This window comes from Acipenser ruthenus, chromosome 28 (assembly GCF_902713425.1).
Source record: "Acipenser ruthenus chromosome 28, fAciRut3.2 maternal haplotype, whole genome shotgun sequence".
Classification (NCBI taxonomy): domain Eukaryota; kingdom Metazoa; phylum Chordata; class Actinopteri; order Acipenseriformes; family Acipenseridae; genus Acipenser; species Acipenser ruthenus.
The window spans coordinates 12,637,660-12,926,017 of NC_081216.1; the positions used below are offsets into that span (position 1 = coordinate 12,637,660).

The 288,358-nt window shown below is 40.4% G+C and overlaps 1 protein-coding gene across 5 annotated transcripts; it reads right to left on the minus strand.

Moving 5' to 3' along the window:
- Positions 1-51,647: 51,647 nt before the first annotated feature.
- On the minus strand, positions 51,648-173,345 carry LOC117434795 (leucine-rich repeat-containing protein 4C). 5 transcript variants are annotated; one of them, XM_034057455.3, is made up of 2 exons: positions 171,955-173,345; positions 51,648-57,329 (listed from the first exon to the last, which is right to left on the minus strand). In XM_034057455.3, the coding sequence occupies exon 2, from the start codon at positions 57,273-57,275 to the stop codon at positions 55,365-55,367; it is 1,911 nt and encodes a 636-aa protein (XP_033913346.2). In that variant the 5' UTR covers positions 57,276-57,329; positions 171,955-173,345; the 3' UTR covers positions 51,648-55,364. The 5 variants fall into 5 exon arrangements, with proteins under 5 accessions (XP_033913346.2, XP_034762729.1, XP_058858955.1 ...); XM_034906838.2 differs by having other exon boundaries at positions 171,950-173,345; XM_059002972.1 differs by lacking the exon at positions 171,955-173,345 and adding an exon at positions 60,239-61,808.
- Positions 173,346-288,358: the final 115,013 nt, after the last annotated feature.

Genomic DNA, 288,358 nt, shown 5'->3' on the forward strand with positions numbered 1-288,358 from the left:
TACTGTAGCAGAGTTAATTAAAAACAACTTGTACTTCTCTGCTTCCTATCTACTTAAGTTTACCATGCAGACCCTTTGCTCCCTCTCTACTCTATAAGATCTATAAACAAGATTGGGTAGTCAGGCAGTCCTGGCTATTTCAAGGAGTAACATAAAAGTGATTGCATTCCTGGGTGTGCTGGAGGTTAATTATTGTTAGAGCTGTTGCAGTTTTATGAGCTGGGCTGAGCTTTTTAATCAGGCAATGTGCATTTAGTTTATTTGTTTTGAACTTAGTAAAAATAAACCCTAACTGTGTGTTTTTTTAATTGTTTTGTATTTTGTATAGTTAGAGCCCAAAACAATAAATCACAAGACTTCATTGAAACATCATGAAACTTCTTCATTGTGCAATTCACCACTTAAACACAATAATGTTGGAGATATCCAGGTTCAATAGGAAAGCAAATGGGTTGGATGAAAAATATCTTTAGATTTGAAAGGATGGCCTACAGTGAGAGTTGGATTTGGTCACAGAGTTGTTAAAACATGGAATTGCATCAGGAACTCTGGTTGGAGGAAAAAAAATAAACAGATTCTTAATGATGTTGCAATAAAATATCCAAAACAATACTTTGTAATGCACTATTGTGTCCACTCCTCAAAACATAAACACTGTATACAAAGAACCTTAAATAAAGTTAGGCTTTTCTGTTTTCATATAATATATATATATATATATATATATATATATATATATATATATATATATATATATATATATATATATTTTTTTTTTTTTTTCTTTACTGTCATACAATATCTGACACAATAGAACCTGGGTCTCTTTGCGCTCACAGACAGCCTTTGGACACCTTGAAGACAGTTTTTTGACGTGTTGCTGAACGTAGTCAAAATAGCTCGTGCCCGTTCATAGAACAGATGGCAAGAGTAAGTTCACCACTTTAGACCCAGACTAAACAATGAATGTCTTCAGATTTACATTCATCTGAAAGACTTACCCAAACACAGATGCACTTGCAGTGACAGGCTATGAATGATGCAGTACAAAGGTACCATAAATAGTTCCCATACAGAAAGAACACATATTTTCACTATATTATAAATATACGCAATGCACCTGTTTATATGTTACCTATATGCCTAGCATATCCATATATTGATGTACATATTTTCTTAAGATGTTTTTAAATAAGTAAAAAAGGAACACGCATGACCAAAATTCATGATATCATGCAACTTCATACATATAGATGAATGATGCTATAAAAGGTACAAGAAGCCTTAAGCACCAGGTGACAAATCTTGGACCTTAGCATTCCAGATGATTCTGATTATAATAATAAGCAAAGAAGGTTGTGGTTCAGAGTGTGGATTGTGAAGCTGTGTCCTTCACTCCTAACTTGCATAGCAATGCTGAAGTGCCAAAAACAATAATAATGTAGAAAATGAGAAAGTTGTTGTTGATTTTTTAATAATTTGTGTGACTGCGTCTTTTTTGTTTTTTTCCTACATGATTTATGAGTTATCAGGGTTAGCATTTACCGCTCATGTTCATCTGATTGAGAGGATGAAGAGAAATTAATTAATGGTGTGATGCATATCACAAGTGCATGTTCTCTGTGTATTTGATCATGCTTCGTGTGCTTAATAGAGAAACCAGCTAATCACTTCATAGCAGGGAGACAGGCTTCCAAGGGTATATTAATGAGTTTATAATAATGATTAATTTTCTTTACTTAGTTTGCCCACTGATTAAAATGCAGAGAAAATCTTGTAATCTGGAGAATTCGGGATCTAACCACTGTGCCATTTATTTGTTAATCTAAAACTCTGTTCATTAGTTTTTCAAAGTTTTAACAGGAAATACAACTGCTACTGTCAAATAATACAACATTATTACAGTAAATAATACATCAATATAAATAAATATGTAAATATAGACAAAGAGAGAGAGAGACATTAAGGGGAGTCTGTAAAGGGAAGTAAGAATGACTTCAGAAGTTCTTCCAACTGAAGGTACGCAGAATTTTTCACTTGCTCCACAGTGTTGATTTGATTTCCTTCAATGTAAGAAGTTGCATAAGGTCCCTCAGCCAATGCATAAACTGTATAAATGCAAAGCAGGCTGCTTCCAGCTAAACCTAGTTAAATGCCTGTACAACAGAGTTGGGAAAGTTCTGGGTGTCAAAGTATCAAACAGAATGATATATCGTTTGGTAGGTTGGATCAATCAGTGCGTTTACATAAGCAAGTTTTCCGAAAACTAAATTCCGATATCAAAAGTCATGTAAACATAGTTTTCGGAAAATGTATCAGAATATTCCTTAGGTCAATTTTCGGAAAACAGCACCTAGAAATCTCCGATTCAATTCCGAAAACGAACCAAATGTATATCATGTAAACGCACTTTTCTGAAAACTTATTCTGATAGCATACTGCACATGTGCAAACTTTGACCTTTATTCCTGCACGTGGTTTTAGAAAACAGAGAAAATAATAATAATATGTAGTCAGTCTGTATGGATCCATTTGCTCCGTTGAATCCTATTTTGTACTTGCTAGAACCGAAGTCATTGTATTTTATCTTGCTCTTAATTGTATTAATACTTGTACTGTGATTCTTGAAATGTATTTTTGTTTACGACTGTAAGTCGCCCTGGATAAGGGTGCTGCTAATAAATAAATAAATAAATAAATAAATAAATAAATAAATAAATAATAATAATAATAATAATAATAATAAGTTAGGGATAAAGTAATATTTGTCCGTATGCATTTTTTTAATAGCCCATACTGAAGCAGCACATGTTTTCCAGCTTTAAAATTACATGATAATTTAAAATAATGTCTGCAAGAGAAACTGGTACTATAGAACAGGATGAGCTGTTGGAAAGGCTGATTGCACATTGTGGGGAATCTGAAAAGAGGTATAGGATAGTAATTTTTGAATTTAAGACCTGACACTTCGATAAAGCACTTGTTATTGGATTGGTCTCCGTTCTATCGCAGAGAAAATGTCTGGTCTGTTCAAATCGTACTTAGGGTACTACTTTGCATGCGAAAATATCCTGTATTTTCTGAAAACTTAAATCCATGTATACAGTTGAATTCTAATTATAATTTCTATCGTTAATCATGTAAACACAGAAAAGTGACGTTTTAAGAAAATCAGTTTTCTGATTCAGTTTTCCCAAAACATTAGTTTCCGGAAAACACTTTGTCATGTAAACGTAGTGATTGTCCAACTTTAGAATCTGTGATAAGGTCTCAAAAACAAAAGACCAGAAAAGAACCAAACGATACCGAGACCAGGTGAAAATGACACCAGTGTATGCAGGGTAGATTCTGGCCAAAGTTTATTGTTTTTTGGATCTTCATATGGCCATTTATCAGTGTGTAATCTCTGAACGTTAAGAAAGCACTGAGATACAAAAGGACTGAAAAACAGAAATTGTATAAAACTTTCTATTATATACATGTATTATGTACAAGTATTTTATAGTGTGGGATACATTTCTGTTATCCCCCTTCAGTGGGAAAACATGATTGGGATAACATGCTTACCAGGACTAGTTTCGAATGTGTCTTTGCTTACATTCCAATCCAGTGGTGTGTTGCTGAAATTCAGGACGGATCTGCATTTCGGTAGTTCAAACTTATACGGGTTTTATAACAACTTTAAAATGACTGAAATAATTTCAAATTTCTATTGTTTTAATTTGGACTCAGGTTTTCTTGAGAACGAGTTTATCGAGAAATGCCAGTTACCTATCTGCCGGTAAAGGTAGGAAAATACAGAGGCTGCAAATTGACAGACTGAGCTCACGGTTCTATCTAAAAAGATTGTTGCAAAAAGGCCATAAACAGGGTTCGAAATTAATTGACTGTTGATGAAAGTAAAGATCCACTAGATACCAATTGTTTTGCTATTTATTTTAAATATATACTTGTGGTATAAACAAAATACTAAATGATCGTTCGTGGTGCACATTTTTTATTCGCCTTAGCGAATTCAGTATCCTCTACAAACAACATCACTGTCAAAACTTGAATGTAAAAGCATAAAGTAGCTTACTGTGCTGGGTCTTTTTGGAACCACCCACACAAAAGTTTATATTGTTTATCAGTTTTATTTTTCCTGACAGTGGCAAGCCAGCCAGGAGAAAATCATAACACTAGTGATATTAATGTAATAAAATTCTTAAGCATAAATTACTTATAGAAGTGTTAATTGAACTGTTGTATAATTTGCATATTAGTAAATTCCTGTTAAAAGATTAGTAGTAATTATCAAACTGGATTCTAGCGAACAAACAGCTGTACGTAATGATGTCATGGTTATTACATACATTTTCTTGATCTGAACAAAAAAAAATGTTTGATGCATTTCCATTCATTTTTTTCTATTTGCTTGCTAGACAAGCATATAAACTCTAGCGAATAACCAACCTTGCTGAGCATTCTGGTTATAGAACATGTAGCTGGACTGAAAATGAACCTCATTATCTAACTGCATTAAATCACAATCTAATCAATTGGTTTATAAAGCACATAATGTATAAACAATTTATACATATCCAAAAACAAACTGTTAATTATATTAACATTAGAAACAATATAATTAATTGATTATAATCCCATAGCTAATGTGCGACGTTTGAACGTCATTTGATCCTCTGACATCTAAACGTACGTGCTGTGTTCTAGGATCCAATGTAAGGCTGTTTATTACAATGTCAAAATAAAACAGCATTTTAATCAAAATATTATATTTACTATTTCCTAGAAAATAGTACCAGACAAATGTTGAATAGTAGTCAAAAAATCAGGTATAAATTAGTACAAACAGATGTTCAGTTAAAAAAAAAAAAAAATCATGTAATTTTTCTGTAAATATTACATCAGCACAGCGATTGTCCAAATGTTCACAAAGTACCAGATAACTTAGGAAAATGTGGCTTCGACTTGCACAGATTCTGCTTCATCATACATGCCAGGGACATTAAACTTAATCAGAAACATATTCCACATGTAAAGTGTGTAGACTGAGAATTTTCTTTCCCGATTTTTACCAATATTTATTTTTTTTTTTTTTACCGATTTTATCCCTATTTTAATATTACTCTGAAAAATTCCCAGGATTTTTTTTAACGATAAAAACCGAAAATGCGGTACACTAAGTATATATTGGAAGAAACTAGGTACTGAATGCCCCATCAAATTGCATATTCAGTTGACTGAACCACAAATTTGTCTATGCTGCAGAGCTGTATAAAGTTTAGAAAAGGTAACGCTAATCAAAACAGTATTTTCAACAGTGAAAGTACATCCTAAGGTAGCCATTCTGTAAGGGTGCTTAGCTCTGAAAGAATAAATGCAATAAGATCAGTGGATACCAGTGAGCCTGGCTTAATCTCTTTGTAATGGGATGTGTAAGCCATGCTTTGGGACATTTTGAATTGACAATGAACTAAAGTGGGTCGTTTGGGTTTCACGGTTCTTTTTTCTCTATAGATACTTTAAAAAGCTTTTTTTCAGATTGGACTTTGTTAGGAGGAGACTAATAATGAAGAAAGTACAGTTTAATGATTGACCCAATTCAACACATACATATGGAGGAACCTAAAGGCCAAACAAAGATGTGCTGGGAAGTTCTGGTGCGACTTAACAAGACTGTGACAGATTTGTAGTACTGATCAGTGTTAACTGAAGCCTGATTGTAATGCAGTCAATGTAGGTGTTTATTTTTTTTTTATTGATGCCTAAATTGGGTCTCAGAAACTCTTTTGTAAAGGGTATATATATCTGTGAGTGCAGTGCCTCCGTGAACTGGCAGCAATTTCTTAGTGTCATGGGCTTCAAAGAGCTTGTCACACTAGCCTGCAATATATTTTAGTTACTTAATAATTGGAATATTGTGTGTTTCACTGGACATGGGCAAAGGCTGTGTGGAGAAAGAACCTTGAGAATTGAGAATAGGAGAGGAGTGCTTTGTGACTTAGGAAGGAGTACAGGGTTTCTTGTGGAAAGCCACCCTTGCGGAGGTGAGACCAAACCAAACGGCCTCCAAGGCTGGGAAGCAACTGTTATTTCCCCCCAAGGGGAACCTAGAGGGGATAGAATAGGAATGAGGGTTAAGATAGATTTCTCCGGGGTTTCCCTCTGGCTCATGGAGAACCTTCCTGGCGGAGGACGAGGCCAGCTAAGGTTGGGATGTGAGCTTCCCTTCGTCCCAGACGGAGACCGTTTCAGAGGTGGAGCAGCATAGTGGAGAAGGAAATGAAAAACACAAGACACAGAATAAAGGTATGACATGTTAAATAGGGAGATTGTCCGAGATTATTGGCGGGACAGAACGTGGGAAGAGCCCTAGCTCCTGCCTGCTGAACCACACCCAAGGTTACAATAAAAAATAAAAAAATCAGGTTAAATATACAGTAGCCAGTTCTATTCACAACCAGAAATTTTGTATGCTTAAAAGTAGCACTCATACCCAGATTTCCATCTAATTTCTTCTGGAATGACCTAGTGTTTAAGCTGTGTGAGGAAAGGGTAGTGTCGCCTTTAAGAAATGGCGGCGCTAGGGGAGAAACTACACAACCCAGAAATCCGAGTGCCAATTGATTGGGAGGGGTTTCTGGGTTTATAAGGAAGCAGGGCAGAACCATAGAGGCGTTGTATGATCGTGGGGAACAGCGCCCTATTGTTCTGCAGAGAAGAAGCCTGCAATTTCGAGTGCGTTGTTAGAACAACGTAAGTTAAAGTGATCGTTTGTATTTAGAATATAGTATTTAGTTTAAACGGTGTACGATTTTTCTCTTGGTGAGGTAGCCTTTTGGTTTGGTGTAAGTTTATTTATTTTTCTTTTTTCGTGGTGCTAGTCGAAGTTTATTTTTACTTCTCAGCAATTTAAAAGAGGTCCGCGGTAATCCGCGTTGTGCGGTTGTGCGTGGTCACAACCGCAGGGTGTAGTTTTATACGTACGACCAGAAGGTGTATTGGATTATTCACGCGCTGCAGAAACAGTGAATAATTCCCAGAAAGAACGGATTTATTAGTCGGGATGTGCAACACATTGTTTATTGCAATACAGATACAAGACACATTGCATACGTGTTACACAGGAAATGTGGACACTTGCTTTTAGTTGGGACACAATTTGTTTCTGAGGACGACCAGGAGTTGGCTGCAGGGGTTCCTCCCCACAGCTTGTTTTGTCTGGGCTCCTTCTCTGGATGTCTGGGGTCATCTGAATTGTGTTCCTGGGATTCTTCTCTAAAGGGGATCCAACCTGCGCTTACCTGTGTTCCAGGACAACTCCAGCAGAGGGAGCCTGTCTTGCACTTACCAGTGTTCCAGGACTACTCCAGCAGAGGGAGCCTGTCTTGCACTTACCTGTTTTCCAGGACAACTCCAGCAGGGGGAGCCTGTCTTGCACTTACCTGTGTTCCAGGACTACTCCAGCAGAGGGAGCCTGTCTTGTATTTACCTGTGTTACAGGACTACTCCAGCAGAGGGAGTCTGTTTTATACTTACCTGTGTTACAGAACTACTCCAGCAGAAGGAGCCTACCCTGTACTTACCTGTGATCCAGGACAGCTCTAAGGAAGAGAGCTGGTCCTGTTCTTACCTGTGGACTAACTCACTTCGGCGGAAGGAATCTCTGTACTATTCTCCTGTCTCCACGGCTACAGTGGCCAGGGTGGTTCGCTCCAGTGGACTTGGTCCTACCTAAGTGGATCGTGCACAGGCCAAAGCCTGTAGACATGTAGTAGTCTTGAAGTAGCTTAGAGAGGGTCGAAGAAGTGAGTTAGTCAGTGGCCCGTACAGGGCATTAGCCTTTAGCAGAAACTGCTTTATTGTGTAAATATTGTAAATAAAACATACTTGCCTGCAAACGTATCGAGTCTGTGCCAGTTGGTGGGAACGGGAAACCAGAGGTCAGCAGCACCACGCTACTGGATCGTTTACAGCTGCTAGAGCTTTAAAATAGTCCATGCAATTGTTATTTTCATATTCAACTTCCATGTTCCCAGGTCCAACTCTATATGTGCTAAGTTATATATTATAAAGAATCTACCATTGGATTTGGTTCTTCTCATGGCACTCCATCTTGTAAAACATGCTTTCAGTGTGCACAATGTTTGTGTAATTAGTTTAAAGTTATGAATGAAGTGATACAAAGGATATACATTCTAATCATATAAACTGGAATAGAAAAGAATATCATTTAATGTGTTAAATATTATTGGAATACAATACATGTATGTGGTTGTTTGTAAAATATGTTTGATAGTATTGCAAATATGTAATTAACTGTATAAAAAACAATAAAAATATATTATAAAAAAAGAAAGCCCACAAGAAGCATTATTTACCAAGGTGTTCACAGTGCTAGATAATGGTGTGTCCTTCCCTTAGAAGGTGCAGCAGATTGTCCTGTGTCTACCCTTTCTTATTTGAGCATCACTTACCCCATTAATGCCATTATCCTCATTTGAGGACAGGCTAATCTACCTGTTATTTTAATTTTCTTTTTACCTATATTGTTATGATAACTTACTCTAATTTGTGTTAACCATGAAGGTTAAGTCTAAATGTAATATATCATATTAAACCTTGAGTTCAGATGTTTTCAAAGAAAGATGTATTTAGTACTTGATGGGTTAAGACCGAACTGGGGTGTAAGGGACTGTGTCTAAAGGTCTGTTTAAGATAAAGATCAGTGCCTAACGCTTGTTTTGAATGGAATCTGAAACTGGAATAGAGAACATTTGACAAAAAAAGATCAACTGAACTCAGCAACATCTTCAGTCTAATAGAAGCAATCCTGAAAGATGAGTACACCCAGGCTGTATTAACATTAAAAAGGCTTCTGTCAACGTTTTATATGAAGCAGGGCTGCAAGTTTAGATCAATGCCAACTGTTAGTTCAACTTGCTTGACAGGTCCACATATTAACCTTTGAATCATTTAACAGTGAGGTTTCTTAACTTCAGTTTCCAGATACCTTCATTCTCAAGTAGTTGAGAGAATCACCACAGAGGAATCAGCTGCAAGATCTGTGGCTTAAGCATCTCATCTGCTCTGCAAGAATTAGACTGATTTCCATGTGCCAAACTAAAGGGATGTTGCAATCACTATAGATAGTTCCTACTCACAGATGTGTAATTGTTAGTAAAAGAACCTTCAATAATTATCGTAATAATCGTAATTTCAGATTTATTATATTATTTGAATTCATGGATGTATTTTTACACTGGTTTATTGGCATTCCATCTAGGTACACTGCTGTGTAAAAAAATCATTTATTTTGCTGTATGAGTTGTGTAGGTATTGTGCATAAAATCATTCACTTCAGAACTGTATCAAGTTCACACACCCTAGTAGGATGGACTGAGCTATGTGGTGTACATATAACCAGAGTTGGGGAAGTTACTTTTAACAAGTAACTTGTTACAGCTACAAGTTACTTGAACAAAATTGTAACTTCTTACTTTGAAAAAAATGTAATTCGTTCCAGTTAGAAATAGATGCTTTTCAGGCAGAGTTATTGTGCATTTTCAGAGATTCTTTGTTTGGTTCGGTCCGGATGCGGCTTGAAATATTGGTAACACTTTATATGAATGTACTGCTTATTAATGGTTTATACATGGTTTATAAATGTATGATATATACCTAATAACTATGTTATAAGATGTTAATAAAGTATTAAAGATTGTTTATAACCATGCAATAGCCATAGATGGAATTACAGTTTTACAAAGGGGACCGTTTTCAGCCACCTATTCTACTTTGGGATGTTTAACCATGCAATAGCCATAGACAGAATTACAGTTTTATAAAGGGGACAGTGTTTAGCCATCTATTGTACTTTGTTTAAACGTAATTCTGTCTATGGCTATTGCATGTTTATAAACCATCTGCAATGCTTTATCAACACTATATAACATAGTTATTAAGCATATATTATATATTTATAAAACTTTAAGCAGCACCTTCATATAAAGTGTAACTGAAATATTCTTTAAAGATCCAGTTATTGAACCCGCTAGTTCTGTCCTTTGACGCCATTTTCTAGTAAGATGCTATGAAAAGCATGTTCATGTGAGATCCATGGTTTGACTTGCACATTAGCCATAGTAATTTTTTTTATATAAATACAACTCAAAGTAACTATTTAATCACAAATGTGTTACCACTTTGTTACCTACATGTAATGCATTACTCCCCAACACTGGATATACCTAAACTAGAGATTGTGAGCTCTGAGTAATACAATCAACCAATAATAATCCCTCACCCTCGGTTCTCAATTTTGACAATAATTTGAGGGTGACTCCTAACCAAGTTCTGCCTCATATAAATATGGATTACACACACTGAGGAATGGGTAGAAAATAGCTGCCACTCTGACCTAACCCAAACAGTTACTATATGCCTCTCTCTCTTTCCTGCGCAAGGCTGCAGTCCGGAAGTAAAGGTTTTGGGTGAACATAGAGTCTGCTTGAAATAGATCATTGCAGAGAGGTGGGATATTTATAGCTGAACACGGAGTCTGATTGAAATATATCATTGCAGAGAGGCTGGATATCTATAGCTGAGCATCTGTTTGTTCATTTTTGTTTTGACTAAAATCTGTACAAGCACTTTCTTATTTGTTACTATACCCAGTGTCCAACCATGCATGTTTAGTGAACATTTAGGTACTAAAATACATTTTTAGGATGTGCTATTTATTATCCAGTATTAGCCTTTTGTTTGGAAGTTATCACCCACAATGCTCAATCAGAAATCCAGTGTACAACTATAAGAAACCATGTTACTTTTTGACTGAATCCACTAATGAAGACACTCACCAAAACGTTTATCTGGAGTATTGGACAGTCATGAGGCATAATGGAGGCAGAGGGATACTTTTGTGGTACAGAGGGATAATATACCTGCCTCATGCTTTTAACTTTGGTTGGTGGTCTTAACATTAGTCCTGTGCACATCAAAAAACCACCAAACAATTCAGCACAATTTGAGAGCTGTGATGGGAGAATCTCATGAAGCCTATCGGCACCATATCTGAACCCAGTGCCATCGTCCCTCCTAAATTCACAAGCACCAGCAACACAAATTCAATTGGTAGTGTCTGTGATGTTGCTGGAGCAAACTTGTGTTTGACTGGTTAAAACATATCAGCAGTGCACTAAAACTATAGATAGGGCTTTATGAATCATGTTAATATTTAATATTTTGAATTAATATATATTGGTATGTGTGTAACCACGATGGAAACAACAGACAGGTAGCACATTAAATGCTATAGCAGTGTGGAGTAGTGTTTAGGGCTCTGGACTTGACCGGAGGGTCGTGGGTTCAATCCCAGGTGGCAGACACTGCTGCTGTACACTTGAGCAAGGTACTTTACCTAGATTGCTCCAGTAAAAACCCAACTGTATAAATGGGTAATTGTATGTAAAAATAATGTGATATCTTGTAACAATTGTAAGTCGCTGTGGATGAGGGCGTCTGCTAAGAAATAAATAATAATAATAATAATAATAAAAATAACGTATGTACTATTAGTTACATAACATGGAAATTAGAAAGCGCTTCAACAGTGCAAGTCAAAACCATATATGTCCAGAGAAGTACGCAACCATGAAGAAGCTGGCTCTGGTTGTGCTCTCCATGTTTGGATCTACTAACACATGCGAAGCGGCTTATTCCACAATACATGCAACAAAACAGATGATCGAAACAGGCTGACACAAGAATCTTTGGAGGACTGCCTACATATTGCCGTCACGTCTATCACACCTGATGAAAGTGCAATTTTTCTCTTTTAATTTGTCAGAACACAATGAAGCACTAAAATAAAAATGTATGCTACTTTTGAATTTTGTTTTATATTATTCTAAGTTCCTGTCTATGTAGGAAAGTACCATTTGACGTTGGTGTTTTGTAACAGAACTGTATCCTGTTAAGACCTCCCACGCAGCATTTTACAGGCTGCACAAAATGCCAGTTTATCAGCTGAAATGATTATTGGTTGTTAGTTGCGTTGGAAATTAATGATATACTGTGGTTGCTTAGTAAAGAATGGCCACGCAGCATTTGACAGGCTGCACAAAACGTCACAATAAGCAGGTTTGTGGGATGATATTAAGACAGGTAATTAAAAAAAAAAAACCTATGGTGCATGGTGAGTGGTTTTTGAAAAATCGTGGTAATAAATGGGGAGTGATATTAAGCAAGGTGATATAAAACAGGTTCATCTGTACTTTGGAATCGATATTGCAAAACACTTAATTTTCTGCTTACTACTAGAAATGAAGGTCATACATGGAATCATGACAGCCCCTTGCGGTAATATTAAAATGAAGTTCCGCTCTCGCTCAGGCTTTGATACTGCCCTGCCAAAGAGGCCACCATTTGCCAACCACTGCTGTGTTACCTGACCATTGTCAACAGTTTAGTTTTGCTTTGTGTTTTCCTGACTTTTTGAAACTTTGTACTGACTTAAATAGAACATTGTGTTTGTTTGTTTTTTTGTCCTTTCAGCCAGGACCTCCAAATCACTCATGAGGCCACCAGCTCTGTACACAACAAGCAGTTATTGCTTTGCATTGGAGCTTGAACTGCAATTGCAAATGAAATGGCAGTCCATGCAGCTGAGCAGAACAGCTGTGACAAGGCTTTACACAGTGCTCAGAAAGCTTGAGCCCTCTGGCTGGGGAAACCCTGAAGAGAATCAGATGAAGCATATCAAGAGTGCGCAAAATAATCTGGAACTTGGGGAATGAACTGAAGGGTAGAGAGTTCTCACAACTAAGTATGTAAGCCTTGTTATAGATACTTCAGAAACCAAATACAGTACACATATCCGCCTGTCACATATCTGCTCTAGCTGTTTATCCGCCATGATCAACCTCTTCAGCAATGGTAGTTTATTAGTTCAGATATTGTAGATCCTACCATAGTTTTCCTACACTGTGTTTTATGTGATCCGTGCGCTGCCATTGTTGGTAGTGTCACGAGAGCTGCTCAGTTCGTTGACATGTAAATAAATCCTGTTCACCTGTGGGGCATATCAACTCCAATCTCGATCTTCTGCTTGTCACTCAGCAATGAATGCACACATCCACACGGCAGATGGCTACTCTGTCACAAGCATTAATACCCTGTATCTTTCTAAACAAGGGATTTTAGGGGAGCTCCCTAATAAAAGCTGAACATCAAAACAATAATTGTGCGAATATAGTAATGGTTACAGCTGTGTATAATGGTATTTAAAACAGGATTCATTCAACTGCCTTTTTGCATATCCGCCCTTACTCTGGTCCTTATATTGTCTTAGACTCTAGACTTGTAATCAAACCATGCTACTGGCTAAAAGTATGTCAGTCAATAGAGGAAGCAGCTGATTGGATAATGACAGGGAAAAATCCATTGAGGAGGTAAGGACAATTTCAACCTCTGGGTGACCAAGGAAGTGCAACACTAACAGAAAGCATGGTCATACAGTACCTATGGAAAGTCTACAACCCCTTGAACTTTTTTCACATTTTGTTGTGTCAATGCCTCAGAGTTTCATGCATTTAAATTTTTTCCACTTATCTACACACCATACTCCACACTGTTAAGGGGAAAAAAGTTTTTATTGAGAAAAAATTATATATTAAAAATATAAAACTGAAAGATCATAATTGGATCAGTCTCCACCCCCCCTGAGTTAATACTTGGTGGAAGCACCTCTGGCAGCAATTACAGCTGTGAGTTTGTTGGGATAGGTCTCTACCAACTGTGCACACCTAGATTTGGCAATATTTGACCATTCTTCTTTACAAAACTGTTCAAGCTCCATCAAGTTCCTTGGGGAGTGTTGATGGACAGCAATCTTCAAGTAATGCAACAAATTTTCGATTGGATTTAGGTTGGGGCTTGGACTGGGCCACTCAAGGACATTTACCTTTTTGTTCCTTAGCCACTCCAGTGTAGCTTTGGTTGAGTTCTTTGGGTCGTTGTCATGCTGAAAGGTGAACTTCCATCCCAGTTTCAGTGATGGTGTTCTTTGGGTGATGCACTGTGTTGGGTTTGCGCCAAACATAACGCTTTGTATTTAGGCCAAAAAGTTCCATTTTAGTTACGTCAGACCACAAAACATTTTGCCACATGGCTACAGAATGGCTTCCTTCTTGCCACCCTACCATACAGGCCAGATTTGTGGAGTGCTTGGGATATTGTTGTCACATGCACACTTTGACCAGTCTTGGCCATAAAGCCTGTAGCTCTTGGTTGCTTCTCTGATCAGTCTCCTTCTTGCTCGGTCATCCAGTTTGGAGGGACGGCCTGATCTAGGCAGGGTCTTGGTGGTGCCATACACCTTCCACTTCTTAATAATCGTCTTGACCGTGCTCCAAGGGATATTCAAGGCCTTTGATATTTTTTTAAACCCATCCCCTGATCTGTGCCTTTCAACAACTTTGTCCCCTAGTTCTTTTGAAAGTGCCTTGGTGTTCATGGTTGAGTCTTTACTTTGAAATGCACTACCCAGCAGAGGGAACCTACAGGAACTGCTGAATTTATCCTAAAATCATGTGAATCACTACAATTTAACACAGGTGGAGGCCACTTAACTTGGGGTGTGATTTTGAAGGCGATTGGTTACACCTGAGCTCATTTGCTATTACAAGGGGGGTGGACACTTATCCAAGCAAGCTATTTCAGTTTTTATTTTTAATTAATTTTCTACAAATTTCTAGAATATTTTTTTCACTTGGAAGTTGTGGGGTAGGATGTGTAGATAAATGAAAAAAAAAAGATTTGAATGCATTTTAATTCCAGGCTATAAGGCAACAAAAGGTGAACATTTTGAAAGGGGGTGTAGACTTTCCATAGGCACTGTATATATATATATATATATATATATATATATATATATATATATATATATATATATATATATATATTCTGCATAAACATTAACTTGTTCCATTTATCTGCCTAATTTTTTCTTCTATGATGATATCCTTTTGTTTGAGTTGCCTTTGCCTGGATGTTGTGATAATCTGACATGCTGTAGCTAATGAGTACTTTAATTAATGTCTGTGAGGGGAGTGGACTTTTGATAGCTACCATAAAGATAAGATTACATAGGTTGCATTGTTTGGAACTGATATGATAATGTACTCATGAATTCAGACTGAATAGATTGTTCTTAACAATAAGCATCAATTCTATTTAAAATACACAGTCCTGCTCCCTTTAATTTCCACTGATTCTATAATGATCATGGTCTCTGTAGTTAGGGGCCTGGACCGTGTGCTTGGCACTCCCCCAATTGTTTCCTACAGTGTGTTCAAAGCAAAAGCTGATGATTTAAGCACTTGATATTATATCACAGATCCTCAGTATTTTTTAGAGTGAGTGTCCACATTGTTTTACATGTGCCTGTTTTACAGTATTGGCACTAGATGAAGATAAACAGATAGCAACAGTGTAGAAAGTAGCCGATTTCAAAAAGATTAGTTTGAGTTCTAGGCTGCAGTGTGGAAGGCAGTGGGTTCAAGTAGCTCAGTGTGCTGGGCTGCAGTGTGGAAGGCAGTGGGTTCAAGTAGCTGTGGTTAAAGTACTGGGCTGCAATGTGGAAGGCAGTGGGTTTGAGTAGCTCAGTGGTTAGAATGCTGGGCTGCAGTGTGGAAGGCAGTGGGTTCAAGTAGCTCAGTGGTTAGAGTGCTGGGCTGCAGTGTGGAAGGTAGTGGGCTTGAATTGTTCAGTGGTCAGTGTTCTGGGCTGCAGTGTGGAAGGCAGTGGGTTTGAGTAGCTCAGTGGTTAGAGAATGTGTTGGGCTGCAATGTGGAATGCAGTGGGTTTGAGGAGCTCAGTGGTTAGAGTGCAGGGCTGCAGTGTGGAAAGAAGTACATTTGATTAGCTTCATGCTTAGAGTGATGAGCTGCAGTGTACTTCAAATAACTGCCTTTGATTCAGAAATTAGAGGAAGATATATTATTTGGTAGACTGTGATTTAAAATCTAAAAATTGTAAACAAGGAACAGGGAAGAGGCTCTGTCAGGCTGTGAGTGGTGTGAGAACAAAGTGAATGTCCAAACAGTACTTTCAATACAAAAACATCCGTGGTTTATAAAACACAAAATAATAATCGCTCCACCCGCTGCGGGTATTTCAGTCCCAAATACAAAATAAACATTTCAATAACCATTGTCCTCCATGCACGAAACTGTGCTCTTCGGTGGGGAAAGTGGTGAGTGTCCGTGCTGTGCAGTGAGGGGATTGCGTAAAGGCTTGTGATGGTTCCGTGGCACAGCTCATGGCTTCAGTACACCTCTGCAAAGACGAACAACACGTAAACAAAACACAGCACTCCAGCGTAAGGGGCCGTACTCATGTAGCTGTGTCCCCTTTGTACTGCCAAATTCCTCCCTGCAATCAGCCTGGTGCCACGCTGTGGCAAAGTGGTTAGTAAGGGGAACAGGTGTAGCGGTGATGCGGTGCAGGAGTGACAGGCAGACAACGGTAATCCAGTGGAAAAATGCTTTATTTTATTTTAATTCCTGGTCTAGTGACCATAAATAATAAGCCCCGGCAATACACAACGATGTGTACGATGTGCGCGGGGATGAAAACACAGGTTTACAGTCCTGGATAAAGAAAACAAAAACACGTTCACCCGTCTCGGGTGCGTGCAGTCGTGCTGGGGATGAGTGAATACACTTTTTATTCCGTGACAGTTCGTGAAGTGGTGATCCGGCTTGTGCTGGCCCAAGGCGACAGCTCCGGGTGTGCTTTAGCTGTCTGGTGGTTTCAAAAACACAGACAGTTATTGTACAGTGATAAACAAACAAAAACACACACACACGCAACTCTCTATAGAGTAATACAGTATTTTTACTAACGTCCTTTTCGGTCCTTGGCTTAACCCAAACGAAGGAAAAGAACAGCGTTACCCTGGCCCCTATATGTAATTCAGCATGATATCTAGGTAAACGGTTGCAGCTGCCTTATTACTTGCAGCTGCCCCTCGTTTACCTGTCAAATCAATACGGTCTTACAATAGAGTCTCGCTTCCTTCCAGGCTGACCCACTTCCCGGTCCCGGAAACGAACTGTCAGGCCAGCCCTTCCAGATACTTCTCCTCCTGTTCTTTAGCGCCCTCACAGGTCGGGAGGAAGATTTATCACCAGAACTCATTGTATTTCTGTCACATATCCCACCGCTCAGAGTGGAGCCGAAGGAACACTCGGCTAAATCTACCTTTCCCATTGCTCCCCCCTCCCGGGAAAAATAATCCGCATTTTGGTGGTCTTTCCCCGCAATGCCAGATACCACCGAGTTATCCGGGCATTGCTGTCCTTCATTGTGCTTAACCACTTGAGTGGGGCATGGTCTGTGACCAGATCAAATGAGTGTCCCAGCAGGTAGTATCGTAAAGAGTGAGTAGCCCATTTAATGGCCAAACACTCTTTTTCGACTACGGAGTAGTTACGTTCCCGAGGTAACATTTTTTTGCTCAGGTACAATATCGGGTGTTCTACTCCAGCTACTTTTTGGGACAAGACTGCACCCAAACCTACATCCGAGGTGTCGGTGTGGAGGATGAATCTCTTGGTGAAATCTGGGGTAATAAGAGTGGGGGCCTGGCAAAGTTTACGCTTAATCGTATCAAACGCCCCCTGACACTCAGCTGACCATTTAATTAAATTTGGCCCACTCTTTTTGGTGAGGTCGACTAACGGGTTAACCACTGTGGCGTACTCGGGGATGAAGCAGCGGTAATAACCGGCTAAGCCCAGTAGTGACCTCACCTGAGTCTTGGTTTTGGGGATCGCTGCATCAACCAAAGCCTGGATTTTGGTGACCACAGGTCTCACCCTTCCATTTCCCATTAAAAATCCCAAATATTGAGTCTCTGTTTTGGCAAACGCACATTTCCTCAAGTTAGCTGTCAGCCGGGCTGCTCTTAGAGACTGAAGAACGGCTGCAAGCCTAGCCAAATGCTCTCGCCAGGTGGAGCTGTAAATCACCACATCATCAATATACGCGGCTGCATATTCATGATGTGGGCGTAAAACCTGGTCCATCAGTCTCTGAAAGGCAGCGGGCGCACCATGTAGCCCAAATGGCATGGTTTTAAAGTGGAACAGCCCTTCTGGTGTTGAAAATGCGGTTTTCTCTCTGGAGCTGCGGGTTAAAGGGTTTTGTCAGTATCCCTTCGTCAGGTCCAGAGTGGAATTAAACCTTGCTTTTCCCAGTCTGTCTAAAAGCTTGTCGACCCGAGGCATGGGATATGCATCGAACTTAGCAATAGCATTTACCTTTCTGAAATCCACGCAGAAGCGGTTGGTGCCGTCCTTCTTAGCCACTATGACAATGGGGCTGAACCACTCGCTCCTGGAAGGTTCAATCACCCCAAGCTCGAGCATATCCCATACCTCTTTGCGCACGCCACTTCGTCGACTTTCCGGGATCCGGTACGGTCTCTCTCGCACTGTGACACCTGGTGGAGAGATAATGTCATATTCAACTAAGTTTGTTCTGCCGGGCACGTCAGAAAAAACATCGCTGAACTCCTCAATAAGCTTATGCAGCTCTCTTTGCTGATCCGGAACCAACTGTTCCCCCATTGAAATCGCTCTTGTGCTCGGGGTCTCTGGACAGGGGCCTAAATCATCCTCCATATTGCCTGGGGCTATAAATAAGACCTCCCTTGCCTGCCAGGGCTTTAACAAATTAACATGGTAAATTTCACGTTCATTCTGGCGATCGGGCTGTCTAATTTCATAATTTACTTTCCCTATAGCCCGAATCACCTCATATGGCCCCTGCCATTTAGCACACAGTTTTGATTCTGATGAGGGAAGTAGCAGCATTACCTTGTCCCCTGGTCGAAAGGTTCGAATCTGTGCATTTTTGTTGTAATGCTGCTGCTGTCGGTGCAGAGCCGATCTGAGGTTGTCTCGGGCCAAACGACCGACCAAATCCAGGCGATCTCTTAGTAGGAGCACATACTTCACTACATTTTTAGACAAGCCTTTGTGCTCCTCCCACCCCTCTCTCAGCAGGTCGAGAATGCCGCGAGGCTGCCGGCCGTACAGGAGCTCAAAGGGGGAGAACCCCGTTGAACTCTGCGGCACTTCTCTCACCGCAAAAAGGAGGTAGGGAAGAAGCGATGCCCAATGTTTCTGCTCTTGTGTTACAAATCGCCTCAGCATCGACTTTAAGGTCTGATTAAAACGTTCAACCAGACCGTCCGATTGTGGATGATAAACGGACGTCCTGATGGGACGTATTTTCAATATTTTGTACACCTGCTGTAACGTATTGGACAGAAAATTGGTCCCGTGATCGGTCAAAATCTCCTTGGGGATCCCTACTCTAGCCATAATCTACGCTAACTCGGTGGCTATTGCAGCGGCACTAGTGGACCTCAATGGAACTGCCTCCGGGTATCTCGTAGCATAATCCACCACCACTAATATATGCGTATACCCGGAGTCAGAAGGTAGCAAAGGGCCCACTATGTCTATTGCAATGCGTTCAAAAGGAGTGGAAATAATCGGCAGCGGGACCAAAGGGGCGGGGCGCACTCGACCCAGCGCTACTCGCTGGCAGTCTGGGCATGTGGCTACATATCTCGACACATCAGTATGAAGACCTACCCAATAGAATCGAGCCAATATCCGTTCCCTCGTCTTCTTGGCTCTGAGGTGCCCCGCAAAAGGGATATCATGCGCCAGCCTCATGACCTCGGTCCGACAAGACGGGGGAACCAACAATTGTGTTACAGGCTGTCCTGTGCCCGCGGCTAGGTTTACCCTATATAGTAATTGCCCCTTGATACTGAAATGTGGATATACTAGCGCCCCAGCGCCATCAACATCCTTACCTTCAATGGACCGGACCTGCCCCCAAGCGTGCACCAATGACGGGTCATTATGTTGGCCCCACACTAGGTCCGCGCTTGAGTACCACGGATCCGGTACATTGAGAGGGGCTGGAATAACCTCTGCTCTAGTCGGTCCAGTAACCTCGCTCTCTCGGTCACACTGCGTTCCCACTCCCTTCGACTGGCGTTTGTTACCATTGCAGCACTCTCCCACCAGACCCCAGCCTTGTCTCACAAATGCTCCCTCCCATTTCGCAGTCTGTCTCTCCTTATTTGTTTTTCTAGGACGGAAAAGAGGGGAAAACATTTCAGTGTGAAAAGGAAACACATCACCAATTCGTTCCTTTTTTCTGCCACGTTTACGTGTGTGGCTGAGACTGCCATTATTTGCATCAATTCTTTGAATTTTGGCCAGTCTCGACCCAGAATAACTGGTTGTGGCAACCTTTCCGCCACCCCGACTACAAGGTGACGTTTTATCGGTCCTACCGATAAATATACTTTTAATGTGGGGTATGCCGCCGTGTCTCCATGGATACAGGAGATGGCCACCTGACCTCGTGGCCGCCATGACACACCGCCCAGGAGAGCTGTCCTAATCAAGGTCTGCTCACACCCTGTGTCCACTAATGCATGGGTTTTCACATTCCCTAACACAACATTAATCAAACAAGGCCCCTCCCGACCATTTTCCCCACGCTTACCAGTTTCAGGTGCCCAATTGCACACGGCCACGTCACACTCCATGGCAGCGGGGCATGACCTGGCCAGATGTCCCGGCTGGTGGCACCTAAAATAGATAGGAGGGACAGAGGGAGCATAGGTCAGAAATCTGTCCCGCTGCTGGTATGGCAACGGGGCAGGGGCAGCACCTCTACCCCAGCTGGGGGCCAACCTTGGTCTCCATGGGGGGGAGGCAAGGGGGCCCAATGGGGTCGGTGCTGTAGGAGGTCTGGGTCCCTGGAACCCGGGGGGTGGTGGTGGTGGTGTTGGAGGAGAGGGAGGGAGAGGTTGGCTGCTCCGAAGGGCAGGGGCCGACAGGATCCCGATCCGGGCAGAACTCAGGGAGTCCTCGAAATCTTCAGCCAATTTGACCGTCTCCTCCAGGGTGTCGGGGTTGTGGCGCCGTATCCACGCCTGGGTCTCGGCGCCGACCACATGGCAGAATTGCTCCACCACAATGGCTTCCCCCATCTGCTGGGCGGTCTTCTTCCCGGGGGTCAGCCAATGCACCATGTGGTCGCACACCGCTCTGCAACCACCCTCGGGCGTGTCTCCGGGGCTCTCCGGTACTCCCTAAACCGCGCCCCGGTGGGTCTCCGTAGTGATGTTCAGACGGCGGAGGATAGCCTGCTTGACCAGGTCATAATCGGTGGCTTGATGGTCGCTCATGGCTTGGTAGGCTGCCTGAGCCTCCCCAATCAGGCAGGGTCCCAACTGAACATGATGGGAGACTACATTTGGGGGCTGATTCGTGAAAGTGATTTACAGTATAATCGTAAATCTCAAAAACTACTCACTTCTAAATCTTTTGTAGTCATTTTTATATTACTTTAGTATAAATACATGTTAATTTGGATTCATATGTTGTTTTTTTCTGACTTTATGTGAATGAAAAGACACAAATTCACCCGTTTTCTCATTGGAAATAGGTAAATTTCAAAATATCACTGTCCTGGTCACAAAAGCAAAGTTTGTGGGGAATAATAGCCATTTTCTATACTTTTGAGGCATAAGCAATTAGGAAATAACACTTACTACCCAGGAACAAAAAAAAAAATAATAATTGTTACACGGTGTAATATACTTTTTCACAATAAAAACTTTTTTCCCCTTAACAGTGTGGAGTATGGTGTGTAGATAAGTGGAAAAAATCCTCATTTAAATGCATGAAACTCTGAGGCACTGACACAACAAAATGTGAAAAAAGTTCAAGGGGGTGTAGACTTTATATAGTCACTGTAAAGATTTTATCTGTTAGTATATGTAACATACAGTGCTCTCCATATATGTTTTTTATAATCTAAATACGTGTTGTTTCATAATAGTTATTATAAGTATTTATTTCTTAGCAGACACACTTTTCCAGGGTGACTTACAGTTGTTATAAAGTATTACATTACAAAGGATCACATTACAAAATATCACAATACAAATATCGATATATATATATATATATATATATATATATATATATATATACAGACGTGCTCAAATTTGTTGGTACCCCTCCACAAAAAATGAAGAATGCACAATTTTCTCTGAAATAACTTGAAACTGACAAAAGTAATTGGCATCCACCATTGTTTATTCCATATTTAATAGAAATCAGACTTTGCTTTTGATTTTTTATTCAACATAATATTGTAAATAATAAAACAAATGAAAATGGCATGGACAAAAATGATGGGACCGCTAACCTAATATTTTGTTGCACAACCTTTAGAGGCAATCACTGCAATCAAACATTTTCTGTAGCTCTCAATGAGACTTCTGCACCTGTTAACAGGTAGTTTGGCCCACTCTTCCTGAGCAAACTGCTCCAGCTGTCTCAGGTTTGATGGGTGCCTTCTCCAGACTGCAAGTTTCAGCTCTTTCCATAGATGTTCGATAGGATTCAGATCAGGACTCATAGAAGGCCACTTCAGAATAGTCCAATGTTTTGTTCTTATCCATTCTTGGGTGCTTTTAGCTGTGTGTTTTGGGTCATTATCCTGTTGGAGGACCCATGACCTGCGACTGAGACAGAGCTTTCTGACACTGGGCAGTACATTTCGCTCCAGAATGCCTTGATAGTCTTGAGATTTCATTGTGCCCTGTACAGATTCAATGCACCCTGTGCCAGGCACAGCAAAGCAGCCCCAAAACATAACCGAGCCTCCATGTTTCACTGTAGGTATGGTGTTCTTTTCTTTGAAAGCTTCATTTTTTCGTCTGTGAACATAGAGCTGATGTGACTTGCCAAAAAGCTCCAGTTTTGACTCATCTGTCCAAAGGACATTCTCCCAGAAGGATTGTGGCTTGTTAATATGCATTTTAGCAAATTCCAGTCTGGCTTTTTTATGTTTTACTTTCAAAAGTGAGTCCTCCTGGGTCTTCTTCCATGGAGCCCACTTTCGCTCAAAAAGCGACGGATGGTGCGATCAGAAACTGACGTACCTTCACCTTGGAGTTCAGCTTGTATCTCTTTGGCAGTTATCCTTGGTTCTTTTTCTATCATTCGCACTATCCTTCTGTTCAATCTGGGGTCGATTTTCCTCTTGCAGCCGTGCCCAGGGAGGTTGGCTACAGTTCCATGGACCTTAAACTTCTTAATAATATTTGCAACTGTTGTCACAGGAACATCAAGCTGCTTGGAGATGGTCTTGTAGCCTTTACCTTTACCATGCTTGTCTATTATTTTCTTTCTGATCTCCTCAGACAACTCTCTCCTTTGCTTTCTCTGGTCCATGTTCAGTGTGGTGCACACAATGATACCAAACAGCACAGTGACTACTTTTCTCCATTTAAATAGGCTGAATGACTGATTACAAGATTGGAGACATGTGTGATACTAATTAAAGAAACTAATTAGTTTGAAATATCACTTTAATCCAATTATTTATTATCTTTTCTAAGGGGTACCAACAAATGTGTCCAGGCCATTTTAGAATATCTTTGTAGAATAAGCAATAATTCATCTCTTTTCGCAGCTTCTTTGCTTTATTCTATGACATACCAAAGGCATGCAAGTATACATGATAAAATGGCTTTTAATTTCATCACTTTTCAGGAGGAATGAAGCTATTTCAATGAGCTGTAAGGGTACCAACAAATTTGAGCACGTCTGTATATATATATATTGTAACCGGTTGGTATTAGTTACGTAATGTGTAGGATAGCCAGAAGGTGTAGAACAGGGTGAACAGATGGACGCCACACAGGAAATGCAAAACTACAGTAACTTTTATTGTGCTGCTGCTCTTTCTGCGTTATCCACAACACAACATAGAGTGTCCCTGTAGTCTTGAGGGAGTAAATCATACACGTAATAAAGTTCAGGATTGTCTCAGGTCCGTCGCTCACCATCCACTTAAACCTCCTGGCGTGGAACTGCAAGGTGAGTAGGTTCAGCTTTCTAGTGGGCACTCCCAACCCTTATAAACCACAGTTACTTTATTCCTGCGTTGCATACAGTTCCTCCAGTCCCCTCTAGAGGCAGTGCACAGACAGGCCACCCCTCCTCCAGCGAGTACGTTGGTTCAGCTCTGCTGCTCCTGGGTTACAGAGGTCCTGTACTGCAGGGTGGACACGACTGCCCCTCCTGGTACTTGGTGGAAGTCCTTTATATGCTGCAGGTCTTAAAGTTAAAAAGTATACCGTCCAGAGACCAATCCTAACAACTAATAAAACAGTACTTCAAATAAAGCACACGGTGTTTTTTCTTCCACTGTACACCGTGTGCGCCAATCTCTGCTCCTCTCAGCCTTTGTTCCCCGTAGCTCAGAGGTATAACCGTCACTGACTTATATGCATTGTAAATCCACTCCGTTGAGTAAAAAGAATTAAACACGCTGTTACTCCACGTCCCACAAGAACAGACGCGCACTTTCTGCGTGCACAAGCAGTGTGGTACTTCCCAGCAGCGTCCTCGGTGTTGTTAGTGCACCGCAAGAATCTTAACAATCAGTCAGTCCCACAAAGAACGCCAGTTCCCTGTACACATTAACACAGGCCGTCTGTCTGGTAACAGCGAATGAATAACAATGCAAAAACCTGGGTTTACATACCCTTCCTTTAAGCCTCTGTACTTCGTCCAACTTAAAAAGACGTTTCAATTGCTGGTTGTTTTTATAAATCCGAAGTGCCTCTTCAGGTTAATAAAAGAAGGCTTACAGCTTTCCTTCTTCATAAACTGAACTGTGCTTCGTTGTTCAATTTAAATCTTCCACCGTACGCCGTCTCCAACTACTTCAACCATTTTAATATTGTAGACTTTCGCCGTCTCTACAATCAACACGGAACTCTCCACCGTTCCTACGACTCCCTCTCATTAGCTTCACCAGTCAATTTAAACCTGCGCTAATTACCCAGTACGCATTGACTGGTCACGCTAATGATTATGGGTTCTGTAGTTCACTCTATCCCTTACTTCTCACAACGGGATTTAAAAACAACCAGCAACACATTCTTCTTAATACATCCCATTTATACAGCGTTTTCGTTTTGGTACAACCGTTCTTTTTACTTCATTTACTTTATTGTACCCTCTGTATACCTCATTCCTTCTACAATATATATATATATATATATATATATATATATATATATATATATATATATATATATATATATATATATATATATTGATGCAAGCTTCTTGGACATATTCTCACATAATCCTAAGAAACGTTGGAACAAGACTTTCTGTAAACTATGCAGGACTGAATTTAACAGGTTATGTGGGAGCAAGAATGATGATGTTTGTGGTAAGCACGAGAGATCACAAAATCACTCAGAAAACCAGCACTTCAATAACGTCTTTCGCTGCAAAAGGAAAAACGGAGATCAAGAAAGATACATTGCAGAGACCTTTACATGTTGTGACTAGTTCAGCAAATCTGTAGTAGACATGTTCCTGTTCTGTTTTTCCCATCAAGTATGTTAACTCAAGTAAGTCTATTTCCTATGTCCTGTCATAGGAGAAAAGTCTCATCTCACTCTCTATAGCGGCAGTATAAAAAAGAATACATTACTTAACTAATGGGAGGGGTGAGCTTGCTTGGATGAACACAAATGCTTAAATTTGGGACATGATAAGAAGTTTACAAAAACAATAATTGCAGGGGGAAGTAGATTTTATTTTATAAAACAAAATTCTTTATCTCTACTAAGAATAGTGGGCAACATATCACACTGTGTGACTGATATCTGCGTTAAGAAACATTAAAATCACTATGCTTTTTTTTTAGCTTTAGGTCATAGTGAAATATAAAATAACCAAAGTTTAAAGCATTCCATGAAAGGAAGTGTGATTTCTAAAAAATGGTTTGCTATGCTGTGGAATTACAAACATTTTCAAAGTAATTTGAAGTATTACAGTCATTTGTAATGTTTCTGATTTATACCGTGATAATAAGGTTGCCATGGCATATTTGTTGATGGTTAACATACAATGGAAATGTTATACCCACCCACCCTTATTACAGTCATCTCACAAAAAAGCAATGGGAAGAATTAAGTATTAGTAGAATCCTAGTTAATGTTATATGCCTTTAATTGCATTTGTAAATAACATACAGAGGGCATACATGTTTGAAATCGTTCATCTGTTTTAATGTATGTAATCATCAGTGTCATTACTTCCGTTTGTTCATATTGAGAAATATTGACCATCATAGTAAATGTTTGACATCCTGGGTCAATAAATCCAGTTTTTTTGTCAATATGTCAATATGTGCCTAAATTACACACAGTATACAAGTGATTTCCTTTCATTTGATTCACACAAATAATGGCTTTCTAGCTGTATTGATCCTTTCTTTAGGCATGCTAAGCCATCGTGTGAGATTAATCAAGCTGGTATTTTTCTAGCATAATAACTTTTGGGCAGAACCATTGCATTGTCATTTTATGATGCTCTTAGAAGTGAGAAGAGCAGTCTCAAAGAACCTCTTAATTTTCATTGGAGATATTTTCTAAAGTAACCACACCACCTCGATGTTATGTATAGTATTCATCACAGTCCACAACCCAGTGATACAATACATTTTGCAATTCATAATGATACAGAGGTCTCAATCTTATATCTTATAAGGCACCAGTAAAGATAGTAGTGCCACATGGTTTGAAGGAATGATCTAATAGGAAAACCTTCACTTCTCGAACAATGCACATAATAGGTCTGAATTAAGCAGTTTTCTAATTGATATATTACAAAGCCCAGCTACATAATGGGACTTACATTTCTTCCTTTCCTAAGTACCAAAGCATACAATTTAGTGGGCGTTCCCAGAGTTAAGAGTCCCAACTGCCATATTCAAACCAAAATGTATTATTTTTTTGTTCCTTTTATTTCTTTCTGGAGGTGGATGGGTGGGGGACATGTTTAACTCCTGGGGAGTTCATTTAAAGGAACAGACCTCATATTGGTACAGTGTTAAAACGCTGTGCTGAACGTTATAATATCCATTTTAAATTACTGACAAAAAAGAGAGACACATCTTTTAATCGGTTAGCCTATTTAAGGCTAATTCACGGAGTATCGGTGAAACTTGTATAGAGAGTGACTTTTTTTATAGAGAGTGATTTATAGCAGGTTCGATGAGTGCTATTTACTTGAAGGGGAAAAAGTGGATAGGAAAGCCTTGGTGACTGAAGGCTGGGCTGGCTGGATGACCCCTGAGACCTGGCAAACATAAAGTGTTAGTCCCCTACTCACAGGAGAGCCGTGGTGGTGGCGTGGATGCGGATGCAAACCCACAGGGGGGAGGGGAATAGCCCTGACTCAACGGGGCCGAACGTACTTGTGATCAAGTCCTTGAAGGAAGAAAATAAGATAAAGAGAGGCCCAAATGATTACGCAGCAACAACACTTAGAGGAGGCTCTAAGAAAACAGATGTTAGTATAATTACAAAGTTTGAGAGAGTAGAGGAACTAAAGGTCCAGTATAGATGGAAATGTAGCAGAATAGCGCACATAATGCGAAAGGTAAGATGATTGTGGCCGGGGGTCCCGCTGGCTAGAGAGCTTGAGTGACGGATGCCTGAGAAGCTAGGGGAGGTGATCGATATCCCCCCCAGCGGAGACTCGGTGCGGGGCGCTGTATAGGAAATAAGAAAATAGGAAAGTTTAGGGGGTGGAGGGGAGGATGGTGGGAACAAACAAAGCTCAAAAGAGAGAGATTGATAGAAATGGGAGTGTTTTATAGAGGCAGGATAGATTGGTTAACCAATCAGGAGACAACACATCACGAAAAAACATGATGCTATGGACATGTCGATACAGTACACTAAAATACACAGTCACCAAAACATGATGCTGTGGACCTGTCGATACAGTAGACTAAAATACCTAATACGTTCTTATACTGAGCATCAAAAGAAACGGATTACTTATATTTGGATAAAATTCACTAGATGTGATCGAGAAATGACAAACTCTGTTTAAGAGCAGGTGCAGTGACTTTTTATTGTGCTGATTAACAATTGACGTCATGAAGATGCTGCAAAATGATTTGTCGATCTTGGGCAGGTGTTGTGACTCTTGGTCTCCCAGTTCGTGGCCTGTCATTGACAGAGTGTGCCTGGTTATACCGTCTTGCAAGGTTTGAATTTGCTGGCTGTGAGCACCCAAGATTTTTATTTTTTATTTTTTTATTAATAATTAGCTATTTGCATACTTAAATTAAGGGAGTTTCTACAGTATTTGCCCTCCATTTTATGATTAATTAAAATACTTGAATGCCAGAGGGGTTGTGTGTGTTTTTGGATTTTTATGAACGTGGAAAGCAAAATTTGGTATGACACAAAAGACAATTGTGCTTACAAAAAATAAAAATAAATAAAAATGCTGAAATGTCTAACACTACACCAGTCAGTCCAGTTGGTTTGTGTTATTATAATTCCAGACAAGCAACATCATAAAACAAAATCTCTAAAATAAATTGAGAGCTTTTAAAAAAAATGAGAAGCAATTAGTAATTAACCAATTTTTAAAAAAAAAAAAATGGGAAGAAATTGTAAATCCAATTTGATCCAAAGGCTGTGGGCAGCTTGGAAACCAACATGTTGTGTTGCTAATCCAAGCATTTTCTCATTTGATGTACCCCTATAGTCATTTGTTAAAGCTGTCTTTTCTCTTGTGCTATTTTACTAGAAATGTGTGAGAATGGTTCGACAATCATATTAATGAACTCTTTCATGCATTTGGTCTGTTTGTTAGGTTATTCATGGCAGCTGTAAACCCTTATGTGGGCTGGTGGGTTATTGGGCTCTGTTTATTCATGGAATAACTACAGTACTCCATGGTAGTTAATGGTGTATCCTCAATTTATACCACAAAATCTGAAATGTATCAAATATCCAAATTATCCAACACCTCTCAGAAGCTTTGTAAATTAGTCTAAGCCCCAAATCGGTTCACTGAACACATTTGCTCTTTTATTTTAGGTAATATGAAGAGTATCCAGCCGCTCTTAGTTAATCTGTACATCAGCTAGATCATTTCAGAAACAATTGATCATTTACCATTGCACCCTGCAGAGGACCACCCTGGGTCTTACCATTGCACCCTGCAGAGGAGCCCCCTGGGTCTTACTTTGAGGTGCATATTACATGTTTTCTGTGTCGCACAGTGTGCATCACTTTATCTAAAAAGAAAAAAAACACCCTGTTTCAAGTTATATATTATTCAACATAAGTGTCTGTGGAAGGGTGGTGGGTAATTCACTGACTCAGAGACAGACAGGTGTATTTGGAGCCACCACACAGGTGCCCAGTTTTATTTTCGTTTTGCTGGTGTAGTGGTTTTCTTTAGCCCGCAGATGGCGCTGTGTGTCCGTGGTCTGCTTACCAGCAATGGTAAACAGAACCACGGCGAATACCAGAAGTCTGGTAAACCAGTTATCAGGCAATAGCACTCGCAGGTGTTTCAAACAAAAACAATGAAAACAGAAGGCGAAAGAAAAAGAGAAAATAAAACACAGTAATAAACCTACAAAGAAAAGGTGCTGCCCTTGGCAACGATATCCCGGTCGCCGCTACCCGCACGACCCGGATCTCCGTCCTACTCTCCCGGTTCACTATGCTTGCCTATTCAATACTTGGGGTTCTGCCCAAAGGTTCCCCGCTCTCCCTGTTTCTCTCTATCATGAGGCTTCTTTCTCTCCGCTGATCCTCGCTCCCGACCAGCACTTTCTGCACATCCAGCGCGTCTAAAAAGGCAGCCCTGAGGAAACAGCAGAGCATTATCTTATAGGGCAAACAATCTCCCCAAGACCCACCTCCCAGCCATTCAGAGAGAGGGAAAGTCCACACACCCACTCTCCCACCTCCCCGTGTCACGGCCATGACTGACAGGCGGTTGTTGGATGACTGCCGCCCCCCTCCTGCAGCACTGTGAACACGCCAGCAGAGTCAGCACAGATCTCTCCCCTATCACAGTCACTTTAAACTAAATCAAAATCTTTTAAAAAAGTCCATTTACATATGGTAGCTGCAGTCTGAACAATGCAGCTACTGACACAGGGGTTGTACCGACAGACTGGAAAACTGCAATCCACATAAAGGGAGACAAAACCGAACCAGGTAACTACAGACCAATAAGCCTGACTTCTATTATATGTAAACTTATGAAAACTATAATAAGAACCAAAATGGAAAATTACCTATATGGTAACAATATCCTGGGAGACAGTCAGCATGGTTTTAGGAAAGGGAGATCGTGTCTAACTAACCTGCTTGATTATTTTGAGGATGCAACATCGACAATGGATAATTGCAAAGCATACGACGTGGTTTATTTAGATTTCCAGAAAGCTTTTGAGTCCTGCATAAAAGATTAATTCTCAAACTGAACGCAGTAGGGATTCAAGGAAATGCATGCACATGGATTAGGGAGTGGTTAACATGTAGAAAACAGAAAGTACTGATTAGAGGAGAAACCTCAAAATGGAGTGAGGTAACCGGTGGAGTACCACAGGGATCAGTATTAGGTCCTCTGCTATTCCTAATCTACATTAATGATTTAGATTCTGGTACAGTAAGTAAGCTTGTTAAATTTGCAGAAGACACAAAAATAGGAGGAGTGGCAAACACTGTTGCAGCAGCAAAGGTCATTCAAAATGATCTAGACAGCATTCAGAACTGGGCAGACACATGGCAAATGACATTTAATAGAGAAAAGTGTAAAGTATTGCACGCAGGCAATAAAGACATGCATTATAAATATCATATGGGAGATGCTGAAATTGAAGAAGGGATCTATGAAAAAGACCTAGGAGTTTATGTTGACTCGGAAATGTCTTCATCTTGACAATGTGGGGAAGCTATAAAAAGGCCAACAAGATGCTCAGATATATTTTGAGAAGTGTTGAATTTAAATCAAGGGAAGTAATGTTAAAACTTTACAATGCATTAGTAAGACCTCACCTAGAATATTGTGTTCAGTTCTGGTCACCTCGTTACAAAAAGGATATTGCTGCTGTAGAAAGTGCAAAGAAGAGCAACCAGAATTATCCTGGGTTTAAAAGGCATGTCGTATGCAGACAGGCTAAAAGAATTGAATCTATTCAGTCTTGAACAAAGAAGACTATGCGATGATCTGATTCAAGCATTCAAAATCCTAAAAGGTATAGACAATGTCGACCCAGGAGACTTTTTTGACCTGAAAAAAGAAACAAGGATCAGGGGTCATAAATGGAGATTAGATAAAGGGGCATTCAGAACAGAAAATAGGAGGCACTTTTTTACACAGAGAATTGTGAGGGTATGGAACCAACTCCCCAGTAATGTTGTTGAAGCTGACTCGCTGGGATCCTTCAAGAAGCTGCTTGATGAGATTCTGGGATCAATAAGCTACTAACAACCAAACGAGCAAGATGGTCTGAATGGCCTCCTCTCGTTTGTAAACTTTCTTATGTTCTTATGTTCTTAAGAAAACATGGCCTAGTATTTATTTTCTTAATATCTATTTAGACCCTGAGAGTAAAAATTACAAATCACAGTAATCAAGTTTTATTGTTAACATACAGGTACAATTATACAGACAAATTCACGACTACTAGAGTTTATGAATTAGCCCTGATACAGAGCTATTAGCTCTGGACATGTGGCGCGATGTCAGCCAGCAGTGTGAAGTAATGGTTAAGGCTCCGGACTCTTGACTGGATGGTCGTGGGTTCAATCCCAGGTCAGGGACACTGCTGCTGTACCCTTGGGCAATGTACTTTACCTAGATTGCTCCAGTAAAAACCCAACTGTATAAATGGGTAATTGTATCTAAAAATAATGTGATATCTTGTAACAATTGTAAGTCGCCCTGGATAAGGACGTCTGCTAAGAAATAAATGTCTGTGTCCTGCATTTTCCTACTGTGCCGAGTTTAACATTGTAAGGAACTCATGTAACCCAAAACCCCGCCCACAATAGATACATTCTCCAACCCCCACCCTCTGCTTGCACATTCCTCAGGTAAGGAGACAGAGACAGAGAGAGTGAGATAGACAGAGGGAGAGAGGGGGAGGGGAAGAGAGAGAGACAGAGAGAGAGAGAGAGGCACACACACGGATGGAAATAAGACTCTTTCATCCATTCCCCATAGCAACCATTACATGTATTGAACTAGTTCAGTTATCAGCAAAAAACAGTTGGCCAATTAAATGATTATTATTAATGTATATTAAAATACAAAAATTGTTCAAAGTACCAGATGTTAAAACAATAAGCACACTATACAATATAGTATTCCCATTTTACTGTATGGGTTTATGTATATTAACATTGTACAATGTTTGTATCCAAAACAACTATGTTAATAAGTGGATAGGTACAATATATAAGATAACAAATACAGCAGTCAGGGCTCTAGAAGAAGAAAGCAGTGTAGAAATGTTAACCGTGACTGTGCCTAAACAGACATTCAAAATCCTAAAAGGTATAGACAATGTCGACCCAGGGGACTTTTTTGACCTGAAAAAAGAAACAAGGACCAGGGGTCACAAATGGAGATTAGATAAAGGGGCATTCAGAACAGAAAATAGGAGGCACTTTTTTACACAGAGAATTGTGAGGGTCTGGAACCAACTCCCCAGTAATGTTGTTGAAGCTGACACCCTGGGATCCTTCAAGAAGCTGCTTGATGAGATTCTGGAAGCTGCTTGATGAGATTCTGGGATCAATAAGCTACTAACAACCAAATGAGCAAGATGGGCTGAATGGCCTCCTCTCGCTTGTAAACTTTCTTATGTTCTTATGTTCTTAAGCTAGGCTACACTGTAATGAATGGCTAGGAATATCCCCTGCGTGGACACTTTATTAGGAACTTGAACCTAGCTAGCTTGGGCCCCCCTTTGCCCTGATCATAGCTTTGACATGATGTAGCATGAGACACAAGGTGCTGGAAGGTGTCTCGAGGGAAGGTAATTCATTCAGTCACTACAGTATTTCTCACAATTCTTACAGGGGTAGTCTGAGAATTGTGATGAAGAATCGGCACAATACAATTACATAGCCTTGCCAGATTTTTACACGCCCAACATTAGAGTGAATTGTATATACCAAACACGGCAAGAAAAAAAAAATGTTCTGTTGTTCTTGAAATAGAAAATTGGCATGCAATGTAGGCCAATTTACAGTAATATACAGTACTGTCATACAAGTGAAACTTTAACATTTACAGACAGTAGTTAAAATGTAACCAATGTGTAAGCGCTACACTGCAGGAGTATTTTGTGTTTGTACACTCTGATACAACAATGAAGATTCAAGCGTTCATGCTGCCAGTTCAGTGTGCAAGAGAGAGAGGAAGTGAAGGAAGTTGTTGATGTACAATCTTCATAACCTTCTGTTACTGAAATGTTATTCTGTGGAAGCTGATTGTACTTCACTATGTAGTACATGTATTCAGAAACCAGACTGCTTGATTCCTTGTATTTTTTTGTGTATAGCAGATAGTGATGCCAATTAGAAAAGTAATAAACATACAGAACGGTGTGTGGATTGTAAACAAAACAAGAGACAGCACAAAAACAGAGAAAACTGAGTTATTCACACAGCATACCCATTGTGAACCTTGAACAGCCAGTGTCTTTGGTAAAGACTGATTTAGCCATTAAAAAAAAAAAATATCACACATAGAGTAGAACTCCAAGACTCAGGGATTCATCCACCATTTCAAGTTGTATATTCTGCGAATTCAACTCATTTTCATTCAGTGTCCTCTATTTAATTTAACTGCCGCTGCACATTGTTCTCAGAGTGAGGTAAGCAAACCATGCTGTTCAAGGGAAGTGGCAACTCAGGAAAAGAAATACAAACATGACTGACAACAGCTCAGAGTTGCCCCGGGCAGGGGATTCAAATTCACCCCACATGCTCAGTTGGATTGAGCGAGGATTGTGATGGATGCTGTTCAAGGGAAGTGGCAACTCAGGAAAAGAAATACATGAGTGGTAAATGGTAAAAGCATGGGCGCATGGTGTGGAGGACGTCGTAGAGCCAGGAGAGCGCAGGTTTACATCCTTGCTGCGTGAAGTCAATGGTCACCACTAGGGATTCCAGAGGGAGTGCTTGCTCCGGCTCTACCATGGATTAGGATGGCAAAACTGGAAGGGACTGTTTCACATCATCATGCAACAGCAGACCCTACTGACCAGGCGCCTGGTGAGTTCAAGTGGACACCTGCAGGGCTGGCCTTTGTCCTCCAGAGGTTGATAGCTCACTAAGAGGCTATGGTTATGAATTTGGAAGATGCCCTTGTTGTCTGGAATTGATGCAGTGAGGAAACGTAATTGGACATTCTAAATTGGGAAGAAAATATAATATAATTGGGCACTGTAAATGATTAATTTTTAAATGCATAGTGAGCTCCAAATCTTAGTGGATGTTTAATCTTAGTAACAGTAAGAATTATGCTAAAAATATCAGCACTACCTTACATTGTGCAGTTTAAAAGTGGATTTGCTGAAGCATAGCCTTTTAGCTATGTCAAACTGACATATTCTTGGAAGTCAGGTTTTTAACATCATTTTTTTTAATTTTGCAAAGTATGTTAATACAACTCTGATTTTGTGAAAGGCATTAGCAATATTATAACTAAATGTTTGATCAAGCCTTTTTAAAACCTTAAAGAAATAATCAATTGTTGGTACATTGAACAGTAATATCATTCCAAAATCTCATTACATCTGATAATTTTGACAGTAACTTATGGCAGTTTTAAACTGAGATGTTCTTGTGGTGATGTCCTGATATTTTGTAGTACAGTACAACGTCGCATATCCAACCCCTTGTGGACTGGGGTATAGGTGGATATGTGAAAAAGTCGGATTTGCGAACATCAATAGAAAAAGCATTTACACATCCATAAATAGGTTAGTAAACAAAAACAACACGCAAACTGCTTTAAACATGGGGACATTTTCTGTTTTAAAAGTAAGCAAATGTAAACAAGATTAATTAGGCTACAGATGCACAGTGTTGCTATGCAGTTTGCTATAAGCCATCTCCACGCAAAGCTTTTTTTTTAAATAAAATATAAAACAAATAGTAAATGTACAGTAACCTGCAAGGGTTAGCTACCCTTGTCGGCAGTATCCAGCTCTGTGTTTACAGGATGCAGGAGACACCCGCCCAAGGCTTCTAAGAAATTAAAGAGAACAATACCCCTAAAGTCTGCGAGAGCGGGGGCGGAAGATGACTCAACGTTGGACAACACGGTTAACGACTTAGGAACGGAAACGGATATGAGTATGGAGAGTACTTCACAAAAGACTAGTTCAAGATCTGCAATTAGCAAAGACATGGAACTCCAGGTTTGTGTCTGTGGCTGGAGCAAGGCGACAACGGTCAGGGGTTTGAAGATTCATCGAGGGAGAATGAAATGCTTGAGGGAGAAGGGACAAGGGTCTCGCATTGATCAGTACTTCTTACGAAGTCAGTCAAGTCAGTTGAATGAAATCCAGCGACAGGAAGCAAACCACAGTTCGCAGGATATCAGCACCCCTGTCATAGACGTGAGGAGGACTTGCATGGACACAGTTAGTGATGAGCCTAATGATCCTTGTGAACCCAGTCAGACAAACCAGCACAAGAGAGAAAAGAACCTCAACGGACACAAGCCTGGAGTTAAATGGCCAAGAGCTTGTGAGAAAACTGCATGGGACACAGTAAACACAGATCTCTGCTTTGCATTGGAAAGGTTAAGTGGAACAGTTGAAAATAAGATGGATAAATTTGGTGACATCATCTACGCATAAGGAAAAAGAAGGAGCATGTGAGAACTAACTCTTATAAAGACACATTCAAATTTGTAAAGCATCTAAGTTTGAGCTGGAGAGATATTTTGAGGAAACACATACAGATTCAAAAAGGCAGGAGGCTATGTCAATTCCTTCAGACATCCCACCTATCAATCCACCAGAATACCAAATGGAGGACTGTGCACCTAAGTGGAAAGAAGTAGAGCAAGCTGTGAAAAAAGCAAAGGCTTCATCTCCAGGGCCTAATGGAGTTCCGTACAGAGTGTACAAGAGTGCTTCAGGAATTCTACGAATCCTGTGGAAATTGATGAAAGTGGCATGGGAAAAACAGGTTGTACCAAGAGCATGGCACTGAGCAGGTGCAGTCTTTATACCTAAAGAAAAAGATTCTACAAGCATCAGTCAGTTTTGCCCTATTTCCCTATTAAACGTAGAAGGCAAGATTTTCTTCAGCATTATTGCTCAGAGATTGTCAACTTACCTATTAAAGAACTGCTTCATTGACACTTCAGTACAAAAAGCAGTCATTCCAGGTTTTCCAGGATGCTTAGAACACATCAATGTGATCTGGCAACAAATTCAATCAGCTAAAAAGGAGAGGAAGGAGCTCCATATGACATTCCTGGATTTGGCTAATGCATATGGTTCAGTGCCACATGAACTTCTTTGGGCAGCGTTTGATTTTTTCAGTGTACCGATGACAATAACAAATTTAGTGAAAGCCTACTTTGGAGATTTGCAATTTAGTTTTTCAACTTAACAATTCAGCACTACATGGCAATGCTTAGAAGTTGGAATGATGGCAGGATGCACCATTTCTCCACTGGCTTTTACCATGGCAATGAAAGTAATCATTAGGGCATCAAAATGGGTAGTGAGAGGAGAGTGCTTGGCTTCTGGAATGCGACTACCACCAATTTGAACATACATGGATAACATGACAACCATGACTACAACAGTAGCCTGCACTAATCGGTTATTGGGCAAATTAACCAATAACATTGAATGGGCACGAATGCAATTCAAGCTACTAAATCAAGGAGCATCTCTATAATTAAAGGCAAAGTAGTAGATAAATCGTTCTTCATTAATGGTGAGGCAATACCAACAGTGTCTGAGAAGCCAGTGAAGAGTCTTGGGAGATGGTTCGACAGGGATCTAAAGGACACAGTTCGTGTGGGAGAAGTTAGACAACAAGCAGTGGAAGGGTTGAAGAGCATAGACAGCTGCGCTCTACCAGGTAAACTAAAACTCTGGTGCTTTCAGTTTGGTCTACTGCCGAGGTTGCTGTGGCCACTGACTGTGTACGAGGTTTCTGTGACAACAGTAGAGAAGCTGGAAGCTTTAATCAGTTCATACATCAGGAAATGGTTGGGAGTTCCACGCTGCCTCAGCAGAGTGGGACTTTATGGTAAAGGAATACTGCAGCTACCAGTCTCCGCTCTAACCGAGGAGTATAAGTGTGCCAAAGTCAGACTGGAAATGACATTAGTAGAGTCACGCGACAAATGCGTAAGGGAGGCAGCACCTGTGTTGAAAACTGGAAGAAAATGGGCGGCAAAGAAAGCTGTGGAAGATGCAAAGGCTGCCCTTCGAATTGGTGATATCATGGGGCAAGTTCAGCATGGAAGAGAGGGTCTTGGTCTCAGTTCAGCTCCTCCTACATGGCACAAGGCAGCCCCAGCTCAAAGGAGGAAGCTGGTAGTCAACGAGGTGCAAAAGCAGGAGGAGAGGATGAGGTGTATAAAGGCCATTTCCCAGGCCAAGCAGGGAGAATGGATGAGATGGGAGAGTGTGGAACAACACAAGATTGGCTGGCAAGACCTATGGTCAATGGAACAGAGCAGGATCAGTTTCCTCATCAGGTCAACATATGATGTTCTCCCATCACCACAGGACCTAAACCTCTGGGTAGGAGAGGATCCCTCATGTCCTTTGTGTTCATCACCTGCAACATTTTGACAGGATGTAAAGTGGCTCTTAGCCAAGGACGGTTTACTTGGCGCCATGACCAGGTGCTGCGATGTTTGGTCTTAGCATTGGAAGACAAGCGTAACACGACCAATAAGTTGCCTATCTTGTTCTATCAAAACATTACACACAAAATACAACATTCCTCCGCCCAGGAGAGCAACCACCAAGAAAAGGTGTTAAAACCAATCTTCGCCCAGGACAACTGGAAGCTGCTAGAGACTGTAAAATGCTGGCAGATGTTGGTCAACGGCTTATTTTTCCACCTGAGATTGCCACCACTAACCTTCGACCAGATATTGTCTTGTGGTCTGGATCAGCACATCTTGCTCACCTGGTAGAGTTAACAGTGGGGCAGTGTACAAGCAAAAACTGAAAAGCGTGACAACAGATCTCTCGCACTTTTTTGGTCATGACAGTTCTGCTTCCACGTTTACATGAGAGTTTATTTTAGAGAGAGAATTTAGTCCTCCAAATGCAAATGACCTCATTAATAATAAAATAATGGGAGGGTTTATTGAAATATCACCAAACGCGCTGAAAAGAGATGCAGCGCGATAAAGGATATTGTTCAAATAATGCATAGGGGTTTACATGAGGCTTTATGCGCTAGGCAGAGATGAAGAGAAGGTTACCCCCATCTGTCTAGAATGCAAAAGGCTTACAGTTAAAACAGTTCATGCTGCCAAGAAGAAGAAAATAATAATAGGTATTACTATTACTGTTGAGAATTAGTTTTTCTAGAAATGGTAGAAGTATCATGTTAACAAAAACCGACAGCACTCACCAATTCCCATTACTGCTTTTCTTATGCTTCTTAGGCTACTGATGTCCTTTCACACACCCATATATATTAGTCTTAGCCAACTGCGTAACTGTTAATGTGCTAAACAAAAGGATTATGCATTCAATAATCACAAATATGCGTTAATGTGGAACAAATATATTAAAAACAACTCATGATGTGTTGGTTTCAAACACAGGTACTTTGTTGAAATATTAAAATTAATTATGCAGAAAATGTGGAAACACACAAACGCTGTTAATATAATAAATACATAATTTGTGTGTATTTGTTAATTAGTTATAAGGGTATATAAAATCATAGGCCTACTTACAACGTAGTTGCAACAAAAATGGATGGATGGAGAAGACACAGACAAACACTGGCTAGATTAAGTCTTGTATGGGAAGAACTCCTTCAGTCCCATGCAATGGGTTTTCAGGAAAGGAATCGTATTGTGCGCAGAAATTCTGCGTGCAAAGCAACCACCTCTTGGTGCTGTTGATCAGACGATGCTCCTGGATCAGCAGCTACAGCAGCTACAGCGTTCAAACCAACTTTAATTTAAAGAACAACAGTTGTGAATTGCTTCACAGCTTTTGTTTAACATGTAAATCCTAAGAATAACATGTGAAAAACAAAACATATCGCATATGCGCTCATACTTAGCCCGACATGCGTAAAATGGCTTGATATCCCCAACTATTTGTTTTTTCACAAATTATTCTTAGGCTTCACATGTAAAACAGAAGCTGTGAAACAATTCACATTTGGCATCCTTTAAATTAAAGTTGGTTTGAGCTCTGTTGCTGCTGTGGTTGAGGAGATAAAGCCATTTTACGCGTGTCAGGTAGGCTGTGTGTGTATATGCGGTATGTTATTGTTTTTCACAATTTATTTGTTTGATTCACATGTAAAGGAGAGCTTGTGAAACAATTCACAATTGGTCTTCTTCACATTAAAGTTGGTTTGGACGCTCTAGCTACTGTGGTTGAGGAGATAAAGCCCTTTTACGTGTGGCTGAGGCTAAGTGCATATGTGCGGTATGTTATTATTTTCCATAAATTATTCTTAGGATTCACATGTAAAACAGAGACCGTGAAACAATTCACAATTGGTCTCCTTTAAATTAAAGTTGGTTTGAGCACTCTAGCTTCTGTGGTTGGCGAGATACAGCCATTTTCATTCATGTCAGTTTAGCTTGAGTCGAATATCAAACGAATATCAAACGTCAAGCTAACTTTACCGAGGTAGCATATTTTAGTTTAGAAAAGTAAATGATGGCTGGCGCCGTTACCATATTGTATTGATGGGGCTGGTATTTCACAGGACGTCTGGAATGATGAGGATTCCAGCAAATGGTCCTATGCCACTGCCACTGGCCGGTCACCCATTAACCTGTGCATTTCCGAAATTGGGACCTCGAGCTTTGACCGCAGGACTGCAGGCGTTTTCTCTCCTACAGGTACAGATATTTCAGTTTCTTGAATTTATCTCATACCTGCAGGAGTGTTCTATTTATACCAAGTTCAACCAGAGCACCGGTAATACTGGTGAAAATGGTGGCATTTATTTGGCGAGGTCGATCCAGTTCATCCATAACCCCCAGGTCCGCAATAATTTGGAGGGGGGAACGAGTTTCCTCATCCGTCCAGCGGAGCTGGTGTTGCGTGCTGTCAGAAGGGGTGGAAGCTTGAAACATCCTGCGGGAAAAAAGCTACATTATTCGTAGCATTATTATTATTATTATTATTATTATGATAATAATGTTGATCATAAAGATCTAGTAGTTCTCATGCATCGTTCATAATACACTGAAATTAATAAATAAAATCAACATCTCTATATGCAATTTATATATAATTTAGCTGCAACCCTCATCAGGAGAAGCGGATTGATAATAATGGATGGATGGATATTTAACTGATTTGTATTAGTAAGACTGGGATAAGGAAAATCTTACTTACGCTACAGAGGAGGACAGAAAGACCGTATCCCAGAGAAGAGCGTTCTTTTACATAGGGGAAGTGGAGGAGGTATCGTGTTATTTCATGAAAGTCTATCGTTAAGTATTTTGCACGACTGTGGAGTTTGTTGCCATGGGACTAATTAGGCCAATTAGTGTGCACTTTACCGTGCTTTACCAAAACTCCTATTGCCATTACTACTGCTATTGGTTAATACTACCATCTGCAAGTGCATTACAATGCTGCTTGTAGTGACAGCTGTTCGAAGTGATGATTTCTCTTGATCCAATATTGAAATGTCATAATTTTTCTCTAAGTTGCTTGGAGAATCCTTGCTGTTTGCTCGTTGCCTTTGCCTCTTGTTTCTTTGAAATGTGAGTCTGTGACCTGACGACTATACCACTGAGCACATGGCCCAACATACCGTACAGTGGGTCATGTTGGCAAGGACTACATTCTGAACACATGGGTAGTTGAGAAAAGAATCAGACAAATCAGATAACCCAAGTTAAATTCCTAGCAATCAGAAGCCTTCATAGAGCTGTAGGGAAACTGTAAATGGGCTGTGAGGTTAATGCTAGTCATTAGCACTTTTAATCTGAGGGTGTATGGAAGCTGTCTGTCCGACTGTATGTCACACTTCCATTGTTCTATCTATCGAGAGAACCGTTTACCCAGACAGGATTAAAGCTGCTAAGTATTTTATCTTCAGCCATTTTGGGGGATGTACTGTATGTGACCGACATCCTTTTTATATGAGGTGGGAACAGATTCTCTTTAAATTAATACACCCGTTTTATGAAGAAGCTGAAGACAATTTACACTAATATATGAAGAGTTGCATACCAAAACGTGATAAACGCCAATCCACACATTTCCAACTATAGCTGTCAAATTGCTCCTGAAGGGTAGCCTTTTCACTTAGCGTACACATTTTCAGTCAAAATGCGATATCTGCTGTGTAATCTGTCACGGGTGACAAAAGTGTATGTGATTTATTGAATTATATTGTTGTGATTTTTAGAATGTTTTATTTATTTTTCCTTTTTTTCACATTGTGTTGTTGGAATGATTTAATTTAAGCACGTTATTGATGTATTGATTTATTTTGTTTTTTACGTTTTCGTACACACGCTGTGTTACCTGTTCCTATGGCAACGTCACCGGTGTCTACCGCTTGAAATCACTGTTTGGATCGCAGGTGTGGACAATAATTTAATCAGCTGTTCACTATAAAGAGGGAGTAAAAAAGAGGATATAGAGAGACGCAGTTCAGAAAATGAGTTCAGAAAACAAAGTGAATAAACGAAGTTAGAACAAGGTGGAACGAAAAGAAAAGAAAGAGGAAGAAACAAGATAGGGAGAAAGCAGAATGCGGGGATAGAGAAAAGAACAACACGAATATAAGACTAAAGAAAGCAAGGAGATCGGAGTGTTGCAGGTAGCGGCACGGGACCAGGATGTGAGGAATTTGGGGTGTTGTTGGCAGTAGTACGGGACACTTGGTGTACTGGGAACGAGACTGAAGAGAAATCGGGACGTGAGGAGTTGAAGACGACCAGCTGAGCGGCATTGGTTGGAGAGAAGTGAAAAGCACGAGCACTTTGAGAGAGAGAGCTGCCCGAGACGCTGGATTGGGAGTTGTGGGTCGTCATCCATCAGCTAAGTGTTTTGTTGTGGTGCATTATGCTTGAACTGCAGTAGTCACACACCTTCTCATTGAGCTATTGTTACTTTTTATTATAACTTATCAGCGGAGTCTTTTCCCTGTTCCCTGCTTTACATTACAGCCAGAATTAAACTGATGCAGGGCTGTATTTTACTGCTACAAATGCTGGTAGATTATACTTGGCTGCTACACTAGACAATGCTGCTAAATTGTATCTGCTGCTAAAATTATATAACGCTGCTAGACTGTATCTGTTGCTAAACTACATAAAGCTGCTAGGTTGTATATGCTGCTAGGTTATATCTGTTACTAGATTATACTGTATTTATACATAGATCTAGATATGTGTATTGATATATGGTTATAGATATGTGTTTGTGATTAATTTTAATTAGATATTTGCTTAATAGTAATCTCTCTGGTTTTATTATACTATTTTAATTTGTTGTATAAATTAGCAGATGAATTGAAATGTCCTGAAGTGCACTGATCTTTTGTTTTATTTTTATTAGGAAACCTGTGTCGTGTGCAATATCTTATTTTAGATCGAGACTGGAGGCCCTGCTCTGTTGCAGATTGAAACGTTCTTTCTCCACTCAATTGACTCTGGGGAAGGCTTGGTGTTATTAGTCTGTTGGCTTGGACTCGGTGGTGGAGTGGCGCCCCCTGTTGGGAAAGGGATAATTGAGCAGTTTTGAAATTTGGGGTGGTAGGAGATTGGAACCACGTCCCCTACCGACAATCCAGCCAGGGCAAGTGCAATATTGAATAAGGACTGGTCATGCACATTTTACTGTATTATTTTGACTTTTCTTGTTAGTGACGAGGTGTGCTATATTAATGCCAAGTTTTGACTATTTCCTGTTTTTAATAAAGAATTGCATATTGCTACTTCTCTGTGTTCTTTGATGTGGGCTAGTTGCGGTCCCCCTTTGTTGATAATTCGAACCTGTGTCAATGAAAGTAGAAGGTAATTATAATAGAACAGAATTCCTTATTTTCTTTAAACATAAAGTGGCGTAGTCTGGCTATATTTATTTCGGGGGCGCGACACAATTTTGGCGTAGTCGGCAGGATTCGACAGAGGCTGATAGCAACTAGACACCATGCCAGGGACAGATCCCCAAGCTGCTAACCCGCCTGTAATGATGATGCCTTTCTTTATGGGGGCACCTTGGGTTCCCAAATATAAGGGTACTGGATCAGAGATTAGATTAACAGAATGGAAGGGCCAAGTACAGATGATGATGCGTATGCAAACTTTATCTGAAGCGCAGCAAGTAGATTTTGTTATTGGGGCACTAGAAGGTGAGGCTAAACAGGAGATATTACTATTAGGTGATCGAGATAGACAGGCTCCAGAACAGATTTTTAAGCATCTTGATCAATTGTATGGTGATAGGGTTCCAATTGCAGTACTGCGCTCACATTTTTTTAATTGCACCCAAGGAGCTAATGAGAGTTTGCAAGCCTTTACCCTCCGTCTACAAGAATTATTCTGCAGGTTACAGCGTCGAGACCCACGTGGCCTGGATAGTGGAGATACCCTTCAGCGTGACCAGTTCATCTTGGGTTTGAGGAGAGAGAGCCTGCGTCAGGAGTTACAGAGGCAAGTGAGGAGGAATGAACGTCTGTCATTTGAGGAGACTCGGCAGGAGGCCGTACTGTATGATGAAGAACAACACAGTGAGGAGGGGAGCTCGCTTGCTTGTCAGACTGTAAGTAAGAGTGTTTTAGACTCTGTAGGAAGTAACGAAGAGTGGGGAAAAGCCTTTAGAGAACAAATGCTCCAAAAAGTGAAAGGTCAGTTTCAAGTCATGACGCAGGACCTGGTTAAAGAGCTACGAGCGGAATATAGTGGACGTCGCGGGAATTGCGCTGTAGTTGCGGCTCCTTGCGATGCACCACCAGAATGGAGACGGAGAGGCTTTCAGGCGAACCACTTTGTTGAACCCCAGCGACATCAATGGGATCCCCGAGGTAGGCCAATCTGTAGCCAGTGTGGGAATAGTGGGCATATGGAACGACAATGTAGAAATAGAAGACAGGAATCGGTTTTAAACTAAAAGAACCTGCTGCTGTGGACCAAGCGGTGGGTGATTCTAGTGTAGATCCCTCTATGCCATTTGAACATGTAATTGTAGGAATGTGCCCCCGGGTGGAGATACTGGTGGAAGGTGTGCCAGTGCGATGCTTGCTGGACACAGGTTCACAGGTCACGATGTTAACTGAGAGCTTTTTTAATTCTCAATTTAAGGATAAAGTGATCCAGAAAGGCAATGAGAAGTGGTTGACCTTGAGGGCAGCCAATGGCCTGGTTGTCCCATATGTGGGCTATGCAATTTTGGATTTTGAAGTCCGAGGGGTGAAGATTCCGGCGCGAGGGGCTGTCATAGTCCGAGACGACTGCTTACCGTCCTGTCCAGCACTGTTGGGAATGAATGTGATTACTGCTTGTTGGACTGAGCTGTTTCAAACTGAACAAAGTAACTCTAACTTTATTTCTCAGTGTGATCCTGCGAGTCAACGAGCGTGGGATCAGGCATTTGTAGATTGCCAGCGAGTGATCGTGGGTAAAGCACCAAATGGATTTATGGGGACCCTTCGGCCTGCGTATAATAGGCCAGTTCGAGTCCCTCCTCAGAGTGAGGTAGTTATATGGGGTAAGACTGGAGCTGTGAAGACCGGCCATTCATATGATGCCATTGTGGAGCCTACTGGTGAGGTAGCATCCGTGATGGTAGCCAGGACTCTTGGCACCGTGAAGAATGGGCGGATTTCTGTTAGGGTGAGAAATGTGCATTCCTATCCTGTGTTTCTGGGCAAGTACCAGAAGCTAGCGAATGTGTATGTGATAGATCCTCTGGAAGTAAAGGGGAAGACCGATCTTCAGCTGACTGAACTGGAGCCAGGTGTCATGGAAATTAAGGTAGTTGAAACTGAAACGCATATGGTAGATCAGAATGATTCACAATCTCCTCAGTTTTCATTACAGGGTGATGGCCTGACACCCCAACAACAGGAACAGTTGGATGCATTATTGCTCAAGTGGAAGAAGGTCTTTGCGGAGCACGAGGAAGATTATGGCCGGACTGGGGCTGTGCAACATCACATCCCCATTGGAAGTGCTGCTCCAATTCGAGAGAGGTACCGACCCATCTCGCCGATGGTGTATAAGGACATTAAGTCACTGCTTGGAGGCATGTTAGAATCTGGAATTATAAAGGAAAGCTGTAGTCCGTGGGCTGCGCCCATAGTATTAGTGAGGAAGAAAGATGGCGCTTGGCGCTTTTGCGTTGATTACCGTAAGCTTAATGCCGTGACTCACAAAGACGCTTATCCCTTACCTCGTATAGAAGAGGCACTAACTAGCCTGAAGAAAGCAGAATGGTACTCAACACTTGATCTCGCTAGTGGCTATTGGCAGGTGGAGATGGCTCCTCAAGATCGAGAGAAAACAGCTTTTGTAACACCACTAGGGTTATATGAGTTTGAGAGGATGCCCTTTGGCTTGTGTAACGCCCCTGCTACTTTCCAAAGGCTGATGCAGCGATGCCTAGGAGGGGAGATCTCAGAGTCTGCACTTGTTTATTTGGATGATGTAATTGTATACTCTGTTAACTTTGCAGCTCATTTGAAGCAACTTGACTCCATCTTTGAGAAGCTGTGGAGGAATGGACTTAAACTCCGATTGGAGAAGTGTAACTTGTTCCAACAACAAGTGAAGTTTTTGGGCCATGTAGTGAACCAAGGGGGTGTTTCCCCAGACCCAACTAAAATAGAAGTAGTACGAGATTGGCCAAGGCCAAAGACTGTCAAGCAAGTACGGAGCTTTCTAGGGTTTGCAGGCTACTACAGACGGTTTATTGCCAGGTTTGCCCATATTGCCAGCCCGCTTCATGGATTGTTAGTAGGTTCTGCGCAAGGAGGGAAGCAGAATAATAGGAAAGAGGTCCAATGGACTCCAGAATGTGAGGCTGCTTTTGATTGTCTTAAAGGGGAGTTGACTCAGGCCCCGGTGCTTGCTTTTGCAGATTTTACATTGCCTTTTATTGTTTATACAGATGCAAGCCAACGTGGACTTGGAGCTGTGTTGTCCCAATTCCAAGATGGACAGGAGCGTGTCATAGCTTATGCCAGCCGGAGCTTGCACCCAGCAGAGCGGAATGATGCCAACTACAGCTCTTTCAAGTTGGAGCTTTTGGGATTGAAGTGGGCAGTAGCAGAAAAATTTAAAGAGTATCTAATTGGAGCAAAAGTAGTAGTATACACCGACAATAACCCTTTAGCTCATCTCCATACAGCAAGACTTGGAGCGGTGGAACAACGCTGGGTGGCACAACTTTCAAGTTTTCAACTTGAGGTGAAGTATCGACCGGGAAAGATTAACATTAATGCTGATGTTCTTTCTAGACTTCCAGAAGCAGGTTATGTGGAGCCAGGCGAGGGAGCTGAGGTTCTGCAATTGCATTCCCAGGTCGATGACCAGGTGGATGACGAGCCAAGTTGGGGTTGGGACCCCAGTAGGTGGCAGAGAGAACAGGGACAGGACTCCGCATTGCAATGCTTGAGAGAGTATTTGAGTCGCGGGACCGTACCGACTGGACAGGAGCGGAGACGGGAGTCCCCCTTAGCTGTGATCTGGCTGCAACAGTGGAAGCGACTTGAAATGCGAGATGGAGTGATGTGCAGGAGGACGTTGGACCCCAACACCCATGAGGTACAGTTACAAATTCTTGCCCCTGAGCAGAACAGAAAGCAGATCTGGGAAACTTATCACACTCATGCTGGTCACCTAGGAGTCGACAAAACCTTGTCCGTGCTGAGAAGACGTTTCTTTTGGCCTAAGATGGAGAAGGATGTACAGCACTGGCATGCAACTTGTAATCGCTGTAATCTGCGGAAAGCTCGACCAGAGGGTAAGGCTAAGCTAATGCCCATTAGAACTTCTGCTCCTTTTGAAGTATTGGCTGTGGATTTTTTATCGCTTGGTAGGCCAAATGATACCTATCAGTATATTTTAGTGGCGACAGATATGTTTACAAGGTTTACTTGGGCTATCCCTACCCGGGATCAGACCGCCATCACGACAGCTCGTGTATTATGGCAGCATATCATTCAACCGTTTGGGTGCCCCAGTAGGCTCCATTCAGATCAGGGTCCAAATTTTGAATCAGAGCTAATCAAGAGCTTGTGTCAGTACTATGGGGCCCGAAAGAGTAGGACGACCCCGTATCATCCTCAGGGCAATGGACTTTGTGAGCGGTTTAACCAAACCTTGTTAAATTTGCTTGGCACCCTAGAGGTGGAGCAACAGAATAGGTGGCCACAATATTTGCCTGAATTAGTTCATGCGTATAATAATACAGTGCATGAGACTACTAGATATACGCCCTTCTTCCTAATGTTTGGAAGACATGCTCGTCTCCCTACAGATGTGTTGTTTGGGACTCCAGAAGTGGAGAGGGAGGGAACTTTAAATGAGTGGGTTGCACAGCACCACGCAAAATTGTACAGTGCTTATCAGAAAGCAAGGAAGCGGTCAGGGCAAGCTGCTGAGAGGTCTAAGAGCCGCTATGATCGTACTGCTAGAGATGCCCCATTATTGCCTGGAGAAAGGGTGTTGGTATCTAGTAAACGAAGGAGGGGTAGAGGTAAACTAGCTGATAGGTGGGAAAGTGAACCCTATGTAGTTGTAGAGCGGGCTGACTCGCAAGCCCCTGTTTACAGAGTTAGGCCAGAAGGCCAAGACGGTCCTACTCGAGTAATACATAGAAACTTGTTGAGGCCCTGTATTTTATATCCCCAGGAGATGTTGGATAGACCTCCTGAGATAGTAACTCAGAGAGAAGACGCATTGCAGCCAATGTGGGGCTATTTGTTCCCACAAGGTGCTGGTGAAGGAGCCCCTCCCCCGATGAGATCCGAAAGAGAGAATAGGGGAAGACTTCCAGCAAGGTATTTGCAGTAGGCTGAGGACAGCGTCCAATGCAGCAGGGAGTCAACAGGTGTGTCACGGGTGACAAAAGTGTATGTGATTTATTGAATTATATTGTTGTGATTTTTAGAATGTTTTATTTATTTTTCCTTTTTTTCACATTGTGTTGTTGGAATGATTTAATTTAAGCACGTTATTGATGTATTGATTTATTTTGTTTTTTACGTTTTCGTACACACGCTGTGTTACCTGTTCCTATGGCAACGTCACCGGTGTCTACCGCTTGAAATCACTGTTTGGATCGCAGGTGTGGACAATAATTTAATCAGCTGTTCACTATAAAGAGGGAGTAAAAAAGAGGATATAGAGAGACGCAGTTCAGAAAATGAGTTCAGAAAACAAAGTGAATAAACGAAGTTAGAACAAGGTGGAACGAAAAGAAAAGAAAGAGGAAGAAACAAGATAGGGAGAAAGCAGAATGCGGGATAGAGAAAAGAACAACACGAATATAAGACTAAAGAAAGCAAGGAGATCGGAGTGTTGCAGGTAGCGGCACGGGACCAGGATGTGAGGAATTTGGGGTGTTGTTGGCAGTAGTACGGGACACTTGGTGTACTGGGAACGAGACTGAAGAGAAATCGGGACGTGAGGAGTTGAAGACGACCAGCTGAGCGGCATTGGTTGGAGAGAAGTGAAAAGCACGAGCACTTTGAGAGAGAGAGCTGCCCGAGACGCTGGATTGGGAGTTGTGGGTCGTCATCCATCAGCTAAGTGTTTTGTTGTGGTGCTTGGCTGCTACACTAGACAATGCTGCTAAATTGTATCTGCTGCTAAAATTATATAACGCTGCTAGACTGTATCTGTTGCTAAACTACATAAAGCTGCTAGGTTGTATATGCTGCTAGGTTATATCTGTTACTAGATTATACTGTATTTATACATAGATCTAGATATGTGTATTGATATATGGTTATAGATATGTGTTTGTGATTAATTTTAATTAGATATTTGCTTAATAGTAATCTCTCTGGTTTTATTATACTATTTTAATTTGTTGTATAAATTAGCAGATGAATTGAAATGTCCTGAAGTGCACTGATCTTTTGCTTTATTTTTATTAGGAAACCTGTGTCGTGTGCAATATCTTATTTTAGATCGAGACTGGAGGCCCTGCTCTGTTGCAGATTGAAACGTTCTTTCTCCACTCAATTGACTCTGGGGAAGGCTTGGTGTTATTAGTCTGTTGGCTTGGACTCGGTGGTGGAGTGGCGCCCCCTGTTGGGAAAGGGATAATTGAGCAGTTTGAAATTTGGGGTGGTAGGAGATTGGAACCACGTCCCCTACCGACAATCCAGCCAGGGCAAGTGCAATATTGAATAAGGACTGGTCATGCACATTTTACTGAATTACTTTGACTTTTCTTGTTAGTGACGAGGTGTGCTATATTAATGCCAAGTTTTGACTATTTCCTGTTTTTAATAAAGAATTGCATATTGCTACTTCTCTGTGTTCTTTGATGTGGGCTAGTTGCGGTCCCCCTTTGTTGATAATTCGAACCTGTGTCAATGAAAGTAGAAGGTAATTATAATAGAACAGAATTCCTTATTTTCTTTAAACATAAAGTGGCGTAGTCTGGCTATATTTATTTCGGGGGCGTGACAAATCCAAATGCTAAAACAGCTTTCTTTTCAAAAACGTGACATCTGACATTTCCGGTTTTCATCAAACCGCAATATATCCCATCAGCCAATCAGCATCACGCTTGCATCACAATTGGCAGCGCACATTATCTCAGAGAGTGAAAGCTGGATCATAACCCGGCTGATAAATCAGTCAAAATGAACAAATTTAATAAAATATCAGAGCCAGTGGTAACATCGCCTGTCGGTAGAAAATAATAAGCGAGAGCAGAAGAAGCGAGAGCGCCATTGTGAAAGGGCAAAATCCTGCGAGTGATCTGCACTCATTCTGCTGAAAAGAACACTGACCTCTGTCATTGCTGACAAGCATACATGGGTGGATCTCGTGCTGAATCATGATTCATTTAATGAGAAGGCAGACAGCTTCTCAGGATGAATCTCTTCTTCGTCTGCTCACATTATGTAACACGAAAAGGAAGCGTGTTGCTCATGACCATGAATTTACTGTGTTGCTGTAGTTACTTATTAGGCAAGCTGGTAGATAGATTGATTTGTATTCCTTCTTGTTGTTGATGCATTGTTTTTTTATATATCTGCACGTTCTGAAGTTGCACAGATGTGAACTGGCTCTGAAGATGATGTTTGGATAATAATTGACATGCTGTATATTTTGCGCAACAAGGACGGAATCTGGGATATGTAGCATTTTGCATAAAAAATAAATGTCTTCATTTATATATTTTTAAACTTTTTGAGGTAGATTTAAAATGTTTATATGTTTGTTATATTGTTCTTACTCACATAACATTAATAGTGAAAAAAGCAACCATGCTTGTTGCTAAGTATCTCAAATAAAAAAGAAATATATATATATATATATATATAAATTTACTAAAAAGCAATGAACATGGATATATAGCATTTTGGTATGAAGCTCTTCATATATTTAACCTCCAAAAGAACACCTGGATGTGATTTGTTGTAATTATTATCTTCTACAAGGTGTTCTGTTGAAGGTTATACCTAGTTACCCAAACTCCCAAAATCATGTTCACTTTTCTATTAATTGTAGTTTTCCTTGCCTTTTTTTCATTCCAAATAGCATTTTTTTTGTCCACATTCCCAAGTTCTAGCCTTAACCCTACTTGTCTCTATGCCACTTTGGGATTCCAATAGAAATGGACATGCTGCAACATGAATTAATTGGATGTTATAAGGATAAGCAAGAAAAAAAGGGGGGAAAATTACATTTAAAAAGGGTGCTGATATATGTGGGGTTTGCAATAAGGTCTTTGAAAGCTACATTTTTATTACATTGTTGTTATTGTTAATGCCTATATTTGTTGTGTGTGTTATTGCAGCTGTGATATAGAACCCCCCCCCCCCCCCCATCAAGAAAAGTAAAACAGTAAGTAGGTTCATTTTTCATTTTTTCAACTACCAGTAAAACCAAACAGGTCCTTCTGTGAGTAGTACTGCAAGGAATTGGCATCTCAGCCCATTGAACTGAATGGAAAGGCAAGGGCTGGATGGAAACAGCAAACCATACAGTTCAAAGACGAACATCTTACCATTCAGCTGAAGAGCAAGCTCTGTAGTGGAGAGGTCGGTGTGTGTCTTATGCTGATGTCAGTAATATAAACTCATCAGCTGCTAGGAGAAGATCCATTCAATATGCCATGATATTAGAGTCATGTGAACAGAAGCACTTTTGAGGATTGAAATCATGTTTGATTGCTAACATCAGCGAACACTTCTTTCATTTGGACTTGGGTCAAAGCCTGTAGGTGTGATGAAATAACCACTAACGAATCAACAGTACAAAAAAAACCCAACAATATTTTATTTATAACCTTATTTTGTGTATGAACTACAAACTCTGGTTTCAGGAATCATTCTTTTTCAAAGGTCATGGATGGGTGTTTACATGAAGTCAAGGTTGTATTTTTCTTTCACAGCATGGTTTTTATTTTCAAACAGGTTGGCACATGTAAAATAAAATAAAATAAAAACAAAAAAAAAAAACTTTTTTTTTTCTTTATATAAATCTACTGCTAATACAGCATTCCCTGTGAAAAAAACAAAACATTCTTATTGGGTTCTTTTGCTTTTACAGAAGAAGACACAATAGACCAAAATCTCATCACTAAAATTCACCATAAAAAAAAAAAAAGATTGATAAGAATTTTTACAAAAAAGGAAATTGCATTTCCCTTGCGAAGGTGAAGCAATCTCTTTTCCAATGCAAAACCAAATACAGCGGTGGAAACATGGTTTGAATGGTTTAGAAGCGTGGTAAACTCTATGTAAATGCTTACGAACCACTGTTGGGCGACTGTGAAGCAAACCTCACAAAGGCTCTGAGGTTTCTACTGTGGGCGCAGTGACCTTGAGAGAAGCACTGGTGCAATGAACAGTATGAATGAGCAGAGTAGTATTAAAAGAGCAGAACCACATGTCCATTTGCTTCCTGAAGCAATACCTATTAGCTGATTCAAGACAGATGTGAAGGAGGCATCAGCAGGGGAGAGGGCTAATAACATCCTAATTCTCCTTTAAGGGATGATCATTCTTATTTTTAACCTCATGGATCACAACAAAGTAAAAGCGTGGTAATAGATGGAGAAGCACTGTAAAGCCCAAAGAGGTACGGTATTAAAAAAAGCATGGCAAACCTCGGTAAACTGGAAAATGCATTGTGTAACTGGGGAAAAGCATGGGAAAACTGCAATTGTACAGTGGTAAACTTTTATTTTTACCATTACCCCACTGGTATCTTGAAACTTGTTTTAAAGAATGAATGCCAAGCAGCCTAAAGGATCAGGGTAGATTTCACATGCAGATGTTAGTGCAATTCTTACTGTGGAATGTTTTTTAAAAGCTTGCACCCTTGCATTTAAGTATAAAGCATAACATATTGGCACAAGTATTGCATTTCATATAAAGACATTTTATTATAATTTTTTTTTTACAATTTGTGTAATTAATCAGAGTGGTTTGTCCATACATTTTGCTTTCAACAGCAGCAACAATATTAAAAGCAAACTGAAGTGCAGCAGTACAGTCGGCAGTTACACCTGTACCAGGTACTGTTTGTGATGGCCCTGCGATTGTAGGCAATTACACTTCACTGTAGAAAATGGGGCAACCCGTTTCAAATCTACCCCTAGGCTTTAGGCCACAGACTACATAAATAAAATCATGTTACTAGTCTTTCTGTTATCTAGTATTGCCCCTATTGCATTGTTGTAACATCACCCTTTAAAACTATTTGTCACCTGGGGGGCTGCTTTATCAAGGTCTTTGAACACAATTTGAATAATGTTTTGTGAAAAGAAATGTAAACTGTTATTATTAACTGGTAACAAAGAAAATCTCAATTCTCATTAAAACAGACTATTCGTTTTTACTGGTTTGGTAACATTATATTCTCAGTGGAGACAGATAATATCATTTTTTAATACATGTTATATTAAGGAGTGGGTGTGAGCAGTATAGTATTGAGAATGCACACTGTTCTAAATATAAGCTGACAGTTTACCTTGGCCCTTCCCCTTGCACAGCTATTTTCTGTTTTAGTTGTCTACCATAGATATATGTGACCAAGGCTTCCTTTACAAAATCAAATGCCAACACTATCTAGTATTTAATATACAGTACCAGTACTGTGCATGTAAAAGATTCAGATTTGTTCATAAAAGTTTTATGGCCATATTCATGCAAGTGTAAGTTAAGTAGATGTTGCATGTGCATTAATATCAAAGTATAGTACATTATCAATGTACAATTGTCTGAATGGCTATTTCTCATAAACTCCTCACAAGACAAATGTTTCTGCTAGTCCCTTAATGAGAATGCTTAATGAGAACTGACTGTATTTAAGGAGGAATACAACGCAGGCCTAAGGTTGTTAGCAGTTTTGTAACATTTGATTTTCCTTTCACACAAAGGTGAACATTGCATTGTGAAATGCTCTTCACAAATCGCACTTGAAAGACCCTGATGTTATTCTAAAAATAAAGACTTGGGCCTGTGACCTCAGTTAGACACATTTCCTTTGTTTGTGTAGACAGTTAGCATCCTGTCGTGTTTACTTGATTTCTGTTACAAGAAACTGCTTAACACCTGTTCCTTTAAAGTGTTCAAGCTGTTAACACGCTAATTTGCTCTACTAGATAATGTCTGCCCTTTGCTCACCTTGGATGAGGTGAGTCAACTATAAGTAATGAATGCCTTCAAGCTAAAACAGTGTCACCAATAGTTTTACCTCAGAATGTAGTGTTTCGTGTTTAAAGTATGTGATTCTCATGCATATTAGGAAAGTTTCGTTGTTTAATTGTTCCTAATTAGGCCTTCATTCTGGTCTACTTCATAGTTGGTTAATATCTGCATGGAGCAGCGTAGACCTGGACAACCTAAAAGTGTGGTCTGTTAGGCGCTCCATTTTGGGGAGAAAAGGATAGAGAGTGTCATTATCACAATATCCTTTCAAATATACCGATGGAGGCAGAGGAACGAAGGAATCACAGTTCACAGGCAATTTCAAGAGGAATTTGCAGGATGGTCAAATGAATGAGATGGGAATCGGGGTTGATGGTCAATGCATTTAAGTTATTTGCATCTACCAGTATGGCATTTTGTGCAGAAGTAACGCTGCTCATAAAATCAAAAAGAAACAACGTAAAATTTTTATTTTAACAAACAGCCCAACAGTGAGTTCGGAAGACTTGGCAGGCAAAAAATAGAAGTTGAATAACAAATAAAATACCATTGTTATACTCCAGTACACAAATCTCCAAATCGAAGGTTTACCATGGGGTGTTCTAAGTTTTTCCTATTTTATATTGGAAACCTAATGAAACTGCAGGTTCATTCATACCTGCGTTTTGTGGTGGTTTATTACATGTTGTAAACATTAAGTTTAATTTAATATGATGCAAACTTACGAAAGATGGATCTGATGCTAAATTTCAGAGTATACAAAACCCTTTAATTATTAAAAGCATTTCAAACCACCTATCACTAACTGCCCAAAATAATCCCCATTCCCTCCCCAAGCAACTGGATATGACCCCAAAATAGGAAGGCAGCTACTTGATAGCACACTCCCTTTGGCACATATTCTTTCTCTTGATATAGTAACGTTATTGCATTCACACCTCTTGAAAATAGTATTTGAGAAATATTAATGAAAAATGCTTAAGGTATGCATAAACCTGAGGTATGCTCCTAAATGAGTAAGCTGAAACATAAGATTTACACAGAGTTTACAAGAACCATGAATCACTATTTTCCAGTGGTGAAATAAAAAAAAAAAGAATCAAGTGCAACAAAAAAGGATTTTTGCAGAATACATGATTTTTTCTTGTTTTAATCACAATAGATCTTTTTTTTTAATAAATAAACTCTTTGTTTTGAAAAGACACTTTTTGAAACAGTAGACATAGCCTAGTCCTTGGTGTCATTGATCAACTGTCTCACCTTTGCATGTCCTTCTTTTTTTGTTGAATTGTTCAGGTTTTTATTATGAAAGAAATTAAATTTGGGTCTCTTGTACATTGTCTTTTGAGGTCGCCCGCATTAACAAAGGTTCATGCGCGGAGCTGTGTATGGAATTGATTGTGTTGCCTGTGTGGTTATATGGAGTCTTATAGGAGTTGTAGTGGTTGAGGTGTTCGTGCTCCAGCGGGGGCAAGGTCAGGTGGCTTTCCAGAGGTGGACCTCCTGTGATTTCTTCATCCACATTGATAATCTCAATTGTCCTTGTGGGGGCATGGTGGTTCTGCCTGTGGTGCTGCTTGCGCATTTTGTAGAAGATGATAAGCATGACAGCAGCCATAAGTGTGATGGCCACAAAGCAACCAATGATAATCTTAGTGGTCTTCATCACTTCATCCAGTCCATTTAGGCTTCCTTCTGTCACAGGGATGGTAAAAGTCTTCTCTGTGGACTTGGTGCTCCGGGGGGTAAGGGGGGTTGTGGTGTAGGTAGCCTCCCAGCCACTAGAGGGAGTGGGACTCGTATTTTGCTCTGTGGTCCTACCCTCATCTTGAGAGGGCTCAATGGTTTCCACCGTAACAGTTGTGAAGTAGCTAAAGGTGCTGTTCTCAGTGGCAGAAACGTTAAGCGTGGCGGAGGCTGTGGTATTTCCAGCTGAATTGCTCACCATACATGTATAAGTTCCTGTATCCTGTGCAGTAACATTGGTAAAATTTAATGTACCATCATTGAGGACCGAGATCCGAACCTTGTAAGCCCCATGAGTCATTATGGTTCCATTGGGCGTGATCCAACTGACTGAAGTCAAGGCAGTGGATGCCCGGCATTTAAGCTCTGCAGCCATGCCCTCAGTCACATTAAGATCAGCAGGGGGCTCCACAATAACAGGAGCATAGCAAGTGAAGTAATTCTGGTCCAGCTCCCCAATATAGCGCCCCTTGAGGCTGGAGGGTGAGTGGCAGCGGGCACAGCAGCTTGTGTTGGCAGGCACCATCTCCTTGAGCCACCAGCTGAGCCAGAGGATGTCGCAGTTGCAGTTCCAAGGATTGTGGTGCAGGTGGACCCTTTCCAGATGGTGGAGGGGCGTGAAGAGGTCATGGGGGAGCAAGGTCAAGTTGTTGTGGGCTAGGTTCAACTCCACCAAGGACTGCAAGTCATCAAAAGAGTTCCTCTCAATGGCCTGAATCTGGGCATGCATCATCCACAGCTTCTGCAGGTGAGTCAGCCCCTGGAAGGATCCCGGTCGGATGATGGAAAGTTGGTTGCCTGAAAGCTCCAGCTCATCCAGTTTGACCAGAGGCGTGAGGTTGGGGATCTCTCTAAGGTTGCACATTCCCAGGTTTAGGTACCTGAGGTTCGAGAGGCCCTCAAAAGCCCCTTCGGAAATATAGGAGAGGCGCTTGAGCTCTCCCAAGTCAAGTCTCCGTAAGGAGGGCACCCGATTAAAAGCGTAGGAGGGGATGCTCTCGATGGGGTTGTTCCTCAACCACAGCTCCTTCAGCTTGGAGAGGTATTCGAAAGCCCCATTGGGGATCGTGGTCAGTCTGTTATCAAAGAGCTCCAAGGTGTTGAGACTGGCCAACCCATTAAAGGCCCCAATCTCAATGTTGCGGATGTGGTTCTTGCTGAGCTGCAGGATCTCCAGGTGGCGCAGGTGCTTGAAGCTGTCCACTTTGATGATCTGGATCTGGTTCTCCTGCAGATTCAGATAGCGGGTGTTGGTGGAGATGCCGTCGGGCACTTCCCTGAGTCCTCGTCGGGTGCAAATCACTTTGCTGAACTGGTTGCTACAGGAACACACCGAAGGGCAGGTCTGGGCTCTCACCAGACCAGCCACCACCAGCAGCTGAAGAGCCAACAGCAGCACAAGCAAGGGGTCGGACAGGGCCCTGTTCCACCTAGGACCTCTCATTGTCTGCTGCGGGTGCGATGTCATCTTGTTCAACATTCATAATTTATTGGCTGGTGGACCTTTATTTTTGATCCCGTTGTCTTAGGCAATCTGAAAAGAGAGACGAGAAGCACATGGTTAGGAGAAGGCTGGTTCAGGACAATGCTTTCTGTTTTCATTTTAGCACATTTTTGTCTATTAAATGACTGAAATGGCTGCTTCTTGTGGTGTACTGTGTACTACTTACTTTGTGTTGTTTGTCCGTCATTGGAACAATTCATGCCCTCTACTTTCTTGAAAATCGCTAAAAACACAATATATATTATGTGTATTATATTATATATGCATTCTTTAAAAATAACAAGTTTAATGCAATGTGTTTACTTTTCTTTCTACACAGCTGAATAAGGGCTTTTGTCCAAAACATCCCAAAATAAATATATATATCATTAAAACCTTTTGTGTACTTCCTGTAGGTCATATTGCACACAGATTGATATTCTCAGAGATTAGTTTAAGTCTGCAAATTCAAAGACACTGGTTATCACCAATGAATCAAGGTAATTTACTCAGTATGCAAATGTGGAGACACAGGTTTCACCAGCTAATGAAGGTAACCTACTCAAAGTTTGGCTGACACAGGAATCGGTGCTTGACACCTTCACTTCAGACTGTCTAAGCTCTGATACGACTAGCCAATCAGATACTCTCCCTGGCCTCCCTTTGTCCCGAAAATCCCTTTAACACTAGAACCACTGCGGTTATACTCATACCTAAAACCTCTGCCGACAGTCATTATGATGGTTATATTTTAAACATCAATATTAAAATGAAAGACAAACTATCAGATACAACTCAAAAGTTTTATTCAAGCACATCATATCAAACATCTGCACAGCCGAAACGCTGTATTTAAATTAACAAGTAAACATAAAAGGGTTTATTTTCTAACTTACAACATATATAAAACACTACTTCAAAAAATGAAAAACTATAATAAAATAAACATTTCAAAAGAAACTAGTGTGTAAACAGGTGTAAACAGGTATATGTACATACAAAACTATAAAAATGAAAGTAGTTTTTAATTTAAAATGAAAGTAACATATGTTTTCTCTTGTGCGTGTGTCACTCAGTGCAGCTCAGAATCCAGGTTGAGCTGCTGCAGCATGCTGCTTTGCAGTTTTCTGATCAAAATGTTTCTACCGAAGCGATGTGGCTAGCTTCAAAATGAAATCACTCCTACTGATATTTTCCCCAGTGCATTTCTATTACAATACAAAGGATTGATGGCTGCCAGGTCCAGTAGAGATAAGAACAGGCTTGTGTATAAAAATAATATAGAATATTTTAGGTTATATTCAAAATAAAAACATGTATTGTAAAAGGCAATCAAAATGACAGCTTTCGTGGTTCTAGGTGGGTGGGATTATAACTTTCTTATTTTCGCGATCCTGCCTTTCAAACTCTATCGCTGTATTTAATACATGTATTTAGGAAAAGTCATAAACGGACAACTGCATAACTTTCAGACATGCAGAGTAATTTAAATTTGAAAACCTCAAACCGTCAAAATGACTGTTGTGGCAGTTCTAGTGTTAAAGAATGCAATCCTAAATATTTATTTCTTTCTTGTTTTGTGTATGATAAACTATGAAACAGTTTCCATCGTAATTGCATGCAATTTACAATATTATCTGATGTCCTGCATGGCTCGTTTTTACTTTTCTGAACATATTATTAGATTAAATCCATGTTTAATACATTCCTTTGTTTTAAAATAGATTCCTGGTAAATCAATTGCCCGTGTAACAACCTCGATTTATGAACTTTAAATGAAATAGATTGTGGTCTATTTTTAGTTGTTGCAACGTGTAGATCCACTATCGTTTTCAAAGCACGATATTGAGAACAGGTTTATACATTATAATAAAATGTATGTTATTGTTTTTAAAAATCATACCTTACTATACTACCCACAATAAAAAAAATAAAAAAAGTGATCAAATTGTGCCTGTGTATAACCCAAAATAATACAAAGTGTCAGGCTTGAGAAACACATACACAAAACTGTTCAGTGATTTACATTCCAGTGCTCCCACACACACACACAGCTTTACAAATGCAGGGAATCACCACTCAACCTCCAGATTGACAGCTTCATACACATTCTGTAGTAGAAAGATAATTCAACCAACTGAATGAAACATTTAGCATTAATTTTCAATGGTAATGCACTAGAAATCCCTAAAGTTATTCATTAAAACATGAACTGTATTCAATCCTGCTCCTGCATTATACAATCAGTGTGGCCACTCACTAATTTTCCTTTATGTCAGTGTAAAATATGAATTATTTACATACAGTACAAAGCATTACAATCTTTCTAACAATATTAATAGTAACAAGAAAATAAATCTGTTAACAATGGTGTGGCAACAGAAAAATACAAGAAAATCCCTGGTCTAACATAATTAAATGGAGCCTGCCAGTGTATTAAGGAAGATGTTTATACTGAATACCATAAGGGCCACTCTGATAAATCACTTGTATTTATATTTCTTATGTTAAATTATATGGGTGTAAAACTGACCACTTTTAGACCACAATCCCTGGTGTAGTCGTTACAAGTACTGTACATTTATGAAATTAAGAATTCATTACAGCAGAAATCATGAATTGGATATTTTAGCGTGGTGATGGGGGGGCACAGTGAGTCGTCTCACCCCTGTAGTATAACTGCTATAACATTAATATATATATATATATATATATATATATATATATAGTAAAAGAATCGCACCTCACCGCGGTTCGTTGCCCCTTTAAAAACACTGACCCAGGCACAGAAATTGATTTTCAAAGCACGGATGCGCCATTTTTAATGAAACACAAAACAAACACCTCGCTCTTCTTTGAGCAATAACTAAAACACAAATCAGGAACCTAAACTAAAGACAGGACAGCTAAGCGGTTTACCTGTTGCACAAAACAACACACACCAAAAGGCTCTACACTACCTTTTCCTTTTTTTATTACGGCTGTACTCACACACCAGTACAGTCGGGCTTCTACACTCTTCAGCAGCCAGAAGCAGACTGACTGCTCTCCTTATAAACCCTGCACCTGGCTCTAATTTACAATCATAGCCAGGTGCAGGTGATAATTAACAATAAAACAATTAACAAAAACAATTAAACAATTAACAAAAACTAACCCAAAATGTGCTTATGCACATGTTTTGGGAGGATTTAACCCCCTCTCTGCTGTCTTAGAAACTTCAACTCCCATGATTCCGGAGGTCAGTAGTCAGGTGACATATCCGCGGGAATCCAGGGGGTCTTAAAAGGCAGGTCAGCAATTAGAAAGGGGGGAGGTAATTGTGAAAGGTGCTTTTTGTATAGCAGTAGTTTTGAAAGACCGAGTGGTGTTGTCGGTCCGTTTCATTAGCCGAGTACAGATTGTACAGCTGTCACGGGACACTCTTTTGGGGTTAAAATTCAAACAGTAGCCAACTACGCCACCTAGTGACTAAATATATGGGGCACTAGGACCCTAGCAACACTAAAACACAGGTTCGTAATTATGACCAGTTGGAACTCAGAACAGATCGACCATGACAAGAAAGGCAGACAGTTGTACCATTTCGCAATAAACAATGTTTATTATCCTTATAAAATCATTAAAATATGATAATACAATTTCGATAATACCAGGGGTTACCAAAAATAAAAATAAAAAAACACAAGGCACACACCAATTTACTAGTGCACAAAGTATCAAAAGAAAATAATAAAAGCACCCACTACTTTGCTAGGGTGCAAAAGTATACAAAAGAAATGAATTTCGGCCAAAGTCACAATAGACACCACTGGATCCTCATCAACCGCTCCAGGAAAAAGGTGCAGCTAGTGACCCCCCCCACACTGGTGCCAAGCTCCTCCCTGGATATGGCAGGCACCCCCCCTGGAGACAGAGGAAAAAAAGCAACAGCACTGAGTGACTCACAATTATGCAGTATACAGAACACCCCAACAGAGATTAAAATATATTTCTTTATAGTTAACTATACCAATCCATATATTTAAGAGCACAACCTATAGCCACAAGTAATTTAAAAAGCAACACCCCAAAATACCACTCTCTATCATAGATATTTATATCAATAGAACAGGTGCAAGAACCATAAATTACAAGTTACAGGCAAATACCACATATTGGGTTTATCTCCTTTTAAAAACACAGGTATCACTCTAGCAGAGAAAATATAAAAGTGCACTAGGGTCCCTAAACAGCAAGCGGGTCATAAACCCTATTAGGCAATGTACTAATCATTAAAAGTGGTCAGGCTACTTCCCTTTTAAACTGCACTCGTTTAGTCCTGAATCAACTCTCCAGTACAGCCTGCTTGTTCTACTAATACATTTAGTCCTGAAGATTCCTCTTGGATCCCGGTCTCTGTTCTCCACGTCTCTGCTCTCTCAGGGACTCCTGTGGCTCTTGCAGCTCTCCTCTGCCGTCTCTCTGGTTCTCTGGCTCTCTTCTGTGGCACACTCCCTGTCTCTCGCAGTTCTCGACGTTGTCTCTGTCTCCGCTCTTTTATATGCATCAAACTCCTCCCTTAACTATCCAGAGCGAATCAATTGGCAAGACCCATTAACAGTATTTGTACAAACTACATTTCCCAGCATCATTGCGGAAATTACTTAAAACCTCCCACTGGAAGTGACATCACTCGCTCTCAGCTCCTTCCCAGCCTAACGCCGTCCCACACCAAAACACAAGGTAAGACCAAATTTAATAATAAAAACGTGTACATACTATCATAATAAAAAAATATAATACATACAATTCACTCCAAATAAAGCAAAATCAAACTTAAATACCAAACCAATAACATTTTATAAAACGTGCTCAAAAACAACTCTCAAATAACTCGTGCAGTCTTACTGTGTGTACCTCTAGCAGCTGCAAAAACGATTAACAAACGTTCAATCATATCGTGAAAGTCTTCCAAAACATTTAAATATTATAAACGTAGTTGTTATTTGCAATCAAATGGTTCCTAAACTTTCATTTCCTTTAATATACAACTAATACAGTAATCTTATAAAGGTGCTTTAAGATACCTAGAATAAAAGTGCAAACAAACAAAAAAATAAGTTATAAACATTAAGTCACCCTGTGACACAGCAACTGTTTAAGTGGTGTGGAACAGAGACAAGAGCAGCGTGCTTCGTTGTGCAGAAGTACGGGAACAGAGATTAAAAAGGGCGACAGTGTTGGTGACCAGAAAGGATTACTTTATTCCAGAACCGAAGGTACCTGTGTGGAGTGACTGCAAAATAAAAAGCGAGTAGGGCTTATATTTTGGTCTGGCCGGAGCAAGCTGCAACGCGTCTGCAGCCTGGAATGAAGTGAAGCTGGTGCACTCGCCAAACAGATCTCAGTGAGTAACCCAAACCGCAGACTTGCGGGATCCATTTGTGCTTGGTTTCTTTGAAAAGAAAGACAGCGTTCTATTTGTACCTGTTTTGAAAGAAAGTCACCGTATTAAATGGACTGTTACTCACCTGCTTACATGCCTGCTGTATGCAGCATTAAACCCGTTTTCTACAGCTGTATTAATTGTTGCTAAACTGAATACGTTTAAACAGGTAAAGTTTTATACCAGCGCTATAGTGTGCACGCGCTGAATTAATAAAAGCCTGTGCTTTGTGGACTGTTATTTTACGTGTTCTTTTAAGCAACCGCATTCTTTTCATGGACTGTGTTTTATTTGAGTAAGGCTGGTTGCTTATTTTCAGGAACAGAAACGCCATTTAATTCTAAAAGGCAGTGTGACCCTGAAATAGCTGTAATCGTCTGGGGTTTAAGGTGAAGACCCAGACTGGGGTTTTGTCTATTGAACCGGGACTGTTTGGTTTAATGAACTGTGCTTAATAATATACCCAGGAAGGAAACAAACCACACGGACGGCCCTTGTGGATTTATAAAGAAAGTGAACCAGTGACACTTACCTGGCGAGACTTTTTGTTCCGAGACCAGGTTTACTGTTACCAGCAGCGTCTGGATGGAACTTGGAATGGGCTCTGTTTGCTAAAGCAACACGTTTCCCTTGCAACGAAGACAGCTCGTGCAAGCAGTAGAGCGGGTTGAAGAAGTGAGATTATTGGGCAGGTTTTCTTTTGTTTTGTTTATTTTCATAAACGTTCTGTTGAGTCTTCGAACTTTTGTGTAAGAAAACAATAAAACTGCCTATTCTTCAACCTTACCAAGTGCCTCGGTGTCACCTCTCATGCTGCCAGTTGGCTGCCACACTAAAATACAGATATCTCTCTCTCTCTCTCTCTCTCTCTCTCTCGATATATATATTACAGATTAATAAGTTGTGGATTTCAGCAGTGTACCTGTAAGGGACTACATTTCTTACTGTGGTCTGTTCACATTTGGGAATTATAGAAAATGTGAACTTTCAAAACCGACGCTATACAAAAACCTAGCTGACAAAGGAAATACGTTTGCCGGTTCTGGTACGATTAAGCAGTAAACAATTTCTTACTATGGTATGGCAAGGTTGAAAAGTCAGGTGAGTAACTTGGGAGAGCTGGAGATACAAGTGGTATGTGTACAGGTGCTAATCATCTCCAGGCAGCTGTCTCGGACCTGCACTCATCTTTGTGTTTTTGTTTTATGTTATTAAAGTGAATATTTATATGTGTGGAAGTTTAGCAAAATGGAGCTTACCTTTTTTTTGTTGAACATTACTACTATTTTGATTCATTTCTTTAGGCTTGTATATGCAGTTTTAGCATGAACATTATTTTAAGCATCTCTCCTCAGAAATAGTAAACAAAATAACCCCATCCCCATGGCTGTGCAATGTTTCTTACTCTGACATAATGTTATCCTGACCCCAAGCAAAGCCATGGTGGTCACATGCAAATTGACCCCTTAGTAATCAGGTGGGCGTGCACAAAACTGAAATACCATCGGGATTACTGACAGACAGATAGGCTAAACACCTCTTCAGTCACGTAAAGGCCTTATGCAGCGATGGTGTCTAAAATAGTCATCATTTAAATTAATTAGATGTTAATTCTGTACATTATACGAATGCATTGTAACCTTTCTTGTTTGAGATGGACATATTCAAGCCTAAAGAAATTAATCAAAGTAATGGGAATATTAAACAACACAAAGGTAAGCCCTGTTGTGTTAAATTTGTATAATCACTTGTTTCAAATGTTATTTTGTGTCTTTAACTGGTTTAAAAATGAAAAAAGTGTAACGATTATAAAGGGAAATATGTCCTAAACTAGTTGTATCTGCTATTGAATGAATAACCTGCATCTGTGCTTTTAATGTTGCATTGGTTCTTTAGGCTAGTCTGCTCTATTGTTCTTACACAAACATGATATTTCCCATTCTTGAATGTTACATTTACAGACCCTCTCTGACATTCCCATACAAAAGCCCTCCATCCATCAGAGCATTTTCCTGAAATAACAAATGCCAAAGTTGTGGATATTGACCAGCTCCAGAAATGAGGAATTTTGATCCTTGACCCCCATTTGGACCCACTGTTGAGGCCTCCTCATCCTCGACATGGTGGTAGCCTTGTGGGAAATCATTGGAAGGGTGTGATTGATTCAGCCTGAGGGTGGCTGTATATCTCCTGGCTTGAGATACAGTGAAGTCAAGGCCTTTCAATTACGTTTAGATCAGTAGAGTAAGTATTTTCTGAATTTTATTAACATGTTTGGTATGATACTCCAGAAAGACATTTTGAGACCAGTTCAATGAACTGAGCTGGAAAAAAAGTTTTATGAAAATCCTCATAAACAGAGCAAACTATTTGGATTCTTTAATTGGGGGGGGGGGAGTTAAGTTTATTACATTAATAATTTTTCCTAAAATGCATTTTCATAACTAAACTTTAATAAAACCGGGTGCAATGTCTGGCAGGTAATCATTTTGCTGTCCCCACAAGCACACACATATTGATACAGCACTTGGTACCTTTTTATGTCTCTTTCATTTATATACATACATACATACATACATACATACATACATACATACATACATACATACATATAAAGAAAATAACACAATTTGCTAATAATCTAGATCCTGGAGCAGCCATTTTTGCCATCAGGCTTGCGAAATCTACCTGGACCAAAACGATATTAACCAACAACATTAATTTCATCTGAAGATGTTTGAAGGAAAACATTATTCCAAGAGGTTTCAGAATCAATTTCAACCCCAACCATGATAACAGTAGATATTACAGGTCAGTGTAATCTACAGTTTTAAAATGTAGTAAACAAATTATGAAGAAAACAGTAACATGCTACTAAGAAAGAGTACTAAAACTAGATCAAGAATTGACCGACTCTTAGCAACAATATCAACATGTATTACAATGCACGTTGCCTTATTCATGAACTGAATGCTGATATTTATGATTTTATGAAGATTACCAAAAGTAAGAAATGGTCTGCACTGAAAAATGTAAAGCAGCATACACTTTCTAACTCTGATCAGAAAAGGAGGAGCAGTAGTTATCTGGAGTAAAGACCTCTATACAAAAGAAGCCCAACAACACCTTTCCGACACTAATTTCTACACTAAGAACTGCAAAGATCTCATTCATTGCTTACAGGCCACTGTCATTTCCATTATTAATGATGCTATCTCAACAATTTGTTACCCACATCTTCACGTAATCTAATAGTGGAAAACCCCCATTGCAGTCATTTTTACTTACTTCCAAAAATCCACAAACCAAACAATCCAGGCCGCCCAATTGTATCAGTCTGTTCCTGTCCACAGAACTGATCTCCAAATGTCTTGATGAAATCTTCAAACCCCTTGTTGAATCACTGCGTTCCTATGTTAAAGACTCTACACATTTTCTAAAACAATTGGATAATTTCAAAGAACAGCTTGTGATAATATTATTCTTTTTGAAATGGACATTAAAAGCCTCTAAACTGTTATACCAAATAATGGAGGGTTAATTGCAATAACCTCCAACAGATATCCTTCTATGACTGGCTGAACTTGTGCTCATATTGAATTGTTTTTCCTTTGATGGTCATTTTTACACTCAAGTAAGGGGTGTTAGCATGGGAACTAAAATGGGATCATCATATGCTTGCTTTTTTGTGGGATCAGTTGAAAACAAATGTTTACAGCAATACAATGAAAACACACCTAAACTATATCTTATGGACACTGATGACATCTTTGGAATTCCCACCAACTCCAGTGAGGGTTTAAACAGTTCATTCAGTCAGTAACAAATTTCCACCCAGCCCTGGATTTCATATAAAACATCAGAAACAGGCAATAGTATATCTTTCTTAGACATTTCCATCACTGTTTTGAATTCCACCATTAACACCACTGTGTACTACAAACCAACTGAGTCTCATTCATATCTGCAGTATGACTCCTCACACCCTAAGGCTTGCCATGACTTGATTCCCTATTCACAACTGTTAAGAACATAAGAAAATAAGAAAGTTTACAAACGAGAGGAGGCCATTCAGCCCATCTTGCTCGTTTGGTTGTTAGTAGCTTATTGATCCCAGAGTCCCATCAAGCAGCTTCTTGAAGGATCCCAGGGTATCAGCTTCAACAACATTACTGGGGAGTTGGTTCCAGACCCTCACAATTCTCTGTGTAAAAAAGTGCCTCCTATTTTCTGTTCTGAATGCCCCTTTATCTAATTTCCATTTGTGACCCCTGGTCCTTGTTTCTTTTTTCAGGTCAAAAAAGTCCTCTGGGTCAACATTGTCTATACCTTTTAGGATTTTGAATGCTTGAATCAGATCACCGCGTAGTCTTTTTTGTTCAAGACTGAATAGATTCAATTCTTTTAGCCTGTCTGCATACGACATCCCTTTTAAACCCGGGATAATTCTGGTTGCTCTTCTTTGCACTCTTTCTACAGCAGCAATATCCTTTTTGTAACAAGGTGACCAGAACTGAACACAATATTCTAGGTGAGGTCTTACTAATGCATTGTAAAGTTTTAACATTACTTCCCTTGATTTAAATTCAACACTTCTCACAATATATCCGAGCATCTTGTTGGCCTTTTTTTATAGCTTCCCCACATTGTCTAGATGAAGGCATTTCTGAGTCAACATAAACTCCTAGGTCTTTTTCATAGTTCCCTTTTTCAATTTCAGCATCTCTCGCATTGATCAGTACTTCTTACGAAGTCAGTCGAATGAAATCCAGCGACAGGAAGCAAACCACAGTTCGCAGGATATCAGCACCCCTGTCATAGATGTGAGGAGGACTTGCATGGACACAGTTAGTGATGAACCTAATGATCCTTGTGAACCCGGTCAGACAAACCAGCATAAGAGAGAAAAGAACCTCAACGGGCACAAGCCTGGAGTTAAATGGCCAAGAGCTTGTGAGAAAACTGCATGGGGCACAGTAAACACAGATCTCTGCTTTGCATTGGAAAGATTAAGTGGAACAGTTGAAAAGAAGCTGGATAAATTTGGGGACATCATCTACGTATATGGAAGTGAGAGGTTTGGAGTTGAAAAAAGGAAGGAAAAATTACAAACTATTCCTGGAAAGTCTAGACGGCAGCAGGAGATTGAACGCTTAGTTAGAGAAAGGAGACAGCTGAGGAACCAATGGAGAAGAGCAGAACAAAGTCAGAAGGAGGGACTCAATCTCTTACAAAGGGTCATAAAAGATAAGCTTGCAACATTGCGCAGAGCTGAGCGCCTACGGAATCGCTACAAAAAGAAGGAGCGTGCGAGAGCTAACTTTTATAAAGACCCATTCAAATTTGTAAAGAAGTTATTCACCAGTGAGAAGAATGGCACACTAAAAGCATCTAAGGTTGAGCTGGAGAGATATTTGGAGGAAACACATACAGATTCAAAAAGGCAGGAGCCTTTGTCAATTCCGTCAGACATCCCACCTATCAATCCACCAGAATACCAAATGGAGGACTGTGCACCTAAGTGGAAAGAAATAGAGCAAGCTGTGAAAAAAGCAAGGGCTTCATTATCTCCAGGGCCTAATGGAGTTCCGTACAGAGTGTACAAGAGTGCTTCAGGAGTTCTACGAATCCTGTGGAAATTGATGAAAGTGGCATGGGAAAAACAGGTTGTACCAAGAGCATGGCGCTGAGCAGGTGCAGTCTTTATAACTGAAGAAAAAGATTCTACAAGCATCAGTCAGTTTCGCCCTATTTCCCTATTAAACATAGAATTTTCTTCAGCATTATTGCTCAGAGATTGTCAGCTTACCTATTAAAGAACTGCTTCATTGACACTTCAATACAAAAAGCGGGCATTCCAGGTTTCCCAGGTTGCTTAGAACACATCAATGTGATCTGGCAACAAATTCAATCAGCTAAAAGGAGAGGAAGGAGCTCCATGTGACATTCCTGGATTTGGCTAATGCATATGGTTCAGTGCCACATGAACTACTTTGGGCAGCATTTGATTTTTTCAGTGTACCGATGACAATAACAAATTTAGTGAAAGCCTATTTTGGAGATTTGCAATTCAGTTTTTCAACTTCAGAATTCAGCACTACATGGCAATGCCTAGAGGTTGGAATAATGGCAGGATGCACCATTTCTCCACTGGCTTTTACCATGGCAATGGAAGTAATCATCAGGGCATCAAAATGGGTAGTAGGAGGAGAGCGCTTGGCTTCTGGAATGTGACTACCACCAATTCGAGCATACATGGATGACATGACAACCATGACTACAACAGTAGATTGCACTAATCGATTATTGGGCAAATTAACCAATAACATTGAATGGGCACGAATGCAATTCAAGCCCACTAAATCAAGGAGCATCTCTATAATTAAAGGCAAAGTAGTAGATAAAACATTCTTCATTAATGGTGAGGCAATACCAACAGTGTCTGAGAAGCCAGTGAAGAGTCTTGGGAGATGGTACGACGGGGATCTAAAGGACACAGTTCGTGTGGGAGAAGTTAGACAACAAGCAGTGGAAGGGTTGAAGAGCATAGACAGCTGCGCTCTACCAGGTAAACTAAAACTCTGGTGCTTTCAGTTTGGTCTACTGCCGAGGTTGCTGTGGCCACTGACTGTGTACGAGGTTTCTTTGACAACAGTAGAGAAGCTGGAAGCTTTAATCAGTTCATACATCAGGAAATGGTTGGGAGTTCCACGCTGCCTCAGCAGAGTGGGACTTTATGGTAAAGGAATACTGCAGCTACCAGTCTCTGCTCTAACCGAGGAGTTTAAGTGCGCCAAGGTCAGACTGAAAATGACATTAGTAGAGTCAAGCGATAAATGCGTAAGGGAGGCAGCACCTGTGTTGAAAACTGGAAGAAAGTGGGCGGCAAAGAAAGCTGTGGAAGATGCAAAGGCTGCCCTTCAATTGGTGATATCATGGGGCAAGTTCAGCATGGAAGAGGGGGTCTTGGTTTCAGTTCAGCTCCTCCTACATGGCACAAGGCAGCCCCAGCTCAAAGGAGGAAGCTGGTAGTCAACGAGGTGCAAAAGCAGGAGGAGAGGATGAGGTGTATACAGGCCATTTCCCAGGCCAAGCAGGGAGAATGGATGAGATGGGAGAGTGTGGAACAACGCAAGATTGGCTGGCAAGACCCATGGTCAATGAAACAGAGCAGGATCAGTTTCCTCATCAGGTCAACATATGATGTTCTCCCATCACCACAGAACCTAAACCTCTGGGTAGGAGAGGATCCCTCATGTCCTTTGTGTTCATCACCTGCAACATTAAGGCACATTTTGACAGGATGTAAGGTGGCTCTTAGCCAAGGACGGTTTACTTGGCGCCATGACCAGGTGCTGCGATGTTTGGCCTTAGCATTGGAAGACAAGCGTAACATGACGAATAAGTTGCCACCTGTTCCATCAAAACATTACACACAAAAGACAACATTCCTCCGCCCAGGAGAGCAACCACCAAGAAAAGGTGTTAAAACCAATCCTCGCCCAGGACAACTGGAAGCTGCTACTGACTGTAAAATGCTGGCAGATGTTGGTCAACGGCTTAGTTTTCCACCTGAGATTGCCACCACTAACCTTCGACCAGATATTGTCTTGTGGTCTGGATCAGCACATCTTGTTCACCTGGTAGAGTTAACAGTGCCATGGGAGGATGCTGTAGATGAGGCGTATGAGAGGAAGAAACTGCGGTATGCTCAACTAGCCACTGAAGCGGAACAGCGAGGATGGAGAGTTCGGGTTTACCCAGTGGAAGTGGGTGGTCGAGGATTTGTGGCACACTCTACAACCCGGTTTCTCAGAGACGTCGGATTCAGTGGACAAGAGTTGCGTCGCACAGTGAAGAACTTATCTGAAGCAGCAGAGAGGAGCAGCAACTGGCTGTGGTTGAGACGGAAAGATTCTGGCTGGGGATCTCAAGCACAATAGAAAGAAAGAAACGCTGACGTACAGGTAAGTAAGCTGGGCTGAGTTGAGTAGGGGACGGAGGGGGGTGATGCTGGGACGCCAGAATCACTGTCGAGCCCTCTTGAGGTGTTGTGGGCTAGTCGACGAAACACTGAGGATGGAAGGTGCCCACTTGAAAATCCCAGAGATGTACCCTACTTAGCTCAATCCAGACGGTTGTCATGTTGTGTGTGCTGATGCGCCAGGGAGGCAAAATAAGCTGATCCCTGGAGCCAGCATTACACTTCAGCCATTAACACCAGACAGAAGGATATCTACATCATCATATGGAAGGAAACGTAAATGGATGGAGACACATATGGATCACATTAGTTTACTGTAAAGTTACGTCTTAGTTGGTGCTTATCTTGGCGAGAGCCAAGTTCAAATCAGCATGAAGTTTTAACATCTACTCTCGTGTAATGGAAATCATATGATATTTATAATGCACATTTTTATTGCCTGCATGCAATACTTTACACTTTTCTCTATTAAATGTAATTTGCCATGTGTCTGCCCAATTCTGAATGCTGTCTAGATTATTTTGAATGACCTTTGCTGCTGCAACAGTGTTTGCCACTCCTCCTATTTTTGTGTCTTCTGCAAATTTAACAAGTTTGCTTACTATATCAGAATCTAAATCATTAATGTAGATTAGGAATAGCAGAGGACCTAATACTGATCCCTGTGGTTAAGACTCAGATGTACTTATTATTATTTATTTCTTAGCCATTATTACTTGCAGCGACGATCAAGATTTCTTCGCCAAAAGTGAGGAAATGTGTGTGTCTTTTGGAAATTGTGCCTTTCCGGTTTCAAATATAAATAGAAAAAATGCTTTATATAATAACAATATATAACACACAAATGATAGAATCCCTCTGGTCCTCACTTACCACCCTACCAACAGAAAGATACAGACAATTGAGCAAAGAAACTTTAAAATTTTACAAGAAGACCCATCTACAGCGCCTATTTTCAAGACTCCCCCCTTGATGCCATATAGAAGAGACAAGAATATAAGAAAATATGTGGTACACAGTGCTATTCATCCTTCTGGGGAACCTTTGAAAGGCACATATCCATGTAATAGACCACGATGTAATACCTGTAAATACATTCATTCTGAAACAGAGATTAGTGGCATTAAATCTGCATTCAACATTCATGAACATCTTACAAACTGGGAACTTTGGAACCTCTGGGAATGAACATTATATTCTAATAATCATCCACAGAATTCTTGTATAATTACAATTCTTGAATAACAACAAGTTTACTGCACTGTGTTTACTTTTCTTTTTAAACAGCTGAAGAAGGGCTTTTGCCCAAAACGTCCTGAAAATAAAATATTTTTTAATCTTTTAAACCTTTTGTGTACATTTTCATTCATATGCCTTCAATTTTGTACACTGCAGTTTATATATAACCTTTTAATGTCCTTGTGTGTTTAATTCTTGCTTTTTTTGCTGCATTCCAGCCCTTCATTAATTACATTAAGTTTTCAGGGCATTTTGTTAATGGCACGTGTGCAAGACACAAACCTTAAGTGTAGTTTTATTTGTTGCTGTTCTTGTTCTACATTTTCTAAACAACTGTTCATTTTAAGCTACTTTTTTTACATAACAGTACTCACACATTTTGGTCACCATCACAATTGTTGCAAGAAACTGGGGTTCATGTATTCTGCTGGTGTTAATATACCTGATGACAGATTTATGCAATTTACCTGATTTTACACCTATGTCCTTTTTTTAACTCAATAAAGAGATTTTGATGAAGAATATAAACGAGCTGGAGTCAAGTATTTAAACCTCTTTGAAGCAAAATGATGAATGTCGTTTGGTAAGCCATTTAAATAGTTAGCAAGAATGTTGCATTGCTGTAGGTGTGTGCGTGTGTATAATATATATATATATATATATATATATATATATATATATATATATAATCAGGCTGACGTCATCTCGTAAATATTGACACTTGCTTTTATAGGGAGATGCGTCATTTTTGTGCCTAACCCCTGAAAAAGTTGTCAGTCACAGTCTGGAGCTCTGCATTATAATTTCAGTGGTACAAACAGATTGATATACGATGGTGCGATTGACAGAGCATTGTGTTTTGAGGAATCATATCGTCATAAAGTCTCATACCAGTAAAGGTACGTGTACCACAGGTTGAAAACCACTGGTCTAGGCGGTCAAGTGGCTCCACTACAACAGGTCGCGTGGAAAGCTGAGACATTCGATTTTACCAAAAAGGAATCGAATCCTTAAAATGGATTTGGGTGATATCACAAGAACCGGGTAACCGGATACCCGAGTGCCCTGTGTCATGCCTGAGATTGAGAGAGATATATATATATATCTCTCAATCTCAAATGCCTTCATTATCCCTCACAATACTGGGCCTGGAAATCAATGTTGGGGTTTACTGTGCTTAGTGGTTAAGTGCAATTATCCTGAAAATCAATGTTGGTTTACTATGCTTAGTGCTATTTTCTTGTTTGTTCTTAACATATAATAAACGCTTTTTTAAAAACAAGTCATAAATAATAAAAAAGGGAGAGTGGCCCAAACAGAAGACTATGTGCTGTTTACATTAGCATAAGTTAGTCGGTTGAAACTAGGCACTGTTTTTACCAAGGCACAGCTGCAATGACCTTGGGTGACTTTTTGTTCATGTACAGGCCTGGGAGTTCAGCTTGTAAATCCATCTCAGGGGCATAAAAACCCAAGGTTGGCTCTTGTGCTCAATATCTTAATCAGAAACTACAACTGTGTCAAATGATTTATCTTGTTAACTGAAAAACAAATCACAGCCACCCGCCGTCCTTCTAAACAAACAGAAACCCTGCGCTCGCTGTTTGTAATGTACAGGTTGTTCAGTGTGCATGTATGACTTGGCTTCTGACGGCTCTGCCAACTATCTCTGGAACCCTCTCCTCTCTGTTTACTGTACAACCTTTTCAAAATGATCCAGACACAACATAATGTTACAACAATATGACTGCACTAAATCAACAATTAGCAAACTGCTGTTTGCTACGACTAGGTTTGAAATGGATAATACTATAATTAATTCATTGTTGAAATAGTTGTTGCTTTATAAAATGGTATTGGATTTTCTGTTCAATTGTTGACTGTGGTTTTGCTGATGAATCAACAGTTTTTTGTGGCTTCGTAGCACAAACTGTGGATTTGTTAATCAAAGCACCACAGCCATTTTTAGGTAGATTTGTAGAATGAATCAATTAAAATATCTAAGTGTAACATAACAGAGACGTTTTAACCCTGTTTAAATTAAAGAGCATGTGCAGAACATATAACACAAAAGTTAGAAAATAACCATTTAAATTGAAAAGAAAAAATAAGCAGGCAAGTTTCCATTATATTTGTATAATTCCTAACAGTTTAAATTGTACATTCTTAAATTCAGTAATTGGTACATAAGGTTAACCGAGGAAGTGAACTGCACATTTTGCAGCTAGGTGAACTGAGTCTAACCATTTGTTTTGCTTATTACCTCGTAAAGTACATTATTAAATATATATATATGATTTTATTCTGTGCGTTGCAAAAAAGACCACTATTGCTTTTAAATGCGTAATGCAATATCATATTGATGCACAGGTTTGTGTTGACAAATTATTTGTTTGTTTGTTTACCAGATTTTATACAATATATACATTTGTGTAGTTTACATTTGTGTTTGTGAATTTTTAAAGAGTTTACTGTTGATAGCAAGTACAAAAGAAATGTCAAATGTGTAGCACTCAAAACAATATGTATTCAATAAATGTTTAAATAATAACATAAACCAGTTTTGTGTCTGTATTTCCTTTAAATAATACATTAAGTGCATGTCTGTATGTGGGATGCGCTTGCACCCCTTTCGGCTTGCCACTGATGAAGGATTAATTTACAAGAGCTACCGTTTCTATTTGAATAATTGAGTTTCGTTATTAGTTTGATCTCAAGCCCTCGTTTTATGTACTGTTTGCATACACTTTGTTGATACGGGTCAGGGTAAATGTGAGGTTCAGAACATGTTGAGGATAGAGTAATATAATGTAGATAACAGAACACAGCTGCTAGGGAATTCAGCAAAGAGACCATATAACTGCTGTGCTGATCTCACTGCACCAGCTCCCAGTGTAGTTTACAGTGGATTTAAAAATGTGACTTTTGACATACAGTATAAAGCACCTAAAGTTATGGCACCAGAATAAATAAAGGAGCTTTTATTTACATATGACCGCCACAGGGTTTAAGATCAGCTGCTATGGGCCCTCTGTGCCTCCCACAAATATAACCAAAAAGGGAGACAGAGCTTTTCGTCACTTTACTCCCATATTGTGGAATGCATTGCCATCTCATATCAGTGCTACATCTGTTAATGGTTTAGCCAATATTAAAAACATACTTTTAGTCGAGCTTTTTTTTTAAAACTGTTTTAAAATACATTCACTTCTTTTTATTATACCAAACTGCTTTGATCTATTGGATCTTGCTTTCTCTTTGCTTGATTGTATTCAATAATTTCTTATTGTGTGTTTTAATCACTATACACGGGTATTTTATTTTGACTTTCTTTTGTTTTTTGCATGAAAGGCGCTATATAAAAACAATGTGATTGACTGATGGCATACGATGCAGGGTTGTGGAGTCTAAATATAAAACATCCCTCTTCCAGTAGTTTTCGCCCAAGGTAATGAATCCTCAAATGGAAACTCTTAATAAATTAGCTTATCTAATACTATACTTCCAACGAAGTTTGGCTGTTCAGTGTCCATCATTTTCTAAACACATGCATGTCAAATCATAGTCGTACAATATGATCGTGGCGCAGTCAACGGCCTGATACTGGTACAGTAACATTTTTTTATAGTGATATATTGTGGGTACAAGTATATTGGCCAACATGAATACATACAGTATATATGTGCGCTCGAAAAATGTAGCAGCTACTCTTTTAAACATCATGGATACATTTATCAGTAACACCTAATGCTGAAGCACCAAGTCTACATTTGGCTGAAGCTAAGAATGATGTTGTTTTAAATATTAAATACTATCTGAAAAATACCTGAATTTTAACTGAGTCAACGTTTAAACTTGATTGCAACTCTACACCCCTGAGAGTTTATCTGGCAGACTCTGGTAATGTATTCAATACATTACTTTCCAATCTGTAAAAGTTAAGGCTACTTGAGGATCAATGGGAATATGAGAGTACATCAAAAAGCAGGGAGGTTGTTTGTCATGACTGTGGACATCAGAGGCTGTGTAGCACCCTCTTCCACTGAAATCAGATAAATAAATGAAATCAGACAGATTTCTGGGCAGTGCGCTAAGTGAAACTGATCAATCATACCAGCTGAGCTGCTAGTGCTAAAATGTGGGTTGTGCCATTGCTGCATGGAAGGCTTCATTTCCTTGTAGCGGTACATCAAAATGAATGGCCACAGTAAGGAAGGTTTTACTGCCGGCAGAGAAGATGTTGATTACACTAGCCAAAGATTAATTGCTTGATTAACGAGGCCATTAATACTTTAATTATGAAGCCCTTTTCTGAATACAGCCCAAGGAAAAATCCTACTTCTGTGCATTGGATTTACTTATACTCACTCAAGCCAGAAATAGAGACCCCCATCACTCAGTCTTCGCAATGACTTTTTTTATACAGTGTTAACTCATATACATTCATTTTAATATAGACATGAAACCATGAATTGTTAAAGTGTTCTTTTCAATCTAGAAAAAAACTTGTAAAGCAGATTTAAAGTTTATGAAATAGTTGCATATAGTTAGTTAAATAAACCAGAGTGTGCAAATGAAAGCTGAGGAGAGTTCAAAATGTCCTTTTAACAAATGCATTGACTAGTTACCCTGGTGAAATAGAAACACATTTACAAAGGCTATTAGCTGTTTTTAATTTATAAAACCAGACTCAATATCATACGAACCTCCGTGAAAGAAGAAAAAAAAAATGCTCCTTTTTAATAAAATAAAAACATTAAAAATTAACAAGATATCTGGTGCAAATGCTGTTTAAAAGCATTGCTTGCAAATATAGATTTATTTAACCTTGTACCAGATATCATGTTTCAAAAAGAAAATGTTTGTTTTCTAAAACCTGTGTTTCTTTAAAAACTGCACATTTCAGAATATACAATGAATGGATGTGCATGGTGAGAAGATGTATGTCTGGAAATAAATACACTCTCCTGGATTGCTAAACTCGGGGTACAGGCTGTGCACAGTGTAAATATCAGGGTCAATAATCATGAACAATGAACATTTTCTTCAGATGGAATAATCATATTTAACCTTGAAATACAAGAAGTCATTTGCTCTAGTGTAAGGTTATTATTTTTGTAATACATATATTTTAAATATATCTATTTTTCCTATTTAGTTTTGACAATAATTTTAACAGCTTTACACTTATATAAGTAATTTGATATAAGTCTCAGTACAGTGAAACCTCACTGCTAAGGCCAGTCAAGGGATCACCACAATGTGCCTTACTACTCAAGGGGCATTGCTTTCCGTGAAACAAATCAATGCCATAGGATTTTGATTATTTTTAAAGTTCTTAGTTTACCAGTTTAACCAATCTAGATGTTATTTATTTTCATTTTCCTTTATACAAACCTAATTTACCATTTTAGTTTCTAATTTTAGAAAAAAAAATATATAAATCAAATGTACAAATGCGTTACGTCATGTTGCATCTAAGTTTTCAGAGTTTGTTGAAAATAAAAAGAAGGTTGGTCTTATTAGAGAGGTAGTTTAACAGACGCTTGATACTGGCCTTAATACTGAGGATGACTTTACATTGCTGTCAATTGGAGCAAACCAGACTAACTAGAACCAGACAACTGAGTAATGTATTTCAGGGTCTCTTGAATGCTTTCAGGTTGACTGTTTCTCACTTATTTAACATCTATGGTAGGATTTTCTCTTTAAAAAAAATAGCAGATAAGTAAAGATGAAAGTAAATGTTCTGAAAATGCGACCCTCAGTGTATTTCCCAAGGTGCACTTCTATGTAATAAAAATACCTGGCAAACCCTGATGCTCTGTGATTAGATACATCCTTACAAAATTTTTCAAAAATGTGTGCCCAATGCTTCTGTTATTGTGATGTCCTCAGCATCCTCAGTGCTGGCCTCAATCTCTTAAATAATACATTTCTGACATTGCAATCACTGATAACAGCAAGGTTTGTATAAATATGTAAGGATTCATAATATGCAGTATTGTAATATATAAATGCTATTACCAGTTGTTCTACAACAAACCTATTGTTGCCCACATACAAAAATGTGGCACACCTTATCAGCAAATACTTTCATAAAGGATAATCAGATGCTACAATTTGAAAGAAAAATAACATTTTGGTGCATTAATTGCAACAAGATTTAGTTTTAGATGCTCCTTGATTTAAATCTCATTTAGTTTTAGATGCTCCTAGATTTAGATCTCAAAATTAATGGGGAGGGGGCATCTTTAGAACTAAAAGGAAAGGGATTATTTATAAGGGTACTCTCTTCCAGTTTACTCAAATCCTGCCTTTATTAGAAAGGGTAATTATCCACTAAATATTCAATATATAGTAAAATGATATATATATTTTTTAATTCATGCAGTCTTTGAGACTGTAATACAAGATTGGTTTTAAATTACATTATAATACCACTACATCTTTGTTTTTGATATTGTGTTGAACTGTACATTGCCATTGAAAAGATACAACAGGGGAGGAGTTGAGACAGCACCAAGCTATTTTTTTCCCCTCTCAGTGCAAGACACTGAGCAGAACAGAGGGACGGGTGGAATAAAAATATATTAAGAATATAAGAAAGTTTACAAACGAGAGGAGGACATTCGGCCCATCTTGCTCGTTTGGTTTTTAGTAGCTTATTGATCCCAGAATCTCATCAAGCAGCTTCTTGAAGGATCCCAGGGTGTCAGCTTCAACAACATTACTGGGGAGTTGGTTCCAGACCCTCACAATTCTCTGTGTAAAAAAGCGCCTCCTATTTTTTGTTCTGAATGCCCCTTTATCTAATCTCCATTTGTGACCCCTGGTCCTTGTTTCTTTTTTTCATGTCAGATCACCGCATTGTCTTCTTTGTTCGAGACTGAACAGATTCAATTCTTTGAGCCTGTCTGCATATGACATGCCTTTTAAAAACAGGATAATTCTGGTCGCTCTTCTTTGCACTCTTTCTAGAGCAGCAATATCCTTTTTGTAACGAGGTGACCAGAACTGAACACAATATTCTAGGTGAGGTCTTACTAAACCATTGTAAAGTTCTAACATTACTTCCCTTGATTTAAATTCAACACTTTTCACAATATAACCAAGCATCTTGTTGGCTTTTTTTATTTCAATATAATACATTTCAATTATTTCAATATTGAGTCAATATAAACTCCTAGGTCTTTTTCATAGATCCCTTCCTCAATTTCATTATCTCCCATATGATATTTATAATGCACATTTTTATTGCCTGTGTGCAGTACCTTAGACTTTTCTCTATTAAATGTCATTTGCCATGTGTCTGCCCAGTTCTGAATGCTGTCTAGATCATTTTGAATGACCTTTGCTGCTGCAACAGTGTTTGCCACTCCTCCTATTTTTGTGTCGTCTGCAAATTTAACAAGTTTGCTTATTATACCAGAATCGGAATCATCAATGTAGATTAGGAATAGCAGAGGACCTAATACTGATCCCTGTGGTACACCACTGGTTACCTCGCTCCATTTTGAGGTTTCTCCTCTAATCAGTACTTTCTGTTTTCTACATGTTAAACATGTGAATGCATTTCTTTGAATCCCTACTGCGTTCAGTTTGAGAATTAATCTTTTATGCAGGACTTTGTCAAAAGCTTTCTGGAAATCTAAATAAAACATGTCATATGCTTTGCAATTATCCATTGTTGAAGTTGCATCCTCAAAAAAATCAAGCAGGTTAGTTAGACACGATCTCCCTTTTCTAAAACCATGCTGACTGTCTCCCAGGATACTGTTACCATATAGGTAATTTTCCATTTTGGATCTTATTATAGTTTCCATAAGTTTACATATAATTTAAGTCAGGCTTATTGGTCTGAAGTTACCTGGTTGGGTTTTGTCTCTCTTTTTGTGGATCGTTATTACGTTTGCAATTCTCCAGTCTGTTGGTACAACCCGTGTCAAGAGACTGTTGCATGATCTTGGTTAGCGGTTTGTAAATAACTTCTCTCATTTCTTTGAGTACTATTGGGAGGATCTCCTCCGGCCAAGGGGATTTGTAAATTCAATACTACCTCAGATTTCATTTTTTTTTTTAATAACATTGAATGGGCACGAATGCAATTCAAGCCCACTACGTCAAGGAGCATCTCTATAATTAAAGGTAAAATAGTGGATAAGAGGTTCTACATGAGGCAATACCAACAGTGTCTGAGAAGCCTGTGAAACGTCTTGGGAGATGGTATGATGGAGACCTAAAGGACACAGTTCATGTGGGAGAAGTGAGACAACAAGCAGTGTAAAGTTTGAAGAGCATAGACAGCAGCGCTTAAACTCTGGTGCTTTCAGTTTGGTCTACTGCCAAGACTTCTGTGGCCACTCACTGTGTATGAGGTTTCCTTGACAACAGTAGAGAAGCTGGAATAGTTAATTAGTTCATACGTCAGGAAATGGTTAGGAGTTCCACGCTGTCTCAGCAGAGTGGGACTGTATGGTAAATGGATACTGCATCTGCCAGTCCCAGCTCTAACCAAGGAGTTTAAGTGCGCCAAGGTTCGATTGGAAATTACATTGGTAGGGTCACACAACAAATGTGTGAGGGAGGCAGCACCTGTGTTGAAAACTGGACGAGGCAAAGGAAGCTGTGGAAGATGCAAAGGCTGCCCTTCGTATCAGTGATATCATGGGGCAAGTACAGCATGGAAGAGGAGGCCTTGGTCTCAGTTCAGCTCCTCCTACATGGGACAAAGCAGCCGCAGCTCAACAGAGGAAGCTGGTAGTCAATGAGGTGCAAAGGCAGGAGGAGAGGCAGTTTCCCAGGCCAAGCATGGAGAATGGACGAGATGGGATAGTGTGGAACAATGCAAGATCGGCTGGCGAGATCTATGGACAACAGAAAAGAGCAGGATCAGTTTCCTCATCAGATCAACATATGATGTTCTCCCATCACCACAGAACCTTAATCGATGGGTAGGAGATGATCCGTAGTGTCCTTTGTGTTAATCGCCAGCTACATTAAGACATATTTTGACAGGATGTAAGGTGGGTCTTAGCCAAGGACGGTTTACTTGACATCATGACCAGGTGCTGCGATGTTTGGCCTTAGCATTGGAAGACAAGTGCAGCAATATATGACACACAAAGTACAACATTCCTCCGTCGAGGGGAGCAACCACCAAGAAAAGGTATTAAAACCAAAACTCGTCTAGGACAACTGGAAGCTGCAAGAGACTGGAAAATGCTGGCAGATGATGTTGGACAACTGCTTATTTTCCCACCGGAGATTGCCACCACTAACCTTCGACCTGATATTGTCTTGTGGTCTAGATCAGCACGCCTTGTTCATCTGGTAGACTTAACAGAGCCATGGGAGGATGCTTGGATGAGGCGTATGAGAGGAAGAAACTTTGGTACGCTCAACTAGCTGCTGAAGCGGAACAGCGAGGATGGAGAGTCCAGGTTTACCCAGTGGAGGTGGGTTGTCAAGGATTAGTGGCACACTCTACAACCCAGTTTTTCAGAGACATCGGAATCAGTGGTCAAGAGTTGTGACGCATAGTTAAGAACTTATCTGAAGCAGCAGAGAGGAGCAACAACTGGCTGTGGTTGAGACAGAAAGATTCTGGCTGGGGATCTCAAGCACAATAGAAAGAAAGAAACACTGATGTACGGGTAAGTAAGCTGGGCTGAGCTGGGGGATGGAAGGGGGTGATGCTGGGACACCGGAATCATTGTCGAGCCCTCTTAAGGTGTCTTGGGCTAGTCATCGAAACACCAAGGATGGACGGTGCCCATTTAAAGACCCCACAGAAGTACCCTACTCAGCTCAGTCCAGACGGTTGTCATGCTGATGCGCTAGGGAGGCTGCACTGTGGTGGATCCCTGGAGCCACCATTGCAGCCGTTGTGTGTGCTGATGCACCAGGGAGGCAAAATAGGCTGATCCCTGGAGCCAGCATTACATTTCAGCCATCAACACCAGGCAGAAGGATATCTACATCATCAGATGGAAGGACATGCAGATGGCTCACATTAGTTTACAGTAAAATGAGCTATGTCTTAGTTGGTGCTTATCTTGGCGAGAGTTGAGTCCAATATCAGCATGAAGTTTTAACACCTAATACTTTTTTTAAGGTCTGTGTCAGAAAGATGTGGATAATGTGCAGACTTGTCTTTTTGTGTTTTTCTGTAGCGTTTACAAACCGCTAAAAATATTATTTGAAGTGACGAAGTCGGGGTGAGTGTGTATATTGACATATTCTCCAATTTTGTTTTCATTTAGACAGTAGTTTATTCCAGCTCAGAGACTAATGTAGCCTGAAATGTTATTTTCTTCTCCTTTGGTTATTTCTTACATTTCTACAGAAATTCCTTTGTATTTTATAAAGATTTTCTTAAGACCTGTTATGACCCTGTTATAATAATGTTCAATACAATCACAACTTGTTGAATTACTTTAAGCAGCCATTTGCTGTAAATGTCATGCAGATTATGGTGGCCACCCTCGACCGTCCTATAGCCTCTGCCACTCCTTCTGCAAGTCATGGACAATTACAGCATATGGCTATGTGAGTGGCAACGTGTGTTATACTGAACTGAACTGTGAGCATTCAAAAGCGGAATATTAAATACAAATCAGATTTATTTTCTGACTCTTTTGCATCTCCTGCCCCGCCCCACCCCTTGTTCGCTGTATTTTTCACATACCTCTTCATAGTCGTGCATACCGATAAATCATCTCCTGAACACTTGTTTTATCACCAAACTCAATAATGTGATCCAAGTCATTATTTTATTACTATAACATCTCAAAAAGCTCTGCAAATGTCTGTGATATTCTTTGAGCGCTGGATGCAGGAGCAGCTATCTTGTTTGTTTATGTCTGCATTATTTCTGTGGTGCCGGGGCTATGTGTATTGTTCAGATCCGGCCTTTTTTTTCGGCTTCTCTCGGCACCTATCGGTCTCACTCAGCCATTGAATGGTTTTCTTTATGATGATGTCGGACAGGGTCCGACATTGGACCGGAAAGGGAAAATTGTAATGTCGGACCTGGTCCGACATAGGACCGAAGGGTTAAGCCTGATATCTGCTATTAGCTGCTGTGTTGCTGGTACTATTTAATGTATTATGCACTTTCCACAGTATTTAATGTACTATTTCATGTATTATGCTACTATCATGTACTATGCACTTTCCACTCTATTTAATGTATTATGCATTTTTTTTACTGTATGTCATGTATTATGCATTTCTCTGTATTTAAAATATTATTGATTTTCTTGTTGTTACTGCATCTTGTAAAGCGCTTTGTGATGGTGGTCAACTATGAAAGGTGCTATATAAAATAAAGATTGATTGATTGAACTTCTTTTTTTATAATGTGCACTATAAACCCCACAGATTTTCACAGACAGTTAGGTTCTTAATATAGTTATTATGTGCCATCTAAAAGATAACTGGACTTTTGGAATCTTAAAACTTGTTTTAAATGGTGTCATAGATTTGTGGAGTGCCCTAAATCCAAACGTAAAAACACATGACCACTGTGTTGGACATTAATGCTTACTTATTAAATTTGCTCCAGTCCACAGAATATTACATGCAAGGAAAAACTAAACACTATTAAACAGTTGATGGGGGACAAAAAAGAAACAACATGGACCGAATGCAGAACAGTTTTTCTACTGTGTGTGTGTGTGTGTTCTATTTCTCCTTAAAATGTTTTCCCAGAATGCATTTCAAATTGGAGCAGGACAGAGCTCTCTAATTCTGGTAATAACAAATGGTTATTTAAACATTTTCATGGTGAGCGTATTCTAGTACTTTCCAAACGGGGGTCTGCAAACTACAACAAACTTCTTATTAAGGGTACCATTAGAAAGCACAGTTTGAGTGAAAACAAAATAAATCACCTCATTTGCTTAAAACAAATTCAAGTAACAACGTAAAAAGTGCAAAATTAGCTCCCTGTGACAAAAAACCACCCTGTGACAGGGTGACTGGTGGTCTGACGTCAGGCAGAAGCAGGAAGGGAAAAATAAACTGACACCAGGGAGTACTGCAGGTAAAAGAAAGAATTGGCTGGCTGCCGTTTTTATTTTTAAATAACAAAAATAAATAAAATATTTTTACAAAAAGAAAAAGTGCTCACAGAGCAAACTAAAAGGGTAAACATAAAATATAAATAAACTGTACAGGTCAGGCTGGGCAGTCACTGTCACTGTTCCTGTAATAGTATACTTAAATGTTTACGATATTGTTTTCTCAAGTTCTCTCCGCTCTCGTTCCTCCTCTGAACTCCCACCCTCCTCGAGCTGGAGAGCTGCAGGCTTTTTATATTCAGGTGACCATCTCCCGATTAACAACAAAATTAATCACTTAATTAATTCGGAACATGGCCACCTTCTGCACGAGTTTTTTCCATTACTCCTGGCAGAGGACGAGCACCAATCTCGCCTCTGCCAGGACACGTTTTAAAAATAAACAAAACAATAACACGGTGGTACGCCGTCACAAATTACAATAAATAAATCATAATACAAAACAAATACAAAATACACTGCACAGGGGCGGAGGGGGAGACCCCAATCTAAAAATAAATAAAACAATGTATAGGGCACCACGCCCTGTTACATATCTCCCCCCCCCCTTGTGCAACGCACACTTGGCCCCAACGGCCACCTCCCCCCTCAGTCTCAATGTCCTGGAAGAGGGGGAAGCAAGTTGTTTCTGGGGGTGGCCATGGTGGAATGTCCTCCACCCCCCACATCTTCGTGGCTGGCAGCTCCCTCTTCCGGGGCTCCCGCCACACACTCTCCTGCCGTGAAAGTGTGGCTGGGGGAGCTGGTCTCCTGACCTCCCCTCCCTTCTTCATGGCCGGCAGTTCCCCTCCGTGGGGCTCCGGCCACCCAATTTCCGGCAGCGAAACTGCTGCGGGGGGAGCTGGTCTCCTGACCTCCCCCCCCCTTCTTCGTGGCCAGCAGCTCCTCTCCGTGGGGCTCTGGCCACAGTGTTTCCTACCACGAAAGTGCGGCTGGGGGAGCTGGTCTCCTGACCTCCCCCCCTTCTTCATGGCCGGCAGCTCCCTTTCATGGGGCCCCTGGCCACAGTGTAGCGACCCCAGGCGAAGCAGGATCCCCGTCGACCCCAGGCGAAGCAGAGCGCCCGGCGACCCCAGGCGAAGCAGGACCTCGACGACGATAGGTGACGGCAGCAGCAGCGGACCCTCCGGAGGCGACGGCAGCAGCAGCGGACCCTCCGGAGGCGACGGCAGCAGCAGTGGACCCTCTGGAGGCGACGGCAGCAGCAGCGGACCCTCGGGAGGTGAACTCGGGAGGGGAGCCCCTGGCCATGGAGGCGGCAGCGGGAGCTCCACTTCTACTTTGTACCCTGTGCAAAGCAAAAGGCAGCCCCAGGCGATGCGAAGCAACAGGCAGCCCCAGGCGATGCGGAGCGACAAGCAGCCCCAGGCGATGCGGAGCGATGGGCAGCCCCAGGCGATCCAGGCGTGGCATCCCTGAGCGGAGCGGGCGTGGCATCCCTGGACGGTGCAAGGCTGGCATCCTTGGGTGGTGCGAGGCTGGCATCCCCGGGCGGTGGCGAACTGGCATCCCCGGGCGATGCACGACAGGGCGGCAGCGGTCCCTCAGGAGGCAGCGGGGGCAGCGCACCCTCAGGAGGCGATTGCAGGAGGGGAGCCAGGACCAGCGGTAGGGCTAGGTTTGTCCCTCTTCTCAGCCGCTGCGACCCAGCGGTTTTCCCCCTTGCTCCTTTTAGCAGCCTGTGCAAGGGCAGCTGTGGACTACCAGCCTTCTGTTCCGGTCCGTCCTGTCGTGAAGGGAGAGGCAGCTCCTGCTCCTCTCCCTCAAGTGGTGGTGGAGGCAGAGGCAGCTCCTGCTCCTCTCCCTCAGATGGTGATGGTGGAGGCAGCTCTTGCTGCTCTGCTCCTGGCGAAGGCGGCAGGGCCTCCTCCCCTTCTGGCTGCAAAGGCGGCAGGGGCTCCTCCCCTTCTGGCTGCAGCCGTGAAACCAGCAGGCATGCTCCCTCTGCTGGTGGCGGCGATGGAGGCGGAACCAGCAGGCATGCTCCCTCTGCTGGTGGCGGCGATGGAGGCGGAACCAGCAGGCATGCTCCCTCTGCTGGTGGTGGTGGGAGTGACATGTTGTCCTCCCATGGAGGTGGAGGCGGAACCAGCAGGAACTCACCCTCTGCTGGCGGAGGTGGGAGCAACACACAGTCCTCCCAGGGCGGTGGAGGTGGAACCAGCAGGAACTCTCCCTCTGCTGGCAGAGGTGGGAGCGACACACAGTCCTCCCAGGGCGGTGGAGGTGGAACCAGCAGGAACTCTCCCTCTGCTGGCGGAGGTGGGAGCGACACGCAGTCCTCCCAGGGTGGTGGAGGTGGAACCAGCAGGAACTTCCCCTGTGCTGGCAGGTACCTGGGCTGTGGATGTTCGGCTTTCCCCCTCTTGGGCTGTGGACGCACCGACTCCCCCCTCTTGGGCTGTGGACGCACCGACTCCCCCCTCTTGGGCTGTGGATGCACCGACTCCCCCCTCTTGGGCTGTGGACGCACCGACTCCCCCCTCTTGGGCTGTGGATGTTCGGGCTCCTCCCTTTTAGGTGCAGGACGTTCGGGCTCCTCCCTTTTAGGCGCAGGACGTTCGGGCTCCTCCCTTTTAGGCGCAGGACATTCGGGCTCCTCCCACTCCAGGTCCGTGTCTTGGAAGACCTCCAGGCAGTGGTGCTCCTCATGCCCGTACCGCATGCAGTTGGTGCACCACTCCTCTTCCTCTCGTTCCTTCTTTCCTCTCTGCCTCCTCCTCACCTCTGTCTGTGTCTCTTCCTCCTGCCATATGGGGAAAGTGCCAGGGGAAATGTGCCATGGCTCCCCACAATTGAAGCACCACTCCTCCCCCAACAGGCAGGTAAGGCAGACTTGCCGCGGCTTTTGCTGCTGCAGCAGCTGCTGTCTCCTCATCCTCCTCTTTCCTCTCATCCTTCTTCCTCACCCTCCTTTCTCCACACAATAAAACACAAAAAAACGAAAAAAACTGCAGTACCCCACTCTGCCTGCGTCTAGGAGGCTCTGGTAATCCCACGCTGGACACCACGTGTGACAGGGTGACTGGTGGTCTGACGTCAGGCAGAAGCAGGAAGGGAAAAATAAACTGACACCAGGGAGTACTGCAGGTAAAAGAAAGAATCGGCTGGCTGCCGTTTTTATTTTTAAATAACAAAAATAAATACAATATTTTTAACAAAAAGAACACATGCTCACAGAGCAAACTAAAAGGGTAAACACAAAGTATAAATAAACTGTACAGGTCAGGCTGGGCAGTCACTGTTCCTGTAATAGTATACTTATATGTTTACGATATTGTTTTCTCACGTTCTCTCCGCTCTCGTTCCTCCTCTGAACTCCCACCCTCCTCGAGCTGGAGAGCTGCAGGCTTTTTATATTCAGGTGACCATCTCCCGATTAACAACAAAATGAATCACTTAATTAATTCGGGAGATGGCCACCTTCTGCACGAGTTTTTCCATTACTCCTGGCAGAGGACGAGCACCAATCTCGCCTCTGCCAGGACACGTTTTAAAAATAAACAAAACAATAACACGGCGGTACGCCGTCACAAATACAATAAATAAATCATAATACAAAACAAATACAAAATACACTGCACAGGGGTGGAGGGGGAGACCCCGATCTAAAAATAAATAAAACAATGTACAGGGCACCGCGCCCTGTTACACACCCCTAATAATAAAAAAGTGTAACTAGCTGGACCATCACTGGGGCTCTTAAACTATAGGAAATAGTAAAACTGGTTGAACAGAAACCCCTTTCTGGTTCAGGCAGATATAGCCAAGTAAACAATAGGAAAGTTCTGGAGCTCTGTTTGTTTGTTTTTGTGTTGTGTGTGTTGCAGATGAGTAGGAGTCAGGGAGCTGCAGCCAGGGCACCACCCTCATCGCAGAGCATAGCACAGCACCAACATCCCCCTGTTGTTTGTTTTTGTTTGGGACTGAAAACCCGCCGTATACCCCCCCCCCACCCCAATACCATTGCTGGTAGAGGGGTGGATTTATTATTTATAGTTTGAATAAATACAGACATTTTTTATAAATGATATTCTTGTCTGGACATTCACTTCATTACCCGCACCACTCACCTCCTGACATGTGGGTTTTAAACATGATCAACACCCAGCTTACCGTTTTAGATGTCCTGCTACACTCAAGTCAGGCTATGTTTCAGCTGCACAGAAACAACAGATAAATCCCCTTTCTTTTAGTTTCAACCAGCTACACATTGAACAGGTTTTAATGATGTTTCAATAAAGACGTTACTCTGAAAGCTGAGGGCTCTGTTAAGGTATTCTGTGCGCTCTTCAAAATGAAACAGTGGAAACGAATAAGACTATTAATACTCATGTTGTGCGGTTCCCTCTTGAACACAGATAGACTCACAGAGAGACTTACTACTGCCCCTCTCCCCAAACACACCTGTAGCATTATACATCACAAACCCATTACATCATCACTATCTGCCCCTCTCCTCAAACACGCCTGTAGCATTATACATCACAAACCCATTACATCATCACTACCTGCCACTCTCCCCAAACACACCTGTAGTATTATACATCACAAACCAATTAAATCATTACTACCTGCCCCTCTCAACAAACACATCTGAAGTGGTTTATTGATAGTTTTTAAATGCTAATAGATTTTTATTCCATTTTGCACACTTTGAACTGAAGATCAGAAAATTAAATCTTCAGTCTCAATCACCCAGAAAGTAAAAAAGTCACTTGACTATACATATTGCAACAGGTTGGATGTTGTCCTCAAATATCCAAAGATGCATTTTTAACTCAGACAAAAGTAGATTTAATAGCAAGCACACTTCTAGGCTATAAAACAATAAAGCAATATGTATAAATAATGGATAAATGCACAGAATAGCCAGGTAAGCAATTGATGAAATTATTTTAAATGTTTTGTCTAAACAAATACTGTCCCACTGTTAGAGATTACACAGTTTGCTCAGAGAAGCAGTTGCTGTACCCCACCAATCCCACAGCCAGCCTCACAAAGGTTTTCTGCTGTGCAAGCAATCAGCCAGCCTCTTCACATAGAGCTGAATCCTCAACACATTTTATTTAGACTTATTTAACCCACAGTGAAATCCTTGAGCTGTCAAGCATGTCCTAGAGGCTGGAGCAAGGAAACATTTCAAAAGGCCTATCTCCCAAACTGGAAAACAAATCAATACTTTAAGAAAAGAAACAAACACACTGTAGAAAGTGGGACAGCTTGGTGTGTAACGTTGCACTGCTAGATGTTTTAAAATGGATGCCTGGCTTTTTTTCAGGGGAACAAAATAGCCAAAGGCTTTTCTGTGGCCCAAAACTATTCCTTAGGGTTTCACTGGCAAATACTTTTGTTTATATCCAAAGGCTTCTCAGATAAAGAAAATAGAATAACACCCCATGAAACTGTTTTGACAACTGTTGAAATACACACTATACTCCCTGCAACAGCTGTACAATCTACTACATTATATTTACTTCTTTAAGAAGGAATTATGATACATTTTATTGGATAAATATGTCAGTTGGTATATTTATTTTCAGGACCAATAAGGCTTATTTGTATAAATTCTGCTCAATATTTAACCTTTAAAACCCAGTTCTATGTTTTTCTAATGAAGCATGTCGCAATCTAATCGTGTGAAGTGACACACAGTTTCATATCAGATGGAACACAGCTCCAACTCCATGTGCAATCCTCTGAGATTGTGTACCTTGTAGCCAATCAGATGTAGAGCAGTGGCCAAGTGGTTAAACTGGTTACATTGGGGCAAAACATCTGCTCATTCTAGTCATATTAAAATCTGAATTTTTAGTAGTGGCCTTTTTTCAACAAATGTACTGTTGTACTGATATCTCTGAAGTGAATCAACCATACATGCTATTTATGGATTTTCTAATGTCATAAACAGCAGTGTCTGCTAAGCAGTGTGTCTGCTCGTGGTATTCTTTTTGGAGCCTTATCTGGAAAACTCAGTAACCCAGAAACATTTCACTTTTGAGCAAGTTATATGTTGAATAAGAAGGTTATCTAAAGATTCATTTGTGTTTTTCTTTCCAGGACACCCCAATTTATTTTCAAGATTCACTATTTGGCTTGTAGTAAACGTGGATTAGTTACCAGTAGGGTTCTTCGTTTGAGTTTTTTTTTCAGATTTCCACTGATAAATGTATGCTTTTTTAAAATGATCTTTAAAGGTTTTTACTGATTTTCTCTCTAATTTGACCTTACTTTGTTTATGTTCTCCACTGAAACCGTTAGTAGTGCAATTCATTTTTGATGCATACATCATAAACAAGTAGGAGCTCATCTTTTATGCAGTGTGCTTGAGTCTTGCCAGACAATGGGGTAATTGGTTAAATGTATAATTATTAAATATATTGTGGAAGGGTGGTGGGCAATTCACTGACATACACGGGAGGCAGAGGTTTTATTTGCAACACTGCACTGGTGCCCAGTTTTATTATTTTCTTTGAGTTGGAGTTATTTTGTCTTTAGCCCACAGATGGCGCTGTTGTCTGTGGCCTGACAACGGTAGTCAGGTCCACAGTAATACCAATACAGGTAGTCCAATATCTCGCACTTACAGGTGCTCAAAAGAATAATGAAAACAAAAGGCGAAAGAAAAAAGGAAAATAAAACACAGTAATAAAACTACAAAATAAAGGTACTGCACTCGGCAGCGATACCTCAACCATCGCTATCCACACGGCCTGGGTCTCCGTCCTATGCTCACCCGTTTCCTCAACCTGCTCGTAAGTTCGGGGTTCTGCCCAAGTTTTTCCCCGCTCCTAAAAATTCCTTTTCTTTTTAATGAATTATTTGTTGTGCTCGTTCTTTTCTGGCCATGCTTGGTCCGGCAGCTGAGCTTTCGTCTTAGAGGGGGAGGCTGAGGGAACACCAGAGTTGTAGGCCGAGCAATCCCCCAAGACCCGCCTCTCAGCCACTCAGAGAGAGGGAAAGCCAACACACCCTCTTCCCCACCTCTCCGTGTCACTGCCATGACTGACAGGCGGATCTACGAGGCTGCTGCCCCCTTCCTGCACTAACCCGCATGCGTCAGACAGTCAGCATAGATCTCCCCTGTTACACATATCATTGCTAATTTTATGCCATCTATTAACCCTTTGGTCCGATATTGCAATTATTCCTATCTGGTCCAATGTCGGACCCTGTCCGACATCATCATAAAGACGCAAAAAACGGGTTTCTAGTCGTTTTTTCTCCGGAAAAAACAGAGAAAAACATTCAATGGCCGCGTGGGAGCAACAGGAGCCGAGACAAGCCGAAAAAAAAGGGGTGTATCTCATGATTAGTCATACTTGCCCCTGGCATCAGATAACAGCGGCCATAAGGAAACAAGGTGGCTGTGACTGCATCAGCGTTCAGAGAATATCACGGACATTTGCAGAGCTTTTTTCAGATGTTATAGTAATAAAATAATGACTTGGATTGCATTATTGAGGCGTTTGGCGATAAAACGAGTGATCAGGAGATGATTGATTGGTATGTACGACTATTATTATTATTATTATTTATTTCTTAGCATATGTGAAAGCTATAGCGAACGAAAGGGTGGGGCGGGGCTGGAAATGCCTAGTGAGTGCTTTGTTGATATGCAGGGCCTTTTAAACCTGTTTGACTGTGGATAAAAAATACTTTTAAACAGCACGTCTAAAATTAACTGCGCGTGTGAAAATAAATTGGACCTGACGCGCCTGACACGCCTGACACGCACTTAATAAATGGACTGCAAAGGGTTAAATGTTGCACTTTAGGGCCCTATACACAAAGCTATTTTGATTTAAAAAAAACATTTCATAGTGTAAGAGCACAGATGGTGTTGCTCTCTGCTTCCACCTGTTGGTGTGAACAGGTGCTGCGGCTGCTCAAGCAGAGAGTAGCTAATTTGTATAAAGAGGCGCAAAGGACGCTGGGACTGTAGGGGTTTGGGGAACATGCCAATTGTCTGTTAAATTACTGTTCATTATTGTATTATTGTTATAGGTAATTGTTGCTGTTATATCGAATGTTCTTATTGCGATGTGTTGTGTGTTATTTCTGTATTTATGCTATGTCACTGTCAGCAGTGGTTCCTGCAGTCTATAGAGCCAGAGTGGATTTTTCAATTTGAGGAGCTGCTATCTGTTTGTTTCACGATGCAGGAGCCAGGCCTGCGTAACGAACTACTAGAATAAAGACAAAGTGCTTGTGACTTGGTAACAGAATACGGGTTTCCCCTTCACTACTCGAGAACCGCCCTCGCTGAGGTGAGGCAGAACCGATCGACCTCCAAGGCTGGGAAGCGAGGACTTCCCCCAAGGGGATACTAAGGAAGGATAGGAGGATGAACCAAGGTCTCCCTGGCTTACTGAGTCTAGTCAAGAGAGGTCAGATTCGGCTGACGCTCCGAAGTTGCATGGAGATCCTCGCAATCTACGCAGGGAGACCAAAAGCGCTGGAAAAGAGAATAAGAAATAAAGGTTGGGAAGTGAGCTTCACTTGCCCCCTGAGGGGACCATTGCAGAGGTGACGCAGCAAAGTGGAGGAGGAAGGGAGGATGGAGGAAACTGAAAAGTAAGACGAGAATTAGGCTTGGTTAGCTGGCTATGGTTTAAAGAGTGTTATTGACAGGTAATTAAAGGTTGACTGACAGATATTTTAGCAGGATAACTCAGGGTAGGAGTCCCGGCTCCAGCCCCCCAAAATACACAAAGGTTCTACTTATAATTAAACACAGTTCCACAGCTTAAATCCAGTGTGTCCGCCTCATTCCTGGGTAAAACGCGACAATGGTGCTTTTAAGCTTCCCACTTTGTTTCAATATTATAGAAGACAACAAAATAAGCTCTCCCCACTTTGCTTCAATATTACAGAAGGCAACAAAAACAGCTTAGTATATAAGGATCACAGATGGTGTGCTATAATTATATTGCCAATCATCTGAGTCCAGAAAACCTAAAATATGTCATTTGTAAATAAATAAGCAAATTCAAGCAAACCCAGTCCCCAGAGCTCTTGTCCCATTTGCTTCCAGCAGGCTCCCAATTCTTCAGAGAAATAGAGTCTCTGCAAAGTTGCCTTAGTGACAGTTTCCAAAATGGCACTACTTCCTGGTCTTGGTTACCATGACAACCTCTGAGAGGAAACCTCAGCACAAGCATGTTTCTGCTGTACTGCGATCCATATAAGATCTCAGTGCTACAGTAATGTCCTTATACACCAAAGCACCCTCTTTTGTGAAAGAAAAAGAAAAACAAACAAAAAAGAACTATAACAAATACTGCACTGTTTCAGTTGATTTAACTTTCTGAACTGCTTGTTACCAGCATCATGATCAGGATGTTTAATGGTCAAAGGCAGGGCTAATAAAACTCATCAGGGAGTAACAAAACAAATAAATGGAGCTCCAATAAACTTTTACTGCCCTAGTTCATGACCAGAAATTATCATTTGACTACTGTAGGGTGGCCAATTGTGGAAAATAAGGTAATCAAAACAATACTGTATGTCCACAAAGTTAGCATTATCTCAGTAACCTCCTGGTAAATTGGCAGCTTTATATTGTGATTGTGATTTTAAATGTGTTGGTGTTGTCAATTTGTATTGATATATGAGTAACATGTGAGTAGCAGTGCTGGTCCACACACAAGGGTTTGTTTTTGGGGATGCCTTTTTAAAAGGACCAGCTAAAATATGTTTAAAAAAAATATTCACTCGCTCAGGTGAATAAACCATATATATATATATATATATATATATATATATATATATATATATATATATATATTGTAAAATCAGACCCAGGACACAGAAATTGAGGTTTTTCAAGCGCTCTTGCACTATTTTTTTTTTTTTAATAATAACAAAAACCAAAATAAACAAAACAAACACCTAGCTCCTTCGGAGCGCTTACTACACAGTATGCTGGTCCCTGACTAGCTTGCAGGATGGCTAAGCCGTTTACCTGGCATGCACAAAGATAAACCACACAGTTTTAACAAAACTTACTTTTTCCATTGACTGCTTGGACACAAAACACACTACCTGTCTCCTTCTACACAGCAGCCTCAAACAGACTGGCTGCTTTCTTTAAATACCCTGCACCTGGCTCTACCTTACAATGATAGCCAGGTGCAGGGGATCATTACTAATTAAAGAATTAACAAAACAATAAAACAATTAAATTCAACCAATGTGCATTTGCACATGGTTTTCATGCAGGGAGGATATTAACCCCCTCCCTGCTATCTTACACATCCTCCCCTTTGTCTTTCCAAGACACCGGCCATTCGACGGCCACTTCCCTCCACCCTTAAAAGACCACCCACCCTCAAGTCCCATCTTTTTAATCTTCGCCCTCTTCCACGGGCGGGCTTGAGGTTGGGTCGGTCCTTCCTCCGGCGCACTCAGGAAGGGACCACGCTCCAGCAAGAAGGGACCCAGACAGCTTGCCCTAGGTGACTGTAGCGCAGGCCAGTGACCGGGAGCAAGGACTGGCAGGCAGAGGCGCGTGGCTGTGGACCGGCGCAGCGACGTCTTGGATCTCAGGGGGAATGGAGCAGTAGGTAGGGGGAATCGAGGAAGGTCGAGTCGAGGGAGGTCGAGGCATTCCATGTCCACGTAGCTGGGGCACGGGACCGCACTTGACAGTGCCGGAGTACCTCCCCCGGCCTGTGCTGAAGCTCTGTTGGAGGTGGGTTGCTCACCTCCTCCCCCTTGACTTCAGCCGGTGGCTCTGGTGACAGGAACAGCTCCACCCCCAATGGCTCTCAGGGTGGCAAATCCACCCCCTCTGGCTCTCGGGACGGCAGCTCCACCCCCTCTGGCTCGGGACGGCAGCTCCACCCCCTCTGGCTCGGGACAGCAGCTCCATCTCCCACTTCTGGAGCAGCAGGTTAAGCTCTGTAGGATCCGGCTCCGGCAGCCCTAACTCTTGTCTCCATCTCCTGTTCTGCTCCTTCTGAGCAGCGGTGTTCCTATTTTAGCCTATATATATATATATATATACAGGCTAACTTCTATAATGAAACCCCATGGGGCCTGGAGAAAAGTTTGTTATATCAGGGTGTTCACTATAATAGGGTTTGGCATTTTTCTGTATCAGAATAATGACAAAATGGCAATGGCGATGGTAACACACAGAGGACACATACAGCAAGCTGTACAAAAGGCAAAATAAAACACAGTACAAAAACTACAAATAAAAGGTGCCACATAGGGCAAGCGCTAGCCTTACTGAACGAGGCGTCTCACTCCAGGAACCTGCTACACCTGATTGAGGACCAGCACAGCCAATCACTCGCTGCCCTTCCTCTCAACCAAACCTAGCAGGCAGCAAGTCTCAATCGAGCGCCCGTCTGTAAACAATCATTTGATCAAACATAACAACTCCAAAAAGCACACAAAACAAACCTGTTTCCACATATAAATTACACCAACACTAATTTCCCCCTGTGCAGGGCAATCACCCTGCTTCAGGTATGTTTAAAAGAAAACAGTAAAGAAATGAAAAAGAAAAGAATGTACACTTGCATGCTGAATACAGTAATTACATATCATTTCTCTTGAAAAAAAAAATCCAGCATAGATTGCTCCTCACGCCCGTTGCCTGGTTGCAGTTTGTATGAAGATGACGGACAGGCACCGATTGCATTCGTCATGCCTGATTCGTACTACAATAGGTCATCTTTGAATTAGAGTTATCTTTGAATTAGTCAACCATGATGTTTGTTTTCACTGAGAGAATAACACACTTGACACTGGAGAAAGTTCAGTGTCAGTCAGTACTGAGATCGTTGTATCCAGGTCGATCCTGTACGTGATCGTTCTAATATGGCTAATTTGCCTTGAAAAAATTGGTTCTTGCTGGTGGGATCGTTAAAAACGGGTGTTCGTTATAGTGAAGTTCGCCTGTATATATATATATATATATATATATATATATATATATATATATAATATATATAATAGATGGGCTTCAGTGGGTTACAGGAAAATAATTTCATCTGGGGTTTCTATGAAGAGGCCCATCTATTATACCCTTGTGATGCTAATATTAAAGAAGACGAGGTTCAGCAGTACAGTTGGGTGTTTTTAAACGTAGCGTTTCAATGCTGTACAGACGTTCTATGTCGTTATCCGTTAGTGCTTCAGCTTTATTTGGATGATTGCCTTTACCTTGTTTTAATTTCCCATTCCTCTCGTTTCTCTGAGATACGAATGTACCAGCTTTACATGATTTTTTTTTTAACATGTTCTACATGTTCTCATTTTGTTGATCATTAATGAACACTTCTATACTGTGGATGTTGTCGAGTGATTGAAAACGAGACATTTTGTATTTGAATTGAAAGTGATGGTCGGAGGAGTTGAATGGGTCAAAGTTCAAGTATATTTTCCTCTAGAGGAATTATCACCTTTTGACGTCACTGCTATGGTATTATGCCTTTTTTTCAAATGGGTCAGGATGCAAATATAGCCTTCATCCACATTATTTTAAGATTGGGATCAGATCAGAGGGAATTAAGATTTCCCAAAAAGAGTGAACAATACAAGGCACCAATGAAGTCCATGTAAGCCAACAAATGTGGAAATGGGTTCATGAGAAAGAAATATATGGGGGAAACAACTTTACAAGGAATAGCATACTCACTTTGCATATTAATGCACACACAAAGGTCAATTTGCTACATTTAATATGCACACTAACATTTCATCATTTTAATGCACAGAAGTCATTGTAAATATTCCTGTCATCACTGTTCTCAGAGAGAACCCTGAAGGTTATGATGTAGAGGGCAAGTGAGACTACATAAAAAAAGAAAAGCAGAAAACTAGGGTGGTACAGATAAAGCCTGCCGCACCAAGTCTCCTGACAAGACAAATTAGGCCAGTCAGACTTAGCTATTAAAATGAAACATTTGATTGTATGATTTTCGCAATACATTTGGTATTAATCTACGTTTTAACTGGGATCTCAATACCAAAAACAACAAGCATGCCATGACATTGACTCCCAGCAAGGTTGTCAATACCAAGTCTCCATGACCTACACCCACTGTATGCACATGTGGACGGACAGACACCTTCTGATTATAATCTACGCTAGAGAATGTACTTAGCAAGTTTATCAAAATTGTTAATGTAAAGCCACCCCCACCACCCTGAAGGGGGGACGGGGGGGTATAACATATTTGTATTCTTTATTATTTTGAATACAATGTTACACAGTCAGAGCATGTTAATGTATCAGTGCTTACTTACGGTCACTATTCGTTGACAAAACTCCAACAGCTGGCAGATGCTATTCCTCACACTATATTCTTAAATATCCTTTTTTGTGGACCCTGGAGGCTATTAAGCATTCAATCCAAAGTGAGTGTTTGAAGTCGAAATACACAAAATTAAAAATGCTATTAAAATGAAATCAGTGCCAGTCTGGTTGCTCATGGTAGCCCCATACCCTATTGGCAGCGGTACAACTACTTCTATGTCCCTAAATTACAAACTCAGATCTTTATCCCACCCCTTGTTATATTCACTACCTGGAAACTAAATAAATCAATACAAAACAAAAAAAAATGTCAGTAAAGCTCAAGCAAGCGGAGAGAGAGGATGGAATACAATGCTGAAAACCATACCATCTGTTGTTGTTGTAATTTACTCCCTGGAGTAAGAAAGAGAACTGACACTGAAAGGTAAATGGCTTCTGAATTCACCAGAGCAAATCCCTACAGAATTGTTTATATGGGATGTGTTCGAGGAAATAAAGAGATGTAAAAAATCCAAATGCAGTGGCAGCTTTGAAATCCCATACCATTAGGGAATGCCTAAAGATCATACTGATGTTGTAATAAGATGGGGGACTCAGAAACAAGGAATTACACATTTCAGTATCGCTCGCTGGAAACATGAACTTTGTAGTTTCAACCTAATTCTCAATTGATTGTGCACCTAATCAATACCCAGCACACAATATTACTAAAAAGACACCGATATATATATATATATATATATATATATATATATATATATATATATATATATATTCAATGGCAAAAACTTCGTTAAAGTAACGTTAAGGTTTGTTTGCAAATGTTCCAAATGTTAGGAAATTGCAAGTTAAGGTAGCCACGCAACCTTAACTCTACACCCTTATGTGTATTTTTCCTGTCACACTTGACATCACATATGACATCATCAATGACATAGGCAATGACATCACTATAGAGATAGATAGATAGATAGATAGATAGATAGATAGATAGATAGATAGATAGATAGATAGATAGATAGATATAGACAACTATTTCCATGAGAATTGTCAATTTAGGTTACAAGGCATACCTGTAATAACATGGTAATAGCTGGGTAACTATCAATGGTTTCTGCTCTTTCATTGAAACTGTGTGAAAGGAGGGTGTAATTACATGGAAATGACCTGAGACATGATGTCACCATGTATTTACACAAGGAAACAAAATGTTAATGCCAATTTCTGTTTACTAGCACAGTAATTATCACAGCAGTGTAAGAGCAAGAACCATTCATAATTACCCACTTTAGTACAATATTATTACTATACTGACTAATTATGTCATGTGATCTAAAGACATTTAATGAGAAACACTCTCAAATTAGACAAATGTTTCTACTTTACTTCGTTTATTCAAGTTTTACCATTGATTCTAAAAAACAGACTTCACTGCAGATCCCCTTTTTGATTGTATATTATTGGGGCTTGTGCATACTGAAGTAGCTGTTGTGCAGTCCATGGTGGCCAGCACTGTATTGGTAGGTATGTATTTGATGTGCAGTCCATGGTGGCCAGCACTGTATTGGTAGGTATGTATTTGATGTGCAGTCCATGGTGGCCAGCACTGTATTGGTAGGTATGTATTTGATGTGCAGTCCATGGTGGCCAGCACTGTATTGGTAGGTATGTATTTGATGTGCAGTCCATGGTGGCCAGCACTGTATTGGTAGGTATGTATTTGATGTGCAGCCCATGGTGGCCAGCACTGTATTGGTAGATATGTATTTGATGTGCAGTCCATGGTGGCCAGCACTGTATTGGTAGATATGTATTTGATGTGCAGCCCTGTTATATCTTGCTCATGTGCTTCCCCTTGTCGAGCAGAAGGGGTTCCTACTGCCATTTTGACCCACTGCAAGTCATTTCAAACAGGATCCCAGGCAGCCAGCAGATAGAAATTACTTTTAGTTACTTCCAGCCATGGTGTGAATAGGACTGGCAGCCCAGAGCTGCACTGAGCCCAGCAGAAGATATTCTCACATTGCCCCATGAACAGCCGCGCCTTCAGGAGCATCTAAACCTAACACTGGCCTTATATCACACATTTACCCAAAACCTGGAATTTAATCCTAACCAGTCAATATCAGATTGATATTATCAACAGTAAAGGTGCTATTCAAAGTGTGGATACTCCCTGTATGGTCCATAATAAAGCACAGTGAAGGCATGATAAAGCATTGGATAGCATCGTATAGCCCAGGGATGGATGGTAAAGTATATAATAAAATAAAACCAAAAAAACATTGCAAAGCATGGTAAACTATGGTAAATGCGTATTACCATGGAAAACGCACAGAGAAACTGCAAAATGACTGCACGTTTACTGGGGTAAACTTTTATAATGGTTATTACAATTCAGCTAATAAGAAAGCTCTCTAGACAGGAGGTAAGTACTCACCAGATGCTAGGAGGAGATCTATTACATGTCAGTTTATCTACAGGGTGAATCTGTGCTACGTTTGTAGTACTATACACAGTTTTACAAGGGTTGTTTCTATGATCACATTGAAAATATTAGCTTGGTGGGTATTTCCTGTAAATATAAGGCAAACCACTTCTGTTAATTTAGTTGTACTTCTAGCATTTAATATGCCATTTATAACCTTTTACTTCTTCAGGCACTTCACGTCGTGTTGTAGTAGGAGCAAGATAGGCTGACAGTGATGTGGTGGGAAGCAGGTTTCAATGGGGGTGAACCTTATGCCATTACAACCTAAACAACTACTGGAGAATAACCCTACTGTGCTGTCAACATGGAATTTTTTTCTGTACAAGAAGGCTTAACTATGGAGGAATGCAGTGTGAAATGAAACAGTGTTAAATATTATTGTAGAAGACTGCAGCATTATGAAGATGCTAAAGATGGTCTAATAAACATGTATTAACCCTTTCAGGACCAGGCATGCTCCCCCAGGACCAGGCGTTTTTCAGTGGGATGCTCCCCTAGGACCAGGCGTTTTTCGGCTGTACTTGACATTCCTATAAAAAATCACTAATAATCTATTTTTTACAGTGCCCTGTAAAAAATAGACTGGTGTCCTTTTTTTCAGAACAACCTTGGGAACAGTATAAATTACTTCAGAAACCACATTTTTCTTAAAGTTAAGTGTTTTTTATTATGTATTCTGCTTAGAGATACATGTATAAAAATGTATTATTCTATGACCCGAGGACCTTACAATACTTCCTGAAAGTTTTGTTGAAAAATATTGATATTTGGGCAAATTACAAGACATTGCTTCACTTGAGTGATTGCAATGACATAATACACGTTTATTCTCAGGGTCTCAAAATAAATATTTTTATATAAAATAATAGTTATTCATTCCATTATTATCAGGAAAAAAAACATACCTGATACATTAATATCTGCTTATAGCCACTCGTTTCTTGATATTTATAAATGTTGTAAAAACATATATATTAAAACACATGAGACATAATAAATGTTCTAATATAATTATGTCACATACATACAGTGTTTCCCCCTTTTTATTCACTCAAAACAAGTTCCTGTGATGTTTTGTTTCTGCTTTTGTCTCTGCGGCTGTTGTAAACTGTCTCCGCCCTTTGCAGTCCATTTATTAAGTGCGTGTCAGACGCGTCGGGTCCAATTTATTTTCACACGCGCAGTTAATTTTAGACGCGCTGTTTAAAAGTATTTTTTTTCCACAGTCAAACGGGTTTAAAAGGCCCTGCATATCAAGAAAGCACTCAATAGGCATCTCCAGCCCCGCCCCACCCTTTCGTTCACTATAGCTTTCACCTATGCTAAGAAATAAATAATAATAATAATAATAATAATAATAGTCATACATACCGATCAATCATCTCCTGATCACTCGTTTTATCACCAAACTCCTAAATAAAGCGATCCAAGTCATTATTTTATTACTATAACATCTCAAAAAAGCTCTGCAAATGTCCGTGATATTCTCTGTGTGCTGATTCAGTATCAGCCAGCTTGTTTCCTTATGACCGCCCCCTATGCCAGGGCCATGTATGACTATTCATGAGATACGCCTTTTTTTTTTTTTTTTTTTTTTTTTTTTCGACTTGTCTCGGCTCCTGTTGCTCCCACTCGGCCATTGAATGGTTTTCTCTGTTTTTTCCAGAGAAAATACAACTAGAAACCTGTTTTTTGCGTTTTTTTGATGATGTCGGACAGGGTCCGACATTGGACCGGATAGGAATAATTGCAATGTCGGATCAGGTCCGACATAGGACCGCAAAGAGTTAGACACTAAATGCCCCTCTCAGTGATGACACACGTCAGGAAGTGAACGTCAGTCCTTCCCCTATTCAATGACATGTGTTTCAAGTATGTACTGCAAAGTACGGTGGCCTTGTAAGTCATCAAAATGTTGTGTTAACACGATCGTGGTCCTAGAAGCCCACTTCAGTATGATCATGTTAACACGATCCCGGTCCTTAAAGGGTTGAGTAATTGTAGGTAGTATAAGGGATATTTCACTAGAATATGTACTGCAACATTTACAACAGTATGTAGTGCAGTATGTTGTATAATGGACAGTTTACTCCCAACATACAGTATATCATATGTCCTATATGTCCTTGTCCTATAAGATCTTATAGAAACTTAATTTAACCTTTTCAATACAGAGTTTTCAGAAAATTGCAGTGTTTTCAGTCTAGTCTTCTAATAAATTGAATATGTTTCAAAATGTTATATTCGAGAAGTTTCAGTCTGGTTTTCGTGCTGCACGTAGCACCGAGACGGCCCTTGTCAGAGTTGTGAATGATCTGCTGATAAGCTCTAACTCGGGCTTTCCATCAGTTTTAATTCTTCTAAATGTAAGTGCTGCCTTTGATACTGTAGACAATTCCATCCTACTGAATCATCCTGAAAGCACAGTGGGACTGTCTGGCCTTGTCTTATCCTGGTTCAAATCTTATCTTTCTGATAGGTTTCAGTTCGTCTCTATTGGGGAGGTAAAATTAGCATTATCGGAAGTTGTTTGTGGTGTTCCGCAGGGCTTTATTCTAGGTCCCTTATTGTTTTCATTATATATGCTACCGTTAGGTATATCCGCAGACACGGAGTGAACTCCCATTGCTATGCTGATGATACCCAGCTATATTTGTCCCTAAAGCCAGGAATTTCTTCTGCCTGGGTGTTATTAACTACTTGCCTTACAGACATCAAGCATTGGATGTCACAGAATTTTCTAATGTTGAATTTAGATAAAACATAGGTTATGCTTGTGGGCTCACAGAACCAACTAAAAGGAAATGTGGTACTATATGAGCTCGACCCTTGCAGTCTTTCATCAAAACTTAAACTAGAAATGAAGAGTTTGGGGGTCATCTTTGATCCTGATCTATCATTTGAGATTCATATATTGGTGAGATTACTAAAGTATCTTTTTACCATTGAGAAATACAGACAAACTTAGACCAATTATTTGTGTATCTGATGCCAAGAGACTAATGCACTTTTTTCTGGTGTCCCAAACTTGCAGCTTATTCAGAATACCGCTGCTAGAATTCTGACTAAACCAGGAAAGGTGAACATATTACCCCTGTTTTGGCCTCTTACACTGGCTACAATTGATTTTAAGATTTTGCTGAATGGATTAGCTTACCCTCAACTTCACCTCCCTCCAGAGCTACCGTCCTGTCTCCCTCCTACCCTTCCTCTCCAAAACCCTCGAGCGGGCTGTACACCGCCAGCTCTCTGCTTTCCTGTCCAACCTGCTTGAACCCTCTCCAATCTGGCTTCTGCTCTGCTCACTCCACTGAAACCGCCCTCCTGTCTGTCACTAACTCACTAAACTCTGCCCTAGCTGCCTCTCTCTCTCCCTGTCCTAATTCTCCTCGACCTCTCTGCTGCCTTTGACACTGTCGATCACTCTATTCTACTATCCTCTCTCACTGACCTGGGAATCTCTGGCACTGCTCTGGCCTGGTTCTCCTCCTACCTCTCCAACCGCACTTACCAGGTAACCTGGCGTGGAGCAATCTCCACACCTCGCCCTCTCTCAACAGGAGTCCCCCAAGGGTCAGTCTTGGGTCCTCTCCTGTTCTCTCTCTACACCTGCTCCCTGGGCCCCCTCATCGCATCCTATGGTTTCTCATACCATTTCTATGCTGATGATGCTCAGATTTTCCTTTCCTTCCCCACCTCTGACTCCACCATCCCCTCCCGTATCTCTACCTGTCTGTCTGCTATCTCCTCCTGGAAGCACTCGCATCACCTCAAACTCAACCTCTCTAAATCTGCTACTACTTTTCTTTCCTTCTCCTCCTCCCCCTCCTCTGATCTCTCTATCTCCGTTCTTCTGGAATCTACCACACTCTCTCCCTCCTCCTCAGCTAAGAACCTCGGAGTCACCCTGGACCCCTGCCTCTCTTATTCCCAGCAAATCTCCACTCTGGCACGCACTTGCCGATTCTTCCTAAGCAACATACGAAGAATCCGACCCTTCCTCATCAACTACGCCACCCAGCTCCTGGTCCAGGCCCTGATACTCTCCTGCCTAGACTACTGCAACTCCCTCCTGGCTGGCCTCCCTGCGTCCGCCACCCGTCCGATCCAGCTCATCCAGAACTCCGCTGCTCGCCTGGAGTTCTCTCTGCCTCGCTTCTCCCACACAACTCCACTGGCTCCCGATCACCACTCGCACCCAAATCAAGACTCTTGTACTCGACTACAGATGCCTTGATGAGACTGCGCCCAGCTACCTCCAGACCCTCATCTCTCCCGACACCCCCACTCGACCTCTCCGTTCCTCCTGCACTAGAAGACTGGCTCTACCTCCTCTACATTCCCCTGCCTCCAGAGCCCGCTCCTTCTCCACCCTCACCCCGCAGTGGTGGAATGACCTTCCTACAGATGTCAGGACTGCCCAGTCCCTGACCATCTTCCGGCGCCTCCTCAAGACTCACCTCTCCATTCAGCACCTGTAGAAACTCCTCTTTTCCATCTGGACACTTATCACTCTTCCTTAAATGCACTTTACTTGCTCTTACCTGCTCCCTATTTGACTGCATTTAATCCTGTACTTTAGAGTACTGTAATCTGTCAAGTGTCATTTAATCTGTAGTATTTTGTATTTAATTATATCCTGATGTAACTATCACTGACACTGTTATCTGCTCCGTTATTGAATTGTATTTTGTCATACTTGTACTTGCTAGAACCGAAGAGATTGTATTTTATCTTGCTCTTAATTGTATTAATACTTGTACTGTGATTCTTGAAATGTATTTTTGTTTATGACTGTAAGTCACCCTGGATAAGGGTGTCTGCTAAGAAATAAATAATAATAATAATAATAATAATAATAATAATAATAATAATAATAATAATTAGCACCTAGTTATTTGCAGGAGTTACTGACCCTGTATCTTCTAAACCACACTCTGAGATCACTGCTGGTTTACCCTAGGGTCAACAAAAACAACACAAGACATAGGGCTTTCTGTTGTAGAGCTCTGAAATTATGGAATGCTCTGCTCTCGTTTATCAGGGAAGCAGGGACCGTTACAGTTTTCAAGTCAAGACTAAAAATGCACTTTTATAAAATGTCTTTCTTATCTTAGTAGGTTTCAATGTAGCTTTAAAATTGCTGCTTTTGTATTATTATGTGTATACTGTGGTCTGACTGTGGCAGTTGTATGTGTGACATGCTATACAAATTTATTGTGGTTTGTTCTTTTTTCTGCTATGTACTGTACAGTGCTTTGCGATATTTTTGTATATAATGCAATAAATGAAAAAAATAAAAATAACATTTTTGTCACCCACTTCACTGGCTAAACATTTTTTAAATAGAATTTTGATACAGGAACACCCCTGGACATTTGCAAAAAAAAACTACAAGTCAGTACAATTCAGCAGCACACAATATAAAGAAGCCAGTAACTGGCAGCAGTGGGGTTGTGGGTGACATGCTAATAAAAACAATCTGCATGCTTCATTCATTAATCGATCCCGGTTTCTTAGTTACTATGCAGAGGCATGTACAAATACAGCAACACCATAATCAAACAAAGGAAAATGCTTAATAACATAATTTCTACTTTGGAGTGTAAAGTTTTCACTGTCGGAAAAGAAAACCAAGTTTGAGCTATTTTCTTTGAGACTGCTGAAATATGCAAATCAAACTTCAACAATGGATCCAACCAGATCCCAAAGTATCCCGTACACGACCTAAAATGCAGATCCCAAACTATCCCGTATATCACTTAAAATGCATTCAAACAAAGCAGAAACATGCACACTCTGTATCATGTAGTGGCAAATGTGGACAAGCAGGCTAGCCTATTGTATATTTACTGGATAATTTTTATATCATTAACCTAAAGTGCTGGTATTTTAGCTCAGTTCGTAGATGACTATAAGAATCAGAATTGCTGAAGCTATGGTATAGGAGAACTTCTATATATTATATATGTAGCCTACATATATAATAGGTTATAATATATGCAGTCAAAAAATGTTTAGCAGGAGCTCCCGAATGGCGCATTTGGTAAAGACACTCCTGGAGTGCAGGATGCGCCCTATAGCCTGGAGGTCGTCATGTTGAGTCCAGGCTATTCCACTGCTGTGGACGGGAATTCCCGGGGGGGGGGGGGGGCGCACAATTGGCCGAGCACCGTCCTCGGTGGGGGGAGGGCTTAGGTCGGCCAGGGTGTCCTCGGCTCACCGTGTGCCAGCGACCCCTGTAGACTTGGCCGGGCGCCTGCAGGCCTGTCTGTGAGTTACCCAGAGCTGCGTGGCCCTCCGACGCTGTAGCACTGAGGTGACTGCATGGCGGGCCTGCAGAGTGAAAAGAAGCGGACGGCTGACGGCACATGTTTCGGAGGACGCGTGAGTCCATCTTCGTCTCTCCCGAGTCAGCGCAGGGGTGGCAGCGGTGAGCCAAGTTGAAATAAACAAGAATTGGGCTTACAAAATTGGGGAGAAAATAAGAAAAATAATTGGTAAGGGGCTCCCGAGTGGCACATCCAGTAAAGGCGCTCCTCGCAGGATGTGCCCTATAGCCTGGAGATCGCAGGTTCGAATCCAGGCTATGTCACAGCTGACCGTGACCGAGAGTTCCTAGGGGGCGGCGCACAATTGGCTGAGTGCTGCCCGGGTAGGGAGGGCTTAGGTCGGCAGGGGAATCCACGGCTCACCGCGCATCAGCGACCCCTGTGGCCGATAGGGCGCCTGTGGCTCTGCAGCGGAGCCGCCAGATCTGTGTTGTCCTCCGGCACTATAGGTCTGGTGGCGTTGCTGTGGATCTGCAGTGCGAAAAATGACGGCTTGGAAGGAGCACGTTTCGGAGGACGCGTGTTCCAGCCTCCGTTTCCCGAGTCGGCGGGGGGGTTGCGAGCGGTGAGCCGGGGATACAGATAATAATTGGGCATGCTAAATTGGGGTGAAAAACCGGGGTAAAAATAATTGGCGACGACTAAATTTAGAAAAAAAAAAAAAAAAAAAGAAAAATAATTGGCAATTCCAAAAAAAAAAAACAATATAGCCTGCATCTCCCCAGTTTAACACTAGTTATACTAATCTTCCCAGGTTGCATGGGTCTCCACAGAACATTTCAGGAGCTCCTGTTAAAGATCCAGTTAACCAATGTTAACGTTAACAACATAAAATCAATTTAGACAGTAATCTTTTCCACTCCAGTAGAACCCGAAACAAAAACAACAAAAACCACCACGTCTGGCTGTTATACTGTACCACTGGTAACAATAGTCGTTTTAAAACTTTGGCCAACAAGTCCTCTGAATGGAATTACTGTATTTCAGAGACGAAAACAAAGGAACATTTCAGATATATCTCTAAAGAAATAAAAACTCAAAAAACTGAGAATTACGGCACTGTTACAGACCTGTTTGCCTGAAAATCTAAAGCCCCTTTTTGTTTTTGCTTGAAACCTAAAAACATCCCTGCACACCTACTTGTCTGAACTCCTGCTGTTTGAATTACTACTAAACATTAATTAATTTTGAACTAAAATAGTATTTTTTTATTATTATTAAAATCTGTACTATCAACTCTTTCATATAGTTGTTGTTAGTTGTTGTTTCTCCAATAATGGTCTTAGGAAAAACATTTAAGGCAGGTATCAGATTCAAATGAGAGAAAAATTAGATTCTCAAGAATTCTCAAAGTGAAAGAGATTCTACATTGTGAACCCTTACATCTTTGGGGAATATAACAATAATATTGAAAATGAACAAAATAAACACAATCAGCATCCTGTAATGTAGCCACAGATGTATGTTGAATATATTTGCATGATATCGTCTGTACAAATACTAGGGCTCAATCCTTGAGTGAGTAGTTTGCTTGGTAACCTGCTGGGAGAAGAGAAAGTAGTTTCCTGTGATGATGAAGTATGCATAAGCAACAGCAACAAACTAACAGAAAGTCACCCGTCTACAATGGGCTGTACACATACTTGCCAACATTTGGAAACTGTTCAGCGGAATAATACCGGTGGGGGGGGGTTGGGGGGTTGTGTGGCAAACTGAATTCCCTCACGTTCCATGGGCTCCCACATTTTACTCTAAATCATACACATCAGATCATATTGCAGCAGGAGGGAGGAAACAATACACTTCTCCAGGATGACTGGATATGACATGTCAATAACCTGAGATTGGGTGATGTGAACACAATCCCTGCAAGGCAGTGCAGTGCACGGGGGTCAGCAGAGAAGAAGAATTTCCACCCCCTAGAGCTGTGAAGAATTTCCACCCCCTTGAGCTGTGAAGAATTTCCACCCCCTTGAGCTGTGAAGAATTACCACCCCCTTGAGCTGTGAAGAATTTCCAAGGATAAATATTGTGACTTTCTTCCTATGCATCGGGAGGCGGGACGTTTGCTTGGAAATCGGGACTGTCCCAACCATATATGGACTGTTGGCATGTGTGTGTACATGCTTCCTGCTGGTGTACAGCTAGTGAACGATAGATATAGCCTGCAAATACATTTTAAATAACTGGGTCAATGTGGTTTAGGAAGAAATAGCAACCATTGCTGGGCTCAAAAGGAATTGCAATTTTAATCCTAAAATGAACTTTTAATCTACCTTGGGGAGGCATATGTGGAAGAAATGGGAAGAGCAAATGTTTTACTCTTCTGTGAAGATGTACTTCATTAGGGCAGCCTGTTACAGTACTCAGACACACTAGAAGACCACAGCTATTTATAACTGTAACGCAAAGAACATTGTTACATGTAAAACTTTGTCCCCAGGCATCGAAACCACAGTCACAAAATTCTGAATTCACTGGAGACTATCCAGTGCTGGATATTGCAAGATTGACTAGAAACAGCCAAAAATAAATGTATGTTACTCCTCATTAAAAATATATATTGTATTATTATTATTATTATTATGATTATTATTATTATTATGAGCGTTATCACTGGTCCCCTTGTTTGGGAGGATATAATAAGTAAACATTGTTAAAGTCTGTTTAAATACAGCTGTGGTTTTGGTATGACAAGTTGTACATTAAAAGTTCACTTTTGATGTGACGTCTGTCATCCCTGAGCACCTTGTATTGATGAGGAGGATCGTTCTGCATCTACACTGATACAGGTCCTGTTAAGCACCGCAGAGCAGCGATTGCAAGAGCTGCAATCAGGTTTCCTGCTTCTCCAAACTGTAAACCGTCAAGGGGATGCTGAGGTATATTTTCTGAACAGAAGGCTTTGGTTAATTTGAAAAGTTTATTTCTCCTGTAAAGCTGCTCCCTCCGCTTTCATGAAACGTTGTTTTGGGATATTTCTTTGACAGTTGCTTAGCACTTAATTTCACCACTTTACTTGTTTTTTGTTGTCAGTATTCACATTTATTTGATGCATGCTTCTCACTTCCTATTTTTTGCTTGCATTTATTTTTTTTTTTTAATTTTACCCTGGATTTTCTCCCCAATTTACAATGTCCAATGATGTTCTCTCACCGCAGCAATTCCCCACACTGCTCAGGAGAAGAAGGTTCAGTGGGCGTCCTCTGATCCCACGATCAAGCCAATTGCCTCTTTTACACTCTAGAGCGGATGTCAGCGAGACACCAACCTCTGGAGGACAAACATCAGCCCTGCATGTGTTTGCCAGAGCTCACCAACACCTGGCCAGTCTGGTCCGCTATGAGGAGCAACCATCCCTAACCAGTTCTGCCTTCCTAACCCGCAGGAGCACAGGGTCAATCTGACACTGCGTCTGGAATCCGAAGCATTTAGCATGTCTACCATATATGATTTACACATGTTTGCCCAGTAGTTATCAGCCTGTTAAATATAAAAATCATGAAAAGCTTGAGTACCGAACAGCTGTAATGAATTGAGCATTTGTGAAAGGTTAGGACACATGCCGTACTGGTGTCTACAGAGTGCATAGAGACAGTCTTTCTGAAAGGTGAGGGGCTGACAGCACAAGATTCTATCCACAGGCCGGGTCAACGATGTTCCTTCACTGTAGGAGCTCCCCACAAAAGTTCAGGAGAATGTATCTTCTGATCCCAGTCATTCACCTCTTTACACCCAGGAACTTAACCATGAATGTTAACGAGCAAGCAGCCCCCGGAGGACAGAGGCCAACCCTGCAGGTGTCCACTGAAGATCCACGAGCAAGGAGAGGCTGATGTAGTGCAGTGAGGAGAAACTGTCCCTTATTAATTAGTGAACCCAAGAGGCAATGCAACACTCCCCGCTAGGCAAGACCCTGCACACCACACAGGATTGTGCCTTTGCCAGTGAGACACTTAAGGATTCAAATTATATATATAATAATAATAAATAAAAAAGGAAGTAACAAACTACAAGTTAAAAGCAAGTAACAAACTACAAGTTCATTTCAGCCTCAAAAAGTGTGCCTTTGTTGTTTGTTACAAGTGTAGGACAGAAAATACGTAATTTGTATTAAATTACAGGTTAGATTGAATGCATGTTTGCCTTTGTTCTATTGGGCTGACCTTTATGTAGTGGATACAGGTAGTGAGAAGGAGAGGGAAATGTGAGTGAGACTTGGAAGCAAATAACAGCTGCACTGTCCCTTCTGTCTAATACCCTCCCTCTCCCAATAAAGCCTTTTGAACACACTTACTGTGTATCAACAGTTAATACACAAGCATTACACAACTTTCGCATCAGTACCACTTTTATTTTCCTTTCACACACACACAAAAAAAACATTTTGGGGTACAGACCATGCTACTGTACTGTATATCTGGCCCTCAGTGCATATTCACCAAACTGAGTCGTCTGTTAAACTAAGAGTATAGTGCCTCATGAAAGAAGGAAAGGTGAACTAACTGCATGCTAAAAATCTTGAGCTATATTTAACTATGTAAACTGAAATGTATTGCATACACATTAGAAATGTACTGAATCTGCATTGTGCACCATTTCATATCTCACATGGCTGAGCTTAGCTTCTGCAGCTGCAATGCAAACTAATGCACACAACTTGGCAAAACACAAGATGTGCCTTTTGCCTTACTGTGCCCTTCTGTCTCTGATTTGAGGCAGAATGACACTCATGTGTGAAGGACTGGGTTTCTGAGAAGTGGCATAGAAGATTGTGTGGCTCCAGACAGCGCCTATAGCATCATCCCAATCCACAACCCTGTATTTAGCTCTTCTAGTAACCTGAATGAATGCAATCTGTAGAGCTATGGAATTAAGTGGCAGAGAGTGAATTAGTATCAGGAATTAAGGAGATTTCTATGTCTTGCAAAGAGAATTCATTCATTTACTAATTCAGTAGAAGCCCATTAATTTCCTCGATCTAGCTGTTTAATGGAATCTTCTGTGCCATGCCTTTTTCTTCTTAAAGTTTATGTCGGCTATTGAAGTTAATTTAAAGGGTTTAATTGCTAAGCCCAGTACATTGCCAAAAGACTTTATTACTTTCCTGTCAGATTGGTATTAAAGATGATAAATTCATTTAAAGGGTACTTAGTAAGGGGACACAACAGAAGAGAAAATGAGAGGGACACAGGACGACAAAGACCCTTCAATCAAGGGACACAAGAGATATAAGGCTCGGCTATGAGGATCAATAAATTAGCAGTATATTAAACCTCTCAGAGGAGCTTTAATCTGTGCAGTGAGTGAGGGCACGATGTAAGCTGTAACAGATATCCAACACCGAAGCTCTTTGGAACAGAAATACAAATATCCGTTTACATTCCTAGAGAGGACAGAGCCACTTGCTGCAATTGAATTGCGTGTTGTAATCCCCCTGGGGTTTTAAACATAAAAATGAGAAATAAAGACAAATCCTCTGTCAACTTGACTTTTGTTCTGAGCTTAATTACTGTCATTTGTTTTTCAACAGCAGTAAACTATGTTTTGTTTAAAGTGTATACCTTAAGTAGAATGCTAGGGTTAGGTATACAGTAAGTACAGGGTTATGGTTAGGGTTAGGTATACAGTAAGTAGAGGGAGTCTCTTATTGTTATATCACCTCATGCAGTTTGGGCAAGAGGATCACAAAGCTTTGTAATATTAGTTATGTTATAATAAGACAACCTGCACATGACAAACTGTAGTAACTTATAACAGATGTTGAACAATAATTCCCCTATAAACATCTGTGCAGTCTTATTATGCACTGTGGTGACGCGAGACCTGTGTGTAATAAGAGCAGGAGGTGGTGTGAGACCTGTGTGTAACAAGAGTAGGAGGTGGTGTGAGACCTATGTGTAATAAGAGAAGGAGGTGGTGTGAGAACTGTGTGCAATATGAGTAGGAGGGGGTGTGAGACCTGTGTGTAATAAGACTGCCTGTGTATAATGTGGTTGATGATAAAACTGCTATCCTTCATTTCAAAAACAAACATGGACACAACAAAACACTGTCAACCCCAAAACAAACTCTACCGTCAGTACATGAACACAACAAAACACTGTCAAAACCAAAACAAACTCTACCATCAGTACAAGAACACAACAAAACACTGTCAACCCCAAAACAAACTCTACCATCAGTACATGAACACAACAAAACACTGTCAACCCCAAAACAAACTCTACCATCAGTACATGAACACAACAAAACACTGTCAAAACCAAAACAAACTCTACCATCAGTACATGAACACAACAAAACACTGTCAACACCAAAACAAACTCTACCATCAGTACATGAACACAACAAAACACTGTCAACCCCAAAACAAACTCTACCATCAGTACATGAACACAACAAAACACTGTCAACACCAAAACAAACTCTACCACCAGTACATGAACACAACAAAACACTGTCAACACCAAAACAAACTCTACCATCAGTACATGAACACAACAAAACACTGTCAACCCCAAAACAAACTCTACCATCAGTACATGAACACAACAAAACACTGTCAACCCCAAAACAAACTCTACCATCAGTACATGAACACAACAAAACACTGTCAACACCAAAACAAACTCTACCATCAGTACATGAACACAACAAAACACTGTCAACACCAAAACAAACTCTACCATCAGTACATGAATACAACAAAACACTGTCAACCCCAAAACAAACTCTACCATCAGTACATGAACACAACAAAACACTGTCAACACCAAAACAAACTCTACCACCAGTACATGAACACAACAAAACACTGTCACCCCCAAAACAAACTCTACCATCAGTACATGAACACAACAAAACACTGTCAACACCAAAACAAACTCTACCACCAATACATGAACACAACACTGTCAACACCAAAACAAACTCTACCATCAGTACAAGAACACAACAAAACACTGTCAAAACCAAAACAAACTCTACCATCAGTACATGAACACAACAAAACACTGTCAACACCAAAACAAACTACCACCAGTACATGAACACAACAAAACACTGTCAACCCCCAAACAAACTCTACCATCAGTACATGAACACAACAAAACACTGTCAACACCAAAACAAACTCTACCACCAGTACATGAACACAACAAAACACTGTCAACACCAAAACAAACTCTACCATCAGTACATGAACACAACAAAACACTGTCAACCCCAAAACAAACTCTACCATCAGTACATGAACACAACAAAACACTGTCAACCCCAAAACAAACTCTACCATCAGTACATGAACACAACAAAACACTGTCAAAACCAAAACAAACTCTACCACCAGTACATGAATACAACACTGTCAACCCCAAAACAAACTTTACCATCAGTACATGAACACAACACTGTCAACACCAAAACAAACTCTACCATCAGTACATGAACACAACACTGTCAACACCAAAACAAACTCTACCATCAGTACATGAACACAACAAAACACTGTCAACCCCAAAACAAACTCTACCATCAGTACATGAACACAACAAAACACTGTCAACACCAAAACAAACTCTACCACCAGTACATGAACACAACAAAACACTGTCAACACCAAAACAAACTCTACCATCAGTACATGAACACAACAAAACACTGTCAACCCCAAAACAAACTCTACCATCAGTACATGAACACAACAAAACACTGTCAACCCCAAAACAAACTCTACCATCAGTACATGAACACAACAAAACACTGTCAAAACCAAAACAAACTCTACCACCAGTACATGAATACAACACTGTCAACCCCAAAACAAACTTTACCATCAGTACATGAACACAACACTGTCAACACCAAAACAAACTCTACCATCAGTACATGAACACAACAAAACACTGTCAACACCAAAACAAACTCTAACATCAGTACATGAACACAACACTGTCAACACCAAAACAAACTCTACCATCAGTACATGAACACAACAAAGCACTGTCAACCCCAAAACAAACTCTACCATCAGTACATGAACACAACAAAACACTGTCAACCCCAAAACAAACTCTACCATCAGTACATGAACACAACAAAACACTGTCAACCCCAAAACAAACTCTACCATCAGTACATGAACACAACAAAACACTGTCAACACCAAAACAAACTCTACCACCAGTACATGAACACAACAAAACACTGTCAACACCAAAACAAACTCTACCATCAGTACATGAACACAACAAAACACTGTCAACCCCAAAACAAACTCTACCATCAGTACATGAACACAACAAAACACTGTCAACCCCAAAACAAACTCTACCATCAGTACATGAACACAACAAAACACTGTCAAAACCAAAACAAACTCTACCACCAGTACATGAATACAACACTGTCAACCCCAAAACAAACTTTACCATCAGTACATGAACACAACACTGTCAACACCAAAACAAACTCTACCATCAGTACATGAACACAACAAAACACTGTCAACACCAAAACAAACTCTAACATCAGTACATGAACACAACACTGTCAACACCAAAACAAACTCTACCATCAGTACATGAACACAACAAAGCACTGTCAACCCCAAAACAAACTCTACCATCAGTACATGAACACAACAAAACACTGTCAACCCCAAAACAAACTCTACCATCAGTACATGAACACAACAAAACACTGTCAACCCCAAAACAAACTCTACCATCAGTACATGAACACAACAAAACACTGTCAAAACCAAAACAAACTCTACCATCAGTACATGAACACAACAAAACACTGTCAACACCAAAACAAACTCTACCATCAGTACATGAACACAACAAAACACTGTCAACACCAAAACAAACTCTACCATCAGTACATGAACACAACAAAACACTGTCAACCCCAAAACAAACTCTACCATCAGTACATGAACACAACAATACACTGTCAAAACCAAAACAAACTCTACCACCAGTACATGAACACAACAAAACACTGTCAACACCAAAACAAACTCTACCATCAGTACATGAACACAACAAAACACTGTCAACACCAAAACAAACTCTACCATCAGTACATGAACACAACAAAACACTGTCAAAACCAAAACAAACTCTACCATCAGTACATGAACACAGCAAAACACTGTCAACACCAAAACAAACTCTACCGTCAGTACATGAACACAACAAAACACTGTCAAAACCAAAACAAACTACCACCAGTACATGAACACAACAAAACACTGTCAACACCAAAACAAACTCTACCATCAGTACATGAACACAACAAAACACTGTCAAAACCAAAACAAACTCTACCATCAGTACATGAACACAACAAAACACTGTCAACACCAAAACAAACTCTACCATCAGTACATGAACACAACAAAACACTGTCAAAACCAAAACAAACTCTACCATCAGTACATGAACACAACAAAACACTGTCAACACCAAAACAAACTCTACCACCAGTACATGAACACAACAAAGCACTGTCAATACCAAAACAAACAACAATGGCCTTCTGATTTAAAGTTGTATCCATAGAAGAAGGAGATATATTTGTGGAAGAGCAGAATGACACAAGTACTCCATATTACAATAAAATCAGTAATATGTCAGCCACATGCCCTCCGTGGGATGTTAGGCCATGTAGACTGATGGCCCTGAGAAAGCAGAGTCTCTTCATTGCTGTGGGATGTTTGGCTATGTAGCCTGATGGCCCTCAGAAAGCAGAGCCTCTTCAGTACTGTGGGATGTTAGGCTATGTAGACTGTTGGCCCTCAGAAAGCAGAGCCTCTTCAGTGCTGTGGGATGTTCGGCCATGTAGACTGATGGCCCTCAGAAAGCAGTCTCTTCAGTGATGAGAATATCATCCAAATAAAAAATACTTCAGTTCAACATTAATTGTTAAAAACTAAACTTGGTTTACAATTTTTTTTTTTTATTCTGTATTCAATGTTATTCTCAACACTATCTTCAATTGTAAAAATAAACACGGCTAGTTCTATCATTAGTGTCTGCTATGTCACCACATACACATAGGGCTGTGATTCTATCTCAGGTTTCTGGTGACATTGATCAATCACTGGAGCTAGCGCTCTCATGGTTTATATGTCACCACATACCCTTGATATATTTACAGCCTTATTATGCACAGCTGGGTGTACATTATTACTTAGACTGATGGCCCTCAGAAAGCAGAGCCTCTTCAGTGCTGTGGGATGTTAGGCTATGTAGACTGATGGCCCTCAGAAAGCAGAGTCTCTTCAGTGCTGTGGGATGTTCGGCCATGTAGACTGATGGCCCTCAGAAAGCAGTCTCTTCAGTGATGAGAATATCATCCAAATAAAAAATACTTCAGTTCAACATTAATTGTTAAAAACTAAACTTGGTTTACAATTTTTTTTTTTTATTCTGTATTCAATGTTATTCTCAACACTATCTTCAATTGTAAAAATAAACACGGCTAGTTCTATCATTAGTGTCTGCTATGTCACCACATACACATAGGGCTGTGATTCTATCTCAGGTTTCTGGTGACATTGATCAATCACTGGAGCTAGCGCTCTCATGGTTTATATGTCACCACATACCCTTGATATAATTACAGCCTTATTATGCACAGCTGGGTGTACATTATTACTTAGATAATAAATCATAAGAATGACTATTAAACATAAAAAACTATATTAAAATCAATGGCAGTATTTCATGATGCTATTTACTGCAGCTACATTGTATAACAATTGATTTATTTCTCTCAAAAAAATTGCTTTTGTTAAAAATTACAACTGATTCAACTATCTAAACTCTATAAAAACCAATGCACCATACTAGGTTCCAGGGTCCAGACCAGGTAAAACAACGTTACCACAGATGTCAGGTCATTGGCATACATACAAAAGGTCCTAACTTGAATAATTAGCAAATAGCTTGTTTTTTATCAAACATTTAATTTGGACAGAGGACCCTGACCGGGGACATGGGTTTTTACTGTATATTTGTTTGACAAATTGAATACTAGGAATGCTACTGAAAAACATCTGTGTCCTCATCAACATTCTGTGTGTATGGGACAGGGTTGGTTCTCAGTTTTGGTAGTTCTGACATTGCACTTGCTTCTTTGAATAAGCGTTCAACTAAAGTACAAAGTTGCAAAACTAGTACTACAGTAAATACTGACAGTCAGAAGTAAACTAGTTATATAGAACAGTAATCGTGTTTTTATAATTTAAATACAAATAAAAATACACATTGTTTATGTACGGCGGCTCGTTGAGGCCATCAGAAAATGAGAAAATTCTTCGTTATGTCGAGATCACAAGATCATTTACCTCATGATCACGAGAAAACCATTCCGTTATCTCGTGATCACAAGATCATTCATCTCAGGATCTCAAGTAAACCATTCCGTTATCTCGTGATCACGAGATCATTCATCTCAGAATCTCGAGAAAACCATTCCGTTATCTCGTGATCACGAGATCATTCATCTCAGAATCTCGAGAAAACCATTCCGTTATCTCGTGATCACGAGATCATTCATCTCAGGATCTCGAGAAAACCATTCCGTTATCTTGTGATCACGAGATCATTCATCTCAGGATCTCAAGAAAACCATTCCATTATCTTGTGATCACGAGATCATTTATCTCAAAATCTCAAGAAAACGGAAGTCATGACTTCCATTTTTCTGATATAGATCAATTATGTGAGGAAAATGGAAGTAATCACTGCAGTAGCACAGTTAGTGCAGCTTCAGTAATTACTACATTGTGGTATATTTGTGTAAGGGAAGCAGAGACCAAACCCTATGTTCTTCAATTACAATTACATTTACAATTATGCTGCAGTAATTACAATAATAATTACACTAAAACGTAGCATAAACAGCTAGACTCATTAAGATCTTTACTCTGTTTATTTTACCAAGCAGTAATCACAGGTACAAATACAGAAACATACTATATAACATTTTTTTTAAACAAATGGGGTCACTAAAAGTGGTTGTAAATACAAGAAGAATGCTCAATGCAAAACACAACAAGGAACCGTGAATACTTGAGCTTGGAAAGGTATGTAATTGAACTGTAATCGATCAATTACAAGTACAGTTATGCAGGTGTGCCAAGGTTCAATTAGAATTACATTATAATTGCAATGAATTACAAATGGCACAATTCCAATTGTGATTGACCTCCAAGGTCTAGCAGAGACGTGGTTTTGGGGTTACAATGACATCCGCTACAATTAAACAAGAAGCTGCTGGGTCACCACTTAGAAAAGCTTACAACACTACTCCATAGCAAAAGCAGACTAAAGTGTTATAACTTATTCAGGGCGAAAGCAGGGTGAAAAACAGGGAAACTTGCCTTTCTTTCTACAACCATTTAACTTAATATTATTCAGATCCAGGACAATCTCATAAGATGAAATGAAATCTGTGCTGTTTAGTAAGCAGAATCTCTTCCATTCTCAAAGTATTGGATCCTGCTTAATTGCATCCTCATTCAGACAGCTACTACGCTCCTTTTTCTCAGTTGATTAAGGCCGGTATGCAACACTGTAGAGTCCTTTTGCTGTGATTGAGAGTGACAGGTACCACAACTAATCAAAAGCTGCCTGTTTATACCCTTCAGTCACTGTCTGCCAGAAAGCCAACATGAACCCTGAAGCGAACTTTGTTTCTATGTGGCAGTACAAAGTTAAAGAGCTGTATTGACCAGGCTTTTAACACCTTTGCATCAAACACCAACTCCAACCTCCCAGATTGTTTCTTTCCTTTCACTGCTGACTTTGAGCCATTTGCAAAAAGCCTGCAGCAGACTGACAGGGCAGAGGCCCATTGAAATATATGGGTTTCTGTGACTGGCAGCCATCTTGGCTAAATAGTAGGGGAACAGTGTGGAGCCAAGATGGCCACCCTTTGCACAGCCACATGGTTTTAAATAAGATAGCTGGTTTGGTGTGGTGTCTTTCTGGGTAGGCTGATTGATTGATTGATTGAATGCTAGGAATGCAGTTCCTGGTTGGCTGGTCAATCAGCCAATTAGCCACCTGGAGAAGACACCACACCATTTAAAAAGAACAATGGCATGTTTGTTGGGGGCAGAGAGAGAGAGAGAGAGAGAGAGAGAGAGAGAGAGAGAGAGAGAGAGAGAGAGAGAGAGAGAGAGAGAGAGAGAGAGAGAGAGAGAGAGAGAGAGAGAGAGAGAGAGAGAGAGAGAGAGAGAGAGAGAGAGAGAGAGAGAGAGAGAGAGTGAGTGAGTGCCTAGTGTAGAGATAAGCCTGGGAGCAGCAGGTTGTGCTCCCTGTCTGTGCACTGAGATAGCCATAGCTTGGGGGCTGTTTTGTTTTTGATAGGTTGTTGATGTGTTTGTTTGTGTAAACCTTTTGTTTGTTTTGTGAGTTAATAACAGTGTACATAAGTGTTGAATTGGAGTCTCCAGTGTCTGGGTTTGCTATTTCTGCTGCTGGGCAGCCTTGACCGCGACGCCTCTTTACCACACAGACCTACAGTAATATTATCCTCCAGTTTTAATCAGCATACCTTTGAATCATCTCATCTCTATTCTTTGTGACATACACACAACATTTTAGTACACACACATTATTATTTTACTTTTTTTTAAATGTATTTATTTGGTAGATGTTTACAATGCAAAATGTATATTTAAATACAATATGAAACAGGACACAAGTTAGGATTACTGTAAGTTGTCTTGGATGAAGGCGTCTGCTAAATAAACATAATAATAATAATAATAATAATAATAATAATAATAATAATAATAATAATAATAATAATCACACCAATGTATATCTAGTGACAAATTAGGCATCTAGGAGAGTAAGCAAAGAATCAAGTGTTGGAAAATGTTTACTTGTTGCTATTGTACGCCTTTATAAGAGTATTTGGATTAATTGCTGCATTTCTTACTCACTTCTTTGCAGCTGCTATGTTCATATCAATCACAGACATGGGCAGGAAACTTTGCATCTGTTTGTGAGTTTGATGTAATCAGACATGTGTGTCTAAGTATAAGCCATGGAAACATGGAAAGCATTATACTGTACATTGGGCTAAATTCACAAAGCGTTCACTCCAGTGTTGCAGCAACTAAATTCCATAACTTAAAAGCATGTAATTCAGCATGTAAACGAACGTAGAACATATAGCGTGTAAAAAATTAAATGAGTTTCTCATCCACTTATTATTTGTGGTATTTGGGGGCTGATGTAAGGATATGTGCAAAGTGATTTGAGGCTGCAAAACACCTATATTGCTGCCAAAAACTGTTTAGCTGGCATAAAGTGGGGCTTTAGCGGTCACTAAAAAAGCCAATATGTAAAGAATGGTTTTCACCTGCCGTTCTACACCCGCTATCAAATTAACACTTTGCCATCATGAATCCATTTAAATGATATTGAAATGTATTCAAATGAAGACAAGAGCATGGAATTATAATGAGATGTAACGATTTTGCCTTGCACTTCAAAAACTTTGCACCTTTTCTGACAAGGTGCAAACCATTGTAGAAGTGAGTAATTAAGAGCTGTATAAAACCACACACCTTTAGAGACCTGTCATTAGCCTCAGGGTGGCTGCTATGGTACACTTCCTGATGTGGCGACGCTTGGCTCTTGTTAAGGATAGGCAGGAAAACCTTCAGAGAAGACAGAGAAGACCCTGCATATTCACACCCAGGGTCACGTTGTTTGGGATGGATTGTCCTCTCCGCTTGCCTCTCCACCGGTGTCAGCTGTGATGTGGATGGCAGCCCTCCTCCTGTTCCTGCTGCATGCCTGTGCTGCATTGCGAGTTTCACTTTTGTTCGCTGCCGCAGGTCCTGCCACTGTTTCATCACTTGGTTGACTGTCCGCCTGGTAACACCAACGTTCTCCACTATAGAGGACCATATGGCCTCTTTGGTAGCATAACTGATGTTGGCTGAGGCTTTTCCAAATAACTCTAGTGACCTCAGCCGTAAGGACTCTCAGCTCCTCCTCAGAAAACATTTATTTTCTTTTCCATGCGCCAAGAGGTTTTTGCTACCCTTCCTCTGACATATTTTTTTGTTTGGTTTGATTTTCGTGCTCCACAAATCTCATACAGCGCCTACTGCTCTCTGTACTCCTAACTCACTTTACCTCTGGGCTGTAAGTGTGGGCGCTAAATAGCCCGATGCACAGGCAGCGCTCATTGCGACCCTCATTATCATGATTGCTGCTCAGTATTTGTGCGTGTTGAGTAATTTGCATTGCTCTTCAGCTTACATAAGCTGCAGTGCAAAATAATTGCAAGGCAATTTAGATTGCGGCACCCGCTGACACTTCGCCTATCTTTACATCAGCCCCTGGTCTCCAGTTTGTATTGTTTCTAGTTTTCATTACATCTTTAAAAGTTTAATCAAGGTTTCCAGCAATATGTTCTAAAGACCATTACAAGATGCTTCTAGTTAGTTCCCCACAAAGGCTTTTTGCAGCATCAATGTGACTAAAGACAATAAAGTTCTACCTTTGCTTTCGTTCATGTTCATTTTGTTCTTCACTTGTTTTGACCTCGTAATTTATGACTGAATGTTAAAAACAAGTTACTAATGAACAAGCTGAAAATGTGACTTACACAAACAATTCACTTCTCATGCACTCAGGGTCTGACTTGAATTACTGAAGCATAAAAAAGGAGAACCTGAATTTTTAAATGTTCACAAAAAGTAGCTCCAGTAATTCCTCAATAGCTTCCCCTGTGTAGTCTGTCAGGGTGGCTGAATAGCTTGAGGAAAGAGTGAAATAGAAACAGAAATGAAAAATATCCCCATGAGACTTGATATCAGGTCTGCTCACAGATTCTCTCTCTCAGATCCCACGGGAGCACAGAGACAAAGCTGATCAGCACTATTGGGGAAAAGGGAAACCCTTTCAGGATGAATGGAGCCGACCTAAACTAATAATGAGTGACAGCCTTCCCCTTAAACTGCCAGCTACTAAACCTTATGGAAAAGTTTGAAAAATATCAGCAAGATACTTTGATTGTACCAGTACTCTACAGAAACCATAGCACTACCATTATCAGAACACAGCATCACCATGGATTTGAGTAGATATTGCACAGTGGTCCTGATACTGATTGGATACTGCAAAACCAGTGTTCTTCTGATTGATATGCCAAATTATAAACTACTGAGGATCTCCAGCCAGACAGAGCGCGCATTTCGTCTGCTGTATTCCACAACACATCACAAAGAAACCCCATTCATGACATCCACCATACCATATTGAGTTGCTACCGTGCTTTATTCACACTATCGGTACGGGTGACATCACCTGCATGAAAAAATATACCAGAGGCACCTGTCGGAATTCTCTTTAACTGAGTTGATGATGAATAGAAAACAAATAGCTGGATTTTTAACTTGTGTATTAACTATAATGCAGTATATACTAGAGTTATAGGACTGTTTGTAGGTTATATCAACACTCATACAATGGGTACAGTTCTACTTGTATTTCCTCATATAAAAGTTCAGCGTCCTTGTGGCAGGATGGCTAGAGTGGTGTGTGTGGGTGGTGACGTCAGGTTCATGAAGCAGTACAAACAGCACTGATACAGGGCTAAAACAGCCACGGCAGTATCTTTATTAAATAACAAAATAAACAGTTTAAACAAAAAAGCACAGTAATAAACAAAAGGGCACACGGGCCACTAATAGACAAACATGGAACAAAACTATAATGAAGTATATTACTATAGCAATTGATTTATATTTCACAGACTCACGTCTCGTCTCTCCTCCGACACTCTCTCGACCATGAGTCTAGAATGGGTCTTTTATTTTTGTGGCTGGAGTCTTAATTACCTATTAATCAAATAATAACCTTACTAAGGCTCCAGCCACATTCCCACAAGATTTTATCGGGATGGGGATTTAATCCCATCCACGGCAGCTTTCGTCGGTGTAAAATAATAATCATGTCGGACGGCTTTCGTCCATCCGCACACAAACACTATATATATATATACACCTGGGTAAATGAGGGACACCAAGTATACTGAAAGTAAGGGCTTCCACACAGGTGTGGCTCATGCGTTACTTAAGCAAATAACATCCCAGCATGCTTAGGGTATAAAAATGCTGGACAGGCCTGCTTGCCTATAATTATAGCTAGAATGGCTGCAAGAGGAGACCTCAGTGACTTTGAAAGAGGGGTGATTGTTGGGGCACGTTTGGCAGGAGCTTCATGACCAAGACAGCTCAACTTGCTGATGTTTCACAAGCAACGGTGTCTAAGGTGATGTCGGCATGGAACTCCGAGGGAAAGACATCATCAGCAAAGGGCAATAGTGGGAGGAAGCGCATGCTCCAGGATCGTGATATCCGTGCATTAATTCGAAGTGCAAGGCAAAACAGGCGAGCAAACTGCAGATCAACTGACTGCAAATTTCAACCTGGGGCGCGAGCAGCCAGTTTTATCAAAAACGGTCCGCCAAGAACTCCACAGAGCAGGATACCATAGTGGCCCAACGGCCTATTAAGTGACTTTACATTGGTGTTTCATTTTTTTTTGTCCACTACCTGTATATATATATATATATATATATATATATATATATATATATATATATATATATATACAGTGCCTTGCGAAAGTATTCGGCCCCCTTGAACTTTGCGACCTTTTGCCACATTTCAGGCTTCAAACATAAAGATATGAAACTGTAATTTTTTGTGAAGAATCAACAACAAGTGGGACACAATCATGAAGTGGAACGAAATTTATTGGATATTTCAAACTTTTTTAACAAATAAAAAACTGAAAAATTGGGCGTGCAAAATTATTCAGCCCCCTTAAGTTAATACTTTGTAGCGCCACCTTTTGCTGCGATTACAGCTGTAAGTCGCTTGGGGTATGTCTCTATCAGTTTTGCACATCGAGAGACTGAAATTGTTGCCCATTCCTCCTTGCAAAACAGCTCGAGCTCAGTGAGGTTGGATGGAGAGCATTTGTGAACAGCAGTTTTCAGTTCTTTCCACAGATTCTCGATTGGATTCAGGTCTGGACTTTGACTTGGCCATTCTAACACCTGGATATGTTTATTTGTGAACCATTCCATTGTAGATTTTGCTTTATGTTTTGGATCATTGTCTTGTTGGAAGACAAATCTCCGTCCCAGTCTCAGGTCTTTTGCAGACTCCATCAGGTTTTCTTCCAGAATGGTCCTGTATTTGGCTCCATCCATCTTCCCATCAATTTTAACCATCTTCCCTGTCCCTGCTGAAGAAAAGCAGGCCCAAACCATGATGCTGCCACCACCATGTTTGACAGTGGGGATGGTGTGTTCAGGGTGGTGAGCTGTGTTGCTTTTACGCCAAACATAACATTTTGCATTGTTGCCAAAAAGTTCGATTTTGGTTTCATCTGACCAGAGCACCTTCTTCCACATGTTTGGTGTGTCTCCCAGGTGGCTTGTGGCAAACTGTAAATGACACTTTTTATGGATATCTTTAAGAAATGGCTTTCTTCTTGCCACTCTTCCATAAAGGCCAGATTTGTGCAGTATACGACTGACTGTTGTCCTATGGACAGAGTCTCCCACCTCAGCTGTAGATCTCTGCAGTTCATCCAGAGTGATCATGGGCCTCTTGGCTGCATCTCTGATCAGTCTTCTCCTTGTATGAGCTGAAAGTTCAGAGGGACGGCCAGGTCTTGGTAGATTTGCAGTGGTCTGATACTCCTTCCATTTCAATATTATCGCTTGCACAGTGCTCCTTGGGATGTTTAAAGCTTGGGAAATCTTTTTGTATCCAAATCCGGCTTTAAACTTCTCCACAACAGTATCTCGGACCTGCCTGGTGTGTTCCTTGTTCTTCATGATGCTCTCTGCGCTTTAAACGGACCTCTGAGACTATCACAGTGCAGGTGCATTTATACGGAGACTTGATTACACACAGGTGGATTCTATTTATCATCATTAGTCATTTAGGTCAACATTGGATCATTCAGAGATCCTCACTGAACTTCTGGAGAGAGTTTGCTGCACTGAAAGTAAAGGGGCTGAATAATTTTGCACGCCCAATTTTTCAGTTTTTTATTTGTTAAAAAAGCTTGAAATATCTAATAAATTTCGTTCCACTTCATGATTGTGTCCCACTTGTTGTTGATTCTTCACAAAAAATTACAGTTTCATATCTTTATGTTTGAAGCCTGAAATGTGGCAAAAGGTCGCAAAGTTCAAGGGGGCCGAATACTTTCGCAAGGCACTGTATATATATATATATTAACCACAACAATAATAATAAATACAAATAAAATATATACTGGTTGACTGAAGCATGCTACAAATAGTAAAATGCAGTATCTGATCTGTAGGAAGCTTTATGTGGCAAATGGGAATTTGGGATAGATAAGAATAAGGACACCCCACAAACAAAATTCAAGAAACAAAAGACTTTTCAGTTTTTTCATTGTAATTGTAAGGGTACCAACTGATGTAGTTACAGCTTCCAGACACTACAGTGCGATAGTATTACCTTCACACAGTATTTGAGTATAAGCACCTTAGTCTAGCCATTACATATGTAACACTGGGGTGATTGCATTGCTGTAGAACTGTGTGTTGCTGTAAAGTTCTTAAGAACTTTTCTGTTATTGTTTTTCAGAATAAATCCGACACATTGGAACTAGAGTGTCTGAAATTCTTTCTTTAAGTGTGTAGCATAGTCTGGTCAGCCTGAGAGTCAGAAGTGTTACATATTTTGGCGAGCCAGAGCCAGGAGGAGTGATCCAGCTGACGAAAATAAAATCCAGCAGAGAGACCCACTCCTTCAGAGAGACGATCAGAGAGTCAACCTCCAGTACTGCTGCAGAGGGATATAGTCTATGAATGACAACATGGACTTGGAACAGTTGCGTGATCAGGCAAGTGCAGCTGTGCATGAGTTAACGAAGGAGCAATTGCTATAAACAAGCAAATATATCAAATGCATTAGTGAATCTGATGAAACTGCCAAAAGCAAAACACAAAGGTTTTTAATTAAAACGATGGAAGAGTTGCTTGATGCTGTTGAGGAAGAACAGGATCAAGAAGAAGCATGTCAGATTGTTAAAGTTCTTCTGGACTTTGTAGAGAAGCTTCCCGCAGAAGGCACGAGCAAGAGTAATGCAGGAGAGCTTAGACAGCTAGAGGAGCTGAAGAAGCAATACCTCCAAATGCAGAAGGCTCAAGCAGAGGTTAAGGAAGCCATTGAAAAGGAAATTAAGACATTGAGTGAAAAGCTAGTACAAGTAGATAAGAGTTCAAAGGCAGATGAAGAGGCAATAGCTCACCCAGTTAAAGTGCCGGAAGTGACGATAAGAAGGGAGTTTCGGATTTGTGGACAGATAGGCGAGGAGGGACAGAAAGACAAACTGTCTTACACCAACCTACTGCACCAGATCAACGCAGGACTCCAAAAGGGTCACAGTGAGGCTGAAGTCATTGAAGCAGTTATCAAGGCCATCTGTCCAGGTTTGAGTTTAAGAAACATGTTGGAGATTAAAACTGATTTGACCCTCTCCAAACTAAAAATTATTTTAAAAAGCCACTTTAAAGCAGAAAATGCATTGGATCTATATCATAAGCTGGTCAACATCACTCAAGAACCACGTGAGTCTGCTCAGAACTTTCTCTTCAGGGCTATTGAGTTGAAGGACAAGCTATTGGTTGTGTCCGCTGAAAGAGGAGCCGAAGAACAGTATGATGCTGATCTTGTGCGACGCAAGTTTTTGAGATCAGTTGGAACTGGATTACTCAATGACTCCCTCAAGTTTGAGATCAAGTCCTACCTGGAAATTCCTGATGTTGCAGATGAAGTTCTGATCGAAAAGTTAAATGAAGCTGCCAGTTTAGAGACAGAGAGACAACAGAAAATGAAGAAAAATGCTGTTGAAAAAACATCTCGAGCTAATGAGTTTCAAGCTGAAGTCAAGGTAAATGCCAACATGGCTCAGCACAACACACGAGCAAAGCAAGAGCAGCAGGCTCAGATAGAACCAGATGAGCACATGGGACCTGCAACATCTCTGGAAGAGAAGGGAAAAAAGAAAAGAACATATGAAAGGGGAGCAGAATCAGACACCAGAGAGATGGTACAAGAGTTGAGAACTGAAATGGCAGAACTGAGGAAGATGCTTGTGACCTCACTGGAGAACAGTTACAAGCCACCACAGTGGAGGCCGACAGGAACCCAGCAAAGAACACGACCTAAAGGCTGTAGAGCATGCATCGCCAATGGGGCAGGGGAGTCTTGCCGGCACTGCTACCGATGTGGCCAGTCAGGACATTTTACCAGAGGGTGCCAGTCACCAAGAGAGCCGCAGGGAAACGGCAAAGGGTTATTGCTGAGGGACCCACAGTAACCCAGAACACAGTGTCCCAACAAAGTAACAGACGTTTGACAAAGACTAGCATCACTAAGAGACCAGGCCAGAAGTGTAACCAGCACCAGCCTTTGTGTAATACAATAGAACAGGCGGAACAGGGTTCAGCAATGAACAGATCAGTTGGAAATTATGTGATTCAGTCGACAGTCACTTACCTTAATCCTAAACATGAAGCAAAGCTCCTGAACTTAATTGGGAATAGGTGTATAGTGCAGAGTGAACTGGACGGTGTGTCAATATCTGCTTTATGGGATACAGGCGCCCAAGCCAGTATGATCAATGAAGTATGGAGAAAGAAGTATATTCCCCACTCCAACATCAGGTCAGTAGAAGAACTGCTGGGGCCTGGGACATTGAGGGGATTTGCAGTCAATCAGACAGAGATTCCTTTTTCTGGCTGGATTGAGGTGAGCTTCCGTCTAAAACAGGACAGCAATCCTGATGCAAGGCTCAAAGTGCCGATACTTGTGTCCACTGACCCCAACATGGCAGAAGAGCCAATCATTGGATACAACGTCATCGAAACAGTGGTAAATCAACACCTTGGAGCACAGGATATGTTTTCAGAAGAAGCTATCAGCATGGCAGCTGCAGCGTTCTCATTGAGGTCTGAAGCAGCAAAGACCTTGTTACACATTATCCAAATGGGAAGCCTTAGCAGTGGAGCTGGCATTGTGAAAACTGGAAAGAAAAGCGTTGTCCTTCCAGCGGGTCAGCTGACTACAGTCCATGGTCACACACATGCTGGGAATCTGAACCAAGAGCAGGTGATGTTGTTTGTCTCTGATGAAAAACTCCATTGGCCCGATGGATTGAGCATCAATGAGATGATAGTGACACTCTCAAGGGGGAACTCCTCCAGGACTGCAATCCCGATTACAAATAACACCAGTCACAACATTGTTCTGGATAAGCGAACAGTACTGGGACATTTACAGTCGGTGAAAACAGTCTATCCAGCTCCAATGAGACCAATAGAAGTGAAACCCAGCTTTCCGGATAGGGAAATTCAGAACCAGACAACTCAAGGAGAGCACACCCACCACCTAGGGAGGAAGCTTGAAGAGCTTAGCCTAGGGGAAGCAGTAAATGATGCTAACAGGAGCAAGCCTGTTGAGTGTTGGGATCCTCCAGTGGAACTGAACCACCTAACAGAAGAGCAACAAGTCATGGTGAGAAAGATGCTGAGGGAAGAGTGTAAGGCATTCGCATGAGATGACCAGGATATAGGATGCATTCCATCATTAAAAATGCACATTAATTTAAAAGATACAACACCTGTACAGAAAACATATGTTTCCATTCCAAAGGGCTGCATCAGGAGGTCAAGGAGTATTTGCAGGACCTACTAAACAGGGGCTGGGTCACAAAGTCAAGGTCTTCATACTCTTCTCCAGTGGTATGCGTCAGAAAGAAGGATGGAGGGCTCAGACTGTGTTGTGACTACAGGGAACTGAACCACAAGTCATTCCCCAACAGACACCCAATCCCACGGATACAAGACCTGGTGGATAGTCTCAGCGGCAGTTCCTGGTTCTCTGTCCTGGATCAAGGGAAGGTGTACCACCAGGGATTACTGGATGAAGAAAGCCGCCCTCTCACTGCTTTCATCACACCTTGGGGTTTGTACGAATGGGTGCGGACTCCGTTCGGACTTAGTTAAGCGCCAGCAGAGTTTCAGCGAAATATGGAAGAGTGCTTAGTAGGACTCCGAGATGAGATATGCCAACCTTACCTGGACGATAACTTAGTGCAAAGTAAATCTTTTGAAGAACACGTGAGACATGTCCAGACAGTTCTTCGCCGGTACCAGCAACACGGGATCAAGCTTACGGCCCAGAAATGTGAGGTGTTTTGTCGCAAAGTGAGGTACCTGGGGAAGATTGTGTCTGAGGAGGGTTACACCATGGACCCAGCTGAAATTGCACCTGTGCAGGCAATGAAGGAAAAGCGCCCCACCACAGTTGGAGAACTGAGGAAAATACTAGGCTTTGTGTCTTACTATCATCCTTATATCCAGAATTTTTCTCGTCGTGCCAAGCCTTTATACAAGTTGCTATCAGTGTCAACGGATGCAAAGACAGTGGTAGAGCCGAGGCACACAGCATCAGGAGCACCTCTGAGACAGAAGCGAGCGTCAGCAGAGAAGCCAGGACAAGTCTCAAGCCGAACACCCATCAAGTGGACTAATGAACATCAGGAGGTCCTGAACCAGTTGATTGATTGTTTGTCCAGCCCACCGGTGTTAGGGTATCCTGATTTTACGCAACCTTATGTGCTACACTGTGATGCCTCGCAAGAAGGACTAGGTGCAGTACTGTACCAACGGCAGCAGGGGAAGATGGTGGTGATAGCATACGGCTCCAGAACTCTGACTCCAGCGGAGAAGAATTATTGCATGCATTCCGGGAAGTTAGAGTTTCTGGCTCTAAAGTGGGCAATCTGCGAACGATTCCGGTACTACTTGTTCCATGCACCGTTCTTCACTGTCTATACGGACATAACCCTCACGTACATCCTCACAACCGCAAAGCTGAATGCCACTGGACATCGTTGGGTGGCCGAACTTGCTGATTTCAATTTCTCCATAAAGTACCGTCCAGGGCGAAACAACAGAGATGCTGATGGTCTATCAAGGATGCCCTTGGACATCAATAACTTCATCAACCAGTGCACTGAGGAGATCATTCCAGACATGGTTAGCGCCACCTTGCAAGGAGTTGCAGTAGCACAGGAAGAAACATGGATGAGCCCCATAGCTGTGAATGCCCTGCAAATACAAGTTACCACCACCCAACCTAGTATACGGACCATTCCAAGAGAAGACATCAGCAGAGCGCAAGAAAACGACCCAGTGATAGGCCGAGTTCTACAGTATTTGTTGAGAGAACAACGCCCTAGTGAGGAAGAAAGGAGAAGAGAACACGGAGATGTAGTTGTACTGCTCAGAGAGTGGGAAAGGTTGTGCATCGAGCCGGATGGGACTTTGTTTCGAAAGACAGCATCCCAAAGTCAGTTAGTCCTCCCCAAAGAGTACAGGCCATTGGTCTATAAAGAGCTGCATCAGGAAATGGGACATCTGGGGGTAGAAAGAACTATGAACCTCATCCGCGATAGATTCTACTGGCCCAGAATGCAGCAGGAGGTGGAACATTTTGTGACCAGGGTTTGTGAGTGTCTGAAGAAGAGAAAACCGAACAGGCCAGCTCGTGCCCCATTGTCAAGCATTAAGACCACTTACCCCTTTGAGATGGTGTCAATTGATTTCCTTCATCTTGAACCTTGCAAACAAGGCTACCAGTATATGGTAGTAGTAATGGACCACTTTACCCGGTTCGCGCAAGCCTATGCCACTACTAATAAATCAGCGAAGACCGTAGCAGAGAAGATCTTCGGGGACTATGTTTTTAAATTCGGTTTCCCTTCAAAAATTCACCATGATATGGGAAAAGAATTTGAGAACCGCTTGATGGCAAGACTAAAGGAGCAGTGTGGAATCAAAGGCTCACACACCACGGCCTACCATCCACAGGGCAATGGACAAGTTGAAAGGTTAAACAGAACGCTGCTGGGAATGCTGAGGACAATTATTGAAGAAAAAAGATAGACTGGAAAACCTCCCTGGCAAAAGTAGTGCACGCGTACAACTGTACGAAACACGAAGCTACTGGGTTTTCTCCGTTTTACTTATTGTTCGGACATTCCCCAAGACTGCCGATAGACCTTCTGTTTGACCTGAGACCTGAAGGTGAACAAGGTACTTACCAAGATTACGTGGACAAATGGAGAGACCGCATGACTGAGGCATACCAGATAGCATCAAAGTCTACTAATGAAGAAGCTGAAAGAGGTAAAAGGTACTATAATCGCAAGATATATGGAGCAGATCTACAGCCTGGAGGATGCGTACTGATTCGGAACCTGACAGAGAAAGGGGATCTAGGCAAGATTAGGTCATACTGGGAAGACAAAGTCTACGTGATTGCCGGAAGGAAGTGCAAGGACAGCCCAGTTTTTGAGGTGAGACCAGAAGATGGTAAAGGCCGGACAAGAATACTGCACCGCAATTTACTCTTGCCCTGTGGCTTCTTACCTATCAATCTGCCTGCAGACAGTCAGCACAGAAAGGTTAAACAAAAAAGACTGCCTCAAGCAAAAGTGAAGTCGCCAAAACAACAGCCACACGCTCAAGCTGACAGTGAATCTGAGTGGTATGAAGAACTGGAAGGTGCATATGTTTGTTGCCCAAAGAGCCCATCTCCAAGCAACACAGAATTAGATCCGAATGCTGCAGTTTTCTACCCACAGTATATAGAAGAAACTACACAGTTATGGAATACAGAGCCAGAGACTGAGACTGTGACTGACGGTTTTGAGGACATTGAGGGCCGTAGATCTATTGCTACGGTTGAAGCAGATCCTGAGATGGTCACTGAGGAAACCATGAGTGATCGGGTACAGAATGACACTGAGGGTGAAAATCCTCATCTACAAAGAAGATGTTCAGCACGAGAAAAGAGGCCACTAAGGACTTCAACTTATGAGACACTGGGACGGCCTACTGTAGTTAGTAGAGACATTTCAACATAGAAAGTAAAACTGACTACACACACGAACAAGAGTTTAAATCTCTTTTGGAGACCAAGGAGTTGAACTGACAACGAGATATAAAAAATGTACAGAGGAAAATGTTATTATTATTATTATTTATTTCTTAGCAGACGCCCTTATCCAGGGCGACTTACAATTGTTACAAGATTATACATTATTTCACTTTATACAGATATCACATTATTTTTACATACAATTACCCATTTTGCATTGCTGTAGAACTGTGTACTGGAACTAGAGTGTCTGAAATTCTTTCTTTTAGTGTGTAGCATAGTCTGGTCAGCCTGAGAGTCAGAAGTGTTACATTTACATACACAATCAAGTTGAAAGACTACCATGCTGTCTGATTCCTGCTGTGATGGTTTGCGTTGTGTGTGTGTTTTTTATTTCCTTTATTACTTTATCTGCTGTAGATTACTGTAGTGCTGACTGTCCAGCTCTTACAAAAACAGCCTCAATTGGCTTCTGAAGTGCAATTTATTTCACTCCCTCCTAAACTCCGCTAAAATTAAATTGCATAATAAATAAAGCGCACTGAAAATAAATGTACAGTACAATTTAAACAAAGCTGGCTGTGAGAGCTTCACTAGAGAGAGACCTGGGAAGTTCTGCTTGGGTGTCAGTTTTCACAGATATATGCAAATCCCCCTTTCCATGCAGCCGACAAAAACATTCCAGAAATGCTCCATTCACTAGGTAGGTCTAAGATGTGCAGTTTTATTCAAACACAGAACCACTCAGAATGATTGCAACCACCCTAAACATGGTCAACACCAAGCAAATCTATATTATTTATAGTGGGTTTTATTTGTTGTCAACGCCTAGCAAATCTATATTATTTATAGTGGATTTTATTTGTTGTCAGCATTTTGCTTTTAGTCATATCAGTGTCTTTTTGGTATTTCATATTGAACACAGTAACAGGTGAGCTGTGGAATGTAATATGTATCATTCTGTGAGGGCACATGTTTGTTCACATTGTTATAGAAGCAGTGTGTTATTAATAACTGCCTGTGGACATGTGAACCAGCATCTGACATGGCTAATATTAACATGCATGCTTATTTCTACTGAGGCCCACTTCTGGGGGGTTAAATGATTATTATTTTTGTAATATTTAGTATGCCAAATTATTTTACCCCAGTTTCCTCCCCTATTTATAATGTCTAATTATTACAACAGCTCATGATCCAATCACCTCTTTATTCTCATGAGCTTGACAGCATATGTCAACAAGCTCAAAGCCCCTCTAGCCTAAGGCTAGCAGCAGGTGTCTGCTTTGAGCTCCCCTGAGCCTGGCCATTAGGGTCCGCTGTAGCATGGTGAAGATAATTCTGCCTTCAGCCAGGACACAAACCTGCACTTATGGGACTGTAAAGGCTGCTACACACCACACGCAAAGCAATTTTTCATCGGGTGACAAGATACTTTCGCAGCGACATGATCATACACACCTGAAGTGAGGCAATGTGACAGATTTAAAAACTGCCAGATCCATAAAACTGTAAAAAATTGCTATTGACAAAACTATGATCAAAACTGGTACACATGATGTGGACATTATGTGACATCAATCACACATACCAGGCTTATCCAGTTCCTTTATGTATATTTATAATTGCGATGATCTTTGCCATAAAGCTCTGGGTATTTTTCCATGGCAAGTATTATTTTTCCCTCCGTCATTTTGGATGCTACTTCACCCTGCTGGACACCGCACATTGAAGCTGTTCTCTGATTGCTCAATTCCCTAGTTGTCACGCGAAGAAACCACAAAAAATATAATTCAATCCTATCTATTTTGTGTCGCCCTGGTGTCATCTCCCGCATCACTTTTCACAAAATAAAATAAGCATTATATTTGTAAAAAGTGTAATACATACAAAACACAAGATTTCTGAAGAATAAAAATACAGTTCTTATAAACAGGAAAACATACATATGCAAGATTTGTGATGAATAAAATGTACTTTCTGTAAACAATACCACTCACATTACTGTTATGTGACATGTAGTCGCTTGTTTGTTGTGGGTGTGAGTGCAGAGGAATGTGGACACCTTGAAAGCATGCAGAGATGAATGGCGGGGTGTATTGATCTAAAATTAAGCAAAATTAAAGTAGGGTTTCAGCTCCTTGTCTTCATCATCATCATCATCATCACCATCATCATCATCATCATCTTTTTCACAAAATATAACCTAGTTTGAAATTATTGTTTTCAAAAATCCCCAATCGTGCATCAAACTCTTCTTTACTTCTGGGGTCTGAATCAGTCATATATGTTGATGTATTTCGTTTGCAATAATAGCAAGCAAGTTATACCAATATATAAAAAATAAACGAGTAATACTGGAAATAAACGTAAATAGTATATATACTACAAAATGAAAGTAAATAGTATATATACATAATTAGAATGCTGGTGGTTTGCTGCTGTATCTTCTATTCTTATCAATGCACTCATAAGCGATTGGATAAAAATGTCAACCCCCGACTGCAAAACAAACATTCCACAGGACCAACACAGCCAAGACAGTAAGCATACTGACAGACCAGGCTGAAAGAAACCCCTTAGAATAGACTGCAAATCTTGACATAAACATGGTACTGTAAGTTAGTATTAATTAATTTAGTTACCAATTATTATTTGTATTTATTTTCCCCCAATTTGGAATGTCCAATTATGTTATTTCTCCTCACCGCAGTGAGTCCCCACACAGCACAGACATTCTAAGGGTGTGTGAGTGTCCTCCGATCTCACAAGCCTAAAGCCAGAAACGCTTTTACCCCGAGCAATCCAGAGCAAAGGTGGACGGGCTACCGATCCAGGATAACAGAGATCAGCCTTGCCTCTTATCCACTCTCAATGTGCTTGGTGTCTGGCCAGTAGGATTCGCTGTTGTGTGATGAGGAGAAGCAATCCCTGCCGGTTTTCCATCCCTCACACTGGGAGCGTCAGAGCCAATATGACGCCCCCTTCAGAGTCCTCAGCAAAGTTCAGCCTCTTTGCACAGCCCGCACACAAACTGGCGCTGTCCAAGCTGTATGAGTCATCCTGTGCTCCCAGCTGCAGCGCTTTAACTGGATGAGCCACTCGGGGATCCAAGTGCCCTGTCTTTTGACGTACCTGCGAATGTCCTGGAGCTGTAGTGGTTAAGGGCAGGATTTTCAAAAAACAATTTTATTGTATCGAACTTGTGGTATAGTAACGAGAACTTCAGTAGCAAGTGATTTTCAAACTAAATGTGTTAATTAAATCAATCCATTAATGCTTTGAAATTGAGTTGATGAGGTTGTTAATGAATGCATTTCTCGTTAAAAAGCTTAATTGTCACAGGTCATCTACATCACTTCCTGTCTCAATGACTAGATAAGGGGAACTCATTAATCAAAATGCATGCTTACTTGATGCCACAGTTCACTTGTCAGAGTTGTGAATGATCTGCTGATAAGCTCTGACTTTCCATCAGTTTTAATTCTTCTAGATCTACTGTAAGTGCTACCTTTGATACTGTAGACCAGTCCATCCCACTGAATTGTCTTGAAAGCACAGTAGGACTGTCTGGCCTTGTCCTATACTGGTTCAAATCTTATCTTTCTGATAGGTTTCAGTTCATCTTTATTGGGGAGGTAAAATCGGCATTATTGGAAGTTGTCTGTGGTGTTCCACAGGGCTCCATTCTTGGTCCCTTGTTGTTTTCATTATATATGCTACCGTTAGCGGAATGAACTTCCATTGCTATACTGATGATACCCAGCTATATTTGTCCCTAAAGCCAGGAATTTTTTCTGCCTGGGTGTTATTAGCTACAGTGCCGTGAAAAGTATTTCCCCCCTGTCTGATTTTCTGTATTTTTGCATATTTTTGACACTGAATGTTATCAGATCTTCAACCAAAACCTAATATTAGATAAAAGGAACCCTGAGTGAACAAATAACACAAACATGTGATACATATTTAATTTATTTATTAAAGAAAGTTATGCAACACCCAACGCCCCCGTGTGAAAAAGTAATCACCCCCTTAGACTCAATAACTGGTTACACCACCTTTAGCAGCAATAACTGCAACTAAACACTTCCTGTAGTTATTGATTAGTCTCTCACAGCGCCGTGGAGGAATTTTGGCCCACTCCTCCATGCAGAACTGCTTCAACTCAGTGACATTTGTAGGTTTTCGAGCATGAACTGCTCGTTTCAGGTTCTGCCACAACATCTCAATGGGGTTTAGGTCTGGACTTTGACTAGGCCATTCCAAAACTTTACATTTCTTGTTCTTCAACCATTCTGATGTAGACTTGCTTGTGTGTTTCGGATCATTGTCTTGCTGCATGACCCAGCTGCGCTTCAGCTTCAGCTCAAGGACGGATGGCCTGACATTCTCCTGTAGAATTCTCTGATACAGAGCAGAATTCATGATTCCTTCAATGATGACAAGGCGTCCAGGTCCTGATGCTGCAAAGCATCCTCAAACCATGACACTACCACCACCATGCTTGACTGTTGGTATGAGGTTCTTACTGTGGAATGCAGTGTTTGGTTTTCACCAGACATAACGGGGCCCATGTTGGCCAAAAAGTTCCACTTTTGATTCATCTGTCCATAGAACATTGTTCCAGAACTCTTGAGGATCATCCAGGTGTTGTTTGGCAAACTTGAGAAGAGCATTCAAGTTCTTCTTAGTGAGCAATGGTTTCCGCCTTGCTACTCTACCATGAATCACATTTTTGCCCAGTGTCTTTCTGATGGTGGAGTCATGAATACTGACCTTAGCTGAGGCGAGAGAGGCCTGCAGATCTCTGGATGTTGTTCTAGGGTTCTTTGTGACTTCCTGGGCGATATTACGCCTTGCTCTTGGAGAGATTTTGGCAGGACGGCCACTCCTGGGAAGATTCACTACTGTCCCAAACCTTCTCCATTTGGACAATATGGCTCTGACTGTAGTTCGGTGGAGCCTCAGAGCCTTAGAAATGGCTTTGTAACCCTTTCCAGACTGATAGGCATCAACAACTTTTTTTTCTGGAGGTCTTCAGGAATTTCTTTTGTTCATGGCATGATGTGACTCTAGAACCTGTGGTAAGGGCCAAAGTTAGTCAGATTTATATTGGGCAGGGCTGGCCCAAATCAGGCCTGGTTGTTAACCAAAGTACTCAAACAGCTGACCCTAATTATCCCTTTAATTGGGTTGAGTTAACTGAGGGGGGGGGGCAATAACTTTTTCACACCTGAAGATTGCATGTTTGATTACCGTGCACACCAAACAAATGAAAGAAGCACCAAACTTTGGTGTCATTTTTCCTCTCCCTCTATATACTATTACAACCCACAAAAAAATCTGACCAAATACAATGTTAAAATTTGCAAAAATGCAGAAAATCAGACAGGGGGCAAATACTTTTTCATGGCACTGTACTTGCCTTACAGACATCAAGCATTGGATGACTCATATTAGGGAAGTTACTAAAGTATCTTTTTACCATTTGAGAAATATAGCCAAACTAGACCAATTATTTCTGTATCTGATGCTGAGAGACTAATGCATGCCTTTATTTAATCTAGAATTGATTATTGTAATGCACTTTTTTCTGGTGTACCAAAACGTGAGATATCCCTGTTCAGAATACCACTGCTAGAATTCTAAAACCAGGAAAAGTGATCATATTACCCCTGTTTTGGCCTCTTTACACTGGCTAGAATTGATTTTAAGATTTTGCTGTTAACTTACAAGGCCCTGAATGGATTAGCACCTAGTTATTTGCAGGAGTTACTGACCCTGTATCTTCCAAACCACACTTTGAGATCACAAGATGCAGGGCTGCTGGTTATTCCTAGGATCAACAAAAGCAACATGGGAGGCAGGGCTCTGCCTTCGTTTGTCAGGGAAGCTGGTACTATTACAGTTTTCAAGTCAAGACTAAAAACGCACTTTTATAAAATGGTTTTATCTTAGTCGGTTTTAATGTAACTTTAAAATTGCGGTGTTTGTATTATTATGTGTATGCTGTTATTTAAATATGTTATTTAAATGGTCTGATTGTGGCAGTTGTATGTGTGACATGCTATACAAATGTATTATTGTGGTTTTTTTTTGTTTTTTTTGCTATGTACTGTGTTTTGCGATACTTTTGTATAATGTACATTTTGCAATCTTTTTTTGGTTAAAAAAAAATAATAATACCGTAAGCCATCTACGTATATTGGTTGGAATTTATTTTCTTATGTTGACATCCACTTTTGTCTGTATTTTAGTATGTAAGATTGTAGGCTGTAAATACATACTGTTCAGGTGCCATTGGTGTTTATAGTTGTGAGCTATATTATACATGTATACAATGTATGTAACAATTATATATTTATTAAGTTTTTAAAATTACGATAGAACTCCCTACCCAATACACAATTTGTTTATAATTAATTGTTCGGTGAATTCCTCTAATCATGCAGATTCTCTGGCTCTCTTTGCTCGCCTCCGCGATAGATAAACTCAACATGATTAGAAGTAGCCACCGAACACTTCCAGTATTATAAGAACATTTTATATGCATATAGACGTGTGAAGGTGAAAGTGTCCATTGTACATAAAGTGTTGGGTGAGTCTAACAACATTACGAAATACATTTAGGCAAAATCCATGTCTTGATCACATTCTTAGTGCATTGCTGTGTGTCCTTAATGCCTGTTCTTCGTTCTTGTGTGGATAAGACACAGCTGTTAAAAGCCAAGGATGCACTGCAAATCCACAGTCACCTAAGGAAACTTTATTGTAATATCTAATATGCCGGTTTCTATACCAAGATTTCAGTTGTAGAATTCAAATAAAATCTACAGTAGATGTCAGCTGTCATATAATGTACGTATGCAGAATTCAAATAGGCTACAGTTGCATTGATAATTTCTTGGTAGTCACTGGGTGCAAATAATGGTATATCATTTTAGCAATACAACAAACATTCCTTAAGGTTACAATTGGTTAAAATAAGAGAATAAATTTCATTCATAACCACAAGTAGAGAAAAAGGCTAAAATATTTTAATAACTACAAATATTGAATTATCGAGGTAGTCTGTACGAAATTAACCCAGGTCTGTCTGTCTGTGTCTCTCTCTCTCACTCTCTCTCTCTCTCTCTCTCTCTCTCATCGGCGTCACAGCCGCGGTCTGTTAAATGTCTGTTTCAAGGTGAGTTATATACTCATTTGTAAATTAAAACCCTATTTTTCCATGTGCAAATAAACTCCTGATAAATTATGACAATTAACACAGATTCGCTTTTAAATTCCCACGCAAACAAAAGAAATAGTTGCAAGAAGCCCTGCTTGTTAAGATATTAACATTATTTCGTAAATCAACATAATTTTGCAAACCACATTAGCACGATTATTTAATAATGGAATAGGCACCACTACCACTTGAAAATGCCCAAATCAATGCTACATACCGATTTCTTGATTAACACTGGAGTTATCATTTACGAACTTTTGAAAATCCTGCCGTAAGTATCTTATTATAATGCCCCGGTGATGTTTTAAAAAAAAACTATGGGATAGCATTTTATTTATATTTTATAATCTCAATTTTCATGAAAAATTATTATACTCTGAAACCTTCCCATTTTCTTTCTTTATTTATTTATTAAAAATTTTATAGCGCTTTTTATACAGTAGTATCTCAAACCACTGTTCAGTACATAGTAGAAAAATCAAACCACAATACAACTGTAAAACATCTACCACAATCATACCATTTAAATAACTTATTCAAACAACAACATATACACATATACACACATATGCATTGTACATTAGCAAATTCATGGGAATGTTAGCATGGGATACAATTTGATGGTTTTATGCAACACACTGACATGAACTTTTGTTTTCAGTAGTCTATTGTTATGAATTGTTATCTTTTTTTCCATACAGCAGTAGAGAGGTGTGTTTGTAAATGTGTTATACATGTAGCTAATAACGTCCCTAATGTTATGAGCACTGCTTCCTTTTCATGCAGCAGAAGTTTTGAGCTGAACTGTAGGGGGTTTTAGAATCAACTAGAAATCTATGTATTTCAGCTCAGCAGTGTTGGTAAGCCTTGAACGAGCAGGTAATGTACACAAACGTGTAAGCAATGAGGCTTTTAATACCGTTTCATATGTACATATAACAGGGGTGGAGACTGGGTGTGAATACTACAAGTGAGCCTCTTAACCACTATGCAAAAGAGACAGCCTCGTCTGCATCCATGGTTATCAAGCTTGTAACCTCATCTCAGCTCACCGACAGTGGATTGAATCCGCTACACATACAAACACAGACTGATGTAGAATAAATAAGTCCGTGCACATGTGCACATATATATCTATATATAAATGAATGATCAGTGCAGAGAGAGTGATAGTAGACACCACATATTTCTTCCTTTATTTGAAATAGTTTAGATTTCAGAAAGGCATGCCAGCTGCCATTGCTATGTCATTAGTTCTAGTAATAAAAAAGGAAACTGCAGTGCTGCATGATAAATCTCTTTCCTTTTTCCTGCAGCAGGCCACTTTCAGATAAAAAAAAGTCCTTTTATAGGAACCCTGAGCTGTCCGCCTGTCACCACAGTAGAGACCTGCATTGTGTAGCTTCAGTTCATCATAGACAATACTGAACCAGGAAAAGCTCAGTACAAATTCACAAACAAATCTGTTGTGACTGATAAAGCCTGAATAAAGCTACACAGAACGGTCTGCCAGCACCTGGGCTTTAACTGGTTACCAGCTGGTTGAAAATACTGAAATGCTTGTTTCTTCTGTGAAATGTATTCATTCATTCTACATGGTGGTTCATCTACAACAAACTCAAACCCACATTCAAGGGTACCTACCATTCATCATGGGTGTCCATGTGAAAATACTGTATTGTGCTGTAGCAAAAGGAACATTGTATATATTCCCATATTCCATTTCTTTAATATAATACTGACCCTACTGACCCTATAAAACTGGATACTGAATGTAAAATGGGGTTCACAGACTGTGCTCTTACCCACGTGTCACTCATGCTTGTTTGTTTTCCAATTCTTGTATTGTTTCTGTTGTTCATCACATCATAGATACTTATTTTGATCTACTCTCTTCTCACTAAGGTTCCTAGCCACAAGCCCAGCTGCCATAGAGAATTTCAACTAGCCTGAGTTCAGTATCCCACAAGGGCTTTTTGCATCATCAATGTGAGACTCATTTTATTATTAGTTTGACCTTCCCAGCTGACAACTGCCTTGTGATGAGCTGGTTGAGTTAATTACTGCTGTTAATGAGATACTCTGAAGTTTTTTTTAGGGCATATTAATATGAATCAAGAGAATACTGCATACATTTAATAAAACTATGGCATTGGTCTTTTCCATGAAAACTGAAAAGACATCCGACTCGATGCATCTCGTTAACTGCATTAATTACAACACAATTGTCAGCATGGAAGTTGCACAGATGGTGAACGTGAGGCTAATAATTAGCAGTGTGCTGATACTCGTATTTTCCAAGCAATTACCTTCAAGAAGTATTTGTTGGCAGGTATCAAATAAATCAAAACACATTGTGACAGGATTGAAAGTAATCCCTGTCGTGATTCGCCCTCCCGACCACTGGCAGCAGTGTGTAGGGTTGGCCATGATTGGGTCAGGAGGCTGAACTCTGCCCAGACAGGAAGTTCCGGGTCGGGCGGCCATCTTGGCCCAAGGTGGAACCATGCAGCCGCTGAGTCCCATCATTGCAATCAGCTGTGCTGTGCTCGTTGATTGGCTGACATGGGGCAGAGTGCTGATTGCAGGGGCAGGACTCGACAGTATTTAGGCAGTGTGGTTTTGCCATTCGGTCTCCCTGTCCTGAACTGAAAACACGGAAGAGACACACTGTGCTTTATTGTTTTGCTTTTACAAAACTGCTGTAATTCACAGAATCCTGAAACTTTGGAAACCCTTGGTGGATTACCGTGGTGGGAAAAAACCCAGGACTGTTGTTATTCCTTGGAAGGGAGCCAAGAGGTAGTGAGAGGAAACCCACTGCAATAGCACAGAGAAACCCAGTGCTTCCTTTGTTGTTTTTTTTGTAACCGTGATGTTTTTGTTTACTCTTTTATTTGAAACCTGAGTTTACCATTGTTGGTATACCAGGTGGTTTTCTTGTTTATTTTCTGCAGTACTGGACTGTTTATTTTCATTGTGTGTTAAAATAAAATCCTGCCCAGTTACCATTGTTGGTACAGGTCTCCAGGACTAAACGTCACTTCCGGCTCCTGTGTGCTGTCATTTCTGGTCCTTCCCTAAGCTCCGCCCACTACCCTCCCACACACATCTATTTATTAATGTGCTGATTTCAAAAGCAAGAAAAGCTGCCCTTCCCTCACCTTTACAATTGAGCACCAGTCAATGCTAATTAACTTCTGTATTGTGTGTTTTAAATGCTGTTTGGAAACTCATTTTCCTCTCATCTGGGGTGTTTGACTTCCGTACTGCTGTACCGAAGCCATAAACGGGACCTTTCCTTTCCTTAAACTCGAGCTACTCCTGTGGAAACTGGCATACACATTTATTTATAGAATGTATTCAGGGTTAACACCTTGCCCTGGACTACAATCCCACAATTCACTGCAGAGATGGTGTATTTCTAAGGAAATTAGGGAAAGGGAAAAAAATGCTACTGTGATATATTTGATGGTTAAACACTGATACAGAGTTTCTTTCCAGACCTTTTTCCCATTAAAAATGAAATCCATTCAGTCGTATTGCCTAATTCAGTGGTTCCCAATCTTTTACAAAACCTTAAAGGATTAAGCCACAAACCACTACTGTATGTGCAATAAAAGTATTTATCCATCTGACTAAACAGACAGAAGCACTTTTGGGAATTTTTCAGTAACCATCCGGGATTTCCTCAAGGACCACAGACTGGGGACCTCTGGCCTAATGAACCTTTAACGTAAACCTCATGATTTCTCTCTGTGTCTTGTCTTGTTAATTTTTTTATGAATTGTGTTTCATTGTTGCTAATATGGAACTGCTGATCTAAGCATGAAGTAAGCATGGAGTATATCCGATATATGCCTGTCACATAAAGTGAGAATGTATCAGGGTTTAGAATGAGAATGTATTGGCAGCCAGTTTTCCTGTCTAGGGGCTGGATAAATCATGACTTGGATGGAATAAAGTGGACCTGTGGGATTGGAGTTAACTGGCAGAATGCATACCTCCTGCTGCCTCCAGCAATGTAAACCCATAGAAACAAAGAAGAGACAGATTTACAGACCTGCAGTGTAATTACACTTCATATGATTAAGTCAGGTTGCATGCTTTGGTTGACAATCAAGGGGTTTCCATGCGAGGCGATGAAATGGCGATGCGCATGCACATTTGGGAGAATTACTCATGTAAATCAGATTTCTGGCCAAAAAAAAACAGCTAAAGAGAGGGATAAGGAAAATCCACGCCCAGTTTCACATGGAAACCCGCATTTCATGTGTAAATGTGAATGAGCTTGTTTATACTTACAGTGCCTTGCGAAAGTATTCGGCCCCCTTGAACTTTGCGACCTTTTGCCACATTTCAGGCTTCAAACATAAAGATATGAAACTGTAATTTTTTGTGAAGAATCAACAACAAGTGGGACACAATCATGAAGTGGAACGAAATTTATTGGATATTTCAAACTTTTTTAACAAATAAAAAACTGAAAAATTGGGCGTGCAAAATTATTCAGCCCCTTTACTTTCAGTGCAGCAAACTCTCTCCAGAAGTTCAGTGAGGATCTCTGAATGATCCAATGTTGACCCAAATGACTAATGATGATAAATAGAATCCACCTGTGTGTAATCAAGTCTCCGTATAAATGCACCTGCACTGTGATAGTCTCAGAGGTCCGTTTAAAGCGCAGAGAGCATCATGAAGAACAAGGAACACACCAGGCAGGTCCGAGATACTGTTGTGGAGAAGTTTAAAGCCGGATTTGGATACAAAAAGATTTCCCAAGCTTTAAACATCCCAAGGAGCACTGTGCAAGCGATAATATTGAAATGGAAGGAGTATCAGACCACTGCAAATCTACCAAGACCTGGCCGTCCCTCTAAACTTTCAGCTCATACAAGGAGAAGACTGATCAGAGATGCAGCCAAGAGGCCCATGATCACTCTGGATGAACTGCAGAGATCTACAGCTGAGGTGGGAGACTCTGTCCATAGGACAACAATCAGTCGTATACTGCACAAATCTGGCCTTTATGGAAGAGTGGCAAGAAGAAAGCCATTTCTTAAAGATATCCATAAAAAGTGTCGTTTACAGTTTGCCACAAGCCACCTGGGAGACACACCAAACATGTGGAAGAAGGTGCTCTGGTCAGATGAAACCAAAATCGAACTTTTTGGCAACAATGCAAAACGTTATGTTTGGCGTAAAAGCAACACAGCTCATCACCCTGAACACACCATCCCCACTGTCAAACATGGTGGTGGCAGCATCATGGTTTGGGCCTGCTTTTCTTCAGCAGGGACAGGGAAGATGGTTAAAATTGATGGGAAGATGGATGGAGCCAAATACAGGACCATTCTGGAAGAAAACCTGATGGAGTCTGCAAAAGACCTGAGACTGGGACGGAGATTTGTCTTCCAACAAGACAATGATCCAAAACATAAAGCAAAATCTACAATGGAATGGTTCACAAATAAACATATCCAGGTGTTAGAATGGCCAAGTCAAAGTCCAGACCTGAATCCAATCGAGAATCTGTGGAAAGAACTGAAAACTGCTGTTCACAAATGCTCTCCATCCAACCTCACTGAGCTCGAGCTGTTTTGCAAGGAGGAATGGGCAAAAATTTCAGTCTCTCGATGTGCAAAACTGATAGAGACATACCCCAAGCGACTTACAGCTGTAATCGCAGCAAAAGGTGGCGCTACAAAGTATTAACTTAAGGGGGCTGAATAATTTTGCACGCCCAATTTTTCAGTTTTTTATTTGTTAAAAAAGTTTGAAATATCCAATAAATTTCGTTCCACTTCATGATTGTGTCCCACTTGTTGTTGATTCTTCACAAAAAATTACAGTTTCATATCTTTATGTTTGAAGCCTGAAATGTGGCAAAAGGTCGCAAAGTCCAAGGGGGCCGAATACTTTCGCAAGGCACTGTAAGTGACATCACTATAAATATTGCAAGGGAGCAGGTCAGTTCTTACTGTGGATTCCAAGATGGCAGAAAGTAGTGGCTGAAGGGCGGTTTTATTGTTAGCAGTGGTGTAGTTCACCTTAATGATAATGCAGGCAGCCTTTTTTATTATTGTTTTTTGCTGTGTCTGGCTGTCATGTTGTATATCTCTTGTGGGTTTATAGTTCTGTATAAAACCACTTACCATGAACTGCGTTATGCCCTTGTTATAGTATTAAAGCAGCTGTTTGAGAATACCCTTGCTGTAAAAACTACGGTAAAGTTAAACACGAAGAGCAAGTGAGCAAGTGAGCGTGTCCGCCCTCCACGTTAATAAATATAGTTGGTGAACGGGATGTCATGAGCCAGCTCGATCGCCAACAGCACAACAACATATATACCAACAAGTTGTTGATGCCCTCTCAGAACTGACCAAATAAAATTGCAAATGAACGTATTATTGTGTTTTATTGCATCATTACTATTTACTCACCTCTTCAGACAGCACCTGTAGGACTCCTCTTTTCCCTCTGGACACATCACTATTCCTTAAATGTGCTTTACTTGCTCTTATCTGCCCCCTATTCTACTGCATTTAATCCTGTACTTTAGAGTACTGTAATCTGTCACAAGTGTTATTTAATCTGTAGTATTTTGTATTTAATTATATCCTGATGTAACTATCACTGACACTGTTATCTGCGCTGTTATTGAATCGCATTTTGTCATATACTTGTACTTGCTAGAACCAAAGTCATTGAATTTTTATCTTGCTCTTAATTGTATTATTACTTGTACTGTGATTCTTGAAATGTATTTTTGTTTACGACTGTAAGTCGCCCTGGATAAGGGCATCTGCTAAGAAATAAATAATAATAATAATAATAATAATAATAATAATAATAATAATAATAATAATAATAATAATAATAAATGTAATTCAATAGTAAATCCAACATAACTTTAAAGAAAGGAGAGAATCTCTGACAGCACGAGCCTCCTCAGATCGCTACTGTAACTGGCGGCTGAGGTAACCTTCACAGTTGCCAAGTCCACTTATAACAAGCAGGATTGAGCTTGTTTTTTTGAGAGTGGGTTGGAATTTGCATAAACAGGCAGTGCCGCTTTTTTTCTCGTGAGACTTGGCAACACTGGTAACCTTCCCCGTCTGTCTCACAGGCAGCCACTGATTCCTGAACACCTAATTTTGTTGCTGACAAGAGTTTGTGCAGGATACAGTAGGCAGTGGCAATTTTGGGGGAAACTAATGCTGCACTTCAGTCCATTTCATCAGTATCTGCCACCTCCCTTTCAAGAGCACGCTCCCCGTATTTGCCCAAGCATGGTGTTGAATGCTTCCTCAGCAGCTGCCAGCCGTCCGGATGGGTAGGGTTTCTAAGCCAGAGTAGTTTACGCAGCATCACCTGATCCCCTATATGCTGTATTGCGTGAATGAAAGGGAAATATATATAATGTCTTCGTCGGTTTTCGGCTATGGTGATCTGCAAAATTTGTTGGTCAATTTCATTTTATAGCTCCGAGTTCATTTTTAATTAATGTGTCGTAAGATAAATTAGTTGAAACAGTATTCACTACTAACGACACGACACCCCACTAATGACATTTGAAAAACAATTTGGGCAAGAGCAGTAAAACACATTATAAACCAACCAGGCACGAGGTATTTTGCTTTATTACAGCAGCTTAGATTCACTCGTGTAACAGTTCTCTGCACATGGAAACCACATTTTCACGAAATTTCACTAGTAATCTTCAAAAAAAGCATGCGTACTTTACGCATAGCTAATTTACATATCAACCCCCACCTTTCTCATTCATTTGCATGACGTCGGGTGAAAAGCACGGTTTTCTCGAGTAAAATAAACTGAGCGAACGGAAACCCAAAAAAGCATTTTACACAAGACATTTTTCTCGAGCTAAAAAAAAAACAAGCATGGAAACTCCACCAATGTGAGTTTACTTCTGGTGACCCAGCACAAGTCCACATTTCATTGAAAGAGCATTGAGTACATTGTCTTGTGTTTCACTACAATTCAATTCACTTTTATCTGCAAAGGAAATTACAATTTCATTCCATAAACAGAGCGCATGTATACATGTTTGTTTTAATCGTTGATGATGTATTAAACTAGTTCAAATAAAATACATTTTTCACATTACCAGTTTATTGCACACATTTGCCCCCTCCCCCACACTGTTATAGCAGTGATTGAAATGTGAGTTTACTGAGATGTCTATATTATAGCAATGATTGGTTTTGGAAGTCACCTCTTCAATTACTATTTGCACAACAGCAGCTTTCATGCATGCCTCAAGGCCTTGATTTCCAGTTCAGTACATGATACTTTTACACATTATTTGTATATCTCTGAACTTTTGTACTCCAATGATTAAATTGTGAACTCCCGGTCCATTTGTGTGAGTTGACTTGTTAACAATGCAATTCCCTTATCAATGATAGGTGCAACACTGCCTATAGCCCATTAACCCTTTGCAGTCCTATGTCGGACCTGGTCTGACATCGCAATTTTCCCTTTCCAGTCCAATGTCGGACCCTGTCCGACATCATCAAAAAGACGCAAAAAACAAGTCTCTAGTCGTTTTTTCTCCGGAAAAAGTCGAGAAAACCATTCAATGGCCGAATGAGACCGACAGGAGCCGAGAGAAGCCGAAAAAAAAGGGGGCGTATCTAATGAATACTGATAGACCCGACACCACATAGATAACATGGACAAACACAAACAAGATAGCTGCTTCCACATCCAGCGCTCAGAGAATATCACAGACATTTGCAGAGCTTTTTGAGATGTTATAGTAATAAAATAACGACTTGGATCGCATTATTGAGAAGTTTGTTGATAAAACAAGTGATCAAGAGATGATTTATTGGTATGTACTATTATTACGAGTTATTTGAAAAATATAGCGAACGAGGGGTGGGCGGTGCTGGAGATGCAGTACTGACTGTCCTGTTGATATGCAGTGCCTTTTAAACCTGTTTTACTGTGAAAATAAATACTTTTAAACAGCGCGTCTAAAATAAACTGCGTGTGTGAAAATAAATTGGACCTGACATGCGCTGAATAAATGGACCGCTAAGGGTTAAGAATGATCAGGGCAGGCACTGCCACCTGGCTCCAACAGCAAGGCCTGAAGGTGCTCTCAGGCAACATAAAGCTCATCGCTGCCAGATGTTTCTTTATTCTACGCTCTATCTATTTTCTCTTGATACAGCGTCAGACATCGACCTTTATTGTTGTAACAAAAACACCAAACATGTCGATAAGGGAAAAACATTTAGTTCGGCTTCCCTTAACTAAAACAGATCAATAGCATCTATACCCCTCTTTTGCTGAAGGTAGTAGCAGAAATGTGGCTGTTGAGTTCAGAGTGACAGAGTGGAAAGGGGGGGGGGGGGGGGGGGGGGGGGGGGGGGGGGGAGCTTGTGTGCCGGCAGTTAATTCTACCATAGGTACATTAATGTAAACCAATCAGTAATCCAATAAGCCTGCAGAGTGCATAGAAGACTAATTAGATAAGAATGTAGTAAACATTCAGACATACCGTAAAAAACCGGTGTATAAGTCACACCGGTGTATAAGATGCCCCCCCCCCCCCCCTTTTTTTTTGAGACAACCATTTCAGAAAAAAGCCTATAGGTCACACCGGTGTATAAGTCGCACCCCCCTTTTTAGGACACCCTAAAAATACCTAGAATGTAGACTTATACAAAGGATTTTACAGTACTTGATACTTAAAACCAAACTTGACTAAGGAATATTGGCACTTTAAATGAACAGTGCAGCAAACCCTGGCCTCCAGTGGTGAAGGATATGAAAGGCTTGAATTGGCTCACTGCACCACCTAGTACCCCGGGGTATTGCTAAGGGTTATGGCCTAGAGGCCCCTCTGAGCCACCATCACAATTGTAAAAAAAAATAAAAAAAATAATGAATACTAGACTTTATTTGGAGGTCACCCAACCAAGCACCAGCCAGACTAAGCCTTGATACCTTCTGAGATATGAATCCAAGGTGCTATGGCAGGGGTCTCCAGCCCTGGTCCTGGAGAGCTACAGTACAGGGTGGTGCTCTCAGTTACTTAATTGAACCAATTATTGTCTTAATTAGTCAAGATTAACATGTGTTCCAGCTCTTTAGACATTGATGACATAAATACACCAATAAAACCTGCAGGATTGGGGCTCTCCAGGACCAGGTTTGGAGACCCCTGTGCTATGGCCAGGCTGCATATCCATATGAAGAAAGACTACTAAAGGGACAGAAAACAAGGCTCACGATAAATGCAGAACAGATAGGAAGTATTTTTAACAGACACAATTAGTTTCAGGAAAAAAACAATACTTCGAATTCATCACTGATATAATTGGTGAAATATTAATATCCACAGAAACACTAAACATAGAATAAGCAGAATTAATTGAATCAGATTATTCCATAGAGGGTACAGTTCAATCTATTATTTTAGCTTAACAGTAATACAGCTTAAAAATGTCACTTATAACCTCCTACTGCTGAGTTGAACATGCCTAATAGGCTCACAGAGGGAGAGAAAAGAAATGTATTTTACATAGATAACATTTTAAAATACCAACAAACCAGAAACCATGGAATAAAGCTATGAGCTACTGGTAGAATAGCCTGGTATCATAATGTTATAAACCAATGCACATCAGTAAGTAGCAAGAAGTTTCTCAGCGAGAATATCCTTTGTCATGGGAGCTCAGGTCTTCCCAGTCACAACACCTAGACATCTGTTTGCACATCTGGCCTTGCTTTGTCTGGTCTGGACTAGCTTGGAGAAGTGCTCATGCTAGAATAGCTTTGTGCACCCTGAGTGGCAGTGGAGGCGTCTGCTTACCAGTAGACTCTGCGGCAGGTCAAACACAATGTTGTGCTGATTAGTTCTAGGTAGATTGCACACATCTCTGAATATCAACACTCAGACATCATTATGTCAGTTTTTTATCTGCTTTACATCATCAAAGCCCCTCATTTATCAAATATGTTCTAGCGTACACATCTATATTCAATTTTTTAACACTAGAACAACTGATTATTATTCATGAACTCCACAAAACTTGATATTAAATCTTTCTACTCTGGTACATTTTTCTTTATGTAATAGTATGCCTATGGCTTTTATAAGAAGGGGTCTTACTGCAACACAAGCTTTAGAAAATCTGTAAAAACATCCAAGACAGTAATTCAGACGATGGTGACAATTCATCATTGATTCTGGCTCATTAAAGGAGTTGAAACAGTTCATATGCAAAAAGTGCAGCTCTTAAAAAAGAGTGCTAAATCATTCTTGGGTTTCTTAGTCTATTGTTTTGACTTCATATTTTATTATATTCTTAATGATGAATGTGAAAGAGTAAAATACACAATGATTTGGTCAATTGACATGTCTTGTTTTGAATAAGAAAAGGTTTTTTTTTTTTTCCTAAAATAATTCATTTTCAGAAGAGGCAATGTCTGTAGTAGAAAATTATACTATCAGAAAATATAATGGTGGTTTAATCACACCACTGCCAACTGTAACATAGAAAAACACCAGTAAGGGTCAAAATGACCCCTTGGTTCTAGGTAGGCAGATTTTCTAGTTGTTCCAGTGTTCATGCACCAAAATATCATTTAAATTGCACCATTCCTGAGAATAATAAAATTGGCAAAACAGGTCAGAAATAATTCACATGTTCTTCCTGTCACAACTGCGTGTTCACTTTTTGATAAGAACTAATGCTACTGTCAGCCAGGATGAGACCACCAAAATGTCTTTATTGCCCTGAGCCCAATTCAAAATGAGGCTTCCCACATGAGCAGCTCTAAATTAACTTTCTGTGATATCTGGCAGCACAGATGTTATTTATTAAACAGAATTTCAGTCTTTAAAGTAATTGTAGCGAACAGAATACAGTGCTCCCTCGTTATAAGACTCTCGGTTATAACGCGTCTCAGATATAACGCTCCTACAGCATGTCCCCCAATTCCCTACTAGTGATTCATGCAATATTTCTACAGTAAATACAGTACCGGTGTTGTTCAAACTGTAAACAACTTTTCAGTCTAACTTCCGTTTCTGTCTCTCCCTTTTGATCTGAAGAAAAGCTGCGCTGGCACGTTATAGCACAGACATTTTATTCAGCATTCATTTTATAACTAAATAAATATTAGGCCTATTACGTGGCCATCTTTCCTAATGTATTTACTTTTTTGCCGCGAGAGGAGCTGCAGCTTTCTGCAGACAAAACGCTTCAGCCCTGCTCTGGCAGCCGAACCTGGGGCGAGCCCATTTCCTCTTCCCCTCTCCCAACCCGCTCTCCTTCTCACACTTGGTTTGCTTGTCTGTCGCTTCGAAAGGAACTCCCAACTGCTGTTTAGCCAGGCTATTTATAGTTTAAAAACTGCTAAGTAAAATGATCCATGAGTGGAAATGTTACCTTTTTTTTGGTAAAAAATATAACATTGATTACATGGTGCTTTATGCATGGTTAATTCATGGAAAGTTACATTTTTTCTTCACTATATGTGCATTATGGAGAGGGAGTTATTTTATTTTGTATTTTAGTCAGATGCGTGTTGTTATGGATTATTATTATTATTATTATTATTATTATTATTATTATTATTATTATTATTATTATTATTTATTTATTTATTTCTTAGCTGACGCCCTTATCCAGGGCGACTTACAATTGTTACAAGATATCACATTATACATTATTTCACATATCACATTATTTTTTACATACAATTACCCATTTATACAGTTGGGTTTTTACTGGAGCAATCTAGGTAAAGTACCTTGCTCAAGGGTACAGCAGCAGTGTACCTCACTGGGAATTGAACCCACGACCCTCCGGTCAAGAGTCCAGAGCCCTAACCACTACTCCACACTGCTGCCAGTAACCCAGATGACACTGCTGGTAAAGCAGTAACAGACATCCTGGAAGGCAAAGCAAGCAGAGAGAGACATTTCTTTAACTTAGTGTAGTACCAGATGTATGTTTTAACATTTTTGCTATAACATGCGTTTCTTTAAAAAAAAATGGCACATTTGAGAGCTATGTAGCTAATGAAAGTGAACAATGGAGAAGATGTAATGAATTATGTTGTTAGGTACTTTAAGGGAAAGTCTAATTGAAATGTCCTTCACGCCCAGTGGTGACGTCAGGGGCTGGCAAGGGGCATGGGTGCCATTTCACACTAATGCCACACTGTACATTCATTATGACTCCACCTCTTTGACTGGTGTGTGAGACCAGGAGAGGCTTTACAGTTCTAACTATGTCATCAAGCATTATGTTCAGATCTGATTCTAACACTGATTTTTCTTTGCCTGAGAAACATAATTGGAGGTTCAATGGCTTTTAGTGTTTTTAGCGGGTATATTTGGCAAGGAACTACATTTAATAATATTGTCAGTTAGGAAACAAAAATATGACAATTATACCCTATATGTGAGATACCAGTATTGAAGATTAATGTGGCAAACAGGTAGGTACACTTTTTAAAATACAAACAATGCTAATTGACATTTGTTAAATTAACCAGCTCAGATCTGCAGGACTCCTACAAGCATTGTCAAGAATTCATTTGGAAGACTGTGGTCTCAGAATGGAGCCTGAGGGTCCACAGCTTAAACTTGATTTGTTTATCCAGGAAGAGGAACCATCTGATGTCTGATGCCTGATGACGTCTGATGCCCTATTTAACAAGATTCCTGTATGAATGCTCTAATTCCACAATTGCATTCATTCTAGCTCAGTCCCATGCAATTGTAGAATACAAAGCTTTAAGTTGTGAGATTGCCACTTACTGTGTAAAATTCTAGGTGATGCAAAACGTTTGGCCATAGCTGTAGCCTCTGCACAAGGGGTGTAACAATTCATTGTGTATATTGTGACATGTATCTGCATATCATGATACGTACCATGACATTACTGTATTGTTACACCCTACTGTGCAAGACCACCTTTTAATTGTGTATGATTTTTGAGAGTTTCTTTTCTTTTGTTTATAGAAAAGTTTGTGTGAAGCATCGGCGTGTTGTGTTTACCACAGGCACGTTTCTATATTGATGTGGCAGCTTCCTTGTGTTGTGAAACTGAAATATAATATATATACTTGTGACGGAAATATAATGAGTTCTGGTCGTAAATCTCCCTCTCGACTTGTGAGGATACAAAGTAGCGAAAGGGAAAGGCTTTGGACAGGTTGTCCTGACGGTTCATTCCCTGGGTCGGGAAGTCAATCAGCCTGGAAAAAGACGAGACTCCAGTGCGAGAATGTATTGACCTGGAAGGTAAACGAGGTAGCAGCTGCAGGCAATAGAGTCAGCTGTAATCGTTTACCAAGGGGTCATGCATAATCGCATAAAAGGGGCTGGAGAATTGTAAATCTTTTCCTTCGTTTGGGTTTTGACGTGGAAACTGGAAGGACCGGGAGATTGCCCAAAATAATTAAAAGAAAAGAATTCGTGAGTGTTTTGTTTGTTTGTCTGTTTAGTAATTGTCTGTGTTTGTTATCACCAGACGGCTAAACACAAATCCGGAGCTGTCGCCAAGGGCCAGCACGAAACCGGATCACCACTGCACTACCGTCACGAATAAACATTGTTATCAGCACTTGTTTCACTAAAAGCACGTATTATATAGTACTTCACCACAAGCACTGAGAGCACTCACTTTGGAACAGTGATCGTGTGTGTCTAATTGTGTGTGTTTTGTACCGTGTTTTTCATTTGCGGGACTGCAACCCTTTGTTTCATCACTGCGCAATACACATTGTTGTGTATTGCCAGCTCTTTATTATTTACTGGCAGGTCATCAGACCATTGGATTATAAACCATTAAAACATTTTCACCCGTACTTTGTTGTCTGTGTGATTCTTGGAATTACGGTATCTGCACTGCACCTGCTATACACCTGCTACCACTTTCCACTTTGCCACAATACTGTATATATATATATATATATATATATATATATATATATATATATATATATATATATATAAACCAGTTTCAAATACAACCTCTGTCCCCCGTGTAATCATCAGACCGTGTTACTGCAAGCAAAATAAATGCATTGATTGTGAGAAGCTTTGCTTGTGGAAGCTTACAAAACATTTAGTTTTGCATGAAGACCCTTGTCTCTTTAAATATGCATTGAACTTCATCAATGCATTGAACCTTAATTCACAGACGTATCAATTTAAGCAGCACTACGCTTGATTAAAACACAAATTTTGTATAGTATGTTATTTCAGTGCAGAAATATATGGAACTGTGTCATGCATAGCAGCAACATGCTTTATTGGATTGCATTGGAATACATTGGGAAAAAAGGTAAAGGAACAATTGGCCAGAAGACATTGGTGCTTGAGATGGGTGAGCACATCCCTCATGTTCTTCCAGCTAGCTCTCATGTAGTGTGATAGAAACCTCCTTGTCGAGACCTGTTTATATTATATAGTGTTAAGAACGGTTATTCCAATGTGGAATTGAATGGAGAAACATTTCTGTTTATGCTACAAAATGAGAATGAGAAACAAACGACCACAGGGGAGTGCTTAAGATATCTGCACTGATAATACAAGATTCTTACAGAAGTTGAACATTTCCATGGTAATTTTGAAGTTTTCTTGTGTTGTTTTTATGGTTATAGTATGCATTTACCATAGTTTAATATGGTTTGCCATGTCTTAATATGCTTTACCATACCTGGGTTTTACAATGCTTTCAGTATGCTTTATTACACTTTGTCATGCTTTTACTATGGTCAGCTTTTATAAGTTTTTTTTTTTTTTAATGAACAGGAGTATTTCTACATTCAATGCAAAGAGTAAATTAAAGATGGTTTGACAATCTAGTCTATAGTTTCAAATGATTTTTCAGTCGTATATGGGAGTATTTTGAGTCATTCTGGGTTTTTGATTTGAGCTCCAGCATTGTTCATCAATTGATCTAAATGCTGCTACTGTTTCGGTAATTAAAAAGCAGCCCTTTATGTACAAAGGTTCTGAAACTCAAGCAGAGCTTGTGCCTTTTAGTGCAGTTATGTATGTACAAATATGGAACTGATTCAAATAACTCTTGGTAATTAGATCTGTGACAGCTGGACTGAACAGATGTCATTGAGTTTGAATCTGTTTCTCTATGCACTACAGTACCAGTCTTTCCTGTCTCTTAACTGGCTCTAGTAGAATAATCCTATAAGCCTGAGCTGTCCAACTGATGGCTCTTATAGTGTTACAGAAACTCATGCAGTGTTTACCAGAATCACATCACTTTCCTTTGCTGTTGTCCTTATCGCATCAATTTAGTTTTTCTAACATATTCTCGTTAGTATGAATCTGTTTAATTTCATAATTAAACCTGTTTAACCCCTTTGCAGCCTATATTGGCTATGTTCAATTCCCCTAGTGGTCTTTGGGTAGCTGCTGTCATCCATGTTCGATTCCCTAGTGGTCTTTGGGTAGCTGCCATCATCCATGTTGGATTCCCTAGCTGTCTTTGGGTAGCTGCCATCGTCCATGTTGGATTCCCTAGTGGTCTTTGGGTAGCTGCCATCGTCCATGTTTGATTCCCTAGTGGTCTTTGGGTAGCTGCCATCGTCCATGTTTGATTCCCTTAGTGGTCTTTGGGTAGCTGCCATCATCCATGTTCGATTCCCTAGTGGTCTTTGGGTACCTGCTGTCGTCCATGTTCGATTCCCCCATTGGTCTTGGGTAGCTGCTGTCGTCCATGTTCGGCTTTGTGCTATGCGTCCCTTCTTAGCTGTGGAACTACAGCATACTGTCATTAAACTCCACCAAACTTTGTATGGAAACTTCATTTGCGAAACTGCCAGACTTGTCTGTTTACTTACACAGCTTGATAGCCTTTATTGGTGTTGCAGCTGTCACTCTCTCACATACTCACATTCCTGGACTGCCTGAACAGCTTTTTTTCAGCCTAACAAAAACTTCCTAATTGTATTTTCTATTTCAAAGGACAATAAAAACATCTAATACATGTAAGTACTTTATTTTGCGATATTCTAAACTTTAGAAATACATTTAAGTATGTACGTGTATAAACTGTAACATCCTATGTACAGTAATATCTGTATTTTACTGTATATATTCATTCTTTCCATTTACTTGATACAATATAACTGTAACTGTATTTGTTTTATACCATTTTTAAAAAAAAAAGTATGGTTAGTGCAATCATGACAAAGTTTATTATACGGACATATACAGGTCAAACACTGATAGAATGTAATGTAATCAGGAGGAGACGCTATGAATGATTGCGGACATATAATGTAATAATCAAATGTAGAAAGTCAGGAATTACGTCGTTTTTTAATAGATATGCATAATTTTTATTGTATTCCTTTATACATCTCGATCTGTATTATAGTAACTATGTAAAGTGTTTGCTGAATGATTAGGCAGTAGTGGTGATGCTATTTATATAAATGGCGGTCAGGAGTTCAGTTTGAAGTGACAGACAAGCAAACCAAGTGTGAGTAGGAGAGCGGGTCGGGTGAGGGGAAGAGGGAATGGGCTTGCCCCGTCTATGACAAAAACGCATGGCTGTAAAGGTGTTAAATGTTTAAACGTACTGTAACTAAGGCAGCAGGAGAAGCCTCACTTCAGAGGGTTTTTTTAAAGATGTAACACAACATTGCAACATGTATGTGTACATAGAACAGACTTTGAATATGTACTGAATAAATTACCTTCAATTTTACACATCCCACTGTATAAACACTACAGCTGGCCTTTGTATTTGACATGCATCTTTCCAACTAGGTTTTAATATTTATAACCTAAATTATTTCCATTTCCTAATTTCCAGTTTGTAAGTCTGGATCATATTTGGCAGCAATAATTGTCAAATGTATCCAGTGCTGTTATTGCTTTATTCGTTTCTGTGTTTTTCTTTTTTGAAACAGATTTTATATTCTGAAATATCTGAGCACAATGAGGCTTTCAGAGAGTGTTCACCATAGTTCAGTAAGAACTCATTGAAAAGGCTTGTTGAACAGAGATCTCATTTTTGTTGTACAGTATCTTTTTTTTTTTGTGGTTGTAGGCCAGCCAGCCAAAGACACCTGCTGAACGTGTGGAACTCCATTTAGTATAGTCCTTTGTTACTGAACTACGTTCAGTAGTTCAGCACACCCCCCATACTTCCATTGAATGAGAAATAAAAGAATGTAACCATATATTTCTCATTCACTTTGAAGTTTTAAACCTATTGAATATTAAATTAGGTACCTCTTTGAATTTGAAAGATTCAAAGACTCAAAGATGGATTCCAGGCCCATTGCATAGGAGGCTAAAGTCGCTCAACAAAGTTGCAATTTGTGGTCTTTGCTACACTTTCCAAGGTTCAATTTGATGTAGCAAATAGTCTTAGAGGTACAGCAATGACCATTACATTAAGCATCACTTAGCTTGCTTTGAATGGCTGTTGCTTTCCTATCTCTGCATCTGCTACCATTGTTCCTGTGCTGCTGAGTGTCCCTTTGGCTACGTATTGGACTGATGAAGGTAGGTGTTGCTGTACCCCCTGTACAGCTAGACACATGGGGGTACTGTGACCTGCATGAAAAAACAAATTAAAAAATGACATGGCTGACTGATTCTGTACCGTGGTTCTGTGCAGATGATCGATTGCTTGTAAGTGTACCGTGTTTATGTGCAGACGAGCAGTTCTGCGAGTTTATTCATTACAGCAGGATAAGGAAACAAAGGTAAAGCCTAACCAAGAGTGCTGTACACAATGCTCAGCATGCCTGAGGGATGACACAAACCACACGGCTACATTGTTCCTGCAATCCAATTACTTGTCAATAATTGCTGTTGATTCTTTAAACACCTGATTTAAATACTTCATGTTAAAGCTTTGAGAACATTATTGTGCTATTGAAAACGGTTGTAAAGTCTGAGTTAATAAAAACCAATTTCATTTGTATTGCTATTCTTAAATAAATGAAATAAAACTGGGGGATGGCTACATCCCCCAGGCTCTATTAAAGTACTATTGTTAGAAACTTTTCAACATTTGAAATATCACTATGAAGGAACAAATCCCTTTTACTCAAACCCACACAGTATTTCAATTATTAAAACAACCATACAGTGCTGACATACTGACGAGAGGTTGTTTAACACTAAAGCCAAAATGTGGCAAAAAAAATATATAAATACTAAATCTATGCCAGTGTTAGGGGGGTGACATGATCCTGGATTGCAATAAACACTTATGTTTAATTGATGCAATTTAGGTCCTAGATCCTAGGATGATTGTCCAGTGCTGTAAAATATATTCAGTGGCTTATCCTGACGTGGTATATGTTGATCAAACCAACCCCAAAGTTCTATTACAATTCTACAAGCAGTTCAGGCAAATATAGCCACTCTGTTTCAATACTGGAGATCTGACATTGCATTGTAACATGGCAAATATAGCCATTCTGTCCGTTTTCAAGCAGATCTGACTTCGCAGACGTGCATCTAACAGAAAGAATGAAATGCATGAAGATGCAGGTAGGAAACCTCAGCCCGAGATCAGAACATGTCTGTGTCAGCATTTCAAACTGCATTTTCATTACAACAGTGCACACCCTCTTAAGGTCTATTGCTTGATACATTTTTGTTGTATTTAATGGAAAACAGCATCTAGGAAATTAAATACAAAAAAGAAAAGAAGTAGCCATCAGACCTGCTGGAAATGCAACATGGAGGTATTGCTTTCTCAGTTTGAAGAGCTACAGCAGGTTTGACTGAAGCTCTGCGTTGTAATCAGACAAGAGGTCTGAAATGAAAGAGTAACCTATAACTGAGAGCCACCACAAGTTTATGAGTAAATAAGCATATGCCCCACAAATTAATGTATTCACCACATTGCAGCAGATATTTATTTATGAGGAAACAAATGAGTAGTGGCTGTCTATTAAAGCAAATACACCACATCATTTTGGTTCGAACATAAATTCATTGTTGTAGGGCAGGGTTCCTCAATTGGCGGCCCACGGGCCAGATGAGAGCCTTCCTTTTGGCCCGTTGAGTGTCAGCTGTCCTTCATTACAAAAGCTGAAATTGCTGATACGCAAGATTGTAATGTCGCCGCTATCTACAGGGTATTTGTGTCTCCTAACAAGCGTTTATTTTTTTTTTGGGGGGGGGGGGGGGGGTTGGCAACCTAATCAGGAACTGACTGTCCAGCTTTCATTCTGAGGAGAGTAATAAACGAAAACCAAAATGGTGTTAAAATTGACACAGCTTAAAAAAGAATGTATCATTTGCCACTTTGTTTATTGTGAAAAAACTACAACTGCAAGGATAAAAAAAAAAGAAAAAAGCGATGTCTACTTTTGTACTGTTTCTGCCTGAAATACACACATGAAAAAGTGTATAATTAAGTTTTGACATCCTCTGCTTTTAGTTAATTCAGTGGAGCAAAATAAAGCCTTTGCAACTTATTATGGAATATTAGTTTTACATATAGTTTTAGGATAAATAGTATTGGAAATCGCTTTCATTTCGCTAGATTTAGCTGGGAATTGTGCAGCATGTGATTGGAACATGAAAGTGAAAGTAGTTTTTGTGTTCATTTAATTTAAATACGTTAGCAATGCACTTTAGCTTCGGTATTGTGTTAACTTATATGATTGATTAACCTGTTACGTTTGACCTGGTGTCAGACCATTTTTTTTTTTTTTCTTTAATCTTGCGAAACACCAGATTTTTGTCTCCAGTTTATTATAGAAAGGCTTGGGAAGCTTTATTATTTTCTTTAATTTTCATATGATAAATGAAGTATTTTTAGGAAAACAGCAATGCGGCCACCACTAAGTGTTCAGGCACAGGACATTGGCAGAATTAGAAACCAAGTCTGTCAAAGATCTTTTATTTGGGCTTAAAAAAACCTGTTTGGCAACAGTAAGAAATCCACCTACGGCACGGTGGATATGCACTTAAGTTTATTTTCCCTCTGTTTACTGTCATGTTATTTATTTAATTTAGAAACTTTTCATTTACATTTAAACACATTGGAGTTAGAACATGTATATTTAGATTTAATCAGTTGCTTAATAAGATGCGTATACAACATAAATAAAGTGATCACTAATTGATGTGCTTTTGTTAGTTAACTTGAATGCTTGCTGCACAGTCATTATCAGAACATTTTCTAGTTTTAATAAAATTAAAATGAATAACATGCTGTTTTAATAGCATTACAGTTGGATTTGTATAATTACTTGTTTGCAAGATGTCATTTGAATATTGAGAGAAATATCAGGAAAAATATATTTGCTTTATATTTTTATTATTAAATGGCGATCAGACACAGATAATTGTAAGTAGTTATTACTGACATGTATTAGTTGATTGGTGCAAGTGTAGTGTTGCAAAGTTCTGTTACTGTATGTAAAGTGTGATTCGATAGTCAGCTTTTCATGACCATTTAAACAACCCCCCACCAGTGTGCACATCTTGAGCGCCCCGTGGCCCCCCAAGGTTTGGACATTGCCTTATCTGGCCTGCCAGAGAATGGAATTGAGTGCCCCTGTTCTATGGTGTCAGTAATGGCCAGCTAGCGGTGCAAATGTCTAATATACAGTTTGCAAGGAGAAGAATATTTTTGCTACTCTGTACAACCATTTGGTTTGTTAAAGGCTCTTTTATCCTGACAATCAGTTAAAGCTTGCTTTGTGTCCCTGCTGTTGAATTTCTGCCAGTGCAGTGCAGTGTTTAGCTATCACTTTCACAACAACTTAAAATGCAGCTGCAGACTATATGACACAGCAGTCCAACTCACTCGCACTCCCTCTGAAAGCCTTGGTTTGAATCTTTGGTATTTGTCTGTATAAAAAAAAAACTCATAATCCAGCATAAGGACACACACACTCTCTTAGTCTCACTCTCTCTCTCTCACTCTTAATCTCTCTCTGTCTCAGAGCTGTGAGTGAATGCTCTCATCGACCCTGCCAGAACTATGCTGTGTCTGTATCATCATCCCTCATCTTTCATTAGCAACATCTCTCACCTTTCATTCTTCAGCTTTCTAATACCCTACACACAGCAAAAGAACCAGATTTATCAGAAGTCTGATGCTGACTCACTGGGGGTTATTTTCAAAGGAGATCCACTGGATGATTGAGTTTTACGCCTTTATTTCCGCTTTTTTTCTGCACCTCTGTTTTTCCCACCGATTGAGTATTTTCTAAAGCTGCAGAAAACACAGCGGGGATCTATCCACTAGTTTGGCTCATTGTTTATTCAGATACTTTCTTTTTGGCGGAATATATAATAATCTAAGAATCTGTGTCTATTTTCCAAAGACTAAAGTGGTGAATACAAGCCACCCTGATTTTCAACATGAGTCCTATGTTAGTAGCAGCTGATATTATCACTGAGGAAACAGAACCAAATCCAGGGATTAGACTGCAGAATTTTAGGCAAAGAATAAATGTTTTGTATTTGGAAGCAGTGGTGCTGGAACAATTTTTAGTGGAGGTGCTGAAACTGGCCTTATTACAAGCTACCTTCTTTAACATGTCGATTTAGGCTTGCACATACTGTACTCCTTTTAAAAAGTAATATTAATGTTCATTACTGTGGAAACATGGGAGGGAATCGAAGGGAGAATGGTATTGCTTATTTATTTGTTTGCATTAATAAATAAAAATGACTTGATCCCTAAGAAGAGATTGTGGTAAAGAAATACAAATGTTAGATATGAAGGCTAATCACATCTTTAAATTAAAGCAGCAAAGTGCTCAATTGTATACAAAACAATGCTGCCGTTCCACTCTGGGTACACTTCCAATAAATTAAGCTGCAGATATATGAAAACAATTCTTTTTAACACAGTCATTCCAACTAAACAGTTCATTGTGAAGCAAAAAACTATTCCATATGCTTCTTGTTTTATAAACTGATAAAAATGTATATGTCAAACGTAAGTGCCCACATGATAGTATTGAAATCATTTTTACAAACCAAGAATATTAAATTAAGAGCTGACGAGTATGTTTTCATTGACTTCTAGTTCAGTGAATCAGTAACTATTAACAAACGTAAACCTTTTCCACATATCCCACTGTATCATAGGATTTTAAGCATACAGCTCAAGGTTCAGTGAATGTACAAAAGCTGGGACAGCAACACAGTCGGCTTTCTAATATTAAACTGGCATAATATATCTTTAAACAAAACTATGTAGCCCATACAAGGTATAGAAAAACACTACCATTTGAAATCGGTAAACGTTTGAGACAAAGGCAGAGAGATAGAGACAGGAATTCATTGAAATCATTTTAATATGCATGTTTTTAGGCTATAAAGTGATGGAACAGGGTGCACCTATAAATACATGTTTGGGATGCTTGTAGCCTATGTGAAATGTATATATGTGTATACAGTCTTCCTACATATATTTTTTATTTTTGTATTTAGTGAATAAGGTAAAACGTTATTTTTTGGTTATGGGTGCATCTAAATAACTAACCATTACTTGAACAAGATGTCATTTTGAATGAAAGAAGCTGCTTTACCGATCACACTTTTAATTTTAAATATTGCACAGTTAATTACCTGAATTGTTTATACCCATTGATAGATATTGCATCCTGATGTATTTGTACCCTTTAATACCGTAACTTTATTGTAATTGTTAAAGTGGATACTGATATTGCTTCTGGCTGCAAGAGCACTGAACGGCAATGATCATTTGTACATGCACACACACATTTGTATAGGTAAATGTCAGTACATTTGCCAATATATTATATATGTTTAATGACAATTTACATTTACTACAAACACTTGTTCAGATTACACTGTTGCATTGTCCTGCAGTTTCACAGATTTTCTAACAGTGTTTATACAAAAATATTAAGAAAATATACATGTTTGCATTTTGCCTCGTGTTTTTTCCACTGTTTTGGGGACAGGTTTCGATTTTGCTTATATAACATTGCTAAAACATTTGAACCAGAACAATATTACTTATCAATTGAATGCTACTGAGAACCACAGAAAATTATGCATCAAATGAGAGCCGCCAGCAGGTAAAACAGAGGATTGCGTTAAAATATAGGAGCATATTTTTAAATGGATTAACAAGTGGAAAAATTCAGCCATTTCCATCGAAAATTAAACCCCTATCCAAAATCGGGCCGACTGTGTCTATTCTAGGTCATTGCTTTGTACTGGGGATTCTTCAGGGAAACTATGAGGCACTAAAATAGCACTCACTCCCACTGCAATGAGTCACCATCCCTCCAGCAATGTGACACTATACTTATCACACTGATGTCATCATTACTCTGACATGACTGTCCTATCAATCGGTCCAAATAATTTCACATGTACAAAAATGGCCAAGGTAGCATAAAGTGTCCAGTGTGATATCGACAAAAGGGGCCAAGTTAAACACAAAAAGGGATCAGCCCTGTAAAGATGTAATGTAAAAGTGTATTTAGTTAACAACACAACTGGGGCCAAATTGACCCCCCATTTGTATTTCAGTATTAAATAGCTACATGAATCAAAAACAGCAACTGGGATAGCTGTGGCAGCACCCTAGATTCCCCATAGAGATTTGCTCTGTATCAGGAGTCACTGTAGTTCTTTATTCTAACTTAGCTGGAGTAAGTACCGTGAATCTACAGGGGGAAAAGACAAAGATAGATGTCCACTGCATATCTGAGATCTGTAATGAGGTGCAATACCTACTAGTTTATGACAGGTGAAAGTAACAGAAATTAAATTGTGCAAGCCAGTGCATCAAACATCAATAATAAAACTCAACGCTTGAATTGAATTAATATATGCCAAACTGAAAAAGCTCAACACACTAACTGAATAGGTGTCAGATTTACAAAGCTCAAACTCTTAAATAAATTGATTATAATTCATATGTACAACTCATCATGTTCATATTTAGTCTATTCTAAATCAATACTGAGCATTCTATTCAACTGAAGTACTTTCAATCTGCCACTTGCTCACTCTGTTCTAGTTCTGAATGGATTGCATGCTAATCACTTGCTCACTCTGTTCTAGTTCTGATTGGATTGCATGCTAGTCACTTACTCATTCTATTCCAGTTCTGAATGGATTGCATTGAGCACCACCCCCTGGAAGCTTCCGTCCTCGGTCGGCAAAGGAATAGCCTGGACTCGAACTCGCGACATCCAGACTATAGTGCACATCCTGCACTCCACGTGGAGCGCCTTTACTGGATGTGCCACTCGGGAGCCCCAAGTGCTCCAGTTTTTTATACTAAAAAAGATCTGGAAATGTTTTAGAACTTGATGTTACCAACTCAAAATGTTACCTGAAGAACTCCTACACAAAGATGTTGTTTTCAACTTTGCTACTGCAGCTAAATGGATGTATTGACATAGATTATGTTGATGATGTTTTTGTCATTATGAAGTGTTGCAGTGTGTGTGTGTGTGTGTGTGTGTGTGTGTGTGTGTGTGTGTGTGTGTGTTTGTGTGTGTGTGTGTGTGTGTGTGTGTGTGTAACTGTTGATGTCATCTTGGAATCCCGTGGAAACTGCATCTCATAGGAGGCTATCCTGGTCTAAAATGATTAAATACAAATAATTCATGTTTCACTCATAACACAAATGCTTTCTGGTAGAAACATCTACAAATAAAATCTAGCACTAAAATACTAACTATTCTTTCTGAACAAAAAAAATATCAAGGTCTCATTATCACTAAACAAGCACACATACCTATATCCAAACAAATGACTTCAGTATTATGTGTGTTTGAAATGTGATGATTATTACTGTGCTACCACCCCCTTGTGTGCAGCACCAAGTACTTAAAGAGATGTCAGTGTGAAAATGACATCCCTCACAATGTGTGATTGGGAAAGATAAGTTGGGTCATTAATCCACATCCAAGTAAACACTGGCCTAAATCAAATGATTTTACAATATTCATTAGAAATCATTTGTAGGAGACTTGGTTTATGTGTGTACTGTATATTCCCGATACAAACCTAGAAATACACAACTGAAATAAGTTGTGAATTGTTTTAGTGTGGGAGTTTTATTATGTTCTGTAGTTATAAAACATATCTAAATATCATCATGTTCACAAAACCTAAACTCGCTGAAAGGATGTTATATTAATGTCTGTTTTGGGTGTAGTTTGATATTAATAAAACTGTTCTTGAAAAGTTGAATCCAAGCCTTCTAATCTTATGCTTTTCCCCCAAAGATATATTTGGGGGAAAAGCATAAGATAGAGATGTATTCTACTGTGCAACCACAGCTGTGATTCACCCTCTTGTGGTTTAACTCATACCACCGGCACACAAAAAAACCCTTTTAACTCTGTGCACATTTCCTGGTCGACAACCATACACTTATACACGTAATGCAAAATGACTATGAAAACCCGTTTGGCATCCGAATTAAGTGGTGTGGAAATCATTTGTATGTCTGATAAATGTGATTGATATTAACCGGAGTTGGATAATAACCACAGTTGCTATCAGGAGCTAGCCCTGCCCCCATTGACTCCCATTACAGTCTGGCCAGGACATGTCAATGTGAGCTAGCCCTGCCCCCATTGACTCCCATTACAGTCTGGCCAGGACATGTCAATGTGAGCTAGCCCTGCCCCCATTGACTCCCATTACAGTCTGGCCGGGACATGACAATGTGATAAGAAACAGTGGGTGACAGGAAGCAGGTTAATTTTATTATTTAGACCCACTTTAACGACTTCAGGAAATTCTCTGAAAATATGTCCACGGTCTGTTAATTGTGACACTTAAGAGACATTACCAAATACTGCAGACGCAGGTCCTCGCTAAACAAGATACCTCCTCTGTACCAGCATGGGTCATGTATTATTGCATTGTTCATGAAGAGGACTATGGTCTGTTTGGCAGGGGTTTGTGTGCTCAGTGCTTTCAGTGAATGTTAGTGAAAAGTTATATTTGCTGTATCTTGTCATGTATGCTGTATGGTTGACTGCCAGGACATAGCCTAGAGTGTTATTCCTGTTGTAACTTCACCACAGCCCGTTCAGAGCAGAGGAAAGAAGATCTCGAAATGCTGCTTCTAATTCTACAAGCTATTTGCTGCCAGGTCTGTAAATTCACTGATCGCATAACAGGAATGGGCAAAAAAGTCAAAGATACTATTTAAATAGAAAACTGAAAATAGTGGTCCACAAATCTATTTAAAATACAATTAGAAAACTAGTTGCCAGAAATGCATTTTAAATAGAAAACAATAAAAACGGTTTTAGAAATAGAATTATTTTCACAACAGTTGACACCATGTACTGATTTTGGAATATACACATTTATATTTTTATTTTAGCATATTAATGACCTGAAAATGTGAGTAGTCCCTCATTCATTAACCCAGGTACAGCAGAACACAAGTGGGATAACGCAACCACTCTGATTGGCTATTTAAAAACAAATCTATTTACAAAATAGTTAACAATTCTATTTAAAATAAAAATAGAAAATGCTATTTCTATTTTAAAACTGTTATTTTGTAAATAGTAAAATATGTTCATGCCCATCCCTGTTGCATAACAAAGTTTCACATCACTATAAATCTGTGCTTTACAGAACAAAATACATGTGAAAATATGAGAAATGTTTATGAAACTGATGATTTATCAAACTACAAGGCAGTTTTTAAATATTATTGAACTGCTTACATTAACATTAACAGTTCCATTTTTTCTTCATAATAAATTGTGCAAATAGCACTTAAACTAAAGACCTTCACAAACTGAGCCCATCATGTCAACTTACCTTATTTTCTTTCAAACTTGATCTGCTGTGATTAACTTACATTGTAAAAGCTTACGACATTCGTGTCTGACATCTGGAGAAACAATACATTATCAAGGTTTCAATTTTGCTCAATTTCACCTTCAAACATAGCAACTTGAATCAATTTACTTTGCAATTCTAGTAGCAAATATGTGAAAGATCTGTGTCTTTTTCAGGCATAAATTACAATTTTCTGTGTGTACAATTTTTTTTTTATTTGAAATGAAATGTAAACCGCTGAAAGCAAAGTGTTTTATATGTAAAGCAAAATCTACAGAGCATTTATTTCCAATACAAAGCAGATTTGGTATTTCATAGCTCTGTGTTTACTTCCAACTTAACCGTTCACGTATGCGTCTAATTTAACAAGACCTGGTTTCAGTCTGCGTTCTGGATTTCTACATATATTGAGCAATGACTCTTCTTTCAACATGACAGCTTGCCTCATTTAAATCAGATGTGCATCTCTGCTTTGGGTAACATTTGTATTATACATAGAATTGTGCTGAATATAATCTGCTTAATTTGTTTGGTGGCAGAGTGAACACAATGTAGTGAGAGAGGCCGCTGCTAGGATGCTTTATAAGAAACACAGAGAATGATTGATTCCACATTGGTTCAAGGTCTGTCCTTATGCAAAAACAATGATAGAGATGTATTCTACTGTGCAACCACAGCTGTGATTCACCCTCTGTGGTTTAACTCATACCACCGGCACACAAAAAAACCCTTTTAACTCTGTGCATATTTCCTGGTCGACAACCATACACTTATACACGTAATGCAAAATGACTATGAAAACCCGTTTGGCATCCGAATCAGAGATCGATGAGGCAACGTGTGTCTGGTTTAAACAGCAGCGTATTCAAGGCGCTGCAATTTCAGGTGCTCTGGTTAAAGCAAAAGCAAAATACTGCAAATCTGCAGAAAGCGTTGCTGTGGTTTGATGCTAAGATGCGTCAGAATTCAGTCCTTTGAAGTTAAACTTAAAAAGCCTCATTAACACCACAGAACAAAATCACAAAAAAATACAAACAGCAAAAAATCACAAGTTATTTTAAGTAAGATCTACCATAGATCATGGTGGTTTTTTTTGTTTGTTTTTTTCTCACATTATCAATTTGTACAGTATAACCTGGACAGACATGTACACAAACTGACAGAGAGGGGTAGATATGTAGATTGATAGATACACTATAGCAATTACGTTATTGCTTGTCATTTATATTCTCTCCATTGACTGAAAAAATGCCTTTTATTTATTTAGTTATTTGATCTAGTTTTAGTGTTAATTAATTGTTCATACAGTATTAACTTTTGTGAGCTGTTGTCTATTGTTGAATGCCTGCTTTTTATAGTCCTATACATTTTTTGCGGCGTAACTCTGTTATATTGGCTGAAAAATGACATGTTTTTATTTAATGTATTTATTATAGTTAATTGTTCATACAGTATTAACTGACCTGTCACTTATATGAAATGCTATCACAATTCAATGAATGGTGAACACACATTCCTACAAAGCAACTCCGGGCTACACAAAAAATCCTGTTGTTTATATTTCAGTTAATTGTATATATCCATGTGATGTTGCCACAATGGAGGCCGAGTGTAATTGTATGTTATGTATTGTTAATTCACCAAATACAGTAAAGTAATATAGCCTATCCTGCTGCATTATATCCCCCCCCCCCCCATATAATGCTCTTCGCTTATAACTTTGTGTGTCTCCCGCGTTAAAGCGAGGGAGCACTGTGTGTGTGTGTGTGTGTGTGTGTGTGTGTGTGTGTGTGTCTGTGTGTGTATATATATATATATTATTAGCAAGTGATCTCACAAGTGCAGTGGTAGCCAAAAAGCATTTCATTATGCAGCACAAATACTGTGTGTATATTTGTTCTTCATTAGAAAAACACAAAATATTTTTCTTGACATTTTTCTAGTTTAACAAAGTAGTTTACAAGTGGATCAATAGCATAACTAATGACTGACAACACTTTGCAATAACAATCAAACTACAGCTAAAACAGTATGTTATACATTGAAGAATAATCACTGTTTACACTTTCACAACATTGGCCTGGAATTCTGCTCTCCAGCAATATCAAAAACACAGAACACTAGGTGCTTACACTCAGACAATGTATTGATTTGTTTGGTCATACAGCACTTCCTGACCTGTTAACTTCTCTGTATTTTATTCTTTCTCTAGCTGTTCAAATAAGTAAAAAGCTGTTTTTTTTTTTGTCTGCTCTTATACGGTACACTATTTTAAATATGTTTTTATATTTTAAATTATACAACAGTGCACTCCACCCCCCCCCCCCCCCCCCCAAAAAAAAAAAAAATACACTGAAATCACCCAGTAAGCTTATTTTGTATTCAATCACAGTCTTAATTGTAGCAGTCATATCAAAATAATATTTGATGGGAAAATGAATGAACAGCAAGAATGTTCTGCTTGGGTTCTGCTTCATCAGTGTGTCCCTTGTGGTATTATGGGCCTGTCCCACACACCCACACATACACAAGCACAGTTTCAAATAATAACTATCTGTGATCTGGCTCTTTTATCCTCCAAAAGAGTATAGGGGGCAAACCAATTCAAATGCTTTTTAAATGCATCTTACTTTGTCACTTGATTCTGTATTGTGATCGCACTGTATCCCTCAAATATGCCGTGTGTTTGTTATCTGTATCAGTACAGAATGTGAGCGGGATATTGTATGTTCTATAGCTTGCTGCCTGTCTCCCTACCAGACATACAGTAAACGCATGCTTTCTTACATGGATGCAACATACATTGTGACGGGATGCATTTGGTCATGTTATGCTGTCATAGCTGAGAAGTAAACGTCCGCGTATTAGGCATGTGCCCATAATTAAAACAAATGTAAAATGTAAAAAAAAAAAAAAAAAAAAAATGTAGGAATTAAACAAAGATCTAATTTAACACGTTGGCCCTGCGGGTTTTCTTTTTTTTTTTTTTTTTTTTTTGAGACCAGTGCAGACTGCATTTTCAATATTAATATTAAAAAACTAAAAACAAAACAAACAACAACAACAAACGTTAGTATGGTGCAGGCTGATTGTTGCATGTTTTTTACACAAGTAATATTATATAACTACACGTGCGACAGAGTCGTGGCACAGTGGCTGGTGAAATCTATTAATTATAAATAGTATTGAGGTGGATTCGCTAATGGCGAGATGGAAGTACTCAGTCATTCTATTCTAAGTTAGTAAAAAGAAGGGTATATATTATGGGTGTGCTTTTCTATCCATCTTTATACTGCTGCATTTATAATAGAAGATACGTGACAGCTGATCAGCGTTTGTATCATAGGTAGCAAAAACCCTCTAATCTTGCTGGTGACGATGACAATCCCAATAAATTGTAATTGTAAAAAAAAAAACCTTCACTATCAGCACCATAGTCCAGTGGACAGTTCCGCTTGCTGAAGCGCGAGTCGGTTGTATAATACAATACAAAATATGTATTTATTTAATTATGTATTAATTTTGTACAATTTCAAGGCCCTTGTGTGACCCATACGCGGTTAACTGTCACTCATTTCTGTTGAATCTTCAGTGTGTTTTTGAACATTTTAATCCCACTGGTGCAGAACGCCGGGGATATTGCTAGAGGTTCTGAAGACAAACAAGCACTGTGCGGAGCTAATGCAAAATTGTACAAACCGCGACGAACCTTTAGAACTCACGTACAGGATTCAATAATCCGGTGTGCGTTTGTATACTGGGGGTTACTTGCATTAGCAGAACACTATAGAATCACACTAATGCGATTAAATTAACAACATGTAAAAGTGCTGTGGTGCTTGGGCACCTGCCTCTGCTCTAATACTTGCATTCTTCTTCTTACAGAACCACACCAGGAAGAACCTCCAGTCTACTGCATAACGACGTGTGTTAGGATTTCAAATGTACCGCTAATTAGTCAGGACTGTCCCTTATGTTACCAAAAATCAACCACATATTTATCCATTTGAGACATTTTACAACTGCCACACCGAGGAAGCAGAGTACAGTGAGTTTACTTTGCAAGCTGAGACACCAGACCAACCTTGGCATTGACAGAATTACAAATCCAGTTAGGTCTATTATAGTAAATGGTAAAAGCACCCACACACTAGTTTAAACAATTAGCCTAGCATGCGGTTTATGCTGGGAAGCGCTGGAATTTTCCAAATAGGCGAGTAGGTCCGACCACCAACCAAACACACACACACACACACACACACACACACACACACACACACACACACGCACGCAAACACACACACACACAAACACACACACACACACACACACACACACACACACACACACACATATACACACACAAGTGGTCAGATTTTAAAAATAAATGTAATGCAATTTGTGATTTGTTCAGAGGATTCCTGCGGCACTGGAAGCTATAAGCACACTTAGTGATATATTATACTTACTGATATTATATATTTACTCCTATATTGCGTATTAACTCGACAAGTTCCTGTTGTAAAGCCCGTTCATTATTAACCTATTTAATGCAGCACAAGAGAAAACTGCAGTTGTAGCTCCACTTTTCTAAAACATAGACAAAGATCAACAATTTACAGGTGCGACTAAATGTACTGGACTATTATGATTTAATACCGTACTCGGGTATTAAACTTAATAAACACATATATTGAAGGATGAATTCATTAAATACAGCACCTCACCTTCCCCCTGTAGATTCCACAACGAGTCATGAACAGAAATCCGTCGTCTCCACTTCACAACCCCCCTGACAATTGCAACGAAAATCCATCTGCAATTTCCGAATCAATTTCACCAGATCCAAACAAGCATCCGCCACATACAGACTCCAGATATCCTATCCAGATGAGAGCAACCCACACAAGTTTTCATACTAGGTTTATTTTGGCGTGTGCTGTTTTAATTTCCCTTTGAGCACAAATCTATAATAAATCTATACTTTCTTTAAGCTGGTCACCCGCTGTTCCTTCTTTATCCGGTTTTCAGTCTGGTTTGTTTCCAGCAATATGTGTATGCTTCAGTTTAAAAACATCCGTGAAAATAATTTGTTTTAGGTTTCGACCATATTTCACACCAACCAAATCCAGTATCTAGCATTTTTTTCCAATGCCCCATTATAGTCCAATGCTGAATGTCTGATGCCCCCAAAATATCTTGGTGATGTTTGCTTTCTTAAGAAGTAACTTTGTAGACTCCTACCCAGAGGAATCTGATTAAATTTCCAATCACAACCCAGTGCGGAACAGAATGTCGTTCTTTTCCCTTTTACTGTACCTAATATGTTTATATTCTTTGGAAGAAAAAGCAGCAGAAAATGCAACCGTCATACAAATCTGTGACAATATTTCGCGTCTTCATTTCATGCGTCTCGCTTAAAAATCCCAGCGCCTCTTTCACAAAAAACAAATTCCATGTTTTTGTTTATTAATGTTCCCGTTTAAACAGTAGCGATTTTCAGTTCTTCCCCCTCAACAACCCCTTTCCAAATCATAAAAGCATACTGTACCATTTAATTACAGGTCATATTTTTACTTCCATGTATTCTGTCTTCTCAAACCATCAGAAGGGAAGACCATGAAACCAATATGAACCCCGTCGCCAAAAAAAAAGAAAAGAAAGAAAACAAATCTCAAAGATGCCCTTTTCTTCTGAAAGTAATATTCAGCATTTCGGTCGCATTGTCAGACCCCGAACAATGCGAATCAAAAACAGAGTAATGTTACAAGTTGATTCCCGACTGTGATTTGTTCTGTGTTTGTATTTCTTCAAGGAAAGCTCAGCTACAGCCGTGTGTATATATTCCTTAAGATATCTCTCCAAAACTAGAAAATAGCCGAGCACCCGTTCCATTTATTTAGCTAAAGCATAACTATGCATTAAAAACACCAGCGTTCGTCTAATTCAGCACTCCACTGCAGACTCCCTCAGCGTCTCTCTCTGAAAGCACGCCGGTTTATAATCCACTGTGTCCAGAGCGCAGGCTGCTGCTGCTGCTGCTGATGCTGCTGTCAAATGCGTGCAGGCTGCAGTTTCGCGGAATGCTCCCTCCCAGCATTGCTGTTCCTGAATGTGTTGTCCCCGTTCTCTCTCATTGCACCCTTTCTTACTCGCTTCTTGTGCTGGGTAAAATACAATTACCCAATTACCTCCCATCATCTTGCCACTGATTGGTCAATTGCATTAACACTTGATGCCATGAAGAGAAAAGAAGGGGAGATACTGTACTGCAAGTATGCCCAACTCAGAAGCTCCTGACGGCAACTGTGATGCGCGGGTGCCATCTACCGGCCGGTTTGTAGCTCACCGTGTCAATATTATTTGTATTATTATTAGCTGATAGTAAAGCAGTCACAATGCAGAGACATGTCATAATATAAGTGATACAAATCATTGCATCACTCCCCCATGTTTGACAAATAATTAGAAACAGCCTTCTTTATTAACAGCAGCAATGCCAATTCCATTCTACTGTAATTCCAAAGACAAGTGATGCTATACAATACTATATAATGCTTTTAAAAACAACATTATATTTAAAAGGTGCAGAAGGATAACATCCTTCCTTATGACACTAGTCACCAGAAACTAGAGCGGTTTTGGCTGTCCAGTTTGTGTACATTCCCTAAGTTACTCTCAAAACAAAAACAAAAAAATATCAAAAGTGATTTTGTTTTGTTTTTTTCTAAATGGTAAAACAAAACACATGAAACAACCTCAACAAATAAGAATATATAATTGTAGACATCTATTTTTGTAACTTTTTCCTCATCCACAAAAGCAAAACTTTTTACTACAAAAGATTGTTTCTATAATTATTTGTTCCCTTTCAAGTCGAAAATAACCATCAAGGTATGAGATATTGCCGTCAGGCAGTAGCGATTGGCTGAGCTTTTATAGCAAAGCTGCCGATAGGCCTCTGCGCGAGCTGCCACGTAAGCCCGCCCCCTTGGGAGCTTACTATACGCAGCGCGCAGAGACTCACTTCCTCTTTTGTCTTCAGCATTGGTAGCGGTAGGTATTAGAGCCCGTAGCTGACTGTACTCAATAAGCTTAAAGCTTGAGAAGCTGGTTTTTGCCCCTTCTCGGAGTTGATTTCAGTTACACTCTTCGGAGTCGTTATTATTATTATTTAAGGATTTTATATATTGTGTATATTTTTATATATTTTATATATTTCCTTCACTTTGCTTGCATCGCGTTGTCTCGTGGTCTCCCGTCTTTCCTTTATTAATTAATTATGATTATTGTGTTGTGTTTTGGGTTGTATTAAAATATATATTTTTCTGTGTGTATTTGTATATATTTGTGACGCACGTTGCGTTGGCCTTGGCCGCACGCGTGTCTGCAGCCCCGGTCTTGCCTTGGCTAGACCGCGTGTGTGTGGAGCCTGCTCTGCTGTCTCCCACGTACTGCCTGCGGTAAAAAAAAAAAAAAAAAAAAAAAACCGCGTGGTAGTTGTACTGTGCCCACATATACTGTGTCCCAGTCACTTAATCACCACCAGCAGTACTGCTGCAGCAAAAAAAAAAAAAATCCCATTCACTACACAGAGGAAGACGACCACTAAGCCTCAATCCCCAGCACCAACAGGTAAGTAGTGCACAGCATCAGACACTGTACCAGCACATAGCGTCTCCGCTCTGCGGGTCAGCTGACGCTTAGGCGTCTGTGCTAGCGTTCTACGCTCGGTACTCACGCTCCGGCGTGCTGCGCTTAGGCGCTTGGTGTCGGCACTTTGCCACTTGGTGCAGCGCTTCGGCGCTTGTGCAGCGCATCAGCGCTTGGTGCTAGCGCGTCTGCGCTTGGGGACTTCGGCGCATCGACGCTCGGTGCACGCACCTCGACGCTCAACGCTTCGGCGCTCGACGCTCGGCGCGTCGACGCCTCGACGCTCGGTGCACGCACCTCGACGCTCGACGCTTCGGCGCTCGACGCTCGGTGCACGCACCTCGACGCTCGACGCTTCGGCGCTCGACGCTCGGCGCGTCGACGCCTCGACGCTCGGTGCACGCACCTCGACGCTCGACGCTCGGTGCACGCACCTCGACGCTCGGCGCTTCGACGCCTTGACGCCCGGTGCACGCACCTCAACGCTCGGTGCACGCACTTCGGCGCTCGCTCGGTGCACGCACCTCGACGCTCGGCGCTTCGACGCCTCGACGCTCGGTGCACGCACCTCGACGCTCGACGCTTCGGCGCTCGACGCTTGGCGCATCGACGCCTTTACGATCAGTGCACGTCCACACTACGGCAACCATGTTAGGGCTTTTTGCCATCTTTGTGCTGGTTTCCAGACACGCACCCTCCGCCAAAGGGCGAAGAAAGCAGTGGGTGGGCGCTCTCCTTCCACTGGATCGTCCCACACCATTTCTGCCCCGCCGTCATCTACGGCGACGCCGGCAGGGCGGCTGCAGCTCTCCAGGAGCCCATCCTCCCAGCTAACGGCTGGTCAGAGGTCCCCCACCAGACGCGCTCGGGAGCGCAGCCCCTCCCCTCGTAGGGTACGCCCCCGTCGGGAGTCTAGGTTGCACTCCAGATCGCCTCGACGGAGAGCACGCTCTCGTTCCCCTCGTCGGGACAGGCGATACAGAGACAGGTCGGGGGTGGCAGAGCTAACCTCCAAAATGTCTCAATTCATGTAGGTTATGATGGGGCAGCAGTCCATTCTCATGTCCCTAGCAAATGTGGTGCCTCCAGTCCCAGGACAACCGACTGGGCCCATTGCTAGTCAGCCAGTGGCCCCCCCACAACCTGCACCGGTCGTCGCTCCTCCAGTGCAGTCTCAAGGGGAGTGGGATATCGATGCGCTGTCTAGAGACGCATCTGACATCCTAGAGGGGGACAGTACAGAGGCTGAGGTAGCCTCCCAGCACTCTGAGGACGAGCTCCACGTGCTAGACACCAATGACCCTACGTGGTCTGTGGTGGACAGAGCAACCCGCCACTTGGGCGTCGAGTGGCCGATGGCGGAACCACCTCGGCGCTCCTTGTTTGAGTCGCCTTCAGCCCAGTCCAGTCAGTCCAGGATGCTTCCGGCATTCCCCGACTTTATTAAGGAGGTACAGTCCACCTGGGGGGCTCCGGCCTCTGCCCCGGCGACTTCTCGCAAGGCCTCGGCCTTTAACATGCAGGGGGCAAGTGAGGCTGGGTTGGCGTCCTTCCCACCTGTGGACGCTGCGTTCGCCGCGTTGGTGAAGACGCCAACATTATCGGGGCTGACGAAAGATCCTGCATGCCCCAATAAGCAGTGCAGGACCACTGAGGTACACCTCAAGAAGGGGTACGCTGCGGCCACAGAGGCGGTCAAGCTCTCTAATGTGGCCAGCTTGCTGACGGTCTACCAAGCGGCACTAATCAAAGACCTGCCTGAGTGCCCTTCGGCGGCCCTCAGAAGCGAGTTGGGGACCGTCAGTCAACTGCCGGTGAAGCTGGCCCAGCTCAACGCGCGGGCTCAGGGCAGGAGCATCGCGTCTCTGGTGGTGGCCAGAAGGCAGCTCTGGCTCTCGCAGGCGAGAGTGCAGGAACCTGATAAGGCCCCGTTGCTGGATGCCCCAATTACACCGGGACACACATTTGGTCCAGCGGTGGAGGAGATGCTGCAACGCTCCGCCAAGGCGCGGGAGGCGTCACAGCAAATGGCGAAAATGTGGCCAAAACCGTCGTTCCAGCCGAAGCGGCCTCAGGAACATCAGTGGCGCAGGACACCACCGCAGCACCAGCCACGGCCAGGGGGTACTAAGACCTCTCCCTCAAGCACAGCAGCGCGCGGTCAACCTCCTTTTTCAAGACCGCAGCGCGGAGGGTGGCGCCCTAGAGGTGGTGCCAAGCCACGCCCTCGGGGCTCTGGCCAGGCCCCTCGCGAACGAGCCCAGCCCAAACAGCCCTGAGAACACCAGGCAGCTGTTAACCCTCCCCTACACTGTCTCCCAGCTCCAGTTCTGGCAACAATGCACCAACGACATCTGGGTGCACAAAACTATATCCACCGGGTACACCCTTCAGTTCCAGTTAAAACCTCCCCCCTTTCGGGGAGTGGTCGTAACTGCAGTGAAGGACTCGGTTCAGTCCTCAGCTCTGAATGTGGAAATACAAGCATTGCTCAGCAAGCGTGCCATTCAACAAGTAGACCCTGCTCTGATCGACCAGGGGTTCTATTCCAAATACTTCCTGGTGCCCAAGAAGGACGGCGGGCTCCGTCCTATTTTAGATCTGCGAGTACTGAACAAATACCTGCGGGTGTTATCGTTCAGATGCTTACGCACAGGCACATCATCCAGTCAGTCCGACACGGCGACTGGTTCACCACCGTGGACCTGACAGATGCGTACTTTCACGTTCCCATCTGCCCGGGTCACAGGAAGTATCTGCGTTTCGCATTCCAGAGCAGGGTATACGAGTTTTGTGTCCTTCCATTCGGCCTGTCACTAGCTCCTCGAACCTTTTCGAAATGTATGGATGCCATTCTAGCTCCCTTGCGGGCTCAAGGTGTCCGACTGATGAATTATCTGGACGACTGGCTCGTCTGCGCGCAGTCGAAGGAGCAGGTGGCACAGCACACAGTGATGGTTACAGACCATCTTCGGCGGCTAGGTCTGAAGATCAATTCAGAAAAGAGCCGCCTAGTGCCGAGCCAACAGACCGAATTCTTGGGTCTGCATCTGGACTCAGTGTCCATGGAAGCGACCCTGTCGACACAAAGAGTTGCCTCAATAGAGCGGTGTCTTTCCCTATTCAGGTTGAGACAAACAGTCAGCATGGAGCTGTGTCAGCGCATGCTGGGGTTGATGGCTGCCGCCTCACAAGCCCTTCCTTTGGGCTTACTACACCAGAGACCTCTGCAGGCCTGGTTCAATGCCTTCGCGTTGCATCCGCGGAGAGACAAACACCGCAGGCTAAGGGTATCCCAAGCCTGCTGGGAAGCGCTACGCTGGTGGAAAGTTCCGTCAAACCTCCGCCAAGGCGTACGCTTGGGTCCCATTTTCAGAAGGCAGGTCATCACGACCGACGCTTCCAACCACGGTTGGGGAGCAGTCTGGAACGGGACAGGGACCCGTGGAGTGTGGTCAGGACCCTGGAGGTCAGCCCACATCAACGCTCTGGAGCTCAGAGCGGTGGACCTCGCCCTCCGGCACTTCTTGCCAGTGCTTCTAGACAAGCACGTGTTAGTGCGGTCAGACAACACCACAGTAGTGGCGTATATCAATCGCCAGGGCGGATTGCGGTCCCCCAGTCTTCACCAGATGGTAACGCGGCTGTTGCTCTGGGCTCAACCGCGTTTAGCCTCTCTGCGTGCAGTTCATCTGCCGGGCAGAGTCAATTACGCAGCGGATCTCCTGTCCAGAGGAGGTCCTCTTGCGGGCGAATGGCGTCTCCACCCTCAAGTGGTGGAGCGCATCTGGGAATGGTTCGGCACAGCGCAGGTCGATCTCTTCGCTTCGCGAGAGACCACGCACTGTCCCCTATGGTTCTCGGTGAAGGACCTCGACAGCCCCCTGGGGGTGGATGCACTGGCTCACGAATGGCCGCCAGGGCTCCTGTATGCCTTTCCACCGATTCCGATGCTCCCCGCCTTCTTGGAGAAGGTCAGGGTAGAGCGAGCGACAGTGATTCTGATCGCTCCTCGGTGGCCTCGGAGAATATGGTTCCCGAGTCTAGTGCAGTTACTGCACGGTCGCCCGAGGGAACTCCCTTTGCGAGCGGACTTGTTGTCTCAAGCTCAAGGAGAGCTTTGGCATCCGAACCCCAAACTCATGCAGTTGTGGGCTTGGCCCCTGAGCGGGAGCGCCTGTCAGCCTTAGGGCTTTCGACTGCAGTTATATCGACCATCCAGAGTGCGAGAGCGCCCTCTACTAGGTCGCAGTATGCGTATAAGTGGCAGCTGTTTCAGAGTTGGTGTCTGGCTGAGAGCCACGACCCAGTCTCCTGTCCTATGGCAGTAATATTGCAGTTTCTGCAGAAACTGCTGGATGAAGGGAAATCTCCTTCTACACTTAAAGTGTATTTAGCCGCCATTTCGGCTTGTCATGTACGCATTGACGGTTTTTCACCTGGTTGCCATTTTTTGGCATCTCAGTTTCTGAAAGGCGCAAGACGCTTGCGGCCTCCAAGAACGACCAGTTTACCGTCGTGGAGCCTTGATGTGGTGCTAGAAGCCCTTACCAAGGCACCGTTTGAGCCTCTCCACAGCGTGGATATGAAGCTCAGATCTATTAAGACTGCTTTTTTGCTGGCTGTGGTATCAGCAAAACGCGTGAGCGAGTTACATGCACTTTCAGTGCATCCTTCTTGTACTCGTTTTGCAGGAGACGGTTCTAAGGTCTCCATGCGCCCTAATCCGGCCTTTTTACCAAAGGTTATATCCCCGTTCCACATGAACCAGTCAGTCGAGTTGATGGCGTTCCATCCTCCTCCTTTTTCTTCCCCAGAGGAAGAGCGGTTACACATGCTCTGCCCCGTGAGGGCATTGAGGTGTTATATGGACCGTACAAAGACTGTGAGGCAGACAGAACAGTTGTTCATATGCCATGGTTCTAGATCTTTGGGTCAGCCGCTGTCTAAACAGCGCCTTTCCCACTGGATAGTGGATGCTATTAAATTAGGGCAGTTGAAGGCGCATTCTACCAGGGGTATGGCGACATCCTGGGCCCTCTTTCGAGGGGTGCCGGTGTCTGATATTTGCGCGGCAGCCAGTTGGGCTACGCCGCATACTTTCATGAGGTTTTACAGGTTAAATGTACTGGATTCCTCTGCTCCACTTTTTGGAGCATCTGTTTTACACTCTATGACGCCTCAGGATGCGGACGTATAGAGTGGTAGATAGCATGGTGTTGACTGTTCCACCTTTAAGACAGGTGTCATTACGAGCATAGACGCTGAGGCGCAGCTCCGCATATGCCTAGATGTTCTGCCTACGCAGTTGCGTTATGACGTAAGTCTGTCCTACTGCCGAGAATCCTCCCTCGCGACGGCTTGGGTACACTGTTCCCATACCTTGATGGTTATTTTCGACTTGAAAGGGAACGATAGGTTACGGATGCAACCCCGGTTCCCTGAAAGAGAAAATAACCATCAAGCCGCGTGGTCGCTTCAGAAGCCTTCACGGCCTGAAGAGCAAAAGAGGAAGTGAGTCTCTGCGCGCTGCGTATAGTAAGCCCCCAAGGGGGCGGGTTTACGTGGCAGCTCGCGCAGAGGCCTATCGGCAGCTTTGCTATAAAAGCTCAGCCAATCGCTACTGCCTGACGGCAATATCCCATACCTTGATGGTTATTTTCTCTTTCAGGGAACCGGGGTTGCATCCGCAACCTATCGTTTTCGAGAATTTTCTAGAAATTATAAATTGGGTTATGTAAACTTTTGACTACAAATATATGTGTGTGTGTGTGTGTGTGTGTGTGTGTGTGTGTGTGTGTGTGTGTGTGTGTGTGTGTGTGTGTGTGTGTGTGTGTGCGTGCGTGCGTGCGTGTCTATATATGTATGAGAGGCAGTGTGGTCCAGTGGTTAAAGTCCAGGGCTTGTAACCAGCAGGTCATCAGTTCAAATCCCACTTCTAACTCACTGTGTCACCCTAAGCAAGTCACTTAACCTCCTTGTGCTCCATCCTGCAGACGAGATGTTAAATCAATGTCCTATTGTAAGTGAGTCTGCATATAATGCACAGTTCACAGCCTACCTCTGTAAAGTGCTTTGTGATGGTGGTATATATATCTATTGTAGCATTTTAGCTAAGAAGGAAGTACACGAAACAGATCTACAGTTCAAAACAGCAGACTTTTTATCCAGCAGCAGGTAATAATACAGACCTGCTGCCTCTTTTACAACACACAATCCCTTAATATTGCAACAACATAAATTACCTTTAGCCAATCAGTGGCCGTGATCAGTCCCACTCCCCCTGACTCCTGCCAGGTGCACGGATTAATCTCAGGTGTCCCTTTCCCAGGCTTGGTAGGAGTCAGCACTAGTGCAAGGTTGCACCAATAGTCCAGTATAGGGGAACAGTGTCTGCAACAGGGTAAGCACTCCTGGAAGCATGGCTGCAGACCGTGCAACTTAGCACTGCAAAGCAGCATAGTTCAGTGCAAGCACAGGTCAAGCACCGACACACACACAAACAATGTCTCAGCGTCAGCGCTTTATTACACAGCACCCATCCCTGCCCTTATTCCTTCTCGTCCCCAAAAAGGCCAACAAAGTCCCGGAGGTGGCGAGGCCTGTGGCGTCGTGGCCGGCAAGAGGAGGTAGCAGCTTAGTCCACACTTACGCTGATACCAGGGCTGGCCCCCGGCACGCTGCTGGCTGGAGGATCTGGCCCACGATGTTAAAGTTCCGGGCAATGGCAAGTCTGGGTCCCAAGCCCTGTTCGCCAAGTTATCAGTGTGGGGTGAGACGGTCCCTATGTATTAATACCTTGCAGTCCCTGGGTGGAAGCCTGACCTGATAGACCACTTCCCCAACTCGTTCCAGGATCAGGCAGGGTCTTATCCAGGAGCTGTCTAGCTTGGGACAGCAGCCTCGCTTTTGTTGGGGGCTGTAAACCCACATTGGCTCCTCGGCAAGGAAGTGCCGTCCCCACACCTGAGTCTTACAATACCGCTTTTTGTGGAGCTGAAGCTGGCCACAGGGAAAGCAGTGTGCGCTGTCCAGCCAGTCCTGCTACGCTGGTGGAAAGTTCCGTCAAACCTCCGCCAAGGCGTACGCTTGGGTCCCATTTTCAGAAGGCAGGTCATCACGACCGACGCTTCCAACCACGGTTGGGGAGCAGTCTGGAACGGGACAGGGACCCGTGGAGTGTGGTCAGGACCCTGGAGGTCAGCCCACATCAACGCTCTGGAGCTCAGAGCGGTGGACCTCGCCCTCCGGCACTTCTTGCCAGTGCTTCTAGACAAGCACGTGTTAGTGCGGTCAGACAACACCACAGTAGTGGCGTATATCAATCGCCAGGGCGGATTGCGGTCCCCCAGTCTTCACCAGATGGTAACGCGGCTGTTGCTCTGGGCTCAACCGCGTTTAGCCTCTCTGCGTGCAGTTCATCTGCCGGGCAGAGTCAATTACGCAGCGGATCTCCTGTCCAGAGGAGGTCCTCTTGCGGGCGAATGGCGTCTCCACCCTCAAGTGGTGGAGCGCATCTGGGAATGGTTCGGCACAGCGCAGGTCGATCTCTTCGCTTCGCGAGAGACCACGCACTGTCCCCTATGGTTCTCGGTGAAGGACCTCGACAGCCCCCTGGGGGTGGATGCACTGGCTCACGAATGGCCGCCAGGGCTCCTGTATGCCTTTCCACCGATTCCGATGCTCCCCGCCTTCTTGGAGAAGGTCAGGGTAGAGCGAGCGACAGTGATTCTGATCGCTCCTCGGTGGCCTCGGAGAATATGGTTCCCGAGTCTAGTGCAGTTACTGCACGGTCGCCCGAGGGAACTCCCTTTGCGAGCGGACTTGTTGTCTCAAGCTCAAGGAGAGCTTTGGCATCCGAACCCCAAACTCATGCAGTTGTGGGCTTGGCCCCTGAGCGGGAGCGCCTGTCAGCCTTAGGGCTTTCGACTGCAGTTATATCGACCATCCAGAGTGCGAGAGCGCCCTCTACTAGGTCGCAGTATGCGTATAAGTGGCAGCTGTTTCAGAGTTGGTGTCTGGCTGAGAGCCACGACCCAGTCTCCTGTCCTATGGCAGTAATATTGCAGTTTCTGCAGAAACTGCTGGATGAAGGGAAATCTCCTTCTACACTTAAAGTGTATTTAGCCGCCATTTCGGCTTGTCATGTACGCATTGACGGTTTTTCACCTGGTTGCCATTTTTTGGCATCTCAGTTTCTGAAAGGCGCAAGACGCTTGCGGCCTCCAAGAACGACCAGTTTACCGTCGTGGAGCCTTGATGTGGTGCTAGAAGCCCTTACCAAGGCACCGTTTGAGCCTCTCCACAGCGTGGATATGAAGCTCAGATCTATTAAGACTGCTTTTTTGCTGGCTGTGGTATCAGCAAAACGCGTGAGCGAGTTACATGCACTTTCAGTGCATCCTTCTTGTACTCGTTTTGCAGGAGACGGTTCTAAGGTCTCCATGCGCCCTAATCCGGCCTTTTTACCAAAGGTTATATCCCCGTTCCACATGAACCAGTCAGTCGAGTTGATGGCGTTCCATCCTCCTCCTTTTTCTTCCCCAGAGGAAGAGCGGTTACACATGCTCTGCCCCGTGAGGGCATTGAGGTGTTATATGGACCGTACAAAGACTGTGAGGCAGACAGAACAGTTGTTCATATGCCATGGTTCTAGATCTTTGGGTCAGCCGCTGTCTAAACAGCGCCTTTCCCACTGGATAGTGGATGCTATTAAATTAGGGCAGTTGAAGGCGCATTCTACCAGGGGTATGGCGACATCCTGGGCCCTCTTTCGAGGGGTGCCGGTGTCTGATATTTGCACGGCAGCCAGTTGGGCTACGCCGCATACTTTCATGAGGTTTTACAGGTTAAATGTACTGGATTCCTCTGCTCCACTTTTTGGAGCATCTGTTTTACACTCTATGACGCCTCAGGATGCGGACGTATAGAGTGGTAGATAGCATGGTGTTGACTGTTCCACCTTTAAGACAGGTGTCATTACGAGCATAGACGCTGAGGCGCAGCTCCGCATATGCCTAGATGTTCTGCCTACGCAGTTGCGTTATGACGTAAGTCTGTCCTACTGCCGAGAATCCTCCCTCGCGACGGCTTGGGTACACTGTTCCCATACCTTGATGGTTATTTTCGACTTGAAAGGGAACGATAGGTTACGGATGCAACCCCGGTTCCCTGAAAGAGAAAATAACCATCAAGCCGCGTGGTCGCTTCAGAAGCCTTCACGGCCTGAAGAGCAAAAGAGGAAGTGAGTCTCTGCACGCTGCGTATAGTAAGCCCCCAAGGGGGCGGGTTTACGTGGCAGCTCGCGCAGAGGCCTATCGGCAGCTTTGCTATAAAAGCTCAGCCAATCGCTACTGCCTGACGGCAATATCCCATACCTTGATGGTTATTTTCTCTTTCAGGGAACCGGGGTTGCATCCGCAACCTATCGTTTTCGAGAATTTTCTAGAAATTATAAATTGGGTTATGTAAACTTTTGACTACAAATATATGTGTGTGTGTGTGTGTGTGTGTGTGTGTGTGTGTGTGTGTGTGTGTGTGTGTGTGTGTGTGTGTGTGTGTGTGTGTGTGTGTGTGTGTGTGTGTGTGTGTGTGTGTGTGCGTGCGTGCGTGCGTGCGTGTCTATATATGTATGAGAGGCAGTGTGGTCCAGTGGTTAAAGTCCAGGGCTTGTAACCAGCAGGTCATCAGTTCAAATCCCACTTCTAACTCACTGTGTCACCCTAAGCAAGTCACTTAACCTCCTTGTGCTCCATCCTGCAGACGAGATGTTAAATCAATGTCCTATTGTAAGTGAGTCTGCATATAATGCACAGTTCACAGCCTACCTCTGTAAAGTGCTTTGTGATGGTGGTATATATATCTATTGTAGCATTTTAGCTAAGAAGGAAGTACACGAAACAGATCTACAGTTCAAAACAGCAGACTTTTTATCCAGCAGCAGGTAATAATACAGACCTGCTGCCTCTTTTACAACACACAATCCCTTAATATTGCAACAACATAAATTACCTTTAGCCAATCAGTGGCCGTGATCAGTCCCACTCCCCCTGACTCCTGCCAGGTGCACGGATTAATCTCAGGTGTCCCTTTCCCAGGCTTGGTAGGAGTCAGCACTAGTGCAAGGTTGCACCAATAGTCCAGTATAGGGGAACAGTGTCTGCAACAGGGTAAGCACTCCTGGAAGCATGGCTGCAGACCGTGCAACTTAGCACTGCAAAGCAGCATAGTTCAGTGCAAGCACAGGTCAAGCACCGACACACACACAAACAATGTCTCAGCGTCAGCGCTTTATTACACAGCACCCATCCCTGCCCTTATTCCTTCTCGTCCCCAAAAAGGCCAACAAAGTCCCGGAGGTGGCGAGGCCTGTGGCGTCGTGGCCGGCAAGAGGAGGTAGCAGCTTAGTCCACACTTACGCTGATACCAGGGCTGGCCCCCGGCACGCTGCTGGCTGGAGGATCTGGCCCACGATGTTAAAGTTCCGGGCAATGGCAAGTCTGGGTCCCAAGCCCTGTTCGCCAAGTTATCAGTGTGGGGTGAGACGGTCCCTATGTATTAATACCTTGCAGTCCCTGGGTGGAAGCCTGACCTGATAGACCACTTCCCCAACTCGTTCCAGGATCAGGCAGGGTCTTATCCAGGAGCTGTCTAGCTTGGGACAGCAGCCTCGCTTTTGTTGGGGGCTGTAAACCCACATTGGCTCCTCGGCAAGGAAGTGCCGTCCCCACACCTGAGTCTTACAATACCGCTTTTTGTGGAGCTGAAGCTGGCCACAGGGAAAGCAGTGTGCGCTGTCCAGCCAGTCCTGCAAATGCCTAGCGTATTCCGTGCCAGGTGTGTCCTCAGCAAGGTCTGGAGTTCCCAGCCAAGCATCAGTAGCGCGGGGGCGCAGCTGGTGGACTCCTGGATGGCAGTGCGGCAAGCCAGCAGGATCAGCGGCAGCTGAACATCCCAGTCCCTCTGATGAGCGGCAGCAGCAATGGCAAGCTGGACAGAGAGGGTCTGATTGAACCACTCCACCAGCCCATCACTCTGAGCGTGTAGCGGTGTGGTGCATGTCTTCTGTATTCCCACATGAATCTTGACAATGACTTAAAGTTGTGTCCCTGGTCTGGCCGGAGCTCCTGTCGGACCCTGAATTGGTAGAAGAACCTCTCCAGCAGCGCCTCTGCCACCATCTCTGTCTCCTGGTCTATTAGCGTGTACGCCTAATGCCTCTGCGAAATAGTCCATTGCCACCAGTATGAAGCAGTTCCCCCGGTCAGAGCAAGGGAAGGGACAAAAGAGATCCTCTAAAAGTGTTGTACAACTTGACAAATCTAAAATATATCCTCAAGGTGGTACATGATATATCGGTTTTACTATGTTACTTTCACTTTATATTATATCTGTTTCAATATACATTGCTAACCCATTATAACGCGGTTGTCGGGGTCCATAATTGGACCGTGTTATTTGTGTTTCGCCTTATAACGAATATTGGTATTTTTGTTCCAAATTAATATTGTAGCGTACCGTGGAAAATGAAGGAAGGAGACATACACAATTTGCAGGTACGCAAATCCACGGTTTATTGGGACGATTATTCCTGACCCCTGTCAGCCTGGGCCACACCAAAAACAACAAACAGTCTTGCACATTCACACAGCCGCTTGTTCAACTCAGCTGTCCGCTTTGTCCACGTTGATGTGGGCTTTCATGTCCCTGCCTACCTGTACGTCAATTAATCCCGGCTGAGGCAAGCTTACCGCTTCCCTGCTTACACACACGGGTCATTACAATATATACATAGTATAACATAAACTGCTATTCCACCAGTTTAAAGTTTACATCACTCTTACCGTATTCCTTTGAATTAAATTTTTTGCATCTTAAATGGGAGTACAGTATAGTGATGCGTGTATAGTGATGCGTGTATTGACACTAGAGCGACCGCGTTTATAGGCCTACCTAGAACAACCATAACTGGTCAATGCCTGGTTTGAATGATCGCCCCATCGTCAAAATTTTACCATGAATTTCTGGTTTTTAATAACCATGCGCAAATAATGCCTGAGGGGAAATATCGTGGCTCACATGGATAGAAAAAAACTGCCTAGAAGTAGTTGCTCTGTGCATAGAGTGATTCAGTGTTAGAGTTTGGGTTATCTTCGGTTCAGATGATGAAGACGTGGAGTTTGGTGGTTTCGGATCAGCTGATACAGACTCTGCAGTCTGATTGATTACACTCCAGTTGTGACGCTACAACCCATATTTTGGATTTTATTTTTTTAGACACTGCAAGAGCTTGCAACTCAGGCACATTTTTTGTATTGGACATTTTAATGCTATAGTGCTACTTAGGATATTAATTTATTATTTTGTTTAATGTTTTGTTTTCACACTGGGCACTGCCATTTCTTACTTGCAAAGATTATGTAAAGCCCTTTATTTTAGTGGACCGGAAATGTCATGTGCTTTATATTTTTAAATGTAGAAACTTTTTAGTTTTGAGTTTTCACCTACAAATGTGTGTTTTTTCACCTACAAATGTGTGTTTTTTCATGATGTTTTGCACTAGACACTGTTGCTTTAAAGTTTTTAATGTCTGTTTTGTGTAAAGATTTGAAATGACAAAACAGTGGACATACTGCAGAAGCTTCGAATTATATTTCACCAGATTTTAAATATGTTAACTGCACTTCTTGATTCTTTATCGTGACTGTGTGCTGTGCTCTATCTTTTGTATTTTAAGCATACATAATTGTAAACTTAATCTATCTACCTAATGTTAAAAGTACTCTGTGCAATAATGCTTGTAATTTCGCCCCTGCCTGGGCAACAGCCTCCCACACTTTTGTCTTAACGACAACGTTACGCCCCCTGAATCCGGTATTATAAATCGAAATTACATGAATAAATAAATGTTTGAACAGAATGGGCTTTATTTACAATCGTTTACAAAGTCAAATTTGTGTATATACAGTTATATAATGTGCATAACTTATAGTAACCAGATTGCAGACAGCCTGGTGGCGTGAGCTGTCAAGGCTGATTGATGGGCTATCAGGAGGCTCATTGAAACAATAGAAATGTCAACACACCGCTCACTTGAGGAATGCAGACTGATATAATCAAACTTCAGTACATGGCTGCAAGTCCAGACTGATAAATACAAATAATACCACAACATTTAATTGTTATAATATGTTTTATATGTATCGGTCAATTTGACCGCTCCTGGTCGGAATAGGCATGACAGTATTTTATTTCGCTATTTTTTGCAGCTACGCGATTCTTTCTTTGTCAGGGTAATTAGTACATATATTTAGGACAAGTCAGGAAAGCACAGCTCCTTATCTTAAACACATGCACAATAATTTAAATTTAAATTCCAAAAAGGGTCAAAATGACTACCTTGGTCGTTCTAGTGTTAAAATCGGCAACTAAAGACGTGACTACCTGAGTTCACAAACAGCAATGTGCCTGACTGTCGAGAAAAGACAACAAAGATGCCTGCCCGAATACACAAGCAGCAATGTAACTTGCTGCTGAGATAAGACAACAAAAACTTCAGCCCTATTTCGAATCATCCATGTTATACAGGCAGCCATTTACAAAGAAGCGTCATTAGCTTCCTGAGGAATACCAAGAGAAGCTTTTACAATTTCATTGTTTCTAACAAACAGGACCAGTTTAGACAGATCAGAAATGCTGATCAGACCCCTGTATTTTTCGACATGCCAAGCAATACCATAGTTCACAAATTGGGAGAAAAACAGGTTCTGACTGTTGTGTTTCAATGTGGTAAATGCTTTTGTGGTTGCTGGGTTACATGTTGCCTGATGTCATGCTTGCTGTTGCCAGGATGTGTGATGTAGTGAGACGAGACCATCTTAAGTATTATACAGTGCGCAGCACAATAAACAAGCTCTGTGGTTAATCTACAACAACACTGTTTCGTGACAGTCTTGTATGATACAACAGCGTAATTGAGGTTGTATCTTTGTAAGTGCATATTTATTTGATGTTTTATTTTTTCCTCAAAATGAGGGTGTTAAATTTGGGCTGCGTCTTAAATTCGAGGGTGTCTTAAATTCAAAGGAATACAGCATTTAAATTATATATTTTTTATAATAAATGTTGTAAACTGTAAATAAATAACAGAATCCAAGGACGTTTATACACACTTGTATTGTTTCGTACTTGTTTTGTAACATTATCGGACAGTTTGTTTTTACTTTTAGAAAAAAAAAATAGAGTGCAAACACGGGAGCTTTATAAGTATTATATGTTCCAGTTTCAACTTAATACGGTAATGTAAAACACCAATAAAACCCGTTCCTGGGTCAGATTGCATTATGGGGGAAATGGGAGCCATAACCTTACCATGCTATAACCGATTCCGCACTATAACAGGGTGCGTAGCACGGTATGTCATATTCATTTTGCTATATCTTGTATTCATTTTGCTATACATCTGTTTTGTTATATTTTATATTCATTTCTCTATGAGAAATGTTGCATTAATTTTGATGTAGATTATAGCCATTCCACCTTATTTTATATTGATATTGCTACATGTTATATCTATTTAAGTGTATATATCCATTCATGTCATATCCATTGTGCTGTATGTTATATGCATTTTGTTATACCTCATATCTATTTTGCATCATGATATATCCATTCTACTATGTGTTATACACAATGTGGTAAATGTTTTATCCATTGAAGTACTCATTTTGAATTGAACAACCTCTCATAGAGATCAGCCAGTGTTTTTATATATTTGTAAGCAGAAGCTCACTCGATGGTGCTGGCTCTTACTGTACTGTATACCTTGGCTGGTCTAGTTAGATTATACTGTATATATGTGTATGACAGACAACTAGAACTAAAGAGCAGCTGCTGAACCTGAAAGCCCCTTGACACAAACACAATATTACAGTCACTGCAATAAGAACCACTCCAGATAATGACAACCATAAGAAAACAGCAATGAGAAAGGCAATGAAAAGTAAAGCGACTTACTCTCTAAAACTATTTGCAAATACAAAGGGTATTATAGTGACCTGTCAGGTAAAATGTGCATTTTGAAAAATACCATTGGGAAACAACAGCATTACCAAAGGCAAAACAGCAGGTTTGGAAAACAATGTTTACCGTACAGCAGTCTTGATACGGCATCACATTGATATGATAATATGATACGGCAATGCATAATCAGTGTGCATTGATTTATACCGTTCAAATATAGTTAACAAATGACAGTTCTACCACAGGTACACATCTAGCTGTGCTCATGTTACTATTCCCCATTCAGAAACATTGCCATTAAAGGTACTAAAAGCGTAACAATTATAGGATCTAAACAACTGAGCATTAGAGTTCATTATAGTAAATGTTTCATGTGGAAGTAGTTTCACCTCATGTAAGCACAATTCTAAGGGGAGTGTTCCTCCTTTGTATGTGAGCTTCAGTCTGCAGTGTGTTGTTTAGCATTGTGATAAATATTACAACATGTTATTCTTTAAAGATGATGCTCCCCTCCTCAAAAAACCTACCCTCGACCCCACCTCCCTCCAGAGCTACCGTCCTGTCTCCCTCCTACCCTTCCTCTCCAAAACCCTCGAGCGGACTGTACACCGCCAGCTCTCTGCTTTCCTGTCCAACCACTCTCTGCTTGACCCTCTCCAATCTGGCTTCCGCTCTGCTCACTCCACTGAAACCGCCCTTCTGTCTGTCACCAACTCACTTAAGTGTGCCCGAGCTGCCTCTCTCTCCTCTGTCCTAATTCTCCTAGACCTCTCTGCTGCCTTTGACACTGTTGATCACTCTATTCTACTATCATCTCTTGCTGACCTGGGGATCTCTGGCACTGCTCTGGCCTGGTTCTCCTCCTACCTCTCCAACCGCACTTACCAGGTAACCTGGCGTGGAGCAACCTCCACACCTCACCCTCTCTTAACTGGAGTCCCCCAAGGGTCAGTCTTGGGTCCTCTCCTGTTCTCTCTCTACACCCGCTCCCTGGGCCCCCTCATCGCATCCTATGGTTTCTCATACCATTTCTATGCTGATGATGCTCAGATTTTCCTCTCCTTCCCCACCTCTGACTCCACCATCTCCTCCCGTATCTCTACCTGTCTGTCTGCTATTTCCTCCTGGATGCACTCGCATCACCTCAAACTCAACCTCTCTAAATCTGACCTCCTTTTCTTTCCCTCCTCCTCCCCCTCCTCTGATCTCTCTATCTCTGTTCCTCTGGAATCTACCACACTCTCTCCCTCTTCCTCAGCTAAGAACCTTGGAGTCACCCTGGACCCCTGCCTCTCTTATTCCCAGCACATCTCCACTCTGGCACGCACTTGCAGATTCTTCCTGAGCAACATCCGAAGAATCCGACCCTTCCTCACCAACTATGCTACCCAGCTCCTGGTCCAGGCCCTGGTACTCTCCCGTCTAGACTACTGCAACTCCCTCCTGGCTGGCCTCCCTGCGTCCGCCACCCGTCCGCTCCAGCTCATCCAGAACTCTGCTGCTCGCCTGGTGTTCTCTCTACCTCGCTTCGCCCACGCTACTCCACTACTCCGCTCGCTCCACTGGCTCCCGATCACCGCTCGCATCCAGTTCAAGACTCTTGTACTAGCCTACAGATGCCTTGATCAGACTGCACCCAGCTACCTCCAGACCCTCATCTCTCCCTACACCCCCACTCGACCTCTCCGCTCCGCCTGCACTAGAAGACTGGCTCTACCTCCGCTACGCTCCCCTGCCTCCCGAGCCCGCTCCTTCTCCACCCTTGCTCCGCAGTGGTGGAACGACCTTCCTACAGATGTCAGGACTGCCCAGTCCCTGACCACATTCCGGCGCCTCCTTAAGACTCACCTCTTCAAACAGCACCTGTAGAACTCCTCTGTTGTATCCTGGGACACTATCACCCTTCATTTAAATATGCTTTATTTTGCTCTTATCTGCCCCCTATTTTACTGCATTTAATCCTGTACCTCAGAATATTGTAATCTGCCAAGTGTTTAATCTGTAGTATTTTGTACTTAATCATATCCTGATGTAACTATCACTATTTAATCATATCCTGATGTAACTTTCACTATTATCTGCTGTATTATTGAATTGTGGTTTGTCACACTTGAATTATTGTATTTCTTGTTCTTATTGTATGACTTATATTGTAACACTTGAATGTATTTGTATTTGCTTGCGATTGTAAGTCGCCCTGGATAAGGGCGTCTGCTAAGAAATAAATAATAATAATAATAATAATTAAAAAAAAGCTGCATAAGAAAAATGACCTTAAAAATAGTGGCCCACAAGATTAAAAACACATGGAGAAATGGGGTAATAGACAAGTTCATTTCTGGAAATATACCTTATGGTACAGTAGTTCCATGGTGAAACATTGTTGCATTTTTTGGCTTGTAGGGAAAATTCCCAATTTGAACCCTTGACTTTGATCTCTGTTTTTGGGTTGTTCTCTGCCTCTGAACCCCTGGGCTGTGCAGTTCAGTGGGTTGGGATGCTGGCTGTCGTGTGGTTTGAAGTATAGGCAGAATGCAAATATTGGCACTGGCGGGGTAGAGAGAATTGGAGCTGAGAGCTTTGTTCAGCTGGAGGATTCTGGACACAGCAACTCCCTCAGGCTTTTTTACAGTGTGTTACTGTACTAACAGACCCAAAAATAGTTTATATGGGATTTCTTTTCTTATGTCTATGAAAAATATGATTTACAAATTAAATACATTTTTAACTTCAGTGGTATAAGTGGTACTCAAATATTTTCTATGATATGTATGTATCTTTTAAAAAATAAATACAATAATAAATACTTGTCATAATTACTCTTGTAACTAAGAAATATACATGATAACTTGTAAACAGGATGCTACATATCTGGTCAAACAGAACTTAAAAAATTGACCTTTTGATGCACAATGTGTTCCACTCGAGTATTTAAACACAAATTAAAACGTTTAATATTGTTAAGGTCATTTATTAAAGGTGCTTACCTGCTTTCTGCAATGTGTTCCACTCTAGAGTATTTAAACATGTTAAATGTGTATTGCATACTGTAATAATAAATGTAAAAAACAAGTATTAGTATGAATACATAAAAATAATGAATTATAAAATGGCCTTACACATACACTAAAGTCATCCATGTGCTCTACCTTCAACTCTAGCACTGTCATTTGTAAACATTTTATTAGCATCTAATTCCCCAAGGTTATATTTAAACAAACTCACACGCAGAAAATCTATTTAAATAAAATAATGTGGTTGCTATGGCTACTGGGTTTAGCTGTATATTAATGTCCTCAACTGCCTTGTCAAGACAAGGGTTTGCTTAAAACGGCTTCAAGCAGCATACAATGAAACAGTCTGAGTATAAAGGGGAAGCATGTACTCTGTGGTTATTCCGTAGAGCAGTCAAGCATGGGGATTCAGGCCCAAAAAGACCGAACAACGGAGGGGCATGAAGACCAAACTTCACCCTGTAAGTTATAATGTTAACAAACAGCAATATTACGTTATTAACAGACACGTCCATCCCATTTATAATGTTAACAAACAGCAACATTACGTTATTAACAGACACGTCCATCCCAGTTATAATGTTAACAAACAGCAATATTACGTTATTAACAGACACGTCCATCCCATTTATAATGTTAACAAACAGCAATATTATGTTAACAGACACGTCCATCCCAGTTATAATGTTAACAAACAGCAACATTACGTTATTAACAGACACGTCCATCCCAGTTATAATGTTAACAAACAGCAACATTATGTTATTAACAGACACGTCCATCCCAGGTTTTGTTCTGGTTAATTTCACAATAAAATGATGGTGCAATGAATCATATGCCAAAAGTATTAAATACACAAAAGGAAAAAAAAACAAAAACATACCTTTCTGGCCACCTGCTCTAATGCCTTGGCACCCAAAGATTTATGTTTGAACAGTTTATTCAGGTTGAATTGTACTGTACAAGAAATCAAGCCCAAGTGATTTACAAACATTGTATACCAGTAATGCACATGTACCAATGAATGCCCAAACCAAACTTCTTCACAATTAAAAAGGTGTTTTTTTTTAGATATGTGTAAGATTGACATATTTTATTTTGTATTTATTTGTTTACTTAACCAGGAGATTGACCCATTGAGTCTGAGGCCTCGTTGACTTTTTCCACTCCCAGTTTTCACCTGGCTCATTATTAATGAACACTAATACACTGCATTCTCAGCTCTCTAGTTGGGTATTGTTTTATTCACCTCAGCAGCTAGTATTTCTGGCCATTTAGACAAATACAGCATGAAAACACTGAGCTCCAAACTAAAGGCTGTATATTGATAAATAAAAAATGTGTATAACATATGAGTCAATTTACTAACTGAATACATTTACAGAAATGGTTTACAGCTGATATACTTTTCAAATAAGTTTACTGCAAACAATCTACACTGAGGAATACAAGAAGAGATAAGAGAAAAACATACACAGCAAGAGTGCAACATTTTGTAAAATGCAAGACAATGAAAAAGTGATGTACCTCCTTCGGTTACTGCCTAGACAGAAAATTCATTCAGAGCTGTCCACAAACAGACTGATACTCCGATGTAAAACACATTACTTCTTTCCTTTTTGGGTTTTAATGAAACTGGATTTCAAAATAATGCAATAAAAATGTAAAATACAATTGTGGCTTTAACTAAAAATTAACTTTAAATCCAAACCAAATGAAAAATTTTAAAATGAATGTGAAAGAATGCATAATGAATACAATAACAGGCAGAGGTCCAGATAATTTGCGCGCCTGCTGTTTGTATGTATTAAAAAATCAGAAATACACACTAAATTTAAATTGAATGCGTGAAAATACGCGTAGCAATTTTGCTTCCATAACAGTAAGTGAAAAACAATACTTGTATTTGTTAAAAAATAAATAAATAAATAAATAAAAAATAACAAGAAAAATCTGCATCCCCTCCCACCTCCCTTAAAACTTCAAGGTAATGTTGCATTTTACCCCCTGAAAATAAATAAATTAGAGGGTAAGTTACCAGAGTTCTGATAACAGGATTCATATTTGGTAGCATTTCATTATTATTATTAATTCTATTACTTTTGAAATTCAAGAACTTTGTGGTAAGAACTTAAAGAAGCAGCTAAACCTTGACTAAAGGATTGTTTTGAGACTGTTCCCTCTCAGCTCCACCAGCATCCCTAGGGCATTCATAACACTAAGCTTCCCTCATTTAATCCTATTTACACTATCACTGGTTCCCGCCTCACTGACACAGCTATGATAATTTAAAACAGCCTTAAATATTTCAATTCAAAAGGCAGGGATCTAAGGAGCATACACACACACACACATGTGGCCCATACACACCCTCTGCCTGTCACTCACAAATAATTTTCAGCTTTGAATACTTCAAGGACGAGTGAATATCATTCCACATTACTCTGTTACCAACAGGAACTGCTATTTCCTCTACATGTGATCATCCAGTGATAGACTCTAAGGGATCATTTCACGTCTTTGTGGGCATCAATGAAACCTATTTAACTTGTTCATTACTACTGAATGCACAGATATGAAAGTGTAAATTACTTCAATTCTTTCTTTTCCAACAGGTAGATCAAAAACAAGGGTTTATTTTAGGTTGAAACCTGGGTTATATGAGAGGTAATGGATGTCAGACATGCTATTGGATCTTCAGCTGATTCGATAATAATAGTGACATCAGCATAAGACACAAGAGACATGTACTTACTCTACCTCACAAGTAGATTGCTCTTAGCTAAATGGTAAGACATTTGTCTTTGAACTGTGAGGTTAGCATCCAGCCCTTGCCTCTTTATTCAATTCAATGGGCTTAGATGCAAGCCATTAAAATGCACCAACAACCACCATAGTGCAACACCAGTTTGTATAAAATAGCAAGAAAGTCATGTAGACAAATGTTTCAGCTATAACACTAATTAGCACATTAACCTACACTTCTGCCTACTTCACTTTGGTTTGGTTAAATAATAATCAATTGATATGCATTTTTTTTAATAGTTCCCTTTCTTACTTTTTTTTGTTTTAGCCAATGGATACTTGTATTTTTATTGCATATAAAACAGACTTAAAGCTTTGTGTATTGAGCCTTAAGCCATTACATCCTTGGCTGATTCTCTCAGTTCAACATTTCTCTTCTTCGAACTTCTCCTACCTCCATTAAACCCCATCTGAACAAACTCATGTGATACAAGCCGTGTTATACAAGGACATTTCTGTAGTTTATATCACATTGATATTAGTGACTCATACAATTGTGTATAGTAGTTCACTTGCCTTTGAAGGCTTGGTCTCCAATCCACATAAAATTAGTTTTACATTAGTCCTTCCATGAAGTTACATTAGTTCAAACCACCACTGTCTGAATGATGGGATCTACTTACGAGAGGTTATCTCTTTCTCTTTCACTTGCAAAGCTGTGAGGGGACTTTCTCAGGGTGTGCAGGTCAGTACTGAGGTTCTCTTTCTCTCTTTCACTTGCAAAGCTGTGAGGGGACGCTCTCAAGGTGTGCAGGTCAGTACTGAGGTTATCTCTCTCCTTCACTTGCAAAGCTGTGAGGGGACGCTCTCAAAGTGTCTGCCTGCTTGCTTGCCTGCCAGTTGGCACAGTACTGTATCCAGTGTCATCGCCCCCCCCCCCCCCCCCCTCCCCCTTTAAATTCAGAGAGACTAAAATAAATAATTGTGTGTATAATTGAAGTGGAAATGCAGGTGGCAGTTGTTGTGTACTGAGACGTTCAGGCTGTCTGTGATGTAATGGACTAAATTACATACTGTAGTTAGGTGCTTAGTGCTGCCAAACACAAGGCAACTTTGCTTTACTATGTAATTCCAGGTCCATTATAAGCCACTAATGGACCTGAAACTGGCTATTAAGATCAATGAAGTATGAAAGTTTGGAGATATATAAAATCTTACTCCAGGGTGTGCATTACTGTTTGATAATTGCATGCCTCGGGTGGCTGGAGGCACTTGGGTTCGTCTCGTGCCTCATAAGGCACCCAAGAGTGCAATTATTGAACAGGACAGCACACCCTGCTGTCTCCTACTGCTTTAATAATCTACATGCATTGAGCTCAACATAGACCTTCTTATCACACAGGATCAGCTGCTTTGAATGTGTCAAGAAACTGTGATATTATTCAAAATGAAAAGAAATAAAATTCCAAAAAGAGAAAGTGAAGTTGCCCAAACAAAAGCTCTGTATTTGTTAACAGCAATCCATAATTCAGGGCTAAAGTCTGCTCTTTACATTCGACAGAACTAACATCCATTTCACATCCCACATTTAATCTCCATGGTGTGAATGTTTTCAATTAGTAATGATGCGTTTTATCATCAATAACTATTGAACAGTGCTAAAAGCATAAACACTAAAATAAGCTTAATAAATTCAATGACAAATATTTTGATGAGAAGTATTTTTTATTGTGAAGATATTGGAAAAGACTTGTACTCCTATATGTTTGTCATTTAATTTTTAATACTGAATTTCTAAATCCATGTGTTTTCTGGAACAATGAACATAACAACGTTGTCATTGCTGTTAGTCATATGGGGTGCCAAACAGGCAATACATCAACTTTGCCATATATATATATATATATATATATATATATATATATATATATATATATATATATATATATATATACATCAATGTTTGATATATAGAATGATATTTGATATATATACATTAATGTTTTATATATATATACAGCATATATACATCAATATTTAATATATGGATTGATATTTGACACATACATCAATGTGTGATATATATGGATTGACAGTTGATATATATACATCAGTGTTTGATATATGGATTGATATACAGTATATATATATCTCAAAGTTGATATATTGCCTGTTTGGCCCCCCATATTAGTCATCTTTTTAAAAAATATGAAATGTTTATAAAGTTACATAATCACTGGTAGAATGAAAACATTTGCAAACCAGTCACACCTACTGTGACATTTTATCAGAGAGGACTGCATTTATGATGAGCCTTAAAGTAATTGTAGCTAAAAAAAATTGTTCCATAAATATTCCCCCACCATGCACATCCATTAATTAAACAGGTCTCATGTGTGCAGTTTTGAAAGAAACACATATTTTAGCAAACATATATTTGCATTTTAAAACATGAAGTCTGGTTCTACACTATGTTAAATAAATCTCTGTTTGCAAGTCAGGCTTTTAGATGGCTTTGAACGTCCGGGGTCGCTTCCCTTATTGACTGGCATGCTTCAGCCAGTAACATAATCAATCAGTAACCGACTGTAACATGCTTTGACCCAGAAGACACTGCTGCACAAGGGGGTGGGGGGATATGTAGCAGGGCGGTAGAGAGCCCTGTACATATTTATTTGTTTATTTTATTTTAGAACGGGGTTCCCCTCCGCTCCTGTGCAGATTTATTGTTTTGTGTTTGTTTATTATGATTTATTATTTACATGACGGCGAGCGCCGTATGTTTTGGTATTGTTTTGTTTAGTGACGGCGTAGCCGTTTGTTTATTTTATACTGTTTAGTAACGTGGATGGGAAGCCCCATCCACATGGTATTTTAAAAAACTCGTACAGAAGGTGGCCATCTCCCGAATTAATTAGGTGATTTAATTTGTTGCTAATCGGGAGATGGTCACCTGTTATAAAAGTCTGCAGCTCTCGGCACTCGAGGTGGGTGTTTTAGGAGCGGAGAGAGCGAGAGTGGAGAGAACTGAGAGAGAGAAACTTAAAAATTAAACATAGGAACAGTGAAGGCAATCTGCCCAGCCTGACCTGTGTTTTATATACAGTGCCTTGCGAAAGTATTCGGCCCCCTTGAACTTTGCGACCTTTTGCCACATTTCAGGCTTCAAACATAAAGATATGAAACTGTAATTTTTTGTGAAGAATCAACAACAAGTGGGACACAATCATGAAGTGGAACGAAATTTATTGGATATTTCAAACTTTTTTAACAAATAAAAAACTGAAAAATTGGGCGTGCAAAATTATTCAGCCCCTTTACTTTCAGTGCAGCAAACTCTCTCCAGAAGTTCAGTGAGGATCTCTGAATGATCCAATGTTGACCTAAATGACTAATGATGATAAATAGAATCCACCTGTGTGTAATCAAGTCTCCGTATAAATGCACCTGCACTGTGATAGTCTCAGAGGTCCGTTTAAAGCGCAGAGAGCATCATGAAGAACAAGGGACACACCAGGCAGGTCCGAGATACTGTTGTGGAGAAGTTTAAAGCCGGATTTGGATACAAAAAGATTTCCCAAGCTTTAAACATCCCAAGGAGCACTGTGCAAGCGATAATATTGAAATGGAAGGAGTATCAGACCACTGCAAATCTACCAAGACCTGGCCGTCCCTCTAAACTTTCAGCTCATACAAGGAGAAGACTGATCAGAGATGCAGCCAAGAGGCCCATGATCACTCTGGATGAACTGCAGAGATCTACAGCTGAGGTGGGAGACTCTGTCCATAGGACAACAATCAGTCGTATACTGCACAAATCTGGCCTTTATGGAAGAGTGGCAAGAAGAAAGACATTTCTTAAAGATATCCATAAAAAAGTGTTGTTTACAGTTTGCCACAAGCCACCTGGGTGACACACCAAACATGTGGAAGAAGGTGCTCTGGTCAGATGAAACCAAAATCGAACTTTTTGGCAACAATGCAAAACGTTATGTTTGGCGTAAAAGCAACACAGCTCATCACCCTGAACACACCATCCCCACTGTCAAACATGGTGGTGGCAGCATCATGGTTTGGGCCTGCTTTTCTTCAGCAGGGACAGGGAAGATGGTTAAAATTGATGGGAAGATGGATGGAGCCAAATACAGGACCATTCTGGAAGAAAACCTGATGGAGTCTGCAAAAGACCTGAGACTGGGACGGAGATTTGTCTTCCAACAAGACAATGATCCAAAACATAAAGCAAAATCTACAATGGAATGGTTCACAAATAAACATATCCAGGTGTTAGAATGGCCAAGTCAAAGTCCAGACCTGAATCCAATCGAGAATCTGTGGAAAGAACTGAAAACTGCTGTTCACAAATGCTCTCCATCCAACCTCACTGAGCTCGAGCTGTTTTGCAAGGAGGAATGGGCAAAAAGTTCAGTCTCTCGATGTGCAAAACTGATAGAGACATACCCCAAGCAACTGACAGCTGTAATCGCAGCAAAAGGTGGCGCTACAAAGTATTAACTTAAGGGGGCTGAATAATTTTGCACGCCCAATTTTTCAGTTTTTTATTTGTTAAAAAAGTTTGAAATATCCAATAAATTTCGTTCCACTTCATGATTGTGTCCCACTTGTTGTTGATTCTTCACAAAAAATTACAGTTTCATATCTTTATGTTTGAAGCCTGAAATGTGGCAAAAGGTCGCAAAGTTCAAGGGGGCCGAATACTTTCGCAAGGCACTGTATTTTCTGTTCAAGATTTGTTTCTGTTTACACCTTTTATTTTCGCTCTGTGAGCAAAGTGTTTTTTTGTTCAAACCTTTTATTTATTTTTGTGATTTTTTAATAAAAACGGCAGCCTGCCGCGTCTTACTTTTAACTGCAGTACTTGCTTGGTGTCAGTGTTTTCCCATCCCTGCTTCTGCCGCTCAGTCACCGCTCAGTCACCCTGTCACACGTGGTGTCCAGCGTGGGATCACCAGCGCCTCCTAGACTCAGGCAGAAGTGGGGTACTGCAGTTTTTATTTTCGTTTTTTTTTATTATTATGTGTGGAGAAAGGAGGATGAGGAAAGAAGATGGGAGGAAGAAGAGGAAGGATGGGAGGAAGGAGGAAGAGCTGCCAGAAGCAACAGCAGGAGAGAGGTGTGAGGAGATGGTGGTCACAGGACCCCACCCAGCTGGGACCCCCATACTGGGACACAGAACAGGAGCAGTGGAGAGCTGAAGAGGCCCCCCTGTGTGTCATCTGCAGGGAGTTTGGGCATGGCCAGGAGGACTGCCCTTATGAAGATCCCTGCTTCTGGAACGCCTACTCAATGGGGAGGATGTCCTGTGCGTCTGGGTGGTTTTGGCAGGAATCGGTGCGTCCACAGCCCAAGAGGGAGGAGACTGAGCGTCCACAGCCCAAGAGGGAGGAGTTGGTGCGTCCACAGCCCAAAAGGGAGGAGGCCGAGTGTCCACAGCCTAAGAGCGAGGAGCCGGTGCGTCCACAGCCCAGGAGGGGGGAGGCTGAATGTCCACAGCCCAAGAGGGAGGAGCTAGTGCGTCCACAACCAAAAAGGGGGGAGGCCGAATGTCTACAGCCCACGTCTCCACCAGCAGAGGGAGAGCTGCCTCTCCCTTCACGACAGGATGGACCGGAACAGAAGGCTGGCGGTCCGCAGCTGCCCTTGCACAGGCTGCTAAAAAGAGCAAGGGGGAAAACCACTGGGTCGCAGCGGCCGAGAAGAGGGCCAACCCTAGCACCGTCGCTGGTCCTGGCTCCCCTCCTGCAGTCGCCCTCCCAAGGGTCCACTGCTGCCGTCGCCTCCTGAGGGACTGCTACCGCCCTGTCGTGCATCGCCCGGGGATGCCAGTTCGCCATCGCCCGGGGATGCCAGCCTCACACCGCCCAAAGATGCCAGCCTCGCACCACCCAGAGATGCCACGCCGGGATTGTCCGGGGCTGCCTGTTGCTCCGCATCGCCTGGGGCTGCCTGTTGCTCCGCATCGCCTTGGGCTGCCTGTTGCTTCGCATCGCCTGGGGCTGTCTGTTGCTTCGCATCGCCTGGGGCTGCCTGTTGCTTCGCATCGCCTGGGGCTGCCTTTTGCACCGCACAGAGTACAGGGTACGAGGGAGAAGTGGAGCTCCCGCTGCCGCCTCCATGGCCAGGGGCTCCCCTCCCGAGTTCGCCTCCCAAGGGTCCGCTGCTGCTGCCGTCGCCTCCCGAGGGTCCGCTGCTGCTGCCGTCGCCTCCCGAGGGTCCACTGCTGCTGCCGTCGCCTCCCGAGGGTCCGCTGCTGCTGCCGTCGCTTCCCAAGGGTCCGCTGCTGCTGCCGTCGCCTGGGGTCGTCGAGGATCCTGCTTCGCCTGAGGTCGCCGGGGATCCTGCTTCGCCTGGGGTCGCTACACTGTGGCCGGAGCCCCATGATGGGCAGCAGTGTAGAGTAGTGGTTAGGGCTCTGGACTCTTGACTGGAGGGTTGTGGGTTCAATCCCTGGTAGGGTACACTGCTGCTGTACCCTTGAGCAAGGTACTTCACCTAGATTGCTCCGATAAAAAACCCAAATGGTTAATTGTATGTAAAAATAATGTGATATCTTGTAACAATTGTAAGTCGCCCTGGATAAGGGTGTCTGCTAAGAAATAAATAATAATAATAATAATAATAATGGAGAGTTGCCAGCCATGAAGAAAGGGGGGGAGGTCAGGAGACCAGCTCCCCCAGCCGCACTTTCGTGGTAAGAAACACTGTGGCCAGAGCCCCACGGAGAGGAGCTGCCGGCCACGAAGAAGGGGGGAGGTTAGGCTACCAGCTCCCCCCGCAGCAGTTTCGCTGCCGGAAATTGGGTGGCCGGAGCCCAACGGAGGGGAACTGCCGGCCATGAAGAAGGGAGGGGAGGTCAGGAGACCAGCTCCCCCAGCCGCACTTTCGCAGCAGGATAGTGTGTGGCGGGAGCCCCGGAAGAGGGAGCTGCCAGCCATGAAGAATTGGGGGGTGCCGGACCTCCCACCATGGCCACCCCCATGGACACTTTTCTGGGACTTTGAGACTGAGGGGGGAGGTGGCCGTTGGGGCCATGTGTGCGTTGCACAAGGGGGTGGGGGGAAATGTAGCAGGGCAGTAGAGAGCCCTGTACGTATTTATTTGTTTATTTTATTTTAGAACGGGGTTCCCCTCCGCCCCTGTGCAGATTTATTGTTTTGTGTTTGTTTATTATGATTTATTATTTACATGACGGTGAGCGCCGTATGTTTTGGTATTGTTTTGTTTAGTGACGGTGTAGCCGTTTGTTTATTTTATACTGTTTAGTAACGTGGATGGGAAGCCCCATCCACATGGTATTTTAAAAAACTCGTGCAGAAGGTGGCCATCTCCCGAATTAATTAGGTGATTTAATTTGTTGCTAATCGGGAGATGGTCACCTGTTATAAAAGCCTGCAGCTCTCGGCACTCGAGGTGGGTGTTTTAGGAGCAGAGAGAGCGAAAGTGGAGAGAACTGAGAGAGAGAAACTTAAAAATTAAACATAGAAACAGTGAAGGCAATCTGCCTAGCCTGACCTGTGTTTTATATATTTTCTGTTCGAGATTTGTTTCTGTTTACACCTTTTATTTAAGCTCTGTGAGCAAAGTGTTTTTTTGTTCAAACCTTTTATTTATTTTTGTGATTTGTTAATAATATGGCAGCCTGCCGCGTCTTACTTTTAACTGCAGTACTTGCTTGGTGTCAGTGTTTTCCCGTCCCTGCTTCTGCCGTGACGTCACTGCTCAGTCACCGTCACACTGACCCAGTGTTTTTAAGTAAGCAAAAGCAGAAATCTGTTTTCCCGAGCAGCAAGTCAAATAGGTTTACATTGGAAAGAGTATGTATCTAAACTTATTAATGAAAAAGTTTAAATTATAGTAAACATTTTCATATGTGTTTCAATACTCTGGAATGGAATACTTTGCCTTAAAGTGTTACAGTGTTTGCACAGCGCTGTGCCCTGTGCTGTCTGTATCCCAGCATTATGTCTTTTTACATATTGCTGACCCTTCTGGGTCATAAATCAAATGGAGAGTACAATTCCCAGCACTTACTCGGGAATGTTCACCCAGAGAAAGATCATTTCTCTTACAGGATGGCAGTGTATCCTGATCATGAAACAATGCTGCTTCTCTTTTTCATAGAAAGTGCCAGCGTTGTTGTAGGAGGCTAGGGTGCATGAGGTGGATACACTGTGATGTTTCTCAAGGTCAATGTTCCTGAGTAAAAGTGATTAGCAATTCTCTAGTGGGTAATGTAAATATGCTATAACATAACACAATAATAATAATAATAATAATAATAATAATAATAATAACACACTTGTTGACCTATACAGAAATAACTTATATTTTAAATATATTAAAAGCAATATATGTTACACTTGTATGCCTCCTTGTTTTTTCTTCACTTGGTTTTTATGTGTATACATGCATGTTCATATATAAAGTATATGCAGATTGGTTATAAAATTGGCCCGATTTTATAGTATTTTTCATATAAGTTAGTATATGTAACATAGTGCTCTGCATATTTTTTTTATATATATATATATATATAATTTTATTGCAAAACACATAGGACAACACATAACCACCCACCCCTCCCACCAAACCCACCCGCTCCACAGGGAACCTTGTTACAGAATTTTGAATATCATTGAAGGGTTATGTAAGCAAGATAACTATAAAAAGAAGTAAATAAAAAAAAAAACTAAATAGTGATAATAAAAAAAAAATAATAATTGAGTAAACAAATGCATAAATAATTGGAAAAAACAGACCATGTGCTCTATATACAGTATATCTATGCCTACACCAGTACCTGCTATCGGAGGAGTGTAATACAAGTGTATATCCGCATACAGTATAAAATAATTAATAAAAATAAAGAGAAAATACCTATATAAATAATTGTGATATATAGCTAAGTACTTGGGTATATTGGTTTATGTAAGAGAGAAAAGGGTCCCATATTTCATTAAATTCACGGTGCTTATGAAACAATAACAATCCAAAATACAGTCACTGCTCAGCCCAGCACTGGAGAATGCATAACCCAGGCATTTCTGCCAGACCTGACAAGATGTACCGTTGTTATTGGGGTGTAGGATGGTTTTATTTCTGCCAAATGTGCTGTAGAAAGTTATGTGCAGCATTTTATTTTTTTAAGGATCACTATTATGGGTATTTACTTGATGCAGGCTGTGGTCAAATCAGCAGGGCTTCTTTTGCATATTACCTGATCAAAATATTAAACATACAAAATGTTTTAAACATGCCTAAAAAGAGACAAATTTAAAGAATAAACCTGTATTAAATTAGTTAAAGTAGTTAGTTAAAATGCAGCCTTAAGCAGAGAGTGATTTGTGCTATTTACAGAAAAGTTTCTGGTGTCTGATAAAAATATGAATTCGAAAGTAGGTGTTGGGTGTGCATTTGTTTTTATTTTGTGCAGATTATTATACATTTGATACTTCTTTTTTTTTAATAAAGAAAAAGCTTGTCATTTCTTATTCTCACTATTTTTATGTTTGGAATCAGTGCATTAACTCACATTTTGCATATACGTGTGCAACATTTTTGTGTACATTTTTAACATTTAGTGCTTCTATCTAAAATATTTGGCATTGAGCGCATTAGAACAATGAACACATCTTCCACACCGAAAGTCATTAAAAGATATTGATTTACACATAGAAGCGAATAACCCATCCTTAATATTCCTGCCACGTCTCCACCTAGATTTTGTTTAAGACGTTGTAAGAATATTAAGGATGTGTTCATTGTTCTAACATGCACAATACCAAGTATTATAATATCCACACTGTAGAGCTCTCAGTTTATTTTACTACAGTCAAGTCAGCTGCAGTACATTTCATTCATTCTCTAAAATACAGTCCCAAGTATTTCTATGCGTCCTGACGGTAAACAATGTAACCAAATTATATCTAGGATAGTTGCAACTGCTAAAGAAGATGCAACAGACAAAAATCTGCTTCTGGGACTCAAATCTTTATTTAGGCACCCTACGATTAGTTTAGGCACCCTACGATTTGACAAAAAATCAGCTTGGTACGGTAGTCTTTTCACTTCCTGTTTTGCATAATTATTGATCTTTATGCTGCATTACAGTCCTTCATTAAAATTATTTTCTTTATGTTAAGCTTTCAGGGCATTTTGTTAATGCACGTGTGCAACTCACAAACCTTAAGTGTATTTTTTTTTTTGCTGTTCTTGTTCAAAATTTCTTGAATACAGTCAGCACTCACATATCCGACCCTAAAAATGTTGACTTCAGTGACGGTTAAATGCGTGTGACGCATATCTGATTATTTCATTTTAGCCTGTTCCAACCCTTGTCTGTTTTTCAGGGAACACAAAAATGATACAATATCAAAAATAAGTGTCTGAAAGGACTGTGTTTTAAAATAAGTAGGCTTCCATTGTGATGTACCTTATCGGTTTTGTTGGTACAGCACTATATTTTCAACAGAAGCAGTATTTTAATTCAGAACGATATGATTCTGAAAATATCACTTGCCAAAAGAGACGACACATGGACTGTAATACAGTACATACTTTTAAATCCGGTATATATTGTCGCAGTATGCATAGGCACCTAACCCATGGGGCAGAAGGTGCATGTGCCCCCCCACTTTGAGTATGGGGGGTCAAACTATATATTTTGTCCCCCCACTTTTTTCGTTCATTATGTATGTATTATACCTTGTTGTAATTGGCATTGGTTTGCTTTAAAATCTTTAAAATAAAATGGAAAAATGGAAAAGTATTCAGAGGATGGGCCACATTTATAAACAATCACAATAAATTCTCCCTACATGCACAAACACATTAGTTTGAACCAGGGTCTGCATCGTGGCTAACGTTACCTAGCAGTAAGAAAAAAAGTTGTTAAGTGAATATGAACTTGGCAGGCGGTCAGGAGAGACGACTGCACGAAATATTAATACTTAAAGATAGGCATATATTTTGTATTTATTATTCGCAAAAATATCTGAAGGAAGAGAGAGTATAAGACCATCATTAAAAGAAAAAAGGTAAGGAAGAGAGTGTCAGACCGTTATTAAAAATTAAATAATGTTGGGTTTTAGAATTAAAAATAAGGGTAATGTTGCTGCGTGGTGGCCATGAACAAGTTCCAGTTCAATTCCCACCAAAATCTTCCATTCAGTAGTACATATATCAAAAAGTGGCATTTTACAGTCACGCAAGCCTGATTTTAGTTTTGTGAAAATGTTGGCTACAATTGTTTTCTCATTAAAAACAAGTAACTTTGTTCTTTGCTGATATTAATGTTCAGCTTTCATGTCAAAACAATAATAATTTAATAATTTAAACTCACATTTGTTTAATAATAAACATTTAGGTATGTTATGTCCCTGAATGAGTAAAACATGTAGAAATAAATGCTGATTGATGAAAAGGGTGACTCAATATTTACCTGTGTAGCTCATGATCACTAGTGCAGCTACACTGTGGCCGAGTGGTGATCCCTTTGGCTGGATATCCCCGTCTCAGCCAGGAAAACCGTACACTGTAAAATACAGTTCCTTAAAAATAGTTCCACCTGCTTGCCTATTAAGTGACTGCTAATTCGATCGCCTAATTCGAGAGCATTATAAATGTGGACCCATTCATAACATTAACATGGCCGTTTTGCCCCAACCAACTCGTGAAACTTTGTTCTTGTAACTTGTAAGGTATGAATACACTGTAAAAAAATGTCCGTAAATGTGAAGGTTAAATAACTTTAAAAATGAAGGTAAAATATGTATTTTTAACTTTAATGTTAAACCACTGTTTATGATGGTATACGACCATAAAACAACACTTTACAAAATGTCAGTAAAGAAGGTTAAATAACCAAAAAAAGCGTTAGGTAATATATATATATATATATATATATATATAAATCCGATTTAAAAAAAAAAAAAAAAATCCTTTTTTTTTTTTAATTATGGAACTTGTTTTCTAGTACCGTAGTTGTAGCTGTACAGTACCTCCAAATTGTAAATTTAAGGATGTTGAAAATGGTAATTTGTGAATAGTTACATACCAAACTAAATTACTCAATCTTAAATGAATACATAAATAAAGCAAATTATTTATAATTGTGGCATCCTCTAAATGTGAACTACAAGAATTTAGTGATGGAGTACGCCATACAAAAGTACCCCTCACTCATTCCAGTCATTTTTTTCTTAATTTTTTTCTTTCACTAAATAAACCTGGTTCCCTTTCAAGTCGAAAATAACCATCAAGGTATGGGACATTGCCGTCAGGCAGTAGGGATTGGCTGAGCTTTATGTCAAAGCTGCCGATAGGCCTCCGCGCAAGCTGCCGTGTAAGCCCGCCCCCCTGGGAGCTTACTATACGCAACGCGCGGAGAGTAATTTCCTCTTTTGCCTTCAGCCTCAGTAGCGGTAGGACTTAGAGCTCTTAAACTGATTGTACTCAATAAGCTTAGGCTTGAGAAGCTGGTTTATCCCCTTCTCCGAGTTTATTTCATTTATACTCTTCTGAGTAATTATTATTATTATTATTATTATTATTATTATTATTATTATTATTATTATTAGGATTATATATTGTTTTTACATTATATATTTCCTTCTCGCTTTGCTTCGGCATCGCGTTTCTTCGTGGTCTCTCCGTCTTTCCTCTGTTCTTATTATTATTGTGTTTGGGTTTTTGTATATTATTTGTGTGTATATATATTGTCATATATATATTGTTATTATTTTGTTCGGACGCGTGTTGCGTTGGCCTTGGCCCGTGCATTTTGCATCCTCGGTCTAGCTTAGGCTTAGCTTAGGCTAGACCGTGTGTGTGCGTGTAGTCTGCTCTGCAGTGTTCCTCCCCACCGCAGTGCGTTCCCGCCACGTGGTATTGTACTACACCTCTTACTTTCTTTTTCCCTTTCACTATTCAGAGGAAGACAACCACCAACGTGCAAAATCCCCAGCACCATCAGGTAGGTATTGCACAGCATCAGACACCGTACCAGCACTTAGCGTCTCCGCTTGGCGGGTCAGCTGACGCGTAGGCGTCTGTGCAAGCATTCCACGCTCGCTACTCGCGCTTCGGCGCTTGCGCTCCGGCGCTTTTGGTGTCAGCGCTTGTGCGCTTGGTGCAGCGCTTCTGCGCGTGGTGCTTAGTGCTTCTGCACTTGGGGCTCAGTGCTCGACGCTTCGGCGCTCGGTGCTCGACGCTTGGTGCACGTTCCATCAGCGCTCGGTGCTCGACGCTCGGTGCTCGACGCTCGACGCTTCGGCGCTCGACGCTCGGTGCTCGGCGCTTGGCGCCTCGACGCACGCACCCTCGACGCTCGACGACGCACCTCGGTGCTCGACACTTCGGCACTCGGTGCTCGACGCACGCACCCTCGACGCTCGACGCACGCACCTCGGTGCTTGACGTGGCGGCGCTCGACGCACGCACTTCAGGTGCTCGACGCTTGGTGTCCGAAGCTTCGGCGTTCGACGCACGCACCTCGGCGTTTGACGCGGCAGTGCTCGACGCACGCACTTCAGTGCTCGACGTCAGTGCTAGACGCTTCGGCGTTCCACCATGTCTGGATTCCACCGTTGCGTGACCTGCCAGGCCAAGTTGCCTGCCAGTGACCCTCATGAGGACTGCGTCGCATGCTTGGGGCCGGACCATGCCGCATCTGCCCTGGCAGATAGGGCATACTGCCAGATATGTGCAGGGTTTCAGACACGCACCCTTCGCCAGAGAGCTAGGAAGGCGGTTGGAGGTCGTTCCCCATCCTCGGGCTCGTCCCACACCGTCTCGGCCCCACCGTCATCTGTCGTGTCGCTGCCGGCGACGTCTCAGCTCCCTCGGAGCCCATCCGCCCATTCTTGGGTCTGCATCTGGACTCTGTGTCCATGGCAGCGACCCTGTCGACACAAAGAGTTGCCTCGCTGGAGCGGTGTCTCTCCCATTCAGGTTGAGAGAAACAGTCAGCATGGAGCTGTGTCAGCGCATGCTGGGGTTGATGGCTGCCGCCTCGCAAGCCCTTCCTTTGGGCTTACTACACCAGAGACCTCTGCAGGCCTGGTTCAATGCCTTCCCGAACCTGCTGGGAAGCACTGCGCTGGTGGAAAGTTCCGTCGAACATCCGCCAGGGCGTACGCTTGGGTCCCATCTTCCGAAGGGAGGTTATTACGACGACGCTTCCAACCAGGGTTGGGGAGCAGTCTGGAACGGGTCGGGGACTCGCGGAGTGTGGTCAGGACCCTGGAGGTCGGCCCACATCAATGCTCTGGAACTCAGAGCGGTGGACCTCGCCCTTCGGCACTTCTTGCCAGTGCTTCTAGGCAAGCACGTGTTAGTGCGGTCAGACAACACTACGGTAGTGGCGTATATCAACCGCCAGGACGGCTTGCGGTCCCCCGGTCTTCACCGGATGGTAACACGGCTGTTGCTTTGGGCACAACCGCGTTTAGCCTCTCTGCGTGTGGTTCACCTACCGGGCAGAGTCAATTACGCAGCGGATCTCCTGTCCAGAGGAGGTCCTCTTGCAGGCGAATGGCGTCTTCACCCTCGGGTGGTGGAGCACATTTGGGACTGGTTCGGCACAGCGCAAGTCGATCTCTTCGCTTCGCGAGAGACCACGCACTGTCCCCTATGGTTCTTGGTGAAGGACCTCGACAGCCCCCTAGGAGTCGATGCACTGGCTCACGAATGGCCGCCAGGGCTCCTGTACGCATTTCCACTGATTCTGATGCTCCCCGCCTTCTTGGAGAAGGTCAGGGTAGAGCAAGCGACAGTGATCCTGATCGCTCCTCGGTGGCCTCGGAGGATATGGTTCCCGAGTCTAGTGCAGTTGTTGCACAGTTGCCCGAGGAAGATCCCTCTGCGAGCGGACCTGTTGTCCCAAGCCCAAGGAGGGCTATGGCACCCAAACCCCAAACTCATGCAGTTATGGGCTTGGCCCCTGAACGGGAGCGCCTGTCAGCCTTAGGGCTTTCGACGGCGGTTATATCCACCATTCAGAGTGCGAGAGCGCCCTCTACTCGGTCGCAATATGCGTATAAGTGGCAATTGTTTCAGAGTTGGTGTCTGGCTGAGGGCCATGACCCGGTCTCCTGCCCTATGGCAGTGATATTACAGTTTCTGCAGAAGCTGCTAGATGAGGGAAAGTCTCCCTCTACACTTAAAGTGTATTTGGCCGCTATTTCGGCTTGCCATGTACGCATTGACGGGTTATCACCTGGTTGCCATTTTCTGGCATCTCAGTTCTTAAAGGGCGCAAGACGCTTGCGGCCTCCAAGGTCGACCAGTTTACCGTCATGGAGCCTTGATGTGGTGCTAGAAGCCCTTACCAAGGCACCGTTCGAGCCTCTCCACAGTGTGGATATGAAGTTCGTGTCTATTAAGACTGCGTTTTTGCTGTCAGTGGTATCAGCAAAACGTGTGGGCGAGTGTACTCGTTTCGCAGGAGACGGTTCTAAGGTCTCCATGCGTCCAAATCCGGCCTTTTTACCCAAGGTCATATCCCCGTTTCACATGAACCAACCAGTCGAGTTGATGGCGTTCCATCCTCCTCCTTTTTCTTCCCCAGAGGAAGAGCGGTTACACATGCTCTGCCCTGTGCGGGCATTGAGGTGTTATATTGACCGCACAAAGACTGTGAGGCAAACAGAACAGCTGTTCATATGCCATGGTTCTAAAACTTTGGGTCAGCCGTTGTCTAAGCAACGCCTTTCTCATTGGATAGTGGATACTATTCAGTTAGCATATGATTCTATGGGCCTTCCGCCACCAGGGCAGTTGAAGGCACATTCCACTAGGGGTATGGCAACATCCTGGGCCCTCTTTAGAGGGGTGCCGATGTCTGACATTTGCGCTGCAGCCAGTTGGGTTACACCGCATACATTTACGAGGTTCTACCGGTTAAATGTACTGGAATCCTCTGCTCCGTCATTTGGAGCATCTGTGTTGCACTCTATGACGCCTCAGGTTGCAGACGTGTAGAGTGGTTGGCAATATGGTGTGACTATTCCACCTTGGGACAGGTGTCATTGCGAGCATAGACGCTGAGGCGCAGCTCCGCATATGTGTAGATGTACTGCCTACGCAGTTGCATTATGACGTAAGTCTGTCCTACTGCCGAGAATCCTCCCTCACGACGGCTTGGGTACACTGTTCCCATACCTTGATGGTTATTTTCGACTTGAAAGGGAACGATAGGTTGCGGGTGCAACCCCGGTTCCCTGAAAGAGAAAATAACCATCAAGCCGCGAGGTCGCTCTGGAGGCCTTCACGGCCTGAAGGGCAAAAGAGGAAGTGACTCTCCGCGCGTTGCGTATAGTAAGCTCCCAGGGGGGCGGGCTTACACGGCAGCTTGCGCGGAGGCCTATCGGCAGCTTTGACATAAAGCTCAGCCAATCCCTACTGCCTGACGGCAATGTCCCATACTTGATGGCTATTTTCTCTTTCAGGGAACCGGGGTTGCATCCGCAACCTATCGTTTCAGCGGGTCTATTTTTGTAAAGTTGATATGGTTCTACAGCCTGAAGTGGGAAGCCTGAAGTATGTGTTGAAGTGTGCATGTATATCCATTGCTACAGCACTGGTGGACCATGATGATGGATGTCTCTTGTGTCATATGGAAAGAGCTGCATGTTCTATGTCTTACCTGTTGACGGCAGTCTGCGGTTGCTTGTGTTGTCTGGTTACTATGGCTGCTTGTGTGGAGGTGGGAATGGCGAGTTAGGGTTAAAAACACATTTCCTTGCTTTTGTGGCACTGAGTTCAAACCTAACGCTGCATTAACAAAGTTTTTTGCAATGCATGTCCTTGCTTTTTGAGGAGACACTTTTGTGGAGGGGTTCCATACATGACTGCTGCATTTTACCACACTGTATTAGACATGTTAATGTAAAGAGTGCAAACTCAGTAATTCTAGCAAAATAGTAAAACAGTGTTGATCATTTGTATCTACATAGTTTTTTAAATCTATGATGCGGAAGTGTAAGGTAAAAAATGAAATGTCTCTTATGGTGGGTTCACATGAGACAACACAAGTGACTTGACGTAATGTAGTAGCCCTTTATGTCAGTTTAAACAGGTTTTAATGGACAAGACATAAGGTCTCACAATGCCTCTTATGTTTTGTCCATAAAAACCTGTTTAATTATCATGTATTAATGAACCTTTTATAATGCACTCTTCATTAACAGTAAAAAAAAAAAAAATCATGAACATGAAATATAAATGTTTTTACAATTGAGAGCAAGGATTTAACATATTGCTCATTCTTCACTAAAGTCAGAACTTTTTTAAGTGATTCTATTAAATGTAATGTTAAACTGCAGTTACAGTATATTTTTACTGCAGTGGGAGTTAGACTTCAGTTCCAATGGAATTTTACCACATTGTGGTGTTAAACTGCAGTTACAATGATTTCAGTCTAGTGTAAAACTGCAGTTAGAAATGTCATTTTATTACAGTATACTGTTAATCTGTAGTTACAATGTGATTCTTTTACAGGCTACTGTTAAACTGCAGTCGCAGTGTGTTTTTTACTGCTTTTTGGTGTTAAATTGCAGTTACAAAGTGAGTCAATTAAATGTTAAACAGCATTTACAATGGGATTCTGCATCTCCGTTGAAAATGTCACAGAAAATTGTTTTTATTAAAAGTGGGCAACTTGCATTTTTTTTTTGTTATAAAAGACACACTCTCCTGAGGTACCAGTTTTGCTAACGGAATATATAAAACACAGGCTTACAAGTAAAGGCAGATAAGTTTTAATGTGGAATTTTAATTCATGAAACACGAGACAGTAATAAACCTCCTAATTAAAATAAATCTTTCTTTTATTTTTATCGATCCTCATTGAACAGAAACAAAAGCTTCATAAAGATTGTTATAAATTTGCTAGATGTCTCAGAGCTCTAGCATTCAAGCAGGCTATAAATTAGGTTAAAAACTGAGTCACATCACATCAAAGAAATTGTATCCGTGTAATATAATGAAACTGGAAATAGAGACACCATATTATTAGTAAGAGCTTCTCGATAAGCGATCCCAAGCAAAATAACGGCAATCCAGCATTCATTTAATATCTATCTATCTATCTATCTATCTATCTATCTATCTATCTATCTATCTCTCTATATATATATATATATATATATATATATATATATATATATATATATATATATATATATATATATATATATATATATATATTATTAAAATTAGGACGTACCTAGTACATTAGACAGCACTGATCGAGCGTTTTTGAGAACGTACCAGGTACGTCCAATAGCAAGGGGTTAAACGTTTCACTAAGTTATTTATTGCTGCCCTCACATTAAGTGGCGCTCTGCATACTCTGCGTACTGTATATATTTAAATGCTCATTCACCTTGTATTACTGACTGACACATTTGGTATGCATCCTGAGAGCTGTAGTTCAAACGGGAGCGCATGCCTGTGTGATTGCATTGTTTACAGGCTCCCCCAGAACTACAAATCCCAATGGCCTGACATCACTTACACACAGTTTTGTTGACTCAATCAGCAAACAGCTCATGTAACAAGCACACTTCACATTCCTTGCTGTGAGCATTTCAAAAAGTCATGGATGCTAGGTGGTTGTCTTTTTATTATTAATAGCTCAGGAACCATTTCATATTTTTTCACCAAACCTTCGAGAGGCCCTACCTCAGCACAGATCATGTGGGCATTACTCTGCTTGGTGCAGAAATTCTGACTGTGTAGCCTGTAAATGAGAGCAAAAAATGCAAATAAAACACATGTTAAGTATTGGGAAAAAAGGCAACTTTTACTAAAAAACGGATATCCAAATCTCAGAAACTGCATAAGGTCATCATGAAACTAACCACGCTTTCACAACATTGCAAGTCAATGGAACATGCAAATCTGTGGGCAATTCTGACAAACCATGCCAAAGTTATTAAAGTATAAAGTTAGGTGTTTAATATTCAGCACCCATCTCAACCCTAACTGCGCCACTATAATATATATATATATATACATACATATATATATATATATATATATATATATATATATATATATATATATATATATATATATATATATGAATCAGTCCTTAGAAATTCTGGCATGTGATTGGTTAAAACATCATAATGACAAAAAATAGTGATGTTACATACATGGGTCATCATTGAATAATACTGAATCAGACACAGAGCATTGGGTGTTGATACACCACACAGGCGGATGGATTTCATTAACACAGGTGCTGCCACTAGGGTACCAGCAATGGAAGGGTTTTGTGTAGCAGTGTAGTAGTTCTCTCCATGGAGCGGACGCTGTCCTCCTCAATGTCAACACAGCAAGCTTTCGCTCCGCGCCCGTCTGCATGGCTACTGCCGTGCAGTAGCCTCGAGCTGTGGTGCAGACGCCTCTTGAGCTGTGTGCAGCCACCCCAGGCACGCCCCCCAGCCACTCCGGACCTCCCAATCAGCTCAATTTCATGCATAGCAACGCGTCTCCTGTTCCGCGTCCGAGCTGCACACATCATTGCAAGAACCAGCGGCAGGGCTCTCCCTCTCACAACGGTCAATAGTTTGTTTTTTTTTACAAACTCCCTCAAATTACATCATCACGCTGAACATCCTTCCTCTGTGCACACAACAAAGCAAAATGGCAGACAACAAAAAAATGACAAAATATACAAAACAAAGATGCTGCAAACATTAAACACAGACTTCTAAAAATTCAAACAAATCCAACTCGATGATGTAAATAAATATGACCTTCACAAACTCAACGAACTCTTACGAGAAATCTATGCCGCCGTGAGAATATCAGATGGACAGTTCTATGCCAAAAACTTGAATAACTATGTGCTTCAAAAACATTACTTTCTTGACTGATTCATAACAAAAAATACGGACTGCAGACCTTGGCTTATAGTGGCTTATAAAAAGTACTACTTTTTTGCAGGTAATTGGTTTCATAGTTCCAGCTGTACATCTGTAAGTGAGTGTAAGCAAGATGGCTACCGATACTAACTTTAAATTCTGTGAAATTCACATTATATATATGTTACTGGGTGGTTAAAGGGGATGGTTTTATAACGTCCAAATGCAGGGCTATCCCTTTAAGGCACTGAATTAGGAGGGGATGGAGAAGGAGCCATGTTACGAAGCGCCTGTCATGCAGATTGACTGGAACCCTGAAAAAGTGAAATAGCGGAAGGCCCCACCACCCTCTTGCTGTGTATAAGATTATTCACCCCTCTACATGCAGGATTTCTATCTTTTACCTTATCTAGTCCCTTATTACCTTTTCCCTTGTATACCTCTCCAACACTTCTTTCTTAACTATATTTTGGTGAATAAACCGAGACCCTCGCCACACACAAAGGTCAGGAGGCAGATTTAAATATGCGTTTGAGTCCAGGTTACGGCTTGCGTTTTCTTAAAACCAAAACAGTCTTGAAGTCTTTTAGGTGGGGTTTTGTGTGTGTACCTATACGTTATGAGTTCTTCATCACAGTGTGCTTAAATTGTTTGTCTTTATCTTTGTAACATTGTAAAACAGTCTGATTGTATGCACTTGGAAATCATGGCCCAATGTGTTTTGTACCAGAAACTAGTATTTGAAATGATTCCTCATTTTGTTTGTGACCTATCCAGACCTGAAAACTTCAAGCCCTGACTTATAGCTTACAGCTTGGTCTTACATTTGCTACAGTACTGAACGTCCTGGGGCTGGTCGTTATAATAAAACTATTGGCTGACACAGAAGAGCTACTGAAACAAGCATATGCGGCTGCTCCCTGCCATTCTGTCTCTCCTGCTCTCTGTCTCTCTCATTACCTTCCCATTTGCCCCTATCAGCACTGCCCTGCAGCAGCACTATTAGGGGCTCATTGCCTTGGTATGGAGTGCAGTGGCAAGACCCTGCTGCTTCTGCTCTGACACTAAGTACAGCTGACAAGGTCATTGTCGTAGTTTGAGAAGGGCTTTGTCTGGTTATCACAACAACCCGGCATTCAAACAAGGGGGTACAGTATATGTGCATATAATGTACACTCATCAAATTCATATGAGAATATGTGCAAACACAAGTGCATCACCCTATAGAATTGTAGACAAATGAAACCTGATGAATAATGTCACGTTAACATACCGCTTTGTAGTTTTTCATCTACTTAAAGAATGTGAAATTTTGAAACTATGAAATGCTGTACTATTGGTATGACTTCCAGTAGACTTTTGCAATATCATTTTGTAGTTTCTTTGATTATATGATGTAAAATAAAATATATAAATTATGTTCATATAGTTTTATTAATTGTCTCAATAAAAAATGCAAAACATTTGGCCATAGCTGTAGGTCATGATATTCAGGTTCTACTGTCACATAAAATTGGTCTTCCCTATCTACATTTTTTAAGTGGATAATAACTTTCTATGGTATTGCAATATCCACTTTACACAAGAACTGCAGTATCTCTCATGCATGAATAGGTTTATGAGCACGGCAGGCAATGCCCCAATAATCAACAAATCATTTTTTTGATCCGCTATCACAGTTTCAGAGCTCTGTACACAGCACACAGGCACGTTCCATCCTCCCACTCCCCTCTTCCACTCTACCCCTGGCTGATTAGCGTGCTCGCCTCCTGCTGGCTGTTGGTGCTGAAGTCTGTTTTCTGTATCTGTTTTGAATTAGAATGATCACGGGTTGCCTTTTTTAAATAATGAAGCTGTTGTTGAGTTCCTTGCACACACTTGGCCTCTTTTCCATCAGCAATGCACATAATGTACACATTTTATTGTGGAAAACGGGGAATCAAAATTGATTTAATTAGGAGTTTTTGCCACTGATCAACACAAAACAAGTCCATAATGTCAAAGTGAAAAATAAAATCTACAAATTGTTCTAAATCAATAACAAATATAAAACAGAAAATAATTGATTGCATAAGTATTCACCCCCTTTGCTATGACACACCTAAATAAGCTCTGGTGCAACCAATTGTCTTTAGAAGTCACATAATTAGTTGAATGTAGTCCACCTGTGTGCAATTAAGGTGTTTCACATGATTTCAGGTTAAATACACCTGTCTCTGGGAGGTCCCACAGTTGGTTAGTACATTTCCTAACAAAAACTACATCATGAAGACGAAGGAACATTCAAAGCAAATCCGGAATAAGGTTCTTCAAAAGCACCAATCAGGGGTAAGATATAAGAACATTTCCAAGGCAATGAATATCCCCCGGAGCACAATAAAGTCCATTATTAAGAAATGGAGAGAATATGGCACAACTGTGAATCTGTCTAGAACAGGCCGTCCTCAGAAACTGAGTATCCAGGCAAGAAGGGCACCAGTCAGGGAGGCCACCAAGAGGCCTATGGCAACTCTAAAGGAGTTAGTCTTCCACGGCTGAGCTGGGAGACACTGTGCATACAGCAACAATAGCCCGGGTGCTTCACAAAACTGGCCTTTATGGGAGAGTAGCAAAAAGAAAGCCATTGTTGAAAATAACTCACATCAAATCTCGGCTAGAGTTTACCAGAAGGCATGTGGGAGACTCTGAGACCAAGTGGAAGAAGATTCTATGGTCTGATGAGACCAAAATAGAGCTTTTTGGCCTCAATGCTAAGCGGTATGTTTGGTGCAAGCCTAACACCGCACATCATCCTGAGAACACCATCCCTCCCGTGATGAATGGTGGTGGCAACATCATGTGATGGGGATGCTTCTCTGCGTCAGGGCCTGGAAAGCTCGTGAAGATAAAGGGCAAAATGGATGCAGCAAAGTACAGAGAAATCCTGAAGGAAAACCTGCTGAAGTCTGCAAGAGACCTGGGACTTGGGAGAAGATTCATCTTCCAGCAGAACAATGACCCCTCAATCCAATTGAGAATATGTGGAAAGAGTTGAAAATTGCTGTTCACCAAAGGTCCCCATCCAACTTGACAGAGCTTGAGCAATTTTGCAAAGAAGAGTGGGCAAAAATTGTAGTGTCCAGATATGCAAAGCTGGTAGAGACTTATCCAAATAGACTCATGGCTGTAATTGCTGCCAAAGGTGCCTCTACCAAATATTGACTCAAGGGGGTGAATACTTATCTAATCAATTATTTTCTGTTTTGTATTTGTAATTAATTTAGAACAATTTGTAGATTTTATTTTTCATTTTGACATTATGGACTTTTTTTGTGTTGATCAGTGTCAAAAACTAATTAAATCCATTTTGATTCCATGTGTAACACAATAAAATGTGGAAAAGTCCAAGGGGGGTGCATACTTTTGAGAGCCACTGTAATTTCAGAAGACTTGGGAAGCACAACCACATGCACCATTAGAACATAAGAACAGAAAAAAAGTTTGGGAATGAGAAGAGGCCATTCGGCCCATCAAGGCTTGCCACTCGCTACGACTAGTGTGTCTAATGTAATGGGCAAATGTCCCCAGGGTTTTAGATCCTACTTATTCACCTAGTAGGCTATTCGCTGCATTTATAACTTTCTGTGTAAAAAAGTGCTTCCTACCTTCTGTTCTAACCTTACTTAACTCAGCTTCCAGTTATGCCCTCTCATTTTTCAAGTAGTAACTTGGTTTAACTTTATCTTCCTTTCCTACGGGCAGCATACAAACTGTATCTGGGTTATATAACCTATAATGTTGGAATGAACTTGCAGTATAGTGCTGTGGCAGGAAAATCTGCTTAATCTGAGTCACAATGTAAAATAAGCATGAAATATGAAAAAGCAAAACAATGAGTAACGTATGCTAACGTGAGGTTTAAACACTTCCCCTGAACATTTAAACCCTTTCTATGCAGTATATAAAAGGATGTAAACTAAACCTTTTCATACTCTGACACCCCTAAACACCACCTTCCTGGGTCTGTAATTTATTAAGGGGGGTTTGAGGCCAGGGAAGGGGAATCCAGGACAGTGACTGCCCTTGCTGGGGAAGACAAGCAGCACATGTTTCTTTGTATCACGGCTCTGCTTCCTCAGAGTTCATCACATAGACAGGGGGGATTCAGGGGTCACGGCAAGGGAGGGGCTTTTGCTCCTTCTTTCTTAAAAGCTCTGCACTCCAAGCTGATGAATATTTAAGGTTAAAATATTCTTTAAGCCTATTGTTACTACCTAGACTCCAGAATAAAGGTGAAGGAAAACTCCTGTGACCCTACAGACACTTTGTGTAACGTTGAGAGTATCATCACAGCTGTGTGAATGGGTCTTCATCTTCTTTATGAAGAGGTTTGAACACTAACATCATGAAAAACATATTTTAGTATCTGTTGTAGATTAACAGAAATAAGCAGACAAAACATGATCTTGTTGTTTATCCCTGTTCCTCTCCTTCTTCTTATTGAAACTCTGCGTAGATGTAAAAATTCATGTGAACTGTGGGTTGCAGCACATTATAAAACACCAATAAGTGGATGGATCAGAGAAACACAAAAAAGCAACACAACATGGGAGAAAAACAAGGACATCAATCTGTTAAATCTGTTCAAATTCATTCAAATTCAAGACTCCACGTTTACTAGTATGGCTAATAGTAATGAAATCTTGGATATTCTGTTGTAATTTCTTTTACAAAACATACTACAGCCCTTGCACATGCAGTTCAGTTTGTGTGGAAATCATTGTCTCTTTTTAGTATGACTACAGCTCAACTGATGATTACACTATGTAACACAATTTTTGTTCCTGGGTAGTAAGTGTTATTTCCTAATTGCTTATGCCTCAAAAGTATAGAAAATGGCTATTATTCCCCACAGACTTTGCTTTTGTGACCAGGACAGTGATATTTTGAAATTTTTTGTCTTGTCTTGATCCCCGATAGGCATGCTGAAATATGCCTTGTAGGCCTCACACATCTTAGCAGATGCTTCCACGGAGTACTTTTTCGCTCTTGTCTTGATAAATTGGCCGCAGACATAGCAAAATGCGTCTGCCGGATGCTTGCAGCCTCTTGATGCCATCTCAGAAAAATGCAGATATGTATCCACTTGGGTAGCTGGAACTAAACTGAACTGGTGGGCTTAAGGCCCCTGTATTTATACTACTATTTATATTACTGGAAAGTTCTAGAAAGTTCTAGAAGTTACTCCAAGTTTACTCAGCACTGAATCTATCTGGAATGTTCTGGAAAATAGGTATATTTCAAAATATCACTGTCCTGGTCACAAAAGCAAAGTTTGTGGGGAATAGCCATTTTCTATACTTTTTAGGCATAAGCAATTAGGAAATAACACTTACTACCCAGGAACCAAAAAAAAAAAACAAATTTGTTACACGGTGTTACCGAACAATAAGATATACTCTCGGTTTTAAAGGTGTTCTGAAGTTAATTGTTGACGTGTACTTCAGGATAAAGGACAAATCACTCCACATTCAGTTTATTGCATGAATGTAGATTTTCCTAAGATCCCTTTCCACCAACTAAATGTGAAATTGGGGCCTTTATAAAGATAGCCAAGTTCTTGTTACACTACTATAAAAGTTTACTATAGTAAAAGCATCGAAAAGTGTAAAAAAGCATAGGTAGATATTGTAAATTCCAGGACGGATTGGTAAAGTATATTAAAAAAACATGGTAAATGCATTGTTTTTCCATGGGAAAAACAGGGAAACTGAAATGTACTGTGGTAAACCTTTATAATAGCAGGCTTTAAAATATCACAGTTAGAACCAAATGTAACCTTTAAAACCCTAAAAGGGTTGTAAATATGTCCCCTTCAGTGCTCACTGCCCAATAAGTCCCCTTCAGTGCTCACTGCCCTTGGTGCCATTGACATGAGACTATGTTTGTCCAGTTTGTTAAACCAGTTTGCAACATTGTCACAAGTTGTAGTTGAGATGTTTGCAAGCCAAACACCCTCTGTGTGTGCAAGCACTGGTTTGCATACTGGTGTAATGAGGACCCTCTGTGTGTGCGAGCACTGGTTTTCATGTCAGTGTAATGAGGGCCCTCTGTGTGTGCGAGCACTGGTTTTCATGTCAGTGTAATGAGGACCCTCTGTGTGTGCGAGCACTGGTTTTCATGTCAGTGTAATGAGGACCCTCTGTGTGTGCAAGCACTGGTTTTCATACTGGTGTAATGAGGACCCTCTGTGTGTGCAAGCACTGGTTTTCATGTCAGTGTAATGAGGGCCCTCTGTGTGTGCGAGCACTGGTTTTCATGTCAGTGTAATGAGGGCCCTCTGTGTGTGCGAGCACTGGTTTTCATGTCAGTGTAATGAGGACCCTCTGTGTGTGCAAGCACTGGTTTTCATACTGGTGTAATGAGGACCCTCTGTGTGTGCAAGCACTGGTTTTCATGTCAGTGTAATGAGGGCCCTCTGTGTGTGCGAGCACTGGTTTTCATGTCAGTGTAATGAGGACCCTCTGTGTGTGCGAGCACTGGTTTTCATGTCAGTGTAATGAGGACCCTCTGTGTGTGCAAGCACTGGTTTTCATGTCAGTGTAATGAGGGCCCTCTGTGTGTGCGAGCACTGGTTTTCATGTCAGTGTAATGAGGACCCTCTGTGTGTGCGAGCACTGGTTTTCATACTGGTGTAATGAGGACCCTCTGTGTGTGCAAGCACTGGTTTTCATACTGGTGTAATGAGGACCCTCTGTGCGTGAGCACTGGTTTTCATATCAGTGTAATGAGGACCCTCTGTGTGTGCGAGCACTGGTTTTCATGTCAGTGTAATGAGGGCCCTCTGTGTGTGCGAGCACTGGTTTTCATGTCAGTGTAATGAGGACCCTCTGTGTGTGCAAGCACTGGTTTTCATACTGGTGTAATGAGGACCCTCTGTGTGTGCAAGCACTGGTTTTCATGTCAGTGTAATGAGGGCCCTCTGTGTGTGCGAGCACTGGTTTTCATGTCAGTGTAATGAGGACCCTCTGTGTGTGCGAGCACTGGTTTTCATGTCAGTGTAATGAGGACCCTCTGTGTGTGCAAGCACTGGTTTTCATGTCAGTGTAATGAGGGCCCTCTGTGTGTGCGAGCACTGGTTTTCATGTCAGTGTAATGAGGACCCTCTGTGTGTGCGAGCACTGGTTTTCATACTGGTGTAATGAGGACCCTCTGTGTGTGCAAGCACTGGTTTTCATACTGGTGTAATGAGGACCCTCTGTGCGTGAGCACTGGTTTTCATATCAGTGTAATGAGGACCCTCTGTGTGTGCGAGCACTGGTTTTCATGTCAGTGTAATGAGGGCCCTCTGTGTGTGCGAGCACTGGTTTTCATACTGGTGTAATGAGGACCCTCTGTGTGTGCAAGCACTGGTTTTCATGTCAGTGTAATGAGGGCCCTCTGTGTGTGCGAGCACTGGTTTTCATATCAGTGTAATGAGGACCCTCTGTGTGTGCGAGCACTGGTTTTCATACTGGTGTAATGAGGACCCTCTGTGTGTGCGAGCACTGGTTTTCATATCACTGACATTTTCTAACTTTCATTGAATGAAGAATGCTCCTTCCCTTGGTTCAATATTTATTTTCTTTTTGCAAAACTATAAATAGGCATGATTTTTTTTTTCAACTAACAGCTACCTTCTAACTGTATTTTACTAGGTAGCTTAATTAGTTTACTTTCAATATTGAATTGGGGGCAAGCTGTGTGCTGGAGTCCAAGGGTCGGCTAATGCATTGGGAGGCATGGCAACAGAGACATTATTAGAGACAGCTGAGAGTCCAGTGCTTGCTATGGCAACCACTTGTGTCAGGAAAACTACAATAAGAGGAATAATGACATAGCAAAGATGTTCAAGATTCAAGATGTTTTAAAAAACAAAACCCTGTACTGACACTTGTTTTCAGTACTTTGTGCACCCTCCCCTTGCAAGTCTTTTTCTATAATGTTTAATGAGATTGGAGAACACAATGGGAGGGATCTTAGACCATTCCTCCATACAGAATCTTTCCAGATCCTTGATATTATTATTATTTGTTTATTTAGCAGACGCCTTTATCCAAGGCGACTTACAGAGACTAGGGTGTATGAACTATGCATCAGCTGCAGAGTCACTTACAATTGCGTCTCATCCGAAAGACGGAGCACAAGGAGGTTAAGTGACTTGCTCAGGGTCACACAATGAGTCAGTGGTTGAGGTGGGATTTGAACCGGGGACCTCCTGGTTACAAGCCCTTTTCTTTAACCACTGGATCGGTCTGCGCTTATGGACTGCCCTCTTCAAATGAAACCACAGGTTTTCAATGGGGTTCAAGTCCGGAGACTGAGATGGCCATTGCAAAATGTTGATTTTGTGGTCCATTAACCATTTCTTTGTGGATTTTGATGTGTGCTTGGGGTCACTGTCTTGCTGGAAGATCCACTTGCAGCCAAGTTTCAGCCTCCTGACAGAGACAACCAGGTTTTTGGCTAAAATGTACTGGGTAGAGTTCATGATGCCGTTGACCTTAACAAGGGCCCCAGGACCAATGGAAGCAAAACAGCCCCATAACATCAAAGATCCACCACCATATTTTACAGTAGCTATGAGGTTCTTTTCTGCACACCCATCCTTCTTTCGACGCCAAACCCACCGCTGGTGTGCTTGGCCAAAGAGCTCTATTTTCGTCTCATCTGACCATAGCACCTGGTTCCAGTCGAAGTGCCAATGCTGTTTAACAAACTCCAGGCGCTTACGTTTGTTGGTTGCTCTCAATAAAGGCTTTTTCTGGCGTCTAATTGTAGATTTGGAGACTTGGTGACCCCAAGATGCAACCAAGTTCTGTAATTCTCCAACTATGACCCTTGGATTTCCCTTTGCTTCCCGAACCATCTGCCTCACTGTGCGTGGGGGCAAGATACACTTGCGTCCTCTACCAGGCAAGTTTACCACTGGAACATTGTACCCATTGCCTGATTTATGAAGGTCAACAACCATTTCATTTGTGAGTTCTTTGCCTTTCCCCATGGTGATGGATGACAAATGGATTTCATGTGTGTTACCTCATTTTTATACCCCAGTGAAACAGGAAACCATGGAAGGCCACAATACAGTTCCTTAAGACTGAGATGAACTTAAAGTAGAATGTTAATGCAGATTTAATTTTGTTTGATTTTATTTATAAGAATCTTTAGGGGTGCCAATAATTCTGACACCTATCTTTTTGAGAAAATTGTTTATTACTTGTTAATAAAAAAAACTTTTTCTCTGAGCAATTGTATTAGAATAAATGAATATGGTTTTCCCATATATTTGAGCATAAAATATAGCTCATTACCTGTGTTGCTTATTTTATACAGCCTTTTTTGCTCATCTTTATCAAGGGTGCCAATAATTTTGGAGGTTACTGTGTGTATATATATATATATATATATATATATATATATATATATATATATATAATGTGTGTGTGTGTGTGTGTATGTGAGTGTGTTTGTTTCTCTGGTTTTAATAAAACAAAGTTTTCAGAATCCTCTCAAGCAATACTGCATTGCTAGTAAATGGATATTGTTTGGGGTACCATTGAACTTGTGAGATGGATTTCTAATTAAAATCGTCTGCATGTATTTGTTAACCTAGCGTTCTGCATTCCTACCATTCTGCATTCCTGGAAAATGATAAGAATTTAAGCTCATTAAAATGTTTAGTGTGGGTACAACAGGCAAACAAAAACCCCATGGCAAGTTGTATTAACTGTCCCAATATTTGTTTGAGGATCTCAAATGGTTTCATAGATATGAGTTGCGGAAAGCAGAGATCAGGATATTTCAGATTTAGTAACACGTGCACTATAAAACCCATTGTGATCCATTCAGTTGATCTAGATTCATTCAGTTGAGCATTGGATCCCATGCTTTTCACCTCGTTTAACAGGGTTAGCCATGATTTTATTTTTTTTATTTTTTTATATTTGCTTACCATATCTCTTTAGGATTTACAGTGCTTACCTATGCTTTACCATACTCTTACTGTGCCTTATTACACTTTTCTATACTTTTACGATGATAAACTTTACAAAGGATAGATATTTTTTGTGTCAGTGAAACTACTGTATATGAAATGGAAGAAAGGCTCTTGATTTAATGGTTTATAGGGCACATTCATTTGTCCATACATAACAATAACACGTAAATACGCTAGCTATAAATAATACTGGATGTGTAATTACAGCTAATTAATTTACTGTACATAAATTGGATTTTAATCCAAAGTGGTCTATGGCAAAAATTCTATTGCAATATTGTATATCTTCAATACAATGCTAATGTAATATTGTATATCTTCAATACAATGCTATTGTAATATTGTATATCTTAATGCTATTGTAATATTGTATTTCTTCATTGACGTTTTTCACATGTTGTTGTTAATGATCTAGACATGAGCAGAACGTCAGTTGGATTGGGGCATCTCTTTAAGGGCTGTGTATTGTTCCTGATGTAAATCTTCCCTAGGGAGCAGGGAATTAGGGAGACTTTTGCAGATCTTGGCTGGAAGATTCCTTGGATAGCACATTAGAAATGGGATTACAGTGGATCAAAGTGGAGATTAAACAGGATGTAAAAAGTGTTGGCAAGTCAAAGTACTGACTCCTAGAATTGCTGAACAGGAACTAATGTTGGCAAGAGGCTTTATAGCAACCACATGGTGAAGTGCGTTTACAAAGCAAAAAACACAAAATATACTACTGTCAAAATGCAACTTTTGCTAATGATGTTTTCACCTTTCATACTGCAATGTAGAGTAAGATTAGATTTCTAAGGTCAAAGCACTTTATGTTTGCGCTGGATTGCGTGTCCCCTTCATGTTGTGATTTTGATAGGAGTTTGAGCTGGGCACTGGTGGAATTCCATTAGCGTGACCAATGAGAAAGAGTGGGAGTCAGAAGATGCTAGCAAATCAGGAGCAACTGACATTCCCTTTAAGAAAAAGATAGCCCAAGCGATTGCCTTTGCTGTGATCTTGATGGACAAAAAGCTGCTTTATTGCCAAGCACAATTTGTTAATGCAGTATTTAGAAATATTCACATTCATTGGACAATTTTGACATATGTAAGCGCAGGGTTTCGTTATATTCAAAGACATTGTTATAGTTCCAGCCTGTGCAATCTAGAGCTCATTTAAGATGTATATGGAGCTGTGATTTGGAACATGGCTTCATTAACTTTACAGCTGCTGTGAAAAAGAATTGTATGAATCATTTAAATATATAGGACTCTCATACGTCATCATTTCTGGAAGTAATGGATTCCAAGGTGTTTCCAATGTGAATGTGCTCTTATTGTGTTGCTGCCGGTCTTCTGATATCCGCGTACGTGTTTGAAACCTGACACGGGTGCACTGAAAAGTATGAGATGACCTGTAATAGATTACAAAACACAGGTATGAAATATCAGTTTTATATTATTTAAGATAACCGTTTTTACTTTTTAGACACCTTTCATGTTTCAGATCAGCCCTGAAGTTTGTGATGCTGGGGTGTAGTTGAAAAGCAATGTACCGCAGCTGTTCTAAAATGAACAATGCTTAATTGGAAACAGTTAACCTTTAATTAAATTAAATACCAACTGAGTCCAAATGTGCATACTAACTAATGTTTACTAGTACCAGAAGTATTAAAAAACATATCCTAACTCAGTTACTTCAATAATAATAATAATAATAATAATAATAATAATAATAATAATAATAATAATAATAATGCATCCCCTTGTTCTACATTTAACATTTTCCTCATAATCCAAAAATTGTAATCTAAGCTGTGTCCAAAAACAAACGATAGATTAGAGTGTAACTAGAAAATACAGCATTGTTTTCAATGCATATTAAATGTGCTTTATGTGCACCTGTGTTTGTGAGTCAGTGTTAACAGCACATCCCATGAGCAATGGGTCCCAAGCAGTGATAGAATACACTCGAAGTAAGAAGCTGAGAACTGAAAGGTTAAACACTTCTTCATATCGTTGGATAAAAATAAAGATGAGTTATGAATTAAGTCGTTTTTCACAGCCTGGGCATTTCTATGGTATATAAAAAATAAAAAAACCTTTCCAGCTAGCCAGTGCTGTGTTACTGAGGCATAGGCACAGTAAGCTGTGAGTGACAGTATCACAAGCAATTCACCCTTGATGAATGTGAGCTATATGATAGTGTGACAGTAGTACAGGCAATTCACCTTTGATGAATGTGAGTTGCAGCCAGGGTCCATGAAAAGTGTTTGTAATAATAAAATACAAATATCAAAATAAAATGTTGACTTAAGGTAATAAATACATGGCAGAGCGGTGCCCCACCCCTCATAACTTGTATATAATACAGCTTTATATGTCTGATCGTTTTGGTTCTTTGTTTGTGTTCAAACATTCCCTTGTTCATCTCAATCCTTATAAGTATACCAAGTTCCACGAACAGCTCTTATCATTTACTGTTTTTTTTCAACAAGGAGAAAAGGATTAAACTTTTTTACATTTTATTTTCTCTTAATCTATCAGTAGTGTAAATGATCAAATTGATTTTACCAAATTCAATTCTAAAAGTTTTTGAGCAACATGTGGGATATTCTTTGTGCCCTTCTGTTTTGCATAATTACAACTTTGTATGGTTAAATTTGCTTTCATTTCATTTGTGTCATGATCTCCACTTTATGCTCCTGGTTTCTGTGCTGTGCTTAAAGTATTGGTTAGGGCAAACTTTGCCGACTCCTTTTAGGATGTTAAAGACCCCCCTAATTCTTCATTGTTCAAGGCTAAATAGATCCCTTTTGGTAAGGTGGTGACCAGAACTTAACCCAGCATTCTTAATCGCTTCCCCACACTGGTGAGTGCTTACAGAGACAACTTGTGTTTGCACAAAAAAAAATCAATAAGAAACTGTAAATAATTAAACATTTTGTGCTGAATGTCAAGCTAATGTGTGTATGATGTAGCAGGCTTTTCTCCCTTTAAAGTGATTATAGCTAACAAAATAATTCCATGGTACCTACAAATATCTGTTATGCACGCCCATTAGTTATATAGATCATAAATGTGCAGTTGTGAATGAAAAATATGTAGATATGTATGTTTTTTTTTTTATCTTAAAACAGGATATCTGGTACTACACTTGGTTAAATACATTTTGGTTTTCAAGCCATGCTTTTTGATAGTGAAAATGTCCCCACCCCTTTTCTGATTATTTCCTGTCTTTAACCAGTCTGCTGCCTTTCTATTGACTGACATTATTTCAGCCAGTAATATGACCTAGATAGACACTGCTGAGCTGACCTGAGAAATGCAGGTTAATGCAGGGAAGGAAACGTCCATTAACCTAATCTAGTACCAGATATCATACCTTCAATTGAAAATACACATATGCTATAACATGTGTTTCTTTCAAAACTGGACATATGTGGCTAATGGAAGTAGAAAAGCTTTACTGACTTTTTTTAGCTACAATCAAATTAATTGCCTCTTAATACTTTTCAAAGTGAAGGAAGTAAAAGTAAGTCAGGGATCCTGTAAGTCAGGGGGCTTGTTGGTGACAGGGATATGGCTCCAGAGGAAGATTGCTAGTGGAGTGACACTGTATGGTATTAGAGGAGGATTGCTGGATGTGGAGTGATGCTGTATGGTATTAGAGGAGGATTGCTGGATGTGGAGTGACGCTGTATGGTATTAGAGGAGGATTGCTGGATGTGGAGTGATGCTGTATGGTATTAGAGGAGGATTGCTGGATGTGGAGTGATGCTGTATGGTATTAGAGGAGGATTGCTGGTGGAGTGACACAATATGGTATTACAGGAGGATTGCTGGATGTGGAGTGATGCTGTATGGTATTAGAGGAGGATTGCTGGATGTGGAGTGATGCTGTATGGTATTAGAGGAGGATTGCTGGATGTGGAGTGATGCTGTATGGTATTAGAGGAGGATTGCTGGATGTGGAGTGACGCTGTATGGTATTAGAGGAGGATTGCTGGATGTGGAGTGATGCTGTATGGTATTAGAGGAGGATTGCTGGTGGAGTGACACAATATGGTATTACAGGAGGATTACTGGATGTGGAGTGATGCTGTATGGTATTAGAGGAGGATTGCTGGATGTGGAGTGGCGCTGTATGGTATTAGAGGAGGATTGCTGGTGGAGTGACACAATATGGTATTAGAGGAGGATTGCTGGATGTGGAGTGATGCTGTATGGTATTAGAGGAGGATTGCTGGATGTGGAGTGACGCTGTATGGTATTAGAGGAGGATTGCTGGATGTGGAGTGATGCTGTATGGTATTAGAGGAGGATTGCTGGTGGAGTGACACAATATGGTATTACAGGAGGATTGCTGGATGTGGAGTGATGCTGTATGGTATTAGAGGAGGACTGCTGGATGTGGAGTGATGCTGTATGGTATTAGAGGAGGATTGCTGGTGGAGTGACACGGTATGGTATTAGAGGAGGATTACTGGATGTGGAGTGATGCTGTATGGTATTAGAGGAGGATTGCTGGTGGAGTGATGCTGTATGGTATTAGAGGAGGATTGCTGGATGTGGAGTGACACTGTCTGTTATTAGAGGGGGATTGCTTTGGTTGTAATTAAGAGTGATGCAAGCCCAGATTTGCTAGCAGGCCTGGCCTAGTGATATTTGCTCATTTAAGTTGAAGGATTAGGAGGATTTTGGAATGAGGGAAGCATTGATAACAGGGGGGCTGGTGCACCATTGAGCCGTTGTCTTGGAGCCGTTGTCTTGGAGACGTTAGATTGCAATGATAGACATTTCCTGCCTTCAAGAGATTTCCTGGAAGCAGATTAAATATTAATTAGTTTTGTAAACCTGCTGCTGCTCTTTGTCTTCCAGAAAAGGCGACTTCATCCTGTTTTCACTTTATCAAGATCTCTAACAATAATGCTATACTAAATCATGTTTAAGGTTTACAGATATTTTCTAACGTGCAGATATACAGCTATGGCCAAGAGTTTTGCATCACCCTGTAAAATAAACTAATGTTGCTTCATAAAGTCAAATTAAACCTGAACAATGTTACATTAACAAATTGAATTACCTACTTCTTTGTAGTTTCCCATCAACTTAATGAAAAACTGAAAAAAATAGAAAAATGTAACATTTCGAAATCTAATATGAAGTACTGTATGACTACTATGGCTTCCGGTAGACTTTTGCAATATCATTGTTTAATTTATTTGATTACATAAAAGATTTAAATGATGTTCATATTTTTTTTTATGCAAAACTTTCTTTAATTACATGATGTTAAATAAAATAAAAAATTCTGTTCTAGCCACTACTCATATAATAAAACAATCATAAAACATGAAAACATTTATTATACTGGTTCTGTTCTTGCCATAACATGTTGCTATCATAATAATGAGGGGAGATACTAATGCAAGTTAAGTACTTGCATATTTTTCTCCTGTCACCTCTAGTTTGCTAACACAGCACAGTTATACTTGAAATCTAAAGAATAGTCACTCACCGAGACTTCACACTCTGAAACCAGAGACGTCTTTAAAGGTTTACTACAATTGAAAAATACATTATTTCAAAAGACTCAAAGTATATTCTTTGTTTTACATTGAAATGTTTCAGTAGACACATACAACATTGTAGCAAATGTGATACCCTTTTATTAGTTTATTTTTTCTGAGCTATAACCAAGCTTCAGATTCCTAACATATGAATGTGGCATGTAGGAGCTGGGGGTCTATTTGTTTATTTGTCTCTACTGGTAAACAAGGTTCAATAAATCACCTTGGTGCTAGAGGTACTCATAATGAACTGTACCTGTATTCAAACTATACACTTGCTGTGTCATCTATACTTCCTAAACATGTCATCTCAACTATTTGAAACCCAAGTGTTGTGTATGATTCCCAGTACAATGTTTCAGTTTAGATCATTATTAACTATTCTTGTGGCTTTGGAGAAGTGAGGTGGGGCAGCATATTAATGAAGTCCACGAATCATGCATTGTACACTGAAGTCAGCTCAATACTAACATGCTTCCCCACAGTCAATACTGAGAAGCTGCTGGAATAGTAAACACGAGAAATAATGGCTGGAGCAGAAATAGGAATAAATCATCATCCAGTGGTTAAAGTAATTGGCTTGTAACCAGGAGGTCCCCGGTTCAAATCTCATTGTGTGACCCTGAGCAAGTCACTTAACCTCCTTGTGCTCCGTCTTTCGGGTGAGACGATGTTGTAAGTGACTCTGCAGCTCATGCATAGTTCACACACCCTAGTCTCGTATGTTGTAAAGCGCTTTGTGATGGTGGTCCACTATGAAAGGCGTTATATAAAAATAAAGATTATTATTATTGTTGCAAAAAGAAACATGGAAAGAAATAACTAACAAAATTAATTCACTTGGACACTAAGCGACAGATACTTGACATTGAAACATTTGCATGACCTTAAGAGGATTACAAAAAAGAAAGCAGCAAAAAAAAAAACAAAAAAAAACGCAATGTTTGTACTCGTCTGTACCCTAACCATGCTTCCCTATGCTTTCAGTGCTTTAATTTAAGAATATCGCAGAAAACGTATTGTTAGAATCTATGTAAATTTTAGCTGTGTAAAGGAAAAAACTACAGTACACACAGTAAGATAAGCAAGTTAATATTTTCCATCATATTTCAGTTGTCTTGTCTATGCGCTATTTAATTAATTACTGAGAACATTTCAGTTTGTGTTTAATTAAAGAATTTTGCAGTGATTTGTTTCCGTGTTTCCCTCCCATTATTGTGAAGTTTAAAATAAAGCACCTTAAAATATAAAATAAACCAAAACAAAATGCATTTATTGCCATTGTTATTTAATATAGACTATTAATAAATACATTTTAAGTGGTTTTATTTTATATATTAAGGTGCTTTATTTTAAAGTAACTAAAAGCCCGTAAATGTGTAAACAGGAAGTTTAACATACAGACAGCTAGTTGAATCTACGCCTGTGAGAGGCATGCGTTAAATAACAGGCACAAACCCAAGTCGTAAATCAGGACAAAATGATAATCCAGTGCCGTGAAAAAATATTTGCCGCCTGTCTGATTTTCTGCATTTTTGCACATTTTTCACATTGTATTTGGTCAGATTTTTTTGTGGGTTGTAGTAGTATATAGAGGGTCTGAGAGAAAAGATGACACCAATGTTTGGTACTTCTTTCATTTGTTTGGTGTGCTTGTAATCAAATATGTAATCTTCAGGTGTGAAAAAGTTATTGTCCCCCCTAGATAACTCAAGCCAATTAAAAGGATAATTACGGTCAGCTGTTTGAGTACTTTGGTTAACAACCAGGCCTGATTTGGGCCAGCCCTGCCCAATATAAATCTGACTAACTTTGGCCCTTACCATCAGAGTGAAGTTGTCAGCACACAGGTTCTAGAGGCACATCATGCCACGAACAAAAGAAATTCCTGAAGACCTCCGGAAAAAAGTTGTTTGATGCCTATCAGTCTGGAAAGGGTTACAAAGCCATTTCTAATGCTCTGGGGCTCCATCGAACCACAGTCAGAGCCATATTGTCCAAATGGAGAAAGTTTGGGACAGTAGTGAATCTTCCTAGGAGTGGCCGTCCTGCCAAAATCTATCCAAGAGCAAGGCGTAAAATCATCCAGGAAGTCACAAAGAACCCTAGAACAACATCCAGGGATCTGCAGGCCTCTCTCGCCTCGACTAAGGTCAGTATTCATGACTCCACCATCAGAAAGACACTGAGTAAAAATGAGATTCATGGCAGAGAAGCAAGGCGGAAACCATTGCTCACTAAGAAGAACATGAATTCTCTTCTCAAGTTTGCCAAAAAGCACCTGGATGATCCTCAAGAGTTCTGGAACAATGTTCTATGGACAGATGAGCCAAAAGTTCAGTATACTCTGATTATAAACCACTTTTCGGCAGACATGGGCCCTGTTATGTCTGGCGAAAACCAAACACTGCATTCCACAGTAAGAACCTCATACAGTGCCTTGCATAAGTATTCACCCCCTTGGACATTTCCACATTTTGTAGTGTTACAACCTGGAATTAAAATGGATTTAATTGGGATTTTTACCATTTGATTTACACAACATACTTAACACTTTGAAGGTGCAAAATATTTTTTATTGTGACACAAAAGTTAAACAAAAAAAAAGACATTTGTTTGTTGCATAAGTATTCACCCCCCTGAGTCAATACTTGGTAGAAGCACCTTTGGCAGCAATTACAGCTGTGAGTCTTTTTGGGTAAGTGTCTACCAGCTTTACAGATCTGGATCCTGCAATTTTTGCCCATTCTTCTTGGCAAAATTGCTCAAGCTCTGTCAAGTTGGATGGGGACCGTTGGTGAACAGCAATTCCTCCACGGCGCTGTGAGAGACTAATCAATAACTACAGGAAGCGTTTGGTTGCAGTTATTGCTGCTAAAGGTGGCGTAACCAGTTATTGAGTCTAAGGGGGCGATTACTTTTTCACACGGGGGCATTGGGTGTTGCATAACTTTCTTTAATAAATAAATGAAATATGTACCAATTTGTGTTATTTGTTCACTCACGGTCCCTTTTATCTAATATTAGGTTTTGGTTGAAGATCTGATAACATTCAGTGTCAAAATTATGCAAAAATGCAGAAACTCAAACAGGGGGCAAATACTTTTTCACGGCACTGTATATCAAGGGTAAGCGCGAAACTTCTGTGAGATTTGTACATTTGCATACGAAAGTAGTTTGAAACCAACAGTCGTAACTAAAGTACCGCAGCAAGGGTGAAACTACGGGCACTTTCACACCTAGTTCGCATCATGGTTCACTTGCAAACAAACATTTCTCAGTTTATGTTCGGTTAGTTTCAGACCAGGAAGATTGCTCTTGCTTTTCCTGTGCATTATTTGGTGCTTTCACCAAATAACTGCAGAAGATACTGTACATACCGAAAGAGTGTTGCATCTACCTCTCGTTTTAATGTACGTCTGCCATATTTTTTTTCACTTTTATTCGGCACTGTGAGGGCTTCGTTCAAAGCCCTTACTTTTTAAGCGCTCGGAAAACACAGAAAAAATCTTTTTGTTTTTGTGTGTTGTTTCCATTTGTTCCTGGATGTACACATCAGCCCATACTTCAAACAAAGCTTCTGTTTTAGCAGTACTCCAGGTCATCCCTCACAAAGACATTTTCCAAGTAGTTTTTCAAAAGTGTTTGAGCGAAAAGGCTGGTCACTTCCTTGGCATTTGAATACATCACTTCCACAGTTTGGTTTGCTGTTTGGAGCAAGTTGTTTCCATGTGAACCTGAATGCGTTTGCTTTCACAACGCAAAAAGTTTTGGGGGAGCAATGTCGCAAACATACTGAGTTTGCTTTCAAATGAACCAACACCACCTTTTCTAGAACCAACACCACCTTTTCTTTTTTTAAATATTTTTAATTTTAAACAAACGGCTACGCCGTCACTAAACAAAACAATACCAAAACATACGGCGCTCGCCGTCATGTAAATAATAAATCATAATAAACAAACACTAAACAATAAATCTGCACAGGGGCGGAGGGGAACCCCGTTCTAAAATAAAATAAACAAATAAATACGTACAGGGCTCTCTACCGCCCTGCTACAGTCAGATATTCACACGAGAAGCGAGTTTTGCAAGGGCAGTTTCCCCACAAGCAGAGTTCCATTAAAGTTGCATAAATTTGAAAAATCTTTTAATATCTGGCCCTCTGTCATCAAAAGGGTATTAAATATAATATTAAAAAAAAAAACAGAATATACATTTTAAGGCAAGATTTAAAAACACTCAAGGATTCAGAGTCCCTAATTTCTTTGGAAAGGGCATTCCACAACCTAGGGGCATAGGAACAGAAGGCCCGATCACCCACACTTCATACACATAAGAGTCCAACACCAATGGACCGCAAATTGCGTCCAGGGGTACAAATAGACAAAAGACACACCCTTCAAGGCCTTAAAAGTCAATAGCAATATTTTTAAATCAATGTGAAATGTAACAGGAAGCCAGTGTAAGGGTTCCAGAACAGGGGTAATATGATCACCAGATCGAGACCTAGTCAAAACCCTGGCTGCTGAGTTTTGAACATACTGCAGTTTGTTGAAGGTGTTCTTGGAAACCCCAGCAAGCAGGGCATTACAGTAGCCAAGTCTGGACGAGACAAAGGCATGGACCAGTTTCTCCACAGCAGGCACAGAGAGAACAGGGCGTAGCCAGGCGATATTACTAAGATGAAAAAACGACATCTTGGCGATATTCCATACGTGAGGCTCAAAAGTTATAGAAATATGTCCTGTGCTTGAGGAGATTGCTGGTTTTCCAGGTGATAGAATACATTCTTTAGCATTGGAGAAGTGCAGGTTAACCCAGCTAACTGGATAGTGCAGGCTTTTTTATAAAACTGATTTTTATACATTTTTCTGAATGGTATTGTCAGATCTGTCAACTGATAAAATAAACTGGTGGTGAAAATCTATTTTCATCACTCAGTCTGAGAACATGTGATGTGCAAGGTTGAAAACTTGATTATGGCTTTCACAGCTAATTAGCAGTAAACCCAACAGTCATATAACAAGGGTAACTTTAATAGGAATTATTAACATTCTGATCCTTTCATTAAATTGGGATTGTTCTGAAAGTAGACGCCTGGTGAAAATGACACCCTGTTAGAGCGCATTTTAACTGATCTTTGTCACAAAGCAATCAGACCTCTTCTACCTTTATGTCAGTTCTAATCTACACTACAAGTGGTTCAAGCTCACAGTGCAGGTGATCATTGGCTGTCAGTCTATGATTCACAGGGGACATGTGTAGGATGTTTAATTAAGAAAAACTCCCTCACAAACGAATTCTTCTGAAGGGGTTTCTCACAACTTCTATTAAGCAAGTAACAGATTAAAGTTATTATCCTGATTAGTCTCATTTCACTGTTTCCAGAATTTTTCTATTAAAATCGTGTGACAATGTGGCCTTTCAGCTCTGCTAGACCCACCTACTATCTTCGTATATGCATGTAGAGTAATGGGGCTGGCAGAGTTGAAAGGTCACATTGTAACATTATTTGAATAGAAGGAGGAAGGTTGTCTAGTGCCGGCAGTTGGGATTCTCCAGACAAGCTCAAAGCCAAATTCTGATGAAAATGAAAAGTCGATATTGGAGCAACATGATCCAAACCACATGGAACCCCATACAATACTATGGGCAAAATAATAATAATGACATTTGAAACTACTTAAAATTGCTGTGTTATAAATTTAGGGTGTTATGAAATTTAGTAGAAACAAGTTGTTAATATGTTTTTATCCAATGACAATGTTGAACATCTACATGAAAAAAATGGTTTTAAAACATAAAATTACAATAGCCATTTACAAAGGTGTTGTCAAAGACCATTTGGGAAGTAACCCTAGACCACTCTTATAAAATTAATTTTAATTTGCAAAACCAGCTTCATTACATGTCAAGGGCTTCTCAGTCTATTTGTGCTACCTTGCCCTACACAAAGCTTAGACATTTCCGTCTATGGAGAAACACAGAGGAATAGACCAGTCTCTGCTAGCTTATGACAGCAGGAATTTGATATTTAGTTGTACTTGCAAATATTTTAAATAAACAGCACAAATTATAAAAAGAGATTTAAAAATATATTTTACTAAAGGCAGTGCATCGGTGAGGTTAGTACTAAGTACTCTTTTATGCATGTTCAGGTTTTTCTTGTCATCTGTTTAATAAAGAGATTGCTTTTCTAATGAATTTGTCAGAATTGGCTGTTTTTCCTCTGAACACAATGAGCTGAGGGCTCTGCTGGGTTGCTTGTGTCAGGATTCAGCTCCTTGCAAACTCAACAAGAGACTGAAAACAAGTTAAACGGTTTACCAAGCAACGGTGTGCAATTAGCAAAACCATTCCAATTTCTAAAAGTCAAATTCACAAATGAATACAGACTTATTCAGTTATTCATTTTGTTTCTGTTTCTTGATAATTATTAAGATTGAGCCAGGTTTACATTGAAGAAAATGTTGTTCTTCCTGAAACCGTTTCTGTTTTAAAGAAGCCAACAGTAGAGAATAGTTCCATTTCATTCACAAAAACAAGACTGTTTTTTATGCACTTCACTTCTATGAGGGATTACTGTGTGTCTGTCATGCAAAACTCATCCAGGTGCTGTATTGACTGATGATGTCTGTAATGTGATAAAATAAATAAAATACAAAATATAAAAATGTCACCTCTGTTTACTCTAATAGAAGACGCAGGATCACATAAATGATGTCATAGAATACATAGAATGCATACAGGGCTGACATTTAATGGCTGTGCTCAGGGATAGCCACACATTATATAGTGTATCTAGCCAACAGAGTGCTGAATTTAGCAACTTACCCAGAACAGGCCATGGGGAACCCAGGTATGCAATAAAAATGTCATTGTGCATCAAATAACAGCCACAGCATATGTGTCTGATGTTTTCCACAGCAAATCATTTACAAACTCTTTGTTTTGGGGGGAAGAATTGGCATGTGTACACCCCAATTGGTATTTTTTCCCCTGCCCCAATGGAAAAATATGCTGGTGTGACTTTATTAATAATGCCAGAAACATTTATAAACTGGAAGGATGTGCGCCCAACACTGTAAATCATGCACACTCACAAATGATAATGCTACCGTCATATTATCCAGCAGGTGGATTTTTCTTTCTTTTGTAACTGACTTTCATTCTCCCATACATACACTCTTTTAGATAATTCCAACGTCCAACCAGAAGTTATAAGCCTGACATGCTTTAAAGAGAACATATAAAACAGTGTATGTGCTGTGCAGAACACATATCATGCGATCATAAAGAGATATAAAAATGTGCCTCACATCCACCAACAGCATTCTTTAGTGTTTGAAAATAAAATAAACTTACAAACTTAACTTTGTGTTTCAGAAAACACTTTTCCCACAAATGAACAGAAAACAGGCTAGCCAGGCAAGATTTTTTTTTCAGATATTGTGTGTCCTTGAATTTCAGCACTGTCAGAAAGTGGACAGCTCCGGTCAGACAACCTTCTTTATAAAGCAATTACTGAGGACTTGTCTTCAACTGATTAACCCTTTCCTACCTCAGCCATGTGACTCAGAGCAGCCTGTTCTCACACATGTGCCTTTAATGGTTGAGACTCAATCAGAATGTAGGACAAACAGAAATGACTCGTGTCTGGGCTGTAAATCTCAAACAAATGAATTATCTTCTGCTTAGATCCCATCTAGATATATCCAGAGCACAACAAATGCTTTTTAAGGCACTTCCATATTTAGCCATGCACACAATCCTGATCAACAAAAAAGGTGTAAACTAGGGTGACTTGTCAACAATAAAAGACCCTATCTCTCAGTAGGTGTTACAACAGAGCAGCAGCTACAAAAGTGCAAGACCCATTGGTGACAGACAAATGTCAGAGTTTCAGATTATTGTTATTTTAAAAAGACAAAGCACACAGAATTTGAGCCATCATACAGTAAATGTCCTTTTCACACCATGTATTCTTCAAGGAAATTGCTAGGCTTTCTCATATGGTGCATGCCGCTACACTCAAGAACTAAATATAATACTTTAGTGTGCTTTAAGCTGCAGTACAAAAGCACTGAACATGAGCGATTTGTAGCTTCATTAAAGCGCAACACTACAGCATCGACAAGTTAAGAGTGTGTAAGGTGAAGGGAGACAATGGTGGGATTCACGCCACAGAAAACAACTAATAATGGACAGCATCCCTGTAAATTTTCTCAATGGTGTGCTGGAGCGTGAGCACCAAGGCAGGGATTAGAAGATAATTGGCTTACTGCTCAATTGTGTTCGGCAGCTGCTCCCAGTGAACTGAAAAGAGGGGATTACAGGCAAGCAGGGATACAGTTGCAATGTTCTCGCTCTGAGAGATGCTGGAATCGATACAATAAAAGACTCTCTCTCTAGCAGAGCAGGTTCATCAGCTGTGCGTGTACATTACTGCACTCCCTCAAAAGCTTATCGCTTTACAGAAGAGGAATCTGGGATTGTTCTTTTTACAGGAACGTTCTCTATCTTGAAGTAACAGAAGAGGCTCTTATATTAGTATTGTTGTGCACCAACAGCCATTAAAGGCCCAAATTTAATTAAAAGCCACACAAACAATAGCTACAAGATGTATACATAGTGTACAGTACACTCCAAAAGTACTGCATTGGGATATTTGTTTTTGTCTGTTTTAGCCTACTTTCAGACCACTTTAGAAATTTAAAGCTATTATGATGAGGCTGCATAATGCACTGGTGAGACTACATTTAGAATACTGTGTTCAGTTCTGGTTCCCACAATACAAAAAGGACATTGAACTTCCCAGGGCATGAAGGAATGAGCTACATGTGTGAAGATAGGTTGAGGGAATTGTATCGAATCTATGATCTAGAACATAGAGGAATTAGGGGGGACTTGATTGAAGTCTTTAAAATCTTAAAACATGTTGACAGTGGTGACCCTGGCAAATATGTATAGCACAGCACAGAAACCAGAAGCAGAGGAGACACCTCTTCACACAGAGAGTTGTGAGGGTATGCAACGGATACCTAGCCACGTTGATGCTGAATCAGTGGGATCCTTCAAAAACCTGACTTCACAACACTGAGATAAACCATGTACTAGGAACCGGAAAGGCATTGATGGACCAAATGGCCTTGTCTCATTCGTAAATGTATTATGTTCTAACATATATTTTGGTATTACTCAAAAGATAACCATATGGACTTCTAATACATGACTTTTCTGAGAAACCTTTCCCCTTTTTTCCATTTCTTTCAGAATGACTGTGTTGGAAATACATTTTCTGCAATGGTTACTGCCAAGACAGGCATCATATTTGTTGTTGAGGGTATTGTTTCTATATGTGGGTGTTTGTAAAACATGCTGATCTTTGATGTTGCTCAGTGTTTGGAGGGTTAGGTTTAGCTCCTGGCAAGTTGAAAGGTTATTTAGATATGATATCATGGTGGGTGTTTGTGAAAATCAGCAGTTTCTGCAAACTGTTAAGGCCTAATATTAGAGTGTAACCCTTTTGTGTCCATCCAACATAATGATGTACATTTTGTATTTTTACTTTTTACATCCATGAACCCTGGAATGTAATGCAATTGATTTGTGTTACACACAGAAGCATCCAGTGAGCTTCCCTGAGCTGTATGACTATAGAGTGCTGTGGGCTCAGCACTGGAGAATATTATTACTGTACCTGTAAAATGTGAAAATAAGATGTTGCGTAATCATATACTGTTTTAAACCATATCTTACAAAAGTATTCAGTGGTTAATAGTACTGTATGTAAAACAAATGCCCCCACTTGCATGTATTCTAAACCAACCACAAACAAGGACACCTGTACTATAACCAAACAAAAACAAAGCATATTGGTCAGAGAAGGAAATCTGCCTTGCAATGCACTCACTCCACTGACCTAAATCCAGCATGGAGCAGGAGACCACAGCAAGCTCAGCAAAAAAACAAACCTTTTCAGTGCCTAAGACAAGGTCTGCTCATTCTGGCCTTTCCTAATTTGTCAATGACGAGAGGTCTTGTCATAAATATACTGGTAAACACAAAGGATGTAACCGTGTACAAGCCATTGAAAAATAAGCCTGGTCCATTCAGAAAACCTCTATCCAGCTACACAGGGTCCCGTTTTGATCTCATTGGAAATCTAAAACTCTAATGAAATGTTGTATTCACCCTTACAAAAGTTTAGCATGGCAAAGGTAATGCATATTAAAAACATGGTAAACTATAGTAAATGCACAGTATAACCATGGAAAAGCATGCGAAAACATCGAAATTATTGTGCACATTTAACATGGTACATTTTTTTAAGGGCAACCAGGTGTAATGGCGATGGGTTTAAAATATAGATGCTCACAGGTAACTGCAGTGGCTCATTTGAGAATTATTTTAAAGCACTTACAGAATCTACTTGAAAGAATAGCAATAAGTTTGACACTAATATGTGTATAAAACACATATTTGAAATTTAGGATTTGACAGTGCTGTTTCTGAAACTGAGAACATAAGCAGTCATAAACTTCCCAGTTGCTAAATATTATCACTGCACTGATTAAATGAAGGTGTTACAGAACACGCAGCTTTATTTTTTAAATATATTTTGAATATTTTTATCACACATCATAGGTCAACTAGGGAATGCATTTCTGAACATTTACTCAGGGGCACTTGCCAGGAGAAAATGTTTTTCTCTTCTAAACACTACAGGGTTTTCTGTTCCCACAATACTCCACTAATTTCAATCAGAGCACCAGCATTGTTGCAGGAGGGAGCATGAACTGGATACACTGCAATGTGTATGTAACCCAGGTTATTTTGTGCTTGTGAGACGATCCCTAAGTAACCAGAGTTTTCATTGCAGTCCGTACTTTATTGATGGTCCCTTATAGAAAGAAACGTCTAGAACTTTTTTTCACTTCCCATTCCTTAGCGCGTGGTAAGCAGAAAAGACAAGAAGGCGGCCTAGAGATTAAAATAACAAGAAAAATATTGAAAAATATTGAGTAATTATTCAAGATTATAGGAAATAGAGTACCAGAGAGATCGGGGATACTGAAACTGAGCCAAGTTTGAATGGTTTTTCGTCTGATAAAAAAGAAAATAGAGAATCCTGGCTGGTTTTCTGTTTTTTGAGATTTAAGAAGATCCCAGAAGTTTGACTGCTACAACTTCGGCCAACTTCGACTGTCTTCAGTGTCATTCCTGCTTTATGAGCAAGGACAAACCTTGAAAACCAACACTGCTCCAACTTGGCGGGTGGTAGGAAAAGTTAAATAAAGTGCACAAAGACTTTTTTTTTTTTTTGATACTTTATTTTTATTTTATTGAGATCTCAATTCTACTGTTTTTTAAACTGTATTGAAATACAAAGAAAAGTTTTGGTCAACTGATCACATGAGTCCTGTTGTTCATTTGGATTGTTTTCTAACCATTCTATATATTATTTTTTTTCCTTGAGCATTGAACCCATAGGGTACAACTGGACTAGATAACCAGCCTCCTTTGAACCTAAGATTCAGATAAGGATTTGATACCTCTATTAGAACCATTGCTTACCTTTAAAAGGTTAAGTACTGTGTTACATGTAGAAGAAATAAACTCTCTCATGGAGAATGTTCCTGAGTAAAAGTTGAAAACAGTAATTCCTTAGTTGATGTACCTATGATGTGTGAATAAAAATATAAAAACAAATTGGGATTATGTTGAAAAATATATTGCTGCGATATAGATAACAAGGAATGCAGTAAAGGTGCAGTAATGTGTTTCTTGTAAACACTGCAGGGGGGGTCTGGAACACTTTAACAATGCGTTGTTGTGTGTTTATAAAATGCCTTAAAGATTTTATGAGACCAATGTAAAAGTGACATTTTCACCGTGGCACATCCGGAAAACAAATGTTCTATTTGCAGGGCAGCTGTAAGGTTAAACAAACCAAACAATATAAAGATGGAATTATTATGCAAACTGATAAAATGTAATTACCATAAGAATAATACCATTTTGAACAAAATACACATGGTTTAATTGATATAAGTGACAGACACTTTAAGTTTTCTCATAAACAGTCATCCGGGAGACATCTAAGTAAGAACCCATTGAATGTTGCGATACAAATTTAAAAAACTTAATTCTACATCTCTCTGCCCTATTTTATCCAGACACCTCGCAATAGGAAAGGACCCTTTCTTCCTCCATCTCTCTAGAAATATGTATTTCTCAAAGCTTTTTGCCAGTATGAAGGTCATGAAAATACAGAGGAAAGAAGAAAAGTTAGAATGAAATGTTCTTGGCAGACAGGTTTTCGTAAGGAGCTCCCTGTGGCGAGAATGAAAACATTAGTTAGAAAGAGCAAACCTTTTATCTGGCTCCCAGGGGGTGTTGTATCTGCTCCTGCTGTCTGCTGGCTGAGACAGGTAGGGTTTTGAAGTTAGACCCTGTAACATGGTGCACTGCAGGTCATCCAGCCAGGGACTGCAATCACAGACAGATAGAAGAGCAGCCTGCTTTAAGAAGTGTTTACTATGCAACTTGACATTGTATCTACAGTGTCTGACCTCTTTATAAATACCTGTCTACCTGATTGGATTTGGCATCACTCTGAATTATAGATGCAAATTATGCTGATCATGTGATGTCACATTTGTGTGGGAGCAAAGTTCTAACAGCATTAGAAAGAGGTAGTGCGTACACATAAGGTGACACAGTTGTGAAGGCAGTCAAGGAAGGCTGCTCCAAGACCGATCATCTGCATCAGCAATGGCAAAACAAATGGAAAGGGGTCACCAAGAGAGACAGCTGTGGCTGCAGAGAGTGATGAACAGAGGGAAAACATGGTTAGAGAAGCTTGTCAAGTCTGACATGTTTATGACTGAATGGATCAACACCACTGGAGACACCTTCCAACACCTTGTGGAGTCTGAGCCATGCCGTTCATCAAGAGGGTAACATGAGTGGGTTAACATGTTTACCAGGGCTAGTTTGGAACGCTCCTTTGTTTATATTCCAGTAGTGTGCTGCTGAAATTCAGGACTGAGCTGCGCTTCAATATTCAAACAATACTGCCACCGATACCTGCTTTATACAACTTTTTTACAACTTTGAAATGACTGAAATCATTTCAGATTTCTATTGTTGTTTGTGACTTGGACCCCAGTTCCCTCGTGAAAGAGTTTAGTCAAGAAGTTACCAGTTACCGATCTGACTGCTTATCCATACAACCTGTAGCCCCTTCATTAACACCGCTAATGGTAGGAAACAACAGAGACCTGCCTAATGAAAATGACCGATTGAAATCAGTAGATATTGCCCAAATAATAATACAGTAAAGAAAACAGCCCGTAGTCCCTCCATTAACACCGGTAAAGGTAGGAAACAACATTGACAGCACATTGACAGACTGAGCTGCACATTGATAGACTGAGTTCAAGGTTCTATCTAAAGACGGTTGCAGAGGCCATAACCAGGGTTCGAAATTAATCCACGTCAAAGCATAGTAACAATCTGGCAGGTAAAAGAATTCCTGAATTAATTTAATTAATATATTATATATATATATATATATATATATATATATATATAATGTAAAGGAGACGCTCGCCACACAGGCTCACATAGGCTCTTTTCCCTTCAAAACACGACTCCACAACCAGAAATTGAAAGAAACGCATTTGCACGCACTTTAATTTTTTACAAATCAAAACAAACAAAAATCCTAACTCCGTTTTTGGAGCGCTGACTACACACCTCAGGATCCTAATTCTAGTAAGCCAGACAGCTAAGCTGTTTGCCGACTGGAAAACACACAATTTTACACACCAAAAAGGAACACCCAGTTACCTTTTTTTTTTTTTTTTTTTTTTTTTTTAGAACGATTGAGCACCTCTTCAATCGAGCTCCTTCACACAGAAGCCCTGAGCAGACTGACTGCTCTCCTTAAGTACCCTGCACCTGGCTCTAATTTACAAATGATAGCCAGGTGCAGGGGATAATTAACAATAAAACAATTAAATAATTAAACAAACTGTGCATAAGCACATCTTTTATCCAGGGAGGATATTAACCCCCTCCCTGCTGTGTTACACATATATATATATATATAAGGGATTATTTTTTGTATCGTATAACATGCAGCAGGTGTGATGGTAACAGGAGCCCCTTACCCGCTGTCCTCTCTGGGGTTGTAGAGGTCTCGGCGGCCTGGGTTTTTGTGTAACAATGCAGCTTGAACACGTGGTGCCTCCAGGGGAATATAGGTTCCCCCACCTTAACTCTCCAGCTGTGTTTCTGAAGAGGTATTGTGCAGCAACACAGTCAATACTTCACTTCAATATTATAATGACCCTAAAACCTTTTTTCCCTATAGTTAACTCAGAATATCATTTAACTATACAGGGGAGTATTACTGTAGTAATAGTATTAACAATTATACACAGCTTAGCATATATATACACACAAATTACACAACAATAGTATACTATAACAACAATGATTGGGTTTATTATAGTAATATAGATGATATTGCTAAATAAATGCAGTTCAGCTTAAAGGGCAACAAACATTATAAACTAAAGAAAAGGGTGCTATTCAATCTATATCCCTCCCACTGTGCACATGTATTGTTTGTTGTATTTTTTACAGTCAATGTTCCTGTTGTGCAGAACTAGTTCTGTGTTTTATTTCGTTGGAGTACTCTTATTTTCCACGAGGTTTGTGAATGTCATTGACTTGCAGGTTGAATGTATTTTACGTTATTAAACTGTCGTTCCTTCTTTTTTGTTTTTAGCTGCCAATTATTCCTTCCAATCAAATGTAATTTTCCTCAAATTCACAATACACTTCCAAATATATTTTCTCACTATTCACAGAGGAATATCCCGCAATTCAAACTGACCTGAGATCTGTTTTTCTCTTTTGTGGCGAGCGTGGGCCAAGCTGCAGGGTCGGCTGTCTAGTCTGCAGTCAACGTGACTGTCCCCTGTGTCAGGCGGCGTGCAACGTGAGCAGTGTCGTTTTATTCAAACTGGTGTTTTCTTTTTCATTTGTAGATGCATTCAGCGATTGGATACTAGGTATTTACAGATTTATTTAAACTGTAATAGTTTTGACAGTGAAAGCGTCGCTCCACCGTCTGTATTGGGTCTTTCCGTTTATTTTCTCCCGATCAGCTGCCAGGCTTTTGTTTTCAGTCTCGAGTCTCCTCCTTCCCTCTCGCTCTGCCCAGCTCAAATTGAGACGCACATCCTGCCCAGGTGTCATCACAGGCAGAGGCACAGATTCCCTGCGGTGCTAAAGAGCTCAGTCACTCTACCATAGCTATACAAATAACCTGCTTTGCTGAAGGGGGTTACATATATATGTGTATATATACAGTGTGCGGATTAACAAGTGACATCACAAAGATGTTGCAAAATGATCTGTCGATCTTGGGCAGGTGTTGTGACTCTTGGTCTCCCCAGTTTGTGGCCTGTCGTTGACAGAGTGTATCTGGTTATACCATCTCACCAGGTTTGAAATTGCTGGCTGTGAGCACCCAAGACAGCGAGCCACAGTACGTTGCCCTAGTCCAGCCTCTAACATGCCGACTGCACGAAGGCGCTGCTCTTTTGACAGACGTGGCATATTGTTTTTTCTGTGATTTTCTTTATTGCTTTTATTTAAGCTTGCAATTCAACAGCTGAAATCACTCCATATCCAGTGTCCAATCAATTGTCTCACTAATTAGGCGATTAAGTGCATATGCGTCAGTCATAGTCACTCAAGCGTGTCATGGTCATGGATGAATGATCGAATGATTAAAAAGAAACCAAAAACATTTCGTCAATGTCCATCATTTATATACCTTATTTTTTCCCAAAATAAATGTGTTATAATAGTGAGAAGTTTCTTTTGTTGACTCAGAAATGTCTTCATCTAGACAATGTGAGGAAGCTATAAAAAAAAGCCAACAAGATGCTCGGATATATTGTGAAAAGTGTTGAATTTAAATCAAGGGAAGTAATGTTAAAACTTTACAATGCATTAGTAAGACCTCATCTAGAATATTGTGTTAAGTTCTGGTCACCTCGTTACAAAAAGGATATTGCTGCTCTAGAAAGAGTGCAAAGAAGAGCAACCAGAATTATCCTGGGTTTAAAAGGCATGTCGTATGCAGACAGGCTAAAAGAATTGAATCTATTCAGTCTTGAACAAAGAAGACTACACAGCGATCTGATTCAAACATTCAGAATCCTAAAAGGTATAGACAATGTCAACCCAGAGGACTACTTTGACCTGAAAAAAGAAACAAGGACCAGGGGTCACAAATGGAGATTAGCTAAAGGGGCATTCAGAACAGAATAGGAGGCACTTTTTTACACAGAGAATTGAGGGTCTGGAACCAACTCCCCAATAATGTTGTTGAAGCTGACACCCTGGGATCCTTCAAGAAGCTCCTTGATGAGATTCTGGGATCAATAAGCTACTAACAACCAAACGAGCAAGATGAGCCGAATGGCCTCCTCTCGTTTGTAAACATTCTTATGTTCGTTTGATGCTCTGTATATACAGTGCCGTGAAAAAGTATTTGCCCCCTGTTTGAGTTTCTGCATTTTTGCATATTTTTTACACTGAATGTTATCAGATATTCAACCAAAACCTAATACGCCATCAGTATTCAACTGGTGACATTCAAACTAGCCACCTTTGCTGGACATCAAAAGATAATCTGTAGTTTATTACAAGACATCTATGCTCTTCTCAAAAATGGCCTGCGTCTTAAATTCCAGTACAGTATACTCCTCTGTTTTTATCCTGGGACACTATCACCCTTCATTTAAATGTGCTTTATTTTGCTCTTATGTGCCCCCTATTTTACTGCATTTAATCCTGTACTTCAGAATACTGTAATCTGCCAAGTGTTTAACCTGTAGTATTTTGTATTTAATCATATCCTGATGTAACTATCACTATTATCTGCTGTATTATTGAATTGTGGTTTGTCACACTTGTACTTTGCTTGAACAAAAGTTATTGTATTTCTTGCTCTTATTGCATTACTTGTATTGTAACACTTGAAATGTATTTGCTTACGATTGTAAGTCGCACTGGATAAGGGCGTCTGCTAAGAAATAAATAAATAATAATAAGTATAGTGATGCATGTATTAAAATTGCCAACAACATGTGACAGCCCATGTACACAAACAGCAACATGACTGAAGGGTTCCGTAGTAGTTATCCTGAGGAGCGGACGCTCTCCTGCTCGATGTAAACAAAGCAAGCTTTTGCTCAGCACCCGCCTGTGTAGCTATGGCCGTGTTGCATTCTTAAACGGGCATTGGCTCCCCAGTCTTGCCTCCCAGCCAAACAGAACCTCCCGATCAGCTCTGCTCCCCAGGCACGCCCCCCAGCCAATCAGGACCTCTTGATCAGCTCAGCTCCCCAGGCATGCCCCCCAGCCAATCAGGACCTCTTGATCAGCTCAGCTCCCCAGGCATGCCCCCCAGCCAATCAGAACCTCTCGATCAGCTCAGCTCCCCAGGCACGCCCCCAGCCAATCAGGACCTCTTGATCAGCTCAGCTCCGGGCAAGCCTTCCAGGTTTACCATGGCTGCAGCGCAGCTGAACCAGAGACAGGGTCCTCACTGTCACAAAGCTTCATTAGTTCCTGAGGAATTCGAATAGAAGCTTTTACAATGTGTTTTATTATTAGGCTCAATTATTATTGTTTTATTATTATTTATTTCTTAGCAGACACCCTTACCCAGGGCGACTTACAATTGTTACAAGTTATCACATTATTTTTACATACAATTACCCATTTATACAGTTGGGTTTTTAGTGGAGCAATCTAGGTAAAGCTCAAGGGTACATCAGCAGTGTCCTCCATCTGGGATTGAACCCACGACCCTCTGGTCAAGAGTCCAGAGCCCTAACCACTACTCCACACTGCTGCCCTGTAATCAGACCTCTGTATTTTTCTACTTGCCAAGCAATACCACAGTTTACAAAGAGGGAGAAAAACACAAGTGAGTAATCACAAGTGGAATGAAAAGCAGTCCATAACTGTAATGCTCTGTGTGACAGCAGACTGAAAATGAGAAGCAGCGCATAACTGTAATGCTCTGTGTGACAGCAGACTGGAAATGAGAAGCAGCTCATAACTGTAATGCTCTGTGTGACAGCAGACTGGAAATGAGAAGCAGCTCATAACTGTAATGCTCTGTGTGACAGCAGACGGTCGCAAACTGCCTCTATACGTCATTTTCTTATAAATGCACCTTTGTAAATGCATCTTTATTTGATTTTTTTTTCCTCAATTTGAGGGTGGGAAATTTGAGCTGCATTTTAAATTTGAGGGCGTCTTAAATTCGAAGGAATACTGTATTGGTCGAGAGTTGTGTTCCTTTGAAAGTTATTATCTAAATCTTAAAGGGTAATTTTGCTTTTGTAAGATTGGGCATGCCATAAGAATACTTGAATTGCCAGGCCTGCCAGACTAACCAATCATTTCAGAATAGGTTATGAGCAAGCCATGAGGATTTGTGAAAACACACGCTGTAATAAATTTGACCTATCATAGTGACATTTAAACAAAACTGTGGCTGTTCATTGGAAGTTAATTGTTACCTATGTAACTGGCTAGTTACTTCCTATCTTTGGTCTACAATATAACCTATTGTTTTTCTATTCTCCTCTAATTGACACTCCTAAGAATCACTACTTTGTATCCTGTGAAAATCTCTGAAGATTACTAAAACTCTGTATTTGAAAAACTCTGAATCTCTAATTGTAAGCAACTTCAAATCGGAACATTCTAAGGAAAAAACAACTTTTCTACAAACCAAGGACTTGGCTGAGGTAAAAGGTAAGACTTTGCTATGAATATTAATACAAAGTGCAACTTAAAACTGTAACTACACCAGTAATCGCTTGAAAAATAATTATGTATCATCTTGAAGACAAAGTATTAAAACAACTTTCTTCAAGTTAAATTCTTCAAAACAGCTAAGCCGTATCTAGGAAAACATCGCTACAGGATCCCTCATTTCTACAAAATCTGGACAATGATCATCGTGTCATTGTTTTCGTCTAAACTACTCACTAGGGATGGTAATTATGCAGTTTGTTGAATTTAACAATGCATAAAATAGCAAATACATTTAGTTTAAATGTTTCTGCTGAAATGTGTTATTAATACATGTTTAAATATAATTTGAATGCCAGTTCTGATAATGCTGATATAATATTTTTTATTGAATTGTGTAACTTCTGAATAAACAAAGTTATTTGTTTTTACTTTTCAAAATGTGTGTTTATTTTTGTCTGATACGTAACTGATTAGCATCTTTGGAACACAAAGTTATATTAAATATATTTGTAATCTTTGTATTGTAATGACATGTATTTATATTGAATTGGGAAGCTTCAATCCTGCTTTTATTAAGCTACAACTGTCAATTGAAATACTTACCGCTATGTTGGACATTTTCCCCTTGACAATTACAATTAACTCCACAAGGTCCTCTCCACTCTTCTAGCCGTCCTCTCTTGTCTGGTCAGTCAAGCTACAGTGACTACCTTTCCTTTCCAAATTTCAGTCATTGCATCAAAGGCAGGTTTTGAAGATTAAAAGAGGCCTTGAATATACCAGAGAATCTGCATCTGTATCTGTATCTGGTTAGCAGATTTTGAAGTGTTTTCTAAACTCAGCAGTGATCTGTCAATTAACAGCTCTCGTTATCCAGCACAGTCCAAGACGCTCATTAGTAACAGCAATGTATTCATTTCCAAGGGTGACTGGGAGAGCCATTTACAGAACAAGAGATAAAAAAATCACAGAAATATTCATATCTTAAAATGGTCTTTTACGGATGAAGTTCTTAACCACAAAGGTAAGGTATAAAAATATGCCCTTATAAAAAGCATGGAATTTTCTCCATGCTTGTCCCATGGCTATACTGTGCTTTACCATAACTCTCTGGGCTTTACAATGATTACCCATGCATTTACATGGCTTTATTACACTTTGCTATGCATTTACAATGGGAAACTTTTATAAGGGTACAACCATCCTTAAATAGATATTGGGGCAGATGAATAAATGCAGAATAACTTGGAGTGGGGTATTTGTTGCTTTATCCCTTCCTCACTAATGCATCTTGGTATCCCTGTATATATAATCAAGTCCTCTTCAAATACAGTGCCTTGCGAAAGTATTCGGCCCCCTTGAACTTTGCGACCTTTTGCCACATTTCAGGCTTCAAACATAAAGATATGAAACTGTAATTTTTTGTGAAGAATCAACAACAAGTGGGACACAATCATGAAGTGGAACGAAATTTATTGGATATTTCAAACTTTTTTAACAAATGAAAAATTGGGCGTGCAAAATTATTCAGCCCTTACTTTCAGTGCAGCAAACTCTCTCCAGAAGTTCAGTGAGGATCTCTGAATGATCCAATGTTGACCTAAATGACTAATGATGATAAATAGAATCCACCTGTGTGTAATCAAGTCTCCGTATAAATGCACCTGCACTGTGATAGTCTCAGAGGTCCGTTTAAAGCGCAGAGAGCATCATGAAGAACAAGGAACACACCAGGCAGGTCCGAGATACTGTTGTGGAGAAGTTTAAAGCCGGATTTGGATACAAAAAGATTTCCCAAGCTTTAAACATCCCAAGGAGCACTGTGCAAGCGATAATATTGAAATGGAAGGAGTATCAGACCACTGCAAATCTACCAAGACCTGGCCGTCCCTCTAAACTTTCAGCTCATACAAGGAGAAGACTGATCAGAGATGCAGCCAAGAGGCCCATGATCACTCTGGATGAACTGCAGAGATCTACAGCTGAGGTGGGAGACTCTGTCCATAGGACAACAATCAGTCGTATACTGCACAAATCTGGCCTTTATGGAAGAGTGGCAAGAAGAAAGCCATTTCTTAAAGATATCCATAAAAAGTGTCGTTTACAGTTTGCCACAAGCCACCTGGGAGACACACCAAACATGTGGAAGAAGGTGCTCTGGTCAGATGAAACCAAAATCGAACTTTTTGGCAACAATGCAAAACGTTATGTTTGGCGTAAAAGCAACACAGCTCATCACCCTGAACACACCATCCCCACTGTCAAACATGGTGGTGGCAGCATCATGGTTTGGGCCTGCTTTTCTTCAGCAGGGACAGGGAAGATGGTAAAAATTGATGGGAAGATGGGATGGAGCCAAATACAGGACCATTCTGGAAGAAAACCTGATGGAGTCTGCAAAAGACCTGAGACTGGGACGGAGATTTGTCTTCCAACAAGACAATGGTCCAAAACATAAAGCAAAATCTACAATGGAATGGTTCACAAATAAACATATCCAGGTGTTAGAATGGCCAAGTCAAAGTCCAGACCTGAATCCAATCGAGAATCTGTGGAAAGAACTGAAAACTGCTGTTCACAAATGCTCTCCATCCAACCTCACTGAGCTCGAGCTGTTTTGCAAGGAGGAATGGGCAAAAATTTCAGTCTCTCGATGTGCAAAACTGATAGAGACATACCCCAAGTGACTTACAGCTGTAATCGCAGCAAAAGGTGGCGCTACAAAGTATTAACTTAAGGGGGCTGAATAATTTTGCACGCCCAATTTTTCAGTTTTTTATTTGTTAAAAAAGTTTGAAATATCCAATAAATTTCGTTCCACTTCATGATTGTGTCCCACTTGTTGATTCTTCACAAAAAATTACAGTTTCATATCTTTATGTTTGAAGCCTGAAATGTGGCAAAATGTCGCAAAGTTCAAGGGGGCCGAATACTTTCGCAAGGCACTGTATATTCCATTTTAATTAATCTGCCCCAATAGGGCAGTGTGTACATTATGAATCATTAATTTGCTTTCCAAATTAACAATGCAGAATAACATTGTTAATACTGCTAAAACTAAGTTGTAGATACCAAGGGGCATGTAGGTTTGCTCCAGACTTTAATTCCTATTTGTTGAAAGGCGAAAATACACCTACTGACTTTACAAAACTAATACTAATCATCTAATCACTCTCAAGTGGTTTGCTTCTCAATTTTGTACAATACGGTTGTATTTTCAATAGGAGTTCATTAAACTTGAAAATATGGCCTCAAGTGCAGTACTGTAGTGCTAAAATAATTTCGTCGTAGTTACATCAGTCTTATTTATCCTTATTTACCCATTTTTAAATATTAAGACTATTTACAAAAAGTAAATCAAGCCTTCAATTGATATCTCAAACTTTTCACTCAAACAAGCAGAAATTGAATTGAAACGACTGTATAAGGAGAGTGTCTTATAAACAGGGCTTACTTTTTAGCTATTTGAGGTATATGTAATTTCCTTTCATATACTGTATGAAATTATTGTTTTTGTTTACTTTTGTTTTTTTCTGTCCACAGTATGTATAGCAGCTCGACAGTACTTCAATTGTACCTTCTTTTCTTTACTGTCTTCCACAACAAAATCCTTATGGTCACGGGCATATTCACTTGGGGGTTTTCTGTGTTTAGGCATTTTTTTAACATTTCGCCACAATTTGCAATTCAGTTTTAAATACTACCTATAGTACTGTAATATAGCTTTAAATCTCGCAAGCAATAACATCGTGCAAGCGTGTTACAATCCTCCCATAGAAATGTAGGAATTTGCTGCCACTCAGTAGTTGGGGTGGGGCTAAAGTATTCAGAAGAATCAATGAGAGATACAAGTCAGGAAGGAGGTATTTTATTTATTGTTTTCAAGTCAACATGAATTGAGTAACAATTTCCAGTGTTTTTCCGGTGTTTATTTGATATACAACAATTTCATTTTTTTTGTATTGGGGGTGGTTTAGCGTTTTTTATCTGTTAAAACCGAAAATCAGAAGCCCTATTTATAAGGAAGCTGGTATTTCTGTGTAGTCAGTTAGGATGAAAAGCTGTGTGTGTTTTCTAGAAATGAAGCTGTATTTGACATGCACCAACATATACATGGTCTGATGAAATACAATTCCCTTTTGCTTCTGGGTAGAGGGTGCAGTAGACACCTACTGATCCAGCAGCATTCACTGTGATACTACAGCAAGTTTTATTGCTGCTTTGGTATTTCCCTGTCAATACTGCTCTGTTAACTCTTTAAACTCAGACCTAGTTCGACCTGTTTTTCACTGTATGTGTAACTACTGGATAGTTTGTGCTGCATGCATGTAACTTCTATCAAATGAAAGGCACACAATTGCCTTTCATGCAACAGGATCAGGCATACTATATGCAGTAGAGATGAGAATATAGGTAAAAAAAAACACACAAAAAAATAATCATGTTTGGTCTCTATATATTTTGTAATCATAGATGGCTCAAAAAACACTGCACCATTGGACTTCAATATGAAATGAACATGGGGGAAAAAATGAAGCCAATTGTGTGAAAACAACATTGTTTTATTAGCTCTTTTACCAACCGAGCATAATTGCAACTTGATTGTGAACAAAACAGAAGCATGACATATGGAACACTGAAGAGAACTATTTACAATTGTACATGCTCAGGCCATGCCTATTACGTTCTGTGCCATTCTGTAAAGCAGTTCCTGTCTGGCACAAGACACAATGGATAAAACTCTCACGCTGCCTTTTTCACTGGTCTGTAGCTTCTTTAACAACCTAGCTAGGCACTGAAATAAACCCACCGATCTGACATCTCACAGGACTGTACTATTGCATTCTGGAGGCTGTATTTTTCTCTCCGAACTACGTATATGGGTATTGCTGAGATTCTAAGCTTTCCAACGATACCAACCCTTTCCGTCTGGCTGCTAAAATCGACTCATAACAAACCTATGCAACATTCCCCTGTCACATGATGAGTGGCTTACCTTCAGGCAACCATAGCCCCGGCTAGAAATACCGCATACCAACAGTGAATACGTCATTGGAAAGCACTGGGTCTGTACTTTTACGTTGCCTGAGTAATATACACTTAACGTTTGGTGCACCAGAGCACCGAAATGAATGGGAATTTAATATTCACATTGATCAAAATAACCAAGTCTATTTAATCTTTCATTGTCCATACTTTAACATTGCCAATGTTGAATTATCCCACTTGAGTTTGTTGTGAAACTTATTTTTTTGTACTAAATGCCTTTGTACTTTTGAATAGAAGTGTTCTAAGAAACTAAAGGTGACCATGTATAAGGATAAGATAAAGAGACATCTTACTAATCTAGTCAACAGACATTTTATTAATCTAGTTTTCAACTAAAGGTTTCTCACAGTCGAAGCTGCAAATTGGGCATAAAAAACAAGGGTAAATGAATGATTGGTTTTAAAGAATCCATTTAAATGCATTGATTTCTAAAAAATAAACAGACACTGTCACAAAAGATAACAGGAACAGATGGCATTAAAGATCATGGGGTTGATATTGTAGCATGCACGGAGGTAGGGGTCAAAGCTGGTAGGTGACGCAATCAAATATGATAAGCTTGATACCAGCTTCTGCAAGGGAGCCAGCTGTTTTACAGCAGTGTCGGCGCTATGCTTCAGAGCAGGAGGTCCTGGGTTCGCGTCCCTCCTCCGCCTGTGAGAAACCCCTGCCTGCGGGAACTGTGGTTGATCTATGGAATAAGTAGATCAATAAATCAGACCTGGGGAAACCCCCATCTGGATTTGAACATATTAGGGTGCTGTATTTAGATCTGCCATGTGTCCAGATTGTTTATATACGTGTTTCATTGGTTGATGAACTTTATAAAGCTGAAAAACTCTAATCCCTACCATGTTAAATCACTGAATACAGTTATTTATATATGCCATGATTGTCATTGAATATGAAATGCCTCTCAAAATGTGTATGAGTGAAATTGAAAACAGATACATATTTTTGAGCAAGATTTTCAAAAATGCATGGGACAATATAATTTGTCATTAGCAGTTTCACATTTAGTTGTATCCTGCTTTAGTGTCTGTTCACTATATTCTTCCAAAACTACTCTTCTGATCACTGCTTATAATGTACTAAATACTTTATGAAATACTGGTATGCTAATTTCTAAAACCAAGTAACGCCTGAAAATGAGTTTAAATCACTGTGGCTCACTGGCAGAAACCAGATGAACAGATTTACTGTCATGGAACAATTGGTTGTTGAATGTGTTTAACAATGGCAAAAACAAGAACCACTTGTTGTCTTTTGTGTAATATTCAGATTTAGTTTGATATTGGAACACACATTTTACTGTATCAGTTACAAGGTGCTAAAATATACTATACATACTCACTCATCTTTATTCAGAAAGTAAACTTCACTTAGTACAGTTATAAGAAACATTTCTAAAACAATTTCCAACCACTGGAATGCTGTAGTACATTTAGGAGCCAGTCACAGTATCTGATTAAGAGAATTCTACTTTACTCTGAGGTTTAACATAAGCAAAACCGAGTGGGTCGTGCTGACTGTCCATTCTGTTCAATTTTCACATATTGTTCTGTCCATTCTGTTCAATTTTCACATATTGTTCTCAATAATGTACTGAGCTAGGGGGTCTACTAAACAAGTCTGTCGAGTCCCTGTATTGAGGCCTACACAGTCATGGGAGGCAGCTCAGATACTCTGGTAGGGCACCCCGAATATGAATCCCTTACACTTTGGTTTGAAGGATGGAGGAGGCGCTCTAAAAACATGCATTGCAGTACTGTGATTGCTGGGCCATGAAGCCTGAAGAGAAAGTGGGCCATGATGGTTTGTTGTGTTTATAACTTTCCTTAATTAAATGTGCTTTCTCTGCCCCACCAGGACAAGTGAGGATCATAAACGAACAGGACAATAATCAATTTATGACAGATTAACCCTACGGAATTGACAAAATCACACTGCTTTACCAAATAATCCCTTCTCAATCTAATTTCCCTTTTCTCTCTATTTTCTGAAGTTACCTTTTGTACAACTCTGGAAAATGCTTTTATCATCCCCCCTCCCCCCCCATTAACAATGATATACTATGATTTTACAGCATGTGCAGTTTTTAAGTAGTATACCGAAGGCAGCACTGGCTTCTTCACAGTTTCTTATGGTTTAACCTCAAGAAAGATGCTTGGAGCTGGACTGTGATATACTGTATGTCTATAACCCATTCTCCTCTGCTTGAGTGAAAGGGACACCATAAGCAGAAACCCTAACACACAGCAAGTCTGCCAGTATTGTGTTCTGCTAGTAGAACAGTCTGATTCCGTGGATCTGTCCATGCTGCACAATATAATAACACCATAATTACATAATCACAACCAAGTGTTGGTTTTTTTTTGTGATTTCTTTTAAATGAGCTCCATTAATACATGACAGCCTAACCCATATGGAAATAACATATATTTTCAATATATTATAAATATATGCAATGTAATCGTTTATTTTTTTCTTTGATCAGATACTATACAAAATAAGCCCTGCTGCTTTCTCCACAGCCTGCATCAATTAAATATCCATGGCAAATGTTACATAACAGTAATCCTTTAAAACTTACTAACTTTCTACAGCACAATTTAAATGTACACTAATATTTTATTAAATTTTCATGAAATTATATATTATCTTACTCAGATAATGGATAAAATATGAAAATGTGTAGGAATTTGTATAAAACAATCACCAAACGAAGGGCGTATATTTAGATTATAAACAATATATATATATATATATATATATATATATATATATATATATATATATATATATACAGTGCCTTGCAAAAGTATTCAGACCCCTGACCAATTCTCTTCTATTACTGAATTACAAATGGTACATTGAAATTTCGTTCTGTGTGATATTTTATTTTAAAACACTGAAACTCAAAATCAATTATTGTAAGGTGACATTGGTTTTATGTTGGGAAATATTTTTAAGAAAAAAAAAAAACTGAAATATCTTGCTTGCATAAGTATTCAACCCCTGTGCTGTGGAAGCTCCCAGTTTACACCGATGAAAGAAATTGCCCTAACGAGGACACAATTACCTTACCATTGGCCTCCACCTGTGAACCATTAAAGTTGCTGTCACATTTTCTGCATAAAAACCCCACTGTTGAAGGATCATTGGTCAGGCTGTGAATCTGAAGGAAAATGAAGACCAAAGAGCATTCTACAGAAGTTAGAGATAAAGTAATACAAATGCATAGATTAGGGAAAGGGTACAAAATAATTTCCAAGTGTTTGGATATCCCAGTGAGCACAGTTGGATCAATAATCAGGAAGTGGAAGCTGCATCACACCACCCAGGCACTGCCAAGAAAAGGCCGTCCCTCAAAACTCAGCGCTCAGACAAGAAGGAGACTTGTGAGAGAAGCCAGAGAGGCCAACAATTACTTTGAAGGAGCTACAGAGTTCAGTGGGTGGGAGTGGAGTAATGGTGCACCAGTCAACCATATCAAGAGCTCTGCATAACACTGGCCTGTATGGGAGGGTGGCAAGAAAGAAGCCGTTACTCAAAAAGTACCATCTGAAAGCATGTCTGGAGTTTGCCAGAAAGCATGAGTGACCCAGCTGCAATGTGGGAAAAGGTTTTGTGGTCAGATGAGACCAAGATAGAGCTTTTTGGCCAAAACTCAAAGCGCTATGTGTGGCGCAAAGCTAACACTGCCCATGCCTCAAGACACACCATCCCTACAGTGAAGTATGGTGGTGGCAGCATCATGCTGTGGGGATGCTTCTCATCAGCAGGGACTGGTCATCTTGATAAAATTGAAGGGAGAATGGATAGAGCAAAATACAGGGAAATACTGCAAGAGAACCTGCTTCAGTCCGCTAAAAAACTGAAGCTTGGGAGGAAATTCACCTTTCAGCAGGACAGTGATCCCAAGCACAAGGCCAAAGCAACATTGGAGTGGCTCAAGAACAAAAAGGTGAATGTCCTACAGTGGCCCAGTCAAAGTCCTGATCTCAATCCCATTGAGAATCTGTGGCACTATTTGAAAATTGCGGTCCACAAGCGTCGTCCAACCAACCTGAACAACCTGGAGCAAATCTGCCAAGAATGGGCCAAAATCACTCCGACACTATGTGCAAAGCTGGTACATTCTTACCCCAAAAGACATAAAGCTGTTATTGCAGCGAAAGGTGGCTCTACCAAATATTAATGTGTGGGGGTTGAATACTTATGCAAGCAAGATATTTCAGTTTTTTATTTCTTAAAAATATTTCCCAACATAAAACCAATGTCACCTTACAATAATCGATTGAGTTTCAGTGTTTTAAAATAAAATATCAAACAGAACGAAATTTCAATGTACCATTTGTAATTCAGTAATATGAGATAATTGGTCAGGGGTCTAAATACTTTTGCAAGGCACTGTATATATATATATATATATATATATAGTGATAACTTGCCCCCACTTAAGGTTCGTTGCCCCTTTACAAATAGACCCAGACACAGAAATTGGGGGTTCAGCGCTTCCGCGCACTTTTAATAATACAAATAATAAACAAAATACAGAACAAAAACAAACACCTAGCTCCTTCGGAGCGCTAACTAAGACTCAGGAACACCCTGACTATCAAATGGGACGGCTAAGCCGTTTCCCCACAACACAAAACACAGGATTGACACGGCACTTACTTCAGTCTTACTGCTCGGAGACAGAGCACACCATCTGCCTCCTTCTACTCAGCAGCAATGAGCAGACTAGCTGCCTCTCTTAAATACCCTGCACCTGGTCCTAATTTAACAATAATTACCAGGTGCAGGGGATAAACAATCAAACAAATGTGCATTCTCACATGTTTCTTTTATGCAGGAGGATTAACCCCCTCCCTGCTGTGTTACAATATATATAAAAAACACATGTATTTAATTGTAAAAAAATGTATTTAGATTATAAACACTATATGGAAAGTACTGTATGTTACATATACAAACACATACAATCCTTATATGTGACATACTATAAAATCAGGCATATTTTATAACCAATCCCATACATGCCAACAGTCCCTATATAGTTGGGACAGTCCCGATTTCCTAGCAAATGTCCCACGTCCCGATGCATAGGAAGAAAGTCTCGATATTTGCCCACAGAAAAAAAAAAGATTATTCTGCACAGTAGAGTTAGTGAAAACCACACGCTGTGCTCTTTGTGCGGCTGACACATCTGCTGATCACTAACTGATACAAAGGTAAGAACACTTCATTATGTCTATTTTTACTTTCATGATGGTTGTGTCATGTTGAGTTGGGGGTGGGGGGGTATGTCTATTATATGATAATGAGTGTTTTTTTTGCGTATGACTCCTCCCATGTGTATGATGCGTATGACCTACAAAATGATAGCAATATATATTAGGTAAGCTTTATCGGAATTATTTTATTAGCATCATGTACTAAAACAAGTTCATTTATTTTATAAATAGGATTCAATAATTAATGTAATATAACTGTTTCTTATGAATGACAATGCTTTTATAGCATGATTGTCATGCGACTTGTGTAATAAGTGATGTGTAATTGCTGCTGTTGATCTTCTAGTCAGGGGGCTAAATCAGGATTCGGTATAAAGAACAAAAAAAAAAATACAATTAAAAACACAGCAAGTGAGCACTTTAACCGCTGCACAAAAGAGGCAAGCTTGTTTCGAGGAGCAAACACCCCCATCTCTGCAGAGGTCAGGCTGTGTAACAGCAGTGCCTCACACAACACTGCCCGTTACAGACAGAGAAGCCGATTATTTCAAACACAGAATGTCTCCTCCGTGATCGGGGAGCAGATAAACAGAATGAGCTCAAAGCTGCTGGGTTGTGTGTGGAAGTCTCTGAGCCGTGGAGCCCTGTATTAGCCCTGCTCAGAATGAGCTAGAATTTCATGTGCAATTTCTCTTGATTTCATTTGAAGACAGTGGCTGAGCCCAGGCTTAGCAGGACATTCGCACCTGAGTGGTCTATCTAATAAAAGGCAATAAGAGCTTCAGGCCTGTACTGCTGCTGACAAAATGATGGAAACTGTTTTTTTTTTTTTAAATAAAAGGCACTCCTGCCAGAACGTAATACAAAAAATAAATAAATAAACAAACCAGATCAAACAAAACTTAGCACTAGAGAGCCTGGCATACTGTTACCCAGTATATAAAACTGAATTTTTTAATAAAAAAAAAACCCTCTCCCTTCACAAGTTGGAAAATGTATTTTTTTTTTTAGTGCCTTAACCACTGAGCTCCTCAAACCCACTGCCTTCTACACTGCAGCCCAGCGCTTTCCCTAACCACTGAGCTCACAGAACCTCGATTCATAATATTTGATGTGTCTTTTTAAAGAGCATCTAACAATTGTATTGATCTCTCAGCGGTGGTTTCCTCTTGTCTTAGTTGCCTGACAGTTTAATATGTTTGACAAAGACTTACTTTTTGCAATTGTTTGCTTGTGTAGTTGAGAGAGGTGCAGGATCTGCCACATAATCTGCAGTCTATATCTATTTATCTACAGTGGTAGCCATAAGTACAGATTTATCTAATTTTCCATTTGTATTTCAACAAAAGAGCCTAATTTGGAAGGATAGCTTGTCATCTTTGCACTAGTTTCCAATGCGATACAGGTCATTTTAAAGTTTCATTATTGTAGGTAGTGTCTATTCTCTCAGACGTGGATGGTCTAGAGGTGCTTTTGAGTTCCCCGTTGCTCCTTCTTAATGATGTTTCCCAGGTCCATCTGACCCTACAGAGTGTAGGCTTTCTAAGAAGGCTATTTGACAGGGTTGGGTTAATCCTGAGATACCTCAGGGCCACACCTAGAGCGCACACCAGCCAGGTTGGGCAAAGCCAGTGTTAAGACTGTGACTACTTGTTTGGTCGCTGTCACTTGGTTATTCTGTCATTTTTGAGCCCTGCCCATTTCGTTTTTTGGGTTTGTATTCTATAGTAATAGGAGTTTTTCCAGTTTGTTAGCGCTGCAACACAGCATGTATGAAAATAATCTTGCGTAAAGCAGCACTGACTATACCATACACATACCCCAAGGCATGCGAAAATATCCACATAGTTTATCTACCACCTAAACTACATAACATACCCCCTGTCCTGAAGAGTACTCCAGTGTACCTCTCTTCTCATCCACAGTCCACAGCACTGCAAAGCACAAAAAACCTGCCCACTTATGGTGCAACTCCGTGACAGTGTTTAAACTTAACAATGCAAGTGATTTTCTGATTGGACAATTAAATTATCAAACTAGGGCAGACTTATCTCAGTTTCTTGTAAATGTAAACCTACCATAATAACAGTAAGCATTGCTATAGAACAGTAGCTAGCATTATGAAATCACAGTATAAATCAGTATTGAGATGTATATGAGAACACAAGTCATAACTAAGGCAATAGAAACTCTGTAGCACTATTCTACTTGCATTACATTGCTTGTCAGTGAATTAAAGGGGCAGTATCTGAGCACTGTAAAATTCATTGCACTGAATTAAAGGTCTGGTATCTAAAAACTGCATTATTAACCTAAACTAACAGTAGCATTTGTTACGCTATAAATAGGTACTATCTCTGCCATTGTCTTGTTTGATATTCTATATGTTACGGTAAAAGTCTGAATCTGGTCAATCTTATGTTTTACCGGTAAATCTCAACATTTACCAAATAAGGTAGTAAATGTCCAAAGATGACAGATTGCTTTTCAAACATTTACCAATTAATCTTATGATGTACCAAATGTATTTATTCCTGCATATAAATTGTCAATTAACAGAATTAATGTCATTAGTGTAAAAGAATATATTTCTCATACACATTTTTCATTAACAAAATCATCATTAGTGAGCTTACAGTAATGCACAATTGAGCAATTTAAACTACTTCAACATGGCACTGAACAATACTGCGATCCACTTATGTAGCCATAGTGGTAAATTTGAGTATAAACCTATTCACAATGATGTTGAAGGCTGTTGTACTCCAAGTAGTAGTTTGATGAAAAATAACAAACATTCTGTTAAATGCAAATTAAATATTTTTTTTTCAACAGAAAATCACACTTTGGTTATGTCACAAAACACTACAGACAGGTTGTGAATAGACATATTTACTTATTTATTGCAGCATGGTAGACTCTTGTGGCACTTGGAGTACACAGGACTCCTGAAGCCTTACAATGCACGAAAGCGGGTCATTCGGTCATTAGCCAAAGGCACTTGGCAATTGAGATTTACCGGTACATTTCTGAAGTAAAGCGTTATCATGTTTATTTCAGACATTTACCAGGAAAGGTAAATGTCTGAAATTGAGACATTTTCAGGAGAATTGATTTTAAAGCTTCACTTACTACTACACTTTTAAAAGGAAGGACATGTGAAGGCTAAATCCCACTCTATACTCCCACTTTGCTATGTAGTTTCTTTAAGGTTTTATTTTTTATCTGTTCTTTGTAGTATTTTATAGCGTTTCTACTACTTATCATTTTAGGTATGTCAGGTTTGATGCCATTGAATACTAGCCAGCCATTGAAAGTATTAGGAATTCAGATTTCAGCCCCTGCTCAATGTTAGTGCCTGAATAGTTTGTCTGAACGTTGAAGTAAACTGTAATAGGAGAACGTGTATATGTTTAACCCTTCAATGCTTGTTTCAGACTATTATGCAAGCACAGCACTCGACTCTGGATTTCAGTTGATGAAGTACTGCAGCACAAGTAACAATCACAGAGCAGCTGGAATAAGAAATACATGTCTTTATATATAATTGAGGCCTGGGTGAGCAAATCCATCACTTCATACAGGACATGCTGCCTCCTGAACCACTGCAGCTCAACTGAGATTCAAAAAGAAGCCATTCCCACAACCCCGCCCCCGGGAAACAAAGAACCAATGAAATGAACGTTCCGTCGTTCATACAACCAATAGTAATACACTGATACCAATAGATCACTGCAGACTGCGGCAGGACAGAACATAGTCCCAATTTAAAGTGAACAAACAAAATAACAAAAAAATAAATTAAGAAAATATAAAATATATAAAGTAACTCAATTGAAGCGTTGCACATATCTAGGGCTTTCAATTTTCGTTTTTTATTTGTTTGGTTTGGGGGGGTTGGTTTTTGTATTATTATTTGGCAAATCGGTTATTTTCAGTTATTAAAAAATCACTAATACACTAAGGTTAACTTACTGTGTTGAAGTGAGGATGTCCACATCTAGCATTCCAGCAATGTAGAACTCTGGATGCATCCTGAATCTGAGAATTGTGAGAAGTAATGTATTTATTTTTACACCCCATTACCACCTGCATATCTACCACACTACAGACTAGGTCATGTTTTTATTTTCAGCACACCCCAGCATATGATTAGTGTACTGTAGTAATTAAACGCAGCCAGCATACAAGAAGTTATTTACAATTTTTCCTAAAATTATACATTCATTATGGTACTCTGATTTAAGGTTTGATATTTATGTAGCTATAATAATAATAATAATAATAATAATAATAATAATAATAATAATAATAATAATAATAATAATAATAATAAAGCTGTCATTGTACACAAGAAAAACTTTAATATGCATTAGTAGAAGCTTAACTGTACAGCAGTTTTATATTTACAATACTGTTTAATCATTGATTAAAACCTTAACGCAATAAAAACTAATACACGGTATAGATATTGCTATATTGCTTACGCCCTGACAACCATTTATTTAAGTTAACTAGAACATGTATTAGAAAACATTTATTCAAATGCTATTTATATGCATTCTCTGTGAATTTTTTTTTTTTGTTACAGATAAGTGTACCTGTATTAATGAGGTTACCTTTTAATTTTCCAATAGGCAAATAATTACATGTTTATATTCATTTAAATATATACCATATAGAATCATTATCACAGCTTTAGAGTAGTAGCAATTCCCTGGAACACTTTTGAATTTCACAGACTTGCAAGATAATGCCAATGCAAACAGAGGCATTAAAGTTGCATGAATATCTGGCCACAAGATCCTGTTGACTTTCAAAGAAATCCATTAAACGCCCACCAGCTCACTGAGAATAAGTTGTGTATTGTGACAGTCAGTTAAGGAGATGCACAAGGGAATTTATTTATCAAATTACTCCACAAAGGTTGTAGGATGTCAAGTTTTCAGAATGCAAAATCTGCATTAAATAAAGATACAGAAAGAGAAAAGGCAAATCATTTTATAAAAGTCACATTCAGTAAAATCAACTGCAATTGACAATACAAATGTATGTGTCCTGTGCCCAGGCCCGCATGAACTAGGGGTGCTGGGGTGCTACAGGGGTGCAATGGAGCTGCTGGTGCTGTCAATGATAAAGCCTGCTACTTTCATGACTCTTATGAACTGTGTGTGCAGTACACTGTGCCTTTTTATATTTTATAAATCTTATGGTTAGTAGTTGGAAATACTATTGCTATTGAAAATAGCCCCCCAAAAATGATTTTCTAAATTCTTCAGCGGCACCACCTGCTGAAATCAGCTTGTGACCAATGGCACTAACTAGGGGTGCTGCTTTGTGGGTAATACTAAAAATACAAGTTGCCCTATTCCTGTAAAAGGGACTCGTGAAAAAAATTAATCAACAGGACACTGGAGCGCAAATAACCCTTGAAATAAAATGCAACTGTTCAATCTGTTTTTACAAGCAAACAATACATTACTATATTGCAGTATTTAAGTGGATCATAACATTATATGTTACTAACAAGACTAGAAAGAGCCATATGACCAGTACATAAATGCGAATGAGTGCATTTAAAGAAGAATATATAAATAAATAACATTAATAAAAATAAACAAAATAAAGACTTTGAAATCATTAACCAGAGTGTAAAACTGAGGAAATGATGGAAATTTCAAGATGGAAACAATGAGATTTGTGTGTGTATATGTTACGGCAAAAGTCTGAATATTGGCAAATCTTAAAATATACTGGTAAATGTCTGAAATAAACGTGCTACTGCTTTACTTTGGACATTTACCAGTAAATCTCAAGAATAATCAAGTGCCAAATGTCTTTCTAATTGCTTTCCTGCATTTATGTAGCTGCCAACATGACAGGGAAATTGTTTCTTAGCAGTCTCTTTCTGGTGGGCAAGGGTTCAAACGATGTATGTGCAACAAAAAGTGTTCCAAGAAAACATGCTATTGTAAGGCTTCAGGAGTCCTGTGTAGCTCCAAGTTATAAGCAAATTTACAAGAATGTTGGTTGTTCTACACACGTGGACCACAATATTGTTTACTACCATGTTGAACTGGTTTAAATTGCTCAATTGTGCATTACTGTAAACTCATTAATGATTATTTTGTTAATGGAAAACGTCTATGCAGAAATAGATATATTCTTTGAAATTAATGTTTTTTGTTAGTTGACTATTTATATGCAGGAATAAATACATTATTTGATGATATACCTGCATTTACCAATATGCTTTGTTAAATCTTAAGATTAACAGGTAAATGTCTGAAAAGCAATCTAGTTCTTCATAATTTCTAACATTTACCACCTTATTTGGTAAGTGTTGACATTTACCGGTAAAACTTAAGATTGACCAAATTCTGACTTTTACCGTAACATATATACCATGTAAGAGTCACAGCAGTAAAATTGGACTTCACCCAGATGGTTAGATTGAGTCACAGCACCATAATGATGGCAGGCATTGCAGATAGCTAAAGTGTTTCTAAAAGTTATTCACTTCCTGTAAGTTGTAAAGGGTCAGGCGTTTGAAGTTCCCAATAAAGCTGCAATTCCTTAAAACTGACAGTACATAACAACAAATTAAATGTAAAGTATTTTAAGAATTGTTCCGGAACTTGCACGTACTAAACTACTGTATGATAGATAGATAGATAGATAGATATACATACAGTATATATATATATATATATATATATATATATATATATATATATATATATATATATATATATAGTAATTAAATCAGTGGGTGCAGTACCTTGTCTTCTCTTCAAAACACCGACCAGGAAACCAGGGTGTAATGAAAACGCCGTAGCGTGCGTTTATTAAACAAAGCAACCAAACAAACTCAAAACACAAATACACTCTGGCATGCGCTCTCTTATCTCTCTTACTTCCTCTCCTCTTTAACAGGTTCTCCCTGTCCCTTTTAAATTACCCCAATTAGTCCAACTGAAAAAACACTTAAACAATAAACAATCAATAAAACAATTACCAAAACAATCAAGCACTTAAGAGTCCTTCACCAAGATGGACTCCTTAGAGACAGGAACATTTACCAAGATGGAGTATATGTCCCTAACCCCAGGGTCCTAATGCCTCCAAATTATGGTCCGGGACATACACGTCATCACATATCCTCCCCCTCTGCACAAACCTGTATGGTTGTAGGGCCAAGAACCATCTGGTAACCTTGGCATTTTTATCCTTATTTCTATGCATCCACTGTAATGGAGCGTGGTCTGTAACCAAGGTAAATTTACGGCCCCATAAGTAATACCTTAGGGCTTCTACAGCCCATTTCACAGACAAACACTCCTTCTCTACAGTCGCATAGTTCCGTTCTCGAGGCAGAAGCTTCCTGCTCAAGAACAGTACTGGGTGTTCCTCCCCTTTTATCACCTGAGAAAGGACCGCCCCTAAGCCCACCTCAGATGCAGCTGTCTGTAATATAAATGGCTTTTTTGAAATCTGGGCTTACTAACACTGGTTCGGAACACACTGCTGACTTTAAATCATTGAATGCTGTTTCAGCCTCAGCTGACCATTTTACCATGACTGGAGCTGAAGCTCGTGTTAACTCAGTCAAGGGAGCTGCTCTTGAGGCGAAGTTTTCAATAAACCTTCTATAGTACCCGATTAACCCCAGAAAGGCTCTTACCTGCTTCTTATTCACTGGGGCCTTACAAGCCAGAATAGCTTCTATTTTATTTAGCTGGGGCTTTATCAGACCTCGTCCCAGTGAGAACCCCAGGTACCTAGTTTCTTGTAAAGCGAATGCACATTTCTTTGCATTCGCCTTTAAACTGGCCTCCCTTAATGAGCCTAACACAGCTTCCACTCTTTTTACATGGGATTCCCAATCCACACTAAAAATGACAACATCATCCAAATAAGTGGCAGCATATTGCTGATGAGGCCTAAGCAGTTTATTCATTAACCTTTGAAAGGTAGCAGGAGCCCCACGTAAACCAAATGGCAAGACAGTGAACTGGTACAACCCCTCTGGCGTTACAAATGCAGTTTTTTCCTTTGACGCTGGCGCCAAAGGAACCTGCCAATACCCCTTGGTTAAGTCAAGCATTGTAATGTAATTAGCTTTACCCAATTTTTCCAATAACTCATCGACCCTGGGCATTGGGTAAGCGTCAAACTTGGACACCTCGTTGACCCTCCTAAAGTCTATACAGAACCTAACTGTACCATCAGGTTTCGGGACCATAACAATAGGGCTAGACCAATCACTGCTAGAATTCTATAGGGTTTCTGTTGTACTATCACCCCTGGGGAAGTAATTATGTGATGTTCGATTAAGTCTGTCCTGCCTGGTAAATCCGAAAAAACATTGTCATATCTTTTAAGCAAGTTATGAATTACCTGTTTCTGAACGGCAGATAGATGTTCCCCAACTTTGGCATTGTCTGGGCCACCATCGTCTAAGGGCTCAGGTGTGAGTCTCTGATCTCCCTCCGGTATAGAAGTAACCAAGACCTCCCTATCCCGCCATGGCTTCAACTAATTGATATGATAAATCTGGTATGGCTTCCTCCATCCTGGCTGAAACACTTTATAATTTACATTGGACACTTTCTCCACTATCTGGTAGGGACCTTGCCACTTAGCTAGGAACTTATGCACGTGTAAGGGAAGTAAAACCACCACTTTATCCCCTGGTGCAAACTCCCTCAATCTGGCCCCCCTATTGTAATTGGGCCTGTTTTTCCTGGGCTTTAATTAGATTTTCTGTTACCAACAAGCTCACCTTCTCCATTCTATCTCTCATTTTTGTCACATACTCAACCATGTTCTCTCCCAAACTCGATCTTTCTTCCCATGTTTCCTTTACTACATCGAGGATTCCCCTTGGCTGCCTCCTGTAGAGCAACTCAAAGGGAGAGAAGCCTGTGGATGCCTGGGGAACCTCCCTAATAGCAAACATCAGATAGGGGAGAAAAGTATCCCTGTCCTTTCTATCTACTTGAATGACCTTCTTAAGCATCCGCTTTAACATTTTGTTGAACCTCTCAACAAGGCCATCTGTCTGCGGGTGATAAACTGAAGTTTTCAACTTTTTTATTTTACACAATTGACAAAGTTTCTTTAGAATCATAGAAACAAACGGGGTTCCCTGGTCTGTGATAATTTCCTTTGGAAATCCTACCCTAGAAAACACCTGCATGAGAGATTTGGCAATATTTTTAGTACTGGTATTCCATAGAGGAATGGCCTCTGGATATCGTGTAGCATAATCAAGAATTACTAATATATGCTGAAATCCAGATCTGGACTTGTCTAGGGGCCCAATTAAGTCCATACCAACTCTTTCAAAAGGAACTTCTATTACGGGTAGGGGAATCAAAGGGGCTTGCTTAGGCTTCCGCCCCGAAACCAACTGGCATTCTGGACAATCCAAACTGTACTTTTCCACCTCCTTGTAAATCCCTGGCCAGTAAAACCATGTCATTATTCTATCTCTTGTTTTTTGTACCCCCATATGTCCCCCTAACAGATGAGAGTGTGCAAGCTGTAAAACCACTTCTTTAAATTTAGCAGGGACCAAAAGCTGTTCGAGCCATTCTCCCATTTCATTTCTAATCACTCTATACACCAAGTCATCTTTTCCAATGAAGTGTGGTGTTGGCATTGTATCTCTATGGTCCCAGTAACCTTCATCCGTCTGAACCACCTGTCCTAGGGGCATACTGCAAATTACTGTCTTCAACCTGCTCCTTCTTAAAATCTATATGAGCTACCGTTAACTTATTCCATACTTCTTGTGGTTCTTCAGGGACCCCTGGGCCAGTATCTACTGGTTCACTGCACTCTGAAAGACTATCTTGTGGTATCGTACTCATTCCAGACTATTTCCCACTGGGAAGCCTTTGGGGTTTAGCCTGGGACCTCCTTTTCTGGCTACGGGTGCATGTAGTTTTCCCAGGCTCTCCCAACAGGTCTTCCCCAAAAGGAAAGAGATCAAACAGTTCTACCGTTTGGTCAGTAGAGGGCCCTGGTTGCTCCTCAGTTAGAATAAGAACCTCCTGGGTTTGCAGCAACTGATTAAAATCCTTACAATCCTGCCCCATAATGACTGGAAATGGCAACCTAGGAAGCACACCCATTTTTATTTTAACTAGCTGAGAACCAATTTCCACCTCTACCAAAGTGGCGGGGTAAGTTTTTACATCCCCATGGATACAACAAATGCGTACCTCCGACCCTTGTATTGGCTCATAAGCCCCCAACAAGTCAGCTGAAATCAAACTTTGCCCACACCCAGAATCTAAAAAGGCTACCGACTTTTTCCCAGCTACCTGTATAGGAATTACATATTCAGCCCCTTGTGATTTAGATGTGAACAGGTTATTGACAGTGGTTACTAAGTTACAATCCATTGTTTCTGGTTCTTTCTCTTGTCTACAGAATCTAGCAATATGTCCCCAACCTTTACAATCAAAGCATTGTACTTTTCTTGGGCTATGCCCTCTCACAGTTTGGTTCTCAAAGAACCATTTATCCCCATCCCAAGGTCCCTTCACGGTGTCATATCGCTCTTCAGCACCCCCCTCTTACCGGTTTCACTCCGCTGTTTGGGGCTTGGGGGTCTCCAGGTACTCCTTGATGACTTATGGTAAGCCGGACGGGCGATTTCCATGGCGGTCAGGTGTCTCTCTACTAAAGCTATAAGTTCATCAGCCGATTTAGGATCGCCCTGAGCCACCCACTTTCTTAAGCCTGATGGCAGTCCTCTTAATAAATGGTCCAGGACTAACAGCTCCACCACCCGGGCGGCAGTGTTTACATCAGGCTGAAGCCAACTTCGGGCCAGATGGATCAGATCAAACAATTGTGAACGGGCAGCTTTCCCTTCCTCATACCTCCACGAATGAAATCGCTGGGCCCGAACAGCAGTAGTGACCCCAGCTCTAGCCAAAATCTCTGCTTTCAGAAGTGAATAGTTAGCGGCTTCTCCTGGTTCCAAATCAAAGTAAGCCTTTTGTGCTTCTCCGCTCAAAAATGGTGTGACAATACCGGCCCATTGGTCCTTTGTCCAAGCCTCTTGTTCCACTGTCCTCTCGAATGCCAAGAGATAGGCTTCTGGGTTGTCACCTGGCGTAATTTTCTGTAAGAAGTAGCTTGCTCTAACTGGGCGTGTCGCCTCTGGCGTTGGATCTTTAGTTGGTATTTTTGTCAACAACTGGCCAAACATCGTCCTCCACTCTTGACGGTCCTGGTCGGCTTGCTGTTGATGTGCTGCAGTGGCTTGCTGTATCATGGTAGCAGTAGCTTGACAATCTTGAGCAGCTTGCTGTAACAAGGCTGCCGTAGTTTGTTGCTGCCGCACTGTGTGCTGCAACATCGCCTTCAAAACGTCTTCCATTTTCAGTGTTTAGTTTATTTTATTTATTTTATTTATTTTATTTATTTTTTTAAAGCCCCACTTCTGGTACCATATGTAATGAAATCAGTGGGTGCAGTACCTTGTCTTCTCTTCAAAACACCGACCAGGAAACCAGGATGTAATGAAAACGCCGTAGCGTGCGTTTATTAAACAAAGCAACCAAACAAACTCAAAACACAAATACACTCTGGCATGCGCTCTCTTATCTCTCTCTTATTTCCTCTTTAACAGGTTCTCCCTGTCCCTTTTAAAGGGGCTCTAATTACCCCAATTAGCCCAACTGAAAAAACACTTAAACAATAAACAATCAATAAAACAATTACCAAAACAATCAAGCACTTAAGAGTCCTTCACCAAGACATATGTCCCTAAACCCAGAGTCCTAATGCCTCCAAATTATGGTCCGGGACATACAAGTCATCACAATATATATATATATATATATATATATATATATATATATATATATATATATATATATATATATATATATATATGTACATCTCTAAGTATATATTGAGATTGTGCCTTTTAATGATATATTAATTGTACTAGTATCTTCTTAAAGGGATGATTCATAAACCCCATTATTAACATCACTTTACACAATACAGATATGTTTAGAATATTGAAATAGACCCCAGTGAGTTCTAAAATACCCCTTTAAAAGCGTATCACAGTAAGAGCATAGCAAAGTATAATAAAGCATAGTGAAACCATGGTAACGCATATTATTATTATTATTATTATTATTATATGTTTATTTAGCAGACGCCTTTATCCAAGGCGACTTTACAGAGACTAGGGTGTGTGAACTATGCATCAGCTGCAGAGTCACTTACAAATACGTCTCACCCGAAAGACGGAGCACAAGGAGGTTAAGTGACTTGCTCAGGATCACACAATGTGTGGTTGAGGTGGGATTTGAACCAGGGACCTCCTGGTTACAAGCCCTTTTCTTTAACCACTGGACCACACTGCCTCCTTAAGATTGACCAGATTCTGCCTCCTGGTGCTGTCAATGATAAAGCCTGCTACTTTCATGACGAACTGTGTGCAGTGCACTGTGCTTTTTCCATTGCTTTGGAACACAAATGATAATAGACCAATGAGCACTGATATTTTATAAATCTTAATTCCTAATGCATAGGTAAGCATTGTACAAGACTAGAAGAATATAGTTAAGCTTATTAATAAACATGGCAAACCATGATCAACTGTCATAAATCTACTTTTATGAATGAGAACTGGTCTTTTTTTCTTCTTTGTGGTTAGGGTTCTCATTAAAGAAATGGGGACCAGTATGTGCTGATTGTGTCTGTCTGTCACACTCTACATGGTGAACACAATAACTCAAGTTTAGAGTAATTAACCTGCATGGTTTTGATCTGTACATTTAAATAGCACTGTTTAAGTGGAATTTAGGAGAAACAAGAAAGGGTGTCTGTTTGTATAGAATCTGGTATTTAGTTCCAAAGGCCCTGTAGAGTTAAAATATATTGGTAATCATACAGAAGAAAATGTGTTGGTAATGTTAAACCAGTTTGTTAAAAGTGACTTTGAAATAAATAGAATTGCGTCTCCTCAAGACACACCTGTTCAGACAGCATCTGTAAACCTCACAACTCTCGACTACACTGGAGTATATGGCACCTAACTGTATCAGTACTTGCATCTTGTACTTGCACTTAACTGCTCCACACTTTGCTGTATTCTACTACTGCTCTCAATCATAATTATATTTTCTGTATTTTGTCCTTGATTTTACTCATAAAGGTAACCGTATTCACGTTTTTTGTAATTGTTCCTATTTGAAATCATTCTTATCCATTTATTTTACTTACTACTTGCTCTTAATGGAATTTTACTCGTATAACCAAATATTTTTAAGTTTAACTGCTCTTAGTTGTAATCACTCTCAAATGTAATTATTTGTATTTTTAAATTATCTTATTTGCATTTGCTCTTATTTACTACTAATTTTCTGCTGCTATCTGTAATGTGATATTTTGTATTGTGATATTTTGTAATGTGATCCTTTGTAATGTGATACTTTGTAACAACTGTAAGTTGCCCTGGATAAGGGTGTCTGCTAATAAATACATAAATAATAATAATAAACATTGTTAAGATTTGATACATGGTCTCATCCTTACAGCGTAACAAAGTACTTAATTCCATGTTTACCTTACAGCCCCTTGCAAAGTAAGTTAACAGAACAAGTTCATTGGGATTTTGATATGTAGGTTGGAGCATGGCAACAAAAGAAAATATTTGCATATCTGTGTTTTTATATACCCTGTATATATATATATATAGAGAGAGAGAGAGAGAGAGAGAGAGAGAGAGAGAGAGAGAGAGAGAGAGAGTGAGAGAGAGAGAGAGAGAGCGAGAGAGAGTGAGAGAGAGAGAGAGAGTATTTGGGCAGTTAAAAAAGAGAAAAAACAGTGATTTCTATAATTTGTAATTGTTCTATTGAAAGATATAAATTAAAGTAGAGATTCAGCTTTGTAATAAAATAACAAATGATTACATTACATGCAAGAAATGAAAAATAACTTGCAAAAATAAATTTCATACTTTGACAAAAGTATTTGGGCAATCAACATATTATTAGTATGAAACCCATTCGTGGCTAATTATTGACAATTATCATGATTGAAAACCAAATAAATTGAAAAAAATGAGTACAGCAATGATCTCAAAATGGCAGTGACACAACTAAACGCAAAAGGAAAAACTACCAGAAAAAAAGCAGAAAGTCTCAGTTTACCGAAAAGCACTGTGTGGGCTTGTGGGAGGGTGTGGGAATTCACTGGACACAAGACAGAAATGTAGTTGGAAACTTGGTGCACAGATTTATTTATGCCACAAGGTGGCACTGTAGCACTGGCTCCAGAGCACAACCAAATACCAGCAATGGTAAAAGGTTGGCCATTCACTAGCGGTGCACACGCAGGTGCTCAAAATAAAAAGAGCAAAAGTAAGTTAAAAGGTGCTGCTCTTGCAGCGTTCCCCCACCGCTGCTACCCGCACGGCTCGGGTCTTTAGCCTGCGCTTTGTTATTCCCCTGCTATACTATATGGGGTTGCCCAGGGTTTCCCCGCTAAACTACACATGTCCTGATATACAGGTACGTGAATACAGATTATTTTATTTATTTTGTTCTCCGGGTTGGCTGTCTTCCTCAGCCTCGTTTGCCTGTCCTTTTCGTGGCTTCACAACAAGGACTGTCACTGTTATTCTTCCTAGATGGGCGGGGCTGAGGAATAACACAGTTTTTAAGGGTCAGGCACCCCCACAAGGCTCGCCTGCCGTCCACTCAGAGAGAGGGAGAGAACACACCCTCACCCAACCTCTCTGTGTCATCGCCATGATTGACATAGGGCTCCCAACCCCTCCCCTACAGGTTCATGCATACGCCAGATAGCCAGTACAGATCTCGTCCCGTTACAGGGCTATTATTAACAAACACAGGAGAACAGAAACTACTGCAACTACCTCTAGGTGTGGAAGACCAAGTAAGATTTCTGCAAAATCTGGAAGAAGAATTGTTAGAGCAACTGTCGGGATATTTTCATCTGTGCTACTGGACGGCACAGAAGGCTCTCCCATCAGCCGTAACAAAAACTGTTGTATGCTTATATGTTAGTGCTTGTTCTGATTTGTACTGAGATCCGCCAAAAATCTTTGGTGATCCACGTATTGGCCACCACTGCTGTACTGTATGACTGCGGTAACAGCTTGAATATGCCGAAGCTTACAGTATATCAATAAGTTATCCAATGCTTTCGCTGAAGAGATGGATTAATGCAGCATGCTACAGAATGAAAATAGAATTAATTAATGCACCATGCTACAGAATGAAAATAGTTCTGGTGATATTATATAAATGAACAAAAGAGGCTGAGTTAGTGGGTGCTCTGGGGCTACAGCATGCAAGGGAAAAAATAGGTGACAAAAGTCGACAATGTACAGTAAGAATTAAAATTCAGGACTACTAGAGTATTTGTACTGGTAAGCATTTTTTTATGCAGCCTGCTATATTGGTTTTAGTTCAACAGAAAAATCAGGATTGCAAAGCTGTCGCACTGCGACAGTATTGTGACAGGTGACTAGCTGGTTATGGCTACCACTATATCTTAAATAACTGAATTCAAGGGAAACAGTTGTCTTGATCACTGTAATGCTACCCATATTATGTTCAATTTGGGTATAGATTGACATATTGTAACAATCATACTGTGGCAGGAATGACCGAGGGTCTGACGTCACGGCAGAAGAAGGGACAACAAAACAAAAAGTAAGGTGCAGTGGCGCGGGCGCTGTTTTATTCAAAGAATCCAAAAAATAAATAAAATATTCAAACAGAAAACAGTCGCTCACAGAGCAAAATAAATAGTTAAACAAAACAAAATCACGAACACAAAAATAATAAACAAAACCCAGGTCAGGCTGAGCATTTGCCTTCACTGTTCCTGGAGTTTACTTTTAGTTTCGTTTTAATCCTCTCGCTCACTCTCCTTCCAACACCCACCCTGAGTTGGAGATCTGCAGGCTTTTTATAACAGGTGACCATCTCCCGATTAGCAACAAATTAAATCACCTAATTAATTCGGGAGATGGCCACCTTCTGCACGAGTTTTAATTATTACTCCTGGCAGAGGACGAGCACCGATCTCGCCTCTGCCAGGACACGTTTTAAAAATAAACAAAACAACAACACGGCGCTACGGCGTCATAAATACAATACAATAAAACATACGGCGCTCGCCGACATAAATACAATAATACAATAAATCATAATAAACAAAAACAATACTCTGCACAGGGGCGGAGGGGGAGACCCCGATCTAAAAATAACTAAACAATGTACAGGGCTGCTCGCCCTGTTACACATACATATAGAGTTTGTGGAAAATGTAAGGCTGAGTATGCAATACGTCGAATATACGGACACCTCAGAGCGTTGTGAGGCACGCGATAAAGTTATAATATCATTATAATATCGAAGTTTCATGCTTACCCTTGATGTATTATCATTTTTCCCTGTTACGACTTTGGTTTGTTCCTGTTATTTTACGCATGCCCCTCACTGGCGTAGATTCAACAAGCTGTTCGTATGTGAAACTTCCTGTTTACACATTTACGGGCTTTTAGTTACTTTAAAATAAAGCACCTCAAAATATAAACCACACAAAATGTATTTATTATTAGTCTGTATTAAAATGACAATGGCAATAAAATGCATTTTGTTTTCTTTTATATTTTAAGATGCTTTATTTTAAACTTCACATTAATAATGGAAGGGAAACACGGAAACAAATCATAATTAAACACAAACTGATATTTATTAATTAATTACGTAGTGCATAAACAACTGAGATATGCTGAAAAGTATTTACTTGTGTAGCCGACTTACTATATGTACTGTAGCTTTTCCCTTTACACAACTAAAATATACATAGATTTTAACAAAACGTTTTCTGCAATATTATTAAATTAAAGCACTGAAAGCATAGGGAAGCACTGTTAGGTTACAGACGAGTACAAACATCGCAGAATTACCGTGCACATTTACTATGGTAAATGTCCACATATAGAAACAAGCTTAGTTTTATTTATGCTTTCCGTTTTTGGGGACCCTTTCTTTTAGATATACATTTTGGTTTGTTTTTGCAGTGCTGCAGGGTCTGTCTGCGTTACGTTTAATAATCACATTCAGTTTGACATAATACATTATTACATTGTAATGTTGCTTATTACATTCTTGTGACAGAAATTGAATGATTCTTGGTGTTAGATCTCCCTCCCGACCCGTGAGGGCATTGTATAAAAGGAACAGAGTACCCTTAACTAAATGGCACGACAGTTTATTCCTTAGGGTAGGTGGAAGTCGGTCATTTAAGAAGGGGACGGAGCTACGGTACCCAAACTCATGACTCGGATGGGAAATGGCGTGGCATCCAAGGATTGGTGGAGCAGATGCACTCGTTAACCTAGGGGTCATGAGCGAGGGTATATATTGGGGGTGTAGTGTAAGTGATCTGTTCCTTGGCAAATGGTTAGTGTTTTAAACCTACAAAGAGTCACAGTATCGTGAACCATGAGTTTTGTCTTGCGTTTGTTCGTTTTTGTTAACCGTCATCTGTTTTTTAATAGACTACCAGTAGCACGATCCAGAGCTGTAGCGAAAGCCAGCATAAACCAGGACATCACTTTCACCCCTGCATTTCACGGAGAACTGTAATATACCACTTGCACTTATTCACTATCACTAAGAACTGTGTTTGTGTTTTGTGTTTAGTGTTGGTGTGTAAAACTGGACTTCTGGTTACAGTTCAAACCCGGGGATTTACAAATACCGAGTACCGTGTTGGCTTATGTGTGCTTCCATTAACTTTGGGAGTAGATGTGCTTGCGTGATTGCATTCATTAATTTGAATGTAGTTCTGCGCTTCTCCAATAGAAAGGTCTCTAAGTTCGTCGGGAGGTAACACAGTTAAATCAATGGAAACGATATCTTCCATGGGAGACTAAGTTTCTGAAATTTTAATTAAAAAAGAATATATTAGTAAACAATAATACAGGTGCCGTTGCAGCTGTTTTAAATTCAGATTTATAAAGGGATTAGGCCATCAAAGGTGCCAAATGCAAACTGTTTTTGAAGATATATTAACATGTTAATGTAGTACTACTGACAGTTTTCTATTTACTTGAAACACTGCAAACTGTCTCATACATTGTGGTGTGAAGACTATGATCAATCTGGCCTTCATACAATGTCATCATCATCTTTGCCAGAAGGAAGTTCTAAATCTTGACTTTCAGCGTTGCAAATCTATTTATAATAAGATGCAAATTCAGATCTCTTCTGTATAATGAGCAGTAATTTATGCTGTTCGCAAACATGCTGTGATATTACTGTAGTTCTTCATGAAAAAGAGCTGTTTAGTACATTGCACGCAAACATTCTGCGAAGAACGAGGGCTACGAATTCGTAGTGTTTACGAACATGTAAGTAATATTAGTACATAGAGCCCATTGTCTCCTGGAAAAGGTTTCCAACCCCATGCTCTTAAATTCTCAAGAGTACAGTGGTGACAAAGAGATTAATGTCAGGTCTTATCATCCTTCTTGACCATGAACTGAGTTTCAACTCATATTCATTGTTTCTAAGATGGCATATTTCAGCTTCAGAAATGTTGCCCAGTTGTGTTCCTTTTTACATGCTGCAGCAGTAGAAAAACTTGCCTTGACAGTGCAGTAGCAGTGTGGAGTAGTGGTTAGGGCTCTGGACTCTTGACCGGAGGGTCGTGGGTTCAATCCACAGTGGGGACACTGCTGCTGTACCCTTGAGCAAGGTACTTTACCTAGATTGCTCCAGTAAAAACCCAACTGTATAAATGGGTAACTGTATGTAAAAATGATATCTTGTAACAATTGTAAGTCGCCCTGGATAAGGGCGTCAGCTAAGAAATAAATAATAATAATAATAATAATAAAAATAATAAAAAGTAGCGACAGCTGTCTGCAATTACTACCACAAAAAGGGTCTGGCACGTGAATTAAGCCAATACGGTAAAGCGTTAGATCTTACATCATTAAAAATACGAAGTGGTAATCTCAAATGGCTTATGAAATAGAAGAGATATTAGCAGTTGAAAAGGCAGTGGCTGATGTACAAAAACATACTGGCTCTCCTCACAGCGATGCTTGCAGTACTTACAATAACTGCTACCAACTGGGATTTAATGGCAGTGAACATGTAACTCTGGCAACATTTATGCAGCTGATTCAAACAAATCAAACCTTGTCTTACATTAACAAAGTGATTTTAAGAATCTCAGCAGAATGAAAACATAAAAGCCAGTGTTTAAAGCTGATGAACTAGAAACAGGGAAAGCAGCAGTGCAAATCAACCTTCCACAGAGAAACAAACATAAAGGAAATGTCAACCGTAAAATCAACCAAGCTCTCAATCTTGCTAACACCTGAGGCTAGATCCGGCCTACACGAAGGAACATGACCAGGATTTTGCCTTATTAGAAACCTACCTTGAGATGGGTTAAAGCAGTCAGTTAAGACATTGGAAAAGATAATCAATTATTTTTAAGTATTCTATACAGCATTTTTTTTTTGAAAACCAAAGTGTTTCAAAGTCACATGTGATTGTTTCACTATTATAAATGAATGCAACCTTTAATATTATTCATTACAATAACTACATTTAGATAAATCAAATGTAAGACAATGCCTAGTTAAGGTCACTGCTCATGTCCATTCTGTCAGAAATTGCAGCTAAATTCATGAAAGTAAATCTATTTAGCTACTGCTGTGCAGATATATCCCTATTTTGTTTGCCATGGGCAAAACATTCCCATGCCTGCTGTTGGTAGAATGGACCTGTCAGATAAGAAGGCGAATCCAAGGCATTGAAATCCCTCCTCTGTACCTCTTATTGACACTGGTGATCTGATCACTGGTCCTTCTTTAATTCTGTTAAATTGGAATATGCAGGTACAGTATCTCAAAGAAATTCTCAGCATGATAAAAAGGGGTGTGACACATGTGTCTGAATTTAACATTCAATCCTCAAAGTGCAACTAAATACAATCCACTTCAATATATGCGCAATGTCCAATATTTTCCCCTGTCCTAATAATTTGTACAACATTGTCGGAGCTTCATGAAAAACTGGAGGGTACGTGGAGAATGACATGCACAGGAAAAAATATCTCTGACAGAGACACGCTGTGATGCACCATTTGGCCAGTGGAATCGAAAACAATGTAAAACAACAATGTTGTGTGAATTATAAATCATTCTGTATATTCTAATGTTTATCTACCATGTCATTCCTGTATAAAGAACCCAGGTATTTGTTAAAACATGTTATGCACTGTAAATGCCAGGAATAGGTATGGCATATTAAAAGCATAGCAAACCGTGGTAAACTATGGTAAAGGTGTAGTAGAACAGTTTAGAATGGAAGGTAGGAAGCACTTTTTTTACACAAGTTATAAATGAATGGAATAGCCTACCAGGTGACGTAGTAGGAGCTAAAACACTGGGGACATTTAAATATTCTGTTCTGCATTAGAACCCCCTAGTATGGGTGAATTGTCTCCGAGCCTTGATGGTCCGAACAGCCTCTTCTCATTCGCAAACATTTCTAATGTAGAACATGGGAAAACTGCAAAATGTAAAGAGCCAATGTAAAGACACCAGAACAGCGGTAATGTGTTCCCTTCTCCTAGTTTTAGTTAGGATCCTAGTGGCGGTGTTTTGGACGAGCTGCAGTCGAAATAGCACACTTTTTGGGATACCAGAGAGGAGTGAATTACAGTAATTAAGTCTGGATGATATGAATGCATGCATATGTCTCTCGGCATCACATATGGAAATTATGTCTAATTTTTGCTATATTTTGCAAATAAAAAACATATACCACAAACGATAATTCAGTATTATGTTTATATCACAAGTATATTTTTTAAATAAATAACAATATCATTTGTAAATTTTTTATATTAAATCTGTTATTTTACCTGGTGGATCTTTACTTTCATTTTCAACAGACAAAGCTTTGACGCGGATTCATTTTGTTTTTTCCTCCAAAAGACTGTTACAAGTGAGCAGACCCACAGCATGTGTACCACATGCCCAACACTCTGTGTACATCTCCAACATGCTGACAAGTCTCTCAGGACCACTCTATACATTGTATAATAATTGCTGTATTGCTTATTATTGAGTATGGTCTACTTAGGTTTCTCTTTGTATTAGTGCTGCACTATTGAGATGTACCTGTGCTGGCCCTGTGGGCACAAAGTGAATAAACTAAACTAAACTAAACTATTATTTAAGATGTGCTTCTTTCATGGGTCTATTCATATTAGCAAGGCGATCTCCCGAGTCCTCCTGACTCAGTGTAATACCAGTCCCACTCCCATGCTATTTTGACTCCAGTCAGGTTGGGTTTGTATTATCTATTAAAAGGGAATATATACCAGACGCTTGGTGAGAATTATTAATTTACTGATTTAAAACTTTAACTGCTGATGAAGCCTGTGGCATTTTCAGACCGCTCCCTAACAAACCCTTTAGGCAGTGATGGAGCTGCAGGTACCTCCAGAAGTCTAGGAATGTTGTACTTATTTTGTATTAATTCAAATGTGTCAACATTTCCTTCTGTGTATAAGTCTTTAATATAATGTATACCCCCTTTTTGCCAACTTCCCCAATTCACACTTTTACCTGCTATCTTAATTTTAGGATTTTTTCATATAGGATGCATTCGATGGACTCTTTGAACAATACATGTGTCTGTGCCCAGCCTGAAACAGTAGGAGTTATAACAGGATTAGGACGCATTTGCTCAGGTTGTTCCTGTTCCAAGTAATCAATTGGGGAAAAAGGAATTTGCATCTTCGTTTCAATATTTACCCAATCTGGTCTTTCATTCCCTGTCGCCTTCAAATAAGCTATTTCAGTTAAAGAGAAGGCAAAATTATAATAGTTCAAGGTTGGCAATTTAACAGGACATTGCAATTTAGTGAGGGGTAACCGTGGTTCCCACAAAAATGCCCTTTATGGTTTTGCAAGATCTTATGGCTTCCGCTAAAGGCTCTAAGGCCAGTATAAATAAGAGGGAGGATAAAGGGCAGCCCTGCCTTGTGCCCCTACCCAGTGAGAAAGCGGGGGAGAGCAGTCCATTTGTTAACTATTGCAGATGGGTTACCATGAAGCCCCTTTGTCAAAGTTTGAAAGAGCGCGCCAAATCCAAAGGTGTCCAGAGTGTGATGATACCGCCATTCAACCCTGAGTGCCTTTTCTGCATCCAAGTACAGAAGGGCCTTAATCTGTGACAACCTGACACATCCAGGAATGTTTAAAATGGACTAGTGATCACAAAATAAATAAAATGAAATACAAATATTTTTGCACCTTTAAAAAAGAATAAATATGTACCTCAATTTTAACCCCTACAAATAGGTATTTATATTAGAATTATTTCAAAAGATCTGCAGTATTTCATGGTGTGATTCAGGCTCCCAATTTCTAAAGGAAATGCCTAGCAATCAGTAATACAGCAGGCCTGCCACCTCTCCATACTCCATTATTATCATGATTAGAAAAATTATGGCAGATTAGCTCTTACAGTTGACAGAAAGCATGCACTCATTAGCAATTTACCACACGTTGCCATTCAGCTGTGAAAAGTCTAGTACTGTAATTAATATGACTTAGTGCTGCTATAGGGTGCTTTATATTCACAGAATGACTGAATCTGTGCTGTTGGATGCCACACACACACAATGGCTTGATCAGTAGCTCTGTTTGCACAAAAAGCATGTCATGCTTGTAAAAGGTCAGAACTTGGGGTGAACAACAGGACAACTTGGTAATAGTGGGGTACGATAGGGATGTTTTCATTGTTTATGCAACATATCTTAATGATTGTATGTTCCAAAACAGTGCTTTTTTCATTTGTTTCGAGTCTGATGCATGAAAAGCAAAGACTGTTATTGTTGGTATTCATTTTTATAATCTCAGCAAGAATTACGCTTCAACCTAATGCTATGAGAAAACATAACTGCAATTACTTTAATCAGTACTAGACCAACAATACTAGATATACTTTAAAAAATGCAAACAGTCAGCATCTCCATTGGAAACCAATATTTAAATGTAAAAACTCAATGTGGTGGCCCTACCTTCATCTTTAGTGGCTTGTAAACTCGAGAGCTGATTCAGAGCCTTGGGGCTCTATGATTATTCATTGCTACTAAAAGACGTGAAGTGCAGATGGGAGGAACTGTATCTATTAAACACAGCTCTCTGGCTTATTCTTTTCAGTGAAACTAAATATATTGACCATTTTAATCCATTTGGGATTGATATAAGGGCAATGCTGCTAACTTCCTGTTCTGGTTAAATTATTATTATTTTTTTTAACTGAAAGCTACAGCTCATGATCCAGATGGGCGTGCGCTGTACTGTATAACATACTTTATCACCATACTGACATGTATTGAAAGATATATAAAGGGTAAAGATGTAGACCTATTACAGTTCACTTGCATGAAATCACTGATAATAATACACGTTTAAAAGTTACAGAACAGACATTTTTAGACCATCTGTCCAAATAAAATTACATCGGAAAGAGAATAATATACTTTAGAGTTCTAATAAATGGGTCAAATAAATATTTTGAAAGTATTTACTGTCACAGGAAACCTACAGTAAGTTCTAGTACATCTGATCCTGTGTACAGATGTCACTGTGTGCATAGAACAGCACAATTCAATTGTTACAAATAGTTGTTATAGTAATTCCTCAGTCCCATCTCTTCATTCATTGAGATTCATAAAATATTTTTTCCAGGCTTATTTTATTATCATCATTTGTACATGTTGTAAAACACATGCGTGGCCACTCGTATGCTTGGCCACTCTGTCGTATGTTTTGCAGGCACTTTTGAGCATCATCTTTTCCCACTGAGTCTGTACTAGGCTCTGCCCTACACATCTGCTGGAACCCACAAGCTTGACAGCATGCTGTACAAAAAAAACAACCTATGCTTTTATCTTCAAAATGTCAAGGACCATTTTAGACGGACAGTAAAATCTGCCCTGTAGTTCTCCGTCAGACAGGCATGTTTTCTAGCCCACAGCAGTGCTGGGGAATGGCTGATAAGTTCAAATGCTGTTCACACCCCATGTACTCAGATTCTCAATAGGGCTTCAACACATTTCACTCAACAGGGTGCTTGAGTATTGACAACCACTCAAATTCTCTTTGCCCTTTCCCCCACAAATGACGTACATCTATGCTTTCACTGACAGCTGTCAAACAGGATGGTCCTTCATCAGCACCCATTCCCCATGGATTAGTAACAGCCTGTAGAACCAAGGCCGAAAGCCACGTGTGTGTATGTTTTTTTTTTTTTAACTGATTTGTCATAGAGGGCCCTATTTTTACTCAATTGCACATTTGGAGAAATAATACAATTGCAACAGCATAAAACTAGCCAGAGACAACTTAGAACAGTTCAGTTGTTGAGAATCTTCTTGCTAGTTTTTTTTTTTTTTTATCTGTAAAATAGTTTTATTTACAAATTTGCACTTAAAAAGATGTAGTTTTGATGCACCCTTTTCTCATATAAATCCCTGACATGTTCCATTTTCTGAATTTCTGAAACAGCTCAGCAGTTACACCCACTGAAATGAGGATTGCCATTGTATTCTGAGCAAATTAAAATCCTTGACTACTCAAAAAATATATGCCTGCTGACAAGTATTTTCAAACAATTATGTTTAACTGGTTAGAGGTTTGTGTTAGTGTTGACAACTGAAGAATCTAGTTCATAATTAGCCTAACAATAAAATGGATGGTATGCAGTCACAGTTTCTATTTGTATTGGCTATGATTTTTTGCAAGCTACAAACATGAACTGGTATCTTTAATCATCTGGACTGGTAGATATTTATGTTTCATAACATGCTACCTTATGTGCCAGTGACAGAATGCATTCTAAATGCTAAATAACCCTAACCCCACCATTATTTGAAAGATAATTCCAGGTTATTGAACATCAACAAGAGAATGTCTTCTTTCCAACTTCTCCAGATCCCTTGATTCATTTAGTGTGATAAGAGCATTTGCTTTGTTACCACCAGTGCTGAATTTGTGCTGGGGCTGAATTTGTGCCGCCACCTCTAGCCATAGCAGTTAATAGCCCTGATACCTCTTGGCTCGCTGCAGTCTAGTTATTAAAGTAAATCTCTCATTTTGGTTTTTCTTAATTCTGAACACAGTATCCATTCTGAAAATCCTTCCGTGCACGTGAGATGCAAGCAGCAACGCCGCGATCCGCCTACATGCGCACAGCACATGACTCACTGAGCTGCTAGCTCGCCTTGATGTTTTTATTTTTATAATGGCGGTGAAATAATTTAATCTGCCGGCCCGAGTTTTTTATATGGTACAAAAGGTTTGCATTGTTATCATATAACACGGGGATATTAAATGGTATACGTTTCTAAAGATTATTGCTGCAGTATCGTCACTTGCCCAGTTTAAACGAAAACACAGATCAAAACATCCGAAAATACTGCAACTGTATGTCAACACAACCCATGTTCACCGCGTGAGTCCCGCGAGACGAGAATAGGAGACGTGCGACAGAAGTAGAGAAATAAAAACTGGAATTTATGTAACAAAGTTAAAATTAAGAGTGTGTGCTGCATAAAGTTAAATAATAATAATAATAAACAGCAAAATCAATCAAGCAACAAGGAAATGTTTTAAATAACTAAAAATATAGCCTGTTACATTCAAGTAGTTACAGTATATTTCTGAATGTTTTATCTGTGCTGTTGAAGAAAGAAATCATCTGGGAACAAATTAAGAGGGCGTATAAAGCAGTTTACGCTGAAAACACGACTAAGGTAAGAAACCTTATTGTATACTGTTACCGGTATCTTTCTATTTACCATTATATCTCAGACACCTGTATATACTGTGTACGCCAGCCTGAGCTAGTATAAAAGTCTGTAGTATTAAAATTGCCATAATCGGGGGAAAAAAAATAAAATAAATTGCACAAGCTGGCTATTACAGCACTTTGTATATGAATAGAACGTGGTTGTAAACACTAGTAGTCATTGTACTTCGAGTGTATGAAGACAATAATACCGACGCACGTTCAAAGTCATAAGTTAAAATTAAATCTTTGCTTGAGCCCCGGCACCTCTTTCATTACAAATTAAGGACTGGTTACCACATACCGATCTAACAGTATGTAAAATAAGCTGTGTATTTTTAAACAAGGCACTAAAGAAGACACACTTTATTCAGCCTGTTATACAGCACACAGAAATCAAGCCATGATCATGAGATACACAATGACATGTCTGCTGTTAATCAATGCAGTGTTGTATGGGTCAACACATAAAGGGCATTCTGTGGGGAGATAATGCCACCTTTAGGACAGAAACAGAACCAGTATAATAGGGAATTAGCAATGAAGCGTATTCAGGATGGGCACGATTGGGTTCAGGGTCAACCAGGTCATTTCAACATACTTCAAATACAGCTGGCATTAAACAAGCCAGGTGCTTTTCCTGTCATCTATTAAGACAATTACAGTAGATTAATCTATTACATTTTCTACTATATACGAACCACATGCATTACACAAAAACACATGAATTGTATGCCATTGTTGGGCAATAGGTGCTATAAATTACATTACGTTGAGACCTATAGGTGAAGCAAAAATAGTTTGTATATTTATATTTTACAGGTCATTTTATTAAAGACCATGTGGTTATTTTTTTCATCAACAATTTTTATTGATTTTTCAACAAATCATACATGACATTATGCTATGTATTCAAACAGCAAATTATTATTATCACAATAATAATTATCAGTTTGTATTAGAGCTTATGATACCTGTGTACATCACATACAGCAAGACCTTGTGAATACAGTATTCTAGATTGCATCCAAACCGCTGACAATCAGGAATACAAGTTTACATTTTATCTCATGATATGGCCGACAGGTTTTTGTGAACCCATTAACTTTAATTGGATAGTCTATCTAGCATCTGTTAATAAGAGTCAGTTCAATCATGGAATCTATCCAGTCTTTATATTTTGGAGAGGTGGGGCTCTTCCTATTACAGAGGACCAACCTGGCTGCAGAGATAAGGAGTCACAGTCTGGGTAAAGCTGGCAGAGACTCCCCCAGCCACGTCCCCAAGCTTCTTAAAACTTTATTCCAGAATGGCAAGAACACTGGTCATTCCCATGTAGCATGCAAGAATGTGCCAACCTCCCCCCTGCATCTCCAGCACACATTACTACTCAGTATACCTGCTCTGTGGAGCCTTGTAAGGGTCCAGTAATACAGTGCCTTGCGAAAGTGGCAACTTTGCGACCTTTTGCCACATTTCAGGCTTCAAACATAAAGATATGAAACTGTAATTTTTTGTGAAGAATCAATAACAAGTGGGACACAATCATGAAGTGGAACGAAATTTATTGGATATTTCAAACTTTTTTAACAAATAAAAAACTGAAAAATTGGGCGTGCAAAATTATTCAGCCCCTTTACTTTCAGTGCAGCAAACTCTCTCCAGAAGTTCAGTGAGGATCTCTGAATGATCCAATGTTGACCTAAATGACTAATGATGATAAATAGAATCCACCTGTGTGTAATCAAGTCTCCGTATAAATGCACCTGCACTGTGATAGTCTCAGAGGTCAGTTTAAAGCGCAGAGAGCATCATGAAGAACAAGGAACACACCAGGCAGGTCCGAGATACTGTTGTGGAGAAGTTTAAAGCCGGATTTGGATACAAAAAGATTTCCCAAGCTTTAAACATCCCAAGGAGCACTGTGCAAGCGATAATATTGAAATGGAAGGAGTATCAGACCACTGCAAATCTACCAAGACCTGGCTGTCCCTCTAAACTTTCAGCTCATACAAGGAGAAGACTGATCAGAGATGCAGCCAAGAGGCCCATGATCACTCTGGATGAACTGCAGAGATCTACAGCTGAGGTGGGAGACTCTGTCCATAGGACAACAATCAGTCGTATACTGCACAAATCTGGCCTTTATGGAA

What these genes read in the sequence shown, in the direction of transcription:
- LOC117434795 (XM_034057455.3), bottom strand. Translation starts at nt 57,275, where the DNA reads ATGTTGAACAAGATGACATCGCACCCGCAGCAGACAATGAGAGGTCCT.